General features: G+C 35.6%; 12 protein-coding genes across 14 annotated transcripts in view; 7 read left to right on the top strand and 5 right to left on the bottom strand.

Moving 5' to 3' along the window:
• Positions 1–78, bottom strand: part of LOC117326520 (formin-2-like) — a 6,400-nt gene extending 6,322 nt beyond the window's left edge. Inside the window, exon 1 of the mRNA XM_033883276.1 lies at positions 32–78. Coding sequence (XP_033739167.1) covers positions 32–78 — 47 coding nt within the window. The remainder of the gene's footprint in view (positions 1–31) is intronic.
• A 28,732-nt stretch (positions 79–28,810) lies between these two features.
• Positions 28,811–70,496, top strand: LOC117325971 (F-BAR domain only protein 2-like). Its single transcript, XM_033882511.1, is given in 31 exon segments — positions 28,811–28,905; positions 30,017–30,108; positions 30,348–30,422; positions 31,703–31,726; positions 32,750–32,891; positions 33,187–33,258; positions 35,162–35,242; positions 35,458–35,482; positions 35,780–35,859; positions 36,768–36,866; positions 37,544–37,640; positions 38,987–39,010; positions 41,536–41,643; positions 43,131–43,163; positions 43,892–43,975; positions 50,566–50,598; positions 50,601–50,631; positions 51,048–51,063; positions 51,542–51,650; positions 51,802–51,929; positions 52,880–52,947; positions 53,812–53,981; positions 54,438–54,470; positions 60,867–61,030; positions 61,304–61,506; positions 61,723–61,878; positions 62,095–62,227; positions 64,126–64,328; positions 65,535–65,764; positions 66,031–69,089; positions 69,146–70,496. Coding segments are annotated over 30 exon segments (2,784 nt in total). The 5' UTR covers positions 28,811–28,878; the 3' UTR covers positions 66,075–69,089; positions 69,146–70,496.
• A 6,264-nt stretch (positions 70,497–76,760) lies between these two features.
• LOC117325970 (tripartite motif-containing protein 2-like) lies at positions 76,761–79,537 on the top strand. Its single transcript, XM_033882510.1, has one exon. The coding sequence runs from the start codon at positions 76,853–76,855 to the stop codon at positions 78,683–78,685; it is 1,833 nt and encodes a 610-aa protein (XP_033738401.1). The 5' UTR covers positions 76,761–76,852; the 3' UTR covers positions 78,686–79,537.
• A 1,163-nt stretch (positions 79,538–80,700) lies between these two features.
• Positions 80,701–90,656, top strand: LOC117325969 (elongation of very long chain fatty acids protein 7-like). Its single transcript, XM_033882509.1, has 8 exons — positions 80,701–80,762; positions 82,837–82,931; positions 83,543–83,730; positions 84,376–84,456; positions 85,809–85,865; positions 86,200–86,305; positions 87,476–87,612; positions 89,573–90,656. Exons 2-8 carry the CDS (start codon positions 82,874–82,876, stop codon positions 89,780–89,782), a joined length of 837 nt encoding a protein of 278 aa, XP_033738400.1. The 5' UTR covers positions 80,701–80,762; positions 82,837–82,873; the 3' UTR covers positions 89,783–90,656.
• Positions 90,657–94,939: 4,283 nt separating this feature from the next.
• Positions 94,940–99,914, bottom strand: LOC117325968 (NADH dehydrogenase [ubiquinone] 1 beta subcomplex subunit 7-like). The gene is made up of 3 exons (XM_033882508.1): positions 99,757–99,914; positions 95,894–96,062; positions 94,940–95,163 (listed from the first exon to the last, which is right to left on the bottom strand). Exons 1-3 carry the CDS (start codon positions 99,884–99,886, stop codon positions 95,058–95,060), a joined length of 405 nt encoding a protein of 134 aa, XP_033738399.1. The 5' UTR covers positions 99,887–99,914; the 3' UTR covers positions 94,940–95,057.
• A 122-nt stretch (positions 99,915–100,036) lies between these two features.
• Positions 100,037–106,324, top strand: LOC117325966 (eukaryotic translation initiation factor 3 subunit I-like). Its single transcript, XM_033882505.1, has 9 exons — positions 100,037–100,171; positions 101,952–102,132; positions 102,569–102,634; positions 103,133–103,273; positions 103,776–103,897; positions 104,917–105,027; positions 105,279–105,368; positions 105,518–105,684; positions 106,046–106,324. The coding sequence occupies exons 1-9, from the start codon at positions 100,052–100,054 to the stop codon at positions 106,125–106,127; spliced, it is 1,080 nt and encodes a 359-aa protein (XP_033738396.1). The 5' UTR covers positions 100,037–100,051; the 3' UTR covers positions 106,128–106,324.
• Positions 106,325–106,856: 532 nt separating this feature from the next.
• Positions 106,857–115,227, bottom strand: LOC117325967 (uncharacterized protein C8orf74 homolog). The gene is made up of 5 exons (XM_033882507.1): positions 115,150–115,227; positions 113,925–114,117; positions 112,871–113,283; positions 112,524–112,665; positions 106,857–107,943 (listed from the first exon to the last, which is right to left on the bottom strand). Exons 1-5 carry the CDS (start codon positions 115,198–115,200, stop codon positions 107,810–107,812), a joined length of 933 nt encoding a protein of 310 aa, XP_033738398.1. The 5' UTR covers positions 115,201–115,227; the 3' UTR covers positions 106,857–107,809.
• Positions 115,228–115,427: 200 nt separating this feature from the next.
• On the top strand, positions 115,428–199,336 carry LOC117326519 (lipoxygenase homology domain-containing protein 1-like). The gene is given in 79 exon segments (XM_033883275.1): positions 115,428–115,506; positions 116,561–117,376; positions 118,319–118,520; positions 120,765–120,928; positions 121,667–121,753; positions 121,966–122,098; positions 122,636–122,787; positions 124,258–124,336; positions 127,204–127,285; positions 127,891–127,981; positions 130,111–130,240; positions 130,422–130,528; positions 130,964–131,140; positions 131,377–131,592; positions 131,983–132,160; positions 133,552–133,677; positions 134,024–134,059; positions 135,416–135,570; positions 140,206–140,425; positions 140,781–140,932; positions 141,236–141,393; positions 142,273–142,328; positions 148,743–148,841; positions 149,046–149,212; positions 150,070–150,159; positions 150,862–150,994; positions 152,069–152,226; positions 152,632–152,792; positions 152,914–152,987; positions 153,483–153,652; positions 154,122–154,208; positions 154,521–154,653; positions 154,797–154,951; positions 155,132–155,409; positions 155,880–156,048; positions 156,742–156,828; positions 157,246–157,378; positions 157,876–158,115; positions 158,314–158,439; positions 158,935–159,164; positions 159,775–159,861; positions 160,150–160,282; positions 161,620–161,771; positions 161,897–162,051; positions 162,545–162,639; positions 164,988–165,175; positions 166,244–166,336; positions 167,229–167,355; positions 169,663–169,820; positions 170,010–170,158; positions 170,422–170,540; positions 170,754–170,917; positions 173,266–173,355; positions 173,534–173,663; positions 174,122–174,270; positions 174,647–174,725; positions 174,843–174,921; positions 176,356–176,720; positions 177,105–177,268; positions 177,488–177,607; positions 178,065–178,191; positions 178,692–178,846; positions 180,675–180,832; positions 181,326–181,420; positions 181,907–182,070; positions 182,442–182,561; positions 182,723–182,855; positions 183,351–183,505; positions 185,905–186,062; positions 186,355–186,455; positions 187,064–187,227; positions 187,523–187,615; positions 188,161–188,293; positions 188,848–188,853; positions 191,798–191,895; positions 191,897–191,953; positions 192,838–192,906; positions 192,908–192,996; positions 193,114–199,336. Coding segments are annotated over 78 exon segments (11,502 nt in total). The 5' UTR covers positions 115,428–115,506; positions 116,561–116,587; the 3' UTR covers positions 193,565–199,336.
• A 464-nt stretch (positions 199,337–199,800) lies between these two features.
• On the bottom strand, positions 199,801–213,497 carry LOC117325965 (spermatogenesis-associated protein 6-like). 3 transcript variants are annotated; one of them, XM_033882504.1, is made up of 12 exons: positions 213,314–213,497; positions 212,651–212,788; positions 212,413–212,461; positions 211,826–211,998; positions 211,387–211,485; positions 211,071–211,120; positions 209,115–209,295; positions 208,344–208,458; positions 205,592–205,717; positions 204,996–205,189; positions 204,236–204,366; positions 199,801–202,376 (listed from the first exon to the last, which is right to left on the bottom strand). In XM_033882504.1, the coding sequence occupies exons 1-11, from the start codon at positions 213,359–213,361 to the stop codon at positions 204,268–204,270; spliced, it is 1,272 nt and encodes a 423-aa protein (XP_033738395.1). In that variant the 5' UTR covers positions 213,362–213,497; the 3' UTR covers positions 199,801–202,376; positions 204,236–204,267. The 3 variants fall into 3 exon arrangements, with proteins under 3 accessions (XP_033738395.1, XP_033738393.1, XP_033738394.1); XM_033882502.1 differs by having other exon boundaries at positions 204,278–204,366; XM_033882503.1 differs by having other exon boundaries at positions 204,278–204,366; positions 209,115–209,217.
• A 196-nt stretch (positions 213,498–213,693) lies between these two features.
• LOC117325964 (protein FAM32A-like) lies at positions 213,694–218,218 on the top strand. Its single transcript, XM_033882501.1, has 4 exons — positions 213,694–213,842; positions 215,715–215,868; positions 216,285–216,338; positions 217,501–218,218. The coding sequence occupies exons 1-4, from the start codon at positions 213,772–213,774 to the stop codon at positions 217,567–217,569; spliced, it is 348 nt and encodes a 115-aa protein (XP_033738392.1). The 5' UTR covers positions 213,694–213,771; the 3' UTR covers positions 217,570–218,218.
• Positions 218,219–219,691: 1,473 nt separating this feature from the next.
• LOC117325963 (something about silencing protein 10-like) lies at positions 219,692–230,029 on the top strand. The gene is made up of 16 exons (XM_033882500.1): positions 219,692–219,808; positions 220,618–220,759; positions 221,390–221,443; positions 221,676–221,823; positions 222,097–222,171; positions 222,469–222,590; positions 223,414–223,500; positions 223,877–223,933; positions 224,374–224,483; positions 225,172–225,268; positions 225,547–225,671; positions 227,421–227,532; positions 227,910–228,013; positions 228,666–228,750; positions 229,461–229,568; positions 229,897–230,029. The coding sequence occupies exons 1-16, from the start codon at positions 219,798–219,800 to the stop codon at positions 229,987–229,989; spliced, it is 1,530 nt and encodes a 509-aa protein (XP_033738391.1). The 5' UTR covers positions 219,692–219,797; the 3' UTR covers positions 229,990–230,029.
• A 1,282-nt stretch (positions 230,030–231,311) lies between these two features.
• LOC117325962 (tyrosine-protein kinase Src42A-like) lies at positions 231,312–268,217 on the bottom strand. The gene is made up of 8 exons (XM_033882499.1): positions 267,645–268,217; positions 265,924–266,045; positions 264,879–265,042; positions 252,560–252,728; positions 239,710–239,868; positions 238,557–238,735; positions 237,872–238,028; positions 231,312–237,558 (listed from the first exon to the last, which is right to left on the bottom strand). Exons 1-8 carry the CDS (start codon positions 268,046–268,048, stop codon positions 237,347–237,349), a joined length of 1,566 nt encoding a protein of 521 aa, XP_033738390.1. The 5' UTR covers positions 268,049–268,217; the 3' UTR covers positions 231,312–237,346.
• Positions 268,218–288,358: the final 20,141 nt, after the last annotated feature.

Here is a 288,358-nt window from a genome sequence, read left to right as displayed (position 1 = left end):
AATCCAAACTATTTGAGGACTCACTGTATACCTGGAATCTTGTCCAGCTGCTGTATCTACAATTGTCCATATTCCCATTTTCAATGTTAAGCCAATTAATATCTTCAAAACGATGGTGCAGACTTCGATTAAAGTGTAGGGCGAGTGTATACCAGACTTGGTACAGATATACAACATGTATAAAATTTATATACATGTATAAGTATAAATAAATAGACTGAAGGTTACATATGAATGACCTTTAGTATCTACTCTGCTTATTAACCTTAATAGCTTAAATTCTTATCTAATTGGGAAATATGTAATCAGAATTGTTTTTAACACATTTAAATCAGAATTGATATAAACATCTGTGACAGATTGACAAATTAGAAATATCTCTGTTGTTTGTTCCAATGCAGAAAACATTTCATGAATTTTATTAACACTTCAATGTTTTTGATATATTTACAAATAATGTCATTTAATGTCTGTCAAAGTCTACATATTCTATTTTCACTCCTACACGAAGTATTCCAAACAGGAACATCTGGTCAGAGGTACCTCAGCTTATTATGACATGGCAGATAGTGAATATGCTAATACATATTTCTCAGTGACAACTGTTAGAATGGAATTGGAATAGGTGTTAACAATTTGTGTTCAGTTAAATCTTTAACACAATTTGAATTGAAATCACGTTTTTCTTAGTTGAACCTAAAATGGATAAAATAGTAATCCGAGACAGTAAACTGTCTTCATGTGTTTTACTCACGCCCACCCCACCAACCCATATGGCATTATACACAGATCATGCATCACCTTGGTAACCAGAAATCCCCAAGATCTCTAGATATCACCCAATACAACTTCAGTTGCCACATATATTAAAAGGTAGCGTTGGCTTCAAGACATCACAAAATACATCTTCTGTCATCAGATATCCCAAATACATCTTCAGTCATCAGATATCCACAAATACAACTTACATGTAAATCACCAGATATCTTCCAATAAATCTCCAGTCACCAAATATCCACAAATACAACTTCGGTCATCAGATATCCATACACATATCTTCAGTCATCAGATATCAATTAATACAACTGAAATCACCAGATATCCACAAATACATCTTCAGTCATCAGATATCCAAAAATACAACTTAAATAACCAGATATCTCCCAATAAATCTTCAGTCACAAGATATCAACAAATACAATTTCAGTCACCTGATATTCACAAATACATCTTCTGTCAACAAATATCCAGAAATACATCTTCAGTCACCAGATATAAAAAAAATACATCTTCAGTCACTAGATATCCCAAAATACATCTTCAGTCACCAGATATCCAAAAATACATCTTCAGTCACCAGATATCTCCAAATACATCTTCAGTCACCAGATATCCCAAAATACAAGTTCTGTCACCAGGTATCCACATATACAACTTAAATCACAAGATACATTCCATTAAATCTAGTCACCAGATATCCACAAATACATCTTCAGTCACCAGATATCCAGCAAAAAATACATATTCAGTTACTAGATATCTCCAAATACATCCTCAGTCACCAGATGTCCACAAATACAACTTCAGTCACCAAATATCCGCAAATACATCTTCAGTTACCAGATATCCATAAACATATCTTCAGTCACCAGATATCCACAAATACATCCTCAGTCACCAGATATCCACAAATACATCCTCAGTCACCAGATATCCATAAATACATTTTCTGTCAACAATATCCACAAATACATCTTCAGTTACTAGATATCACAAAATAATCTTCAGTCACAGATACCCATAAATACATTTTCTGTCAACAATATCCACAAATACATCTTCAGTCACCAAATATCCTCAAATACATGTTCAGTTACTAGATATCCCAAAATAATCTTTAGTCACAGATATCCCAAAATACAACTTCTGTCACCAGATATCCAAAATACAACTTAAATCATTAGATACCTCCCATTAATTCTTTAGTCACCAAGTATCCTCAAATACATCTTCAGTCACCAGATATCCTAGAATACATCTTCAGTCACCAGATATCCACAAATACAACTTAGCCAACAGATATCCACAAACACAACTTTAATCACCAGATACCTCCCATTACATCTTTAGTCACAAGATGTCTTAAAATACACTGGTTTCAAGATATCCAAAATGCAACATAAATCTGTAGATATCTCCAAATACACCTTTTGTCACAAAAAATCCCCTAATAATCTTTATAGTCAGCAGATATCCCCAAATACAGTCATCAGATATCAATGCAAACATCTTCAGTCATAAGATATCTTAAAATGAAGCTTTGGTTTCAAGATATCCCCAAATGAAGTTTTAATCATCAATAAACTTCTGTCAACAAATATTTAACTTTGGCCTTAATATATCATCACATTTTATATCCCCTTATACATTTACAGTAGACACCAGATATTCCAAAAATAATTTCAGCTGTGACATACTATTCTTGCAAAGTTCAGATCATCATTAAAGTCATGAATATTTCCAACACCTACAGTCTTTATTTACAGTACATCAACCATTCACTGAAATGACAACTCGGAAGTATAAATTAAAGTCTTGAATGCCCATCATCAACACGTCTGTCAGTCCTTTCCTGTTAGTGATACATTGTACTACCAATTAAGTCTTTAATTAACCCAGATATACTACATCAGTCACTCCTTCTGACAACACCATCTATAAATCTGCCAACAAAATTCAACGAAAATGCACAATGAGGATATTTGGATTGTTTATTGTAAAATGTAAAATGAAGGTTTGTTTTTCTCACTAAGTATTAGCCATATGTTATTCTGTATAGTGTTCTGTTAATGGTACATCTTTCTAACATATATGTGCTGACAGCAAATAATACAATAAAATAAAAATCTTAATTTCAAACAGGAAATATGTCCATATTTATGTGGAAAGATTGTTATTTTAATGATTTCTCCTGTCCTAAAAACAATTTGATAAAAGGAATATATTTATTAAATGTGCTGTCTAAAAGATACTGGGGAATATTCTTAAAAAGCAAATATAGCAAAGTCAATATAACAAAAATCAATACTTTCTTACATATACAATGTATGTATAAACACAATAAATATCAAAATAAATCTGTTCGTTTCATCTTTTAATATAAGATAAAGCTTACATACATTACACACATTTTTTTTAAATAAAAGTGAAAAACAAGTAAGAATTAAGAAATTAAACACTTACTGATCCCAATGAACATGTGTCTTCATTTTGATAGAAATGGTTGCGTGTGTGGGATGGTCACATGTAAAATTTGTACGCACACATACACAGATCACTGTTAGGGCAGAGCACTGCTGGGAAGTTAGCACTGAGATGTATGAGTGATCAGCTGATTGCAGCTACGTTGTTGTAACACCTGTGTCAAGCATTGTCACCATGACCACAAGGCGTGGAGACGAGGGGAGGGGGGAGTGGGGGGTGACGTCAGTAATCCTCCTGCTGACATAGCAGTACTGCGATGGTGTACTGGCAACAGAGTGTATGTGTATAACCCTCCTAGACATGATACGGGCATGTGTCCTCCTCAAATATATCTTACAAATATGTAAATACACTGTAAGATTATATTGATAGCTGAATTTGAAGGAAAATGGAATTTAAAGAAAATCGTAGCTTACATTGTTAGATATGAATATATTTCTGAATATATCACATATAATATATATGCATTTTCATTATAATAATATGTCTACAATGTAATACATTGTAATATAGATGTATATATTGTGATAATATGTCTACACTGTAATACATTGTAATATAGATGTACATGATGCAAGTATGTTGTGATAATATGTCTAAAATGTTATATTGTAAAATATTTGTTCTCTCTTCATAGGGATAATATGTCAACAATAATAAAAATATGTTTTCATAATATTGTAATATGCTTACAATGTAACACATTGTAATATACAAGTATTTATTTAGTAATAATATGTCTACACTGTAATGTATGTACAATGCAATGTCTACAATGTAATATATCTACAATTTAATATTCAATACAGTATCAAAAGTAACCAAATACACCCCAACAAAAATGAAAACATCTAACACCAAACTAATGTACAGAACACATAATACCTGGAGCAGTGGTTTGGAAAGCTCAGCATTTTTGTCATACTGAATTATTTTTGTGTTCCGCCCACTTATCAATTAAATAAAAAAAAAAAAAATTGTTTAAGGCAGTGCATATTGCAAACCACAAAATCAGACCCAATAGGCTAGCTTTACAAAAAGTACTGTGCTGTCATGTTACAAATGTGAACTTTATTTGATGTAACCCGAAAAAAATTGCTTTGATTTAGAATACCATAATTTTTTTATCTTTTAGCATTTGATAAATAATCAATAATGTGCCTGATAGCAAAAACATAAAAGCCTTAGACTATAACATGATGACTAATTATGTCAAACTTCATTCCAAACATGGACAATATTAAACTAGAATTCTCTGATTTTTCCCCCCGACTCCTAAATTATACATAACAGGATAATATTGTATAACGTAATATATGGTACATCAACAGGATAAAATTATTGAAAAGAAGTAGCTTTTTATTTATTTTTTAATTATCACCGACAAACATCATTTCACATTAAAATGTGATCAATATTCCTCATAGAACGCCTAAGATATCTGTGTAAGCAGAACCAGCGATCCAAGTGAACATGTTGACAGCTCTCAGAGTCAGAAATCACACAAAGTGGATTTGGGTGCAGACCATAAATTAAAGATCAAACGTCCGACAACAGGTACCTGCAGGGCTAATGTTAAAGACACTCATTACCTAACTTCATTTTTATTTTTTGCATGATTCTACGTCAGCGGTATCCAAAAATAAAAACACTGCAAATCTATCAACCATTTAGCGTACCATATTAAACCTAATGAGTGCACCAGCCACTACAAACACACAATAGGTAACCATATTAAACCTAACGAGTGCACCAGCCACTACAAACACACAATAGGTAACCATATTAAACCTAACGAGTGCACCAGCCACTACAAACACACAACAGGTAACCATATTAAACCTAACAAGTGCACCAGCCACTACAAACACACAACAGGTAACCATATTAAACCTAACGAGTGCACCAGCCACTACAAACACACAACAGGTATCTACAGGGCTATTGTTAAAGACACTCATTTTTTAAATATGCTTCTTTTTTTTTCATGATTCAATTATGTCAGCAGTATAGATAAAAACACTGCAAAATCTATCAACCGTTTAGCATACCGTATTCAACCTAAAGAGTGCACCAGCCCCTGTACATGCCCACTTTTTCAGGAGAATAGGTCAGTTGTGCTTAATTAAAGCACATGGAATGGTTGCTTGTCCAGCTTTATTTCTTTTCTTTCAAACCTGATTTCACATGAAAACTTGACCTTGTAAATGGTTTTGTTAAGTTCTCTCTTGTGTTTCTGTAAGTGCATGTTGTGCTTCAAACTAGATCATATAAGGTAAGTTTATAAGGATCCTAAATCTTTGCAATCCTACAGTTGGAGGTCAGATCCAATTTACATTGATGTTTTTAAGGATACTTAGTCAGCTAATTTTAACCTTTACTTTAGCTTTACTGGCTGTGGTGGATGGTTTTTAGTCTTTTTTGTATGTAGCTGTGTGTATAGATGCTATAGACATTGCCATCTAGAGCTTATAGACATTGACTTCAGCTTCAAGTGCCAAACGGCTTAAAAATGGTTCATGCAGGTCCATCAGTGTATTTTCCAGCAATTTCAGTATTTTTCAATCTCATTCGGCCCCCCCCAAACTAAAAAAACATACCTGCGCACTATACACGAGTGTGCACTATACACGCAAATTTACGGTATATATTGTAATTAGACCAATATCTACAAATAAAATTTAAAATCAAACCAAAACACCAGACTTTGATTTATTTATAATAAATTTGACAATCAATATCTGAAATTTAAGAAATCTCATTTACATTTAAGGATAAAATGTCAAAGCTCAATAACTTTTCCTGGAATTTCAGGAAATATTCGGATTCAAGGACATTTTAGTGGCCAAGAGAGCCTCACAAAGCTTACAGCATGACCTAATGGGCTATACCATGATTTAAAGGGCTACTGTCTAAAGGGCCTTAGTGTGAGCCGTGCTAGTAGCCTTTGTTAACATAGACAGTGACCTTAAGTACCATTAAACATTAGGATCCTATGAAGTAAAGGCAGTGTAAAAACCTAGTCAATGGTTTATAACATTTCAGTGGCCTCTTTAGATGTGTCATAATGGAGTTTCAAGCAAGCGATACAAAAAAACATAAAACACTTTCTAAAGTCGTAGCTATTAACAGCCGCTAGCATTTCATACTGACAACAGAGTGTAAGGTAGAGTGTTCTGGCACTTTTTGTTGTACCTTTTGTTGTACCTCCAGCAAAGGAGAGTTCTGTTTTGTTAATAGCTTATAACTGTGCCTGTTAAGATGTCATAATAGAGTTTCAAAGCAAGTGATAGATAAGGGACAATGTAAAACACGATCCGAAATAGTAGCTATAACACCCACTAGCATTTCATATTGACTACACTGTTTAAGGTAGAGTGTTCTAGCACTTTTCCTTGTATCTCCAGCAAAGGAGAGCTCTGTTTTGTTTATCACTTTTTTTCCTGATATTGGCATCACTTGCTGGTTTTTCTAAAGTCAAAAACTATACATTGTATATGAAAGAAGTCTCGTTATTGCAATCCCCGAAAGCCTACATTATAAAGGACGAGTTTCTGCAGTGCACAATCAGCCAACAGGTACTTTAAAAAGCCTCATGATACAGGTTAATTACGGTAGTAGTTGTTAAAAAGCCTCATGATACAGGTTAATTACGGTAGTAGCGGTTAAAAAGCCTCATGATACAGGTTAATTACGGTAGTAGCTGTTAAAAAGCCTCATGATACAGGTTAATTACGGTAGTTACAGCTGTTAAAAAGCCTCATGATACAGGTTAATTACGGTAGTAGCTGTTAAAAAGCCTCATGATACAGGTTAATTACGGTAGTTACAGCTGTTAAAAAGCCTCATGATACAGGTTAATTACGGTAGTAGCTGTTAAAAAGCCTCATGATACAGGTTAATTACGGTAGTAGCGGTTAAAAAGCCTCATGATACAGGTTAATTATGGTAGTAGCTGTTAAAAAGCCTCATGATACAGGTTAATTACGGTAGTTACAGCTGTTAAAAAGCCTCATGATACAGGTTAATTACGGTAGTAGCGGTTAAAAAGCCTCATGATACAGGTTAATTACGGTAGTAGCTGTTAAAAAGCCTCATGATACAGGTTAATTACGGTAGTAGCTGTTAAAAAGCCTCATGATACAGGTTAATTACGGTAATAGATGTTAAAAAGCCTCATGATACAGGTTAATTACGGTAGTAGCTGTTAAAAAGCCTCATGATACAGGTTAATTACGGTAGTAGCTGTTAAAAAGCCTCATGATACAGATTAATTACGGTAGTAGCTGTTAAAAAGCCTCATGATACAGGTTAATTACGGTAGTAGCTGTTATCCCTTGTGGCTGATTCTTCTCCATGACTTCATTTTACACCTGTATTTTTAATATCTTTGTAAAAATGGAGAGTAAAGGTCGCCTTTCCAGCTCAGGCTGATGGGAATTTTTCCCTTTAGCTTAGCTGGAAGGGTGTCCACTTAGAGAGTGAGAGGTATCTTGTTCATCAAGTCCTAGAGCTGTCAGGATCAGTGAAATGCTAGTATTTCTTCTTTTTTTTCTTCACTTTATACATTCATATTCCACAAACATCTGCAGTCAGCCGATTCAACACAACAAGAACATGTAGAGAATCTCTCCTGGTAGACCCTACACACACCAATCACATATCAACTACATGCTGGTATCATCATCAAGTTAATTAAGGTTGAAAGTCGCCTGTATTAGCTTGTTATATCAAGGTCGCCCCTCCCCCATACAACAGGTTGGTGATTATACACCTGACTGTGTTGGTACTAATTCACCCTCCTGTGACAGTATTATTGTTTTACACACAGGTTATTGTTTGTCCACGCAGTATTTATACATAATTCATGAGTGTGTCAGAACACCAAGAATAGGAATTTTACTGACGTAATCTAGATGACATCAGGCTTAATAGACCAGTTTCATCATCATTCCATAAGTAAAGGAAATTCTTTGACTAAAAATTTTCCATTGGAAATCATAATTGGATTTCAGGGAAAAAACCTTTATTAAGGAAACTTTCCTTAAGTTCTGTAATACTTTACTATGGACGATGTTCAGTCAAGGAATGAAGCTGGGGCCAGAGTTGTCAAATCTATTTTCTATTAAATGGTTGCTAATGTATTGAATAATCTGTATTCCAAATGCCATACATAAATATCAATGAGTGAAGTCTATCTAATAGATTTTCATACAAGAGGCCCAATGGGCTGTTTTCACTCATCTGTTACTAATTTAAGATGACCTATGTCATTTATATGGCACCTTCAACCTTGTCGCCCTTCAACCTAGCGTATTCCTGGCCCATATGTTAAATAAATACTGTTCATTTGAATGAACTTGAAACCACTTCATACCAGTACGATACTGGCCCAATATCATCCTGGGCCACTTTATTATTGAGAAGGAGATTTTGAAATATTTGACCTCTGTGACCTTGGGAGAAGGCCTAAGTCATTCATTTGAACAAACTTAGTAGGCCTTCTTCCCAGCATGGTACTGTCCTAATATCATGACCCTAGTTATTGAGGAGAAATGTAATGGATGCCAGACCACATGACATAAGATAACTTGCCCTTCGAGCTGCTGACCTAGCTAATAAATGCTTAAATAAATTGTGTTTTGTAAAGATAAAGGCATATTAAACAGACTAGAAAAGACGAACTCGTTTGATTCTGGTAAAATTGTTGTTATATACCAATTGAGTAAGATCTATTAAATGTTCATAAATGCTATCACCAAAGCAGAAGATTTCCAGCGGAACATCCGACCAAGTTGTAAGAGTTATTCCCCCTTTAAGGGCTGATGTTTTGTTGCGATACTAGGAAAACAACAGCAGTACGATAAAATATATAGGGGAGAACTCTTTCATATGATAAAAGAAAAACCATAATAATGTGTGTTACTTTTATTTCCATGGTAAGGCCATGTTTTTATTTCCGTAATCAAAAATTTATCATAATCAGCTCTCACTGCAAGAAATGTTATATGATATCTTTCCTAACAAGATATTCAAATTTCAATATTTCAATATATGGTGAAATAAAAGTTATGCGTTCGCCGTCCTTCAAAATAAATACTTTCGGATAAAGTTTTTCAACTAAAATATGGTTCAGTTAACTCTCACCATTTACAGAGATTTGGGCATTTTCCATCCTTATTTTGAAATAATAGCTGTTCCTTTTTTCTAAAAAGTCTAGATATTGAGAAAATTAGTAGCATGGAAATTTATTAGGCAAAGTAATTCTATGCAATAAAGCAAATGGTAGCACAAAGATCACTTGTGTAATTTTCGTGGCAATCATTTCAATATTTCCTGACTGTCATATCCCCTTGGCCATTTTGTGCCTATTTAGTTCAATGCAAGCAGGCTTTTTTGGCCTTTTTCATATTGCTGTAGGCATAATTTAGTCTAACTCTATGTTAAAACAATCTGTCTTCTTGTTTACATCTTTCTTTAGTAGCAAGGCAGAAATATGTCTACTGAAAACATTAAACTTTGAGGTATTTACCTGTACGAAAAATTCTCACTTCACAAAACCAGATCCGATTTTTAAATTTTATAATTTGTAAACAGCATTGAGTGAGCTATTTTGCTGTGATATAGCGGTATATAAAACTTGAAGTTATTGTTACATTGCTACTATTTTATAGACAGCATTAACCAGAAAAAAATAGCTATGAACATTTTAGAAGGAATGTATATTTAGAAGATTTATGATGAGAATGATGTTATTGATACCAGGTTTAGACGGCAAACATTCTCTGTTTTGTGGATGACCTACTGTTTAGACTCCTCACCTGTTATGTAATGATCGACCACTTACCGTATCTATTCAACACCTACACTAAGCTAATGATTTTTAGTGCAAAAAACAGCCAACAAGACAATGGTGGTGTGGCGTTATCACCCACAAACCCCTGTTGGTGACAGGAAAATTTGGTTTAAAAGAAAATCCATCATCAGTAAAGGGCACAACAAGGCTACAGTCTGTCTATAGAGTCTAGTAGATATACAAAATGTACGTGATTTTATTTAATATTTTTTTTTTTTGGAGCTGTGGCCTGAAACTACATGTGTAGGCCAGACAGAATCGGACTCCAACTTAATATCCTCCAATAGCAAATGCTTTTCATTGTTCCTGTCATTCTACTTTAGGGGGAGATTACTTACCCCTGGGCTTTTTGCAGGATATGTACAGTATACTGCAATATATATTATAGGGAATTTTATACCCTCAACATCTGTTGATATTGATTCGTAAAACGAAAACACATATTAAAACAATCAATTTTTTTATAGAAATATCAATCTGTATTTCTGTACTTAATTTGATAGTTGTAAGGAAAGAACAAAACAAAAAATCAATACTTATCCAATAAAATATCACCGAGCTGAACATGAACAGTTAACTAAGGAGAGAAAAACAATAACCATGCAGGTACCAGGTATATATCATTCTTAATTCACAGGGTCAGGCTTCAAGTATGATCTCCAGGAATAACCTGTCGGATATATCATTCTTATTTCACAGGGTCAGACTTCAAATCATTCTTATTTCACAGGGTCAGACTTCAAATCATTCTTATTTCACAGGTCAGACTTCAAATCATTCTTATTTCACAGGGTCAGATTTGAAGTTTTAATCTCCAGGAATAACCTGTCAGATATAGCGTTCTTATTTCTCACGGTCAGACTTCAAGTTTGATCTTGGTATGATTTAGTATAAACCATTCAAATTTAACTTATCATGGAACATATTAACTAGAGATCCAAGAGGGAACTTGGCGCCCACGTCGGCCATGTTGCTTTCCGAATGGCCCAAAAATAAAATATACATAACTAGGGACCAAGGGGAACCTGAATATGAAATTTGAGAAAGATCCCTTTGGTACTTTCTGAGAAATAGCGCTAACAAAAATTGTTTACAGAGGGACAGACGGATGGACGGATGGACCATGGACCACGGACACAAGGTGATTTGAATAACCCACCATCTGATGATTGAGGGCTAAAAATAAGTTCATAACAGATCACATAAGAGAGCAATGACATTTTAGACCATTACAACAACATAAAGTGTAATCCTAATTTATTGTTAACACATTTATATACTGTAATAGGAGAGGAAAATGCATGGCAAGACCGGGCTTCGAACCCAGGACCTCCAAATAATAGCTGGGTGCTCTACCATTGAGCTACCTGGCAGCAGGCATTCATCCCAATCCAGTTCCGCTACGCTCTTCCCTCCTTCAGCCCCGAAGACACACATGAGACCCAAAACCACCTCTGTGGGTAATTAGTTGGGCGCCATATGAAATAGGACAGGAAAATGCACAGCCAGACTGGGGTTCGAACCCGGAACCTCTGAACACTAGCTGTGTGCTCTACCAGTTGAGCTACCTAGTCTCCAACGTTTATCCCAGTCCAGTTCCGCTACAATACTAATGCCGATACAAATGTGAACATATCCTATACAAATGATATATTTTGTCAGCTCTTCTATGATTTTTTATTGACCTGTTATCTTGCAGTTATCTAGTAAACAGTCTGTACATATCTACAATGTACTTGATAATTTATGTAAGGATAAATCAATCAATCTCGAACAACTTGTTATCAACAACACAAGTCTGAGGACACCTCCCCATTGACAAGCTTCTCCTAAACAACCCCAAAATCAATAGAACACCTTGACATAACAAGAGGCCTATTAGGCCTGACTATTAACTCACTTATATCAACAAGTATTAGGGAAATTGACAAAGTCTAAGATGTTGCGTGAATAGGCTGCCATCAGAAAAGGCAAATCCTTCTTTAATGATGCCTATCCATTCATCTTGTAGAGCAATAAAACTTTGCTAAGTCGTATTGAGAATTATTTTTAGAATATAGACAGAGTGCTTAGTTAGCCATTGTGGACTCCCAATTAAATCCACTCAACTAGTAATAGTAGGAAATTTTGGTCTATTTCACGATTTCTGTAAAAAAAAAATGCATTCTTTTTTCTTCCACCTTTTGTCAAAATACTGATTTGAACCTTGTAAAAACAACTCTTATTCTTCAATTGAATGTTATTTTTATGCCAAAATTATGAAACATACCATGACTTATTACTGAATTCAAACCTCAAACCAACATTATGTTAGCTGGAAATGTTGCTTTGAGTTTGGAATTCAGTAATGTATACTATGGAGCCAAATCAAGAGATCAATGTATTTGGTGATATCATGACTTCATCCATTTTTTTAAGCATATATTTTTCTTGATTCTAATTCCAACTCAAAAACCGAAAAAAAAAATTGAAAATAGTCTTAATGCTAAAACATGCAAAAGGAAAGGTTTTTTTTTTTATTGACATGGCATGTTGCCGAACTTCCCTTCCATTTGATATCTATGCAATAAAATACTCGAACATGTACAGAACCATGTACAGTACCTACATCAAGACATTTTAACCCAGACCTATAAATCCCAAAGTGTTGTGAATTATGTCACAGTGAAAAGAAACAATAGCAAATTAAAGCAACTGTTATTTATACAAGAATATCTTTTTCTCTTAAATTGTATTTACCATTCATACCAATTACCCACAAATTTCACCTGGTACTACAGACAGCTTACGTTTGATTTTCACAATTTTTTTCAGATTAAAAACAGCACAAAATCTTATAATTTTTCAATAAGTTAAAAAAACGTACCTTGGTAGAAATGCACGAGTTCCGCTGATTGAAAGCAGATAGGTCGAGCCAGTTAAAAGTCTAGGGTATGTCTGTATGGATTTGTATGAAGCGTGCCCCCTTATCTTCACCCAGAGAAGGACCTAGTCTAACCCCTATAATCCAGGCACACCTGATAATGTACCCAGACATTAAACTTGCACCAGTGCTGGCTTGGGGATATCGATGTCTCAGCAAGATTAAACAGACAAACAGTGCCATCATTCCAGTTTATTATACCCATCAGATCAAATTAATCCCTCAATCATTTTAAGAAGTCATTTTGCTGAAAGAAAATAACTTTGCAATGCAATAAACAATTTTTTTTAAACATTTATCCGTGATACAAACTGAAAGCAATCCAGTGAAAACAAGTTATACCAGTAACAACACATTTATTTTGTCTTAATATTTTCTTCTGTGAAGTATTCAAAGTCAACATATTCCATATATAAATGGCAAAACAAATTTGAAGCATTTTGAAGCTTTTGGGGCTTGCAGAAAACTTGTATTCTTCTTTTTTAGTATTGAAATAGTTTTCATAACCTTAGAAACTTAGAAACTCCTGTTGTGTAACTTGGAAACTACCTAATATCAGAATCTGGGACTGCCTTTAATGAATCTATACACAGCCAATTTATATTTCAAATGAAGTGGTCATTTTGAAAAGTTGGTCAGGAGACTTCATATATCTGCAATACTACTAGCCTATACTACGGTCTTTGTAATCATTCTAAGCCTGCTACCGAGATCAAACAGACCTCTGTATCAAACCAAATAATATTTACAACATTCAATTTCAGCTGTTATCTACATTTAGCCATAAAGAAAAATCAGATTTACACCATCATAAATCACTAGTAGTGGCCATTTAATGTCCAAGCAGATTGGTCCATTATGTTCCATATCTTACTCTTTCCTATAGCATTAACGCTGTGGTCACCCTAATCAATTGTTACCCAGCTATTTATATTCGATACTATAGTTTAAATGTTTGATGTGAGTTATCTCCCCCTGTCAATGCTTATCTCGGTGCTGTATGCTGCAGAATGCAGCAAAGGTCAGGAAGAAGTCCCTACCAACCCTGGCACGACACCTTCAGCAAAATGAGACGACACTTTCACCACTGGGTGACTGTGTTGATCATTGAGTCACATTATACCCCAATGTGTCTGGTATACTGATAAAACCCTTTCATTTCTAAATTCATGATAGATTCTTATTGCATATGAAATCGGCAAAGTAACTTCTTTCTCATTGCATGTCATAATACAATTTTTATTACATATCAAAGTTCAAGACAGCTTATATTACATTGTGTCAAAGTCCATGATAGTTTCTTATCAAATATCAAGGCCATGATGGATTCTTATCAAGTGTCAAGGCCATTATGATTTTTTATTGAATGTCAAGGTCATGATAGCTTCTTAACAAATGTCAAGGCTATGATGGCTTCTTATTGCACTTTAAATTAATGTTTTGATAGCTTTTTTGAATGTCAAAGGTGGCAGTAGCTTCTATGGAATATCAATGGTTATGAAAGCTTCTTATTTATTTTCAACGGTCATGATTGCCAAAGGTATTGATAACTTTGCACTGTTAGTCAACTGCCATGGCAAAGCTTCTTAAAGGCTAATAAAAAAAACATATCTTTTGTCTAGTCTACAACAAAACGTTTCGGGCAGCAAGGTCATCAATATTTCACTTAAGCTGACTTCAGCTAAAAAGGTATAAGCCTGATCTCAACTTTCAACTCGATACATCATCCAGATGCTATCCAAGAACTTTGAAATTCAGAGATGCTCAGAATCCTTGTTTTCTTTTTGTTTAATGTATTAATTGTAGAGACAAAGTGGGACAAATGGGACATTTACATGTAACTTTTGTGTAATTGTATTTAATTTTAAAAATTATGAAATATGATTCACATTTAATTATTATATTATATTAGTAAAACCTACCTTATTGATAAACACAATCAATATTAACTCTAACAGATGTCCTGATGAAAATTATCCTTTTTATATTTTATTATTGAGCTTCACTGTCCTGATAAAAATTATCCTTTTTATATTTTATTATTTAGCTTCACTGTCCTGATAAAAAAATTTCTTGTTATATTTCATTATTGAGCTTCAATGTCCTCATAAAAATGTCCTTTTTATATTTTATTATTGAGCTTCACTGTCCTGACAAAAAAATTTCCTTGTTATATTTCATTATTGAGCTTCACTGTCCTGATAAAAATTTTCCTTTTTATATTTCATTATTGAGTTTCACTGTCCTGATAAAAATTTTCCTTTTTATATTTCATTATTGAGCTTCATACCACAGATAATTTTAAAGTGTTAATTAGGAGAAGCTGATAAATTAAAACTTACCTTTTTTTCTGTAAAATATCCCCTGGTCAATGTTGTTAATATCCTTGATTAGTCTGTCCACGTTTTGGCGGTTAACACAATATTCCCCCGTGTACAGTCCCACGGGTACGGTAGTAGTATATTCTATCAATGTGTTTTTATAGTAGGTGTTATCTAAAAACTAGAGTTCTGATTGTTTACCTACTGACAAAGATAACTTTTAAGGTCGATCACTCTGTTCTAGAACGTTGTACACGGTCTATCATAAACTCTTATCAATCTGCTACAGAATGCCAACTACTTTCTTGAAGAGCTGAGTGTCCTAGTTTGAAATTGAACCTAAGTCCAGATGGATATTGCCCAGTAAATTTACTGAATCTCTTAGCATTGGGACTGAACGCCATATTGTACTTGACTGACAGATCCTTAAAAAAATTACCGTAAAATTTTAATTGTAATTTGCGCACCTGTGTAATTTGCCCCGGTACTTTTTTGGGCCGAAAATGCTGGAAAAAACCTTCTATCCGTATATATTTTTCCCATGAAAACATTTGACCAAAAATGATGTCCAGGAGGTCCCAAATTGATGTATGAAAATGACACAAACACAGGTTAGCACAAAACTTTGCTTTGGTAGTGATATTAGCCAAACATATTGCATTAGGAACAAGATTGTTTATTTGTTTGCAGTGTTTATCACACTGTGCACAGCCAGGGTCCTTTTGAGACAAGGGTCTCTTTGTAGCAGCTGGTGACTAACTCACTGAACATATGGGAGGCCCATAAAATACCATCAAGAACAATAGGCGTAAAGTGTCTTGCCCAAGAACACAACCATAACAGGACAGTAGACAGGCCATTCCTCAGCTTCCTGAGAAAAACCAACAGACATGCAGGGATAGGGAATGTCGAACCCGTTCTGGAAACAAGAAGCATCAGCACTTCTGCTACAGTCAGAACACAAAACCTGAAGTTCAATATATCTTAAAGTCAAATGCATAACGGCTCCACCTTTTGAATACCATTAATATATTGATCATTACAGATTGTTCACGGCTAATCTATTACACAATGGAGTGAAACACCATGAAACTTCTGTTTGATTAATTTTGTTATGCATTTTACTTTTCAAATATTTGGTCACATGTGTTTATGCTTTCATAAAACAAAATATAGATTTATCTAGGTAGCTTAGCTCCTCCTGTTCACCAGGTAAGTTAGTAATCCCTTATCACAGGTGGGCTATAAATACGTTGGAGTGATAAAACATATGTATACTAAAAATACCTGAGACAATTGAGATAGATAGCAAAAACCACAAGTAAATGGGGGCAAAAACAAGGCCTAAGGGCATGCCAAACCTAGCCGATTAGGCCTGCTGGAGCTATAATGCATCACAATTACTGGTTGCTTGGTGTAGTGCAATCGACCATGCCAATATCAATGTAATACCACATTCCTATTATGATACCATTGTTCTCAATTTGGTCTACCAAAGTCAAAGCCGATGTGCCACCAAATGCCACTTTTTTTGTCATCTTAGTAGCTGTTGTCGGTGCTCCTAATTAAAGACAAAATGCCTAACAGTAGCAGTACAGTAGAACTACAGTTGTAGAACCATATCACATCACCAAGAACAGTAGCACATCAGGACTAAGGTATCACTGGTACGGTACACAAACTGAGGCCGCCGGACCATACTTACCTGTCCGCTACCGACATTAATAAAGCTATTCTGGAGTTCTGCCATTAAATTGTACTTCTGTTGCTTACTCTGCCAGGATTGATTGTTGCCGATCCAAAAAAAATTGCTACAGTTGTGCTCCGGTATAGCTCCGTCGAGCCACATTGGCTAGGTGAGACAGGTTCTTAAGGGCAATAATCTGGTACTATCTAGGGGATTCCAGTTGTGGTGGGTCCCCCCAGGTGGACAAGGGGTGGCCCAGTCTTCTAAGAATCCCACTGGTTCTTTGACAGCACGACTTTAGTTCAGACAACTGTCATTAGGATAGAATTAACAGCAAATGCCCGTAAGCTTCCTAACCTGCCTCAGGGAGGGACTATATTTCATGATCACAGCAATCCAACTGTTCTTCATGTTAGGGAAAGAGTAAGTCCGGCATTAATTGCCTTTTGGTTTGGGTTTCTTGCTTTTTATCAAGCCTGTCATGTAATTCTGGTACAAAGGTCACCAATCACATACTCTGGTCCCCTGTATGGTCCAATGTCCCTTGACAGGCTTTATAGTTCTGATATTGGTGTCAATGTGACAGGAAATTGCCCTAGTCATGGGTGGGCAAGTTAAATGAGCAGTCCCTGTCCAGCATTTTCCCAAGGGCTATCAGTTCTGGGGTGCCTCTTTACAGCCATACCTAACCAACCATACTTCAGACCTTGGGACTGTTAGATGAGACCTGGGTGTTCATCACAACATTGACCTTGAGGATTTAGATGAGACATAGGCCTCCATCAGAACATTGACCTTGAGGATTTAGATGAGACATAGGCCTCCATCAGAATATTGACCTTGAGGATTTAGATGAGATATAGGCCTCCATCAGAACATTGACCATGGGACTGTTAGATGAAATATGGGTGTCCATCAGAACATTGACCTTGAGGCATTTAGATGAGAAATAGGTGTCCATAAGAACATTGACCTTGAGGATGTTAGATGAGACATAGGCCTCCATCAGAATATTGGCCTTGGGGTTCTTAGATGAAATATGGGTGTCCATCAGAACATAGACCTTGAGGTTGTTAGATGAAATATGGGTGTTTGTCAGAACATTGACCTTGGGACTGTTAGATTAAACATGGATGTCCATCAGAACATTGACCTTGGTACTGTTAGATGAAATATGGGTGTCTGTCAGAACAGTGACCTTGGGACTGTTAGATTAAACATGGATGTCCATCAGAGCATTGACCTTGGTACTGGTAGATGAAATATGGGTGTCCATCAGAACATTGACCTTGGGACTGTTAGATGAGACATAGGTGTCCATCAGAACATTGACCTTGAGGTTGTTAGATGAGACATGGGTGTCTGTCAGAACATTGACCTTGAGGCATTTATATTAGATGAGACATGGGTGTCCATCAGAACATTGACCTTTCGGACTGTTAGATGAGACATAGGTGTCCATCAGAACATTGACCTTGAGGTTGTTAGATGAGACATAGGTGTCCATCAGAACATTGACCTTGAGGTTGTTAGATGAGACATAGGTGACCATCAGAACATTGACCTTGAGGTTGTTAGATGAGACATAGGTGCTAAGAAAGCACCAGTTTCAAACAATACCTTTGTATATATAATGAACTACTCTTGTTACAAATTTCATCAGAAACAGCCCGTAATTGTGTGTCAGATACTAGTTACTATATAGATGACAGCAGGTCCTTGTGTGTCAGATACTAGTTACTATATAGATGACAGCAGGTCCTTGTGTGTCAGATACTAGTTACTATATAGATGACAGCAGGTCCTTGTGTGTCAGATACTAGTTACTATATAGATGACAGGCCCTAACTGTGTGATTACCACTCAGTATTCAGGAAGGAGTCTTTAATCACATGATCACCAAATGGAACAATATGTAATTATGTGTTTTGGGCAACAATGATGGATGTAGGTATTATACTTGCATTCTTAAGTTATCGTAGTTATTGCTGAAATGAATGAACAATAATTTGACGAAAGTAAGCTCCACCATACTTGTACCAATGAAACATCATGACACCTGGGGTATATCTATCCACTAAAGACTGGTCCTTTGATTATGGTGACCTTTGCCCAACCTCACCATTTTCAATGCCCCCCCCCCCCCCCCCCCCCCCCCCCCCCCCCCAAACTAACTGAATTTGCACATTAATTAATTCCATTAAAAGAAATTTTATCAAATAACTTAAGGTTGGATTAGTTTAAAATCTGTTTTTTCAAGTTTCCAAACCTATTCAATATTATCCTAAATCTAGCAACATTCCATAAACAGTGACCACCATGAGTTATCTCCCTTTATCTAAACAGCAACATTAATGAATTATTTTATATTTATGGTGCAATAAAGACCTAAAATCCAGACTTATGAAGGCTTAAACATGTCATAAATGAAGGTGATACCATACAAAGGTGGACATATCAACTTTGTAAACCTTTTCAGGTGAGAAATAAAAATAATGACTACCTCACATCAAATAGAATTAACACTGTGGGGGGCAGAACAATATACATTTGTCACATGGTATCTACATAGGACCCACAATATACCCATATAGTATATATATATGATAGTATCCGGTGACTAAAGGAAGAAAGATGAAGGTTACGGTGGATAGGACATATAGTAATCTAATGAGATATGGTCTCTATCGACTGAAGAGATAGTGACAAAGGCTACAGTGAATCAGTAGAAATCTTTAAAAAAAAATCAAAAAAAATTCTCATCTAATTTTTTATTTTTTATTTTAACTGATTTAAAAATAAAAATTGTGTTACTTTTTCATTTGAAAGTTCTCTTCAAACAGCATTAAGTTAAAAAAAAAATCAAGAAAAAAATACAATCTGATCCATAACAGCTGATCTTAAACTGATAATGTATTGTCTCTCACCAAATGATAACAAATGCTTAGTCAATGTTCCACAAACGGAACATTTTCTGTTTAATGCTGGTAGCTAGCATTAACTATGGTCTCTGATGCAGCATGCTTGTTTTGCTCAGTTGTTGAGCCAAGGATTATCATGTCAAAGACCCAGTTCAATTCTTGTTTAGGTGTTTGTATTTTTCAGTGTTATCACATTGGCACCCAACAAAATTCAATTGATTAAAGTATTAATGACAGTCACAGGTTGAGATTTGAATAAGTATACTGGGTTTTGCTAAAGCAATGCATGTCCCCTACTTGTCCCCGCTAAAAATTGCGACAGCGACCTTCACCCAAAAACCCTGAAACTCGCACTTGTCCGAGATATATATTATTTTTTTTACAAAACACACATTTTATTTCTGAAGTAAAGATTAATGGGTTGGGGAGCCCTGGGGTCAGCCCCTAGGTGTCCTCTCACAGGAGAGCTCTCTTTCAACACCGTTGTTCAAAATGTAATGTTTATCTTATAAATACATTCCCCTCACTGTGAGATTTTGTAATTGTCCCAGATATTATGGTCTTTCATCATTGTGTTAAGTTTTACCAAAATCCCTCAAGGAATTAAGCTGCTAAAGTGCTGAAAAGCTTTGTCTTATGTACATATATAAACGTACAAGACAGATAATCAAAAGAGAGGAAACCTGTAGTATCCCCTAATTTCACTGGTAGGGGAATAAAATATATATCTCCAGAAATATATATTTTATCTAGAAAAACAAGGGCATAGCGTAAAAGGATTGGGTCTATGTGGCTTGTATGTAGTGTTAAATACAGTCTCTGTCACTCAGCTGATGGAGTATTCTTCTTGGCTCAGTTGGCAGAGGCACGGATCATCATGCTGGATCATCTGGTTGGATTTGTGTTCTTTCATTCTTGTTGAATGTACACAAATATATCTAGCTGAAGTTTTCCTCTGGATTGGTTTTCAGATCAGAAGCACAGTTTACAATCATTAGACTATGTGTATTCAACAATTGAAAGTTTCCATTAACAAATGACCTAACATAGCAACACAAATCTCGCTAAGAATCTGCAAGACAGGTCACATTTCTGTTATAAGTGTATGACACAGGCCTACATTGACCCCAGTGTGACCTTTACTTATCCTTTATTTGTACATATTCCAACAGCTTCCTATTTCCCAGGCTATACTACTACCAAAACAGGTATACGACACATCCATGTTAGGTTCAATAGTGCTGGAGTGTTCTCCAAACAATATGGATTTGAAAGTCAAAATAATCTGAAATTGTTTCTTTAAATTACCACAATAACACTTCAAATGTAAAAGTGGAGAGTATAAGGTCACCTTACTAGCTCAGACTAGCGGGAATTTCCCTTAGCCTAGTGGTTATTGATGATGTTACTAGCTCAGACTAGCGGGAATTTCCCTTAGCCTAGTGGTTATTGATGATGATGTTTGCCTTGAGAGAGAATTGGTAGCTAGTTTGAGCCTCAGCATGGGCTTTTCATTGACTCCTTCCTATTACAGATTTGGTGCTGTTGACCACTTCAATGAAAGCTGTAGGAGATTGAAAGGCTTCCTTGCAGCTACAGAACCTGGGTTGTGGTTGTCTTCAGGGATGAAAAAAACGAGTTTATAGTGTTTTTGCTTTGATCTAAATAGGCATATACACATCTAGAGCAGAAAAGTTGTTATATCCTAAAAGTGTGAAACAATAGGGGAAAATTGACACATCCCTGCTGAGTGGGAATGAGTGCCCAACAGGAATCAGATCTAGCTGTTCTCTGACGTGAAAATCTTCAGGTCTACCTCCTGAGCCTCGATCATTCCCACATGATCCATTAGCCCATGATTGACAGACTGTATTTAACACTATTGACACAATAAAAGCCTCACTACTGTCACAAATGTATAACAATTAACATTACCTCCGTGTTTAATATTAATATGTATATAGCTTAAAGCCCCTTTTGTTTTCATAACATATGAATTTTGACAAAATTACAAAAATATGTTAAATGAGAGAAAATATTTACCCTTATGATGATATAATGTGAGATTCAATACCGTAGTTCTTTATAATTGCAATTAAAACTGGAAAACTACCCACTGTTTACAGGGAATCTCTAATGCAGTGCTCATCTCTATATGTAAATGAGCTGTGGAAAACATGTCATGCACACATGCGCAAACTGGTTTGTTTTGAAGAATGTTGCACTGTCAATCAAAGCCACACAATTAGAACCCCATACTCGATCAGACGTATCGGTTGCTGTCGCGAAGGTAAAGAAAAGGAATGGGTAAAATCACACCATCATCTACAACTAACAGAGTCAACATGAGTCTGTTACACAGAAAAGATAAACGTGAAAAGCCACCATGAGTTAATTGGTAATGAATCTTCTTGGTATTTGATAAACAAAGCCATGCTTTGCTTATCATCCAGGAATGTAACTCGGTGCGTACAGGGTTGGTTCATGTTCTATTTTTAGGTGATTATTATATACTTTACTCTTACTTATCAATTGTTGATGTAACTGAGCAAATTTGATGGAAATTTAATTAAGATAAACCCATAAAGGATTATGAATTAAGTTTAATTATATTGATAAAGTTTTATATTTAGAATTAAAATATAAAGAGGCTTAAAAACAAAACAATTTATGTAACGCTTTCTATTGTATAATTACAAGTATGTACAAATGTGTATAAAAGATTAGTCCAAGAAAACTTATAAGGACCAACTCAAAATATATTTCAATGCTTGTACTGAGTAAATTAGTTCAGGGGAGACAACCCCTGTACCTGCACAATTAGACAGCAAAAAATACCATTGTACCACAATCTTAATTCACAAACAGAACTATTATTTAATTGATCAATATTTCATGCAAATTTTTTATGATTTTTCATATGAATATTTTATTTCTGTTGAGGTATATGTTATCATTCAATAATCAAAAAAAAAAAAAAAAAAAAACAGAAATCATAACTATCAATTTTTTTAAATAAGATTTGTTTACATATAAGATTTACATTGCGCAAGTTACTGATATTACACCAAAGTCCACTGTAGAGATAACAGCTACCAACACAACAATATTAAGTGTAAATAAGACTTACCTGATTGGAATATATTTAGATGTGTATCTCAGGTGCCACACCGTCTGTCTGTCCACATAGTGGCGCCAGGCCACCTAGCAGTAAAATGCCTCTTCGGTCACACCCACCAGTCAGATAACATTTATCAACACTTTGCATCCTCAATACCATTCTCACTGATTCACAGCTTTTCTCCGAGGAGCTACAAGTGACAAGAACCCCACTTAATTCATTTTTATTATCTGCCGAATTTGAAGCAGAAATCACAAAAATAGGTAGAAGTTAGGAGGGTTTAATATCCAGTGCTAACCTTATGTGAGATTCAGTGTTTAAGGTATGTGAGGTTCAGTTTAACTGAGATCGAAATTTCCCTCTTGTCAGTCAGTATTAACTTACATGTACAACATTTGTCAGACTAGAGAACAAAGTAGATACCTAATTTGATAAACAAGTCTCATTTTAGATCCTTTTCAATGATGTGGGTAAATCAAAAATAATTACGTGTTAATGAATATGCGAAGACATTTCCGAACTTAAGAAAATTTCTTAAAATTTCCCACAGGAAAATAGTGTATCTTTTTTCTGTATCAAAACCAAACTGCCAAAGAAATATTTCTATAGATAACAGAAATCTATACTGCTATCACATGACACATCATCTTCCCACGATGTGTCCACATGTATGCAAGACATGGTGCCCTAGTTTTGCCAACTGATCATCACAGGTCAAATAGAGGTTGCAGTGACCTATTTAAGGTATTTTATACATTTATACATCTCCACCAAGGTCTAGAAAAACTAGCCATGCAAAAAAGTTTCAGATATCTAAAAACTAATTGGAAATAAACTTTTTTTCACATAAGAAGGTCAAAGGTCAAAATACAATGATAGGTTAATCACTAAATTTCTTCAGATTTGATAGAATCATGACCAAATTTCAACATTTCATGTAACCTCTTAACCATTGAATCATAATACATATACTGGAAAAGTATGATTATCTAATGATAATCAACATACAGCTGTATCTTCATTTAATTACTTTCAGTAAATTAACGATTAATTCATACCAAAGGTAAAATTGACCTCCAACCTCTCATGGAAATCACCTTAACTCTTCAATGCTCCAGTTAAGCTGCATACACAAGTGAAATACATATTCAAATTTTGTAAATTATCCTTCAAATTTTGTGTGAACCTGTAATTATAACCCCTACAATATTTAATTATGCAAACATATCATTATGAGCATACATGTACCATTTAAGTCTGTGATAAAACAAAATTATTAACTCACTGGTGTCAGCTTAAATAGAATTTTACCCCTCATGTTTCAAAAGTGTAAGTATAAATACCTTCTGTCAAAAGGGTGTCAGAAGAGGAGCCTATTATCAGTTAATCATGAAAATGAAATTAAACTACAATTAAGTATTATGACATCTGAACAGGTGGACCTAAAGTGGACAGCAATTTCACATCATCCTGTCACTTTCCACTTGTCTCGGAACAAATTAAGTAAAGAATAAAATATATTGTTCCTACAATGCTTAATCTAGGTCAGACTTAAAAGACTTACAAGCATGGCAATGTTATATCAAATAATGTACACTTACTAGTGCTTGGACCATCCTTATGGAGACGAATCGTGGCAACAGGGCAATGGATGACAGATATCATCAGACAGCGTTGTAAGTAAGCTAATGACGATGTATAGAGCTCGGGATTTTGTCCGTTGTCACCTGTATAGTCTGTGTAAAGAAACTGTCATTTATCTCAGCATCAACTAGTGTCAACTGTGCCTGTATAAATACATTACATGCACAGTAACACTCTCCAATATTAGGTGTTGGGACCGTCACTATCACACGGTCTCAGAATCACACCAACATCTTGATTTACTGATCTGGCAAGTCTAAAGGTCTGATACCTCCACCGTGATATCTACAGGACTTTCTTTTGTCTTAATGTGTCTTACTAGTCTCAACTAATGAGAAGTCACATCTACATCTAGCCCACACTCATAGAAATAAGAATACGAACAGCTCTCAGAGACACAGTTGTAGCAATAGATATATGTGGAGCTCTAGGAGACAATCAGATATAGGCTTAGTTATTGATGGGAATCTGTTCCATTTTGATTATTGGCAATGAAATAGTATATTATTAATCAATTATCCATTATAATCAGTTTTAAAGAAATAATTAAAGAATACTGGGTTTCTTCTAACATAAAAAGAATAAAATTTTGAATAAAATAATATTATAGGTATTTGGAATATTTGAATACTAAACAGAAGATATTTAATAGAATTAAATCCTTTCCAGCCAGAGAGGTGACAATTATACCAGAGTTTGACACAAAGGGTCACTTCTGTTGGTCAAACATAACCAATGCAAAACCCATTACATGTACAATGTGAAGTTTGATGTGAAGCATGTTGTTGATTCTGTGAAGCACACAATGGGCATGGTGACTTATTTTATATTTCACAAAAATGGTATTGAAAATAGGCCAAGGTCATTTGTATGCTGAAACTTTATAGCACTCAATCCTTGTTAACTGCTGGCAAAATGTCAGGCGTATGGCTCTTCTGGAACTTGTAAAGAACAGCATTGTTTTTTCAACATATCTGACACCTGCGACTTTGAACAGCTCAAGGTCATTGACAGGAGGAAACTTTATAGCACTCCTTAGATGTTACCTATACAGGCCAAAGTCTTGGCCTTGTAGAACATTAAAAAATTTGAACAAATTGATATAACAATTAAGTATTTAAATGCTAAACAGAAATGGACATTTAACAAGTAAAGGCTTTCCAGTCTGTGAGTTTAAGATTAAGAATGATATCTATAATTTTGAGTAGACACTGTATGTTAGACATGAATGTATTCACTCCTATGTAAAGAACTTGGTGCTATCTGTTGAGAGGTCCTCAAGAAGTCAATGTATGACATATAAATTCATAACAAGACAATACTCATTGTTTCCTATTCAGAAGGGTTCAAAGGTCACTTAGGCATCCATTGACTTTTAAACCTTTATCAATCACAACCAGAGTAGGATTATTACTTTATTTTATGATTTTATGGTGCAAATATAAACCAAATCTGTTGAGGGGTCCTCAAGGTATAACATTGATTCCGAGAACTGTGTCAATTGCAGATGGGGTCAAAGGTGACCTTTCAACCTTGACCATTGACCACCAGAATGTGATCTGATGAAGAACATAACATTATTATAATACAGTGTAAATACTGGTAAGATCCAAATCTGCAGAGCAGGTCTCATTTACTTGATTTGGATAAATATGTGTCCCATGTAGAAGGGGTCAGGGTGACCTTGACCAATTACCACCAGAATCAGACATAGAACTTGATGTTATGATACTATGGCATAAATATGAACCAACTCTGTTTAGGGGTTCTCAACATATGTAATTACTTCAGAATGGGATGCAAAAGGGGCAAGACGGACACAGACATGGATAACACTATATTGTTCCCGAGCAAACAGAAAACAAGAGATCCAAGACGGATGTTGGCACCCACCAATAAATTAGTGGTTCTGTGTAGTACTGATCTCTACTCTTTACTTTTTCAGTCTTTTCCCTTTTCCTATTTACCTTTTGATAACAAAGGAAACCTGCATAAGACATCTATGCTAGATATGAGAAGAACTTTCTGAAAAATAGCGACGAAAATTAATTTCAACTGTCAAAATCCAAGATAGCTGCCATTGCTTGTTTTCCAAAGAAGTCTCCATACACATGAAATCTGAGAAAGATCATCAGGAATGGTTAAAACAAACTTCAACTGGAATGAAGGGAACTGATATATCATTCTTGAGAAATATCAAGTAATAGCAATAGCAATAAAAAAAGTTCAAAGGTCAAAATACAAGATGGCTGCCTATGAGCCATTTTGTTTTCCTTATATGTCTCAAGATTAAACAAGCACAACTAGAGACTAAGGGGAATATACACATCAAATTTCAGAAAAATCAATTCAATGCTTCTCAAGAAATAGTGACAACAAAGTTCAAGTGTCAAAATCCAATATGATCCATATCAGCGATTTTGTTTTCCTGATCATATTCTCAAAGCTGGATGGGCACTAGCCCTACACCAGACATGGTGTCAAGGCCAGAGGAAACTCGGGCTAGATGGGCACCTATGTCATAAATATTAAGTTTTGAGAAATATCCTTCCATTAATCCTTAAGTATTAGTGATAACAAAGACAACTTTTTTTATCAAACCTAATTACATAATGAAATTTTGAAAGTCTTCATTAAAGTGATGAGATAGCTTGATCCTCTCATTATCAGGTGCATGTAATTATATACAACAAAATGCCAGTGATCTTATAATTCAGCTTATTGCTACTAAACACTCTGATTTGAGACACTTGCTAGAATTGGTTTCAGAAGAAATAGAGAGGGATTAAGGTAAACTCTGGTTCTTGTGGTATTTATCTTGATTTTTGCCCAAATTCCTGGTGTTGGACAGCAAATTGAAGATACCAAGGTACAGTGTAAGGGAAGTAACTCTCTTTATGAGTTACAGCTTACCAGAATACTGCCAATGACCATTAAAGGCTCTGTGTTGTACCATTTCATTTCATTTTATTGATTATCTCAACACCTTTATAAACAAGATTATACTAAAAAAGATACACGGTAATAGAAAAAACATAGAGTTAGGCAGAAATAGCCTTGTTCCACAAATGATACGGTTTACCATGGAAAACTTGAGTAAGTGTTTTTTTCCGATAATCCTGCAGAGGTTTAGGATGTTACCCCAGTAAATACTCACTGCTTTTACCCAATGACTACGGAGAATTAATAATTTCCTCTTCTAATTAACCCTATTGGTAGAATTACAGTCTATAAGCCAGGGGTCCCAGGTTTGATCGCCATGATTGAATGCATTGAAATAAATATAAATTGTTTTTAATGGAAAAAAATTACTGTAAAAGTGATCTCTTTAATTGGGAAAGGGATGTTAATCCCACCCCTCCCTTATTTTTGAGAAACAACATCTCCCTCGTTTCCAGTTCTTCTCAAACCATTTACATTGAAATCAAAATATTAAGTTAGGCCTACTTTATCATTTGACACGCCTAAAACTATGAGGCGCCGTTTCACTATTTATTCCCATTTGGTGATATCACTTATTCGAATAGGTGATATCACCAATTCATTTTTCAAATAAGTGATATCACCCATTCGAATAGGTGATATCACTTAATGAAACAAATAGGTGATATCACTCATTCGAATAGGTGATATCACCAATTGGAATAGGTGATATCACTTAAAAATATTCTTAAGTGATATCACCTATTCCTAATTCAAGTTTGAAATGTTAAATAATATGATTTGGTAGGATCAGAGACATATACACATATGTGTATATATGTCTCTGGTAGGATATTTATTGCAAAATGTATTTTGGCTAATTTTGCAGAAGTCCGAGAATTCTCCAATGTTTCATTTGTCAACTGATGTTTGTATCAAGACTCGTGTTTACTTTAGGGCAATATTTTAGTTTGTGTTTTCAGTAAATGTAAAATGTTTCTTTTTTTTACATTTTGTCTTACCTGTATTCCTTTTGAACTTTTCGCGGAATATTACCTTCCGCTTTTCGAAGGTAAACCATTGCCACGTTCCGCATGAAAAGTCCTATGTTTACAAGCGTTTAGTTGACCTCATTTATGGTCTTCACTGCGCATGTGCGCTACATCAAAATAAATCGCCATTTTCTGCTATCTCTCCAGATGATTTTAATAAGTCCAGGATGACAACATTTGCAGATCACTTCTGGGTATGCCATTTAGAATTTCAGATTATTAGTTGTGTATTTCCTTTACCAACTAGTCTGTTTCGCTGTCGATTGTTGCAATCGAAAATGTTCCGCATTTGAAAAAGGGGGTGTTCCTCACCCTGTCAAGTGTCGGTGTGGCGACTGATGTGTTCGCGACTGTCAGCTTGCAAGAGTTGCCATACGTTATGGTCGACTTCTCGGTTGTAGATTAAATAAAATAAATGCAAACTACATGTGAATCATGCATACATCTACTCTCAAACAATATCCGTGTACTAGTTTAGCATATCTTACGTATGACCGAACGTAGTCCACATTCAAAATATTACAATACGAATAACATGTCATTGCTTCAGAACATATTTTTTTCAAATCTCTGGCTAACTACAGAGTCCAAGAGATGCATTCACTGAAATGATACATGGCAAGGACTGCTCCCCAATGATTATGAATTGATTTGTTTATCTTCAGGTTGCAGCCGAAATTAACTGATTCGTAAATAAGACCTATTGCTGGCTTATATCATGATCAGGATTACCCCTCAAATAATATAACAACCCTTTCCAATATTGTGCAATTTGTCATATTATGGAGTCTCACTTTGTAGAGTACAATTAGATTTTATCAAGCATAAACAATACCTTCACATTATGTGCTTTATACAACATTTCAAGAATTCCTGTTATTTACAAACCAGCAATTAATTTCATGCAAATCACAATCTCCACTCAGTTTGAATTGACTGAACCATTCTTCACAGTAACAAGTTAAAACGACCATTTAATTTGATATCATTGAAAATTTGGTACAATATGTTTACAGAAATATATTAAGCAAAACTGATATGATAAGAAACAAGTTAAATTACATTGAGAGCAATCTCCTTTTCAGATTTTAAAAAAAAGAAATCAATGTTATTTAGCATGGATTTATATTTTAAATCATATTTTAGATCCATGTCCATTCGACTACAATATTGGCTACAAAGCTTCCAGTTTAATTTGGTCCAAACCACATATCACTGTTCATATATATATAAAGTTGAAATGATAATTCAACAAAGTAATAGTTAAATAAATAACTTCGCCTACTGTACATTTATGTTTTTCAGGGAGAGAAGAACAATGGATTTTTTGTGTTGTACCATAATATGAAACATGGCCAAACAGCGTCAAAAGAATTTATTGATTTCCTTAGGGAAAGGTTTGTGAAATTTTTACTTGCATACAAAATAGTTTTTACCTACATACAAGATACAAAATACAAGAATATTATAAAAAGTTGAATGTATAAAAACAATAGCATTAGCTCTGTAGAGCGATTGTTGCCAAAAAATGGCTGTAATAATGTATATAATATGAAAAAGAAAAGCAAATTGTATTAAAAATTGAATATGATTAGAATTGTGAGGATATTTTTTACTGAAATCATGTATTTGATAGCTGTAAGGTGGAAGAGAGCTATAGCACACTACTTAACAAGCTTGCCAGGACAGCCGCCGCCAATACGCAAGTCGGGTAAGTCGCACGCCTTATACCCAGAAACCTCAAACTTTTGTCTTTCTTGATAGTGTTTTTACTGTAATGTTGAAAAGATTTGAGAATAAAAACATTTTGTACATGTATGTAGTATGTCCTGAGATCCAATTTGAGTTAAGGAACCATAGGATTATAATGTGACATGAAAATAGGATTCTATATCGACATATATCAGTACACATGTTCTTAGGTAAATGTGCTCTGCGTCAAATAATATACCATGTATATGGTATGCGGTGATGTTCAGATAATCAAAAACAATCTAGTTGAGTCATAATCAATTGATTATGATGAAAAGTAATGGCTCCATTGATGTTGGCAACAATTGAAGTAATCAAAATTTTTGAAACTGGAAATTTCCTTGAAAGTGTTACATATTTTCTCTAAATTAATTAAAGTGCTTTTATGTGTAGTATTTAGCAAGAAATTAATTGAATTGTCCTGTACATACGTTTCCCAACATTTTACAAAAGACTGACAGCGCTAACTGGAAGTTTTCTTACAAGTGTACTAATATGTTAGCTAGCAACATTTTGTAGTTTTGTATTTTCTCTGAATCCAACATGGCATTCCACGTTGTGCTTCATGAGCGACAAAGTCCTCACATACAGTTTATTACTAGGTATTTGCCAGCTTCATTTCCTGTATGTCTAGGAAGAATTATGAAATTCAATGCATGGCATTGCGTTAACAATAAGTGGTTACGCCTACCAGGGTATATGTTGAAAAGGAACGTAGAAAGTCACTTTTTATATGGCGCTGATGATCAACATATTGATGTAAAATGTTAAAAAATAGTGGGGAAAAAATGTGAAAAATATATTTATATCATAAATGTGCTTTCTTATGATATATTCTATAGAATTAGTTATATAGTATGTTAGAATAAGTTTTTGAACTGATAGCAAATGCACTTAAAAGCAAGGACCAAATTATTATCAGAAATAACTGAATAACATATTCACAAATAGTTATCTGAATAGATATCTAAGGCAGTGTATGTTAATATAAATGCAACAACAGATATTTACATTAAATAGACTTTAAAAAAAGATGAATATTCCAATTATAATTGATAATCATTCGGTAAGCATCTTTCAATAATCGATCATGATTTCTCTCCCGATTCCAAACATTAAATAACAGTGTTAAGTACATGTATAAGGCATTGGTTTTCAAGATCTATTGAATCTATAAATTTTACTGATAAATAAGCCAAACATGTCTGGAATATTAATTTGAAATACTTTTTTTCCTAGGGATACGAAAGGAGGCATATATGAGTAAACATTTTTACGAAATTCATATTTTCATAAAGTAGTTACACAAAAAATGCTATAATTAATTAGTGAGCCAGTATTAGCACCATATGTTAAAAATATTTATAACACTACCCAAGTATGTTATTAATTATTAGACGATTTAAAGTTGATGCACTTGAGTTGATTTATGGTGTATATGGTGATAAAGTCATTTTAATCAATGTGTCATGAAAATAATGCATTTACCCATGCACTCCATATATATATTTGATGAATACTTTACCTGTATATCATCATTAGATTCCTGTAATTCCAACTCTGCACTTTCTATGACAATGATATTGATAAAAGTTTAAAAATTAACTTTCAGATGTATCTAAATCAGTGTAAATGTAACAAAGAATGGTTTTGTCATTATAGGTGTTACCTGTGAAATTTAGTTTCTTAATGTCAATGAATACCACATGAGTAGTTATTGGAGAATTGAAGCTAAAATGTCTAGTTTAGGGATGAGGGAAGACCAGTTTAGATATAGCGTACATGTCTGACATGGCAGTCTATGGCCAGTACATGGCTCCGTAACATTTACATTGCGAGTTATGCAGCCAGAATACCAGTTATACAGCTATACCCTCACAAGCAGTGACTTTGTATGATAGTTACCTCCCTTAGATGATTCACCTCTGCACCTCCCCATGTAGAATACCTACTAATTTTAGAAAAAAAAATTTCATGTATTAAAGAAAAGATAATCTGGTATCCTTCAATGGAAACTAGGAAATATTTGTTAACTCAAAGTTTCATTGAAAGTAAGATATCAAGGCATTATCAAAGGATTTACCTCAATGTAAATTACATTCAGCAGGTTTAAAAACCTGAACAGATAATTTATATAAATTGCCATATTGAGAAAATTAATCATATTTCAGAGCTTACACCATAAACTGTAGATGTGTATTTATTAAACATACTTTACTGATTTCTTTGATATTACAGGGTAAGTAGAAGATATGTGATTTTACTCTGCATATTTCTGGTTTTCAGCACGTTCGCCCCGTTCTGGACAGTGCTGAAGACACTAGCTGAGAAGCTAGCTTCACTTCATACACAGCTTGTACATAGCTGGACAGACCTGATGAAGGATGTGGCCCGCTACAATGAAGACCAACACAAACGACACAAAACTGTAGGTGATCTGTCTATCTTCAGTTGATTAATAATTAAAGAGCAGCATATAATGTAGGAAACTTCACTTTGAAGTAAGATTGCATAGGAAACTTGGGAGGTACTAGTCAAGTTTGTAAAGATCAGTTTCTAAATTAAATCAGTTTTAATAGCACAAAATTTAATATTGAAACTAGTCATAATTTGATTCTTGTATGTTTGTAGGAAAAAATCAGATATTAGTAATAATTGATATTTTCATCGATTTGGTATGTATGAGCTATTCTTGTTTTGAATTTCGTTATCTTTACTTTCAGATGAAAGAAAGTGAGTCAGGAACACAAGAGATAGTTCATTCCATACAGCAAACCACAACTTCATTACATAAAGTAAGTTTCTTCCCGCTATGAATAAAACAGGGCATAACATCATTATTGAAAGTTTGTTTCTTCCTGCTGTGAAAAAAATAGAGCACAACATGAAATTTCTTCATGACATAAATAAAATGGCGCACAACTTCATCACATAAAGTACGTTTCTTCCTGGCATCAATAAAACTGACCACTTCATTACATAAAGACATGGCCAGAAACAAGAATATTGTGACATACATCTGACATAGCCGTGTACCTAGTCATACATCTGACATAGCCGTGTACCTAGTCATACATCTGACATAGCCGTGTACCTAGTCATACATCTGACATAGCTGTGTACCTAGTCATACATCTGACAGAGCCGTGTACCTAGTCATACATCTGACATAGCTGTGTACCTAGTCATACATCTGACATAGATGGGTACCTAGTCATACATCTGACATAGATGGGTACCTAGTCATACATCTGACATAGCAGGGTACCTAGTCATACATCTGACATAACAGGGTACCTAGTCATACATCTGACATAACTGTGTACCTAGTCATACATCTGACATAACAGGGTACCTAGTCATACATCTGACATAGCTGTGTACCTAGTCATACATCTGACATAACATGGTACCTAGTCATACATCTGACATAACAGGGTACCTAGTCATACATCTGACAGTGTACTTAGTCATACATCTGACATAGCTGTGTACCTAGTCATACATCTGACATAGCCGTGTACCTAGTCATACATCTGACATAACTGTGTACCTAGTCATACATCTGACATAGCTGTGTACCTAGTCATACATCTGACATAGCTGTGTACCTAGTCATATATACATCTGACATAGCTGTGTACCTAGTCATACATCTGACATAGCCGTGTACCTAGTCATACATATGACATAACAGGGTACCTAGTCATACATCTGACAGTGTACCTAGTCATACATCTGACATAACTGTGTACCTAGTCATACATCTGACATAGCCGCGTACCTAGTCATACATATGACATAACAGGGTACCTAGTCATACATCTGACAGTGTACCTAGTCATACATCTGACATAACTGTGTACCTAGTCATACATCTGACATAGCCGCGTACCTAGTCATACATCTGACATAACAGGGTACCTAGTCATACATCTGACATAGCCGTGTACCTAGTCACACATCTGACAGTGTACTTAGTCATACATCTGACATAGCTGTGTACCTTGTTGACATACGTATTTGACAGCCCTACTTATTCACGACTAGTTACCTACCTGACATACATGTACCCATGACACAATTATATGGTTATACAGTTACATGGTTACTATTTTACTTTATTCAAGTCAATGTTATTTCATTACTTGACAATTCATTTTCAACAGACGCAATTGAGTAACGTCATTTTCGACAACGTAATTGAGTAAGGTCATTTTCAACAGATATGATTCAGTATTGTCATTTTCGACAGACGTAATTGAGTAACGTCATTTTCGACAGACGTAATTGAGTAATGTCATTTTCTACAGACATGATTGAGTAACGTCATTTTCGACAGACTTAATTGAGTAATGTCATTTTCGAAAGACGTAATTAAGTAATGTCATTTTCTACAGATGTTATTGAGTAACGTCATTTTCGACAGACGTAATTGAGTAACGTCATTTTTTACAGATGTAATTGAGTAACGTCATTTTCGACAGATGTAATTGAGTAACGTCATTTTCGACAGGCATGATTGAGTAATGTCATTTTCGACAGACATGATTGGGTAACATCATTTTCAGCAGATGTAATTGAGTAATGTCCATTGATATTGCTTGTTTATTTGTTCTCTGATGTTTTTACTTTCATTGTTGCGTCACTAACGGTAGCAGAAGATATGTAGCTGAAACTCTTGTATTTACTCTGTAGGCTAAAGAATTATACCATACGCGTTGTTTAGAACGGGAACGACTAAAGAGAGAATCTGCATCCCAAAAAGACATGGAAAAGGTAAATATTTTATTGTGATTGAGGAGACTTAAGTATGTCAATAACAGAGAAATTTCACTTTAAACTGTTTCTGGAAAGAAAGAAAAATGTCACAGGAAATTTTGATAAAGGGAACTATCTGAAAATTTGGTCAAGTTCGGATAGGACTTATAACTTTAATAATGCAGTATTGTAAATATGTTACTCAGTTGTAATATTTGTTGTTGTTTTTGCAGGCGGAAATTAAATGTAAAAAAGCTAGTAAGTATGAGAAGATCACACAAAAATACTTTTAAAGTACTGTTATGCTATGCTAGTGGTATACGTAATTGACTTGTTACAATGCAACCCTACATCAATTTAAAAGACCAATAATATTTTGTTGTGTAAACATTTAGTGTTTGTTTTATAATAGTTGTAATGATATCAGAGTTTAAGAGCTTGTCGTGACTTTATAAAGGTAATATAGATTTTACAATCTTGTCATACAAATTCTTTATGAAGATTGCCACTGAAATCATATTAACACACAGCTAATTCTCTAAATTCTTGTTGCAGGTGATGATTATAAAAATTTAGTGGATAAATATGCAACTGTTAGGAATGAATTTGAAACCAAAATGTTGGGGTCCTGTAAGGTGAGTGGATACAATAAAAAATGAAATACCTTTGTACCTAACAGTAACATTTTGTTTCGCTGTGATAAACTGGGCTTCTGTGTTAATGTGTTTGAGATAGGGCAACAGATATGTACATGCATCTTAATGTCTTTGGTTAATCACAACCAGTGTTTGGTTTTGGCGCGACATTTTGGTAATTACACTGTCACCTTCGTCAGGCAAATGACCCGTGCAGCAGCAATGTATACTAAGGTGTTATGGGTGCAAGTTTGTAAACTTAGGTGTTATGGGTGCAAGTTTGTAAACTTAGGTGTTATGGGTGCAAGTTTGTAAACTTAGGTGTTATGGGTGCAAGTTTGTAAACTTAGGTGTTATGGGTAAAAGTTTGTAAACTTAGGTGTTATGGGTAAAAGTTTGTAAACTTAGGTGTTATGGGTGCAAGTTTGTAAACTTAGGTGTTATGGGTGCAAGTTTGTAAACTTGGTGTTATGGGTAAAAGTTTGTAAACTTAGGTGTTATGGGTACACATTTGTAAACTTAGGTGTTATGGGTGCAAGTTTGTAAACTTGGTGTTATGGGTACAAGTTTGTAAACTTAGGTGTTATAGATCTATACAAGTTTGTAAACAGGTTGAAAATTCTTGTTTATCTACTCTGAGGTGGTCAACAGTATACAAGTTGATGCAACTATTCTGAAAAGTCGATTCGACTACTATATGTAGTAGTCATCAAGGTCATATCCTACACTGTGATATACCGAAGTCTATACACGTCATACCAGCCTTAAGAACAGGTTTCATAATGTACATGCATCTGTCAGGTATTAAAATGAAATGCAAGGACATTGATTTCTTAACTTAAGCTTAATGTTTAGGTTACAATGAAAGTAATTTGTGTTTATGTCATATTGTGTGTGAATTGTTTCAGCACTTCCAAGAGCTACAGGAAGAACATATATGTCAGATGAAAGACTTCATTGATACTTATGCCAAAGCCTGGGAGAATGAGCATGCAGTGATGGGCCAGGTAAGGTCTTTACTGAGAATGAGCATGCGGTGATGGGCCAGGTAAGATCTTCTTTAACTGAGAATGAGCATGCGGTGATGGGCCAGGTAAGGTCTTTAACTGAGAATGAACATGCAGTCATGGGCCAGGTAAGATCTTTAACTGAGAATGAACATGCAATCATGGGCCAGGTAAGATCTTTAACTGAGAATGAACATGCAGTCATGGGCCAGGTAAGGTCTTTAACTGAGAATGAACATGCAGTCATGGGCCAGGTAAGGTCTTCTACTGTGGATGATATCATTGAAGCCGTGTGAAGGAAATTCCTCTAATTTTCATGTTCTATTGCAAAGTAATACAATCATTCTAGTTCAAAATGACTTAAGTTCAATACAAAAATGATTTTATATTTTGTAAATTATGTGTTATTTTACCTGCTCTTACAAATAAATCACACAGTGCCAAGATATTATGATACGATGAAATCTGACTGAAGGAAATTGTTCTGATTATCATTTCATAGAATTTATTTTTTCTATAGATGTATTTATATATGTGAAAAGTGGGCATTCTAATACTCAGTTAAACAAAAGGATGTAATAAGGATTTAATCACTTAAATGCAAATTATATATAGATCTGTAGACTGGCCATGTACTTTCATCATCAAGGACATAACATGATTTTGATGTGTTACAGGTTCACAAAGAATTCAAAGCAAGCTGTGATGAATTATCTGTACAGAAATTACTAGAAAATTTTATTTCTTCCAAAAAAACTGGAACAGAAAAACCAGGTAAGAGCAGATAACTCTTGCATACATCATAGTGTTAAGAATGTTCTATTGATAACATCTAAAGGACATAATGCAATTAAAACAAGTGTGAGTGCATGCTCTTGGCCTTACAAAATGATTAAATCCTATAAAACTGGTTATATTGCCTCTGTTTGTGAGTTTGATACCAGTTTTGACGATCAACTGTTGATTCTTTTGTCAAAAAGGCATTTTGGCTACCATCATAAAAATGTATTGGTTTCAATATTGTGCATGTTTTAATACAAAAAAAACATTGATAAGAGTTACTGTATATGCATTTTTCTTGATATAAATATTCTGCCAGTTGGTGATCAGATGAAGCTTCGCCCCACAATGGGATAAGATTTCCTACTGATTGGATAAATGTCACTAGGATGTGATTTCACACTTATCGACAAAAAAATGTATAATACATTGAGGGAAATTATTCTCTTGTCTGAAAATTTACCTTACTCTGGATAGTCTCCTGTATGAAATATGGGGGGTAGTGTTTTGTCTGAAAAGGTGTGTTCTGTCAGAGGGTAGTGTTTTATCTAAAAAGGTGTATTCTGTTAGAGAAGTGCCTTGTATGAAAATGTATATTCTGTCTTGTCTAAAGAGAATTTGATATCTTACTTTTATATTTATGGTGTAAAATTGAATTAGTGGTGATATCATTTGATATCTTACTTTTATATTTGTGGTGTAAAATTGGAGCAGTGGTGTTTGTGAAGATCCATGTTGAGTGTTAATCTTGTGTAAATCCTATTTAATGCCATGACCTGTCAGTGTTAGTGCAATATCAGTCTATACACAATACTGTAGCCATGAACAGTGCAATGTTTCTCTGCATTGTTTAAACTGTTGTCATTATATTTTGTCTCAATGACTGTACACATTTAGCTTTAAAAATATATTGCCTTGTTTTGTGTGCTGCAATCGAACCCTATGGTATTATTTTATATTTGAATCTTTTGTAGATAAAGGTGACCCAACTACAGAGATGTGGCTTTCAATGCTTTATTAAATATATACATATAAATAAGCTTTTCTGATTTCCATATTTTCCATTTGAAATTAATTTTTCTTGAGATTTTTCTTTTGTGCCAATAACATAAATCTGAAACCTAGCTTCACTTCAAAATGTGTGGCTTTTGATATGCTTCATCATTTGTTGTGAGATCTTCTGTTATTCGTCCACAAAATTTTCTTAATATTGTGTGTGTACTTTCTGATTACCTTTTACTCTAAGCTATGTTTAGGATTTTGTGTATAAACGTAACTGTACAGATGTGTGACACTGTTGTGATACATTTTGACACTGTGTTCCGCCTTCTCTTTGTTAGTCATGCGTTGTTGGGAGTACACAGGTACATATCACTCTAACCATAGTCGTCATGTTAAATGTTGTATCAGCTCACCTGACCCCGAGTGCCAAATTAAGCCTTGGTCTGTTGTCATTTGGTTGTGATTTTTTCTAAACAAATTATATGGTGTAGGTTTATATTTGGGTATTGGTTTCCTAGGATCAAGTGCTAATGAAGTTTGTGGAAAGAAGTGACCTTGACCTATATTTTAAGTCACTAGGATTAAATTCTTTGAAATACAACAACTTCTGATCAAATAGAAAGCCTAGAATTATAATATTTGGGTAGTAGCTTCCAGGAATGAAGCAGAATTAAGTTTGCTTAAAAAATTACCTTGACCCTCTATCAAAATCACAAGGGTCAACTTTTCAATAATTTTAATGGCCTAGAATTATGGTAGACAGTACTTGTAGCTTTCCTTGGTAAATATGTGTTGTTTTTTCATTCTATGAAAGTCAGCACATGAGTAAGATAAGCTAGTCTTCCAACAAGGATCTGTCATTTTTAGAGAAAAGATGGACTACAACATACTAGCTATTGAAGTTGGTTTAAAGAAATTTATGTGGGTATAGACAATAATACTCTCAGGACTTACATTTTTATAAAATTTGGAAAGTAACCCAGTAGCTTAACTAAAGAGATATCAGAAACCAATTTTAAACTATCTAGATTTTGTAGAAAAAATTATGAAAACCTGCAAAATTTTGTACAGATAGCATGAGATATGTTGTACTTCAAAATCATATTTTCATTCTCTCCTAATTTGCAAAATGATAAATATTGATTTCATCACTCCATCCATTCCATTCACTGTTCTCATCAATTTGTTTGCTAATCTTCAACATAATTCCAAGTAATAGATAGTATGTATATAATACAATTATGGTACATGTATTATTCAACAGTAAAATTGGGTATATGAGTATTGAATTAAGTGAAACCCTGTCAACACATGTCCTTTGCATTGCAACTATTGCGTAAAAACAGCATGGTCAGGGCATCCAGTAGACCCTTGAGAGTATATCATTGACTCCCGAAAATCAGATTTGACTCTTGGGTTTGAAAACACATGTCTATTTGACATATGTTTTGACTCTTTATAAGATTTCTGAGAAAAAGTGATTTGACTTCTGAAAATGCTAAATCTCGAGGGTCAACTGAAAGACCTGATGATTCATGATGAGAATATATACAATGGTTCCTAGTTTAAATTATATTTAAAATTCTTTGTTTCCTTGCATGCCACTTCTTACTTATTTGCTTGCTTTGTCCGAGTTGTGAGTACATAACTTAGCCATAGTTAGATGTGTTTACAATACTGGTATGAATTTCTACACTGTTAGACTGTTAGATGTGTTTACAATACTGGTATGAATTTCTACACTGTTAGACTGTTAGATGTGTTTACAATACTGGTATGAATTTCTACACTGTTAGACTGTTAGATGTGTTTACAATACTGGTATGAATTTCTACACTGTTTACAATACTGGTATGAATTTCTACACTGTTAGACTGTTAGATGTGTTTACAATACTGGTATGAATTTTTAGATGTGGCCAGGTGCTCTCTTTCTGTGATGTTTGGACATAAACAGCATATATATTATACTGTACAGTCATATACTCCTGATGCTCTCATTGAAGTGAACTGAGAATAAAAAAAGTCAGGGCTCTTGTGAAATTCATCCAACATTTACAGAAAGGTCCTGACAGTCTACTGATGACAACGTAACCTGGCTGGAGTATTCAACATATTTTCCATTAAACATTTTTATTATGCCATATAACCTAGAAATGAAATTCTAGTAAGAGAATAAAGTAGTTATTTTGTTTGTCTGGTCAATACCGATATATGTTGCTACCTCATGGTTCATCATGAAGTGCTGACGTTATTGTCCGATACGTAATTATTATTGCCCGGTGTATTAACAGATATACATCTCTAGGTAATTTCCCTATCTCATATGTGTTTGATAGGTCCTTTGTCCCTTCACACTGCTTTACTAGGAGCTTATAATGGTCTGGGTCTGAGTGTCTGCTGTTGTGATAGTGATTAACATACTTGTTTATCATCTTTACTCTCTGATCTTTGGTTGGTAGATTTAATTACAGTATTTTTATCTTGTGAAAGAAATTGAAACAATATTTCGCTAGGTACCAGTACTTAAAAACAAAAGTTAGAATATGACAGCTCATAAAATGTTTATATCATAAAAATAATGTTGACAAGCTAAAGGTATTTATATTATAGTAATACCAAGTCAACACCAAGTTTAGATGATTAACATGTGATTTCAAATGTATTGATCAAAATAGTGATAAGACTAAAAATAACCTGAAATATCGAAACTGCTTCAAAATGAAAGTGGTGACAAACTAGTAAAAAAGTACATTGTTAAGGCAAGCAATGACCAAATCTTGAATTTGTTAAAAGAGTTACACTAATAAATAATCAATTAATTACATCTATTATTTATGAATTTCAATTATTGTATGTACTATGTATTATACATTTTTCTCCTCCAGGTCCGATAGAGTTTGTAGAACCAGACCTGTCGAGTCTACCTGCTCCACGCCCCATGTCGCCCGAACCCAATGACAAGCGGGAAAGCTTTTCGGAGAAGCGGGGTCAAGGTAAGACATATACTTATATACTCACTAACATTTCCTGTTTATGCTTTATAAGTGGCCTACATGTATTAATGAATATGATAGTTTTACGGGTGGACGGGTGTTGTCAACCAAAAATATAAAACCCAGTTGTTCTCACTCCCAAGCTTGATTCCAGATCATTTGTTTAATTCATTATTGAATCTAATGGAATAAAGTTCAGCCTTGTAGAACTTTGAAATAAATCTTCATTTTGAAATCAAATGTGCATTTTTGAATCCCAGTATATATAGCTTTGAGAGAACAGCTGAGTATTTCTAACATTTAATGGTGATTTTGTGTTGAGTTACAAATCTTTCCTCATTAGGATCAACTTTGTAGATCTAGTCTTAATTTAAAATTCCCTTATTTTTGGTTTCTTATTTAGTCAACCTGTTATAGAAATTTTCTGTTTCCCCACTGAAAAAAAAAAAAAATCGGAATTCTAAATTAATTCATAAAATTTTTGCACAAGTCAAGGCAGCAGGGTTGGTTATAGTTTCATAGCAACATAACAACAAATCACCATGGTATTTACTGCAGACTAACTACAATGCTGAATACTAGTTAACTAACATCGCAGCATGGTATAGGGAATCTTATTTAATGTCAGCCATTAGCTGACGAGGAACTATATACAGGTATAAACTGACCAGTTATACCTACTATATACAGGTATAAACTGACCAGTTATACCAACTATATACAGGTATAAACTGACCAGTTATACCAACTATATACAGGTATAAACTGACCAGTTATACCAACTATATACAGGTATAAACTGACCAGTTATACCAACTGTATACAGGTATAAACTGACCAGTTATACCAACTGTATACAGGTATAAACTGACCAGTTATACCAACTGTATACAGGTATAAACTGACCAGTTATACCAACTGTATACAGGTATAAACTGACCAGTTATACCAACTGTATACAGGTATAAACTGACCAGTTATACCAACTATATACAGGTATAAACTGACCAGTTATACCAACTGTATACAGGTATAAACTGACCAGTTATACCAACTGTATACAGGTATAAACTGACCAGTTATACCAACTATATACAGGTATAAACTGACCTGTTCCAATTGTATACAGGTATAAACTGACCTGTTCCAATTGTATACAGGTATAAACTGACCAGTTATACCAATTGTATACAGGTATAAACTGACCCGTTATACCAACTGTATACAGGTATAAATTGAATACAGTATATGGATATAAAATGACCAGTCATTTACCATCTATATATTGGTATAATTTGATCACAGTATATAGGTAAAGAATGACCAGTTATTTACTACCTGTATACTGGTATAGTGAACTATAGTCTGACCACAGGTGTTGTACTTGTATTTATAGCACAATGACAGGCCTTACTAAAACATGTATACATGAGTTGCTGTTTGATATTTGCGGGGTTGACTATTGTGGGATTTTCTTTTCTTTTCAGATTCTTCTTCTGCTTCTAAAGCTCATCGTTCATGTATGCCTTCAGTTTTATTATCTATCGTTCATACTTTTGTCAATGTGTATATACCATAAATAAGAACAAAAACATGGTTCCACATGATGCATGCACTTTATCAAATGACTGCTATAAATAGATCATTGCACCGTCTGTCATCAGCAGTGAATCCCACCCAGACCCAACACTATAAACAGCCTGCATTAAACCAGACAGCATCACTCATATAGCATCAGCAGGAACTAGGATTTTAGTATCATTTCATTAAAAGTCATAGAGGGTTTCATTATTTTCCTTTAACGGAATGCTTAAGTAGATCTTACTGCTAATTTATTTTTGTGTGACTTTGTTATCGTTAATAATGAAATAATTAAAATATATTTTAATACAAATGTAAGTAAAATTTCCAAATCTTACTTATGGTAGCAGATAATTCAGTATTTAGATGTTTTTTTCACATATTGTGAGATGATAAATGTAATTGTGATTTAAGTACAGTTGTAGACAGTTACTACAACGCCAAGATCTGAGTGAATTATATATTTATATAGAAATGTAGTAACATTTTTGTGTGAAAATGAGAAATAAAAGGTCAGCATCTTTATAAATCTATCAAGAGTAATGACAAAAACAGGAATTTAGAAGTATATCCAGTAAGCTGCAGTTTCTTTGAGAGCAAATGGTGTGAGAATTTGAACGTGAATAACAGAATTGACATGTTTTTTTCCCTGATTGTCTCCTTCCAGACTCCAGTGGGAGTCCCAGTCCGGTCTTGTCCGACCAACCGGGTCCTCTCAGTCGCAGTGTAAAGCTCCGCGTGTCCAGGACATGTAATGATTTCCTGTCTTTTGTTGTGGGTTGATGTGTGCGCTGTGTCTGTCCAGCCATCTGTATTGTACAGTAGCCCCCAGTTGACAGTGTTTTATTAGTAGTTTTGAATTAATTTGCTGGTGCTGTAATATTGTATGTAGTCTGCATGATCTAACTCGAATTGGCAGTGGTCACCAATTTTAACATATTGGAGAGTGGGAACTAGTGGATCGGGAAGACAAAAGCTTGGCCCAGGCATACGGGTTTTACAATGGTTATTATAAAACACCAAAATACTGTTTATGTCACCTAAGTCACAAAATGCAAATGATGGAGGCGGGCTTCATTCTGAGTATGGTTTTGCTGTTGTAACATAATAATAGAGTCGTGTCCATGTTTAGGTGAGATGGGAAGCAGTTCAAGAAGGGAGGGACAGGTCAAGGGAGGGCAATATAAGTATAAAGACAAGGGTTGAGTTCTAGAAGGTACTAATGGGATCTATAAATATTGGAAATAATTAAGTACCTTGAATAATAGGTGTGATTGGCAGAATGGTGACAAAAGCATACAAACTAATTAGTTAGTTTTCTATGTTCTTTTGAGGATGAAGGGTTAAAAGATCTAAAGTAATATGAAAGAAATTTTCAGTTTTCAGTTGATAAATTGAAGGACATGGGGAAAAGTTTTACAAAAATAGGGGGATAGGGGGGGGGGGGGGGGGAGGGAAGCATTGGTGCAGTCAATCTATTTAGCTTTCGAATGAGATGGAAACCTGATCAGAGGTATTTAGAGATGCTTGTGTGTCCTGTAGTCCTGGTAATATTGTAAGCCAATAATAAAGGCAATAAGATGTTAGAAATAGGAGATAGGTGCTAATTAGGCCAGGCAATGGGCTAGGCATTAAAAAGGTGTCAACAAGATGTTTTAAAAGCTGTATCATCTAGAAAAGTTGGGGGTCAGGTGATATATCAGATCATGCATGGAGGTGGAAGGACAACACATGTGGAATGGCAAACAAATATCCGTATCCTCTAGGAATAAAATGTCTATTTAACGTCTCCAATAACACAGCTACTAATGAGAATTTTTGCACTTTACTTTTTGCATACCAAAGCATGCTTACAACTCTGTTGAAGGATATTAATGTGTGAGCCTATTGCTTCTTAATTATCTGGTTTCTTGCCGATAGTGCCATATATATACTATATGGAAGCTTTGCTACTAGAGATCTGAAATGGTATCCCAGGGTACACACACATACTGCTTAGGATATTTAACCTGCTATCAAATGGTAAATGACTAATTCAGTCGGATATATCTGCCTCTTTATATTTAACCGTCAATATGACACAGCGTTCATTTCTGGTCACAAACCCTGTATGGAAAGGCTTAGTATGAACTGTTGCGCTAGTTGTATCTCATAGAATAGCTTTATTTCTGATTGTGTTTTTGTCTGCAAAGATTATAATTTTTATTGTGTCAGTACCTGTATCATCATTTTGCCTCATCACTGATCTTGTTCCTGAAAGTTGTGTCATCATATGTCAAAGACGGTTTTATTGCCGACAATTGTGTCACCACATGTGTCATCATTTGTCTTGAACCAACAGTTATGTCATTTCATGTGTCAATACATGTGTCATCTCTGGTCCTGATACCAACAGTTGTGTCATTACATGTGTCATCACATATGTCATCTCTGTTTTTTATACCAACAGTTGTGTCATTTCATGTGTCATCTCCTGTCTTGATACCAACAGTGTGTCATTATATGTCAGTGTTTCACATTGCTGAAATTGTGTCATTTCATGTGTCATCACACATGTCATCACAGATCTTTATACAAACAGTTGTGTCATTTATTGTGTCATCTCTGGTCTTTATACAGACAGTTGTGTCATCACATATGTCATCACCTGTCTTTATACTGACAGTTGTGTCATCACATGTCATCAATATCATTTGTCTCGGTATCAGTTGTGTTCACCGCATGTGCCAATAGAGGTCTTGTCAATGACAGTTGTTACACATCTTGTCTATGAATTTGTGGCATTCACAAGTTATATATATGCCATTCAGAATCTATTATCGTTATAATACAACTTACATTCATGTACTTATAGACTACTACATGTTACAGCAATAGACTTGGTTTTACAATGTCTTTGTGAAAAGGTTATCAAAATTTACTCACCTTTGATGATTCTTTACAGCACATCTCGACCCACTTTAGTAATTTTCTGTCCATTATTACAGCGTTTTATCTTCAGGTGTTCTTGTGGTCCTAGTTCTTCATAAAGTACTGGTTAATGATTATGTCATAATAAAAGATGCTACGTATCTACGTATCCCCTTAGACCTGTCATGATACTGACAATTGGATGTACAAGTATTATGTAAGAGCCGTGATCAGTAATAGGATTATATAGCAGAGTTGATTTTTACGGTACTGACAGCATTAGGCCTGCAATAAACATTGGATCTGTATTGGTTTTCGTCTCCCATCGACCGGCTGTGAAAGTATGTGTGAAAAGTGTTTATTTTTGTACATTGCAAAACTGATGGCAGAAAATTACTGAAATTATACACATCAGGATAAATAAGATACCTGTACACTACATATAGGGTTAATGTTGAAAATGTTCATTCTAATGCTACTGAGATAACTAAGTACAGTGGAAATCATAGATCTATTATATAATTACTAGTTTAGTAAGAAGTATCCAGATCCTGATTTTTGTTAAGGTATTATACCATTAAGAGGTATGTATACGTGTAACCGTAAATATTACAGGTAACAGTATAATGGGCACAGGTCCCTCACTCCTGATATATTGTGTCTGATGATATTATTAGGTCCTCAGTATTTCTGCTGTAATCCAGATATTATAATGGAGATACAGAATATGCTACAGTAACACCTACATACTTCAACATAACTAATCCTACGGAGTGTAGCATGTTTTAGAAAGAATGCTTTGTATTACTGAAATTCATTGTTTACAGAATACTTTGAACCTAGAAACATCAGCCCATGTCCCCTTGGACCTACAAACATCAGCCCACATCCCCTTGGACCTACAAATATCAGCCGACCTTCCCTTGGACCTACAAACATCAGCCCACATCCCCTTGGACCTACAAACATCAGCCCACCTTCCCTTAGACCTACAAACATCAGCCCACCTCCCCTTGTACCTACAAACATCAGCCCACCTCCCCTTGGACCTACAAACATCAGCCCACCTGCCCTTGGACCTACAAACATCAGCCCACATCCCCTTGGACCTACAAACATCAGCCCCCTTCCCCTTGGACCTACAAACATCAGCCCACATCCCCATGGACCTACAAACATCAGCCCCTTTCCCCTTGGACCTACAAACATCAGCCCACATCCCCTTGGACCTACAAACATCAGCCCACCTTCCCTTAGACCTACAAATATCAGCCCACATTCCCTTGGCCCTACAAACATCAGCCCATATCCCCTTGGACCTACAAACATCAGCCCACATCCCCTTGGACCTACAAACATCAGCCCACATCCCCTTGGACCTACAAACATCAGCCCCCTTCCCCTTGGACCTACAAACATCAGCCCACATCCCCATGGACCTACAAACATCAGCCCCTTTCCCCTTGGACCTACAAACATCAGCCCACATCCCCTTGGACCTACAAACATCAGCCCACGTCCCCTTGGACCTACAAACATCAGCCCCCTTCCCCTTGGACCTACAAACATCAGCCCACATCCCCATGGACCTACAAACATCAGCCCCCTTCCCCTTGGACCTACAAACATCAGCCCACATTCCCATGGACCTACAAACATCATCCCCCTTCCCCTTGGACCTACAAACATCAGCCCCCTTCCCCTTGGACCTACAAACATCAGCCCACGTCCCCTTGGACCTACAAACATCAGCCCACATCCCCTTGGACTTACAAACATCAGCCCACTTCCCCTTGGACCTACAAACATCAGCCCACGTCCTCTTAGACTTACAAACATCAGCCCACGTCCCCTTAGACTTACAAACATCCCCATGTCTCTCTCAGTCAGCCATATATCACTCATAGCCCACATCCAGTGTATAGGCTTTAATGGACATGTTAATATTGAGGTAATGATATATGTATTGCTGGGTGTTAGTGGGAGAAATATATATATCATGTGTGACATTTTCCTTATGTGTAACTAGGGTAGATGAGGATGTAAATGAGTTTTGTAAATCAATAAAGTTGACTTAATTGAACTGAACACTATGACAAGCTTCTCTGTCTAAACATACAAAAATTGAAACCGTGTTGTTAGTCATTAACTGGTATTTTACGAGGAACCTATTGTCAAGTAGAAATCAGTGTAAAATGCCAGTTGTAAATAATTGATGAGAGCAGGCTAGCTGATACAGCGTGAGGTAGGTAGTGTGGGGAGTTGTAGCGTGTGGCCAGAGTACCAAGTGTATTAGATAATTAATGAAGATTTGACATGCAGGTGTATATAGGTAGGTGTTGTAGTATGGTTAGTTTAACTTCCAACATATCCTCCAAATATCCTTAACAAGCGTCGTTGTTTTCCCTCTGACAATTTCAAATATTAGTTGGAGTGACTCGTACAATATAATATTCATTGTGGTTGTAATTTAAGAAGGATTATGCAACATGATACTCACTTACTGGAGGAGTTTAAAAACTTGAGTGGAGAACTAGGGCAGTCGAGTGCATTTAGTGAGAGATGTTAATATTACAGTTGTCATAATGTACACTGACCAGAGATGGACAAAATGGCTCTAGAAGCAACAAAGACAAATGTTTGTGAAGTTAGAACCTATGTACGGAAGGACTACCATTCAGTTGAGTGCTTCGGATGCTGTTTTTGAGATGTGTAGTGATGTCTCATGTCCAATGGAGATTTGTTTCCTGATGAAAACCAGAATGGCCTCACTGTACTCTGCATGACTTGAATATGTGTGATTTTGATTATACATGTAAATTTTTTATTAATAATCTGTTAGAGATTCAGTGGAACGTTTTAATTACTACTGCACGCTATGTGATGCACGTGTGTCAAGCACAAGATTCTTTCTAATCACAAATATTGTGTACAGTTTTGCCTGCAGGCCTCATAATGTTAAACAAATCCTTTGAATGCATTAAGTAATCGTACTAAATATGATGATACAATATATATCTATAGTAAGGACTGGCATCTGACTTGTGCCTATGATCACTTAAATTTCCAGCCTATCTCATTAGACGTAAGACTGTGTTAGCTTGTTCCTCTTTGTTCCTTACGAACAATTGTACCAGCTTGCTTTGGTGCCTTGCATTGGATTGCTTTGGAGATTGTTTATTTTCTATTTTATACATATATTGTTTTTAGATTCAGAAAGGAAAATTCATTTTGAAATGAGACTTCACGCATGAATACATTGTATATTGATGATATTCAACCAAATTTACTGTATCTACACCTACATGTATATCATCAATAGGCAGCAGTCAGTATGATATGATGATGCTACTGATTATTGTAATACCTTAGCTTCCTTTTCGGGGGATGTGATAGTAAATCAGTGGTAAGAGCCACTTGTGTTAATTAGTTTGACCATTTGATGGCATAACTTTCAAGTTCAGTCTCTGGGCATGGCACAATCACTATTCACAAATTTTGTTTCTTTAGATGTAAATTAATTAAAATTGAAGTCAGGACTCATGTTGATTAAAAGATTAAAGATATAACCGAAGTACCAAAAAATATTGGTGCCCAGTGCCTGATATACATGTGTATGTATATACAATCATTGCATCTTGCCTCAATTTGATGTTAAATATCCCATGTGGACCTTCATTGCGAATCTAAATAATTATACTTCAAGAAATGGTTGACTTGTCTGATAAATGATTTGTATCATGTGACAAAGTTATATTTCATTATGATATTTCCTTGATATTTTAAAACTGCTTATTGTGATTTTGTTGTTGTTTTTATGTTGATGTATAGTATATATACAGTATATTATGAGTGCATGTACTAATATGGTACATGAAGCTTATACTGGTAGACATAGTGGTTCTATTTAGATGCTGTCTCATAACCTGTAGTAACAGATGGTAACCTAGAAACAGATGTGTAACCTAGCAACAGATGTGTAACCAAGTAACATAATGTAACTAAGTAACAATAAACAAGTTTCTTTGAACAGTGACGAAATAAATAAATCATGGTTAGGCTCTGTTTAATAACTTTGAAGATTGATGAAATAAATATGTGTAGTTGTGATCTATCGTTTATTTGGCAGTTGCAATTTTTAACGTTAAAGTACGGAAAGTTATATACCTTAAAAGCAATTGTTTTATAAATATTATTGCTTAGATTCAGAGAAATTTTAGTGATTCTTCATTACTGTTACATAAATTTCATAATTTTAATACATTTTCTCTAATGATATTTAGTTTGTATGTATCTTTTTAAAGAAAATAAATTCTTCTTTATAGAGATAGATAAGAGCATTGTATAATAAAAACTTTAGTAACAGATATAATTATCCAGGTTAATGAATTTGTACAGGTGACTCCTGCATGCCTATTTTTTTGTATTTAGGGTTCCTCAAAAAGAAGAAGGAAAAGAAAAGAAAAAGAAGGAGGATAAAGCGGATACAGAATCTGTGTATGTACTTAGTAAACAGCTGTTTTTGAAGATTTTATCAACCTTATGTGTTTGTACATGTACATATGTAAATGTTTTCAAGGTTATCAAATAGTTCAGTTGTTGAGCAGCTGCCTAGTTCTTGAAGGTAATCTTTTGATATTGGTATTCTTAAGATAATTGGCCTCTGGATCATAAAACAGTCTTAAATCTAAAATTGTTTCGACATAGCCAATTACGTAGAGTCTTGAAAAGTAACCTCATACAAGATTGGTTAAGCAAGAGCCATGTAAAACAGCATATATAGCATTACAGTTGAGTTGTTGCTTATAATTTGTGAGATATATTTGGATTAAAAGTCAATTTTTAATTAGAAAAAAAAATACATTAAACAATGTCACAATAAATATATTTTTAAATGTTGATTTTGTTTACAGAGATACACAAGAAGGGGTAAGTTGAAAGATAATTCATATGGTATAAGGTTGATCATACCAATACAAATGTTCATTGGCTATCTAATTCTCATCTTATACAGGTTAGTTACCCTTCATGTATGTTTGATAAATAAGGTCTGTGGAAAAATGAAAAATTGCAAAGCATTACTGTTGTTGATAGTTATAATGTATAATACCTTTATGTCATGATACCTAAACTAGAGTTTCCTGGATTTAAGTTTGATAAGTACATATGATGTTGTAATTAGAGTTTCCTGGATTCAACTTTGATAAGTACATATAATGTTGTAATTAGAGTTTCCTGGATTTAACTTTAATAAGTACATATGATGTTGTAATTAGAGTTTCCTGGATTTAACTTTAATAAGTACATATGATGTTGTAATTAGAGTTTCCTGGATTTAACTTTGATAAGAACATATTATGTTGTAATTAGAGTTTCCTGGATTTAACTTTGATAAGTACATATTATGGCTACACCAGAGATTGACGATGAGGGTTACCAGATACGTCCTGATGACCCTATGGAGAACAATGGTGACAAAACCAGTTGGTATTCCAGCGACAGTGACACAGATTCAGGTATGTAATCACAGTTTACAGTAAGGACTCAAATTACTGATCACAAAGTGACAGTCGGAGACATACCCAATATGAACTTATCTTTATATAGCTGGGTCATGCTACAGTCTTTACCAGACATTCCATTTATCTCATGTGTATTTTATACCAGATGATGACAACAAAAAGAAAATCAAAGTGGAGATCCGGCCGCTCAGCCCCAACGGTGCCCCACCGATCACCAGTAATGTGAAGGATATAAAGGCCTCTGTGGAGGCTCTAAGACTCTCACCTATAGCAGTATGTATATAGGTTGTACTGTAACCTAAATAGATATGGTTACTTCCTTAACATCTAGGCTACTTATGTCCTATAATAACAATGTATACTGATCTCCTACCATCATAACAGTATATATACAGTTATACTGATCTCCTACCATCATAACAGTATATATACAGTTATACTGATCTCCTACCATCATAACAGTATATATACAGTTATACTGATCTCCTACCATCAGAACAGTATGTATACATGTTGTACTGTAACCTAAATAGATATAGTTACTTCCTAAACATCTTGGCTACTTATAATGTCCTATCACGACAATATATACTGATCTCCTACCATCATAACAGTATGTATACAGTTATACTGATCTCCTACCATCATAACAGTATCTATACAGTTATACTGATCTCCTACCATCATAACAGTATATATATATACAGTTATACAGATCTCCTACCATCATAACAGTATATATATATACAGTTATACTGATCTCCTACCATCATAACAGTATATATATATACAGTTGTACTGATCTCCTACCATCATAACAGTATATATACAGTTATACTGATCTCCTACCATCATAACAGTATCTATACAGTTATACTGATCTCCTACCATCATAACAGTATATATACAGTTATACTGATCTCCTACCATCATAACAGTATCTATACAGTTATACTGATCTCCTACCATCATAACAGTATATATATATACAGTTATACAGATCTCCTACCATCATAACAGTATCTATACAGTTATACAGATCTCCTACCATCATAACAGTATATATATATATGTATATAATATAACAATCAAGATTGTAATCCGTCTGGCCAAGTCATTATAGCTGTTACATTTTATATAAGGTATTGGAAATAGGTGATATTCTAAATTATGATACTAATTTATTGATGATATTCTAAATTATGATACTAATTTATTTTCAGAAAAAGCGAAGTCAAACACCAACTGATAAGAAAATGAAAAGGTCCCAGTCTGAGTCGGACACACTAGAGTAAGTGAGATCACACACCAAACTTATTACTATTAGTCCCCTACTGGTGAAACCTGGAGAACTATAGCTTTCCTCTACATCCATTTTGTATGTACATGTGAACCTTACTTCAGAATTTGTCAGGGCTCTAGCAGTTTCAATGCTAGAGTGATTGATCAAACATCCCAGTGATAAAGAACCCTAATATCTCAGAAAAGTTGAAGTTTAAGGGTTTTTGGGTCAAGGTCGCTGTTACTATTTTTAGCAGGTGCTGATAGGGGACATGTTTTGATTTAGCTATACCTGTTATGCTTGTTATTCTGTAGAATTCTCAGAATTGGACTTTTGTTTTTTTGGTAAATAGCCATCAGTTCATAATGTTGATCTATTGAACATAACACTGATTGCTTTTGGGGATATTAAAGAAATTTTAATTCTGCCTATGGTAAACATTACAATTATTGACAATAGGATAACAATAGGATGACAATAGGATAGCAATAGGATGACAATAGGATAGCAATAGGATAACAATAGGATGACAATAAGATAGCAATAGGATGACAATAGGATAGCAATAGGATAACAATAGGATAACAATAGGATAACAATAGGATAGCAATAGGATAACAATAGGATAACAATAGGATGACAATAGGATAGCAATAGGATGACAATAGGATAGCAATAGGATGGATGTACTATACTTAACAAATATATTATCATCTGGAAACTTAATAAAGGTTAGAGAACATGGTGTATTGTATTTTATGATTGGTGTATCAAGGTATTTATCATACTGATTTTGTCCAATAATATCCTACAAAAGAAACTTCCTATCTGTATTTATCTTCAATGTTAATTGTGAATTTGCTTTCTTTGCAGTTCCCTGAAGCCAGCAGGTCTGGACTTATTAAATTTAGATTTTTTTGCTTCATCCAGTGCTTCCACCCCCACCGGTGGGGGCTATAACCTCCCCTCCCCACTATCCCCTATGGCAGACACCCGACTACACAATAATGCACTGTCCAGTGCTGGCACCACCCCTAACAACAGTGAGTATACCACCACCGCACATCCTGGTCACTGTTTCAGTTTTATTGGTTTTGTTTGGTGATTTTTATGTTCTGTGTAAATATAGCTCTGAACTATGAGGTAATTAAGGAACATATAGACATGTATATATATGACTGCAAAAGTCAGGGATGGATCCAAGGATTATGTGTTGGGAAGGGGCATAAAGTTAGACATAACATAACATACAAAATATAAAATTTGACTGAAGATAGAAAACATTAGCACTTCAAGCCAACTTGGAAGTGTTAAGAAAGAACAATTACAATTAAAATGTTTTTGGAATGAAAACAAAAATCTCCAAGTGGTGAATAGAGGGTAAGGCACTAGATGTTCAGTGCTGTATATTCAAATATGGAATTATGTTATTTTTGTTTTGCATGTTTTTACCTTAACAAATTACATATAAACACTTTCTATGTTTTGTTCCAATACAGTTACAAAGCTTAAGCGTACCCCAAAGAGAGTCAGTAAGAAACCTCACTTTTTTGTACAGATTAATATTGTATATGACTTTGGTTGAGGAGAGATGTATAGATTGATATTGTATGACTTTGGTTGAGGAGAGATGTATAGATTGATATTGTATGACTTTGGTTGAGGAGAGATATATTGATTGATATTGTATGACTTTGGTTGAGGAGAGAGATGTATAGATTGATATTGTATGACTTTGGTTGAGGAGCGGTGTATAGATTGATATTGTATGACTTTGGTTGAGGAGAGAGATGTATAGATTGATATTTTATGACTTTGGTTGAGGAGCGGTGTATAGATTGATATTGTATGACTTTGGTTGAGGAGAGATATATTGATTGATATTGTATGACTTTGGTTGAGGAGAGAGATGTATAGATTGATATTGTATGACTTTGGTTGAGGAGAGTTGTATAGATTGATATTGTATGACTTTGGTTGAGGAGAGATGTATAGATTGATATTTTATGACTTTGGTTGAGGAGCGGTGTATAGATTGATATTGTATGACTTTGGTTGAGGAGAGAGATGTATAGATTGATATTGTATGACTTTGGTTGAGGAGAGAGATGTATAGATTGATATTGTATGACTTTGGTTGAGGAGCGGTGTATAGATTGATATTGTATGACTTTGGTTGAGGAGAGATTTATAGATTGATATTGTATGACTTTGGTTGAGGAGAGATTTATAGATTGATATTGTATGACTTTGGTTGAGGAGCGGTGTATAGATTGATATTGTATGACTTTGGTTGAGGAGAGAGATGTATAGATTGATATTGTATGACTTTGGTTGAGGAGAGACATGTATATTGATATTGTATGACTTTGGTTGAGGAGAGATGTATAGATTGATATTGTATGACTTTGGTTGAGGAGAGATGTATAGATTGATATTGTATGACTTTGGTTGAGGAGAGATGTATAGATTGATATTGTATGACTTTGGTTGAGGAGAGATGTATATATTGTATGACTTTGGTTGAGGAGAGATGTATAGATTGATATTGTATGACTTTGGTTGAGGAGAGATGTATATATTGTATGACTTTGGTTGAGGAGAGAGATGTATAGATTGATATTGTATGACTTTGGTTGAGGAGAGATGTATATATTGTATGACTTTGGTTGAGGAGAGAGATGTATAGATTGATATTGTATGACTTTGGTTGAGGAGCGGTGTATAGATTGATATTGTATGACTTTGGTTGAGGAGAGAGATGTAAAGATTGATATTGTATGACTTTGGTTGAGGAGAGTTGTATATATTGTATGACTTTGGTTGAGGAGAGAGATGTATAGATTGATATTGTATGACTTTGGTTGAGGAGAGTTGTATAGATTGATATTGTATGACTTTGGTTGAGGAGAGGTGTGTAGATTGATATTGTATGACTTTGGTTGAGGAGAGAGATGTATAGATTGATATTGTATGACTTTGGTTGAGGAGAGGTGTATAGATTGATATTGTATGACTTTGGTTGAGGAGAGAGATGTATAGATTGATATTGTATGACTTTGGTTGAGGAGAGATGTATAGATTGATATTGTATGACTTTGGTTGAGGAGAGATGTATATATTGTATGACTTTGGTTGAGGAGAGAGATGTATAGATTGATATTGTATGACTTTGGTTGAGGAGAGATTTATAGATTGATATTGTATGACTTTGGTTGAGGAGCGGTGTATAGATTGATATTGTATGACTTTGGTTGAGGAGAGAGATGTATAGATTGATATTGTATGACTTTGGTTGAGGAGAGGTGTATAGATTGATATTGTATGACTTTGGTTGAGGAGAGAGATGTAAAGATTGATATTGTATGACTTTGGTTGAGGAGAGGTGTATAGATTGGTATTGTATGACTTTGGTTGAGGAGAGATGTATATATTGTATGACTTTGGTTGAGGAGAGAGATGTATAGATTGATATTGTATGACTTTGGTTGAGGAGAGAGATGTATAGATTGGTATTGTATGACTTTGGTTGAGGAGAGATGTATATATTGTATGACTTTGGTTGAGGAGAGAGATGTATAGATTGATATTGTATGACTTTGGTTGAGGAGAGATGTATATATTGTATGACTTTGGTTGAGGAGAGAGATGTATGATTGATATTGTTGAGGAGAGCGAGTATAGATTGATATTGTATGACTTTGGTTGAGGAGAGAGATGTATAGATTGATATTGTATGACTTTGGTTGAGGAGCGGTGTATAGATTGATATTGTATGACTTTGGTTGAGGAGAGATGTATAGATTGATATTGTATGACTTTGGTTGAGGAGAGAGATGTATAGATTGATATTGTATGACTTTGGTTGAGGAGAGATGTATAGATTGATATTGTATGACTTTGGTTGAGGAGAGATGTATAGATTGATATTGTATGACTTTGGTTGAGGAGAGAGGTTATAGATTGATATTGTATGACTTGGTTGAGGAGAGAGATGTATAGATTGATATTGTATGACTTTGGTTGAGGAGAGATGTATAGATTGATATTGTATGACTTTGGTTGAGGAGAGCGATGTATAGATTGATATGTATGACTTTGGTTTGAGGAGAGATTGTATAGATTGATATTGTATGACTTTGGTTGAGGAGAGATTTATAGATTGATATTGTATGACTTTGGTTGAGGAGCGGTGTATATATTGATATTGTATGACTTTGGTTGAGGAGAGACGTATAGATTGATATTGTATGACTTTGGTTGAGGAGAGACGTATAGATTGATATTGTGTGACTTTGGTTGAGGAGAGACGTATAGATTGATATTGTATGACTTTGGTTGAGGAGAGACGTATAGATTGATATTGTATGACTTTGGTTGAGGAGAGATGTACAGATTGATATTGTATGACTTTGGTTGAGGAGAGACGTATAGATTGATATTGTATGACTTTGGTTGAGGAGAGTTGTATAGATTGATATTGTATGACTTTGGTTGAGGAGAGGTGTATAGATTGATATTGTATGACTTTGGTTGAGGAGAGACGTATAGATTGATATTGTATGACTTTGGTTGAGGAGCGGTGTATAGATTGATATTGTATGACTTTGGTTGAGGAGAGAGATGTATAGATTGATATTGTATGACTTTGGTTGAGGAGAGGTGTATAGATTGATATTGTATGACTTTGGTTGAGGAGAGGTGTATAGATTGATATTGTATGACTTTGGTTGAGGAGAGATGTATATATTGTATGACTTTGGTTGAGGAGAGAGATGTATAGATTGATATTGTATGACTTTGGTTGAGGAGAGAGATGTATAGATTGGTATTGTATGACTTTGGTTGAGGAGAGATGTATATATTGTATGACTTTGGTTGAGGAGAGAGATGTATAGATTGATATTGTATGACTTTGGTTGAGGAGAGATGTATATATTGTATGACTTTGGTTGAGGAGAGAGATGTATAGATTGATATTGTATGACTTTGGTTGAGGAGAGATGTATATATTGTATGACTTTGGTTGAGGAGAGATGTATAGATTGATATTGTATGACTTTGGTTGAGGAGCGGTGTATAGATTGATATTGTATGACTTTGGTTGAGGAGAGAGATGTATAGATTGATATTGTATGACTTTGGTTGAGGAGAGATGTATATATTGTATGACTTTGGTTGAGGAGAGAGATGTATAGATTGATATTGTATGACTTTGGTTGAGGAGAGGTGTATAGATTGATATTGTATGACTTTGGTTGAGGAGAGATGTATAGATTGATATTGTATGACTTTGGTTGAGGAGAGATGTATAGATTGATATTGTATGACTTTGGTTGAGGAGAGACGTATAGATTGATATTGTATGACTTTGGTTGAGGAGAGATGTATAGATTGATATTGTATGACTTTGGTTGAGAGAGCGTGTATAGATTGATATTGTATGACTTTGGTTGAGGAGAGATGTATAGATTGATATTGTATGACTTTGGTTGAGGAGAGATGTATAGATTGATATTGTATGACTTTGGTTGAGGAGAGGTGTATAGATTGATATTGTATGACTTTGGTTGAGGAGCGGTGTATAGATTGATATTGTATGACTTTGGTTGAGGAGGGGTGTATAGATTGATATTGTATGACTTTGGTTGAGGAGAGAGATGTATAGATTGTATGACTTTGGTTGAGGAGAGATGTATATATTGTATGACTTTGGTTGAGGAGAGTTGTATAGATTGATATTGTATGACTTTGGTTGAGGAGAGATGTATAGATTGATATTGTATGACTTTGGTTGAGGAGAGATGTATAGATTGATATTGTATGACTTTGGTTGAGGAGAGACGTATAGATTGATATTGTATGACTTTGGTTGAGGAGAGAGATGTATAGATTGATATTGTATGACTTTGGTTGAGGAGCGGTGTATAGATTGATATTGTATGACTTTGGTTGAGGAGAGAGATGTATAGATTGATATTGTATGACTTTGGTTGAGGAGAGATGTATAGATTGATATTGTATGACTTTGGTTGAGGAGCGGTGTATAGATTGATATTGTATGACTTTGGTTGAGGAGAGGTGTATAGATTGATATTGTATGACTTTGGTTGAGGAGAGAGATGTATAGATTGTATGACTTTGGTTGAGGAGAGATGTATATATTGTATGACTTTGGTTGAGGAGAGATGTATATATTGATATTGTATGACTTTGGTTAAGGAGAGATGTATATATTGATATTGTATGACTTTGGTTGAGGAGAGATGTATATATTGATATTGTATGACTTTGGTGGGGTATTTATGGGAGGTACGGTGTATGGTGACTTTGGTGGGGTATTTAGGGGAGGTACAGTGTATGGTGACTTTGGTGGGGTATTTAGGGGAGGTACAGTGTATGGTGACTTTGGTGGGGTATTTAGGGGAGGTACGGTGTATGGTGACTTTGGTGGGGTATTTAGGGGAGGTACAGTGTATGATGACTTTGGTGGGGTATTTAAGGGAGGTACAGTGTATGGTGACTTTGGTATGGTGTTGTTTTTTTTTGGGGGGGGGGGGGGGGGGGATATAGTGTATGAGGCCTTATGTAGGGGAAGTATGTATGACTCTGACAGTGAGCTGGCCATGGGTGTGCCGTGGTTTTCATGGTAACCATAGATAATGGATTAAACTCTCTGGTGTATTAATAAATATACCCCAAGCAATGAAAGTAGAAGGGGTATACTGGATCAGAATATCTATTTTAAGTTTGTACAACACAAATCTTACCTTATTGGTCATTCTAACTGGATATCATTTGATGGACTTTTCCTGTTGCATTTTGTTTGCAGTCCTTCAGTCAGTCCCATGAACAATTATAGTTAACATCTTTTCTCAAAAATTACTGATGTGATCATTATGAATTTTGATAAATGTTTAGTATTAGTCCTTGTTGTAAATGCCACATCTTCAGCTTATCTGATATTCAAGATGGCCACCATAACCCGTTTTGATGTTTGATGTCTTACCACAATTTTTGACAAATATCTTAAGTGATCTTGAGACTTCAAGGACATAAACAGAAGTGGTACATTTAACATCTTTATTCAAAATGGCTGCCAGTGGCTAATTTGATTTACTTGTTATGCATTTCTAATCTGAACATAAAATTGAATGGCATTATCAATTGCCAAGGTGATATAGTAAAAATTTGGTAACCTGTTTCTACCATACATAATTAATTAACTGTTGAAACAAACATCAATTCAACAGATAAATAAAAGTTGATGAAAAAAAAGATGAAACTTTCATAGAACCAATTAATAATAAGAATCTTCGATGATAATCACCAATATGTATTATTAGAAACTCTTGTATGTGGTAGCAGATTTTGTGATTTATGGATAAAAGTTCTAGTTTTGGTTGAATACCTTCCTCAATTGTGTGCTTCAATTTCGAATTTATTTCATTTGTGGCCATTTATCATTTGCACCACTGCTTTGTAACTTGAGTATTTTGTTGTAAATGTGTCACATTGGTACGTGTAACAGAAAAAACATATACAAGCCTTTCCTTTACACCCACTGTTTTAAAGTAGCATTGAAAATAAATCTGTTTCTGATATTAAGTTATATTGAATAATTTGTAAAGAGGGTCTGTTTTTAACTTATATAAGTTATATATTGATACATGGCACCATTGTCTGCACATATTATCTCTTTGTCACTTCACTGTAAACAGCACCAGGGCAGAACATAACAACAAGTTTTAATGATCTACAAATAATATAGGCAAATTTTAACAACCTTCATATAACATTGATATATCTTAAGGACTCAACACAATGGCCCAACATGTAAATTTTAGCAAATTTTAATTACATTTTAATGACCCAACATATATATTCAGCAGATGATAATGAATTCTATTCCTATGATTGTATTACAGATGTAAGCGGACTACTTAATAGCAGTATAGGAAGTGATGGGGTAGCAGTCAACCCCCTCCCCTCCCCATCTAGTCACATCACCTCACCTCCAGGAGGGGGCATTACTCTACCACCAGCTGCCATCCCCAGGCCATCATCCCGTAACAAAGGCATCATACCTCCAGTATGTACATTCAATAAACTCAGGTGTTTTGTAACATTAAATTTATTTATTTTGTTAATATTAGAAACAAATCATCAACCTATATAAAACACATGGCTTTTGATTTGGAAAGAAACCCAAAGTACCCAGGAATAATCGACTAGGTCAGACAAGTGACCTGATCCCTTTTAACATCCTATTAGGGTATTGGCTCCTTGTTGCCTATGTAAAAAGGAAGAATGACATCCACTATGACCATTTAAGTGAAGTGTTATTGTATAATTCTGTGTTCAGGTTCCATCACGGCCCTCAGGTAGGAATAGTCCCGCCTCCTTAATGGGCCGATCAGATAGCATGACCTTCAGCACAACCTCCATGTTAGTGGGCTCGTCTCGAGGGCCAAGTCCGCTCACCATTGGCAAGACTGACACTGTACCTCTGGCCATCGCATTCACAGAGAATATCAGCGCCTACTTCAAGGGCACAGATGCTACACAGTAAGAATATATATCATATTTCCTCTACTACAGTGTCCGGATTAACAGGTTTTCAAGATATATGATTACCTATTTAAACTTTAATATACATATATCAATTATATTCAGTTGAAACATGCTAAAAATTATTCAATGCTATTTGAGAATTTCTATCTAAGGCCCTGTGAGTGTATCTGATATATCCCTACATTGACCTTGGGGGTGTTCTTCTTACAGGTGTATGGTGAAGGTCATCGGCAATGTCATGATGTCATTTCCTGCTGGTGTTGTAAAAGTGTTCATGGAAAATCCTGCTCCAGCTACACTGAGCTTTCAAATCAAAAATATATCTCGTCTTAACAACATCATCCTTAATAAACAATTAATTATAGAGTGAGTATTTTCTTTGTTACCTGTAAATCAGACGCTAATTTAATTATTATAAATGTTGTTTTATATAAATACCATACCATATTATACATAAAAATACTATTTGTCAAGGGAAACTGAAAGTTATATCTGTTTTTACCTTTACAGAGAATCCCACAATGCTATCCGTTTTTACCTTTACAGAGAATCCCACAATGCTATCTGTTTTTACCTTTACAGAGAATCCCACAATGCTACAGAGGACTGTACGTTATACACTTTTAACATGTCAGCTCTCACAGATCACCTCCGAAGTCAGGGCGAGGAGAACAAGTCAGCATCATACTTCAATATAGATATACTCAAATACCAGGTTAGTACATGTATACTCAAATACCAGGTCAGTACATGTATACTCAAATACCAGGTTAGTGCATGTATACTCAAATACCAGGTCAGTACATGTATACTCAAATACCAGGTTAGTGCATGTATACTCAAATACCAGGTAAGTACATGTATACTCAAATACCAGGTTAGTACATGTATACTCAAATACCAGGTCAGTACATGTATACTCAAATACCAGGTCAGTACATGTGTACTCAAATACCAGGTCAGTACATGTATATAGAGAATACATGGTCAGTGTCTTAAAATATAAGCTGTATTTTGGCGAGGGTAAAGAAAGACAAAAGTGGTGAGCCACTTTCGTCTTTCTGTCCCAAGCCAAAAACATAGCATATATTTTAAGACACTGACCGGCATGTATTCTATTTATGCTGCAACAGTCATAAAAATAATCATCAAAAATAATCATTTTGAAGTGAAACGGTGTCAAAAATGACAGAAATATGTTCGCCTTTTAAACGTGGTTTCACTTTGAAGTAGGTCAGTCGAACTGACGCATGTGCTACGATTCCAAAATACAGCTGTTTTCCGTTACTACCGTATACAGCAAAAATATATACGGTGAATGTATTCCGACAATGCGATGGCAGTTGCAGGATAAACTCAAATACCAGGTTAGTACATGTGTGTACTCAAATACGAGGTCAGTACATGTGTACTCAAATATCAGGTCAGTACATGTGTACTCAAATACCAGGTAATACCCAAGTATAAGGTCAGTACATTTATACACTCAAATATCAAGTTAGTGAATATATTTAAATAACAGGTTAGTACTTTTTTTGAAAATTCTTTTCAGTGCTCTAGCGGCCTCATTTGATTTTTATCAAACTTCAGACTCTTCTTTAGGATCAGTATATCGTGGACAAATATGAGAGTCATGGTTGGCTGGTCAAGATCACCATTATGATTTTTAGAAAATCTATTGTCTACACTCTTAGACAGCATTCCTTGAGGGATTTTGATCAAATGTCAGACTCTTGTAAGGGACCATAATATCTTGAATGAGTTCATGATGATCAAGTTTCAGGGTTGTAAGGTCAAGGTCAGCATTGCTATTTTAAGAAAATCCAGGTGTCATTTTATTTAATTCCTCTGTCATAATACTAACATTACAATTTCTGGTATTATTACATTAAAATCAGTTACAAGCTAATTGTATACTTCTCTTTTCCCCCCAACTTAACACGAAAAGGCACCATCTTTATAAATCATTGCAGTGTAACACCTATCAGGGCCATTTGGGAACCATCTTTATAAATCATTACAGTGTAACACCTATCAGGGCCATTTGGGGACCATCTTTATAAATCATTACAGTGTAACACCTATCAGGGCCATTTGGGGACCATCTTTATAAATCATTGCAGTGTAACACCTATCAGGGCCATTTGGGGACCATCTTTATAAATCATTACAGTGTAACACCTATAAGGGCCATTTGGGGACCATCTTTATAAATCATTACAGTGTAACACCTATCAGGGCCATTTGGGGACCATCTTTATAAATCATTACAGTGTAACACCTATCAGGGCTATTGGGGACCATCTTTATAAATCATTACAGTGTTACACCTATCAGGGCCATTTGGGGACCATCTTTATAAATCATTACTGTGTAACAGCCAGTGGAGATGGTAGGGGTCAGTATGCATGTCATATCTAGATTGTAAAATACTTTGGAACTAGAAATATTAGCAAGGCAGTTTTGAAATAAATGTGTAAACAGCAAATTAAACTTAAGATAATATTAATCATTATAAAAGTCAATCGTCAATTAAACACATGCTCACCATTAAACTTTGGAGATTATTAATTGACTCGCTTTAACAGAAATGCCTGACACACTATATTACAGGGGAAACCCCAGCCTGGTGTAGAGAGCTGTCCCCTTCCTCTGGTAGTGTACTGGAAGTGTGAGGACAAGCACACGGACTATAGGCTAGACTACAAGTACAACCCCAAGTCCATGTCCATGCCGTGTGCCCTAAAGAACATCACAGCCACTGTGATGGTCAACGGAGGAGTGGAGAGCATGCAGAGTATTCCTAATGGAAACTGGTCAGTCTTTCTTAATCTTAGGTTTGTTTTGTTTTGTTTAACGTCCTATTAACAGCCAGGGTCATTTAAGGACGTGCCAGATTTTGGAGGTGGAGGAAAGCCGGAGTACCTGGAGAAAAAAACACAGGCCTGTGGTCAGTACCTGGCAACTGCCCCACGTAGGTTTCGAACTCGCAACCCGAAAGGTGGAGGGCTAGTGATAAAGTGTCGGGACACCTTCACCACTTGGCCACCGCGGCCCCACTTAATCTTTCTTAAGTTTTTCTGAGTTTTATATTCAGACATTTGATTCGGTAAAGTTTGAAATTCACACACAACATCCAAAAAAGACATATATAGAATTAAAATGTGATTTATTAAATAAATTAGATTCCTCAGCACCTTGAATTTATGAAATTAAATTTGGCTCTTCTTGGGGGCTACTCACCATCTGGTATATATTTATTAAAATATAATCATAACTTTATATTCTAAAAATATATGATCCAATTAATTATATTGATTACATGTCAGGATAGTTATCTGAATGGAGATTTCATGACATTGCCAGAGAAAGCAGCTTATGACATTTTATCAACCGATACATTTTGAAATGATTCAATATTGACATATTATGTATTAAGTATTATAAAGACAATTTCAAACCTAACACATGTTTATTGTTGTGATGATAAGTAGAATCTTCCCATCTCTTGAGGATGTGACAGAGGAATCTCCAACCCAGGGGCGATATTCATGGTTGTCCAACCCGCATTGTATTGTTGACATAATGTCATCGTACTGTTGGACATGACACCATTGTGTTGTTAACATGATGTCATTGTGTTGTTGACATGACATCATTGTGTTGTTTACATGACATCATTGTGTTGTTGCCAGCATTTGCTACATTTTGTATTTATAACATTGTATGGGTTGACAGAAATATCTAGGGGATAATAGAGAAATGTGTGACTGATTGGTGAAAACTTTATCATATTTATCTGTCAATGTATAGGAATAAGCCCATCCGTATATATTGCTGTTCAATGCTAAAATGTATGTGTGGTGAGTGTGTTAATTTACTTGTTACACATGCTTTAAAGTGTACATGTATATGTATTTAATCTTCATGTATCAAACTTCAATTTTACTCTAAGGTGTCTCGGTCAGAGTGTATTTAATTTAATGTTAATGGTGTGTATCAATCTTCAATTTTACTTTCAGGAATGAAGAAAATCAACGTGCCACCTGGAAGCTAAATGACCTAGCAGAGCTAAGTGAGGAAGGTAGTGCTGGAAGTATAAGAGCCAAATTTAACCTCAAGTCAGGGCCCTCCAAACCTAGCACAACAGCAATGACCTTTATATCAGAGGGTGCCTCTCTGTCAGGGATAGACTTTGAGTTAGTGGGCACGGGCTACAGGATATCTCTGTCAAAGAAACGCTTTGGTGCAGGTATAGTTTTCTATAGTCGTAGTTGTTTTTTGCTCAGAATCGAAATCTTCATCATCCTAGACCAGTAGATGTGAGGAAAATTCACATGTGAAATCATGATTTTTGTAGAAATTGCTGATAAGTTATAAAGTATATGTATATGATTAAAGTTTATCATTTATTTTTGAGGTGATGACAACGATCAGCAGTGGTGGTCTATAATATATACGTTTCATATATATATTCCGTGATATATAATGTTATCTTATGCATCTTTTTCCTTCCAGGCAAGTATGTAGCAGATCCGGACCTGACCCAGTCCAGTGTATGATATTGATGGCCGTCTCCACGGCGACTTAGCAACATTAACTCAGGTGACCTCCCCTAGATCGGACAGCAAGGGCAGCGGGACACCAACTCTGTACACAACAGACAACATGGGAGGTGTAACTCACGATCTCGCAGGACGCGATCCCAACATACGATACAGCAGGGCACTCACAGCTTGCACGTTCATTCTCTTTTAGTTGTGTGTTAGAATGTTTAAAAACCATTCCTGCATAGTTAAGGTTCATAAGGGCTGTTTTTGATTGAAGAATTACCAAAGGATATATAAGGTTTTGATTAAATAACATAAAAATGCAATATATTATATGACAGAGTGATTTGTTTTAGCCATTATACCCATCATAGTTATATTGTGAGATGGTGAGAAGTGGACAGGAATGCTTTACTACACAGAACTTCAGTGTGTCCGTGTGTGTTGGTGAAATAACTGCCATCATGTTGTTACCGTTTGTCATCCATAACATACTCAAGACAAAATAAAGTTATCAAGAATCCCTAGTCACAAAGTACCACGGCTATTAATCGTCGCCTGTTGGCCTTGAGCCTCCATACTTTACCATTCCATTACTTCTGTAAGTCATTACACTAGATCAGCCAGTGTTGTGGCGTAACGTCCGTGGTAACCGGAGTATTGTTCTTCGAACATGAGATGTTGCATGAGTGAAAGAGCGTTTTGATTATAAGATTTTGTAGTAAAAGGGGATAAATCATCCTTGATCATACTTGATGTTGAGACCAGTACAGTTTGCTGGGTTATCAATTTTTTTTTTTTTTTTTATAGATTTAAGTGGGGTGGATACATGTTATTTGTTAGATTTGAAAAGTATGCCTGATAAAAGTGAGAGTCAGAAATACTGTATTAGTTCTCAAATTTTATGAAGGCAAGTTAACTGGAGAATTTTAAATATTGTTTTCTATTTCTTAACATTATAGCAGGTGAATGATTCAGGCCAAGTGAACAGTTAGTTTACCCACACCTATGAGACTGGCTGGTACAGCACATCCATACCAAAATCCTACACAACTCACATCTACCATTTACCTGGTTCTGTTTTCAGTAATTACCTATGTAAATTCCTAGTTTCTTCACTCTCACATTTCAATACAGTGTTCAATATCAAGCTGGGTGAAAATTAATGTAAGCATTGGAAAATTAGTATGCAAGATAATTATTTGGTGCGTGATATTGTAAATTATCCCTGTTTTAAATTGTCCAATTTCCAATTTGTCTTTCATCTGTGATATGCTTAATATTGTATGTACGTTAACTATTCCTAAATGATCACTTATCACATAGCTAGGATTAAAGGACTGCACACATAGCAGTCGGTATTTACTCGGAGACCTCATGTTATTAGGATTTTCTGCTTATCATTTGTGTTTTGTTTTATTTGCCCACCGCAAATATTAGCATTTTATTGTTTGTTTATCCATATATAAATATAAACATTGTCTACAGCTCATCAGGTAAAATTTGTTGAAAATGTTTCATTTTAGAACATCAATCTTTCCATGTTCTTGTTTCACTTTGAGAAAATACATATTAACTTCATAGCATACACATTGTTTAGAACTTAATAAAGTGTATACATATTTAAATGTTTCCATATTACCCTTCAAAATGTGTTCTGGTATGAAAAATATGTTTACCAAAATATTTAGTTTTTCAATTGATCATGGTAAACATCCAATATTTTTATTCAGTGATTTGTTAAAGACAACTATAATTTACTTTTAATAGTACTTAATACTACTTTCCTAGTAGTCATTATACTATAAATGGATATAGCCCTATTCCTATTTTTTTTTCTTCAGAAATTTTGTGGTTGTGTTGATTAATCGACAATTGTTTTCTTTTACTTCATAAATAAGGTTGTCTTACTATAGGAGTATGGGTTTTTATAACCCTGTACTGTGGTTATTTTCCTTGACCAATAATGGCATTTTAAAAAGTGTATCGCTCATTTCCTCCTGAAGCTTTGTATTCAGTATTCATACTCACCATGCGAGCAAGCTAAATGGCATTTAATTATAAGGAAATCCTTCTTGATACTTCGCATTTTTACCTCACATGGCATGTTATCTCCCCTTGGTTCAGCAGCGTCATATGTTGCTACGGCAGATTATCTCCCCTTAATGCAGCAATTTAATGTTGCTTCCCTTGAAGCATTGGCATGGCGATCTTTTCTCACCTTGGTTGGGCATTGTGGTGGCAGATTATCTCCCCTTGGTCCAAAACATAACATCCGGTACTTATTGTTATAGACAATATGTGTACTCCATTGTCCCAAACAGGTCAGTATCTCATCTGCTAACTGAGACCACAGTTATCAGCCTTCTGTGTATTGAAGATGGATGATAGCAGCTACAAATTCCATAGCGTCTCAAAATTGTTTTGTGTCACTCACTCCATTTAGACCAATAATACCAGGTATGAATGTCATCTTGTGTCCGAGGGTCACGTAGTGTTTATAAATCTTTTTATTCAGATATATGTATTTCATTCACTAAACAATCATGTTAGTAATTAAAAATTGGTATGTCAGGAACATTGTTGAAATACCTTAGCAATATGAATATTCGGGTTGATGTAGAACAGGATTTTTAAGTCCATCCACATTTAGCGTTTAGGCTCGAGACTGTTATCAGTGTACAATTAATAACATGTCTAAAAGTTATACCTAAAACTGTTGGACTATTACAACAGTAGACTTTACAATCTAACTGTAGTTGACATGTTTAGCAGTATAGCTGGGTCTTGTTATGTCACTTACAGAATTTCTTTATTTTGTAATATAATGTTTCAGTTGTTTGGGGATCTATTCCACCATTAACTAATGCCTATCTAACAACTTCTACACTATGAGAGTACAGTTGATGACACTGAGATAGTAACAACAGTATCTCATTGAGGTGTCGCAAATGTCGCAAATATAGACATTTTGTACCTGCCTCGCACTTCTTGTTAGAACTCTTCAAATCTGAAGAATGGGATAAGGTTCTTCAAATCTGAAGAATGGGATAAGGTTCTTCAAATCTGAAGAATGGGATAAGGTTTTTCATTATCTGTTTTAATAAAATGGAAGTTTCAACTATGGTATCAAATTTATATATATTCAGAGTACTTTTGTCGTTGATGCAAGACTTTCGGAATGAGATTTGTTTTACGAGACATTACTGGTTATCAGGCAATGTATCTTGTAATGTGTTACCTGTGTATCAGCCTGTTTTGAAGCTGTTTTAGTGTTCTCTGTTTTCTATCTCCGTTGTTTATTTTGTTTTGTTTTATGTGCGATTTGTATCTGGTGCATCTTACTGTATTTATTGTTTGATATAAAGAAAATGATTTAAAATGATTTAATCTCTTGTGTAAGTGCTCTTGTCAAACATTTTGGGTCAATTTTAACATTTTTTTTATTTTTTTTTCTTATTTTCCCTTAATTACAGATGATGACATGTCAGATGGTATTTGTTATGTCTGACTTGGATTTAATACACCACATAAATCTTGCAACAAAATCTTTACTTACTAAGTAAGTTTATGGAAATAAAAACATCTATTTAGTTGTTCAAACTAAAAACAGAGTTGCAATTTGAAAGGATTTGTTTCTCTCTAAATTTTTAATTGTTGTTTGGTTCAAAAGGATCCATAAATGCTGACAACTGGCTCACGGATTTACTTCTGTATTCAAACACAAAAATGTAGGATAGACAGGGTCTCCTTGCATAATCTGACGCTGTCTTGTTATTGTAGGGTTGAATTTGATATACAGTTACATAGAGTAATCTCCCTCTAAATTTCTGACCCTAGGACACTTAATTTGATATACAATAACATAGAGTTATCCCCCCTTATATTACACTGGCTTTAGAAGGGGAGAGTTTTATACTTTTACAGCACACATACATGTTTGTTTTACTGATAATTGTTAATGATGTGCAATAGTTATGTGTATACTTGTTTTCTTATATTTATTTCTGTATACAGAACTTGTATACCGATGATGCGAGGGAGTAAACACCGATAATATCATTAATTGACGGTTTCTGTTAGACCACCAAACTGGTTATAGGTCATTCTTTTATATACTTCTCCCTTCTAAACAGTGAATACAGACAAGTTCTTTATCATTTGCCTGAATTTGTTTCCTAGCCAGAATTTTATTGTGTGAATATCTTGGGCAAAATAGGTATGGTATTTATGTGGAATAATTGTAAGAGATTTTAGAATGTTTTTAAAGAAAATGAAAATGCAAGCCAAGTGACCAACCATTTAGAATGTGTTGTCATGGCAGATGTTTACAGTAACGATGAAATTTGTCATGGTGTATATATTCTTAGATTGATACAAATGTAAATGTATATCAAAATAATTATTTATGGAGGAATAAATCCTTGAATATCATTTGTGTCTTTGTTTGGTTCATTAGCTGACTTATTGCTGCCTCATACAGTTGTCATGTATGCTTAACTGGAATTATCTTATAACAACTTGTCTAAGTAACCTTCCATGGATACTATAAGGGGGCTATAGTGAGTGTGGATTAAGGCTTTGGTGGTAGTATAAGTGAATAAAGACATCATTTACTAGTGTCACACTGATAATACAAAATTCTGGTGATAAGAAATTTGAATGAATATAAAAACCCACCCAATACCACTTTAACTGCTTGTTGCACATGAAGAGATGGGGCCTGTTCATTTATGTAGACAAACCGGTTCGTCTTCTCATGGCCATGGTAAAGTGAAGCATTTCACTATTTTCTTATTAATTCACTTTTTTTCACCAAATCTTTTTAAAATTACATTATATAATTCCTCTAAACACATTAACAAACAAAAAATATCTGGGGTAAGGAAATTTATACTGGGGTGTGGTGCTTCACACACCCAGGCGGCTATCTGTTGCTTCTATCATTGTTCTCATGGTATGACAATTTCTAATAATTTTTTATCCATTTAGATATGTTTAAACTTTTTAATAACTGCAGATCTAGAGTAAACGTTATTTTAACCAAACTTATATATTTTATCCTTGTGCTGCTCTCTTGTCTTACTGATAACTCGTGTTTTATTCTTCTATTACAACTCCTGCTTTCCTGCAATAACATTCATCCAAACCCTGGATATTAATGGAATTTTAGATCATTACTCTGATTCGGACCCTAGAAATTTTGGAAGATTTTCCGTGTTGGCATGCTGATATGGTGTTTTAGCATGTTAACATGCTGTTTTGACTTGCTGATATGGTGTTTTGGCATACTAACATGCTGTTTTAATAGCTAACATGCTGATATGTTTTATCATGCTGATATTCTGTTTTGACATGCTGATATGGTGTTTTAGTATGTTAACATGCTGTTTTGACATGCTGATATAGTGTTTTAGTATGTTAACATGCTGTTTTGACATGCTGATATGGTGTTTTAGCATGCTAACATGCTGTTTTAATAGCTAACATGCTGATATGTTTTATCATGCTGATATGGTGTTTTAGTATGTTAACATGCTGTTTTGACATGCTGATATGGTATTTTAGCATGTTTTATCATGCTGTTCTAACATGCGTATATGGTGTTTTAGCATGTTAACATGCTGATATGGTGTTTTAGCATGTTAACATGCTGTTTTGACATGCTGTGTTTTAGCATGCTAACATGACATTGTTTTGATATGGTGTTTAAGCATGCTAACATGCCGTTTTAATATGTTAACATGCTCATATGGTGTTTTAGCGTGCTAACATGCTGTTTTGACATGCTGATATGGTGTTTTAGTATGTTAACTTGCTGTTTTGACATGCTAACATGCTGTTTTGACATGCTGATATGGTGTTTTAGCATGCTAACATGCCATTTTAACATGTTAACATGCTGTTTTAGCATGTTAACATGCTGTTTTGACATGCTAACATGCTGGTTTAACATGCTTATATGGTGATTTAGGATGTTAACATGCTGATATGGTGTTTTAGTATGTTAACATGCTATTTTGACATGCTGATATGGTGTTTTGACTTGCTAACATGGTGTTTTAGAAAAAAAATTATGAAAATACTCACATTAGACAATTTATACGGGTCCACATTTTTCAAGGGAGACAACTCTCATTTGGATAATTATAAAAAAAACTGATGAAATAGGTCCAAAAGCAATTATTTAATATATTTATTCAATCTACAACAGCATAGCTTGTCTTCTACAATCTTCAACATACTTTTCTTCAAATTCATCATGTGTAAATTTCCAGCGGTTTTCAACCTGAAAAAGATAAAATCTCAAGAAAACATAGTTCAAGAAAGGTATGTACAGTCAAACCTCGATGATTCGAACTTCGTTGATTCGAATTTCTCGCTGTATCGAACTTTTTGCTTGGTCCCGATTTCCTTACTATATAACGCTGCTAACGAACCTATGCATGATTCGAATTTTTATAAATCGAAGTTTTCGATGTATCGAACTTTTTTCATGGCCCGTTAGCTGTGATGTCATAGGTAATTGACATCTTATGATTCGAACAAAAGTTTACCTGTACTGACCACTGGACAGCTGTTGGTCGTGACCCCCGCGGCAAGATTTCACACTTCTCCCCTAGATGCCCTGACTGACAATAGGGATAACGATAGCGTGTGTTGTCACTCCCGATCATGGGGTTAATTAATAATCAGACCAATTTGATAGATAAAAGGTGTACTTAGAAGCCATGACATTTAATCACTGCGGTAAAACATTTCGGTAGTCGTCTCTGATAATCTTCGCCGCCATTGAAATCAGCGGTCTGTGAGTAAATTTTACGGAACTATAAAACAAGCGGATGAATTTTAAACACAAACAATTAGCGATGTCTTCATTCATAAGTGTCACATTGCAAACTTATACATAAATATCCAAGTAAATCGATTATTTGTCATTCAATCATGCATTCTCCAACCGATCGGCATTCCGTATTTTATATGCACATAACGTAACCGCACGTGTCTTTAGTAGAAAAGCCTAACGACTTACGTAAGTGTGCATTGTACTTCTTTTGCTTTATCTGTTAAACGCGATATAAGTGTTTTGTAACCGATACATAGTTTGTTTAATTAATAAAATGCTTAGGTATAATTAATGAAATTAACTTTTGAGCCTGACAGGCGACGATCATCACGAAGACACCGAGGACATGTAACGTTAACATATATGGTCATTATCAAGAAAACATCGATCTATTGTCAACCTAGCCCGAGTTTTCTCTGGCCCTGTCACCATGTCTGGTGTAGGGCCAGAGCTAGCCCGAGTTTTCTCTGGCCCTGTCACCATGTCTGGTGTAGGGCCAGAGCGCACTACTATATGAAAACGTGGAATTATCCGACACCGTTTGGTGTCGCTAAGAATTTGATGCAAAAACAATAAAATCGGGTGTGACATAACACCTACCTTACATATATGGATAAATGAGATATTTATGTACCCCAAAACACCCATTTAGTCTCATCTAGGTGTTTTATTTCGTCCGTACAGGCCCTCGCTTTACGCTAGTCAAAATTTCATACTGTTGACCCGCCATTTTGTAAGTGACAGTACGACTAACCACCCAAATCGGAACGCAATGGACCGAAAAGACCACATATCATTTATTGTGTTTTTCTTCTTACAAAGTTTAAATTATGAAAACTAAGTTGATTATTTCCCAAAAGATGTTATATTCCATTAAAAAAATCATTATTTATAAATTATAAGCGGTAAAATATATAAAAGTAAATGTTGTATTTTTTTTTCTTTTCGCTCCATCGCGCACAGATTAGGGTAATTAGGCGGACCGCGACCTACATAGTTAGCAATATGGCGTCGAGTCAAGTATGAAATTTTGACTAACGTAAAGCGAGGGTCTATACGGACGGAATAAAACACCTATATGAGACTAAATGGGTGTTTTGGGGTACATAAATATCTCATTTATCCATATATGTAAGGTAGGTGTTATGTCACACCCGATTTTATTGTTTTTGCATCAAATTCTTAGCGACACCAAACGGTGTCGGATAATTCCACGTTTTCATATAGTAGTGCGCTCTGGCCCTACACCAGACATGGTGACAGGGCCAGAGAAAACTCGGGCTATTGTCAACCATGAATAATTCGAAGTCCCGCTGTTTCGAAGTTTTTCTTTTAGTCCCTTGAACTTCGAAACATCGAAGTTTGACTGTAATTTCTTGAAAGGTATGTGACTTCTGGAAAGGTATGCGACCAGGCAGCCATCTTGAATGAGGCATTCTGGGTAAAAAAAAAAACATAGTCTCATCATATATCTCTGTATACAGGCCCTATGGACCTCTGGGAAGAAATACCAGTGGTAAACATGGAAGTGCGATTGATTGTGTTTAACGGTCCGTCAACGGCTATGGTCATTTTGGGCAATGGAATGGTCTTGAAATGTCCAAATGGCGTACTCCCAAAGGTTTCTCTCTCGCTTGAAATGCACTATCTAAACAGAAATAGAAACATCGTCAAACGATGGTTTAAGTGCAGTAATGTTCACAGCATCATACGAAGATTGGTAAGTAAGTTTAGCAGGGAAGACTTTCAGTCTTGTTTTTTTGCTGGATTGAACGCTTCATCAGCCGTTGTCATTTTGAGGCATGTCTCTTTGTAGTAGTTGGTGACTACCTCACTGCACAACATACGTGAGTCCCATTGCATGCCATCCAAAGCAATTAGGGCAAAATGTCTTTCCTAAGGACACAACCACGAGAGCACAGACCGGTTACGTCGAACCACAAACCTTGGATCTTCCCCGGATGAGGCTAGTGGTCAGCGCTCTTTGCTAACGCAACCCCCTCCGCACTTTTGAAATGACGGAACAGCTGCAAGTGTATTACTGAAGTCATGTTGAAATGGGCCACACACTTGTGTGTCTTTCAAACAGTCCTCGCGTGAAGTTCTATTATCCCCAAAACTACATTGGGTATAATGTATTGATCTCTGTTGATCATGCGCATTTTCATGTGTAGAGTAAATTGAGAGTGAACGAATGTATACAAAAGGGTTGATTAGTATATCTCGCGCTAAACCCGGAGCGTATCCTAAAAGTCCCCGTCCACCCACTAATTTTAAATCACGGACTTCTCCTAATCCTACCACTTACACTCCTGAAGTCCTACACAATCATCTTTATTGCTGAATCATGAAGCTCCGGACCTATCTGGTCCTTTTAGCTAAATCCTGAAATTTTCTACCTTCCCTTGTATGCTAGCTCCTGAAGCCCAACTTCTCGGGATAACCCTTCCACTCCATCCATATCTTTAAATCATGGACCAGTCCTCATGCTAATCCTAGAGCTCTCCACTTCATTCATAATGTATCACATTCGCTTTCTGAAAGTAACCACTGGATTATAGAGGATGTTCATAAACGCGAAAATCTATAAGCAACCACTGGTGTGAATCAGATTTGTGGTATTGAAATTTCCCTGCTTTTGATTTTTGTCGGATGTTAAGATGACTGCAACAAATTATAAGGGTGACTGGACCTTTATGTCATTAAACTACCCGTCCGTATTACCACAAAACATTTGGTGTATCACTGAAAATGTATGGGCATGAATACTTCAGAAGACGAAATGGGATTTACATCGTTTAACAGATGCCCTATACCGTACAGGTGTATAACAAATTATTTGTGTATTACAGTACATGTCTTTACATTACACATATTGGCGATTTTAATTGGTCTTCAGATGTTTGCACTACTGAGCCATTTGAGAAATCATTAATTTTTTTAGAACATGCATTTACTAATTTATGTGAAAGGGAAATGTCTTTCAAAAATGACTCTGAATTGAAATGAATTTTGAAATTAAATTATTAAAATTTTCAGACACACGGAAAGAACAGTTTTGTACTCCCCAAAGTCACCAGAAGCTGCAGTTTTAAAGTTCCCAATGGCATCGCTTTTCTAATTATATAAATACTCCATGTCACCGTCAAATTTGTTTATATATATAACAGAATATATAGTCCATTGTATACCTACCACGCCTCTATAAATACTAGTCTGCCGATACGTATCGCTAGATTTGTTTCTGCTGATTATATATGTGACGCACTTAATTACCAGTGGACTAATACTATCTATCATCATTGACGGGTTCTTTCTTCTCTTTGTCTCCGTGACACAACCCGCTATTCCAGAGAAGGGTTATAATGGACTGGATTTGAATTCCCTGGATCACTGATTGCGTTAAATTTAATTCTTGTTGGTCCATTTGTTGAATTACCGTTTTATCGGTGCGGTCATCAGACATGCCGCGGTGCAGACCAACCCTAAAATGTATCAATATTCATGATCAGTTATCGAGCGATATACATATATGTATATAAATACACACAGCCTGCTGTCGCCGAGACTTATCTCCGAGTATACAGATCGAGCATTTTATACACTAAAGCACACGGATCGGGAGCTTAACCACGGAAGTCCATAGTTTTTCGTATCACATTTGTACATGGGAACGTTGTGACGAGTTAGAAATGACGAATGGTTTTAACAATGGCATTGGACTTTATCACCTGAAAACGGTGTCTGACGTATATATAATCATTCAAAATGTTTCAACATTTTCTTTCTGAATAGAACAAATATCAAAATGATGAAAAGGCGCTTTACGAAAACATCTCAGTCCTTTACGCAAATTGGACAACCTGGGAAATCTGGCGCCAAGGATGAGGTAAAGAAGAAAGAAGCTTACAAGCAGAAACACGCGAATCCGTTACGATGTGGCATGTGTTCTGGAACACTACGCAGTCCAAAGCTATTACCTTGTTACCACACCTTCTGTTCTAAGTGTCTTGATGATTACATAGAGAGGAAGTGTACCCCCGAGGAGCCGGGGTCATTTCGCTGCCCTCTGTGTCTCGTACTCATTGACATTCCGCAAGATGGCGTCTCCGGCTTACCAGACAATCTCTACGTGTTGGTTTATGACGCAATGAACGCCTCCAAGAATCCATGTCAGCAGTGTGATGCTGGATCCGGAGCGGTTGCGACGTGTGTGGACTGTAATGACAATATCTGTTTGTCCTGTAAAAACGTCCACGAGAAAATGAAGGCCACCAAATCCCACAAACTTGTCCTCTTGGTAGAGCAAGAGAAGGTGCTCAGTACATCCCTCGCGAGACAATGCACGTGTCCGGAACATGAAAACGAAGAAATGTGTTTCGTTTGTAAACCATGCAATGCGCTTTTGTGTATGCAGTGTAAAGACTCTCATCTCGACCATAAGTTAGAGGACGCGGCCATCGCTGCCAAAGTGAGGAAGGAAGAATTGTCGAGATTGGCAGACGGTGTGCGTGCTTATCTACCCTATATAAAGAACAACATTAAAAAGGCTGACAAAGAAACAGAACGATTTAAAAAAGACGTGAACAAGACAAAACAGCATATTTTGGATACAGCCGATGACTTGAAAAGAGAAATCGATGCAGCATGCGCAAGGAAGCTTAAGGGTGTTGATGAAACTCTGGACCAATATTTGTCATCTATCGAAAGATTCCGGGCGGAGATGGAGCGAGTTTACCTATCAATAAAGAGCCTGGCGATTATTTCGGATCAAATATTCGATCTGGCCCCTGATGGACTCCTACTGCAAACAAACTATAACATAAGTAAGCGTCTGGAGTCTGTTCCCACAGAGATACCAGCATGTTCTTTGGAGAGCGCTCAAACAAGCTTTGAGGCGACCTCACTGCCACAAGGAGAATTATTGGGCGAAACACAGGTTTCTGTACTGCCAATCCTCAATTTTTCTCCAACAGACAAGAAAGTGCCGACATTTTATTGCCCGGGTCGACCTTACTCGATCTGCCCAGTATCGGATGACGAGGCATGGGTTATATGTGATACATCGGAGACAATACAGCTCTATTCAAAGAGCGGTGCAATCCGACAATTCCTCAAACTACCAGGGGAGGCCAATGACATCTGCTGCTTTCCAAACGGGAATCTCTTCGTCACAGAACTTCGAGGACGCGTCATCTGGAAAATTGGAATCGACAATTCTGTAACGACCTTTGCTTCCATCGATGACACTGTCCGTGGGATTTGTTACTTTGTTGAGAAGTTCTATGTCACGAGCAAGGATTCAACTCGCCACATGGTGTCCATTTTGACACAAGATACCGGGGATGTTGAAAATGAGATTATTCAAGACAACGGCAATCCGATTTTTTGCCATCCAGACCGTCTTGCTGTCACCAGTAATGGTACGGTTTGTGTGACCGACAGGGGCAAAGATGGCGCTGTCATATTTGTCACGTTAGATGGTCACGTGAGGTCATCTTACAGGGGAGAAGGAAGTGACAAAGATGAGGGACACAAGGAGAGGTTTGAGCCTTGGGGACTTTGTGTGGACCAGCACGACAACATTTTCATATCTGATCGCTTCAACGACGTCATTCATGTCCTCGACAGAAATGGTGTTTTCCAGAAGTACTTACTCAATAAAGATGACGGGATAAGGCGCCCCCTAGGGATAGCTGTAGACAATGCTGGGCATATTTGGGTTGGCAATGAGGACGGAAGTATACGTGTATTTGAATACCTAGAGCTGTTGTAATGTCCTTCGAAAACTTATTTACTCGAGTGTTTCTGGAGACAAAAGACCGAGATATATCAACCTGAGTGAAAGATTTAAAAGTTTAACAGCAGATTATGTTCTAGACTTGTGATAACTTTGTATATATATATACACGTATATATGTGTGCGGGTTATCTACACATAATTAAATAAAATGAGAGCCGTGCCGTTTCCGGAAAAAAGGCATCAGTAAGCTATCTTTTCTCTAATCAGGAAAGGCAAGGTTACAGCCCCTTACAAAACAGGAATGCATCTGTGAAGTTCGAGAGAAATCTACTAGAGTGGTCCTGGAACTAATCTACCCCGGGTGCTCCATAATACATGGAAACAATACACTCGAGTCCCTATGGAGAAATTCTATCTGAGAGTGTCTCTGGAGGCAATATACTTAACTGTCCCTCGGTAAAACATATGGTACAATGGTATTTACTTGTTTCTGTTTTGTCAAAATCCTACTTGATCGGTTGTAACGACGACCTACTCGCTTACCAAGGAAAACGATTCAGTACTTTCCTATAGAGGCTGATTTCGGCCATGTCGCACTGTCCCTTGGCGCCCCACCAACGCCACATTACGTGCGACAACGCGCGACAACGTGCGACAACGCGCAATGTGAAGAGCGACAGTGCGCCATGCGACAAATTAACACACCAATGTGACTTCGTATGGCGCATTATTGCACTTTCGCGTTTACGGGGCGCCAATGCGACTTGCAGTACGACATGGCCGAAATCAGCCATCTTAGAAAGACCCTTCGAAAATACATGTACCTGTAATCTCATAATGAGATATTTTAATTAACTAGTATTAGAAATAAACGAATAGCATACGAAAGATGGAAGACTTAATAAAAAGATATTTCAGAAAAAAATGTCCTTTTTTTTCTTTATGAAAAGTGATGTTTTTTACGTTGTGAAAAAAGGGGATTGTGAGAATGGCATGACCTTTTAAGCTGGCCTTATCATTGAAGTACTGTACTGAAGCCGTGCATAATGATTTCTGCACTTAGACAATTTAGCTTGATTAACAAATGTATATAAAAATTCGCATCCAATACACTGTTAAACATACCGGTTCAGATAAAATTTCATTAAATCACTATTATTATACTATTCAGGGGATAGCAGCAATATTTCGTCATACTATTGGTGTCCTATTTACTATTTACTATAGTATATATACAAAAAAGGACGTATAACCACTTATGACGCATACACTTCTCTATTTTTAGGACACGGAAGGAGTTCCGAATAATTCCCATACATGTATATAATATTATATGCCGACTTTACACACAACAACATTCGAAAAAACACACGATATTATATACATGTTGAGTAGAGGGGCGTTAATTTTGTCTTCATATATATATATATATATGGAAAGTGAAGTCCCTAAATTAGTGATAACTGTTATATGCAGAAAACGGCTTCCTGATGCATAATTATAATCAAAGTGTTACATTTCACTATTATCACCATTTTTAATTATTAGACTACCTGGGGTTGGATAATGAAGCGTACCATGCTGATTTATGTACTAATTGAACGCGTTAATAATATAATTAATGACCTCAGGATGATATATGTAAATGTAAGACTGTTTCTTTTCTTATATATTATATATGTGATTAGACATTAAAACAATATATGGTGAAAAAAAATATTTAATTTAAAAAAAAAAACCTTACATATCTGCCCCAAGTGAGCGTCGAACCCCTTCATCTTGGTTACCGCAAATATCACTTTCTATATATAGTTCTACTTTCCCTTTTACAGAAAACATAATAATTTAATCATTTGTTCTGTGATGTGATACTTCATATGTGAAGCAATACAGTTATTCAGCTTATTTATTTATTTCTTATCAATATATCTATACTTATTCGAAACCCAGGGTCAACACTTTGACAAGTTCAGAAAAAAAATAAGTGAAAGTTTGCTCATATGCACCAAGGTTACGCTGACCGCTTCATCTTCCTATTGCACATGCGCATATAGTGCAGCACCACGGACTGGCCTACGGTGTGCACACACGAGGTCGCTAACCGACTAAGGTAATATTTTATTTACAAGTGATATTATATGTTCAGATATAATGTCACTAAAACTTAGGAAGTAATGTCGGGTTTTGTTAAATGTTTTCTCACACTGTTTAACTTTTAAAAGCTTACTGATCAGCACTTGGTATTTGCATGTGTGCCGGGCAGGGTCTTGTTGACATAAGTTACATGTGTTGATAGATGTGACAGAGGAATGGTAGTACAGTTAAAAGTTTATAATTTCAGTCTTCGTTAAAATTCTCATCGTAAACCTTGCTCAAATTATTCCTCCCGATCTGTGTTTGAAACCAAATTGCAAGTATACCGATATTGTACTATCATAACGTAATTTATTGTGGACACCCCATGTGTGCCACAAATATTGACAATAAATCAAAATTAGCTTATCGGTGACGGTATCTGGTGGAAACCGAATAACATTAACAGTAAAAGTGGGGTACAAAGGGCTGTGAACAATATTTCATAGGAAAACGTTACAGTGACATTCCTTCCTCTCTTTTCTGGTAGGAACTTTCAGTAGAACTCTATTGTAAGTTAGGTTTTTCATTTTTTTTTTTAATTTGGCAATGAAAAAAAAATGAAGAAGATAAAGTAAGCCTTAGTAAGGTATACAGAATTATTTCAAATAAATGTTATAGCATATTGATTTTCTTGACTTCAAAATTTAGCTCTGCTGAAATGCAACTTCTCAACTAAAACTTGCTTAAATTGCTTAGGTAATTTGAATATCAAGTGAAATTTAGAAAATATAATTGTGTACAGTATAGCCTACTGTATAAGGTCAAGATATATGTTGCCAACATTTCTTCAAAACGTTACAAGTTTTCCATTGACTCACGATCTCCAATATTAATTTTCAGCCTGTATGGTACGTTGAATACACTTGTGAGGTCTTTTTTTCTGTATCATAAAAAAAGAATTTCTGATCTTCATAACCTTTTAATCTGTATGTACCCTTGATTTCTTCTTTGGTTTCACATTAAAAAAAAAAGACAACATATGTTAAATATTTGATTGTTCAACTGTTATGGATATGAAATAAGAAATAACAGATGTAGCAAATTCAATATCATAATTAAATATGATTTTTTTCTTATAATGGAAAAACAGTGCATCCAACCATAATTCCAAACAAGTTCAAACAATATCAGATATTAAGTTATTACCTTTTGTGCAAATAATACAATAGAATACAAAAAGTGTGCATTTGTCATGTAGCATGAACGAGATTGTCTGTATTAATAACTGAATTTTAAAATGGAAAGTTTTTAAACATCGATTTTCCCCTTAGATTCAATAATGCTTGGAAAATTTTAAGTTAAGGAATTTCTTCAAGCTAAGGAACAAAGATTAAATGAAGTAAACTAAGTAATTTGATAAAATTTGAAAGTAAAATCTTGGAAGACATCTTGAAGAATTGCAGAAATATGATTACCAAGTAACCTGGTTGTTAAAAATGATCTGTTGAGTGTTTTTTAACATACGAGTAATGCAAATGCTGCTGGTTAGCTTACAGCAATAGCTAGTACATTTATGATAAAGAATTCATCCATGCGTGACCAAAGATTTCTATGAGCCTATAAAATTGAATTATTCAGCTGTGTTACGGTAGAGTAAGTTCCTAATGGCACTTTACAGTGGATTATTTTTTGTAAATCCTCCTTTTTGTTATTTTTTAAAAGGAAAAGATTGAGATATAATTGTGTGAGTGGTAAGGATCATTTACTTTGAATAAAATTATTGAGATATCATTTGTCAAAACTGTTAGAACTGTAGTTCTCACCTTGATTAAAAAAACAAATATTAGTTAACCTAGCTGGACAATTTAGAATGCCCTTACCTGTATAATGTAGTTTTTTACTGCAGTGTTTTATACCTCCTGGTACCACCTTAACTGTACTATTGGTGTTTCCCACAAGGAAAATGATATAAAGAAAATCCTCCTTCAGTCAAAATATGGGTTAATTGTTATTTAATCTGTCGGAATGTTGTTTCATTTTTGTTAATTGTCAACATTTGTATAGATCTCTCTGCCATATTTGTCAGCAAATTTAGTTTCTGTTTTCAGATAAAAGCAGGGGAAGTCAGAAAGAGAGCCTTGAAAAATGGCAGGATTCATATTAAATGCCCAGAAAATGTGGGATGAAGTTCTCATTAATGCAGGTAAATGTACAGTGAAACCCCGTTATATCGCCACCTTCTGTTTCCTGACATTTTGGCGATATAACGAGTTTGGCGGTATATGAGGTTTGCCGTTGAAATCCAAATCATATTCACATAAAGCAGATGTACGTATGACAATGAAAAAAATAACTTTAAAATGTACTCTAGCTCTGTCATTGATTTCGTATGTGTACATGAGGTCAGAGTGTGTAGAGCCGATTAGCTGTCAAGTCGGCAGTCAGGCATCGTACAACAAAACATCCAGGAAACATGATGGCGGATGGCGGTAAACGAGTTTGGCGGTATAACGGGTGTATTTATATGGAGGGAAATCCGTTCTGAATAAATTCATGGCGATAAGTGGGTTTGGCGGTATAACGGGTGGCAATATAGCTGGGTTTTACTGTATACAACTTTTGAACCTATAGAAAAAAGGTTCCCCGATAAAAGCTAGGCTATTAATTCTTCATGACGAGGTTGGGCAGGGGATTTAGTATTCTGAGAATGGCAGCAGATATAGAAAAATAAAGTCCTCCGTGAATAATACCAAACAAGAATAATATACATTCTTTGATGATATACAAAGATATCTTTCCATATTATCTTTCCAGATCCACGTGTAGAGGATTGGTTCATGATGTCCAGTTTTGTTCCCAGCCTCGTTATTTGTGTGTTGTATGTCATCATCGTTCTCCTTGGTCCCTCACTAATGGCAAACAGGAAACCATTGGACATCAAAAATGTCTTGTTGGTGTACAACCTTGGAATGGTCGCCCTGTCTACGTACATCTTTATGGAGGTGGGTCCTTGTTGTTATAAATGTTACTGGAGATGACATTTATTTATTTAATTTTAACTAAATAAAATAAAATTGCAAGGAAATTGAAAATTAAATGAAATTGATGACATCATGTTATTATAAATGTTACCAGAGATGACATTTATTTATTTATTTTTAACTAAATATGATAAAATGGCAAGGATATTGAAAATTAAATGATATGTGTTTGGCATGAGTGGTAATTTCACAAACTCTGTTAAAGACAGATGTATTCACACTTTATATAATGTCTGTAATATTTCTAGCCCACCACCATCAGATGATATGGTTTTCAAATTACCCTACACCCATGGTCTGTACATTCATTGATGGGTGCCAAGATCCTTCTGGAATCTCAGTAGAGTTGGTGATTTTTGATAGAGTTATTGCCCTTTGTTAGTTTGAAAATTTGAATATTTTCTGGAGATCTCCCTCAGGTTGCAAATTTGAATATTTTGTGGAGGTCTCCCTCAGATTTCAACCAATCCTCTACTTGGCAGAATTTACCATCGTGACATATTTTTTGCTTCCCTTAGCAGAGTTTGATCATATTTTAAACAGTTATTTTACTAAGCATTTTAAGGTTGTCTGGAGCTTTCCTCGCTTATTTTTTCTCTCTTACAGTTCCTGTTGTCAGGGTGGGCTACTGGGTACAGTTTACATTGTCAGCCTGTGGACTACTCCAACTCCAAGGCAGCTATGAGGGTAAGTAACACTGAAGTAGTAATTCTGTATTAGGATTGGGTTAATTTGTGTTAAAATACAACTGTGTTATCAGTAATGACAAGCATAGTGGGTATTCATGTCCCCTACCAGCCTCAGCTAAAAATAGTAACTGTGACATTGACCTTGATCCTAAAACCTTGAAACTCAATCTTGTCCGAGATATTATGGTCCTTTATCATTGTCTGAAGTTTTATCAAAATCCCTCAAGGAATGAAGCCATTAGAGTGCCGACAAGCTTTGGCATTTAAATGCATGCATACTTACAACAAATACAGAGAGAAAACCTATAGCCCCCCCCCCAGGAGCCTAATAACTATGGTATTTATGTATGTTGTAGGATTAGTGTATTTTCTGTTTTTCAGTTCTGCGTTGTTTTATATAGTCCATAAAAAACAGATACATGGAAGCTTTAAAAAGAGTATGAATATCATTACCGTTGTGTTTACCTGTATCTTTACTATTATTACTGGTGTGTTTACCTGTATCTTTTCTATCATTACCAGTGTGTTTACCTGTATCTTTTCTATCATTACCGGTGTTAACCTGTATCTTTTCTATCATTACCGGTGTGTTTACCTGTATCTTTTCTATCATTACCAGTGTGTTAACCTGTATCTTTTCTATCATTACCGGTGTGTTTACCTGTATCTTTACTATCATTACTGGTGTGTTTACCTGTATCTTTTCTATCATTACCGGTGTGTTATTAACCTGTATCTTTTCTATCATTACCGGTGTGTTTACCTGTATCTTTTCTATCATTACCGGTGTGTTTACCTGTATCTTTTCTATCATTACCGGTGTGTTTACCTGTATCTTTACTATCATTACTGGTGTGTTTACCTGTATCTTTACTATCATTACCGGTGTGTTATTAACCTGTATCTTTTCTATCATTACCGTTGTGTTTACCTGTATCTTTTCTATCATTACCGGTGTGTTTACCTGTATCTTTTCTATCATTACCGGTGTGTTTACCTGTATCTTTTCTATCATTACCGGTGTGTTTACCTGTATCTTTTCTATCATTACCGGTGTGTTTACCTGTATCTTTTCTATCATTACCGGTGTGTTTACCTGTATCTTTTCTATCATTACCGGTGTGTTTACCTGTACCTTTTCTATCATTACCGGTGTGTTTACCTGTATCTTTTCTATCATTACCGGTGTGTTTACCTGTATCTTTTCTATCATTACCGGTGTGTTTACCTGTACCTTTTCTATCATTACTGGTGTGTTTACCTGTATCTTTTCTATCATTACCGGTGTGTTTACCTGTATCTTTTCTATCATTACTGGTGTGTTTACCTGTATCTTTTCTATCATTACAGATGGCCAGTGCCTGCTGGTGGTTTTACATATCAAAATTCATAGAACTTTTTGACACAGTAAGTATTTCATTGAATATATTGTAATATTACATGTTAACATGTTATAAGTACCCCACTGGGAATCAAACTATAGGATTGCACTGTGCCTATCCGTCCTTGTGTCCTTCTGTCCATCCTTCCATCTTCACTTCAGATTGCTGCATCTGATACTCGTGGCATAGATTCACCTATTTGGAGCTGTGTATCATGTCCTAAAAGTAGGTCACTCTGACCTTCACTTTGACCTTTGACCAACATTGATCGGGGGATGTGTTTCACTGAAATGTTTAGTTATGGAAGATAATGGAAGACAGTTTTTACATGTATTGATGACAATTTTGTTTTATTTCAGATTTTCTTCATAATGAGAAAAAAGTTCCGCCAGGTTTCCTTCCTACATGTGTTCCATCATGGCATTATGCCCTTCTCCTGGTGGTTTGGGGTCAAGTTTGTGCCAGGTAACAAAACTTTATAACATATCACTGGTGTAGCCTGTATATCTGTTGTACACCTGTATATCTGTTGTACACCTGTATATCTGTTGTACACCTTTATATCTGTTGTACACCTGTATATATCTGTTGTACACCTGTATATATCTGTTGTACACCTGTATATCTGTTGTACACCTGTATATCTGTTGTACACCTGTATATCTGTTGTACACCTGTATATATCTGTTGTACACCTGTATATCTGTTGTACACCTGTATATATCTGTTGTACACCTGTATATCTGTTGTACACCTGTATATATCTGTTGTACACCTGTATATCTGTTGTACACCTGTATATATCTGTTGTACACCTGTATATATCTGTTGTACACCTGTATATCTGTTGTACACCTGTATATATCTGTTGTACACCTGTATATCTGTTGTACACCTGTATATATCTGTTGTACACCTGTATATATCTGTTGTACACCTGTATATCTGTTGTACACCTGTATATCTGTTGTACACCTGTATTTATCTGTTGTACACCTGTATATCTGTTGTACACCTGTATATATCTGTTGTACACCTGTATATCTGTTGTACACCTTTATATATCTGTTGTACACCTGTATATATCTGTTGTACACCTGTATATATCTGTTTTACACGGTATATATCTGTTGTACACCTGTATATATCTGTTGTACACCTGTATATATCTGTTGTACACCTGTATATATCTGTTGTACACCTGTATATCTGTTGTACACCTGTATATATCTGTTGTACACCTGTATATCTGTTGTCACCTGTATATATCTGTTGTACACCTGTATATCTGTTGTCACATGTATATATCTGTTGTACACCTGTATACTGTTGTACACCTGTATATATCTGCTGTACACCTGTATATATATGTTGTACACCTGTATATCTGTTGTACACTTGTATATATCTGTTCTACACCTGTATATATCTGTGCTACACCTGTATATCTGTTCATCTATTATAAAATACATTAATTGAGATTTAGGTCAGTTTTCTCACCTAGTTGATAGTATTATACATGTACATTTAGAATACAAAATAATGTATTGAAATATCTTATCAGGCAGTACTGGGTTTTTATTCATTTGGAGGTAAAATTTAAGATGAGTACCTTTTTTGTCTTTGTCGTTGTAGGTGGGTTTGGCACCTTCCATGCACTGTTAAACTCCTTCATACATCTGATGATGTATACTTATTATGGCCTGGCAGCTCTTGGGCCTCAGTATCAAAAATACCTCTGGTGGAAAAAGTATATGACAAAAATGCAGCTGGTAAGTGTTCATCTTCAATACTCCAGAGGTTACAGTTAATTTTGCTATCAGTACGTATAATCCAGAGGTGGAGAGAGTAAAAGTGAATGTAGCCATTAGAGTATTGAGGACGATTAATTCATCTTTTTCTTAATCTGTAGAATGTCACTTTCACTTTGAATGAATCAGAGGGTCTTGTATCCAATTTATCCATGCACAAATTGAATTTTGACCATATACTTTGTTTAAATACCGTATTTGACCTAATAAGGGCGCCTGCCCTAATAAGGGCGCCCCTACCTTTTTTTCAAGGAAATAAATCTTTGACTGAGTGTCAAAAAGGTGTTCAAAAGTAATAATTCGTGTGAAATATTTTGCTACTTTATGTGTTCAAATTTCTTCAGCAAATTAAGTAACTGGAACACATGTTTTCGCCACATTTTGTGTATTCCTACAGGCTACGGATGACATGTCAGTGCAAAGAGCACCCAAAACTAAACACACATACAAATAATAACTTACCATCTTTATTTGAAGATAAAGTAAATACTTCATTCTTGTTGATAAATAACTTTTGTTCAGAACAGAAAGCTAGTAAAAGACATTGTAAATCAATTATTAGGTCAAAGAAAACGATGTCTGATATGATCTGGGAAATCACCTGTTTCTATAAATAGAACACAAAAGAGTTCCATTTGAACATAAATGGTGGAACACACGTTCTCTGGTCTAAAGATCAGCTGGCATGGTTTACAAGTTTACAGGAGTATTCAAGTGATGTTTAAGCTTAATATATGATAATGAATAGATATCTTCATCTGGAATATTTTTATGACTGAATATTTTACCGTTTCCACAACCTTGGGTATTCTGCTATAAGGTATAGTCTATTTCATATAACTTCAGAATAACTAATCTTAATAAGGGCGCCCCCACTGTCAATTACCCGCGCCCTGCGCCCTTATTAGGTCAAATACGGTATTTGACTTTTATGAAAATAATTATGATATATGCATACATGCTATATAAACCATTGACTAGATTAAAGTTGTGATCGATTAAAATGCCATACAAAGGTATTGACATTTTCTGTATAATAAATTAATAAATGTGAAAGGGAAATTTGATCAAGTTATTGGTATTAAAAGACAAAGATTCTAATTTGATTATTTAGTTTCAATGGTTAAAGATAAATTTCCTGATGGGCAATACCGATTATGATACATTCATGTTTGGTTTTGGGTTTAAAAGTGAACAAAGGGAGGTAATCACTTTAGAAAACTGAAAAGTAACAGTCAACAAGCCTGAAGCCAATGTCAAATTGAGGTTTAAAAAACAGATTTATTGTTTGGGCCATAATGGCATGTTATGGATGTATGTAGGATGACGAGGCAGTATGTTACCATTTCCGGGTCCAGTTTGTCTTGTAACCTGTGTAAATTGACCACCTGTAAACCCCAATTTGCTTGACTGGTTAAACAATCATTTTACACAAGTTTGACTGTAGTGTATATTTTGCCTAAAAACTTCATGCAATATACAAGCCTCACATTCCAGTTACACTGACTTTAGGGAACATCATCCAATTAATTTTACTGATCATGCTTGGTTTACTTGAGTAAATTTCAGTTTTTATATAGAGGATATCTAACAGTGTCTTCAGTTACATTTTTCACGAGTGAAAGGAATATTTTAATATTGTTCACGAGTGCTCACTTGTGAAAAATATCAAAATATTAGCCACACGATTGAAATACATTTGGTATTACTGAAGATACCATTAGATTTTCTGTTATTACATTTTTAAAGCAAAATATACCGGGTCAGCTTTTAATATTCCCCATTGTCATTTTTAAGCAGAGTTTTGATTGGTCTAATCAGAAAAAATGATATTTTGAAAAATATCACTTTTATAAGATCAATAATTTTCAATATTTTATTTATAAAAATTTAATAAAGGATGTTATATTTGACTTTTCAGACCCAGTTTATACTCTGCCTAATTCACGCCTCACAGCTGTTGTACATGGACTGTAACTACCCCACCCTGTTTGCCTATTGGATTGCACTGTACGCTGGAATTTTTCTCGTACTGTTTGCGAACTTCTATCACCAGTCATACATATCCCACAAGTCAAAACCTCAGAGTAACGGAGCTGTCCAGAATGGTGTCAAGGAGAAATCTAATTGATGTTGATGGTTGCTTAGTTCAGTAGTTTTTTTCAAACATATTAGCTATACATAGATCTGTTTCTATTTTTCTTTCTTTTTTCTTTTCGATTTTGAAATTGACGGCTTCAATTTGTACCTTGATTTACTCCTGGGTATTCACATTTTCACATTAGATATGAAGTATTCCAGTTTAATTTATTTTAGTCATCATTATTTAGATATTTTATATGTTTGATACAGTGCACGGAATTACGACAATCATGTACATATGTGTTTGCTCTATCTGAAATTATTTTATCAGTGACTTTAGCTTTTTGTCGTGAATTTTTACTTTGATAAATATACCAGTAGATATTCAGTTGTTGTATATACCAGTAGATATTCAGTTGTTGTAATAACTACCTGCTACATGTAACTGAATTAAGCTTGTTAGATAGTCAAGAGTGTGTGTGTATTCAGAATGAGATTCATCAGTTTAGTATGAATTTGATTTGGAATGATTTTTTTTTAACATGAACAGCAATTTAAAAACTTTGTTTGTGAGCTTTTGAAAATGTCTGCTTCCATTGTCAATCAGAGTGCCTTACAATCAACTATAGGATCTAGTCAAGACAAAGGAAACAAACATTTTCAAAAGATTGCAAACACAGTTTTCAGTGGCTGTTTGTATTTTTGACAGTGTGTCTGGTCAATAATTATTGTGATACTACAGAGGTATTGGTCATAAATGCTGTAGAACAAAATTTTATTTTGATATTTTATTAATTTTCATCCTTGAATGACAGAACAAAGTAAATATAGCCTGTATTATATGGTGTGCAATACATGTGGAAATCAGGGCTGTTCCAAAATTATCTGTGTAGGGGATGGGGTTCCAAAATTATCTGTGTAGGGGTGGGCATTGGTGGTGGGGGTGGGGGGTGGCATTTTTTTCAGAGACCCCCCCCCCAATAAATATTAAAACATAATTAATATTTAAGGAACTCTCGAAAGGCATGGATTTACTCCCACCACCCATCAAATTTTAATACAAGTGCCTCCCACCCCTCCCACACAGATAATTCTGGAATAGCCCTCAGAAACTTAGACCATGTTATGATATACCGGTAGACATTTAGAGAATATTCAACAATGTTAAGATGAGGGAACAAAAACCAGAATTATCAGTTTATATTATGAATTTGGCAAATGAAGGTAATGTTTAAAATCAATTTTGACATCCCCTCTGTAAGGCTAAAGAGGGATGTACTGATATTATATTTTTCCGTAACAAGACTGTCCACCCTTGCCTGTTTATTTGGGGCCCACATTTTTGTTTGGCATACTTCTTTGTTGATTATAGAGAAATTTAGACATACAAGTGAGAGTATAAGTTGTTGATTTGCAATTACTCTATTTATTTGAACCATTTATTTTCTAGTTATGACTTTTTTTGCCATATACTACCGATATTCCTGACGTGTATTAAATGTTGGTACACAGGATCATTGCAATAGAAACAAGTGCACTATCAATTTTCCTTCATTATAATGATTTTTCTTGTACATATATGTTGCTTCATCTGCAGTTTCGTTAAATGTCGTCATGGTTCTAGGCGGTTATACAGTTAAACCTGCCTATAAAGGTCAGAGTTAGAGAAAAGTGACCTTTATAGGCAGGTAACCTTTGCAAATAAAGCTGAAATACATGTTCAATGGTCTGTATTATACTTTGTATTAGTAACCTAAACAATTGACCTTTATAGAAAGGTTTATTTTTTACTTTGATCTTTATAGACAGGTTTTTTACTTCGATCTTTATTTATGACATTTATTTGATAAAAGATTTTAGTATTTGTTACAATTTTCAAAAATTTTGTTGTTTTTATGTAGAATGTGTCTATTAATATTTATTTTTATTATATAATAAACCAGGTTGATTAATTCACTTTTTACATATATCCATAAAATGTAAAGAAAGTACTTTGTATCCAAAATAATTCTCTGGATAACTCCAATCGATAGGATCATTTGATTGTAGTGATACATAAAGACATAGTTCTATTTAATTATTAATGGGAAATTGCATCCTGGGATAGTTTCGATGGAAGACTTGATGTACATTTTGATAAGTTATATCTGTCCCGAGATAAATCGAAGGTTAAACATTCACAATTCTTACCTACAGGTTGAGATTAAAAACACCAACAAGGTGGTTGAGAATTTGTTTGCAATATCCTTGGAGTAGGGAAGGGTAGTAATCCACTCATAATGATGTCGGAGAGGGATATAGCATTCTATTTGTGTGTGCAAGTGCATACACAAATGACTTCATTTTAAAGTTGATTTGATCAAACTTCCAGGTATTAGAATTGGTGTTTCAAGGTACCAAGGTCACGATTATCATTTATAGAAAATCTTTGTGAGTACTCTCATGGCTTCATTTTTAAACATTTTTGATCAAATTAATAATTGTCACATAAGAACACCTAAAACAAGTTTGTGCAAAGGAGAAGGACATCGCTGCTATTAATAGAAAAATGCTGTCAGCTCTCTAAAGATTTCATTCATTTTTGAATGCATTTTAATCAAACTTCATATATGTTTATCAAGCATGAGAATGCTTTGAACGAGTTCATTTGTTTCACGGTGCCAAGGTCAAGGACAAGGTCATTGTTCTATTTAAAGAAAATCTTTTGTCATCCCTCAATTTTTATCAAATTTTGATAAAATACTTCAAACAAGTTGGCCGCCGGGCTTATTGCAGGATATTTCGGCAGGTATACTTGTCGTGCAAGGGGATTTGTATTGTTTGTGATGCCTTGTTTTTACTCCCACCTTTCCTCTCCGAAGTTGTTGGTAATTGCATCGGCAATTTCCTCCTGTTACCAGTATTAGTTAATGAATAAATTTATTTACGTGTACATAGGTATAGGTGGTGTTTATATATCGGGCATGAAGGAAGTCAGCCTTACACTTGCCCAAAATATTAAATTCAAAAGATGCACCGGTTTGTCTGCATAAACAAATAGGCCTAATATGTTTTGAGCCTTGAGTAGTCATTGTGTTTTGTCTATATACATCAAATATTCCAAACAGACTTTTTTCCTTTGAGAAGTTATCATTTTGCAGCTCTTCTTGCCAACCAAAAGTAATGACACCACTCAATTAGCAGCTCACCTGCCTGAAAGCAAGTGTATGTTGTGGTGCTGGAGAAACTATTGAACTGATTTGTACAAAACTTTGTACACATATCCGGCTAGTTCTGTAAGTGTGCCTTTTGCCAGGGACATATATTATTACCTATTGTACCTCTCCGTTTTTGCTATTTAGTAGAGAAATTTCAATTTTTATATTGCTCTATTACCACTTATAGATAACAATTAAGTCCTAGGGGCCATATGTGTGTACATATCTGACATATGAAGGAGTAATGAATGAACAAGAGGCCCCTTGCTCTTGGAGCAAATTTCCTACCACTAGGCTTAAGGAATTTTCATCAGCCTGAGTTGGTAAGGTGACCTTATACTCTCCAATCTTACATATACATGTATACATCTGTCAATTATCTACAATCTCCAGGTGCTATCTCTGCATTATCAGACATGATTATAATCCATAGATATAATATCGTAATCTCTAGTTGCTATTATACAATCCAAAATGTATCCATAATTCATATGCTGAATATAAAAATAATTGCTTATAAAGTTAATCCATATTTATGTTTTGTATCACAGCTGATTTGTGCAAATGTTAATTTACTGTATAATAATTTGTCCATATTTCACAATTATTTTGTTAATTACCAATTTCATGGCGAGTTTTGCTTTAGTTTTTACCATTGTAATAAATGCATGTTATATTTCTATATTAAACTAATTCTGAAAGCTGAAGATGTGCGTTTGTTGTGCAGTGGCTCAATGTATTAAATGACAAAGGTTTGTTTGTTGAAAGTAAATTCATGGAATGAGTTATCAATTTTTAGCTCACTTGGACTGTTGGACAATTATTCATAATCCTACAGAAGACTGGACAGTAGACCCAATTTTTGTATCTTTTTTTTTTAAATGTCCACATGGTAGATACATGTATGTCCCCTTTCCTATGCTGACAAATATTGACAGTACCATTCCCTGTAGTTTTCATCCAAACTATTTAATCAAAATTCACTGATGTTGAACTGCTTTGAAAGCAGACATCTAACATTGAAGTTGGGTAGCTACACTTACTTTTTGGATCAATATTTTTGTTACAGAAGTTATTCCACTTTACTATGATTGTAGGCAGAATCTTGTACATCACACGTTGTACATCTGTTCTGTTTTTATCTGCGCATTCATGGTACTTTTCTACGACTTTATACTGTAATACAGAATCTGCTAATTTTACCTCGGTCTTTCGTCATCAACATGTGTTCGGGGCAGAGTTGGAATCTGGGTGGATTCATGTGCAGGGCTATGGGTGGGGGTTGGGGGTACTAATCAGCCATCGTGAAGCCAACTCGATTTGCACACTTCTTCTTCTAGAATATAACTTCCGGTCACTCGATTTGTAGCTCCTCTGCTTCTGGAAGATCTACCTCTTCCGTCTCGAAGCTGGAAGAATTATCTTCCCAAGATGGCGCCGACCATGTTTGAAGTGTGCGAGTGATGAGCTTCACTAGAGAAGGACTTATGGCACATACATGCACAGGTTTGTCACAGTGTTTGAGAAAACTTAAAAACTTGTTTGTTTTGGGTTATGTTCTTCCTGTTTACTCGATTTACATATAACGGAATGCGATCTTCTGAGATGGCTTCTTTCCAAGAAGATTGCAAATCGAGTTGGCCTCTGGTGACAGTTCTAGTCTAGAGGTTAAGGACAGGTTCACAGTTACAAGTACGATTTGATACAAAAGTGACGGTTCAGCTATTGAAGTATCAAACCCACTTTACTTTTAATACAAGGAATGTTTGTGTAGAGAAACAAAAAGATAAAGTGTATATCCAGATGATTGATTCAACCAGCTGGCTTCTTTTGTTCTGTCCATATCAAAAATACATGATCTGTGTATGTATCATCATTTGGAAGCACGGCAGTGATATGCTGTTTTTTATTGGTATTTGCAATTGCATTGGACGGCCAAACCAAATTAAATGGCGATGATTTTTCAATTGGTTATACACAGGTCATCAGAGATGAAACAAACACACGGAAAAAATCAATTTTTATGTATTCATTTCCAACATACAAGTAACACAAACTATGGAGTCGAGTTAGGCGACACATTCCAGGAGGCGAGGCCTATATTTACAAATGTCCAGAAAATAATATCTACTCTTCCAGCCCTCCCTCATCCACTGGTGACATCATTTTCTTTCTAGCTGCCCGTTGTATTAATCGTTTTTCACGTTCATATTCTTTCATTCTACTTATCATTCTGAAAAAACAAAACACGGAGGTGTAAATAACAAATTTATAAAAATACTTCAAATGTAAAAAGTTTCTCCAAAATCACATAAAAGGAAGTTCCTATGAAGAGAAAGTTGGTAAAGGAGAAATATCTAATAGATAGTTTCTCGGTGCTTATTTATAAATATGATAATGAGACGAATTTACATCAAATAAGATTTACAATAACTAAGATGAAAGTAAAAAGTGTATGCATTAGATATGAAAAATGGTAGAAAGTACACCTCGGCCTTATGTTATACAAAATGGTTGAGCTGAAAAACCAAAAGATTTTGATTGGGGCAACATTGTAGTCTCACAAATTAATCTGTACTGACAATTGATTGATACACTTTAAACATTTATAAATCATCACCGAATATACCAAACGTACAGGGTGTCCCTTACTCTTAAGTAGAAATCAATTCTTTAGTACAAATCATTGATTCCCTACAGTAATCACTCAGTTATAACCTGCCATTTTCAGACAATTCAAGATCTTGATTAAAATTGACAGGTAATGTAATTTGTGACACTGTATGTGTGTATGTATTGGTCAAGAATAGGCTGTGGTATATGTTTTTCTAAGGCTTATGATTTATAACTTAATCCATGTGTTTGTGGTTCTTCAACCTTCATACTTATTTATCAGCTTTGTTACAAATTTCATGAAGACAAAATCACAAACTGATGGTATAGGTAATTAATATTGTACTTACTCCTCATATTGACACTGGTCCCAGTGGTGTTTTTCATGACTACATCTATAATTGAATGGCAACACCTTCCGGTAACATCTGGCCATATCGACATAATAATGAGCACAGTAATCACGGTATTCTTCCGGTACTTTATGTGCTACCATTTCATCATAGGAAAGAGTTGGCTCTAGAAAGAGAAATAGAAACATACATAATAGCATTCAAAGATAAGGACTTGAGAGAAGAAAATTGTACATAGATATTGATAAAATACTGAATATAAAGAATTGGATAATTCTTAGTATGGAGGATTTGGAGTGAAAGACAGAACAAAAAAGGGAAGTAGACGTGTAGAACAATTTGACCTAACTAAGAGCTTAGCCCTTCAGAGCTCAATTTAACATTTTCCTTAGTTTGGTTTGGTTTGGTTTATTTTGTTTAACGTCCTATTAACAGCTAAGGTCATTTAAGGACGGCCTCCCGTACGTATGACATGCATGTGTGTGGTGAGTGCGTATGTGTGTATTGGGAGGCTGCGGTATGTTCGTGTTAAGTCTCCTTGTGATAGGCCGGAACTTTTGCCGATTTATAGTGCTACCTCACTGAAGCATACTGCCAAAGATGCCCAGCAGGACACCCCACATGGTCACATTATACTGACAACGGGCGAACCAGTCGTCCCATTCCTAATATGCTGAGCGCTAAGCAGGAGTAGCAACTACCATTTTTAAAGACTCTGGTATGTCTTAACCAGGGGACAGAACCCAAAGCCTTCCTCACATTTTTCTTAGGTCATGGAAGGTAATTCCTGCAAAATGGTATAGGAATTCATGCAGGGGTTTTTTCTAAGTTGAAAATGTAAGTTGTTCAAGAATAGCACATGACAATAGTCAAAGACAGATTGATATGAAAAGGTTGTTAAAACTTTAGTGCACATTTAATTTGTTTGTACATGACCCCTTCTATGGATCCTCATTATACCCCCGCAACGAAGTCCGGACAACTCCTAAACCGATGGGTCGATTCCAATGAAACTTCACACAAATATTAATGATCATGTGTAGATGTGCATGCCAATTTCTTTTTCTCAAAATTATGGTTGCTATGGCAATTGGTCACTATAAACAGGTTTTCCGATAAGAAACATATCTTTCAGTTTGTCCGGACAACTCCTCCTAAACCGAAGGGCCGATTTCAATGAAACTTCACACAAATATAGAGGACCATGTGTAGATGTGCATGCCACTTTCTTTTTCTCAGAATTATGGCTTATCTTAGAAATCCTCTAATTAACAGTTCCAATTCACCATTGACTTGAGCAGATTGCGGGGGTATTAGTCAGCCATCCTGGTGACAGTTCTAGTTGTAATCTAGTTTAATTGCAGAAGGGAGAGGAGCGTGGTTGGGAGAAGATGCAACAACATGTACATGGATGACAGAAATGGGGTTGATCAATGATTCCCTAGGCCTTTTTTCTTCAGGAACTCTTTGTTTGAAATTTGCTTTCAAAGTTCACTTTCAGATATATGTCTTCCAGTTTCTTCTGTCAAGTTAAATTTTCAGATGAGAAATATTGGATCAAGTGAAACCGAAATCTCCAATATCTGTTGATGAATGGTTAAAAATAACTTTTGACATTATATCATTAATCAATAGATAGATGTGTGGTTTTCAATGTTCATGTGTTACTAATCTAACTTAAAAATTCCGAGAACTTAAATTAAGAGGTACTCCTCAGATTCATTGATTTTTATCTACAGAATTTATCATGATCACTCTGTAGTAGAAGACTTCGACAATTTTATTCATGCATCATAAAAATCATGATCCTTGATTATTCAGAAGAAATTATTTCAAAGATTTAAATACATTGCATTTAAGTTATAAGTCTCGATATCTTGAGTTCAATATAATGCCATTGAGTTACGCAAACTTAGTAAACATACCAATATATATATACTGAAAGAAACTCAACTTCAACATCACTGTTAATTTTGATGAAATCACATTTGTGAGCAAACTACCTAAATGTGAAATGCAATAATTTGAATATTGAACCATCCATCTTCACATTTTCTGAGATTTTAAACAAATGAGGACTTCATTAGGCTGCCATGAATTAGGGTACCCTTATGTTCACAATGATGAAATAACAACTAATCATAATAATCTATTGTGTGTCCTCTGGTCCCCGAACAGCTATAGCATCTCTTATTCTGTGGGGCATGGAGTTCATGAGGCCATCGACTGTCCATAGAGGAATGTTATTCCAATTGTGGGAGGTAAATTTTGATGTTTTGCTGATTCCAAACTCTTCTGTCTAAATCATCCCACAAGTGTTCAATTGGGGACAAATATGGGCTTTATGGAAGCCATTCAATAACGATTATGTTCTGGGTTGCAAGAAAGTCCCTACAAACTCTCGCAACATGTGGTCTAGTGTTATCCCGCTGAAAGGTCAAATGGTGCGCTCCTAATATAATGAATGGCTTAACATAAAGCCTAAGGATCTCATCTCGATAATATACAGCCGTTAAATTCCCTTTAATGATCACTAAAGGTGTCTTAAACCCATGAGAAATTCCTCCCCAAATCTGTTGAGCTCCAACAGACACAAGCATCTGCAAAATGCTCTTCTCGACATCAGTACACATGTTCATGGTCATCTGATGGAAATACTGTGAATCGAGATTCATCAATGAACAGCATGGACATCCAACATCTCATTGGGAAACATCTAGGCACATGTATGTACGCGAGACATTTGCCTGGTGTGTCATCAATCATTTATGAAGAGCTCGACTTGAGGTGTCAGTGGCAAAACAATGTACTGGGGAGGCGTAAATTTGACTCTCGTAGTCTATATCTCACAGTTTTTGGGTGAATCCGACAGTGAGCAAGCGTAATGAATCGCAAGATTACACATGGATGTCCAAATCTCTATCTGTCATCAACTCTTCCCGCAGTGTTCAGACAGTATAACTTACCAATTTATGATCAATGAACTGAGTTGCGACCTGTTGTTAAGTGCTAGCCCTATAGCCGTGGCATAATTGTAAAAAAAAAAAAATCAAATGTATTGGCGATCATGCTTCTTGGTGATAGTCAGAAATTGTCACTAGTTTGAACGGAAAAGAACGTATGCATTTGTACAATCACAGTATGTTGGTAATTTAGGTGCACAAGCGGATAAGTTATTGTCACAGATGATGGATTTTGAATACTTAATTGGGGTATTAGGTAAGGGCACACAATTACCCTTTATTTTTTAACCGAGAAATACGTATATATATTCAATACAAAATATTTTACAATTAAAGTAGTTGCATTTCTTTATCCTTTCAGTATGTCTCTGCAAGCTTATGGCCACACTCATTTCACCTCTTTGACTTGGAAATGGGTCAATGTCATTCATTTGAGTAAATGAAAACTTTATAGCATTTTATCCACGCATGTTAATGGCCAAATATGACCATGAGTTTTGGTTAAACGCAATTGATACCTGTGACTGTATGTGTTATGACATCCTCTCCTTGCTGGTCAATGATTCCCTTCGTACAACCTTTATTTCGCTTTCCTAGTATATCAATTCACAGTTTTCTGTCAATTCTCCGTTTTGGGTGCTGCATGAGTTTTATTTTGCATGACCTTTACCTCTAACTGCCGTTTTACTATTTATCTAGCTGTGTTTATGTGATAATTTTATTGTGTACATATTACTTTTCATCTGTGTAGCAGTTATGAGATAACTTAACTAAGCTAATGTTGCACTGGTTAAAAGTCGACTCTATAACTCTTGGTAGCTGGTATTGTTACTACTTCTGCAGGCAACGATACTTGAAGGTGAAATTATCAATTTTTAAAACAAATGTTTGTGTTACCTCTCTCTTTACGACCATTGGGGAACCCGTAATTGGGGTCGAAAGTTGGAGATTTATGACGATTAGGGTGCAAATCCGGCTCCTTCCATTCATTGTATCCTATAGTCATAGTTGATTCTGTCATACCCATCTTGCCTTTTCAATGGCGAAAGTCGCTTAGGCTCGTAAAAATAACAAAAAAGATATTTAACATGATGTTTAAAGAAACATTTATTGTATTTCAAAATTAAGTTTGTTATACAATTATTACACTTTTTAAATAGAAGATTGGTATTTTCCCCTAAAAAGTAAAACAATGTCTTCGTTAAATCTTTTAGAACAAGGTATGCTCCCTTACGCACGCGCTATACAAGTTTCCGCTAGTCTTTTTATTTCCGGTGTGCATGGCAGCCTTTCGCAGTTTAGCAGCAAGATGGTACGTTGTTATGTATTTTTTGTCTATTGAACTGAAGTTTGCTGTTTTCATTCTGATGAAACGAAAGAAACAAATTTGATGTCTGTTATTTCGATTAGAATTTAATGGTCGCTTTGATTTCATAAGAGTCGAGTCCTGCTCATACCCTAATGAATCCTATAATTATGAAATACGTATACGTAGTAACAGTACTGTACCAACATTTCCCCACATTTCGGTACTTAGAGTCTTTTTTATGTTAGTAAAACACTATATTTTGCTATCATACCAAGTCAACGCATCCTATTGTTATATTCATTTCTGATTATATTCAATATATGATAGCTCTGCTTTTTGGACCATATTAAGACTCTATAGAGTTGTATTAGTAAACATCAGAGATAATAATTATGAACCCATAATTATTATGCAACAATTATAAATATAAAGAATCATTTTATATCAAAGACCATATGGTACAGTAATTTTCTGGAATTGACGCAGCACATGACTTGTTTTAAATACATTTTTATAGTACATACATAACAAAGATGCATACAGTGCACTCTGTCCAAACCGGACTCTGTCCAATCCGGATATTTGCCAAAACCGACCAAATAATTTGGTCCCGAAAATTCCCTTCTTTATTTATAGTAGATTAACTCTGCATAATCTGGACTCTGTCTATTCTGTAATCCAGCCATATATTCTGGCCCCATTCCTTCTGTATACTAGTAAATCTACCCTGTATAAACCGGTGTCGGTCCCATTGATGTTTCCCTGGTAGCGATGCCTTCAGGGGCTCCCGACAAGTGTTTATACAGTTGTAATTGCCGCACAGGTATATTATTCATTGACCATTAAACGTCATTGTCCATAGGTGGCAGCAGCTACGGCTGGATAATCACCTAAACAGTTGTTAGGTACAATTTGTCAATTCATACCAATAATGTTACGTGTTTGTAAATGTATCGTAATTCAGAATACAATTTGTCAATTCATACCAATAATGTTACGTGTTTGTAAATGTATCGTAATTAAGAAATGTTTCATTCTGGCTGGCTTCCCCTTCACGGACCTCACTACACGAACGTACCCGGATGAGGAAGTCGGAGATGATGGTGACGACATTTTGTATTACTCCGTTTATATTATCAACAAACATGGATCTCACGACAGCCGCCAACATTAAGGACCAATTAGAAATTGAGGCTAATTCCTCAGATTGGGAATCTGCACTTGTAGAAAGTGTCAGATTGGTTGATTGTTCGGACTCGCTGGAAAGCCTCTTAAAACAAACAACAATCAGTGATTGTTTTCAACCGATGTAACGTACACATAGTGTCATATTGCCAGTGTTGAATTAAATTATGTTATTCAATTCAAAGTTTGTATATGCAGGAATAATGTACAATGACATCTTTTTTATAATATATCTTTTTTTTTCTTTTTTCTTTTTGCATTCAACAACAATATCAAGTAGAATCTCTACAATCCTGAACTCTCTACAAACCGACTTTATTTTGTGGTCCCAAAGGTGTCCGGTTTAGACAGAGTGCACACTATATATCTTAGTGGTGCTTTAAAAAAATTCTGGTTATCTAAGTCTAAGTATTGTACTCCACTTCCCCCCCCCCCACACTTTTACTTTTCATTGTGTTGTCAAAATATGTTTCTTTTTGTCTAGTTTAAAAATGGATTGTTTTACAAAGAAAAAAGAACCTGTTTTCTGATCTTTGTATGTTGTATTTAATTTGTTTACATCACAATTCTTAATTGTATTTTTCTTTTTCTTATGCAGAAGCCAATTTTACTACATGGTCATGAGCGATCAATTACTGAGATCAAGTACAACAGGGAGGGAGATCTTATCTTCTCTTGTGCTAAGGATCACCAGCCTAATGTGTGGTATTCAGTAAATGGGGAGAGACTAGGCTCCTTTAAGGGTCATACAGGAGCAGTATGGAACATGGATGTCAATTGTATCCTTTGTAATAAAAATATACAGTGTAAATGTTTTATGTCTATTGTAACAAGGTCAGAATAATTTGATAAAATCTATAAAGTCATTGTATTGTAATGAAGTAAACTTGTTCAGGATATTTAAAAGTACTAATTATGATGTATTGAATTTACACAAGTTTAACATATGACTGATTAATTTCATGATTCTAAACTTTTGTGATTTTCACTGAAAGCAAAAAACAACAACAACATAGTCATTGAAATTTGATGATTGGGATTGATGAGAGTATCTAATGTAACGTTAATGGATGATTGTCCCATCACTCCCATCACCCAATCTATAACATGCACACAGCTGTTGGCTAATTTACAAAGCAGACTTCTGTTTAATGAAAACAAAATGTAGCTTGAATAACAGAAAAATGATATTTTTACCTTGACAATGGTGATCAGGGGACACAACCTATGTATTGACAGGGTCTGCTGACAACTCGTGTAAACTATGGGATTGTCAAACAGGTGAGTATATGTGAGAACTATAAGTTGCTGAGCTCCTAACATATTGATAGAAAAAGAAATTTTAAAGAAAAAAAATGAACTTTAAAAATCAAAACTTTTTAAAGTAATATTTTTGTTTCAGTTGGCAGTAAAATTATGGTTAAATCATACTTTGTCATATGAGAATCTATGTATCTTATGGATGTTAACAAGGATATTCTTTGGGTTCATATTTTCACCCTGTCAATTTATTTACAATAAATCTGGTAATGTCAATGAAGAAATTTTACCATTTTACAGGGTGTCAAAAATGCAATTAGACCCATAAGAGTCTGATTTTACCTTCTAATATGTGCTTTCTCTCTTGAGCTTGAAGGGACATGGCTATTTGACAATGTTTTTTGAGAAGTAGTGATTTGACTTCTGAAATTACTTAAGGGCAAGGGTCAATTTTATGCCATATTATTGCTTATACATACAGGTGAGTAATATAGGTCATCTTTGCCTCTTCGTTTTCAGGAAAAATGTTGTCAACAATGGAGTCCAAAACAGCTGTAAGGACATGTGGATTCTCATACAGTGGAAACCTTATCATGTACACAACAGACAAAACCATGGGACATCCTTGTGAAATCCACATCTATGACATCAATGATATGAGTATGAACTTTTATCATCAATTTGCCACTTCTTTACCTTTATTGGTAAATTCCCCCAACAGAATTGGTTTCCCTTGGCCTTAAAATTTCCCTTCTAGACTATAGTAAAAGTTTCTCAAAATGACTGGTTCATTTTCCTCCATGAAAGCATGGTCTTTTTTTCTAACAATTACTTTACCAATAATCTTAGATAAATAGGACTGAAAAATTCATTTACATTATTTTCATTTAACTATATCAAATTCCAAATCACCTATGCTAAGGATGTAGAGATTCAGCTTGAAAAACTAAAAAAATCATATTCTGCTGGGTTGGGGACAGGTTCTAGCTCCCCTTGGAACCCGGGTTTTACCACTAGATAGTAGGAAGGGTATATTCCCCATAATCCTGCCTTGATTCATGTATGGACTTTTATTATAAGTTTTAGTAATACACTACATTCTGTGATATGATTTTTGGATGTACACGTTGATTGTATTTGTGAAATTCTTTATGATTTATAGGAGAGCCAGCGATGATCTATCCTATAGCTGGATCTAAGATCACATCAGCCATCTGGGGTCCGTATGAAGAGTACATCATCACAGGTCATGAAAATGGAGAGTTATGTCACATTGATTTGAAAGTAAGTGTCTCGGGTATAAAGTAAGTGTCTCCGGTTTGAAGTAAGTGTCTCAGGTATAAAGTAAGTGTCTCGGGTATAAAGTGAGTGTCTCGGGTATAAAGTAAGTGTCTCGGGTATAAAGTAAGTGTCTCAGGTATAAAGTGAGTGTCTCAGGTATAAAGTGAGTGTCTCAGGTATAAAGTAAGTGTATCAGGTATAAAGTGAATGTCTCAGGTATAAAGTAAGTGTCTCAGGTATAAAGTAAGTGTCTCAGGTATAAAGTGAGTGTCTCAGGTATAAAGTGAGTGTCTCAGGTATAATGTAAGTGTCTCGGGTATAAAGTAAGTGTCTCGGGTATTAAGTAAGTGTCTTAGGTATAAAGTAAGTGTCTCGGGTATACAGTGAGTGTCTCAGGTATAAAGTGAGTGTCTCAGGTATAAAGTGAGTGTCTCGGGTATAAAGTGAGTGTCTCAGGTATAATGTGAGTGTCTCGGCTCAATTTTACACCAAAAGTAGAGCATTAAAAATCAGCATTGTATTTGTCAGACATAGCAGTCCTGTTGATATTCTTACCACAGGTAAAATTGGAGGTGTTTCAACTGGTTTTTACTCAGTTTGTATACCCACACATGACTTGAGATGGATAGCATTATTAAAGTTTATCCTAAGCTTAGGACTATTCCAAAATTTTCTGAGGGCATTTTATCACAGACTCCACCACCGATCCAATTTTGAAACATATTTAGCATATGAAATGTACTAGAAAAATGGGGCTATGTCCCTACCAACCATCAAAACAAATGCCTCCCACCCCTCCCACACTGATGATTCTGGAATAGCCCTTACCAAATACACTATTTATTGGAGATTGTGGTATACCTATGTAAGCCACTGTTCAGTTTGATTTACAGACATCCACAAAGTTAAATAATATGTATATATATGTTTTGTGGAAATAAAAATCATATTTAATACATATCTTATGCAGACATCTTGCATCTGAAACACTCCTACTAAAGATATGTTTTCTTTTTTTGTAGACGGGTGAAAAGATCAATGCTGTCCAAGACCATTCTAAACAGATCAATGATATCCGGTACTCCAAAGACATGTCTATGATCATAACAGCGTCTAAAGACACCACAGCCAAGGTAACTTATCCTGTTCTCATGTCCCAACCAGGTTATGGTGCAAGATGAATATTTAGATAGAAATAAGATAGCAAAGTTTGTTTTCAACCTGATAGTATTTTCAGTTTTCCTGTACTTTATTTTAAACCTGGTTGTATTTTCAGTTTCCCTGTTACTTTATATTAAACCCGATTGTATTTTCAGTTTCCCTGTACTTTATTTTAAACCTGATCATGTTTCCATTCTCTCTGTACTTTATTTTCTCATTGTAGCTGTTTGATACAGTATCCCTGCGTCATATGAAGACATACAAGACAGAGAGGCCAGTCAACTCTGCAGCCATTTCTCCTATCAGAGACCATGTAAGTTTATTGTTTATAAAACAGTTTCTTTGTCAAAGGTAAAATTTAATCTTTGAACATAGAACAAAGGTTATGTTAATCCACAATTCTGTCCCGACGATATGTTTGTGTCTGTATACCAATTACATCTATCTGTATACAAACGACAGGTGGTACTTGGAGGAGGACAGGAGGCTATGGAAGTCACAACAACCTCATCCAGGGTTGGCAAATTTGATGCTCGCTTCTATCACCTTGTATTTGAGGAGGAATTTGGCAGGGTTAAAGGTCACTTTGGTCCTATCAACAGTTTATCATTTCATCCAGATGGAAAAAGGTATGTCAATTGTCTTTTCTAAAAAAGAATTTGAGTTTAATGTGAATAATCAATGTCTCCTTTGGAATTTTGGTTTCAATACATTTTGCATATAATATGTTGCTATTAATTGTTTAATTGAAATTTAATATAGATCCTAGTGTATCTTAAAATATGAAAATATATCGACTCTTTGTGTGATCTCTTTCGTAAGTTTTCTGTTACCTCCCTTTGTTGTTTATTGTAATTGTGTTATCTCCCTTTGCTATTGACCATTTCCTGTATCTTTTACCTCCATTTGCTGTTGTCCTTATACTGTATGTATGTTTGTGAAGAGTAGGATGTGTGATCTTTCTTAATTCTATTTCCATTTCTATTACAGCTACAGCAGTGGGGGAGAGGACGGATATGTACGAGTTCATCATTTTGATCCCAGCTATTTTGAGTTCAGGTTTGATTATTAACCTCTGTGGAACGTAAACACTCGAAAATTGACTATTTATTTCTAAAAAGTGCTCTGGACACTGAAAAGGTCTGCCATGCCTGCTAAATCTAAAGTGAAAGGACAATTATTTTGTATTAGGGATCATGCTTTTATAAGCAAGGTCCGACTCCAGGAAAGTGATTATTACTGGATCATGAATAAATTCTTCATCTGGATGGTATGTCTTGTCTTTATTATCAAATAACATATTTATTATCCAATACACTGAAATGTATATTGAACTCCTCTAAACTTTAGTCATTGTCACAAGAAAATACTTTGTGAAACATTTGTTTCAAAGATAAATTCATCTGATTCTTCTTGCTACAAAAAACTTGGAAAAATCATCTGTCAACAATTGGTAGAACTCGTTTCTTTAGTGGTATGCAGTTGATAGTATGGATTCATTCTTGGAAAAACAAAAAATTTCAATTGTTTGACATGCATGAACTCACTTTTTCGGGCAAATTTTTCTTTGTTTTTAATAGGATCAGTTGGACATATGCATAGTGATGCGTCATTTTCCTGCCCTTGTTATCATGTGCCCTCCGTAAAATATTAAAATAAGTTTTATCCTCACTTTGAACCCATCTGTTAGAAAAATATTGTAACCAGTGTATGTTTGATGTTAATTAGAGCTCTTTAAAGCAATAAGTCGGGTAATTTGTACTAATAGTGCAGCAAGTCCAATAATAACACCACACTGGCATGTTTTTACAGGTATGTATATGAAAGAAGGTTTTATTTATAACACATCTTTATACAATTATATAACAATATCAGAAACATTTCTAACAAATTATCACAAAAAAGACCGATTTGCAATGTCGAACAGTAAATTGCAACTTTCAATACCACTCGCACACCTCACATTTTAACAATGTTTAGAAACACACAATCCAGACAGTATGTGTTGCATGTAGGGAACTAAAGTAAACATATATCATATGTCCATAAAAACATAGAAAACTTATAATTATTTCTCGGAATTCAAAAAGCATCAACATTATAAAGTTCTTCGAATTCTTGTAGAACAAATCAGCATGAACTTTGTGAAGTTTTGTGTTACATTTTATATAAGTTGGTTAGTAAATTATTCAAAATATGTAATTTTTTATATACTGTGAATCATAAATGTTGCTTCCAACTTGCAAATTCTATGAGTCATAATTATTAACATATGACACCTTCGACTGATTATAAAATGACAGCACGGACTTCCACACTGAAATAAATTTTTTACAGCAGATGTTTCAAATGAGTGTAAATGTTGATGTTTATGTAATATAGTGTCAGCATGACGTGTAACCACAGGAAAATAAGTCGTCCATAAATACTGGTATTGTATTACACCATAACAATAACTCCAATCGATGAGTATGTACACACTACCTATATCTCTGGACATGTGAGTAAATAACCTTCGAACTTATTTACTGGAAAACACTCAATCCAGACTGTTCTGTAGCTCGTTTGAACAAGCTTGTAAATAATAGGTATATGTATCAAAGATTTTTGTTTACTTAATGAATGAAATATGATTTGAATTATCACACCAAGTACACTGGTAAATAACATAAAATGTCTGTATTGCAGTATCTATCACAGAATTTCTTGACTGCACAAGAACAACAGAAATGACTGTTATTATTGGAGATCTTATCAAGACTTAGAGGCCCTACTCCTGCTTCTACTTGACCCTCCAGACTTTTTGCGGTCTTCTTTAGGACTTTTAGGTTTCCTCACCGGAGTCACTGCTGGTGTTTTCGGCTTCGTGTTGAATCTTGGAGGTTGGCCTGTAAAATAGATACTAGATAGGTTAGTGTACTAGTATATGTGTTATATTCAACAGATCTGGTCCATGCAAGGGAAAAAAAAGTAAAATAAGACTCCTAAATGATTTGAAAAATGAAAGTCAGGCAGAGAAAATGAACCTAGAACTTGATTATATACATACTTTGGTATACAATGCGTGTTAATCAAGTCGAGTTTACAATTACTTTACAATTAACAGTATGTTTCAGTTTGTATTGCATTCATTACATCTACATTCTTGTTCCTATAGAGATATACACAACAGTTTAATTCAAACTAATATGACAGATTACAGTTTAAAGTTACCTAAAAACGAGGCCTTTTTAAATGCTCTAAATCAATCATTTTTGTTCCTCTAGTACACAATCTGACATAAATCAATCCTTAGGACTTCATAACACCTTTATCCCTGAACCACTTAAGGGAGATAACTATTGTATAAATACAAGGTATTGTGTATAAAGTATTATACATCAGTCACTAAAAGTTCTGGAAACCGGAGTATCATACATCAGTCACTAAAATATCTGGATACCAGATTATCATACATCAGTCACTAAAATGTCTGGAAACCGGGGTATCATACATCAGTCACTAAAATGTCTGGAAACCGGAGTATCATACATCAGTCACTAAAATGTCTGGAAACCGGGTATCATACATCAGTCACTAAATGTCTGGAAACCGGAGTATCATACATCAATCACTAAAATGTCTGGAAACCGGAGTATCATACATCAGTCACTAAAATGTCTGGAAACCGGAGTATCATACATCAGTCACTAAAATGTCTGGAAACCGGAGTATCATACATCAATCACTAAAATGTCTGGAAACCGGAGTATCATACATCAGTCACTAAAATGTCTGGAAACCGGAGTATCATACATCAGTCACTAAAATGTCTGGAAACCGGAGTATCATATATCAGTCACTAAAATGTCTGGAAACCGGGGTATCATACATCAGTCACTAAAATGTCTGGAAACCAGAGTATCATACATCAGTCACTAAAATGTCTGGAAACCGGGGTATCATACATCAATCACTAAAATGTCTGGAAACCAGAGTATCATACATCAGTCACTAAAATGTCTGGAAACCAGAGTATCATACATCAGTCACTAAAATGTCTGGAAACCGGGGTATCATACATCAATCACTGAAATGTCTGGAAACCGGGGTATCAAACATCAGTCACTAAAATATCTGGAAACCGGAGTATCATACATCAGTCACTACAATGTCTGGAAACCAGAGTATCATACATCAGTCACTAAAATGTCTGGAAACCGGGGTATCGTACATCAATCACTAAAATGTCTGGAAACCGGAGTATCATACATCAGTCACTAAAATGTCTGGAAACAGGAGTATCATACATCAGTCACTGAAATGTCTGGAAACCGGGGTATCATACATCAGTCACTGAAATGTCTGGAAACCAGAGTTTTTTTTGTTTGTTTGTTTGTGTGTTTTTGGAGGGGGGGTTTGATAACCAAAGTATGTAAGTTTGAGGGAGGGGAATGGATACTTTATGATGGTGATTAATCTTACTGTGAACTACAGCATCATAGTCTCATAGTCATGGTAATTATATATATAATAAGTAAACAACAATGCACATGGTATTTATTTTTAGCCAGACACAGTAAAGAATGTAATGCTTAAAAATTACCATGTCTGAATAATTTTACCTTCAAAGTTCATAGATCTTTACTTCACCAATATGTGCACATCGGCTAGCTAAATGTCTGTGGCTAATTATTTATTGTGATGCCCACAAGGCACCAGCCATAAATTTCTCACTGTATAATCCTCAAACCATTGTTGGAATACAAAACATGTATGTGGTATTGTTTATTTATTGTTTATTATGCATTTTCAGTGAACCAGCAAGATCACATTGATACATGCACCTGTTTTTATCTAACTCTGAAAGGTAAAACAAGTCACTGATCTAACGCAAAATATCAAGTCACAGTTATATTTTTGATTTCCTGTAACTGTTGCTGTGAGATGGAGATCATATAATAATCTACTGATTGTGAAAATAATAACCCGAAGAAAAATAAATTATAAATGTGATGATCAAAGCATGCATTGAAATGTTGTGTGATATAATACTTCATGCAATATACATTATTTATACTTTGTCAATATGTATTTATCTGTCAGCCATGCATGACTGACATGCATTTTGTATAAGGGATGGTTTAAATCGGTGGTCCAACAGCACATAAATCATTCATTTAACAGGAAGTCTATACTACAATGTCATGGTTTTGAATTTATCAGCTATTTGATCTGTAAAATGATAGGGAATTTTGTAAAAACAAGTATATCCCCTGGGTTTACATTATTGACATTGCCTAAGAAAAGATCTAACTAAAAGATTGTCGGATGAACGGACTTGGATAGCACAAAGGCTGTCTGATCAGGTCATAAAGGGAGCATAAAATCACTGCAAAACATATCCAAACAAATTAAAAAGCTGTCAAATTTCACACAAAAACACAACTTATAGCATGTTAACATTTGAAGCATGTATCGTCTCCAAACTTTCACTTGAAATTTCTAAAATTAATATTTGCTAATGAATTAATTTGAGTTGTACGTCTAATAACAAAACTTGCAGTTATATCCTTTAAAACTGTCTGAATGTAATATAAGATTATTGTAGAAAATGTATGGTACAGAAATAATTACGTAAAAATCTTGATCCAATCAAAGCGCATTTTAATCAAGTTTTGTTTTGTTGTTAATAATAATTTCCTAGAAAACTCTATGGGGTAAATAACATTTCAATCATGCGCTAAGTTTCAGCCAAAATATTTTGTCGTTCCATATAAAGGCCTCAGAATAGCTGTTTGGCCTTCAGAATTAACAAAACAACTGCTGTCTTCAACCATGCCAAGTCAAGAAATAACATTGTATATAGATGGTATGAGTATTTATGATTAGATTTCGCAGAAATCTGAACCCCTGATGTCAGTGATATCTATAATACAAATGGTTAATCACTCTTAAACATACTTTCCTGGAAGATTAATTGTTAACCTGAAAATGTACCAATTAGAGGTATATATCACTTAATTATTTAATAATCATACAGAATATAAATATATATATACAATATACATGTATACCCCCAGCAACCCGTTATTGATGTATATACCATGTGTATGCGGTATGTGATAACCCTGGCCAACATTGATCCGTTATCCAGAAACAAACAAGTGCATTTGCTTCTATTGTAGCAAAATAAAACAGCAACATATTTCTTATAAATGATTGTGAGGTCATTCCTATACTTACATCTCCTCATCATCTACAAGTAGGTCTTAAAACGAACATTATCACCAAACATTATTGATACATTAAATTTAGATATCATATGGAATATTTCAATATAGATAACGAAAACTAAATTAAGAATTCTTATTATCTTCAAAAAGATGAGCTCCAACTGTTTATTGTATGGTTACTGTGTAGTTGGTAATATTTGTGGGCGATTTAATTTTATTATATTCGCTGTCATCAAATATCGTGCAAAAATGGATACCCAGCGAATATTAAAAACAAATAAATCATGAAATGTATAGAAATGCTTACTACAGAGTGTTGCAATGCAATTTTGAGCAAAATTTAACACCTTTGAACTAGGCCAGACTGTGACAATCGCAGAAAATTGGCCTCTTGATATTTATCAACCATACCGTAGTTCCCTCGTGTTCCCTTACATTTAAGCATACAGGCTAGAAGGGAGCATACAAGTGACTTTCATTCACCTGTCTGGAATGTATTGCATGTTAAAGTATCTTGTAAACTTTCCTTTACATGTAAAATACTACCTTTCCAGAATAGCTAAGCAAATTTTGACTAAATATGGTATTAATCATTACTGGTCTGAGGGAATCACCTCGAAAATGGTGGGTGTGGACTCCTTAGGCAGAAGGATGGGGTAATATAGAAAATAAAGGTGATTTTTAATAAAATCCTATTCCTTGAGTATGCAAAAGAGATTTTAATCAATATGATATGTGGAACATCCTTTGACCAAGAGGATTTGATGGAAAGTAAATGAAGTTGACATGACTTTCTAGGTTTTTTTAAGGTAATGTTAGCAATAGTTTGTTTAAGAAATAAATTCAGCTTGAATGTAGTAGGAATATTGAATATGTTGTTTATGGATGTTAATTATTTGAATCATTTGAGAAATAACTTTTGACAAGGCAGATTTGGTAAAAATGTATCTTTTAATATGAAACTTTTGTGGAAGATTAAACTTGATTTTGAAATTGTCTTATTCCGTCATATACAACAAACCTATTATCACATATATCAACATTTCATTAGAAATTCATCTTACAGGTGAGTTTGACATTATGTAATATAAAGGAATAGAAGATGGTGTGTGACAATGCTGGATAAAAAAGAGAAAAAAGTTAGGCAGAAACAGAAAATTGCATGTTAACAGACTGTTCAGTTTTAATACCATGTTATTTTGGTGTGTGTACATATATAATTAAGTGGTTGAAATGTCCTTTTCCAGACGTACCCATGTTTGGAGGACGAGGAATACTAGTCTTCTCCAGCTTCAGCTCCAGGTCTTCTTTCATGTCACTAATGTTGCTTTTCATCTTCTCCACAATAGCACTGGTGTGAGCCTGCAACACCTCTCGGATGATTTCCCCTACTTTCTACAAATGAAAAAAATCAAAAGGTGAAGCATTTTTCATCAAAGACAATATCACAATTAAGACATATCAGCTACAATTCATGTATTTTGAAGTAGAGCTTTTCAAAGGTAAATATGTGATCAGCTAAAATTCATTAAATAGTTTCAGACTTGTTATAATACAAAGACTGCCAGAACTCTATTTTACATGTAAAAAAATTCATTACCTCTTTATTCAATGGCTGCTGTTGTTGATTTTCTGAAATTTTCTCTACGACCTGCTCCTTCTGTTGACCGGCCTCGACAGCCTGTGTCTCACGCTTGGCAGCCCTCCGTTCAGCGCATTCTCGTTCCCGCTGTTCCACTGCCTCATACTTCTGATTATATTCCCAGATTCGTTTTTCTTTAGCTGTCTTTAAAGCTTCAGAGCATGATGATGGGGGTGTATGAATCTCTAGTGGGACATTTGGAACTTGACTTTCACGATCATGTGCAAATACATATTGGAATAGTTTGTAATGCCGCATAAATGTTAAAAAAACATGTTCTGCATAGATTTTGTAATTTCTTGTAGCTAAAATAAATACCAAATCATCTGATATTTCTTGGAATATTTCCAATGTTTCTGGAAGACTTTTTCCTGAAAAGTAAAGGTTTACAATTAAAGTTTTTAAATACTGTATATATACGTGGTAATATTATTTTAGAAATTTCTGTGTTGTAAGCCTATTTGAATAAACCAAAATAAATACATTTACAGTAGCTATATATATAGGGCATAAGATTATGAACTTATACATCGAACTAAATTAAATGTCACATAAGCTAGCAGATAATTTATATTATACCAGATATATAATATTCTAAGGCAACATCAGACATTGTGAAAACTGCATCTTTATCATACACTGCCTGGACTAATCAAACATTATTGCCTCCCCTAGAGGGCACTTTGGTCTGATATTGATGTCAAGGGATGGAATGGAACCTGAGCCAGAGACAAGCGTACTATTTCATCTTGGGGCAACATCAGACCATAGTGTCCTTTAAAGAAAGCAATCAAATTTTTAGTTTATAACACTTTATTTTACTTTTCCAATTTTGGTATAAACTGAATTTTTCACCACTGGAGGGCCTAACAGCATCAGCCAATTTTGTCATCTGTGTCTAATAGGACTAGAAACAGTGAAATATGGAATTTGATTTCTGAAGTTCATTATATTCAAGATAAAGAGTATACATCCTACACACATTTATGTTTTAACCTGCATCACTACCTACCTATAGATTCCTGTAACAGCTGTTCAGAGAAGTCTACTGCAGCACACACCTGGTCCCACGGGAAGCCTTTCTCGACTGTGAACATAAGACACTCGTATAGGAAATCCAAATGGATGTCTTGGCGCATGGCCAACTCTGCATTGAAGGGCTGCCATCCTAAATGTTTTAAGAGGCACTGCTTCCCTTGTTCTTTCTGGAGGAAATAGAAAAAAAAGAAAATATCACTGGTTTAAGTTTTCCTTTGAATTTCTTGGGATACCTCATACTTACTACAGTAAAATATGAACCTTCCAGCTTCATTCACAAAAACTTATTCTAGAAATGATGAAGATTCCCGCAATAAAAGAACAGGAAAAAACAGATTCCTGTTGAGTGCCTGACAGGAATTGAACCCCGGTCATCGGTGTGATAATCCCTAGCCCGAGTTTCCTCTGGCCCTGACACCATGTCTGGTGTACACACACCAGACATGGTGTCAGGGCCAGAGAAAACTCGGGCTAGATAATCCCAATCTCTAACACTTAAGTCAATGAAGCATGCACCATCAGTTGAATGAGAGAGACAGTGTTTTTCACTAATTAAGCCACATTGACCTGCTCCTTTTACATCATACTTTATGTGGTAGTTTTTAACTGTAAATATAGTGTACATAGTGATAAGGTCGCCTGCTGCCTTCACATTAGGGGGAATTTAATTCCCTTTAGCTTAGTAGGTAGCGCTGCGGACCAGTAAACATATGGTCGCTGGTTCGAACTTCGGTGGAGGCACACTAAATGCTTCCTACTTGTATGAACACCATGCTATAATGTTTCAGATTAAGATTATTATTAGGAAAACTAAACATCTCAGTAAAAGGCATAAGTGATATATTATGTACTTATTTTGTGTAACCGTTTACTTGGATCGCCACGATCGACATGTTCATGTACAATATAATACAGGAAACCCTGACTACCCCATGCCTCTATCTGTATGAACTATGTTGTACCAGAGACTTGTATATCAGGTATACGTCTCTGGTCGTACCTACATATACTGTACTGTACTCGTAGAACTCTACGGTACATGCATCAACTTTCACTTTCAACGCCTAAGAATTTGGTATTTTAATGTGTATCATAATATTCGCCACTTCATGTTTACAGTGGAATACGAAGAATACTTTATCTGGTGATAAAGCTGAAAATCTACCAGTTTAATCGGAGCTAAAATGCATTTAACATACCGAAAGGCTTGCGACGTGCTGTGCAGCAGTTGTTGACAGAGTCGCCGCCATTTTGTTGCTACCAAGCTTTAAACGCGATTCTCGTTAAGTCTCGAATGCGTTATTTTCTTTAATTACTTGAAACTCTGAATTCTGTAATCTGGTATATATCTTATATTTATTGATGAATTAAATTGATGTTAAAGTAATTGAAATTTAGGTTGACGAGTGAACAAATATCAGGAATTAGTTGTTTACTGATCTATTGTAAAACGAAATCACGTGATTAGAAACGAGATTAAGCACCTGCTTCATGTGGATTACTTTCCTGTGTAACGATAGTAAACAACACGGAAATGTCATCCCAGTACGAACCAGGTATATAATGCGAATGTAGAGTGATACAGTCAATCTGCAAAACTGTGCAACTGAATGTGTTATCTAAGCATTTTCCTTTGCTATCCCTCACATTATTGTGGTTAACGAAATATTGCTGCCCGCGAAAAGTCTTGCATGTTGAGCTCTGGATAAAGTTACTGATAGTTTTTAAGAGCTCCGATGCATGATCATCATTAATCAAATAATATTCGTGATGAGCGCTAATGAATTGTGTGTTCGCATACATGGATTTTTTTAGTGTTTATCGGATGTCATCACGTTCTAATTTGAGTGTAGAATGGTAGGTGTGAAGATGAAATATATATAGACATTTAGCCTAAATAATTTGGAAAAAAGTTTTCTTTTATTTTGAAATTGAACGTTTACAGTGTAAATTTGCATGTTTCTTAGTTGGCAAATAAGTCAAAATTATATGCAGTAGATACATTTTATCAATGTATTAGTCAGATGATAATTAACTACCAGGTAAACCCCATGTCTCTGTATAGTTTACATGTGCAGCTATTATAGTGATGTATTACTGTGACGTAAAACAGTGAGGGTAATTGAAAAGTCATTATTAATTTATATGTGACCAGAAGCTTTTGTTTTTATGCGAATTAATGTGAATTAATACCTACCATGACGCAGAACCACAATCACTGAAAACGTTTGCAATATTCTGAGCCATTTTACGTCGGGTAAAATGTTCGTTATGATAAAAGGCATGGACCTTGTACCTGTTACTTGTCAAAAAGTTGATGTTGTAATAAGAGTGATTAAAGTTTGTAATGTGTTAATTTGTCAAATTAAATTACACCTTGGTGCACATCATAAATTACTGTAAAATACTCTCTGAGGTGACAACATACCCAGTTCTGATATAATGGGATTCCTGTCAGTGCATGAAGTCATCAGGAATGATTTTTTTCCCTGTTCTTTTTCCCTATCTAACATTTCACCTGTTAAATAATTACCACTGATAGCATTAATGATTTTTAGAAATAGCTACACTTTGTAATACATTTAATAAACTTTGTTGATTTATGTTCAGGTGGATGACTGAAACTGTTGCAAAGTAATGGCGGACACCTACACAATGGAATCCAAAGAGAGGGATGAGACAGACGCATCCCCGCACAAAGTACAAGAGGAGAGGAAGCAGGGGCGTATTGCCAAACCAAAAACACGAAAACTCAAACCTTTGTTTGAGTCAGATTCACAGAGCATGGAGGAGGGAAAAAATCGTAAAGATCACATCCGGCAGAGTCGCACATCATTGACTGCTCCAACACAAGCAAAAATATGTTACTTCTACAAAGACGATGATTACACATTTAAGTCTCTGAAAGTAGCAGTCAGTGACCGTAAATACAAAAGGCTGGATACTCTTTTTAATGAATTATCAAAACGGATGCCAGGGTTAAACTATGGTGTTCGAAGCATTTTCACTCCGAGAGGAAAAGAAAAAGTTGAAAGTTTTGATCAGTTGACGAATGAACAGAAATATATCTGTTCAACTCAGCGACATACACTAAAAGGTTTGAATATAGAAAGAATAGACAATCGTGAAATGTGGCATTCAACTCGTCCTCCAAGTGGACGTAGGGCATATAATCGCCTGGTGAGGGACTCTCGGTTACGCGATGGTAAAACACGAAAAACAGGGAAGCGAGACCCACAGATGGCATATGCTTACTATTCTTCAATGCCTAAAAAGGTGACCATTATGAGGAATGGGGACCCGACAGACCGCCATGTTATGATATTTAACAGAAGGACTGCCCAAACATTTGACCAAGTGCTCAGTGACATTGGAGGAACAGTTAAATTTGCAGTCATGAAACTTTTCACCATGGAGGGAAAGGAGGTAAGTATTTTTAGGAGAAAAAAAGGTGAATCATATTTGCAGAATTAAATATGTGAACATACCATTATTTACATAAGTAGTTTTCTTTCAAAAGTAACTGGTTGAGTGTCACCACTTTACATTGTCAGAATTGTTTTCCTCTTTAGATAGCAGGCTCAAAATCGATGAAATGAAAGCACTGCAATCATTTTGTTGGAACTGACTTTTACTGAAAAGTGAGAACACAGATTAGATAAAGTAATTGGAAAGTATTTTTCTGAGTTGACAGTTTTGAATTACAAAACTTGATACAAAAATCTATTTCAACTAGGGAAGTAGAATTAATGAACTAAAAGACCATTGTCTAGTTTAGATCTTCTTAAATAGTTGATAATGAACAGAAAGGGAAGTACCTGATTTTTTTTTCTAAAATGTATAAAATGTGGTGGACATGTTTTACTTAAGGTACATTTTGTATTTATGTTTTAGAATGTTGTTTTAATGCATTTTGTTGTATTTACATGTGATTTTATTCATTCAATTTTCAAGCAGGGTTAGCCTGTTGTAAATCTCTAGAACTCCCGAATTTCGATATTAAAGACAAATTTAAACCACTAATTGATCACAGACAATTCTGATTGGTTAGTCATAGTCATAAATTAATGACTAATCATTGTCTATATCAATTGATGGGGAAAACATTTTTATCATACATTAGCATGATTTAAAAAAAAATCAGATTCTTTCCAAATACCAATTAAATATTTAAATTGTCAATATCAAAAACACTCATCTTCATATTAATTATCATCAGCTTATCATCGTCATCATCAACTACTTTCCACTTATCAACATCTTTTGTTCTCAATCTTCATCATTATCTTCAATACTACAATAGGATTTAACAATCATCATCAGCATCATCATCTGGGTACTGATATCCTACTGTTTTATTTACAACAGATTCGGAGCTTACAACAGTTGATGACAGGTCCGGACGTACTGGTTGCAGGAGGAAAAGGATCTTTCCGTCCAATGGAGGGTTTCTCCACTACACCTCGGCAGTCCAGACTCGCTTTTTCTCGTGGGGGCCTCAGCACTCGAGGGGGGTCTGACATGATTGCTAGGAAAATGCAAGAACGACGAGAGAGATTAAAGAAAACCCGTAAGTGTTAAATCACCCAAGCACATATATGAAGTATATTGTTCCTTAAATCAGATGCACACTTAAGCTTGCTCTTATAGTTCAAGGTGAATTGTTTGATGGCATTATAAGTAGTTGTATCCCTGGGAGTAAAGACTATCTGATTCCTACCTGCTCCACTAGGGCAAATTTTTCCCTTTAATATGTCATATTCTGTAGAATGTGAGCTAGGGGTCTTGGTTACATTCTCATTGGAAGAATTAGAAATATCATGACCTCTGTTACATTGGTGCCCATGTAGAAACTGGGAAAAATACTCAATCTTGCTCCATAAGCATCACTGTTTCCCCATGGAAAAATTTAGGACAAATTCTTTTCTGGAAGGGATCATTTAATCCTGGTAAATACTAGCTGTTCCTGTAACCAACCAGGCCAGGGCAAAATTGTCTAAGTCATTAAGTAAAGGATTAATCAACCAAAGTTAGGGGTCAATTCTCAGCTGAGGCACTACAAATCTTATGACCTGTATTACATAGTCAATAAATCAGATATAATTATTCATGTTAATGATTTGGTAATTAATCATTCTAACAGCTTATATTTTTAACCCATCTGTCATGAAGATTATATATGCATGTCCACTGTAGTCAAATATAGTAAATTGGTGTCATGCACATCAAGGTAGCATGTGTGTGGAATACCACTTACTTTACATGTTGATGTGAACTTAAAATATATCTGGATCATATAAAAACGTTGAGGTCGTAAAACCTGGAATCAAGTGTGATAGTTGAATGAACTAAAATATTTATGAGGTCTTGCCTGTCGATACTAACCATTGTTATTAGAATTACTAAAAAAATGCAATTTCATCACCCTGTAATAAGCCTGTCCCCTGACTTGGGAGTCGGAGGTTATGTATCTGTTCCCTAGACTTATTACAGGGTGAATATGGTTATAGAGCAGTTCAATGACAGAGACATTTAAGCATTGAACGGCTTTCAGTTGGCATTCATATTGACTATGAATGCCAACTGAAAGCCGTTCAATTCTTATATTTACCATCTGCGATTTTTTATTTGTCATGCGATTTTTGTTTTGAAATTTTCAAATTCAAATTTCCCGCGCTTACCAGTAGCAGAGATCACTTCCTGTTGGCAGTTCATAGGCTGGTGAACTCGCAACTGAATTGGTAGGGTTATATAGTGGCAGTGCCATACAATGGTAAATATTGTAGCATGGTCTCTTTGTGGGGGCATACATGTACAATTCACAGTGTATGTTAGAGGATCTCTAAAGAACCGTTTTTTGTACAATGTAAAGTATTTAACATTTGGAATTAAAAGTTCTGCATGCGTAATCTGTGCAATTTCTTTGCTATATAAAATAAGAAAGGAAGGTTTAACATCATAAGGTTACTTGTGCTTGCATTGATACACAGAATAAAAATTGATATAAAATACCATTAATGAGATAGATGCATTGACAAACATGGCACCATAGCTTATAGATTTGTTTACCTTGGTAATGGATATTTAATGATTTATTGATGATGTATTGAAAATGATTATATAAAACTTGAGTTGGATCAGAAGTTTGGTATTAATTTGAATTTGTTTAGTTGTAATTACTGGCAGCATTAAGACTTTTTGCCCCAGAATTTTGTATGAAAAATTGATCTTACACTACTACAATATCATTCTTTTCATGATACATGTCTGATTGAGCCAATATTTTCAACGGAGTATAGTAATATAATTAATTTTATAGAAAGAGTTGTATTTCATAGATTTTAGGTTAAGAGTACCGGCTCTGACTATATATAAATTGTGCTGTGCATATTGATTTTTTCTTTTGGGTATTGTTCATATCGATCTGAACACCACCTAAAGAGGTTCCGGACTAGTAATATAAATACTTCAGTATTAAACTACCGAAGGGATTATTGTCTGTTGTTAAACTTGATTTATGTAAATGTTTCGTGTTGTGTAATTTGATCTTTTGTTATTTATTTGTTTCATGACAAAGGGGCAGATTGCCTCTAAAATTCGTCCATTTACTTCTGTACTGTCACTATTACTTCACTGATAGTATATATCAAGATCTGAAACCGATAAACAGTATTATTTGAAACATTGAAATAAAGGCATTCCTTATCAAATTTTGAAACATGTTTCCTTCTGAAATGTTACACCTTTGTTTTTTGACCATGTTTAATATGGCCTATAATCTATATTTATATACAATGCAAACGTTGTTTTTCAGAGGGTAAATGGAAGGTCTTAGTGGAGACCAACAAACACCCATCTGCTGGGACACCGGCTCAGGTGACATTGACTGTATATGGACACAGGGGAAATTCTGGACCACTTGCTCTTGGAAACGGAGATGGCACACAATTTAAAAAAGGAAATGTTGATACATTTGATGTATGTATATATATGTAATACAAATTAAGCCAAAATATTTCTTTCTGGTAATTGGAAAAACACTCTGGTTTTTCCATCTCAGAAGATATGAGGGAAAGGACAGAGAATATTTCCTATTGTGATTCTGGTTTCATTCCCCGTTACAGTAGGTTAGGAAAATGTATATTGTTTTGATGCTATATCAAAATGCTATATGATATTGGCGTTAAATGACTTAATTTGTTGACGGGGTGTAAAACAATACATATACTGTAGATCAATGAATTATAGTACAAATTAGGGGGCCACAGTGGCCGAGTGGTTAAGGTGTTCCGACACTTTATCACAAGCCATCCACCTCTAGGTCATGTGTTCGAAACCAGGGCAGTTTTTCTCTGGGTACTTTGGCTTTTCTCCACCTCCAAAACCAGATACATTATTGAATGACCCTGCATGGCTGTTAATAGAACGTTTAATGAAATAAACTGAAGTAAACCGAAGTACAAATTGGATTTACCGGTAAATGTTTTTTCTTCTGTAGTATATAAATGTACATGATTGTTAAGATTGGACAATTTATAACCAGCATGCATAGATGCAATTTGGTTTTTCTTCATTCCTTATCATATTTTGAGATTTAAAGGTAAAAGTACATCATGAATCCATTGTTTTTATAAAAACAATAAAGTAGATAATATTGTAGTCTGTTTGTGATGTAAGCTGAATAAGAATGCTGATATACATGACTTCATTTAAAAGGTGTCAGTGGGATCTATAGGAGAGATATACAAGATTCGTATCGGACATGACAACTCCGGAGACAATCCAGGATGGTTTTGTGAAGAGGTTGGTATCAGAATCTAACTGAAAATTGATTAAAACCTGTGTTGACTTTGAAAAAGAAAATACAATAAAAGATATCAAAATTAAAATAAACTTTTTCTTTTCAATGAATAGTAAGAGTTTAAGAAAATATAAAATGAAAAATTTAAGTTTTGTCATAGTAAGCTTCAGATGTGAGGATAGTTAAAAAAAAACCACCTTACATTATGTTATAGGTGAAAATGATGGACATGCACTCAGGAGAGGAGCTAAGATTTGAGTGTCACCGCTGGATGGCTCGAGACGAGGATGATATGGAAGTCTGTCGGGAGATGCCTGCTGTACGCAAGAGAGAGCCCCTATTACCAGGTGGGTGTTAAGTTAACAATAACTGCCAGAGGTAAAAATGTCAAAATAAGTGACAAAGATTTGAAAGTTTAGCAAAGAGTAAAATTAAAATAAGTAATTTGACTGTATATTAGTCTTCATAGTTCAGGTCATAAGGTCAAGGATGTCCATTTGGGAGTGTAGAGGTTATAAGGTCAAGGATGAAAATTAAACCTTAGTGTTAACAGAATCTCCATCTGGGAGTGTAGAGGTCATAAGGTGAAGGATGTCCATCTGGGAATGTAGATAGAGGTCATAAGGTCGAGGATGAAATTTAAGTCTCAGTCTTGACAGAATCTCCAACTGCAACTGTAGAGGTCGTAAGGTCAAGTGAAAGTTTATGTTCATCTGGGTTAGGGTAAGGATTAGATTGATATATCAACCGGTTGAGAAATACGTTCTTCATTCTTCAGTACACACAAGGCTATAGGAGAATCTCAACTCGGGTCTTTATGATTTAAAACTTTATTACCATTCTAATTTTGACTGATACTGACAGGCCTGTTTTCATTTCTGTAGTTATACGGTATGAGGTGAGCGTGCACACAGGAAGTCTGTGGAATGCTGGGACGAATGCCAATGTGTACATGACTGTATATGGTGATAGAGGTGATACAGGTGTGAGACAGCTCTACTCTGAAGCCAAGACTTCAGTGTTTCAACAGGGTCAGGTACGCATCCAGTCCTTCATATAAATATTGCACCTTGATAGTGTAATTCTTCTGCATTAAAATAATATCTGCTTGCCTTCAGTGATGTTTTTAGGAACAAATTGGTTTATTTCATGATCTATTAATTATATTATACAGTAAAAACCTGGATATAACGAACTCACAGGGACCTTGAAAACTTATTTGTTGTATGCAAATTTCATTTCCACCTTTAATCATGTTGTATTGTACCATACAGTACTCTTCATCCATATAGGGATTGGATTTCACTTTTATGTTAACCATGCTTTTATGGAGCAATTCCTCTAAGAATATATTCTATGGGGCGCACTAGCGCCCCATTTAGAATATATTCTTAGAGGAATTGCTCCATAAAAGCATGGTTAACATAAAAGTGAAATCCAATCCCTATATTTACACTTACGGATGTTGTTTCTATAAGTCTTTGTGATTACAATATTTTTTCTTTGTAAATAAAAAAAAATCATATAAAAGTCGGACACAGTGGGAGGAGTCAATTATTAGAACAGCCAATGGTGAGGCTTCACAACAAATTGAGAATTTTTTACCGCGGTAAAAAAGTAGTTCTGTTTTTTATTATGATATTTACATAAATAGCAAAACCATTTTGATAGATTATCATATTTAATATTGTCTAACATGTTAGTTTTATACATTTTCAAATAAAAAAAATACCATTTGTAACTTAAATTGTAAAGCCATGTGCTTGGCGAAAGTAGTTCCCGTACCCTGTCATAATTTCATATGCAAGTTCAAAGGTCAATGTTTCCATGCAAGAATGGTAAACAAATCGGTCTGGTATTGTTATATAGTGACAAAACTTTGCAAGTGTAAATATATGTATTAATCAGCATATCTGAATATGTAACATTTGGTGGAAAATCATTCACAAATTAAATTCTTAAAGGCAAATTTTCGTTATTGACAATTTTGTGTCAAGCATATTTATTTGGTAAGAACAAAGAAGAAAATGGCTGAGGATAATTATTTTGTTTGTAACAAGCAAATATTTGCATCAAATTGGTTTGTAAAAGACAGGTTTTGGTAATACAAATTGGTTATTTTAGAATAAGGGACTACGGTGGCCGAGTGGTTAAAGTGTCCCGACACTTTATCACTAGCCCTCCACCTCTGGGTTTTGAGTTCCGAACCCACATAGGGCAGTTGCCTGGTACTGACTGTAGGTTGGTGGTTTTTTTCCCGGTTACTCCGGCTTTACGTCCACCTCCAAAACCAGGAACAACCTTAAATGAGAATAAATCACTGATCACATTACATATTAATCATATAATTTCTATAGGAAGTAATGTCATTGTCAGGTAGTTCATCACTACTCGGTGAAAGAGCTAAAATGTTTGTAAACAATTTTATTTACAATATCTTATTTCATAGCTACTGTAATGACTGTGTATTATAGCTCTTCAAACAATTCACCATTTTGTGTTGTAGGAGGATAGGTTTACTGTGGAGGCGGTCAGTCTTGGACGTCTGAAACGGGTCATTATTGGCCACGATGGTACAGGCTCTGGTTAGTATTCACGACAATATCTACACCCATTAAGAGCTTTTCTAGTAAAGAACAGGGGACACTCCACAAATAGCATACTCCTGTATGCATTGTGATGTGGGAGAAAATGTAGTATATCTTATGGTACTGTTTGAACTGTTTGGATAAAAGTTTTTTTCTGGTCCCTGTTTGAAAAAGTGAGTCCACTTATTGGATAAGAAATTTACTAGAGAAAAAGGAAAATATAAAATATTATTAGATCCAAGAGTCCTAGTTGGTTCTTAGTTCTAGATATATCTATTTGAGAATTTAATTCCAACATAATCAGTGTTGACAATTTGACAATAATATCTCTCTGACTTGTCAACTAAAAACTTGTATCCTGGTTGGAAATAAACTAGATAAGTTATTGAATCAAATTAATTTTCAGGAAAGGAGGTGGTGCATGGCGGCCCACGGCCGAATCTTATTTTATGCATGATATTATGATAGACTTTTACCAAATACAGTGGAACTTCGTTAACTCGAACTCGGATAACTCGAATACCCCGCTTAACTCGAAGTACCTCGCCGGTCCCGGCCGAATTCTCTCTTTATCTTAGTAAAAAAAACTCGGATAATTCGAATTCGGATAACTCGAAAAACTCGGATAATACGAAGTAAAAATTTGGTCCCAACAATAAAAATCCTACTTGAAATGTTCGAATAACTCGAAGTATAATTTTCGTCGATCGGTGGCAAACGCCGACATTTTTTAAGAGCTAAATTCCGTTTGTAATACTGAACATATCGGCACTACTAACCTACATGCTATTATAAGTGTTTCATAAATTCATAAAAGAAATTGTCGGTTGAATCTTATAACAACAAGTCTTGGTGATAAAAAGTACTGCTTTACTTACATCAGGTAATTTCCCAAGATGGTCGCCGATATCAGTACACACGATAGTCAACAACTCATCTACCCGTTCGCTCAAGCGGAACTAATCTCTGACACACCGGTAGATCTACCCGGCTGATGTTTTTACAGGTGTAGAAATGACACAGTCACTGGCGCCTATTAAATCTTTAAACTGCTGAAACAATAGCGTAATTACTGCCGAGGTGTTCAGAGTACAACTGTAACGGTCAGTGCTGTCTATTAAATCGGATAAAACACCAACTCAGTTACAGTAACATTTTATACGCACATGCGCAGCCCAACTTCCGGTGCTAATACACATGGAAATGGCTTGGTTATCAATAAAAAGTAAGTAGGCCGATCAAACAGTATTTTATATATGTCCAATAAAAGGTAATGGTTCTGTTACGTTTTGTATGCAATCTGTGTTAAACTTAAACGGTTATTTGTTTTGACATTAATAACTTGTTATTTTGTCGAATTCCGTTTTATCGTTTACCTTTTGCAAACATGACTTGCACATCAGATCATTATTGAAGTGACTAAGTGAAAGAAACTTTATCGTGACTGTATATCGGCAAAACTACACCAAATTACAAGTGACATAACGAAACATTACATATATATTTACATGTATTGACCAGTCTTTACACTGATCTGGTGAGCGACGGAGCGAAGTTATTATGATTATATAATGTTGACAAATATTGACCAAACTTTTCACCAAAAACGATAACTCGCTTAATTCGAACACTCGGATAACTCGAAGTTTTTTCGTTGTCCCGTCGACTTCGAGTTAACGAAGTTCCACTGTACATGTCATTTTAGACACTAAAACGAAAATTTGCAAATGCTGTATACGCAGCGCTACCTAACATGATTTCTGTAAAAAATGTGTACCCTCCCTTTTAAATTAAATATATTTCTTTTCTTGTACAAAAGTACTTGATAAATTTCATATTGCATTGATAGTCTCATGTGATGTTATATTTTATAAAAACATGTGTGTTTAGCATGAATTTGTATAATAGAAAGTGTAATTACAGCTTTTTTAGCAAAATTTTCAGTTAAAAATTTACCTTCTTGAAATTTTCTTTTATTTGTTAAGTAGATAAAATGTAATAATCGTTGGAGTACTATCAAGTTTTGCTTTTAAAAAACATGTTTGCATATTAATCTTAATACACAACCAAAAAAAATCATCAAAAATTACTGGATAACAAAAGATTTTTGCATACAAAGAAAGGTGATGAAGTAAATTGTATTAAAAAAAACCAAGGGTTAAAAAGGAGCACCTTGTCTGACACAAGCAGTAAAGTCTGATTGCATTGTTATTTTTGTTGGATTTTTAGCATTTGCCTCTATTTTCAGTACTTTCGGTACTTTGATATGTTGTCCAAAATTGGGGGTGTATGCATTTAACAATAATAAAATCTTGGCATATCCAGTAATTCACCAAATAAATTTGTTTCATTAAATGTTTATGAATATCCATAGATTATTTCTAACCTGAAATTTTGATAGTACTCCATCAATAACTTTGTGGTATTAGACTTTAAATGAAAAGTTAAAAACAATGATTTTCACAAAGAAGACATCAAATTAGGCTGAAATTTAATTTAAGTGTCACGGAGCGTGATGATTCATATACAAAATTAAACCTTAAACAAATGGGGTGAATTTGTTTCACAAATAGGAAATAAAAATATGTTCTATAATAGTTAGTGGTCAAAACATTAGCTTCTTATTCAGTTTGATGGGGAAATAATGAAATCACCAAAAAAAGAATATATACATTGAGGACTTGAAATTAATTCCTCCCACATAATCGGGGATATTATGCTTTTTACAAAAATATGTTTCCGGGAAAAAAATCGCTGTGGGCCGATTTAGCCCTCCTATGCACCACCTCCTTTTGTTTTCTTATCAGTTTTATCGAAATAATATCATTTCTAATAATTAATAATGTTGTAAATGTTGTTTTTAGGAAATGGCTGGTTTTTGGAGAAAGTGGTGATCAGGGAGCCTCATAGTAAGGCCACAGATGACTACGTCTTCTACTGTGGAAAGTAAGACACTTTTTATATGTCCCTGCCCTTTTTGGGGAGGAGGAGGGGGGCTTGTTTATTTGGACTATCAATACTTAAACATGAAAGTAATAAATAGGACCACAGGGGCTTCACATGTACCTGTGACCCAGAATGACCCAGGGTCCCACCCCTAGATGACTTTGTCAATTATAAGTGATCTGGGGGTCATAGGTATATGTCAAACCCCTGTGAATGAGACTATTATCCTGTATGAGCCTGGGCCACGATAGCTCAGTTGGTTAGAGTGCAATCATATAACATCAGTTGAAGGTCAGAGGTTCGTGGATTGACACTACCTGCCTATGATGGATGGTGTTCCTCGGGAAGCTGAGAAACAGGCTGGTCTGTGCTGTCGTGGTTGTGTCCATGGACATGACACTTTACCTTAATTGCTCTGGGTGGCATGTGACAGGCCTCCTGTATGTTGTTGAGTGAGGTAGTCACCAACTACTACAAGGGGACCCTGCCTCAAAATGACTCTTTTCATGGGGTAATAAATTCAGCAAGCTACATATATTGATTTAGATGTCAAGCGTCAACACTCACAGATTTACAACTTTCGTTTAAATTTATATTTTATCCAGATGGTTAGATGAAGGAGAGGACGATGGAAAAATTGTAAGGGAACTGAAAGTTCAAGAAGAATACATGGATGACATACTTGAAAAACGAAACGTGAGTGAGATCAGCGAGGATTTGGATGATGTTGACGATATCTTAAATGTTTGGTTTGAGTATAAGATTGACCTGTAATAATTAGAACTACTCTGAGTTCCTGTGTATTGTGCTGTGAGTGTACCTAATATATTATGTAGTTACCAATAGAATCTCCTTGATATTGTATTTTTTTAGCTGTTAGATACTTACACTATAGAAAGTTTCTATTATAATCATAGTTATAAAGGCTGTTTTAAGAGTAATTTTTATTTTCATTTTTTTTTTCTTTTAATTCTATTAAGTTGTCTGTATTTAAGAATTAGGTATTACTGTTTAATCGTGATGTTACAAACATAGTTTCATGTTTTGCTCATCCTTAAATGACCAAAGATGTTGATAGGATGTTTAACAATGCAAAACTAAACCACCATGTTTTGCTTTATGCTGTGAGCACTAACTTATGACAAAATGTTGTGTACAAAGGTCATACTCTGTCTACATTAATTAGTGAACTGAATTAAGGATATAAATACAATTGTCATGTATTTAATCTATTTGTTTAACCAAAGAATATTGTGAAAAATGAAGCAGAAGTATATTTGATCTTATGATCACCATAAGGCATTTATTTATACAATATGTTAGGTTAAGGTAGAGAGTCCCCATACTCTATGCAATCTCCAATAAAAAAAAGAGTTCCAATTATTTAGACGTTCTCTTGAAATGGAGTTTATTGCAATTTGCCTTTGCAAATAGTTGCATTTAAAGTAAATATATTCATAGCAGTAATTTTTGCAAGAAAAAATAATCGTTGGGAGTTTATCAACTTTATTGGCTTTCTAAATGAATAGGTTTTGTGTGAATATAGAGGATGTAACATACGTATTGGGACTCTCTATCTTAATCTGTTTTGCACTTTGTAACTACATGTTTTGATAGCTGTTTGTGTGCTGTGAACACATATTGTAGTAACTCTGTAATCTTTTTTGCGCTGTGAACCTGCCGACACCAAATCTAGCATTGTAGTAACTCTACAATCTTTTTTGCACTGTGAACCTGCTGACACCAAATCTAGCATTGGACCATTGTAGTGTTAGCTGTGACATATTCTCACTGAGATATATAGACATCTATTATAACTATTGAAAGTAAACATCACTGCCTACTAATGAATTTGATGTCAATGTTCATTACGTTCTGCCTGTCTTTTTTTTGCGTCCTAACTCTTGTGGAAGTATAGATATCACCCTCTTGGTGAATTTGACGTCATTCTTACTATCTTTGTATCTGTCTAGCTCTTTTTCATCCTAACCAAGCCTCATTTGTGTGTGCATCATTTTGTGCCTTTGGGTCGCTCAAAGGACGAAGATTATAACAATACATGTGGTTTAACATACATGTTCACTTGTATGCGTCAGCACATTCTCAAGCTCATTTGCACATGCACATACATTTAAAACATTGGTCATATACATACTAAAACTAAAAAATATACAGGAGTAGTAAGAGTTATGATATAGAGTATTATGTAGCTGTGTATTTTTGTATTATACTCATGAACCTGGAATAATGATATTTTTTATTTACCAATATTGATTGAAAATACGTGTACTAGTCTAAGAAGTCACAATTTTTCCTTTGTTCACAAAATTGTGTAATTTGTGTTAAAAAAGTTGTTTGAAGACAGAATTATTTATTTTTTGAGATTGGGTAACTGCATCACCCACACAATTTTTTTGTCGATATGGGTATAGATACCACTACAGTACTCCTACTTATGATATTGTACTGTGATTGATAACTTTTGTCATATCCTCAATCTTATGTTGTTGGTGATACGTAGAAGTACATAACAGTTTATGATTGTGATATTTATAAGTAGCTGCCAGCTGTTCCTGTTAAATATTGATATTTTTTGGGTGCTGGATGTCAGTATATAATACAATCTAATATATTTAAATCTTATCTTAAAGGGAGATAAATCATGATGTAACAAAGGGAGATAATTTCAATTTTCTCCGTGTTAGTAACCTGCAGTGAGCTGTGCTGTGTCTATATGTGTTATAAGTGTAGATATCTTTCCTACGTCAAGGGTAGATAACTCTGTTGTACGCAAAGAGCAAGTGACGAGAGAGTTTGTGTTGCAGTGGGAGTATGAGATGTGGAAGTTCCAGAAAGATGGAAAGATCAAATTCTACAGTCTAGCCACTCAAAAAGCTGTCCGGGTGAAGCCTAACCTCACTGTGGACTCACTGGCTGATGACAGGGATGAACATGGTCAGTTTTAATGTAGAAATAAGTTTTATGTAAACCTAGCTGGCATTAATATCTTAATAACTAGTGAAGCCATTTATCAAATGAATAATCTTCGTTTAATTGTAAAATTGAAGTTCTGGCTTTAACAGTTTTAGTTAATTCTAAAATGAGCATTTGATATGAGGTGGGTTGTGTTTTCCAGCCGTCTTTAATGTGGTGGTGAAGAAGAAGACAATGGTGCGAGCATTTAGCAGTGTAACAAAACCCAAGAACTTCCTCGCCATCGACAACGGCAAGATCACTATGCAGGTAATAACCATCATCTATCTTTGTATGTAGTTATCTGTCTAAACTCACAATACCGTATCTGGTTGTCATGTTAGCAATGTTACTCAATTGAGGGTTTAGTTTAAACAGGTGTACAAGTATTCCTTTTCTCTTGTTTTGAAAAGTTCATAAAATTGCTGTGCAAGTTGATTCACATTTCACATAATCACAAATCATTTACTAGCAATAATTTGTTATTCACATTATTAAATAAAATCTTTTTGAGTTATCTCAATGTATTTAGAACTTGTTTTGAATCAAGAAATGTGCCACATCTATAATGATAGTAATAGTTCCCCTACACTGGTATATTGATAAAGGAATTGTCAGAAGTGCAAATCTTTACATATCACCCTGATAACTGTTTATTACCGAAACAGAGATATGTCTTAATGAAATGTGTTTTGTCATTGACAGGGTATGGGAGGACCATATTGTGAGTTCCGTGTGCGTGTTCAACATGACAGATCTGTGATGTTGGAGTCGATCAAGAATCCCCTACAGTTTGTTACATTTGGTGAAGATGGTCAGCCAGACGATGTACGTGGAGTTCTAGACAAGGAACCGACACGAAGATTCTTTGTCTACTGTAAGGTAGGTACCTTGTGTAGGACTGGCAGATAAATTATCTATAGATAGTTGGAACTTTATAATAACGTTTCTGTTGTTGGCTAGAATGGACTATGGGGAGTGGGATTGTACTATGGAAGGATTCTCTGTTTACTTTATCATTGGTAATATACAGGGCTTTTTTAGATAATGGATGATTTTCATGAAATGGTTCATTTTAAACCCATACATAATAAGTTGTGTTTGTTCCTCCCACACAGGGAATGTTCCGTCACCGAGGAGTGATCATGTTGTGTTCCTCCTTCACTCAAGCCATCACCATTAATCATGACTACACGATGCAGGCAACGGGTAAACAAAACAAGATGGCGCAATTCAGGGTCCATAAAATCTCAACAGGAGGGGTTCGCATGTTTGAGAGCATGATGAGTCCAGGAAAGTTTATACGCATGAAGGATGGCAAAATTGACTGTTTGGTGAGTTATACATACTTAATAAGTAGGTAAACTTCCTGAAGTAAACTGAAAGAATTTTTTTTCCCTAAAGTCCAATTATTATTTAACTAATGTTTGTACAACTACTTTAAGTGAACTGAAGGGTACTAGTGTGTCCAAGATATAGTTGAAATTTGAAGAGAATCATAAACGTTTTGTAGATATTGCAGATCGACTCTGACAGCTATCAAAGTCTGGTGGAAGATAATCCTTGACAATGACATTATCATCTTCATTACCTTTGAATAATTTAAGTTCTTGACCTTTAGCCACTTAGTGTCATAGATAATCCTGTTGTAACTATGCTATGACTTTGCTGTGACATCACTGATGACTCAATTTACTGTTAATACATGACTTTTAACATTGCAGGGTGAGCGAGACGAATTCTCCCATTTCATTGTTGATAAGCACCCAGACCAGGGGTATGTGTCTTTCCAGTCCAGTGCCCAGCGTGGCCTGTACCTCGGGATGAAGCCTGATGGCCGTGTATGGCCTACTGTAGACACGGGGGTTAACAACATCTGGCTTTACCCATCAGTCATCGAGTGTAAGTCTCTAGCTTCCTACAAAAGTTCAATTGTAAATTTTGTGTTTGCTGAAATTTCATTCTCAAATAATACTACACAGTAGAGAATTACATAACACTACACGGCAGAGAATTACATAATACTACACAGTAGAATACTACACAGTAGAGAATTACATAACACTACACAGTAGAGAATTACATAATACTACACAGTAGAGAATTACATAACACTACACTGTAGAGAATTACATAATACTACACGGTAGAGAATTACATAACACTACATGGTAGAGAATTACATTATACTACACGGTAGAGAATTACATAACACTACACGGTAGAGAATTACATACATACACACGGTAGAGAATTACATAATACTACACGGTAGAGAATTACATAACACTACACGGTAGAGAATTACATAATACTACACGGTAGAGAATTACATAATACTACACGGTAGAGAATTACATAATACTACACGGTAGAGAATTACATAACACTACACGGTAGAGAATTACATAACACTACACTGTAGAGAATTACGTAATACAAAACGGTAGAGAATTACATAACACTACACGGTAGAGAATTACATAATACTACACGGTAGAGAATTACATAATACTACATGGTAGAGAATTACATAATACTACACGGTAGAGAATTACATAATACTACACGGTAGAGAATTACATAATACTACACGGTAGAGAATTACATAATACTACACGGTAGAGAATTACATAACACTACACGGTAGAGAATTACATAACACTACACTGTAGAGAATTACGTAATACAAAACGGTAGAGAATTACATAACACTACACGGTAGAGAATTACATTATACTACACGGTAGAGAATTACATAACACTACACGGTAGAGAATTACATAATACTACACGGTAGAGAATTACATAATACTACACGGTAGAGAATTACATAATACTACACGGTAGAGAATTACATAACACTACACGGTAGAGAATTACATAACACTACACTGTAGAGAATTACGTAATACAAAACGGTAGAGAATTACATAACACTACACGGTAGAGAATTACATTATACTACACGGTAGAGAATTACATAACACTACACTGTAGAGAATTACATAACACTACACGGTAGAGAATTACATAATACTACACGGTAGAGAATTACATAATACTACACGGTAGAGAATTACATAATACTACACGGTAGAGAATTACATAATACTACACGGTAGAGAATTACATAATACTACCCGGTAGAGAATTACATAATACTACCCAGTAGAGAATTACATAATACTAAACAGTAGAGATTGATTCTGATGTAATTTTGTGTTACGATGTTAACAAAAATGTTATTAAAGAGAAAATTTAAAAATTAATTTCCTTCCTTACCTAAACAGTTGGTGTCCCTAAGATACGCAGTTTGGAACAAGTTGAGGAGGATGCCATGATGCAGGTCAGACAGACAGAGAGTGCATTGACGGTGGACTACACCCCCACTCCTACACCCCGTCCAGACTTCGCAGGTATTATAGACTTTATTACTATACAAGTTAAGTTTGTTAGATGTTGCTATAGAACCTCATATATTGCTGTTTTAAAAGATTTATTGAATGGCAACATTATCAAAAATAATGAGGCAGAATTTCTGTCACAGAGTTTTAATTCTTAACTGTATATGTAAGACTATCAGACATTAAGAGTATGGAAACTATTTTGCTCTAGATTTTCTACATATGTCTACTATCGAGTATTTTTTATCCTCTTGCCTACTGTGGGTGCGTTAAAACCCTTACACAAGGTATGTTTTCCTGGACTGTAAGGTTACTAAGGCAGTGAATAACATTATCCACCCTTATTGGTACTTTGTAGTACATGTATCAGAAGGATCCAAACCTGCAGTCAAAGGTAGGCTGTCTGGAGACTGGGTTAAAATCTATGTGTTGTCTGTACACGAAAACTTGGCATAATTGCTGACAAATTGAAAAAAAGCTGTAACATTTCAGAGCTCTCTAATAATGCAAACATTGTAAAATAAGCAGATTAAAAATGCATGTTTCCAAGTTTTGCTTTACAAGGCATCAGACCTTGACCTTGATGTCTGTTGCCAATGGTGATCATGTGATGTCAATTTAATGGTGTACCATCATGTCACTTACCTACTTGTTATTTGGTTTGAAACTTGCACATAAATGACTGTTTGGATTCATACCAGCAAAAAATGTGTTGTTTGGTTTGAGACTAACATATGGTTTGTCATGTGGTTTGAGACTAAGTTATGACTTCTTGTTATCACTGCGATTGAAGATTGAAAAGGATATTGTAATGCCGTCATCCTTCATTCTGTCTGTTTGCGTATCTATATCCCAAACAATAACGCAAATGAACTCCGACTTTGCACATTGCTTCCTTTCTGAGATTGCTTGCTTCAGATTTCCTTTCATGTCAAAAGATCAAGGGTCAAGGTCACTGTCACTGTCACTATAAATAGGAAATTGTTTTCAGAAAATAAATCAAGTTCAAGTGGCCCATGACACATCAAGCTCAAACTTCACACACTGTTAATTTATTGAGTCATATTATTTGGGATTTCCTTTCAGACCAAAAGGTCAAAGGTCAAGGTCAAGGGATATGGGGGTTGGGGGAAGGATCAGTATCATTCAGTGAGATTAATGTATGACTTGTAGTTTTGTTTGAGATTAACATACAACTTGTTTGGTATAACATTAATGTATTGTGTGTTTCCTTTGATTTAATGCTTTAATTTCACGAATTTGTACTGAAATGTATATAATTTTTCTGGTTATGAGATGTAAAATTAAAAAAAAAAAAAAAAAAGATCATCCTCTGAAATGGATAGGAAAGTGATATTCAGTAAAAGTAGTAAAATAATATATATTATACTCCCCATGTTAAACCTTTATTTTTGTGATGTTGCAATTCTTTCACATGGGTTTTTACAATGAATATAAATTCACCATCAGGTGTCACCACTGTATGAAAGTAGGTTACTACAACCTACATTTACACCTTTCCTGATAAATTGAGGCAGAATATCATATAATTTCTTCATATCATCAACATTGCTTGATATATGTTATACCGGTAATCCTTAATGAGGTCTGACTATATAGCTCTGAGTGTTACCTATTTTACCTGTAAATTTGATCATGACTTACCTGTATTTACCTACCAAATTTACCAGTATGGCACCTAACACATTTCACCTGTAAATGTAGACATTGTTTTACCTGTGTGTTGTAGTTGGAGATTGGAGTATCCAGATCAGTACATTAGACGCTCTAAAGAATGGTGAGGTGGCTGTGGTGGTGTATGGAGACCGTGGCACCTCGGGAGCTATCCATCTAGGGGCTCCAGGCAAGGACATCTTCCAGACCGGCAACAAGGATGAATTCAGGGTAAGTAGGGGCTACACTGTCTAGGTGGGGAGACTGTTACTGTGGTATTCAGGGTAAGTAGGGGCTACACTGTCTAGGTGGGGGAGACTGTTACTGTGGTATTCAGGGTAAGTAGGGACTACACTGTCTAGGTGGGGGAGGCTGTTACTGTGGTATTCAGGGTAAGTAGGGGCTACACTGTCTAGGTGGGGAGGTTGTTACTGTGGTATTCAGGGTAAGTAGGGGCTACACTGTCTAGGTGGGGAGACTGTTACTGTGGTATTCAGGGTAAGTAGGGGCTACACTGTCTAGGTGGGGAGACTGTTACTGTGGTATTCAGGGTAAGTAGGGGCTACACTGTCTAGGTGGGGAGGTTGTTACTGTGGTATTCAGGGTAAGTAGGGGCTACACTGTCTAGGTGGGGAGGCTGTTACTGTGGTATTCAGGGTAAGTAGGGGCTACACTGTCTAGGTGGGGAGACTGTTACTGTGGTATTCAGGGTAAGTAGGGGCTACACTGTCTAGGTGGGGGAGGCCGTTACTGTGGTATTCAGGGTAAGTAGGGGCTACACTGTCTAGGTGGGGAGGTTGTTACTGTGGTATTCAGGGTAAGTAGGGGCTACACTGTCTAGGTGGGGAGACTGTTACTGTGGTATTCAGGGTAAGTAGGGGCTACACTGTCTAGGTGGGGGAGGCTGTTACTGTGGTATTCAGGGTAAGTAGGGGCTACACTGTCTAGGTGGGGAGGTTGTTACTGTGGTATTCAGGGTAAGTAGGGGCTACACTGTCTAGGTGGGGGAGGCTGTTACTGTGGTATTCAGGGTAAGTAGGGGCTACACTGTCTAGGTGGGGAGGTTGTTACTGTGGTATTTAGGGTAAGTAGGGGCTACACTGTCTAGGTGGGGAGGCTGTTACTGTGGTATTCAGGGTAAGTAGGGGCTACACTGTCTAGGTGGGGAGGTTGTTACTGTGGTATTCAGGGTAAGTAGGGGCTACACTGTCTAGGTGGGGAGGTTGTTACTGTGGTATTCAGGGTAAGTAGGGGCTACACTGTCTAGGTGGGGGAGACTGTTACTGTGGTATTCAGGGTAAGTAGGGGCTACACTGTCTAGGTGGGGAGACTGTTACTGTGGTGTTCAGTGTAAGTAGGGGCTACACTGTCTAGGTGGGGAGGTTGTTACTGTGGTATTCAGGGTAAGTAGGGGCTACACTGTCTAGGTGGGGAGGCTGTTACTGTGGTATTCAGTGTAAGTAGGGGCTACACTGTCTAGGTGGGGAGACTGTTACTGTGGTATTCAGGGTAAGTAGGGGCTACACTGTCTAGGTGGGGAGGCTGTTACTGTGGTATTCAGGGTAAGTAGGGGCTACACTGTCTAGGTGGGGAGACTGTTACTGTGGTATTCAGGGTAAGTAGGGGCTACACTGTCTAGGTGGGGAGACTGTTACTGTGGTATTCAGGGTAAGTAGGGGCTACACTGTCTAGGTGGGGAGGTTGTTACTGTGGTATTCAGGGTAAGTAGGGGCTACACTGTCTAGGTGGGGAGACTGTTACTGTGGTATTGAGGGTAAGTAGGGGCTACACTGTCTAGGTGGGGAGACTGTTACTGTGGTATTCAGGGTAAGTAGGGGCTACACTGTCTAGGTGGGGAGGTTGTTACTGTGGTATTCAGGGTAAGTAGGGGCTACACTGTCTAGGTGGGGAGGTTGTTACTGTGGTATTCAGGGTAAGTAGGGGCTACACTGTCTAGGTGGGGAGGTTGTTACTGTGGTATTCAGGGTAAGTAGGGGCTACACTGTCTAGGTGGGGAGGTTGTTACTGTGGTATTCAGGGTAAGTAGGGGCTACACTGTCTAGGTGGGGAGGTTGTTACTGTGGTATTCAGGGTAAGTAGGGGCTACACTGTCTAGGTGGGGAGGTTGTTACTGTGGTATTCAGGGTAAGTAGGGGCTACACTGTCTAGGTGGGGAGACTGTTACTGTGGTATTCAGGGTAAGTAGGGGCTACACTGTCTAGGTGGGGAGACTGTTACTGTGGTATTCAGGGTAAGTAGGGGCTACACTGTCTAGGTGGGGAGGCTGTTACTGTGGTATTCAGGGTAAGTAGGGGCTACACTGTCTAGGTGGGGGAGACTTACTGTGGTATTCAGGGTAAGTAGGGGCTACACTGTCTAGGTGGGGAGACTGTTACTGTGGTATTCAGGGTAAGTAGGGGCTACACTGTCTAGGTGGAGAGACTGTTACTGTGGTATTCAGGGTAAGTAGGGGCTACACTGTCTAGGTGGGGAGGCTGTTACTGTGGTATTCAGGGTAAGTAGGGGCTACACTGTCTAGGTGGGGGAGACTTTTACTGTGGTATTCAGGGTAAGTAGGGGCTACACTGTCTAGGTGGGGAGACTGTTACTGTGGTATTCAGGGTAAGTAGGGGCTACACTGTCTAGGTGGAGAGACTGTTACTGTGGTATTCAGGGTAAGAAGGGCTACACTGTCTAGGTGAGGAGGTTGTTACTGTGGTATTCAGGGTAAGTAGGGGCTACACTGTCTAGGTGGGGAGACTGTTACTGTGGTATTCAGGGTAAGTAGGGGCTACACTGTCTAGGTGGGGAGGTTGTTACTGTGGTATTCAGGGTAAGTAGGGGCTATACTGTCTAGGTGGGGAGGTTGTTACTGTGGTATTGAGGGTAAGTAGGGGCTACACTGTCTAGGTGGGGGGATTGTTACTGTGGTATTCAGGGTAAGTAGGGGCTACACTGTCTAGGTGGGGAGGCTGTTTCTGTGGTATTCAGGGTAAGTAGGGGCTACACTGTCTAGGTGGGGAGGCTGTTACTGTGGTATTCAGGGTAAGTAGGGGCTACACTGTCTAGGTGGGGAGACTGTTACTGAGGTATTCAGGGTTAGTAGGGGCTACACTGTCTAGGTGGGGAGGCTGTTACTGTGGTATTCAGGGTAAGTAGGGGCTACACTGTCTAGGTGGGGGAGACTTTTACTGTGGTATTCAGGGTAAGTAGGGGCTACACTGTCTAGGTGGGGAGACTGTTACTGTGGTATTCAGGGTAAGTAGGGGCTACACTGTCTAGGTGGAGAGACTGTTACTGTGGTATTCAGGGTAAGAAGGGCTACACTGTCTAGGTGAGGAGGTTGTTACTGTGGTATTCAGGGTAAGTAGGGGCTACACTGTCTAGGTGGGGAGACTGTTACTGTGGTATTCAGGGTAAGTAGGGGCTACACTGTCTAGGTGGGGGGACTGTTACTGTGGTATTCAGGGTAAGTAGGGGCTACACTGTCTAGGTGGGGAGACTGTTACTGTGGTATTCAGGGTAAGTAGGGGCTACACTGTCTAGGTGTAGAGAATGTTACTGTGGTATTCAGGGTAAGAAGGGCTACACTGTCTAGGTGAGGAGGTTGTTACTGTGGTATTCAGGGTAAGTAGGGGCTACACTGTCTAGGTGGGGAGACTGTTACTGTGGTATTCAGGGTAAGTAGGGGCTACACTGTCTAGGTGGGGAGGTTGTTACTGTGGTATTCAGGGTAAGTAGGGGCTATACTGTCTAGGTGGGGAGGTTGTTACTGTGGTATTGAGGGTAAGTAGGGGCTACACTGTCTAGGTGGGGGGATTGTTACTGTGGTATTCAGGGTAAGTAGGGGCTACACTGTCTAGGTGGGGAGGCTGTTTCTGTGGTATTCAGGGTAAGTAGGGGCTACACTGTCTAGGTGGGGAGGCTGTTACTGTGGTATTCAGGGCAAGTAGGGGCTACACTGTCTAGGTGGGGAGACTGTTACTGAGGTATTCAGGGTTAGTAGGGGCTACACTGTCTAGGTGGGGAGGCTGTTACTGTGGTATTCAGGGTAAGTAGGGGCTACACTGTCTAGGTGGGGGAGACTGTTACTGTGGTATTCAGGGTAAGTAGGGGCTACACTGTCTAGGTGGGGAGACTGTTACTGTGGTATTCAGGGTAAGTAGGGGCTACACTGTCTAGGTGGAGAGACTGTTACTGTGGTATTCAGGGTAAGAAGGGCTACACTGTCTAGGTGAGGAGGTTGTTACTGTGGTATTCAGGGTAAGTAGGGGCTACACTGTCTAGGTGGGGAGACTGTTACTGTGGTATTCAGGGTAAGTAGGGGCTACACTGTCTAGGTGGGGGGACTGTTACTGTGGTATTCAGGGTAAGTAGGGGCTACACTGTCTAGGTGGGGAGGTTGTTACTGTGGTATTCAGGGTAAGTAGGGGCTATACTGTCTAGGTGGGGAGGTTGTTACTGTGGTATTGAGGGTAAGTAGGGGCTACACTGTCTAGGTGGGGGGGATTGTTACTGTGGTATTCAGGGTAAGTAGGGGCTACACTGTCTAGGTGGGGAGGCTGTTTCTGTGGTATTCAGGGTAAGTAGGGGCTACACTGTCTAGGTGGGGAGGCTGTTACTGTGGTATTCAGGGTAAGTAGGGGCTACACTGTCTAGGTGGGGAGACTGTTACTGAGGTATTCAGGGTAAGTAGGGGCTACACTGTCTAGGTGGGGAGGCTGTTACTGTGGTATAGGGCAATGACACATACTTAATCAAGGTAAATGACACAGGTATGACTGTTCATTTCAGTGGTAGATAAATGTACTTACCTCTAGTGTCTACCTCTCAAGGTTGTCTTTTATCATAGTGTTAATTTTTCAGGCGAATCTACAGAAAGTTGGTACTATAAAAAAGATCAGACTTGAGCTGACCCCCAAGGGATCTAATGCCTCATGGAAGGTAGATGATGTGGTGTTGGAGAACCTCAACTCTGAGGAGGTGCTGAAGTTCCACTTTAACAAATGGTTGTCCACCACTCACGAGGACCAACAGAACATGCGAGAAATGCCAGTTATGGAACAAGGCACAGAGTCCCTCAAATGTAATGGCAGATATTCCATTGATTTCTTATATAGTATACGGACTGTTTCCTAGTTTGTGTCCTTGAATAAATTCCTTAGTTTAATTTGATGGTCATCCCGTCTTCCCAGGTAGATATGTCCCCTGCAGCTGTCATTAGTAATATACATGTTATCAGCTTATGAAATGATTTTTCTACACCCAAACATTACTGCAACAACAAAAACAAAAAACAAAATTGGTAGAACAATTTTGATAACCATAATTATTTTAACACTTTTTTTGGAGGTATGACCCTTAAACCCATTGTATACTATTATACAAACACCTGTTTAAAACTACCACCTGTCTATTACACTGTCTGTTTTATTTGCCAGTACTGAAGTACAAGGTGATGGTCCAGACAGGAAATGAGCTTGGGTCGGAGACTGAGGCCAATGTCTATTTCAACCTATTTGGTGATGACGGGGATACAGGAAAACGGCTCCTACTCAACTCCAGCAATAAACAGAAGTTTCGTCGTGGCCAGGTTAGTCCTGAATTTTATCAAAATGAATTAAATTGTTTCTAACTGTTTGAAATATTGATACTTATTCTAGTATTTAATTTAAAACTCATAATTGACAATTGACTACTTTCTTTAAAATGTTGGAAATGCATAGGATGAATTAAAAAAAAAAATATCAAAGTAAAATTTAATTTATGAAAGGCATTGTCATTGTCCTTGAAAAATATTAAAACGAATGAGTTTTATTGATTTTCATAGTTTTCACTAAATATTCTTGTACAAAGAATTAATTCTTATGAAAATATTGGCCCATTGTTATTTCAGGTTGATGTGTTCGAGTTGGAGGCAGTGTCTGTTGGTCGTCCACAGCGGTGTATTGTGGGCCACGAGGAGACTGCCGATGGCCAGGGATGGTATCTGGAACAGGTAGTGGTACAGGAAGGAGACAACGCGCAGGAAAAGTACATCTTTGAATGTGACAGGTGTGTAACCTATCTAGGGTTGTGTATGGCTAGCCAGGGTTACCTAGGACTGTGTAGGGCTAGCCAGGGTTACCTAAGGCTGTGTAGGGCTACTCAGGGTTACCTAAGGCTGTGTATGGCTACTCTGGCTTACCTTAGGTTATCTAGGGCTGTGTAGGGCTAGCCAGGGCTACCCTGGGCTGTGTATGGCTAGCCAGGGTTACCCAAGGCTGTGTATGACTACTCAGGGTTACCTAAGGCTGTGTATGGCTACTCTGGCTTACCTATGGTTATCTAGGGCTGTGTAGGGCTACTCAGGGTTATCTAGAGCTGTATATAGCTAACCAAGGTTACCTAAGGCTGTGTATGGCACTATGGTTAGCAAGGGTCGCCTAAGGTTTTGTAGGACTTCCCAATGTTGCTCAGGGCTGTGTAGGACTACTCAGGGTTATCTAGGGTTGTGTAGGGTTACCAGGGTTATCTAAGGCTGTGAGGGGCTACCCTGGGCTGTTTAGGGCTACTCAGGGTTTCCTTGGGCTGAGTAGGGCTACCCAGGGCTATCTACGGCTGTGTAGGGCTAACCAGGGTTACCTAAGGCTGTTAGGGGCTACCCAGGACTACCTAGTTCTACCCAGGTCTATCCAGGTCTACCTGGGGTTACCTAAGGCTGTGATGGGCTACCAGGGCTGTGTAGGGCTACTTAGGGTTACCCTGGGCTGTGTAGAGCTACCTAGGGCTGTGTAGGGCTACCCAGGGTTACTGAGGACTAACTTGTAGATTATTTAGTTAAATTGACTTAATTCCCTGTCTGTGATGGACTTTAGTATGATAAACTGTTCTAGTACTTCTGTTATGTCTGCCAAAGTTTGTTAACTACCGAATCTTTGTTTTGTGTTGCAGGTGGCTGGATACTGGTCAGGAAGATCGCCGAATAGAGAGGACGCTTACACTCAAGGGTAGGTGATGGCGTTCACTCACATCATACTGACCCAACCGCTCTAATAACTCTGGGTGTGGATGTGTCCATAGCATGTCTGGGGTGTTTCTATGGCATGTCTGGGGTGTGTTATGTGTGACATTAGGAGGGTAGGAGGGGTGTGTGTCTGCATGATTTAGTGTCTGCTTCTCCCAAAGTTTGATTTTCAAAAAGGTCTTTCCCTAGTCTCCTTACAAACTAAAACATCATGACTTTTACCTAGGATACAACTATGATGCTGAGGTATTGAAGTGATTGTGGTCATTTATATCAACCTGGCGCTTCACTTACACGAAAGCATGCTAATATTGATGTCATTATCATCTAAAATGAATTTTGAAGGACATTGATTAGCTTGGATTCCTGTATTGTACCTAGGACAAACACTCCCACGTCCCTTGCCCAGAGATCATAATCAAATATCAGGAAAAATATCTCATCTAAACTTGTCAATGAATTACGGCGGCCATATTTTCTATAAGTTGTTAGTTACGCACCATATTTTTCATACATTGTTGTACAGATATATGTAGTTAGCACCTGTTATTTGTAAGCAGTGAGTCTCGGATATTGTCTTTTATGTTTAAGCATTTGTTAAGCTTGGCCACATTTTCTCGTTAAGTGACCTACAACACTATGTTGACATTTAACTCATGATAATGCTTTATTTATTTATCTAATAGCTAACATTTACAGAAGATGGAAAGTACTCTCTTCTGTGAGAAATTTTACTGTACTGATACATGTACATAACGATGTTCTTTTTCCACATTTATAATATTTTTGCATGCTGTTGATATGTATGATTGTGTTGAATCTCATTTGTGTAGCGTACAATGTTAACAAATTAAACAGCGATTTGTAAACCTGTCTTGGCATGTGGTGGAAATGTTGACAGTGTGCAAGTTTGATTTGTATTGCATGAGTTCTTATTCTATTAATAGAATTGCTGTATAAGTCAGCTGTTAGATGGACTATCATATCACGGTACTTGTTACATGTATTTCTTTAATAATTATGTGGTTGTTATTCCATTAAGAAGAATTTTTGTATGCTTTTCTGCAAAAAATTATTAACTGTATGGTGGTATATATGTTTCATGGATCATTTTCTTCATTCCTCAGGGACTTGTGAAAATGAAAATGCTTTGTTTTATTTAGAATTATTTTTAAAGCGACTTTAAATTCTAATTTGATATAACGGAAATACTGCAGATGATTGTTCTGAAATAAATGTGTTGAAAAACACATAAATATACCGGTATGACGAGGAAAACCAGAAAAAAACATGATATTTACTAAGGCGAGGTAACATTATAATTCAGAGTATCAAATTTGTACACTAGGTTATCAAACTAGGACTACTGTTGTGATGTTGTGTATCTTTGTCTTCCATAGCTCTTGTTGTTTACAGTAAACAAAATCTTCCAAGTTTCAACATAGAATGTATTATAGATATTTTATACTGTCCTGTCATATCTATCAACGAAGATATTTACATATGGATAAGCTCTATAACTGTTATGACTTTTTGACAGATTAAAGACATAGAAAGTAAAATAAGTTTTTTGGTTGAATTACATGAGTATATGCACAGGGGTTTGATGCATAAACTTAACTCCCCCGTCTACTATATATACATTTTATGTATTGAAATATCTATGTCATGCCACTGTGAGTATAATTATGTAATACACAATCTAGTTTTTGGCCTGTTGACTCTGTTAAAAATCAACATAGACAATTTAATTTGGTAAAGTGATAATAAGATTCACAGTATAGTTGTAGTTTGAGTAATAGATATTTTTGATATTTCCGCCATATTAATTAATAGATATTTTTGATATTTCCGCCATATTAACTAATTGCTCATTTAGGATACCTGGTTAGAGTTAACATGTCAGGAGGTCAAATCCACTATACTAGGTCAGAACTCAAAGGTTGAGAGGTCAGCTTTCCTGTACCAGGTCAGAGTTCAAGGTCACAAATTCAATATGGTGGAACTGTGTGATGTGACAAAAGTTTGTTTGTCATTTGGATACTGGTGTACTGATTTTAGTTAGGGAACAGAATCTAGTGCGCACACAAATCAAAATAAAATATGTGTCTTCAATTGTTACCTTTAGATTGACATAATTATGTAAGTGTTGTAAACAATGAGATAAGTTGTTTATATTTTGAGCCTGGTGCCCAGCCATTTCAGATAACTAACCTCAACTTTTTTTTTACTCCTAAAATATCTTTATAGATAGCTTTTGCAGAGATGATAGAAATGTAGATTTATAGATTTATATGTATACATGTATATTCTGATAACTGTATAGCTGAGAGTTGAAAGGTCACAAGATCAATTATAGTCTGAATTTAAAATGTGTATACATATGCTTTATTCTTACTCGCGGAGGTATGTTTCCACCATAGATAGATCAATATTTATATGTATTTTTTAAATCTATTTCCCATTGTGTCAAGGTCAATAAGTTTTGTGTATATCTGTGTAGATCTTTTAAAGGATTAGAATTAGTTATCTTAAAAATCACAGATCCCCGCTGATTTGGCTTCCCCGACCTTATGTGCCTATATCTCTCTAGTTTCCCTAATTCAATTCTACCTGAAGTTGATAGGAGTGTTGTTTATGAAGGTTTTGGAATTCAGTCAGGTATGGCAGATTCTTGACAAATATGTGATTTCCTCTACGAAATCCATAAAAGTGTTTCCAGATTTTTGTTACTGTGATCAATAATTTGTCAGTTCTTCAGGCTAGAAGATTTTTAAGAGAAAGAAATATTTTATTGAACATAGGCATTGCAGATGATTTTCATGACTACTGATAATGCATTGTCAGACCAGGGCTGAATCATATGTTAAACATCCAAGCATTTATGAATTTATTTCTGTGTTTGGTTAACCTGGAAAAAATCAAACAATGTCTCTAAAAAAATCCCCCCTAAATAAGTGTTGATCTGTTCCTGCAATGCTTTCAGGACTGGTGCTGTTGCTCTATATATACCGCAAACATACATATTTTAGTGGGAGCTTCATTTTGGAATGTTAATATCGACAGTCTAATACCTGGGCATTATTAAGATTTCCATATCCACTGTTTTTATTGTAATTTATTTTTAAGAGAGTGGATAAGGTTATTTCATTCTTGCTCAAACAATGACCGCTGGCTTCGTTGTTGAAATAAGACTCCACCAAAATTTGAATGATTGCGGTATGGCATTGTGATTTCTGCTGCGACTCTTGTAACCAAAGATGTAACTTTAATTTATAACATTTATATTATTACAGAAATAAAAATTAGTCAAACAGTTGTTTATATTTGTTATTATCCTTGTAGTGTAGTTCTGTTCATATTTACACAGATTCCAAAGTTACCGGTAAGATCAATGACAAATTTTGGTATTGTTTGGTTTTTACTCTAATATGCTATTAACGACTGTTTTTGTTTGAGATTAAACTGTTCATATTATGGTTCATATATTCTAAATAATAAAGAAATGTTTTAACGGACAATATGTAAAATAATCATATTTTGATTAAAAAGCTAATAAATCGTTTTTTGATAATTAGCCATCTGTGGAAGATATATAATACTGATTAGTACTACCATGGAATGATGGACCATTTGTCAAATCTAGCATGACATGTTTGCATTTTAAACAAATGAAAAACAGAACAAATATTTCTATTCATACGTCACTGTAAATCAATGTAAAACTTTTACAAACACAAAATGGGTGGGACATTTGATCAGTCGCTTCCTGAAAAATTATTGATCAGAAGCTAATTACGCCTATCTTTCATCAGTAGCTGACATATCTCTACGGTAAATATCCTTTAATTTCTTCCAAAAATTGATTCAGCTGTTTTTATCTGTATTTCTGAAATGAACAACCAGAAAATACACTTTCTTTTATTACAGCTTTAAAATTTTTAAGACAAAACAAAATCCAAATTGTGATGTGAATTGGCGAAATATTTAAAAACTGAGCCTAACATTCGAATAAGTGATTCAGAAATAACTGGACATTTACCGTAGAATACTAATCAATACAAATTTACCCTTTATGGATGTTAAAATAACAGTAGGAAAGTGTTGCCTAGAAATTGAGGGTCTAGAGGAGAGGGAATGTGTACTGGGAATTTATGATATTCAGTGGTGTAATTAATTTACCTCAGCTGTTTGATTGTGTTTACATGTTGTACAAGTACGCTTTTATTTATTTATGTTTGTTTATTGAAGCTAGGGTTGATAGTATGTATGGTCTCTATGTATGAGGTCATGTTTGATGTTTTTCAATTGATTGATTTTTTATTCGGTTGTAATTAACAGCTTATTTAGTGACATGAGAAATACTTTTGATGTTTTGCGTGGGTGTTGGTTGCTCAGGAAGTCCTTTTTATCTGTTTGATTACATTTATTTAAATGCTATCAATGTTATTCTATCTTTTCAGGTTTTAAATTGTGTTACGGTTTGATATTTATGTTTGTATGGCAGTAAATGACCTGGCTTTTAAATCCCATCTATTTCTAATGATTTAATTCTGTAAATTAGGTTAAAGAAAATAGCATAATAGGCTTATATATATATATATATATATATATACACTTACTTTGCCGATATCCTATACATACTGGACCGTAACTAATAAATACTTAATATAATTAGCGTATTACAACCTGTTATACTACTTAAGAATAAAAATTCTGCCCTATTTTATTAAATTCTTTGTGATTTGATATAGAACTTGTTAATAAATCATACCTGTCAGGCCTTGCTGAATATTTACACAAGGTACCGTTGTGTGTTAAAAGCGAATGTGATCTGAATGTCTATGATACCTATCCAGTGTGTATTGCGTTTATTTTGGCACTTGTATGTATTTTCTATTGCCTTACTTGGCTTTTGTGAGTACAGGCCTAATATACATATGCATTGTTGAGCTATATAAATAGGCTTTGAAAGGCAGTAGAAAAGTGCTTGTTATGTTAAATAGCTTGGAAACCTTTATCTGATCGTAATGTGTTGGTGCGGAGTTGTGTTAGTGAAGGATAGATATGGTAAATACAGTGGACATGGATTAAATGGGGGTCTGGATGGGCGGGGTGTCAACTTACATAACCATACAAAAGATTTCAGATTATATTGCAATTAAAATAAAAAAAGTATCCAGATAGAATTTTGGTTAATATTTTTTTCTCAGTTTAAGAAGATTATGTGTCAACCTATCAAAAAAGCTATAATTGTAATACATTTGTCAAAAATGAAGGATATTTACCATATTGCAGTTAATAGGAATATCGATTGTTTATTGTTTGTTTGTGTTATCGAGATGTTTAAAATATGGCCTTTCACTTTTATTTACACTAGTACGTCCAGCTGGCCAAATTAAATACCTGGTGAGACAGTTTATATCACGCTTACTCCTGGCCTGTACTGTACCTGAGACGATTGTATTGGATTAAACGTTTGTTTACTTTATGGGGTTTAAATTTGTATTGGTGTTTATTCGGACGTGAGTAGGGTCAAGTTTTGACTGACATGCTGCACCATAGCTAGCAGATTGAGATCGTGGTGTGTTAACTGGTGTTGTACAATTGAAATATAATTGTATGTTCTGACAGGGATACATAGGTCGCAAAAATCTGATTAGAAAAAATACCTGTAAGGTGTGTTATGGTTAAAACATCACCTGTCCCCCAGACTGACTGTAGTATTAGAGTGTTGTTCACCGGGGACAAAAATGTGTCCTGACATTTTGATAACTGAGATCACACTGTTGTCCTAATGCCGAATAGTGAACGGTTGTCAAGGCTCTGTCATTTGTACTCTATGCTTGACAGACGTTTTCGAAAGTTGGCAAACAGTTTTCAATTGCTGTTTATGTTGAAGATAAAAATCTCTCCAAATAAAATATAACTAAAGTAAAATATACCTGTCTACAATTCCTATCTGTATATAAAGCCACCTGCTTTCTCAAGTGCTGCCTAGAAACAGCAGTACCCCAGATAATGCATGGCACATACCTGTCAATGATGACCCCTGTTTAACAAATCACTCTCTATAAAGATCTCCATAGTGTATAGTACTTTTGGAAACAAAATATGCAAAATATGCCCATCAAAAGGCTATTTTTCTTATATCTGTAAAGTGACCATGTTTTTATAGAAATTGAATTTCTAATGTTATATGTAGTAGATATTCACGTCTGTAAATGACATCTCAGCAAATAGATACATACACTCCAACTCCAGTATAATTAATACAGTATATCAAAAGTCATTTTCTCATAGCAAATATGAAACCTACGTGACTTGAGTAAATGTATACCTGTAAAATACGAGCATTAATTGATATTAGTGTAGATATCTGTTTGATATATTTCAGAGGTGAAACCTGTAGTTCGATTAGAAAGTGTAGCAGAGACAGCAGAGGATTCAGAACAGGAAGAACAGAAAGAAGAAATCCACCCTGAAACTTTCAGAGGTAACGGAGAGTGTTGTGTCCTTAACACATTCCCACAAACTTTGTGACATGTATTTCATCAATCATGCATTAAACATAATAAATTTTATAAAACTTTCACTGCAAATGCTAATAGATTTGATAAGATTCCATAAAGTTTTGTGATTTTAATTAGCTATTTGCCTTAGCTATGATATTGAAACTGTTCGTAATCTTCGTATTCAGATGGAGACTGGCGTTTGTACATCACGACTGGATCTGATGGAGTCATGGGTACAACCAACAGTGTATCACTATATGCTTACGGAACTAATGGTGTGATGGGACCTATTTCTCTCGGTCAGGATGATGAGGAGCCTCACTTTGGTGCTGGGGCCACTGACGAGTTTAAGGTACAATTAATTTGATTTCTACAGTAGTTAGTGTGAGCTTAATTTCCTACTATTAAGTATACTACATGTACTGGTAAATCATCATAATCCTTTATCTCCTTTCTAGAAGAATTCCACACTGATGAACTTATCAAAACTGTAATACTGACTGTGTTAACTAATTAACCTGGGATGATCCGTTTCTCAGGAACACAAGATTTAGGTACATGGTACACAAGAAGTTATGATACATTTAGGGTTTACACAAGAATTGATGATGTCATTATGGTGGTATACAAGAATTGATAATGCATACTGTTTAGGTGGTATACAAGAATTGATGATACCATTTTGATGGTACATGTACACAAGAATCGATGATATATTTAGGGTTCACACAAGATTTGATCGATGATACATGTAGGGTTTACACAAGAATTGATGATACCATTTTGATGGCACACAAGAATTGATGGCACCATTTAGGTGTACACAAGAATTAATGATACCATTTTGATGGTACACAAGAATTGATGATGCCATTTAGGTTTTACACAAGAATTGATAAATACATACCATTTCGGTAGTACACAAGAATCAATGATACATTAGGAAGGTATGACAAGACACATGAAGAATCCAAAGTACTGTGTAGTTGATAATGTTTGTCATTATATTAGCTGCCATTAAATAAAAATGCAAAAATAGATACCCAACCAACAAGGGGTACACAGTACTTTGATCCAGAATATAATGATATTTAAGGGGAGATAACTCTTTCACAAAAATCACAGATGTCAGGATGTGTCTGAATAAAAAAGATATAACATGTAAGTAAAATGTGAGAAGCTGAGTAACAAGTTGTAATGTCCTTATAGGTGTTTATTGGCCCTGAGCTGGGAGACCTGTACAAGCTGAGGATCGGCCATGATGACAAGGATAGTGCATCTGGATGGTTCCTTCAAACAGTCAGTATCTTAATACAAAGATAGCCAGTATTTCACACCCATTATATAAGCTATATGCTAGAAGTTCCAAAGAAAGCATGTTTTTGTCAATCTTGGGTACATTTAAATGTGTTAACAAACTACCAGAAACCATAGAAATTGAAAAATTGTCTTCATTCAGGTAGACTGACTGATGTCTCTAGAATATTAAAATTGCAAATAAATATTTGATTAATGATTTTGATCTCGTAGAGGTCTGTCTGGTTCTAAGTTTCAAACTAAGGGGAGATAATCTAGTATATTCAGTAGGACAACAAAAACTTGTTGAGTGTTGGTGACCAGTCTATTATTTTATTCCTGTATTAAGTTTATGAGATATCTTTTTTACTTAGTGGAAACAGGACTAAACATAATAATAAGGGAAACTGTACATTCGTAAGTATTGACCATTGTATCACCTAAGGGGCTGCGGTGGCCGAGTGGTTAAGGTGTCCATATACTTTATCACTAGCCCTCCACCTCTGGGTTGTGAGTTCGAAACTTACATGGGGCAGTTGCCAGGTACTGACCGTAGGTCGGTGGTTTTTCTCCGGGTACTCTGGCTTACCTCCACCTTCAAAACCTGGCACGTCCTTAAATGACCCTGGCTGTTAAACAAAACAAACAAACAAACAAATTGTATCACCTGACAAATTTCGATCATATGACTAATTCTATTTACAGATGAAGTTGAAAAACATTATGACGAATGAGGAACATGTGTCTAAGTTACACCGATGGATGTCAAGGTCACGAGATGATCGTGATGTGTGGCGGGAAATCCCCGTGTCGACCAATGGCAAGCCGTTGTTGCCAGGTATAACCCTGTATTGGTGTGTGATATGCATGGCATGGGGCCTCTCATCTTATTTTGTCTGATGAGTTTTTTTAGCAACTTGGAATTCCATATATGTATTTGTTTTATTTAGCCTTTTGAACTGCAGCCAGTATCATTTAATATTTCAAAGCTTTTTAATGAAGATGAATAAAACTTTTGGGGCCAGTTTCATCAATATTCCTAAACTAAAGGTAACACCTAAACCTTAAATCTTTCTATAGGAAGGCATAACAGAATTTTAGGAGGGTTCCTTTACGAAGATTTTTTCCTGAAATTCTGTAATGCTTTCCTATGGAAAAAATTAAGCTATCAAATTTCCCTACTCCAGGTAAGTTATAAAACATTGATAAAACTGGGGTCCGGATCTTTTATTGAAGAACTCTTTGGTATAAGCATTTTGATCGACCATTATTTCATGATAGATTTTTTATTATAAATCATAATATTATTATGATAAATGATATTTTGTGTAATCAAACAAGAAAGTTCATTTGTTTGCTATCTGAGTATTGAAATAGAATCCCCTCGATTGGAAATTACAGTTAGGATACATAATATTGAGTAATTTATAGGAGAACACTGCATATCTATACCTATCTGGGGACCTTTGTTTGGTTATGTAGGTGTTCACTTATAAGATTTGGGGACACTGCAGGATTTTGGGTTATTGAAAGTTTGGAGATGTAACATGAGGATATTTATTATCACTCTATTATATATATAAATTGTATGTTTTACCTGTATGACCTGTTAAGTTTGTATGTTTTATTGGTAAATTTGTATGACTTGCATGCCTGTATGATTGTGTGGTTTACTTGTATGATTTGTATGCGGCTTATTCCTCGTTTAAAGCCTTGTCTGTGTACTACTTGTCTTGTGCATGCTGTATGTTTTACCTGTATGATTTGTATGAATTACCTGTATGATTGTGTGATTTACTTGTATGATTTGTATGCAGCACACTCCTTGTTTAAAGCCTTGCCTGTCTTGCATGCTGTATGTTTTCTGCCATGCTATTTCTTCACTCTCTCACACTGCTGTCACCTTTTTCAGTAATTACATACACAATCCAAGTACACACTGGTTCCGAGCTCAACTCCGGGACCACAGCTGATGTGTTTGTATGCATGCATGGTCAGCGGGGCGATACTGGTCATCGTAAACTTGTCAAGTCGGAGACCACAAACTCATCGGTGTTTCAACAAGGCACTGTATGTTATCTGAGCTAAAACATGATTATTTAAAGCTCATTTACTAAATAATAATGATATCACACAGAGACTTGAAGTTTTGAATATCTTCAGGAAAAAATATGTTTAAAGAAAGTTTATATGAGGAAAACTAAAAGAAATCATTTAGTTCAACTTTTATTCAGTCATATATAGTAAAACTTCTGTAAGACTTGGTAAACGAATTCTGCTGATTACAAAGTAAGTTAAAATCCCCAAATTTCGCATATATACCTTATTTAGTTCAAAATCCTTTAACAAATTTAGAAGAACAAAGACTTTCTCTGATGCCAGGAATTTTCTGTTAAATTTTCTGTATTTCACTCAGTTATCAATTGTATATTCAAGTTATGCATTAAAATGATATATTGTTTCCATGGTAACCAGATGGATGTATTCCACATTGAGGCTGTGTCGCTCGGCGAGCTGAAGAAGATCACAATAGGTCACAATAATAGAGGTGCCGACCCTAGCTGGTTCCTCGACAAGGTTGTTGTCAAAGAGGGCGAGGAAACCGACGCAGATGAGATTTTCTTCCCCTGTAACAGGTAAGACATTCCTAGAGTAGGCAGATATTGTAATGCTTGTGTAGCGAAGATGGAATATTATTGATGTTTCTGAATTTTGTTCTTACCTTCGAAGATAAAATGAAAACTTTAACCATTGTAGATGGTTGGACGAGAAGCAGGATGACGGTAAATGTGAAGTGGACCTGATTCCAAAGAAACAAGGCAAGAAGTCAGGTAATGGTGTTTTAATGGTGTTTTAATGGTGTTTTAATGCTTCATCGTAACACATTTACTACCTGTGTACAGTGTCTATGAGATGTTCAGAATTGAATTTAATTAACTTTTTACAGTTGATTAAATGTTTAAAAATTGTCAAATACAATTATTCATGTGATCATGTATATCCTTCGACATTGTAAGGTCATCTATGTCAGATATGGAGGGGCAGAAGCTCATCTGTGGGGTAACTAAATATGAATATAATACTGTGAACATAAAAAAAATTATATATAAGCACATTATCAAATGTTAACAGATCAACACAAATATTAATTGACACACAGCCACATTACCAGATATATAAATAGTTTATGTATATATAGAAAAAACAAACACCACAATCACAATATAGCAGAATGCTTCCAGTGCAAAATTTGCAAAAATACGATTTCTGCTTAAATATTGTAGGTTTATGATATATATTGTATAGCTTTTTTAAATGGTATTCAGAGGGAGAATACAAAGTGTGGATAAAAACTGGGGAGGAATCCAAACCGTCCAATGGTGGAACTGTATCGATGGTTGTGTATGGAGAAAATGGCAAGACAGATCAGATCAAACTGTATGCCACCAACCCTACAGCTAAACTGTTTGAGCCAGGCAATATTGATGAGTTTGAGGTAAGATATTTGTCAGGTAAATAATTGAATACATACAGTAATTGATAACTTCTCACGGAAATACCAAAGTTACCTACAGACATATAGGGGATCTTACAATCGTGATTATTTCAAAAGGAATTCATTAAAGAAGTTCAATAATTTCATATGTCACCCTTCAGGTGAGTGGCATATCAAATTGTTGAATAAGTTTGATAAAGTTCAATATGACATAGTCACGAGTCTAAGATTCTTTTTATTACATAACTTAAGAGAGTATTGGTGAAAACTCAAATTCTTCTACAATATGGTTTCTCTCCAGAGACAATGTGCTAAGTCATGTACAGTATTTCTTTTTGTGATGTCATATTTTTTATGACATCCCAATAGTGTATTACATGATGCTTCAATATATTTGTTCAGGGAGAGTTTTGTTAGATTGTTTGTGTTTATAAGAATATTCATGTATAATGTGTGGTGTAAATTACAGATAGCAGTTGGAGATTTAGGGGACCTTTACAAGATCACTACAGTCAGGGAAGACACGCCAAAGTGGGAAGGATGGTATCTACGTGAGGTAATTATCGACAAAACATGTCTTGCCCCCATTGCCCAGGGGAGATAATTTTCCATTATAGTGTGCGTTAGGTGGCAGATTTTAAGCCTGTTACTAAAATTAAAAAAAAAATGATAATTTTTTTTTAACTAATTGTGTATTGTAAATGTTTTGTTCTCTTCATTATCCACCGATTCCATTAAATTTTTTTTAACTAATTGTGTATTGTAAATGTTTTGTTCTCTTCATTATCCACCAATCACAATGGAATCTATGAAAATGACCACATATATATTTTTTATCTGTCATTATTGCTATATATTGTATTTGTAGGTAAAGCTACAGGATACGGTTACTAGGGAGGAATTTGTATTTGGCTGTAACCGGTGGCTGGCTCGGGACAAGGAGGACTTTGATCTGGTTCGAGAGTTTCCAGTTGTCAAAGCAAATAAACCACCACCATCTGGTAAGTTATGATTGAAATCTGATAAAAATAAATTTGCATCGGAATAAATTCTAAAAATAATTTGTTACAATCCTCTCTTAATTCCACTAATGATGAAAACAAATTTTAACAATGATAAAACGGGTAAAATTTTGATGTTCCAGTGTTCCACTATGAAGTTACGGTTTACATTGGTGAGAACTGGGCCGCTGGTACAGACTCCAGTGTATACATTAATATATTTGGAAAGAAAGGCGACACCGGGAAACGATCGTTGTACCATTCCAAGTCTAACAGCCAACCATTACAGCGAGGTCAGGTAGGGTATCAGTTAAAGTGATACTTTGTACATCTCCAAAGGAGCCTCAGAATCAGGGCCGGTCAGTTCTAGCTCAGTGATGTAGAAGAATTAGAAGAAATGAAAATTGATTCTTATAGTTCAAAGATTCTTTTTTTTTTTTTAAGTTTTTATGTATTAACAGCACTCATTTTTGCACAGGTGGATACATTCCTGTTCGAGGCTGTTTCCCTGGACAACCTGACTCACATAGAAATAGGTCACGACACCAAAGGTCATGGAGCAGGTGTATTTATAGAGCAGGTGACGGTGTCAGAGACTGACGGCCCTTCCCCGACTAGTCTTTATGTGTTTCCATGTAGACGCTGGCTGGACCAAAGGGAAGGTGATGGGAAAACATGGAGGGCTCTACCCCTTCTCAATATCAAGGACATCAACACACCAGTCAAACAGAAAAATCTGGCCAAGAAATCTAGTAAGTAAATGTGTGTTTATAAATGGTACAACTTTTCTGGGATGCTTGATCCCTTTAAAGGACTCAGTTGTTGAAATTTGAAACTTGACTGATAGAAACTGAGCCTGTCACTGTGTGTATAGCAGTAGCAGTATTTATAGACTGAGTTATATTCTCCTAAAAAGACAGGTTCCAAACGGAAAAGACAAGCTTGCAGGCTAGGAATTGGTATCTTGCATTGAAGTAGTAATTCAAACCTTACAGCAGGCTTGTCCCTGCAAACTTGTCACCAGCTTGTCCTCCAATGCTGCTTGCAAGCTCTCAACAAACTAGATGCAAGATTGCCACAAGTTAAATGAAAGCTTGTGGCACACTACATGTGAGCTTGCCAAAGCTAACGAAAGTTTCCTGCAAGTCTTAAAATTTGAATGTATCACTGAGTGAAATAATTTTAAATGTCGATAGAAATATATGGATAATTTTCTGTTGTTTCAGAGGGAAGTACAATATTGTTTTAAAGACCAGTGATGGGCCGGGATCTGGTACCCACGCCCAGGTCTTCCTCACGGCAGAAGGGAACAAGGGCAAGTCTGACCGACAACCACTTGGGGATGTTACCACTAATGATGTACTATTTGATGAGGGTGTCACATCCGAGTTCAACGTAAGGATCACTAATCTGAAGATTTTGTTATAACGGCTCTCTTCACTAGCTGATGTATTGTGTATCATTTTCATGAACTGTATCCGAATTTAAAAAAAAATTTAGGTGAAAGGTTGTTTTTGTGTTGATCACATTACTATTATTGGAATTGCTGTCAGATTTTACATAGAGCTTGCAATTTCATTTAGCAATACTTACCATAATTTAAGTATGTACAAAAAATAAAAAAATAAGTATCTATTAAAAAATTGTATGAAAGATGCTTTTGATAGCTATTATAAGCATTGTATATTGAAAATTAAAAAATAAAATTAAAAAAATAAAAATTATTATTGACCCAATGGAAAGCATTTCATATTGAAAATATTTTAAAAATAATAATAATGATAAAAACAAACTTCATTGTGTACCTTTCTAAATACTCTGAAAATTTATGTGTTTTATCCTTATTTTTCATGCTTTAACCAAGAAACCTAACTCTCCTAACATTTACATTTGGAAAGTGTAGCAACTGATTTAGAGAAGCTGATTAAAGAATAACAATTGATTTAGAGAAGCTGATTAAAGTATAGCAACTGATTTCAAAAATTCATAATTTTTGCTATGATATATTGAAATGAAATACATGCTTAGATCTGGAATCCTTTATATACCTGGTAGATCTGAAAAAAAATGTCATCTTAATATCTACAGATGGACTTTGGTGAGATTGGTGACTTAACAAAGCTCTCATTGGACCATGACAACAAGAACCCCAATCCTAACTGGCATGTTGACTGGGTAAGTATAGACTTACAGAGTCACCATATAACTTACCTGTATTTATCCTGTAATATACCCATGCATGGGGCAAACTCCTAAACTTTCATTCAAAGTCGCGGTTTGGCTGACACTGAAATAGGAACTTAATGGTCTTCAATATACAGTAGTAGGCTTATTACCAGACATGTGGTTATTGCTGGATAAATACAGTATTTACTAGCTAGAAAAAATCAGAATCTTCCATGTCACAATTATCAAAGTGGACATCCACTACCAGCATGGTTTTAGATCAAATCTGGTGTTGCAGATTGTAAATTTAGACATAATTAGTAAATATTCCTGGTTTTTGTTTTTTTTGGTTTTTTTTGTCGACGTCTACAATTTGCTGTCTTGTATTTTACCAACTGTATATAAAAAAGATGTTGTCTCCAACAGATTAAACTGTCTGACATTGACACAGAGGAGGAATTAGAGATATATGTGGATCGCTGGTTTGCTCGAGACGAGGATGACGGTCAAATATCGAGGGAGTTTCCTGTCATCAGAAAGGGAAAGATGCCTCTACCAGGTAAAGGCTAAAGATAATAAATTATTATTTGTCTACTGAATCAATACATACTCATTATTTTGAGGGATGGAATTTTCATGTCCCTTGCCATTTCATGGCCTGAGGAGGGGGGTAAATTATGTTACCGTTGGCCATCATTTTGTCATTCCATCATAATTTTGTTTCTGCTCAGTTATTCTTTAATGGACACTGAGATAGAATTGTAATTTGATATGCAGTTGTATAATGTTAATATGTTGGTCAATTCTCAATTTGTCATGGTCAATTTATTTTATTGAGAGTTATGGACATTTAACTTTTAGAATTTTATTTAAAAGTTTCACAGAAACAGTGGGACCAAAATTGGAGAGCCTTGACTAATTCCAGTTGGAATTTTTTAAATCAGATTAAAAAGGATACCTAAGTACAAATGTAAAAATGAAACTCAAACTTTTGAGAATAAGCAACTAAAGATTCTTGCACAGACTTTAATTGATTATGACCTTTGAACTTTACAGAGAGACAATATGTCATTGAGATACAGACAGGTAATTACCCAGAAGTCTCTGTGGCCCAAGGGAATGCCTTCATCACTCTGACAGGAAGTGATGGGGACACTGGGAAACGGCCCCTGGACACGCCCTTCTTCAACAGTTCTCAGCTGTGGAGGCCGGGCCAGGTGGATGTGTTCATTATAGAGGCCGTGTCTGTGGGTAGACTACAGACACTACAGCTTCAGTTTGAAGGCAAAGGCAAAGGTAGGTCAACACATAATCTGGTCAAGTTTGGCCCCATCCTTTTTCAAATTTTTTTTTAAAGAATTTATAATGTAATCAAAAGATCTGATAAACTTATTCATTTAAGATCTTTAATGTTTGTTTCACTGATTTCTGAATTAAATCACATTTCCCCTCTTTGAATTCCTTATAAGGCTATAATGAGATATGGTGTTTCAGACAAAGTTTGGTATGTGGAGCGTGTCAGTGTGTTTGAGGGTCTTAGTGCAGTATCTCAGATTGTGTTCAACTGTCAGCGATGGATTGATGTCAACGCTGTCATCCCCGACAAGTTTAAAGTTTCAGGTTAGTTTCAGTTTCGAATTTGATGTACTATCATGTCTCGTTAGTGTGATACACTGACCTTTGTTGCTAGTAATGTAAAAATATGTACATAAGTACTTTTTATTTGATTAATAATTAATAAATACTGTAATTGTATTTATTAACATTTTCATGCATAACTGGATTTAATCAGATTACCAATGATGAATTGGCGCAATACTTGCTGTAGAGAACAGTTAATGTATATACAAATGTGCACTAACGATAAGCAGAAAAGGGCTTAAAATCTGATAACTCCTAAAATATGGACCTATACGGTACAGTATATTTATTGTGATGTTAAGATAACGAAGGCATTAACATTTTATTTCACAATTTTGTATCAATAGTGTTTTTCATTCACTCTTCAGAATAAGTGAAATATCTATGTTGTATTTACTTGGTACTTAATGATTATTTAAAAAATGTTATATAAGAATACTTGATGTCCTGTTTCCATGTCTGGTGTGTCCACAGAAAGACTGTCGAACATCTGTCCGAACGAGATTACACAAAAGTGGTTCAAGGATGTCCAGCCTTTGAGGTCGAGTGGACAGTGGTCATTATGGGTGTTCTGCGGTCAACAAAATTCGGGAGCTACAACAGAAGAAGTGTATTGTGTAGTGTATGGACTTGATGGTCAGTCAGACCCGATTCATCTGAATGCTGACCACCAGTTTACGCGTGGTGCTGTGGTCAAGTTGGAGGTGATTGCAGTTCTTACACAGAAAAGGCTCATTACTTAACGTGACTAAGCCCATGTCTAAGCCCCCGGTCTCATTTGGTGCTCAGTACAATTACTGACAAATGTTATTTCACTGTCCTGTTATGAGCCACCATTTGACTTTGAGTCGGACAATTTATGTTATCCTATGGGCCTTCTGTAGTGTTAATGATAGTACTAGTGCATTGTAAAGAGGCTACACTGGTTTTCACAAAAAAATGAAATACAAAATAATAACAGCATTCTAGAAATTATTGCTTATAAGTTACATACAAAAGTTAAATACCAAAAAGAGGTGGATCACCATAGAATATTTTCAGGATACAATTTGTTATTTCATAGCAGTATGCTTCACTGAGCTATACTAGTGGACATCAGTTCCGCGCTATCACAAGTTGACAAACACGAACATAACACAGCCTCCCAAAATACACGTACACACCACATGCATGCATTTGGCACACAGGGGAGGCTGTCCTAAATTACCTTAGCTGTTGATAGACAATTCAAACCAAACCAAATCCTGTCCTGTTCTATAAGGTAAGAAGACTGGTATTCTTACATGATATATATATATAAGCTTTTGTTTTCAGGTAAAATTAGGGGATATTGGTGCAATATACAAAATCAGGGTGTACTTTGGAGGTGACTACACTGGTGCTGCCTGGTTCCTCAGTCGAGTAAGTACCATAGGTTTTACATGCTGAACACAGGAGTAACTGTGCTCACAGTCTAAATCAATATTTGCAGGACCAATTAGGCATTGCTCGGTAAATCTTGAAGATAGAATATCAAAAGCTATACATCATTTTTTTTTTGTCATCCAAAATTTTTCCATTAAAGGAAAATTCGGACATATTAGAATTTCAAATTTTCATTATTTACAAATAAAGGAAAATATCCAAAGTACAGCCCCACTCCCTTTTCTATATTCATGGAGAGTAAAGGCTTGGATTGTGTTTTAACAGATAAAGATGAGGGACCAGGACACAGGGGAGGAGTTCAGTTTTGTGTACAATGGGGAGCTAGAAGGTACGGAGGAGAATCCGGACGGCATTGAGGAACTGGCAGCAATTAGACCAGACCAAGAACCTCTACAGGGTAAGTCTGGGTATAGGGGAACCTCTACAGGGTAAATCTGGGTATAGGGGAACCTCTACAGGGTAAGTCTGGGTATAGGGGAACCTCTACTGGGTAAGTGTGGGTATAGGGGAACCTCTACAGGGTAAGTCTGGGTATAGGGGAACCTCTACAGGGTAAGTCTGGGTATAGGGGAACCTCTACAGGGTAAGTCTGGGTATAGGGGAACCTCTACAGGGTAAGTCTGGGTATAGGGGAACCTCTACAGGGTAAGTGTGGTTATAGGGGAACCTCTACTGGGTAAGTGTGGGTATAGTGGAACCTCTACTGGGTAAGTCTGGGTATAGGGGAACCTCTACAGGGTAAGTCTTGGTATAGGGGAACCTCTACAGGGTAAGTCTGGGTATAGGGGAACCTCTACAGGGTAAGTCTGGATATAGGGGAACCTCTACAGGGTAAGTCTGGGTATAGGGGAACCTCTACAGGGTAAGTCTGGGTATAGGGGAACCTCTACAGGGTAAGTCTTGGTATAGGGGAACCTCTACTGGGTATAGGGGAACCTCTACAGGGTAAGTCTGGGTATAGGGGAACCTCTACAGGGTAAGTCTGGGTATAGGGTAACCTCTACAGGGTAAGTCTGGGTATAGGGTAACCTCTACAGGGTAAGTCCGGGTATAGGGTAACCTCTACAGGGTTAGTCCGGGTATAGGGGAATCTCTACAGGGTAAGTCTAGGTATAGGGGAACATCTACAGCGTAAGTCTGGGTATAGGGTAACCTCTACAGGGTAAGTCTGGGTATAGGGTAACCTCTACAGGGTTAGTCCGGGTATAGGGGAATCTCTACAGGGTAAGTCTAGGTATGGGGGAACCTCTACAGCGTAAGTCTGGGTATAGGGTAACCTCTACAGGGTTAGTCCGGGTATAGGGGAACCTCTACTGGGTAAGTCTGGGTATAGGGGAACCTCTTCTGGGTAAGTCCGGGTATAGGGGAACCTCTTCTGGGTAAGTTTGAGGTAGGATAATCTGAAAACCTCTACTTTATATGTCTGTGGTTTATCTGAACCTAACCGGTGGTCCTTCTAAAGTAGGTTTCCAAGTTGGTGCTTGCTAAAGGTTGACTCTCTGATGGCCTTTACAGTGTAAACATGAGCCTGTTGAATAGACCAGTTTGGATAAGACTAAGTGAAATTAACAAACAATTACTTGACCAAGTATTATCACAAATATTTAAAGAAATGAATTCAGACATACACAAGTCAGTTTGGTGATGTCATTAATGTTGTGTAATATCTGTCTCATTTTTGTGTATAATGTGATGTTTTCAATAACTGATTTCCCTGTAACACCTACATTGTAGATGATGAATATACGCTGTATGTTGCTACGGGAAATGAAGAACAGTCGGGTACTGAAGCAGATGTGTTCTGTGAGCTGATTGGTCAGTGGGGAAACACAGGGAAAAGGATGCTGAGGAAGTCGAAATCTGCTGTTCCATTTAAACAAGGCCAAGTATGTAGTCTTTCTCTGGCTTGTGGATTTGTGTTTATTGTTTATACATGTATATAGACTTGTTGTTAAGTTAATATATGATGTTGAGAGGTCTTCAAATTTTTCTGTGATCCTTCTCTCAACAGGTAGACGAGTTCACCATATCTGGCCTTGACCTTGGTGAAATAAAGAAGGTGAGGATTGGTCACACTGAGAGAGGGCGTGGCAAGGGCTGGCAGTGTGCTCGAGTACTGGTCAAATCTTCTCTTAATCAGGAACTACGAATCTTCCCCTGTAACAGGTACCAGTCTCCATACAATTCTCTTACTGTAAACGTGGAGATGTGTCCCAGTATATGATATATAGACATGTTTATTATTAGGGTCCGTCAAAAATACATCATCTAAAGTCCTTACAGAAGATCACACTTTTTGAAATATCATATGATGATACATTGTGTTATGTAGATGTGCAATGGAGGGTTTTTAAAGTTCCTAAGTTCAAGGTCCAGATCAGGTGTTACTAAAAATAGAACTGAGAGTACAGTATACTGTAAAAATTATACATCACACTTAGAAAAAAAAAATTGTTTGATTGGTCAAAGTTTAAAAGGTCAAAGGTTACACTTGTAAAATATCAAAAAGTTTTTCTGTATTACCTAGTATTATGACTCATTGTGAGGTTTATATATTGGTTTGTGTGACCTATAAGTGGATGTGTGAGGTTAATATATTGGTTTGTGTGACCTATAGGTGGATGTGTGAAGTTAATATATTGGTTTGTGTGACCTATAGGTGGATGGACACGGGCTGTGAAGACCGCCGACTGGATCGAGAACTCCTGCCCCTGGGATTTATGCCCCTCACTCAGTCTCCTGATGGGAAGTCCGGTATGTATCTGTACATTGTCTGTGTCTCCTGATGGGAAGTCCGGTATGTATCTGTACATTGTCTGTGTCTCTGTCTCCTGATGGGAAGTCCGGTATGTATCTGTACATTGTCTGTGTCTCCTGATGGGAAGTCCGGTATGTATCTGTACATTGTCTCTGTCTCCTGATGAGAAGTCTGGTATGTATCTGTACATTGTCTGTGTCTCCTGATGGGAAGTCCGGTATGTATCTGAACATTGTCTCTGTCTCCTGATGGGAAGTCCGGTATGTATCTGTACATTGTCTGTGTCTCCTGATGGGAAGTCTGGTATGTATCTGTACATTGTCTGTGTCTCTGTCTCCTGATGGGAAGTCCGGTATGTATCTGTACATTGTCTGTGTCTGTGTCTCCTGATGGGAAGTCCGGTATGTATCTGTACATTGTCTGTGTCTCTGTCTCCTGATGGGAAGTCCGGTATGTATCTGTACATTGTCTCTGTCTCTGTCTCCTGATGGGAAGTCCGGTATGTATCTGTACATTGTCTGTGTCTCTGTCTCCTGATGGGAAGTCCGGTATGTATCTGTACATTGTCTCTGTCTCCTGATGGGAAGTCCGGTATGTATCTGTACATTGTCTGTGTCTCTGTCTCCTGACGGGAAGTCTGGTATGTATCTGTACATTGTCTGTGTCTGTGTCTCCTGATGGGAAGTCCGGTATGTATCTGTACATTGTCTGTGTCTCCTGATGGGAAGTCCGGTATGTATCTGTACATTGTCTCTGTCTCCTGATGGGAAGTCCGGTATGTATCTGTACATTGTCTGTGTCTCCTGATGATAAGTCTGGTATGTATCTGTACATTGTCTGTGTCTCTGTCTCCTGATGGGAAGTCCGGTATGTATCTGTACTTTGTCTGTGTCTCTGTCTCCTGATGGGAAGTCCGGTATGTATCTGTACTTTGTCTGTGTCTCTGTCTCCTGATGGGAAGTCTGGTATGTATCTGTACATTGTCTGTGTCTCTGTCTCCTGATGGGAAGTCCGGTATGTATCTGTACATTGTCTGTGTCTCCTGATGGGAAGTCTTGTATGTATCTGTACATTGTCTGTGTCTCTGTCTCCTGATGGGAAGTCCGGTATGTATCTGTACTTTGTCTGTGTCTCTGTCTCCTGATGGGAAGTCCGGTATGTATCTGTACATTGTCTGTGTCTCCTGACGGGACGTCCGGTATGTATCTGTACATTGTCTGTGTCTCCTGATGGGAAGTCCGGTATGTATCTGTACATTGTCTGTGTCTCCTGATGGGAAGTCCGGTATGTATCTGTACATTGTCTGTGTCTCCTGATGGGAAGTCCGGTATGTATCTGTACATTGTCTGTGTCTCCTGATGGGAAGTCCGGTATGTATCTGTACATTGTCTCTGTCTCCTGATGGGAAGTCCGGTATGTATCTGTACATTGTCTGTGTCTCTGTCTCCTGATGGGAAGTCCGGTATGTATCTGTACATTGTCTGTGTCTCCTGATGGGAAGTCTGGTATGTATCTATACATTGTCTGTCTCCTGATGGGAAGTCCGGTATGTATCTGTACATTGTCTCTGTCTCCTGATGGGAAGTCCGGTATGTATCTGTACATTGTCTGTCTCCTGATGGGAAGTCCGGTATGTATCTGTACATTGTCTGTGTCTCTGTCTCCTGATGGGAAGTCCAGCATGTATCTGTACATTGTCTGTGTCTGTGTCTCCTGATGGGAAGTCCGGTATGTATCTGTACATTGTCTGTGTCTGTGTCTCCTGATGGGAAGTCCGGTATGTATCTGTACATTGTCTGTGTCTCAGACTCCTGATGGGAAGTCCGGTATGTATCTGTACATTGTCTGTGTCTGTGTCTCCTGATGGGAAGTCCGGTATGTATCTGTACATTGTCTGTGTCTCCTGATGGGAAGTCCGGTATGTATCTGTACATTGTCTGTGTCTCAGACTCCTGATGGGAATTCCGGTATGTATCTGTACATTGTCTGTGTCTCAGACTCCTGATGGGAAGTCTGGTATGTATCTGTACATTGTCTATGTCTCAGACTCCTGATGGGAAGTCCGGTATGTATCTGTACATTGTCTGTGTCTGTGTCTCCTGATGGGAAGTCCGGTATGTATCTGTACATTGTCTCTGTCTCCTGATGGGAAGTCCGGCATGTATCTGTACATTGTCTATGTCTCCTGATGGGAAGTCCGGTATGTATCTGTACATTGTCTCTGTCTCCTGATGGGAAGTCCGGTATGTATCTGTACTTTGTCTGTGTTTGTTTTCATTTCATCAGATTTTATGAAATTTGTCTTGCCAAGACTCACAAAAATATAAAAATTATGTGTTCACAGAAGGCCAATGGACAGTTCAGGTGTGGTCAGGTGATCGTACTCTACTGCCCAAGTCAGCTGAGGAACTGTCCAGTAAGTCTCGGTCAGTATCACTGACTGTCTATGGCAAAGATGGTGTGGAGGGTCCTGTAGAACTCATCAACGAGGAACAGGAGAGATTCCTACCTGGAATGGTCAACAAGTTCCCAGTATGTTACCCTATAATATTGTAAACATTCCCAGTATGTTACCCTATAATATTGTAAACATTCCCAGTATGTTACCCTATAATATTGTAAACATTCCCAGTATGTTACCCTATGATATTATAAACATTCCCAGTATGTTACCCTATAGTATTGTAAACATTTCCAGTATGTTACCTTATAGTATTGTAAACATTCCCAGTATGTTACGCTGTGGTATTGTAAACATTCCCAGTATGGTACCCTATAGTATTGTAAACATTCCCAGTATGTTACACTATAGTATTGTAAACATTCCCAGTATGTTACACTATAGTATTGTAAACATTCCCAGTATGTTACCCTATAGTATTGTAAACATTCCCAGTATGTTACACTATAGTATTGTAAACATTCCCAGTATGTTACCCTGTAGTATTGTAAACATTCCCAGTATGTTACACTATAGTATTGTAAACATTCCCAGTATGTTACCCTGTAGTATTGTAAACATTCCCAGTATGTTACCCTATAGTATTGTAAACATTCCCAGTATGTTACCCTATAGTATTGTAAACATTCCCAGTATGTTACCCTATAGTATTGTAAACATACCCAGTATGTTACCCTATAGTATTGTAAACATTCCCAGTATGTTACCCTATAGTATTGTAAACATTCCCAGTATGTTACCCTATAGTATTGTAAACATTCCCAGTATGTTACCCTATAGTATTGTAAACATTCCCAGTGTGTTACCCTATAGTATTGTAAACATTCCCAGTATGTTACCCTATCTTTCTGCTGTAGTAAGGCCTTATGTGTTAGTTATACAGATGATTAAGAAATGTCATTCATTTGATATGAACCTTTGTGTCTCAAGACTGGAAACTTAAAAGCACCTATCTTGTAGAAAGATATTGTCATTTCACTTAAGGCAGTAAGTGACATTTCCATAGTCAATGTGCAGATCTGGTTCTGTATAAGGCATGAAAATGTTCACAATTTTTATGGGAAATGTATACATGTGCTGCAGGGGGATTGAATGTTTGTGTAAAAAAAAAAATTTATTGGAAGTTCCATTTTTTACAGGCAATAGACCTCAGTAAGGTTGGTGACCTCCATAAGATCCGTGTCAGCTCCGGTCTGGAAGATGACCCAAATCCTGTGTGGACTATCTCAAAGGTAAGTCAGTCTCACAGGTGGATATTGTTTTGTGGTTCATCTCAAAGATACAATGAAGGTAATTCTGTGTCTTAATTAGTACCCTGCTGGTGAAACTTCTCACAATTATAAAGGTCACACAAGTTTGAGTTGTTTGGTAAAGATCAATGTTCTTTTGTTAGAAAATGATTCTCAGCGCTCATAAAATCTTCATTCCTTGAGTGTTTTTGTGGAAACTTCACACAATTACAAAGGGCATTAAATAACGACTATTTCAAGTTTCAGGGTTGTTCAAGATCAAGGTCATCATTGTTATTTTTATAAAATACTTTGTCAGCACTCTAACAGCTTCCTTCCTTCAGAGATTTTCATCAAACTTCAACCATTTATAAAGGACCATGCTATCTCAAACTTGTTTGAGTTCCGGGGTTGCGTTGTTAGGTCAAGGTCAAGGTCACTGTTACTTTTTTAGAAAATCCTTTTCAGTGTTCTCGTGTGTTCCTTCAAGAGATTTTCATCAAACTTCAGACACTTATTTATACTCACAATATCTCAGACATGTATGAGTGTAAGGGTCATTGGTTCAAGGTCACCATGATTACTATTTTAAGAAAAGTCATTTTCAGAGAACTAGTGCTCTAGCTTCATTCCTTAATGGATTTGGATAAAACTTCCCACACTGGTAGAGGACCATAATAGTTATAAGGGGCCGGTAGTGGGATATGAATTACTTTAGCAATACTTGGTACGCTTGTTCAGTCTTGCGTCGCTAAGATTCTCATATGTAGAATAAAACTTTGTCATAAACATTTCAAATGCCATGTGTAATCTGTTGGGGTTCATCAAAAGAGAGATCCCTTCCTATCCCAACTTAACCTTTTGACTCTACTCCTAATGTTCACTAATGTTACAGATCGTCCTAACAGACACAGTGACTGAGGAGGAACTTCAGTTCGACTTCTCCGGCTGGGTCGGAGAACAGGATGGGGACATCCGAAAGGAACTGCCAGTCATCAAGATGGGCAAAGGCTACAAACAAGGTTGGTGGTGTAGTACAGTAATAGTGTATATGTGTTATATACAAAGGCTGTAATAGTACATTATGTGTGTATGTAATATACAAAGGTTGTAATAGTACATTATGTCTGTATGTAATATACAAAGGCTGTAATAGTACATTATGTGTGTATGTAATATACAAAGGTTGTAATAGTACATTATGTGTGTATGTAATATACAAAGGTTGTAATAGTACATTATGTCTGTATGTAATATACAAAGGCTGTAATAGTACATTATGTGTGTATGTAATATACAAAGGCTGTAATAGTACATTATGTGTGTATGTAATATACAAAGGCTGTAATAGTACATTATGTCTGTATGTAATATACAAAGGCTGTAATAGTACATTATGTCTGTGTATAATATACAAAGGCTGTAATATTACATTATGTCTGTGTATAATATACAAAGGCTGTAATAGTACATTATGTCTGTATGTAATATACAAAGGTTGTAATAGTACGTCTGTGTGTAATATACACAGGCTGTAATAGTACATAATGTGTGTATGTAATATACAAAGGCTGTAATAGTACATTATGTCTGTATATAATATACAACGGCTGTAATAGTACATTATGTCTGTATATAATATACAAAGGTTGTAATAGTACATTATGTCTGTATGTAATATACAAAGGCTGTAATAGTACATTATGTGTGTATGTAATATACAAAGGTTGTAATAGTACATTATGTCTGTGTGTAATATACACAGGCTGTAATAGTACATAATGTGTGTATGTAATATACAAAGGCTGTAATAGTACATTATGTCTGTATATAATATACAACGGCTGTAATATTACATTATGTCTGTGTATAATATACAAAGGCTGTAATAGTACATTATGTCTGTATGTAATATACAAAGGTTGTAATAGTACGTCTGTGTGTAATATACACAGGCTGTAATAGTACATAATGTGTGTATGTAATATACAAAGGCTGTAATAGTACATTATGTCTGTATATAATATACAACGGCTGTAATAGTACATTATGTCTGTATATAATATACAAAGGTTGTAATAGTACATTATGTCTGTATGTAATATACAAAGGCTGTAATAGTACATTATGTGTGTATGTAATATACAAAGGTTGTAATAGTACATTATGTCTGTGTGTAATATACACAGGCTGTAATAGTACATAATGTGTGTATGTAATATACAAAGGCTGTAATAGTACATTATGTCTGTATATAATATACAACGGCTGTAATAGTACATTATGTCTGTATATAATATACAAAGGCTGTAATAGTACATTATGTCTGTATGTAATATACAAAGGCTGTAATAGTATATTATGTCTGTATGTAATATACAAAGGCTGTAATAGTACATTATGTCTATGTAATATACAAAGGCTGTAATAGTACATTATGTCTATGTAATATACAAAGGCTGTAATAGTACATTATGTCTGTATGTAATATACAAAGGCTGTAATAGTACATTATGTCTGTATATAATATACAAAGGCTACAAACATGGTTTGTGGTGTAGTACAGTAGTACTTATGTCTGATATATGGTATACAATTCCATATGTTAAAGGTTGATTAAAATGAAATAAATGCTAATTACGTAAACAGGATTAATTTGATTGTTGTAGTGTAATTATAGATGTTTTTATTGTGTTAATGTGCTGATAACTTTAGATCAGTTTATATTGTATTAAAATTCAGTATATGTAACAGCTTAGATATTTGCTATAAGATTTAAAGAGATTATTTGACTTCCATAATCATTATTTTCATAGATTATTTGGTATTTTCATGTACCAGTAAAATTAATTATGAAAACATATTATACAAATATATCATGGGTGTCTGTGCACTAGTCCAGAATATTTGACACGAGGTACTGGTAATCTACCGATGTTCTACCAATGATATACTTGTTTTATTACATAATCACTAAAACACAGTTAGAATCACTGAAATCTGGACTTTCCTGTAGGCCTAGAAGTCACCATGACTGTCGTCTGGCAGTGTTGACATCTGAGTGATGCATGAAATGGTAGGGCTAAATTCCGAGACGCCACAGGTGTTCAATAGTTCACACATGACCAAATTCCAAAACATCACAGGTGTTCAATAGTTCGCAAGTGACTGTGCAATAGTCATTTTAGCCGTGCAATATTTCGAAATATAGCTTATGCATATATGCATATAGTTAAGGAAAATCAAATGCATTATTTAATAAAATAGAATATACAATTTTGGGAAAATTATCCTCTGGTAATGATGTTATATTTGTGTCTGTGTTACAGTTGTCCCGTACTATGTTGAGGTGTATACTAGTGAAGAGGAGATGAACGCTGGTACAAAAGCCAGTGTTTTCCTTACACTCTATGGACAGCAGTTTGACTCTGGCCGCCGACACCTCACCAAGAGTCAAACCAATAAAACTAAGTTCCAGACAGGACAGGTGAGCTGAACTATTAAAATAGGGACACTTAGTGTCACTTACTTTTTAGTGTTTTGTTTTTCTGAAGAAAACAAATGTAAAGAAAAATTATGATCAAAAGGCAGATTTTGATTCATACAGAAAAATTATAATTAAAGGGAAAGTTTGTTAGTTCAAGAACATGTTAGTAAATCTTATTTGCCATTGTAGGTAGACATATTCAATCTGGAGGCAGTTGACCTTGGAGAACTGGCCAAGGTTGTTGTTGAAAAGGGACCCGGTGACCCCTGGCTCCTGGAGAAGGTCATTGTGAAGTCTGGGGAATTTAAGAATATAGAATATATATTTGATTATAACAAGTAAGTTATTAATACTTGATTACATACCTATGTGTAGGATTTGTGTGATTTTGATGTGATATGTCAATTGTCTACGTTATATTACATACATGTAGAAGTGTACTGTTTCGTTGGTTGGTTCTGAAGTTAAAGGTAAGATGTTACAATGAAATGTCCATTTATGGTTACTAAATCTTCTCGCAAGGCTTTGAATATGGTTTATTTTGAGCAATGTTTCATTCACTTTATTATAAAGATATAAAATTCTCTCTTTGATGTTGTAGATGGGTTGGAACCAAGGAGGAAAAGGACAAAGAAGTTGAGGTCGATATACGGATCACTAAAGTGGAGCCAAGCTCTGTGGTGCTGCCCTACGGGGTCGACTATAACCCCATAGACTCAAGTAATTACTCATTATGATAAGATAGAGGTCACCGCTACACCATAATCATGTGGACTGCTAGTACTTTGATTAGGTGTCATACACATTATAAGGATACTTGTACTCCACAATCATTAGCAGATTTAGTAAGAAGGTAAAAACTCGTTGTAAAAGTGTTTAATTAGTTTTGATTTGGATGATGTATGAAAATAAATGTGTTTACTACTGTTTTAGAGGGATCTTGGATGGTGGAAACAGAGACTGGTGGACAGAAGGGTGGAGACTCCGCCTCCGATATAGTCATGATTATGAGTGGAGACAAAGGGGAGTCTCAGCCCATGTTACTCAATTCAGCAAGAGAAAATGCCTTCCAAATAGGCATGACAGACACCTGTAAGGTAAGGGGAGATAACTGTACTATGTATGACTGACATCTGTAAGGTAAGGGGAGATAACTGTACTATGTATGACTGACATCTGTAAGGTAAGGGGAGATAACTGTACTAGGTATGACAGACATCTGGAAGGTAAGGGGAGATAACTGTACTATGTATGACTGACATCTGTAAGGTAAGGGGAGATAACTGTACTAGGTGTGACTGACACCTGTAAGGTAAGGGGAGATAACTGTACTATGTATGACTGACATCTGTAAGGTAAGGGGAGATAACTGTACTAGGTATGACAGACATCTGGAAGGTAAGGGGAGATAACTGTACTATGTATGACTGACATCTGTAAGGTAAGGGGAGATAACTGTACTAGGTGTGACTGACACCTGTAAGGTAAGGGGAGATAACTGTACTATGTATGACTGACATCTGTATGGTAAGGGGAGATAACTGTACTATGTATGACAGACACCTGTAAGGTAAGGGGAGATAACTGTACTATGTATGACTGACATCTGTAAGGTAAGGGGAGATAACTGTACTAGGTGTGACTGACACCTGTGTGGTAAGGGGAGATAACTGTACTAGGTATGACAGACACATGTAAGGTAAGGGGAGATAACTGTACTATGTATGACAGACACCTGTATGGTAAGGGGAGGTAACTGTACTAGGTATACGGACCCCTGTAAGGTAAGGGGAGATAACTGTACTAGGTATGACAGACACATGTAAAGTAAGGGGAGATAACTGTACTAAGTATGACAGACATCTGTAAGGTAAGGGGAGATAACTGTACTAGGTATGACTGACACCTGTGTGGTAAGGGGAGATAACTGTACTAGGTATACAGACACCTGAAAGGTAAGGGGAGGTAACTGTACTAGGTATGACAGACACATGTAAAGTAAGGGGAGATAACTACTATGTATGACTCACACCTGTATGGTAAGGGGAGATAACTGTACTAGGTATACAGACACCTGTAAGGTAAGGGGAGATAACTGTACTAGGTATGACTGACATCTGTAAGGTAAGGGGAGATAACTGTACTATGTATGACTGACATCTGTAAGGTAAGGGGAGGTAACTGTACTAGGTATGACATACACCTGTAAGGTAAGGGCAGATAACTGTACTAGGTATATGGACACCTGTAAGGTAAGGGGAGGTAACTGTACTAGGTATGACATACACCTGTAAGGTAAGGGGAGGTAACTGAACTACAAAAATGTAGGTATGACTCACACCTGTATGGTAAGGGGAGATAACTGTACTATGTATGACTGACATCTGTAAGGTAAGGGGAGATAACTGTACTAGGTATACAGACATCTGTAAGGTAAGGGGAGATAACTGTACTAGGTATGACTGACACATGTAAGGTAAGGGGGGGTAACTGTACTAGGTATGACTGACATCTGTAAGGTAAGGGGAGATAACTGTACTAGGTATGACTGACATCTGTAAGGTAAGGGGAGATAACTGTACTAGGTATGACTGACACATGTAAGGTAAGGGGAGATAACTGTACTAGGTATGACTGACATCTGTAAGGTAAGGGGAGATAACTGTACTAGGTATACAGACACCTGTATGGTAAGGGGAGATAACTGTACTAGGTATGACTGACACCTGTAAGGTAAGGGGAGATAACTGTACTAGGTATACGGACACCTGTAAGGTAAGGGGAGGTAACTGTACTAGGTATGACAGACACCTGTAAGGTAAGGGGAGGTAACTGTACTAGGTATACGGACACCTGTAACGTAAGGGGAGATAACTGTACTAGGTATACGGACACCTGTAAGGTAAGGGGGGATAACTGTACTAGGTATACGGACACCTGTAAGGTAAGGGGAGATAACTGTACTAGGTATGACTGACATCTGTAAGGTAAGGGGAAGTAACTGTACTATGTATGACTGACATCTGTAAGGTAAGGGGAGATAACTGTACTAGGTATACAGACATCTGTAAGGTAAGGGGAGGTAACTGTACTAGGTATGACTGACATCTGTAAGGTAAGGGGAGGTAACTGTACTAGGTATGACTGACATCTGTATGGTAAGGGGAGATAACTGTACTATGTACGACTGACATCTGTAAGGTAAGGGGAGATAACTGTACTATGTACGACTGACATCTGTAAGGTAAGGGGAGATAACTGTACTATGTACGACTGACATCTGTAAGGTAAGGGGAGATAACTGTACTATGTACGACCGACACCTGTAACTATACTAGAAATGCATTCAGATTTGTATAAGTTAGAGTGACAACACAAGAAACAGGGTTTTCATATAGATTGAATACTGTATAATTTTTGTGGTCAACCTTTTGATGTGCTTCAGCTGAAATTGTTGGATGACATTGGAGAACTGTACAAAGTGAGGCTAGGATTCAAAGACAACTCACAACCAAAAGGCTGGTATCTACGCAAGGTAAGATAACTTTCTATACCTGTAGTGGAACATTATCAATCTTCTGAGAAAAATCATATTTTAATAGTTGTCAATGATTAGACCTGGGTCAGTCAGGTATACTATATCTACCTGTGTTGATGTCACTTTAAGTATTATATAATGTTATCTCTCTCACAATGTTGTTGTTTGTACTCAGATAAAATGTGAGGATGAAGACACCGGTGACATTTTTACTTATGAATTCAATGATTGGGTGACAGTGGATGATAAACTGGACGGATGGAGGGAGCTCCCAGTCGTATGGCCTGCTATACTGGTACCACAAGGTAAACTTGACCCGGAAATCTCCTATATTGATCGTAATCCAGGAATTTTTGCAATTAATTTTAATTTCTATTGCATATTACAAGTGGAAAATTGGATAATGTCATTTAAGTAAAACCTTAAAACAGCATTTATACATATTGACCAATGAAAATGTTTCTTTCTATTTGCTGCATTGAAATCTGCTGATTTTTCTGTTCAAATGTAGATGAAGTGAAGGCAGATAGGGTGATTGTTTTGCTGCATCTCTGTGCACATTTAAAACATTTTTGTATTAAAGTAATGTCTTAACAGATAACTGCATTAGAATATGATGTCAGGGATTACTCCTCACACTATCCCAGTGTTTTGATACAGAAACTTATATTTCATGTGTAGAATTTGGTAGAAATATATTGTGCAGTCATTGAATTCAAATTTGTGCTGTAATTTGTGTTATATGTGACCCGCTTTGTTACAGTGATGCGGTACCAAGTGTACGTACACCTAGGTCAGGCCCACAAACCAGTGGACGATGTGTACGTCTACCTGTACGGGGACAAGGGTGGCACAGGCAAACGTAGTCTGAAACACTCACTGAACAACGACGACAAGTTCCAACATAACCAGGTCAGCAGACCATTATCTATGCAATTTCTTTTTGTTTTAAATTTTTTGCTGTTCTCTTTGTTCATAGATCAGTTCAATTCATTTACTTCTTACATAATGATTATTTATTTTAATCATCTTTAGTTTTGTATTGTTTAACTTTACATCAACAGCCATGATCGTTAAACAACTGTTTCATCATACTTTTACATGAAGTGAATAAAAATGTTCCAAATGCTGGATTACTTGTAACTTTCTTGTTAAAATCAGATTTAGAATTTGATAAAGTAGTTTATTATTCAAGTAGGCCTAAAAATTTTCAACTGAAGGTTCTTTTGAAACTCTACTGATGAATGTTGAATAATATTACTAATGTCAAGGTCACTTGTATGTTTAGGTTGACCAGTTTGAGGTCGAGGCCGTATCCCTAGGAGATCTACAGAAGGTCACAATAGGTCATGGTACCCTGTTGGAAGGTAAGAAATATTTTTTTTATCTAGATTTGTATCTGGTTTGATTTGAAATCAAATTTAAGAGTAGAGGATGTGTGAGCTTTTGTGAGTAATACAAATAATACTGATATTCTATTTTAGGATCTGGCTGGTTTCTGAAGAAAGTGGTTGTCATGGAATCTGATGAGACCATTGAGGAAAGTGTCTTTACTTGTAACCGGTAGGTTCCAATGTCTACTGTCTCACTTTCACTGTTGGATTGTGATTAATAAAGTGGGTCTGTTCTTGATTCTAAGATGCTACTGACAATGTACACACGGCTTGTCAATGTACGAAAAACCCCCGCAGTATTGAAATATATCTAATATACTCCAACTTAAGGGCAAAAATATTAAAGCGCCATAAAAGTGATCACTTGTCAGACCAAAAGTTATATAACAGATGCAACAGTGCAGCACAGTATATTTTTGGGGGGGAACCAATTAACTTCTTTATCGCTTTCAGTTTTAAAAACGAAAATAGAAACTCAAGCTTTTGGAAGGTAGTAATAGGTAGTAAAGTATGTAACTTTTGGAGGGTGGTAATAGTGTAAAGTATGTAACATTTGGAGGGTGGTAATAGTGTAAAGTATGTAACTTTTGGAGGGTGGTAATAGTGTAAAGTGTGTAACTTTTGGAGGGTGGTAATAGTGTAAAGTTTGTAACTTTTGGAGGGTGGTAATAGTGTAAAGTTTGTAACTTTTGGAGGGTGGTAATAGTGTAAAGTATTTAACTTTTGGAGGGTGGTAATAGTGTAAAGTATGTAACTTTTGGAGGGTGGTAATAGTGTAAAGTTTGTAACTTTTGGAGGGTGGTGATAGTGTAAAGTTTGTAACTTTTGGAGGGTGGTAATAGTGTAAAGTATGTAACTTTGGAGGGTGGTAATAGTGTAAAGTATGTAACTTTGGAGGGTGGTAATAGTGTAAAGTATGTAACTTTTGGAGAGTGGTAATAGTGTAAAGTATGTAACTATTGGAGTGTGGTAATAGTGTAAAGTATGTAACTATTGGAGGGTGGTAATAGTGTAAAGTATGTAACTATTGGAGGGTGGTTATAGTGTAAAGTAAATAACTATTGGAGGGTGGTAAAAGGGTAAAGTATGTAACTTTTGGAGAGTGGTAATAGTGTAAAGTATGTAACTTTTGGAGGATGGTAATAGTGTAAAGTATGTAACTTTTGGAGGATGGTAATAGTGTAAAGTATGTAACTTTTGGAGGATGGTAATAGGGATAAGTATGTAACTTTTGGAGGGTGGTAATAGTGTATTAAAAGTATGTAACTTTTTGTATAGAATGAAAATATAACAACCAATTGTTTTAAATCAATCATAATTACCTTTTATCCAATGTTGTATCTGTAATAGAAAACATATTAGTAAAGATTCACTTTATAGATGTCACTTGTGTCTTTACCCAGGTCTTATTAGAAAGTCTGTTGATATTTTTATTATACTTGAATCAATTCAGTTGATGAAAAAATTATCCAACTTGCCAAAGTAAGCATATTGAGTTACTGCCCTTTGCATATTAAGGTATAGCAGCTGTCAGGAACTTTAATCAGAAGATTGGAGATGTGTGATTTAGTTAATTACGTGAAATAATGGAATGTTGTTACAGCTGGCTGGACGCAGGCGAGGAGGATGGTAAGGTTGAGAGAACTCTGTACATATCAGAAGGCTCTGTCCGCAGTCCTTCTCCTGTAGCAGTTGTTGCCCCTATTATTCAGGAGAAGGTTGAAAGTCCAAAACCTGAACCAGAGAAGGGAGATAACTCTAGTCCAAAGCCAGAAACACCAAAACCAGAAACGCCAAAACCAGAAACACCAAAACCAGAAACGCCAAAACCAGAAACGCCAAAACCAGAAACACCAAAACCAGAAACACCAAAACAAGACACGCCGAAACCAGAAACGCCAAAACCAGAAACACCACAACAAACAGAACAGGAGGTCACAAAGTCTCCTACCCCTCCTCCTCCTAAAGGTAAATCTATACCCATGTAATTTTCTATGAATAAGAAATCAAACCTACCACTTAATTATTTCATCATGTTGCATGTAAGGAAATCTTATTTACACCATGGGGTTATTTTTGAACTACAGAGTATAATAAAAAAAACAACAACTTTACAATATACAAAATGTATTGAAATAAGCATATGTCCAATTTAGCTCAGTTAATTATAATGTTATGCTATTTTCTGTGATATAGAATTGTGAGAAAAGTGAAAATTATAATTGTTTTTTAATTATCTGTCATATTTTGGACTTTGCGCTGTACAACTGTCGAAGTCTTGATACATGTATCTATAGGTAAAGAATTAATTACATAATTGAAGTACCGGTACCTTTAAATATCTGTCCACAGGCAACCCTTGGTCAGTCTCCACACTGACAGGCTCGGAGAGTGGACAAGGGACAGTAGCTGCAGTAGCCCTGGTAATTTATGGAGATAAGGGTCAGAGTGAACCAGTAGTGATAGGAGAGGTTCCTGACTTCCGATTCTTTGAGGGGAAGACAGACGTACATGAGGTAGGGTTATCTGCTAGCTGGCATAATACAGGGCATGTAATATTTTCCTGAAGAGGCTCTCTGTAGACGATTTAAAAATTCATTGATAATTTTACCGTAATTTTTCTGAATAAGACCCCCCTTCCCTGGTTTAAAATGAAGATAAATATGGTTTATGGTATAAATAATTTCTAATTGTCATAATTTGATTAATCAATATTTGTTGATATTGCCTGACAGGTGAGAGTGGAGGCGGAGGTAGGGGTTGTCTACAAGGTGAGAGTAGGATTCCATGGCCCGGAACATGAGCTGTCCTGGTACGAGGACAGAGCTACAGCACCCTCCTGGTTTGTGGAGCAGGTAGGTGGATAGATGAAATATCAACCTCCACTATGTGACTTCAGTTCTTCTGTATTATTTTGATAGGTCAATGAAGGTGTAATGACATCTGGTAAACTTAAATCTCCATGATTTATGACATTGTGGACAATAGAGAGAAATCTGTAGTTATGATAAGAATCAAGATTGAGTTATGTTCTGTCTGTAATTAGATCATTTAGATAAGATTTTTGTTTAAACGTTGTCATTTTGATATGTTTGGTTCTTTCGATGGTCATTCCATAAGGATTGGAAAAAAAAAGTCATGAAAAATTGTAACAGGAAAATAGGATAATAGAGAGAATTATGGTCTCTCATATATTCTGTGAAGAACATACTAGTATTGCATCAAACATTTGGTAATGCTGTGAAATTTTCAACCATTGACTAAACAACCTCTACAATATGTTACATACATTATGTGGTATGACAATTACAGATTAAACTGACCAACTCGACCAGTAATGAGGTGTACACATTTGATTCCAATGCCTGGGTGAAGTTGGATGGGAAAGACGACTTCTGGAGAGAGTTTCCAGTCAAGCAGGAGAAGGATGAGCTCCCAGGTAAAACAGATGTATTACACTCTGAAAATATAACAAGACAGTGTATTACACTCTGAGAAAATGATAATTATATTACACTCTGAGAAAATGATAATTATATTACACTCTGAGAAAATGTAAAATATATTACACTCGAGAGAAAACTATAAATATATTACACTCTGAGAAAAAAACAATGAGAAAAAAACAAGACAGTGTATTACAATCTGAGAAAATGATAAATATATAACACTAGAGAGAAAACTATAATTATATTACGCTGAGAAAATGATAATTATATTACACTCTGAGAAAAAGATAAATATATTACACTCGAGAGAAAACTATAAATATATTACACTCTGAGAAAATTATAAATATATTACACTCTGAGAAAATTATGAATATATTACACTCTGAGGAAAAAACAAGACTATATTACCCTCAGCACCTGATGAAGTGTTAGTACAGATTTAAACCTCTACACTACTGTATTACTAACAGAGAGCTTTTGTTGACAGTGAAGCAGTATTATGTAGAAGTGTACACAGGGGACAGGTTAAAGGCCAGTACCACTGCTAACGTGTTCCTACAGTTGTTTGGAGAACGAGGCGACACGGGCAGACGAATGCTCCTCACATCCAGAAACAACGCCAAGAAGTTTGAGCAGGGGGCTGTAAGTTTTACTTTAGTTTCCTCTTTTTATTACCCCTCCAGCTCAATCTGTAGAGGGGAGACGTATTTATAACCCCTCCCACTCAATCTGTAGAGGGGAGACCTATTTATAACCCCTCCCACTCAATCTGTAGAGGGGAGACGTATTTATAACCCCTCCCACTCAATCTGTAGAGAGGAGATGTATTTATAACCCCTCCCACTCAATCTGTAGAGTGGAGACGTATTTATAACCCCTCCCACTCAATCTGTAGAGGGGAGACGTATTTATAACCCCTCCCACTCAATATGTAGAGGGGAGATGTATTTATAACCCCTCCCACTCAATCTGTAGAGGGGAGACCTATCTATAACCCCTCCCACTCAATCTGTAGAGGGGAGACGTATTTATAACCCCTCCCACTCAATCTGTAGAGGGGAGATGTATTTATAACCCCTCCCACTCAATCTCTAGAGGGGAGACGTATTATAACCCCTCCCACTCAATCTGTAGAGGGGAGACGTATCTATAACCCCTCCCACTCAATCTGTAGAGGGGAGACCTATTTATAACCCCTCCCACTCAATCTGTAGAGGGGAGATGTATTTATAACCCCTCCCACTCAATCTGTAGAGAGGAGACCTATCTATAACCCCTCCCACTCAATCTGTAGAGGGGAGACCTATTTATAACCCCTCCCACTCAATCTGTAGAGGGGAGATGTATTTATAACCCCTCCCACTCAATCTGTAGAGGGGAGACGTATTTATAACCCCTCCCACTCAATCTGTAGAGGGGAGACGTATTATAACCCCTCCCACTCAATCTGTAGAGGGGAGATGTATTTATAACCCCTCCCACTCAATCTGTAGAGGGGAGACGTATTATAACCCCTCCCACTCAATCTGTAGAGGGGAGACGTATTTATAACCCCTCCCACTCAATCTGTAGAGGGGAGATGTATTTATAACCCCTCCCACTCAATCTGTAGAGGGGAGACGTATTATAACCCCTCCCACTCAATCTGTAGAGAGGGAGACGTATTTATAACCCCTCCCACTCAATCTGTAGAGGGGAGACGTATTATAACCCCTCCCACTCAATCTGTAGAGGGGAGACGTATTATAACCCCTCCCACTCAATCTGTAGAGGGGAGACCTATTTATAACCCCTCCCACTCAATCCGTAGAGGGGAGATGTATTATAACCCGTCCCACTCAATCTGTAGAGGGGAGATGTATTATAACCCCTCCCACTCAATCTGTAGAGGGGAGACCTATTTATAACCCCTCCCACTCAATCCGTAGAGTGGAGACGTATTTATAACCCCTCCCACTCAATCTGTAGAGGGGAGACGTATTTATAACCCCTCCCACTCAATCTGTAGAGAGGAGACCTATTTATAACCCCTCCCACTCAATCTGTAGAGGGGAGATGTATTTATAACCCCTCCCACTCAATCTGTAGAGAGGAGACGTATTTATAACCCCTCCCACTCAATCCGTAGAGTGGAGATGTATTATAACCCCTCCCACTCAATCTGTAGAGAGGAGACCTTATTTATAACCCCTCCCACTCAATCTGTAGAGGGGAGACATATTTATAACCCCTCCCACTCAATCCGTAGAGTGGAGATGTATTATAACCCCTCCCACTCAATCTGTAGAGGGGAGATGTATTATAACCCCTCCCACTCAATCTGTAGAGGGGAGTCGTATTTATAACCCCTCCCACTCAATCTGTAGAGAGGAGATGTATATTTAGTCTAGTAAATATAGTATGGTAACATCAACTTCTACATTTAAATTGATCCTTTAGATTCAGACTTTTGTGCTTTCTGAAACTGCAGATGGACGTATTTGAGATTGAAGCAGTTGACCTTGATAACCTTACAAAGGTCAAGGTCGGTCATGGTTTCTCTGATTCTGGATCAGGCTGGTATCTAGACAAAGTGGTTGTGAGGGAATTCGAGTCAGCCAAGGAGAGTTTTGTGTTCCAGTGTGACAAGTAAGATTTGTACAGTATTACTTTTACTCTGTCTATAACTACACTTACCTATAAGCTTTTGTCTTCATTGTCTTGAGATTGGCATAACTACCTAACGCTGATGTTGGACGTAACTTAGATGTGTGATTAAGTTTTATATGTCTCTCGAAATCTGTCTTACCATGGTATACAGTTCTGTCCAGCTTTCTGGTTGGCCGTCATTTTGTTAAAATTTTGAGACAAGTTCCTTCAGTTGTCTACTGGTAAGTCAGAAAATGTGTTACTGGCAATTTTTTGGCACTAAAATGTTCCTGTGGGATCTAAAAACAATGGCACACATTCTGCTTGTGAAAACAGTTTTTACTTTTTTTCAGAATTTTTTACATTTCAGTAATATTTGCATCCATTTGTGTTTTTCTAAAATGTTTATATTTAGACATTAACAGTGTTTAGTTTGTAAAAATATAAATAGCGTGTGATCCAAGTTTGACATTGTGTAACTACTTAACTACAGGTGGCTTGACACCGGAGAAGATGATCAGAAGATCGTGAGGGAACTAATCCTGTCAGAAGTTGCTATTGAGGAGGAAAAGCCTCCACCCCCTAAAGGTACAAACCTTACTGTGATTATACATATTTTGGTGGTAATCTTATTTTGGCACTTATATGTTATTAACATATTGCAGTTTCTATATTTTTTCCTGACATTTTTTTAGTACATCATTTTATCGATGTAATGATATGTTAGGATTGATAATGTACTAGAATTGACTGTGCTGAAATAAACTTACAATAAGAACAGAAAATATCAACAAAACTGTAATTGTAACTTAAAATCCGTCAAATGAGAGCCATATAGTGACAAACTATAGATTTACATGGAAATCCTTGAAAAAGTTCAAGGAGACCAGGTGTTCCAGAAGAGTAAGTATCTTCTTCATCAAAGGCATTCCCTGTGAAAATCTAATCAGGGTAAAATCAGGATTATGTCACATTCTCAGAATGAAAAGTCAACAGAATCACACTGTAACAGATGTGCTGGCTTACACCTGTGTCCTGTGGTGTATCCTACAATCGTTATCATCGTGGTTACAGGTGATCCCTGGAAGGTTTGTACTGTGACGGGTGACGAGGCTGGACATGGTACAGGGTCGGCAGCTGTTGTCGTCATCTACGGCAGCAAGGGTCAATCTGATCCTAAGGTCATTGGGGAGAGCGAGGAATTCCGATTTGAAACCGGAAAAACAGATGAATTCATGGTATTCAAGATTTTAAAATTATTTCCGAGTATTTGTCTATTTGATATGATAGCTATCCTAAGTGTCCCTCCATCTGTACAGTTTTATTTTTAAAGATTATCTCCAAGCCCATAATTTTGAAATAATTTATAAAGTGTTATATTAATAAATATACACTATTATAAGAAAACTTAGTCAATATTTATATAAAATGGGATATGCTGTGAAATATGGATCTATATCCATTCAGGCAAACAGAAAAATGTTTACTCGCCTGTCAGTGTTCTGCTTTAAGACTTACAGTAATTTTGTTGTAAATTGTAATTGAGCTAAATGCGTACAATGATGTAACCAGTTAACAGATGATTAATATGCTGTGTATGACTGGCCAGGTACATGTAGAGGAAGACATTGGGGACGTGTACAAGGTCAGAGTTGGTTTCCATAGCTACGAACACGATCTGATGTGGTATGAGAGTCCAGATAGTGCTCCTTCCTGGTTCCTCAAACAGGTATTGTAATTGTATTTATTACTTAATATTTCTGTAAATTTTTGTGTTTCCACATAGAGAATCACGTTAAAATGATCCATACTGCAAACTGGATTGTTATCAGTAAATACATATTAATTTTTCTTATTGTAATACACATGCAAAATTTGGTTCCTTTGTAGATGACCTTGACAAATATGAAGTCTGATGTAACCTTGACCTTCCCTGCTGACCAGTGGGTAAAGCTAGATGGCTACAATGACTTTTGGAAGGAATTTGCTGTCAAGGCAAACACAGCAGAGGAACAGCTTCCAGGTAGGTCAAGGTCAACTCAGCAGAGAGCCAGCTTACAGGTAGGTCAAGGCCAACTCAGCAGAGGGCCAGCTTACAGGTAGGTCAAGGTCAACTCAGCAGAGGGCCAGCTTACAGGTAGGTCAAGGCCAACTCAGCAGACAACCAGGTCACCATTTTAGGAAGACATATCATTAATCTATTTGTCCAGCAAATCAAACTTAGTAGCTGATACTGCAGAAGTATGGAACTGGCTATGAGTAATGTGAACATTACTAGCTATATAGACCAATGGCTTACATTATCATAATTTGATCCTAAAATGTCAACAAACAAATTTTCTGGTTTTCTAGATAACAAGCATCTCAGACACTTATGTGGGATACCAGGACAATGATAAAGAGAATTAGATTTATACGTGGGAATTATTGAAATACAGAATCAGTTACAGCCAGATTTTTAACCTATCCTTATGTCCCTGATTGTATGGTGTCTGACTCCAGTGTTGTGATATTACAGTGAAGACCTACTGTCTAGAAGTCCACACAGGCGACAAGTTCCAGGCAGGTACAGACGCCAATGTGTTCATAGAGCTGTTTGGTGAGAGAGGCAACACAGGACGCCGCCGTCTCCTCGCAGCCAGGAATAATGCCAACAAGTTTGAGCAGGGAGCGGTAAGGACTCTCCCTCACTTGTATTCCTAGATTTATACGTTCCAATGTCGAGGGAAGCTCTGATGCTCCTCTTAATTAAAAAAAAAAATTGATCGCAAAATTGAAACATTCGTTTACATTTTAATTAATGAATACTTATTTAGCAAAGAATTAGAGATTTTGTTCATATTATTACTGTATATTTGGTGATATCTGTGGGGGGGGATTTTAATTTTGTAATATTTCTGGTAATTGAATATACTGCAAAAATAGATAGCCTGCAAATTTTATGTGTATATACAAACCCTAATGTCTAAAGTGAAGTGAAGAAGTTTTGAAAAGGCAGTGTTGCCCAAAAATGTTCGTACAGGGAAAACAATGAAAACTCGAATAACTGGTATACGGTACTCTGGGCTATCGTACAGGGAAAACAATGAAAACTCGAATAACTGGTATACGGTACTCTGGGCTATCGTACAGGGAAAACAATGAAAACTTCTATAACTGGTATACGGTACTCTGGGCTATCGTACAGGGAAAACGATGAAAACTTCAATAACTGGTATACAGTACTCTGGGCTATCGTACAGGGAAAACGATGAAAACTTCAATAACTGGTATACGGTACTCTGGGCTATCTTACAGGGAAAACAATGAAAACTTCTATAACTGGTATACGGTACTCTGGGCTATCGTACAGGGAAAACAATGAAAACTTCTATAACTGGTATACGGTACTCAGGGCTATCGTACAGGGAAAACAATGAAGACTTCTATAACTGGTATACGGTACTCGAGCTATCGTACAGGGAAAACAATGAAAACTTCAATAACTGGTATACGGTACTCAGGGCTATCGTACAGGGAAAACAATGAAAACTCGAATAACTGGTATACGGTACTCAGGGCTATCGTACAGGGAAAACAATGAAAACTCGAATAACTGGTATACGGTACTCAGGGCTATCGTACAGGGAAAACAATGAAAACTTCTATAACTGGTATACGGTACTCTGGGCTATCGTACAGGGAAAATAATGAAAACTTCTATAACTGGTATACGGTACTCTGGGCTATCGTACAGGGAAAATAATGAAAACTTCTATAACTGGTATACGGTACTCAGGGCTATCGTACAGGGAAAATAATGAAAACTTCAATAACTGGTATACGGTACTCTGGGCTATCGTACAGGGAAAACGATGAAAACTTCAATAACTGGTATACGGTACTCTGGGCTATCTTACAGGGAAAACAATGAAAACTTCTATAACTGGTATACGGTACTCTGGGCTATCGTACAGGGAAAACAATGAAAACTTCTATAACTGGTATACGGTACTCAGGGCTATCGTACAGGGAAAATAATGAAAACTTCAATAACTGGTATACGGTACTCAGGGCTATCGTACAGGGAAAACAATGAAAACTTCTATAACTGGTATACGGTACTCAGGGCTATCGTACAGGGAAAATAATGAAAACTTCAATAACTGGTATACGGTACTCTGGGCTATCGTACAGGGAAAATAATGAAGACTTCTATAACTGGTATACGGTACTCGAGCTATCGTACAGGGAAAACAATGAAAACTTCAATAACTGGTATACGGTACTCAGGGCTATCGTACAGGGAAAACAATGAAAACTCGAATAACTGGTATACGGTACTCAGGGCTATCGTACAGGGAAAACAATGAAAACTCGAATAACTGGTATACGGTACTCAGGGCTATCGTACAGGGAAAACAATGAAAACTTCTATAACTGGTATACGGTACTCTGGGCTATCGTACAGGGAAAATAATGAAAACTTCTATAACTGGTATACGGTACTCTGGGCTATCGTACAGGGAAAACAATGAAAACTTCTATAACTGGTATACGGTACTCAGGGCTATCGTACAGGGAAAATAATGAAAACTTCAATAACTGGTATACGGTACTCAGGGCTATCGTACAGGGAAAACAATGAAAACTTCTATAACTGGTATACAGTACTCTGGGCTATCGTACAGGGAAAACAATGAAAACTTCTATAACTGGTATACGGTACTCGAGCTATCGTACAGGGAAAACAATGAAAACTTCTATAACTGGTATACAGTACTCTGGGCTATCGTACAGGGAAAACAATGAAGACTTCTATAACTGGTATATGGTACTCTGGGCTATCGTACAGGGAAAACAATGAAAACTTCTATAACTGGTATACGGTACTCTGGGCTATCGTACAGGGAAAACAATGAAAACTTCTATAACTGGTATATGGTACTCTGGGCTATCGTACAGGGAAAACAATGAAAACTTCAATAACTGGTATACGGTACTCTGGGCTATCGTACAGGGAAAACAATGAATTCTTCTATAACTGGTATACGGTACTCTGGGCTAACACTAATATTGAATGTTTCTTACAGAGGGATCTGTTTGAAGTAGAGGCTGTTGACCTTGGGAGTTTGTCCAAGGTTGTGGTGGGCCATGACGGTGAGAATCCTGGGTCAGGATGGTTCCTTGACAGGGTGACTATCTCCGTGTCAGATAAACCCACCCACAAGTTCATCTTTAAGTGTGACAAGTAAGTGGTGTAAAGTCAGGATTTGATTTGGAAATGTTTCTTCAAAAAAAAAAAATCATTATTATCTAAAATCCAGTATAGTGGATTAATTATTATAAGTAGCAATCTTAAATATAAACAGATATTTGATAAATCTGGCATGATTGAGCCCAGGTGAGTGATTGAACTACATGTAGGTTACAAATTAAATGTAGGTAGACATTGATGTAAAATGAAGAACAGTGGGAAAGCGATACTTCCTGGTATATAAAAACAGTTGTCAATCCTTGAGATATCCAATGGATTATTTCAGGTGGTTGGACGTAGGGGAGGATGATACTGTGATCGTGAGGGAACTGCCCCTCACCAGTGAGGAAGAGGTCCAAGAGGAGGCACCCAAATCACCACCCAAAGGTAAGTACATTATCAGGAGGATTCCTGTGGAAAACTTTAACACTTTTCCTGTTAATTGATAAAGTGAAGATGTATTGTTACACTGTTAATACATAAATACATTAAATACTGTATTTATGTTGTCTGTCCATGTACTAGGAACCGTGAAACAGATCTAGAGTAAGGGATATATAGGATGTTTGCAGCAAAACCCAAAACTAAAGCTTAAAAAACAAATGTATCAGATATATCTAAAAAGAGAGCGGATACAAAATTTCACCTTCATAATTTCATAATTAAGAATGATATGTGTCTTATGTGCTTGGGTAGAAATTCTCTATGAGATGGTTTGTTTTACAGGGGTTGATTTCCATGTCTACATCACTACGGGGAGGTAGAAATTCTCTATGAGATGGTTTGTTTTACAGAGGGTGATTTCCGTGTCTACATCATTACGGGAGGTAGAAATTCTCTATGACATCGTTTGTTTTACAGAGAGTGATATCCGTGTCTACATCATTACGGGAGGTAGAAATTCTCTATGAGATGGTTTGTTTTACAGAGGGTGATTTCCGTGTCTACATCATTACGGGAGGTAGAAATTCTCTATGACATCGTTTGTTTTACAGAGGGTGATTTCCGTGTCTACATCATTACGGGGAGGGAGCCCAAGGCAGCAACCACTGCACAGGTGACCTTGACAGTGTACGGAGATGCTGGGAACTCCGGACCTCTCCAGCTCGGAAAAGCTGATAGTGGCCAGTTCAAAGGGGGACAGACAGATGAATTTGATGTATGTTTATAAGTTCTATAACGTCAGTCACTGGACATGTGATTCAGACTATAAATTTATTTATGAAAATTGTGGATAAAACTCTGATATAAGCATTTCTAGGGATATGTACAATGACAAATGTAAATTATTTTAACCTGCAGGATGATCTGTCTAACAAAGTCACCTAATCCGTTGATAAATTTTGCAAGAGTATAGGTCTAGAAATATTGGATGGACCTCATTTGAAGTCCATATTGATGATAATAAATGTGTAATACTACAAGTCAATAAAGCTGTGATGTACATGTTGTAGATCTCTCTGGACCCAGAGGACCTCGGAGAACTCCGTAAGATACGTGTAGAGCACGACAATTCTGGTCCAGATCCTGGCTGGTGGCTGGACAAGGTAAATGTTCTGTCAGTGTAGTGGTAATTTGGCAACATCAACAAAACCATGTTGTCTATCATCTCTGATGATGTCTTTAGTCATCTCTATAGAGTTCTATGTAATAATGTCCGTGGGTACTTTCTTTCATAGTTTAGAAGCTACTGCAATAGTATAATGGGGTGGCATTGAATTCAACTAAATAAAAAAGAATTATGTTGTTTTTATGGATACAGGTGAAGAAAACTTCATGTATTTTGGCTTAGATTCTCCTGAATATGTTGTTCCAATTTATTATATATATATATTACCTTGTGTCTAATAGGGGGCCCGGTGGGCGAGTGGTTAAGGTGTCCCGACACTTTATCACTAGCCCTCCACCTCTGGGTTACGAGTTCAAAACCTACGTGGGGTAGTTGCCAGGTACTGACCATAAGCCGGGTGGTTTTTCTCCGGGTACTCCGGCTTTCCTCCACCTCCAAACCTGGCACGTCCCGAAATGACCCTGGCTGTTAATAGGCGTTAAACAAAACAAACAAATAAACAAATTGTGTCTAATTCAATAGGTGATCCTACATGACCTAATGAAGGATGAGAAGCTACAGTTTGACGTCGACAGGTGGCTGTCCTACGATGATAAAGGCGGCGATATCGTTGTGGAGATCCCGGTTAAACATCCCAAACATGATGCCTGGCCAGGTATAACTAACATCACACTGACACATCACTATAGGAAATTTTCTATCGGACAATCAGTAAAGAATTTGTGTAAATGTACTCGACACCATGTCATCATGTCTCCATGTGTTTGACACAGCGATGATTAACATGTTCATGTCCATAACAGCATGAAGTTAAAGTTTCTGCATGATTGACTTTGGTTGGTTCTTTCGTGCCGTTAACAAAGTGTAAAACAACAATCAGATGTGTATGTGAAGTGTAATGTTACTGTCATGACGTCATGTAAAACAAAGTGATGAATTGTCTGTAAGTGTGACATGGTCTTTACCTTCTCTAGTCCAGTTTACAAGTAAAGCATGTCAATATAATGCATGACACATAGAGTAGTAATCCATTTAGTAATTAGGAAGGTTATTTCACAAACTCTCATCGCCTCAGATTTAGAGATAGACCATGTTTAGTCCTACAGAAGAATGATGATGAAGACTTTTTTTTTATTAATTTTAGAGTGGCTTGTTTTATTTAGTATTTATTTTTCTTTTTTTGTTTTTTTGTGATTTTTGACTACCTAGCTCCAGGTAAGAAAGCATGTATTTAGTTGTGGCTTTAAATATCTAATAATGGCTTTATATAGTATGCATGGTTGTTACAGCTTCACCTCACAGATATCTGCATAAGCTTCTAACTTTACTAAGAAACAAAAATATAGGGACTTGTGTGATAAAAATTCTCAATAATTTTGTCTCATTTTGGAAATATACTTGTGATTTTCTTAGAATATAAACGTTACATTAGATATGCTGCTTGTATTAAATTTATGTAAATTATTGTGAAATGAGATAATAATCCTGATTATTGAAAAATAATCAAGTAAATAATTATATTTCACAAAATATTACAAATCAATTTGTGGCTGAATTTTATCTGAAAAATAAATTTCATTCAAAAGTTCCACTATACCATACAAATCCCTGTTCGTTCTAGTAGCTGGTCTGATCTTTCGACTGGTCAGTATCAGTTGTGATGGACATTAAGAGAATGTGTTTTAATACATTGATTGAAACTTCACTAATATTTTGGTTTCAATTTGTACTTATTACAATATTGACATCTAAATGCTTTTCTATTTGGCAAAACAAAATCATTCTTTATCATTCCATTGGCCATTTTGACTTTTGATGTTTTGCCTATTTACTGGGATGATATTAATTTTCGGTTATCATTTCATTTAAACTGACGTTAGAAGCTTATCGGTAACTGTTGGTGAAGTCTTATCCATCCGATGTAATGGTCTTTTTATTATCATGATTTACATACACAGATTAATGTTTTCATTAGATTCCTGTAGATTGATGAAGGCTTGTAATGGATTAGTAAGGGAAAGGAATATCTTTGTTAAAATATAATATTAGACTCAGTATTGTAATTCATGAAACCCTGGCATTCATTTATGTAACTATGTAACTTTAGACAGAATATGTAGATATATCGACCTGCTGATGTCTTGGATACACTTTTGAATTAAGTGATACAATCTGAGCCTTATACTTGGTGGTCCTGTACAGTAAACTGTAGGCGATTTGTATTGTATAACAAAGTCTACACTGTACACTAAATATAATTTTTACATTTGTACAATTAATCCTAGTTGGCTACTTTTGTACATTAAACTCTAGATAATTGAATACCTGTACAGTAATATTAATGCTAATCTTGTATGTATAAACCCTAGATATTAGTATATTTGTACAATAAACCCTAGATATTTGTACATTTGTACAATAAACCCTAGATATTTGTATATTTGTACAATAAACCCTAGATATTTGTACATGTACATTTGTTCAATAAACCCTAGATATTTTTACATTTGTACAATAATCCCTAGATATTAGTATTATTTTTACAATAAACCCTAGATATTTGTACAATAAACCCTAGATATTTGTATAATTATACAATAAACCATAGATATTTTTACATTTGTACAATAATCCCTAGATATTTGTATATTTTTACAATAAACCCTAGATATTTGTACAATAAACCCTAGATATTTGTATATTTGTACAATAAACCCTAGATATTAGTATAATTGTACAATAAACCCTAGATATTTGTACATTTGTACAATAAACCCTAGATATTTGTACATTTGTCCAGTAAACCCTAGATATTAATATATTTTTACAATAAACCCTAGATATTTCTACAATAAACCCTTCATATTTGTACAATAAACCCTGGATATTCGTATATTTGTACAATAAACCCTAGATATTTGTATATTTGTACAATAAACCCTAGATATTTGTATATTTGCATAGTAAACTATTGATGCTTTTACCATTTTAACCATTGGTTTTAAATCCTAGGTTCTTGTATGCTCTTGTACAATAAACCCGGGATACATGTGAGTCTGTACAATAAACCCTGGATATGTGTGAGTCTTTACAATAAACCCTGGATACTTTTGAGTCTGTACAATAAACCCTGGATACTTGCGAGTCTGTACAATAAACCCTGGATACTTGCGAGTCTGTACATGAAACCTTAGATACTTGTCTGTACATGGATACTTGGTAGCTCACTTGGTCCAAAGGACCAAGGTGAGTTTATGCCATACCGTGGTGTCCAGTGTTCATCCGTCAACAATTTTCATAACTGCTGATTGGAATTCAACAAAATTTGACTGGTAGCATTGTTATGGGGTAGAGATTCAAAATTGTACAAATGGTGGGGCTGAACCATTAGCGTTCTACTGTCCAATGGTTAAAAAAAGAAGAAAAGGGAGAAATAATTTGGTTGATGTAGGTGAAATACACTTTGTGTCCATTGTATGGCCACTTTATATGAAATTTTTATGAAACATATTTAGCTTTTTTCACTCAAACAAAATATGAAAACAATTATCACAACATAACTGGACTGTAAATTACAACTTAAGCTGAACCAGATTTAGCAAAGAAAGTGAAAGATGTTATGCATTATTCGTAGCAATTTTTTTCTTTCTTTAAAAATATGTGGTTGGGAATTCTTGATTTTATAATAAGCACTCATTTCCTGTCTTGAAATAATGTGAAAGTATTGGAAATAACCACTTAATAATTTTTCAGGGATATGCATTTATGATTTTGCACTTTGATTTTTTTTTTTTATTCAAATTTATTTTCTTTACCTGTGATCCTAACCATACAAATTTGTCTCTTGTCTGTACCACTTAAACAGTAGACCTCTGGGCACTCCGGGAGTCCTGGCATACATATTGTTGTTACTTTGTATATCTCATTAATACTTTCTAGAAATTGGAGTAGGATAAAGATATTATTCATAACCATTAGTGGGGTTATATTTATTATATAATCTCCAGGAGACAAAATTTCATAAAATATAAATGCGTTTTAACATTTTATACATAAGTTGGTTCTTTCTGGAGAATCTATCCAACTAGCGATTTTTCTCTTCTGGTTGTATATATATATTATGAATTCCTATTTCCAATTGGCTTTGTGTCATCTGCAGTGAACAAATATGTTGTACGGACGATAACTGGGGACGAGGCTGGTGCAGGGACAGATGCTAATGTCTATGTTAACCTATTCGGCACGCTGGGAGACTCAGGGCAAACGCTACCTCAAGAACAACAGGGAAGGTCGAGATGCCTTCCAGACAGGAAAAGTAAGGACAAAAAAGAATGGAATGAGGAAGATAAAATTCCATCTCTCAAAAGCATTGATATTTACTGCTAAAACTAGTGCTAACAAAGTACCCCTATTCATCTTACAATAAGTCTATGTTTGGTATCATAATTTTTAGGACGAAGTCTCAAGTGACCTTTTCTAAGATCGCCTTTTGTCCGTCGTGCATCGTGTAAACAATTTTCATTTTCGACTTCTTCATAATAACCAAAAGGCCTAGAGATCTGATATTGGGCATATAGCATGCTGAGATGAAGGGCTATCAAGATTGTTCAAATGAATGACCTTGACCTTCATTCAAGGTCGCAGGGGTCAAATATGCTAAAATCTTTAAATGATTTTTCTCGATAACCAAGAGACCCAGAGACTTGATATTAGGCCTGTAGCATGCTGGGCTAAATGGCTATCAAGATTGTTCAAATGAATGACCTTGACCTTCATTCAATGTCCTCTCATTAACCAAGAGGCCTAGAGATCTGATATTAGGCCTATAGCATGTTGGGGTGAAGGGCTATCAAGATTGTTCAAATGAATGTCATTGAATGACCTTGATCTTCATTCAAGGTCACAGGGGTCAAATATGCTAAAACTTTAGAACGACTTCTTCTCATTAACCAAGAAGCCTAGAAACCTGATATTTGGCCTATAGCAAGCTTGGGTAAAGGGCTATAGAGGTTGTTCAGATGAATGAGCATGACCTTGACCTTCGTTTATGGCCACCAGGCTCAAATATGCTAAAATCTTTTAAACATCTTCTGGAGGACCAATGCTGACAAATGACTATTTCATTGTCCCTGTAATGAGTTGTAGACTAAGATACAGCATGAGTCAAAGCCTTACTGGACATATCACTGTTACTTGTAGGTGGATAGCTTTATAGTGGAGGCTGTAGAACTCGGCCGACTGGAGACCATCATCATCGGACATGACTCGTCAGGGGTCTGATCCTGCCTGGCTATTAGAGAAGGTCGCAGTACAGGAGTCAGATGATGCAGAGAAAGGTTACATGTTTCCTTGTGGCAGGTAAGGTCCTAGTAACCTTGTGTTTAGAACAAGGTTAAAGTTATTTTTGAGATTTTTAAGATTAATTGTACATGTATAACAGGACTATTCTAATGGTATATAACATTATTATTACAGTTGGCTGAAAGATGAGAATAATACGGGATCCGTGGAATTGGAGCTGTATATGGATCGTATGGAAAAGGTGGAAACGGTCAGCTCCGACCTTAATGTCAATGGAAATCAAGGACAGGAACAGCAGGAACAGCAGGAAGACACATTTGCAGATGAAGGAGAGACGGAAGGAGATAAAGGAAAGATGGAGGGAGATCAAGGAGAGACACAAGGTCAGGGAGAGACAGAAGGAGACAAAGGAGAGACAGGAGATGAAAAGACCGAAGGCCAAGGTGAGACAGAAGGTGGGGGAGAGAAAGAAGGACAGAATGAACAAACAGTGAATGGAGGAAATGAAGAGGAAGGAACAAATGAAAGGAAAGATGACGAAGAAAGACAGGAAGATGATGGAAAAATAGAGGACAAAGATAAAGATGAAGATGAAAATCAGGAGGAACGAAAAGAAACTGATTAAAATAAGGACAAATCAAAACCAGGAAATGCTCCAAAGCAAGACGAACAGTATACCAATAATGAGATATGCTGGTCTACTTTGTAGAATGATTTGACTTACCAGTGACTTTTGGACCATAAACCTACAATGTATATATATCACATTTAGATAGTGTCTACCACAGAGAGAAATGTAGAAATGTTTGTGTCTGTTGGTCGGAGAGCTTTAAGTCAGATTTTACCAGTGAAGTTAGTTACCTGTTGTGGTGGAGGGTATAGGACAGTAACAATACTGTTTACTGTTATTAATCAGGGTACAAAATTGTTTATGTACATTAATATGTTTGGTAAAGGGCCTATATCAATATATATATAAAGCTGCCAAAATATTCATCACAACCGTCCCATGCAATATCCATCTGTCTCGTAGAAAGGCTTGTCTCATTGTGTTCCATTGACCATCTTACAAACATCTCATACAATGATACTGTCTCACAATAATTCTCACACAACTCTCTCACACAACAACCCTCATACAACAACCCTCATACAACTCTCACACAACAACCCTTACAACCATATCGCACAAGTCTCTCACAGAACAATCATCTTGCACAACAACCCTCTCACACAACAACTATTTCATACAACAATCCTCTCACCTAACATCCCTGACTGTAATAGTCAACACTACATTCATACCAATCACCATTCCCCTAGAATATATACCATGATCATCTGTCACAAATTACCATTCCCCTAGAATATATACCGTGATCACCTGTCACAAATTACCATTCCTCTAGAATATATACCGTGATCACCTGTCACAAATTACCATTCCCCTAGAATATATACCGCGATCACCTGTCACAAATTACCATTCCTCTAGAATATATACCGTGATCACTTGTCACAAATTACCATTCCTCTAGAATATATACCATGATCATCTGTCACAAATTACCATTCCCCTAGAATATATACCGTGATCACCTGTCACAAATTACCATTCCTCTAGAATATATACCATGATCACCTGTCACAAATTACCATTCCCCTAGAATATATACCGTGATCACTTGTCACAAATTACCATTCCTCTAGAATATATACCATGATCACCTGTCACAAATTACCATTCCCCTAGAATATATACCGTGATCACCTGTCACAAATTACCATTCCTCTAGAAGATATACCGTGATGATCACCTGTCGCTGTCATTAAAAGCAAAGTACTGTTATGTAAATAATAACTATTCTACAAGTGCTCAACAGTATAACGTTCTTATCTAAGTAATATGTTTGTAAGTACATGATTTAATTATATAACAAAACTAGGGGTGCAGCTACATCCAAGTGTTTCTGTTATTGCCCCAGTTCCCATACATTGTACATAATGTCAAACAATAGATTCTGCCTTTATGCCAGATAATTTGTGAATGTCATTGTATATTGATATTGGATGAAGGAATGAATAACATGAAATGATAATAAAATGTCTGTTAAAATATGTATCCCTGCTGTGAAGTGCTTACGAAAGTTTGATCATAGCAATTTTATTTAAATAATTAATGTTTATTTTTTTCTGTATGTTTCTATAAAAACTTTGCTAGTATTTAAATTATTGTGTGTCACTGTTTTTTGCTAAATATAGAGAATCATTCATTAAAAAAGATATTCTCTATTTCTGACCTAAAAATAGTAGAGTGTAATTTTAAAAGTACATATAATGAATTTCTCTACAATGATGAACTCATTCAGTATTTACTGTGAGCCAGCATCTTTATAATTATGATTTAATTTCTGAAGAGAATTCCATTTGAACTTTAATTTAAATTGTTTATCGTTGATATCACATAAGCATCACCCTGTTCAATGTTTGTACTGTGTGTGAAGGTCATGTGACTATACCCGATACCGTCCAATCTGTGTGATGCATCAAGGTCATGTGACTATACCCGATACCGTCCAATCTGTGTGATGCATCAAGGTCATGTGACTATACCCAATACCGTCCAATCTGCGTGATGCATCAAGGTCATGTGACTATACCCGATACCGTCCAATCTGTGTGATGCATCAAGGTCATGTGACTATACCCGATACCGTCCAATCTGTGTGATGCATCAAGGTCATGTGATCATGCCAAGTTACTGTCACATGACATAAAGTATACACACATCTGTTATGTGTTTCTGTTTTGGTTCATAAACAAGATGTCTTCCAGCTCATTACTAAATAAGGATTATCTGACTCAAGCTAATCCGATCATTTCTTTGTTGGAATTAAAAAAAAAATTTTTTTTTAATATAGTATGTAATTTATAAACATTTAATGTATATATTTTTAACAAAGAGGTTTGTCATTTTCAACTCATTAACGTATAAACAATTATGTATTGTATATACCTAGATATTTTTTTTTGTTAGCGTCAATAAGATTTTATATCTGGATGTGTGCACAAGAATTTGTTGTGTATGTTCATATTTTACCCAGACTGCTAATGCTTTACTTCAGTCTGACCAAATGCATGCTGGGAACTATACCTTGGCAGGATAAATATTGTTTCCTTGTTTTCTCAATGAATGTTGCAGAGACTGTGATGGGTTAAGGCTGTATGTGTCATAATAATGTACATTTTTATATTGTAAAAGCATTGATCTGTTTATAAAGTATGCAGTGATGAGAATACCAAAGTGCCTATTATTTACATACTTTACTACTTAGTATATAGTGAATGTTTAATTAATATTCAACATGCTAGAATCAACTCCAGTACCCCAATTTAGAACAGAATTAGAAAAAAGTTAGTGAATGGTGTCAAGTCTCTTAAAGTTTTTTTTTTATATAAAAGAACTTTTTATGAGCATTAATTTACTTGTGAAAACTGTTGCTGATGCAATAGAGTATGATTAGATTGTCTAATATATAATGTAGAGTAAAAAGTGATTTACTTGATAATCTACCTCAATTAAATGTCTATACTGGTCAAGTAAAATATTTGACAAAATTTGACGGTAAATGGAAACAGCTTCAGGAAAAAAAGACACCAGTCATTGGATAAGTAAGAACTAGTCATGTTTTCAGGAAAAACCTTGTTACTGTTTATGATATACATGGATATAGTAGACTGTAAACTTAGAAGTTAGATCATTACCTGTCACTGTCACAAAAAGGTATATGGATGTTGTTATTGCCAGTTGATTTCTCTCTCTATCTTTTAACGGGTTTTACGTCCGCTATTAAGGCCTTGCGACCTTTCAGCTGACGAGTTGATTTTTTTTCTTCCTTTTTTTTTTCTCTGTATGCGTTTTCTATATATAGTGGTGTTCTCTGGAATTTCCAATTATCTAAGCATTATAAATAGCCTCAGTGCCTTAATATATATATATTGTATACAAAACTGCATTTGGAATTATTTACCAATTGTTCCAATGCACAATAAAAATTATTTTGCAGTTATATAATCATGTGTAAAATTGTACAATCCCCTGTTATAGTGCTATTACTTTCAGTAATGTCGAGGGTCCTGTGTTAATATCACTTTCAGTAATGTCGAGGGTCCTGTGTTGATATCACTTTCAGTAATGTCGAGGGTCCTGTGTAATATTACTTTCAGTAATGTCGAGGGTCCTGTGTTAATATTACTTTCAGTAATGTCGAGGGTCCTGTGGTAATATCACTTTCAGTAATGTCGAGGGTCCTGTGTTGATATTACTTTCAGTAATGTTGAGGGTCCTGTGTTGATATCACTTTCAGTAATGTTGAGGGTCCTGTGTTGATATCACTTTCAGTAATGTTGAGGGTCCTGTGTTGATATTACTTTCAGTAATGTCGAGGGTCCTGTGTTGATATTACTTTCAGTAATGTCGAGGGTCCTGTGTTAATATTACTTTCAGTAATGTCGAGGGTCCTGTGTTAATATTACTTTCAGTAATGTCGAGGGTCCTGTGTTAATATCACTTTCAGTAATGTCGAGGGTCCTGTGTTAATATTACTTTCAGTAATGTCGAGGGTCCTGTGTTGATATCACTTTCAGTAATGTCGAGGGTCCTGTGTTGATATCACTTTCAGTAATGTCGAGGGTCCTGTGTTGATATCACTTTCAGTAATGTCGAGGGTCCTGTGTTAATATCACTTTCAGTAATGTCGAGGGTCCTGTGTTGATATTACTTTCAGTAATGTCGAGGGTCCTGTGTTGATATTACTTTCAGTAATGTCGAGGGTCCTGTGTTGATATCACTTTCAGTAATGTCGAGGGTCCTGTGTTAATATCACTTTCAGTAATGTCGAGGGTCCTGTGTTGATATTACTTTCAGTAATGTCGAGGGTCCTGTGTTAATATTACTTTCAGTAATGTCGAGGGTCCTGTGTTGATATTACTTTCAGTAATGTCGAGGGTCCTGTGGTAGTATTACTTTCAGTAATGTCGAGGGTCCTGTGTTAATATTACTTTCAGTAATGTCGAGGGTCCTGTGTTAATATTACTTTCAGTGATGTCGAGGGTCCTGTGTTAATATTACTTTCAGTAATGTCGAGGGTCCTGTGTAATATTACTTTCAGTAATGCCCAGGGTCCTGTGTTAATATTACTTTCAGTAATGTCGAGGGTCCTGTGTTGATATCACTTTCAGTAATGCCCAGGGTCCTGTGTTAATATTTAGTTCAAAAACCTGTGAGATACATGGATATATTATATGTTTGGCAATATATATAAACTATGTTAGGGTAGAGGAACATAGGCTAAGGTATGTTCATGATGGATTAATTGCTTCAATTATGTATATATATATATATATATATGTATAATGGATATTAGGTTAGCTGTATATTATATATGTCGAAATGATCATCATAATCATCATATTTATTGAAATATATATATTTTTATCCGTCACATTATAATCTATTTTAGAATTCACTGGTTAAATATACACCAAACATTTTCATAACAGAAATTAATTGCCCATTATATTCCTATTTATTGATAGAATCTCTGGAATTCATTGTATTCTGTAATATGCCAATGATTTGAGTAATTCTTTTTTAATTTTTTTTTTCTTTGATTTATTTAGATGTGCCAAGAAATTGTTTCTGATGTATTCATTTTAAGATTGTTCCCATAATTACCTGTATACCTTATTTACTGTATCTACGTTTTACTTATTCTATACCAGAACAAACTCTGCTTATTTTGAGACTTCAGTCTTTTGGTTGTAGGTTTGAAGTAGGAAATCTGTGTTGAAAATGTTAATTAACAGTGCATATTAAGCACAGATTACCACAACTGAATTTTCAGCTGAAGTCGAGTAACATTACTTGAGTAGGTTTTATCAGTTCTTGCCTTTTATCTTATATTTTTCTCATTGTGTACTACAATGATTGAACTGAATCTCAATATATCTGTGATAATATATATATATGACTTTATCTATATTTAATACCTTGTAAGTGTAAATCTGATTTCAAGATAAAGCACGGTTTAGATTTAATTTATAAGAATGAATCTCAGAAATTGTACATAAACGTTTATTTTAATGATCAAATACCTATTTTTATTTTTTTAAATCAAAAACAAGTTCACAGATGGTTGTGAAATCTATTTTTCCTGCTGTAATTGCGATATTATCTGTAGGTGAAGATCTGTATGGAAAATTTGTAGTCCCCAAGATTTTTACTGTGCCATGTGGACGGTTTATTATATTATGGTTTGTTCTGTGTACTAAAGAATTCATTTTAATATTTGTTGACTACAATATAAAGAATATATTCATTTATTAACAAACCAAACTTTTGTTGTGTTTTTCCTCATTACCTAAAGCGACAATCAAAGCTGTTGTCAGAACACCATGACATCTGTCCGTGACACAAATACCATACATTCTAGTCTCTGTAACCATAAGAAAGCTTCAATAGAATCTTGAGAAATAAGAAACCACAGAGGGATCTTGCTGCCCTCCCGACAGTATTTCATTAGAATATTCATAGAAAATATGCAATTAATTTCTTTAAACCGAAATCAACTTGTCGCCACAGATATAATGTTACCACAGAGTGTCACCACAGATATTGTCACCACAGATAGTGTCACCACAGAGTGTCACCACAGAGTATTCAGGGTTTGTGTGGGATGTGGCTACACAGTTGTGGAGAATAAGACAACATCCTGATGAAATCCCATTTCATAAACCCTTTAAAATTGATGGGATGTAATTCTCAACACGATGTATAAAAACAACAACAACAAAAACCAGTAATGCTTTATAAATATTTTATTTTCTATTTGGTATTACATGTTTATATTTCAATTTTTAAATACGAATAAAACTAGACATAAATCACTGGGGTGTGTAGAATGTGCAATGTGTGTATAAATTCCTCGCGCACACCTCATAAATCTGACAAATCTGACAAACGGAATATTTGGTGGCTACGAGACTGACTCGCACACACCTTGTAAATCTGACGGACAGAATATTGGATGGCTACGAGACTGGCCCGCACACTCCTTGTAAATCTGACAGACAGAATATTGGATGGCTACGAGACTGGCCAGCACACACCTCGTAAATCTGACGGACCGAATATTGGATGGCTACGAGACTGGCTCGCACACATTGTAGATCTGATGGACGGAATAATGGATTGCTACAAGACTGGCTTGCACACATTTCGTAAATCCGACGGATAGACAAATATGGGATCTCTACATCACTGGCTATGTAGAAATTTGAATTTTCATTACTGTTGCAACTGTTTGATTAAGATTTCAGTAATACAAATATAAAAAATATTTAAATTGAGATTTAATTATATATGATGATAGATTATATTGATAAGAACATTTACGACATTTAAAGTTATTAAATTAAAAAATGTAACCAATGAAAAGAAAGTTTCAATTTAAGAAAAATAGCCATCTATATAAATCACCCCACTAGTTCTGGACTAGTAATAGGCCATTAATGTTAACACTAAAACTGTATTTCAAATCAAGATTATGTCACAATGAATTGGTGAACTCCCAAGCCAACATTTCAACAAACATCCTTAATAAATAATGTTCATTTCGGTAAACACCCCCCACAAACATCCTATAAACATGTATATAGATCCTGATCAAGCCATACAAATTATTAATTCTCAGAAAAAAACAATCTGAAATCACAACTTTTATCAATTTATGAAACAGCAACTGACGCCTCAACGCTAATTCATTTCCAGATGACTTGTTTGAAATGGAGTCTTTTAATTGGATTATTTGTGTAAGGTAAGTAAGATTCTGCACTTAAGATAAAGGGGAAATAAAAAATAATTCTAGCTTAAACTGATACTGATACATGCAACAACAAATACATATATATATATATATTATATACTTGGCAGGCAAATAAATAAACAATTGTGTACTAAACTTGTTACATATCGTAAACCCTGCTAATTCTCTAAGAGTGACTACAACATAATACTGGAATCCAAGGTCTGAATGGAGGCTGGAGTATTGGTATCAGAAAGGCTTCGCCTCATACTACAACAAATTTTATATATCCCATGTTTGACAAGTCCATTCAATATTTGCATTGTAGAATTCTCGTTCTTACATATTATTATAGAAAAATATCTAAATCAACATGTGTTTACTAAAGCAAACTTTCCCCCCACAGAAAACATTAATTGTAAACAGTTTACAGGTAAACAAAAATTTAAGAAATAAAGGAAAGAATTTTAGTATGTACGAGATTCAATTTTTTGAAAAAACAAAAAGAAAAAAACTGAGTCATCTCATGCACACAGAAAAAAACTATTTATGGTTTTATAATAACATCTCAATTTTTTGTTTTTGCTTTTTTTTAATGATAAATTTACATTTGACATTCAAGGAAACAAATGAAAATAGCTAATAATTACAATAAAAATTTTAAAGAGCTAATTAATCACAGAAAAAATTGGTATCTTAATACATACCGGTAAACAACCTCCAACACCAAGTTATGTTTCTCATTGATTTTTAGTAGCTACAGAAATAAAATCATTTTGTAGGTTTTACTGGCATTTCTTATATTTCTCTACAAAAGTGTGCTTCATAATGCGTACATAAACATTTAAAAAATACCCATTTAAGTAGGATACTTTTGACAACATAAAAGTTGTTCTGATAACAACATCAGCACTTAAGGTGGAGGTATTGTATATGTAGGCCTCCTGTCATTCTACTTAGCTCTGATATAGAAAAAAAACGTATCTGAATTATCCTAAATACCTTTTGAGGTAATGAGAGATATTGAATATATTTTAAACTGCCTTCAGCAGAATTAGTAAAAAGACAAATTAAATAAATATTTGATTAAATATCATAAATATCTAACATGATATCTAAAACAAATGATCAGAAAACAAATATCACTGTAGATCAGACAAAATTATTGAGATTTTTTATTTTTATAAAATTTTAAAAACAAATGCATATGTTATTACAGAAGGCTTGTTTTCATTAACTTTATGAAATTCACAAATATTTTTTGCTGTGAACATCAGGTTTATATATTTAATAAATTACTTTTGAAAAAATTCTACAGAAATAAAAAGCTCACTAAAATTGTTGAGGTACAGTAAAATATCACAGAGATTGGCTGACACTGGTCCCTATTGGCAGTATATGCTGACCACTGACACTAAACTCCTCTCCCGCTATTAATATGCATTCTTATACATCTTCTGATATGATGAGCTCAGGGTATCATTGAAAACTTGTCGGTGAGACTTGGCTGTGAATTGAGCTGCTTTTTCTGTCCAATATTTTCCGTTGTCCAGGTGTACATAGGCTTGTGGACTGTAAAATACAACACATCGTCATCACAATATTTCCAACAGAAAAATCATTATCAGCGGGTGAATGGAATTTGTATACACCAAGAGAGTGCCCTGAGTTATTATTTTGTTTTTTATATTATTATACAGTGTCTAGACTTGAGGGATATACAAAGTATCGTCCTACTAAACAATATATTTCATAAGGAATGAAACTGACCAGTGTTAGGGTACCAAAAACTTTTCCTAACAATGTGTAGCTTAAATTTTACTGATACAAAATTTATCTGCATACTGTTTTCAATAGCAATACTCAAGACCGATTTCCTTAAACCTTTTGTGAGCCTAACATCTCCAGTGAAAAGGTCAAACAAGGGTTGTAACTCTATTTAAATTGTGATTTCAGACCTATGATTTAGATCTTATCAAAAAGTCTGTGGTAGTAACAACACTCCCAAAATGATACCAATATGAAAAACTGGTAATTCATTGAAATACAGTCCCCTACCAAATGTGAAATTATTGAAATACAGTCCCCCACCAAATGTGAAATTATATGGACAAACGTTTTACTTTGATGTTAGTCAAGGTCAAAATATTAGGTCAGAGTGACCTAATTTTTATACATGAAACATCACTTTACCAATGATCAATGCCTTAGTATGAAGCTCCAGTGATAGTTGTTTTAGAAGATAGAGCCTGACACCAGATAAAGTTTGGAAGGACAGAAAGAAAGACTGACTAAACACAGAACAGCCCCCCCCTCATTCTTTCCTGCAGCTCCTATTTATTCAGCAACACAATATGAAATTCAGATACTCTAATGTCTTGTACATGATTTTCTTGTATTATGTATTATATTGTTTACCAATACATGGTACGTAGGTCAAAGCTAATCAGTAATAATCTAGAAATCTTTATTTCACTGCAGGTCCTACTAACTGCACGAGAACTGGTCAGTAAAGAGACTTGTACCTGTATCATAGTGATATATATATATTTTTAAAAAGTTAACAAGCGAATAATTTCTATGCAATATGCCATGCATAATCTAAATCATATATACCCCCACCTGCCACAAATATAGCAGATAACATCCCAACATAAACAGCCACTAAAATTCTAAAGTCAAAATGACCATGCATGATCTATAAATGCTAACAGGTATTAGAAAATAGAAAAATAAGTAAAATAATATTGAAAAATAAGAGCAACAAAATTAGAGATGAACTTAAAGAGAAAAGCCAATGTCCACTGATTGAAAATAGGAAATCCTTCTAAACAAGACATTTGATTTTCAATTCCCAATGAAGTACAGTACTATATGGAAGCTAAGGTCGCCCTCTCTCCCTCCAGGGTGAAGAGGACGGGGCATCATATGGGAAACTAGGGATATTGTTTCATCAAAATCTTACTCAATAACAGTTGCATTGGAATGTAACCATGCTTGATTTAAATGCCAATAGCAAAATGAGATATATTTTTTTAATAGATTTTGTGAGCCATTAGGCCCTTGAGACCTAACTTAAAAGTACATTTTCTAATAGAGATCCACACTTTATAATTTATTACAGATAATTAGTTGGTTAATATATTAATTACACATTGCTGACATGAAGAGACAAATACAGTTATGCTACAAGGACCGACCCCATCCAAGGCTCCTCCTCTTGACCAGTTGATAATATTTTAGCTAAAATCATCTAGGAAATCAAATGTCAAAACAAAATTTTTACAACATTATTTTAATGACATTGGGGAGCGATACAGGCTCTCTTGGCCTCTTGTTAAGAGTTAGACACAGATAAGGCAGCAGACAAAGGCTTTCTCCCAGAGACACACATATAGACAACACAAAACATTACAAGGTGTGATATGTACATGTAAGCTAGGAGCATCCCACAGCTGGACTGCTAATAATACCTCCGACTCCTCACAATGCTCGTATTAATGGCTAAGTCATCCAATGAGTTTCTGGAAAGTGAACTGTAAGGGGAGTATCTCCTTGGAGCCTGTGAGGATAGAAGATCAAATTTGAATAAACCACTATGAACTTTATTTGTTTACTCAACATTTATTAAGCATATAATTCAGGGTTCACCCTTGACCCAAAAATCATGGGCCATTTTGACCAGATTTCAGAAATCGTATGGGCCAAAACATAGAAAATTGAAGAAATTTGTGAATTTTGGTGGGCCATTTTGGAAAATATGGGGCAAATGGCCCCATGGCCCCTCCAGAGTTATCCCTGATATTACATAACCCTATCAATTACTCAAATGATAGATATACCCTCATTTAATAATTTTTCACATCTAAACACTTCCTATATTGTCAAATAATCTCAGGATTTTATACAGCTAGTTAATTTATCAAACACAATTAAATGGATTGATCTTGTCAACTATAATAATTTTGTTAATTATTTTGCAAAAGGAATATATATACAGGTAACTCCCAGAAAAGTATCTAGAATACTAGAAAATGACAGTAAATTGTTGTTGGGAATACAAAAAAATACTCATAGTTGAAATAGATAATTAAAACTGTAAGGTCTTTTTCAACTAACTGTAAAACACACAGCTTTTACAGCCTCTTCCACCAATTAGTCTTTCATTGTGTGTGAAACTGTTTAACTTACAGGAGATACACTCCTCAGGATCTCACGACTCCTCCTTAGACTCTCCTGGACCCTCAGTTCGATCCTCTCAGCAGGCGACAGGCCACCATATCTCTGTCGCATGGAAGAACGATACAGGAGAGGGCTGGGCGAGCGTGACCTTGGGGGAATGTAAAGGTCATCGACGGAGCGTGTCAGGGCAGCTACCTCAGCATCTGTTACAGAAATGTGTTAACCAATCAAAACATCTGTAATTTGTTGATGTATTTATAGCATACTTACAGAATATTTTGAAGATTAAATGAAATATTTACCATTATGACAGCTGGTATTGGTGTAAACTTTAATCATTTTACAACAATTGTGAATCAAATTTCATCAACTTATATTAATTATTCTTGTTAACTGGATTGGAAGCATGGCATGTGTGTTTATAAAATAAGTAACGAGAGTACCCGGAGGTGACCCTATACATTTTCACAACTGAACGCGGAATAAAACCCCAGCTGCCTAGGTGAAAGGCATGTGTGTTATCACTGTACAACTCAAAACATGTGGTATAAAAATCCATTGTTATGATGATATTACTGGTAGTATGTCTAACACTCGACACCTACCTTCGTCATCACTCGGGACATATCTTGACTGGTAGACAGGGATTGGGTCATCTCCAGCATCACGCAGTGACTTGTTCGAACGGTATTTGCTTAGAGTTGGGTATGAGGCATAATCGCTGTAGTATTCTGAAACAGGAAGGGCAGCGTATTCGTTAATAAATCAAGGGCAGAGTATTCGTTAATAAATCAGAGTACTCAAGAATATATCTGATGTAGAACAAGATCTATGCCTAACTATCCCCTCATTTTATCCATGCCCATTTATATTTGATCTTAAAAAGCAAAGATCTTTAAGTATGCTGGCGCAGATGCTTTCATCGGAAAGTGTTCCGTGGCACTCCAAGTCTGCATCAATGTTGACGTACTCCTCGAAGTCAGCATCGGGTGTGGTGGACTCAGTGGGGTCGGTTGTGGGTGTGTCATCAGTGGGCGTATCCTCTCTCTGGTACTCGAATCCCGCCTTCCGGTAGCAGTTGATGATGGTGGTGGCTGTCACATCTCTCCAGGATCGGTTCAGAAGGTGGACGGCTGTTAATAATGTCAGCTTCTTTGCCAGGGCATTGGCCATCAGGGTTGCGTCGTTATCAATCTGTGTGATGATGTCGTTGATGATGTGTCGCCTGTAGTGAGTTTTCAGGTTTTTGATGATTCCCTGGTCACATGGCTGGATCACTGAAGTGGTGTTGGGTGGGAGGAAAACTAGACTGATATTCTTTACGGCAGTGGTGGCGGTCTGTGGGTGGGCGGCGCAGTTGTCGACTAGTAAAAGAATATTTCTTTTCTTTAGTCTCATCTCTCTGTCGAACTTTTTCAGCCAGTCAGTGAATATGACTGCTGTCATCCAGGCATTTTGGTTGGCGTCGTAGATAACTGGTAGGCTGGACTGGCCACGGAAACATCTTGGATTTTTGCTTTTACCCAGTTCTAGTAGTGGCCGTTTGTCGGTGCCGTCCATATTACAGCATATCATCGCAGTAATCCTATCTTTAGCCTTCTTGCTGCCGCTCACAGTCTCCGCTTTTGAAGCCAGTGTCCCGTCTGGTAATGCCCGGTAGTAAATCCCCGTCTCGTCGGCGTTGTAGATATCTCTCGGCTCGTACTTAGAGAGTAGCTTGGGTAATACGGTCGCCATCCAGTTATCAGCTGCTGTAATGTCGGCGTCTCTCTTCTCTCCACAGATTCTTTTGTAGGTGATGCCGTTTCTCTGCTTCCAGCAGCTCAGCCATCCAGAAGTTGGCGTGAAATCTTCTTTCTTCATATGGGATGCGAGATCTTTCGCTTTCCCCTCCAGTATGGGTCCGGTGATGGGAATGTCTCTTGCCCTGGCATCGGTGAACCAAGTCGATAGGGTCGTCTCAACATCAGAATCTTTGCCAGTTCTCTGTCGTTTGCGGTGTGGGTTGGAGTTGGCTTCAAACTGTGTCCTAATGTCTTCTCTCTTCAGGGATATGCGGGATACTTGGGACTGCGAGCAGTCTAACTTCTTAGCGATGGCAGCCTGGGAGAGCTTCTGGTCAAGAAGTTTAACAACTTCATACTTGTCAGCAAGGGTCAGGTCGTTGCGTTTGCGTTTTCCGGAGGTGGCCATGTTATCGATTGTAGTCGTAATGTTGATATGATTGCAAGATAGAATTGGGCCCCGTTTTATAGTTTATTAATAAGTAAGGATATATAGCGGCATCTTTGATATTAGTAAGTAAAAAAAAAAAAAAAATGTGAGGTGGCCTCATAAAACAAAACAAAATCCAATCTGATGTTTTATTAATCAGTTCTAATCCTTACCTGAGCATAACGTGTAAGCTACCGCCGGGTACTGTCCTTTTATCGTCTCGATATTGTTGTCATAATAATTTACCTGTGTACCAGTGTCGCCATACAAATGTATGCGAGATGGCCTCATAAAACAACACAAAATCCAATTTGATGTTTTATTAATCAGTTCTAATCCTTACCTGAGCATAACGTGTAAGCTAACATCGGGCGTCTGTCCTTTTATCTTCTCGATATCGTTGTCATAATAATTTACCTGTGTACCGGTGTCGTCACATTTCCCCCGTGGCGAACCCCTCACTTTTAATCCACCGCAATTTAACAGTCAACAGTTGGCGGTGATATCAATCGATCTGTATAGCAATGTCAGACCCAGTTGAAACCTATTGTTTTTGTCTCCGCTTTCAAGTTTTCTTTTTATCCCAGCGGTAAAAAGTTTAATTGCATAGTAGATTAATATCGCTGTTAAAACCTCCATTTCGTTGGCCTAATGCTGGCTCTAAAAATAACATTAGATTTTACCCATAATGCTTAGCCAATTTCCTGTTATGGGAAAAAAACCACGAAGAACAACGAACGTAACAGTAAATAAAAACGACACAACATTAACGATTAAGGTAATATTATACCGGTTTTTGACATCATAACTATCAAAGGAACCTTTTTTGTTGATGAATGTCTAAAACTTAAAGAAATACGCGATGACTTTCATGAAAATCGGAGCATTTCTATTTTTTTTTTACCCGATTGTTTATTCGAATAACCGAAAAATACGACTTTTCCAACCCAATTAAACGAATTTTTTTAACATGATTTAAGAGAAAATGGTTTTGGTTTTTGAAATTTTACCCAATTCAACGAAATACCCGATTAAGCGTTACCCGATTAAGTGGAATGCACTGTACTGACATTTTAATTCCGATGTAAAAATTGTGTCACAATATTGTTTGGGAACAAAAACATAGAGAAGTCATCACTTTACCTGTGTCTGACAAGGCACTTCGAGGTCGGCTGCTGGAACGCTTGGCCTTTTTCTTACTCTTTTTTGTTTTTGGTCCTCCTGATCCTGGGACACGACCGATCAGACTTTTCTCCAGCTGTAAAACAAGGGAGGTCACAGGTTTAATATCCATATTACAAGATGTTTTAACTTGTCACATATTCGTCCTAGAAAACTTTTTTTAAAGTATATAGGGAAAACCTGAAAATGTCTTTAACCAATCTAAATCATCAATATTTCAGTTTATGATAGCTCTTCTGTGAATTTTGTTGATAAATAAAGATGAGTAAATGGGTGTGTCTCCCAAGATTATGAAGACTTAAAAAAAAGGGTGTAACATAAGTATTATAAATGTAACATGTTTTGTAAATTAAGAACTGCTAGGGAACAAAAAATCATTCCAGTACCATAATTATCCTGAAATAAACCCCCTCTCCCCAGTACCAAAAATGTTATAACCATATTTTCTTCCCCCTCAATTATGCCCCCCCCCCCCCCCCCCCCCCCCCCCTATGGTGTAAAATTTTAGTACCATATTTATCCTTTAATAATCCCCTTCCCTAGTGTGTAAAAGTTTCATATGCAAGTTTTGGAAAGGTTTATTTGTAGATTCTGCAAAATTGACAGATATACCTGGGTAGTTTGAGGATAAATATGGTAAATTGATATTAAGTTTCCAAGGTTTTACATTAAATACTGATGTCATATTGGCATGACTATTTACTGTAGAGATCAATGTTTAAAACGTCTCACATGTCTGACGACAAATGGTGGTCGTCCCACACAGCTAGAACTCGAGGGACGCTTGCTTGTTCCGACTTGCTCTAATTTCTTCCTGTACACGGGAGATGGAGACCTAGAACGAAAAACAGAGGCAACTGTTGGCTTGTGGTAGTTTCTCAGGTCCTCCTCAGGGTCAACATCCACGAAAGTCCTACAGGGAGGTAAAAAGAACAGCCCAGTCAGTTAGACGATGTGTACAGGAAAAGAAAGTTGTATATCACATCACAGAAAAAATATATATCCAGGCAATAGAGGTATATATGTATATCTACAAGCAGAGAATTGCTACAGGTAACTTTAATAAAGGGTATAAAAACAACTCAGAATAATGTAGATGAAAAAACCTCCAACTCAGAATAATGTAGATGAAAAAACCTCAAGTATTTGAAATAACTACTGGTCACACGGACAAAGTTCAATAGAATGATGAATCTAGAATATTAAAAAAAAAAAAAAAAAATAACTTAGTAATTATACATGTGTATTGTTACAAGATTCATACACCACAAGCAAAGTAATCCGCAACCTAAGCTTTCAAACTGGTTAGAGCACACGTATAAGCTAACAGTCATCAGATTGTCATATTTGTACGTTACTTCCATAAATTTTACCAGTCATTGTAAATATATCCTAACAAAGATACAAGATGGCTTCCTATTCACCACTCTATACAAGTAAAGGAGGAAGTGCAGGTATGTCATGGAGGATTACAATACAGGATATCACAGATAGGGTTAGGATGGAGTGTGGGCAGGTAAAGATACAAGACTGGTTATATGCCAGGTATACATATATAGTAGTGTATGACAGATTTAACCGGACATACTAGAATTTCCAGGTAAAGTTTTCCTGTATATTTTATAGGGGGATGTTAGTAAGGTTTTCTTATCACCAATGTTGAAAGCCACAGAGGTCTTGACGTTAGCACATGACAAGACTGGAAGGTCACATGACAAGACTTGGTTGATGGACATCACGTGACAAGACTAGTATGGCTGCCGCAAGCTTGGTATCACCAAACAAAGAAAACATGTGCAAAAACAAAGAAAAAAATAAACACAAAAAAATGACAAGACAAGCAAAAGCTAAATAGCTAAGATACATGTATATGAAAGTATTGACCAAAGAAAAAGACTACTTTTGAAAATTAAGATAATATGCTGGCTGAGTTGTTCTTTTTTAACCTCATGTAATGTCAAATTTTTTTTATACAGATGAAACATGTCTATCATGATACATAGTAATTCTTTTGAAAATAATTTCCACATATTGACATTACATTGACTAACTATACTGTGATATCATCACTAAAGTGCTGTTTAAATTTTAATTCAATAAATTTGATTGTTTCCATAATTTTAAATTATTCAAACATGGCATTGATATGTGTACATGTAATGACCAAAGGAAACACCACATATGGATCAATCCAGAGTTAAAATCTCAATACTATGAATCAAAATAAACTGGTGTAAAAGGAGTTTCTTTATTATTCAATCAATCTAACCAAGTAATGCTGTGCCTTCCAGCACATCTTTGTACATATTTCTCATCCAAAGATATCTTTTTATTAATTTCTTGCTTCCTTTGATCAAAGGACCAATATGCCTCTCTGTTGTACATCAAAGGTCATGTTATACCCCGTACTTATATGCCCAAAGATAAAGACCTTCTCAGGAATGCTGAATTATTAGATTACAGGAAGATATGCAGATAAATGGATACAGCAAAGCAATATCCCCTTTGTTACAGCCTGTAAATGTCTTGGTGCCGAAAAACCATCTGATGCTGTGCCATGCATATTTTACTTCATAGATTTAATTCCAGCACAGATTAAGGAAACTCCTTCCAATACCAAGGTTAGCTTGTATACAATTGTTACACCTTCTAACCTAACAAAACAGGAAACCCAAATGGATGACAAACCTCATAGAATTTCTTGATGATGGTCGAGATCTGGACCGCCTTCTAGATTTCTGTGCAAAATAAAAAATTTACTTTGATAAAGTTAAAAAGGATGTTCTAATCAATAAATTTTAGCTTTGATATCTTAAAAAGATAAAACTCTGTACCATGAAATGGAATTCTGTTGAATATTTTTTATTATAAAATCATGTAAATAAAAGATTAAGAATAAATCATTCAGGTAGATTGAAGCATTTTTTTAACATTCAGTATTTAAATGTGGAAAAAAATATAAAGTATAGCTCTAAATTGACATGATTAAAGACAATGTTTTTACCCTTTCATCCATTAGGGCATCTTCCAGAGCATCAAGTTCTGGGGACAGAGACTCTGAGATGTTGGTCACAGTGACAAACTCCAGCTTAGGTGCAATACCCTACATTAAAACAATATTGAAAGTAACAGTATACTGGATATATTAAACTGTAATCAAAATTTGCTTAATATGACATATATTGTTAAGCATTTAATGCTTGACTTGTTATGGTAGCATCAGGTCAAATAAGTTGCTTTAAATGATGGAAAATAAGTACATATTCATCAATTAAAATTTTACACCAATTAAAAGCAAAGGAAATTATTGAAGACTAGCTATAAAAGTTTAATTTATGAATATTCATTACAATTAAAATCAAATAGAAAACTTATCAGCTGCCTGTAATGATAAAATTTATACATAATTGCCAGAAATTGGAACTTGGAAAGATTTGACTTACCGGGAAGTCTAAGGTGCGAGCCAGCAGCAGTTCTCTAGTGTTGGAAGCATAAGCAGGTGCTAATGTTGGGTATGGAAACAGGAAGTCGCGAGCATTTGAAGAATATGAAGCGAGACGAGTAGCACCATCACAGTCCTCACGCAATTGTAAAAGTTCTATTATGACCAGCTCATCTGTAAAAAAAGTATCATGTTTTAGAATAAAGATAGGATTTTTCAGTTATATTCATATGAAAAAATAACATTTGTACACATAAAATGGTATTTAATATCCACATCATACCAAGACTGTTTTAATAGTGACAAATTTGTATAAATCTAATTAAGTTCACATTTATAGATGAGGTCTGATATATTAAATGGTAAGCTAATTGAGAAATTGTGAACTGAAAAATAATTGTAAGAGTCGAGCAAAACCGCCATTGGTGATGGTAGAGGTAATGTTATCTGTACTTTTGATTTTGTCCTTATAATGAATGGTTATGAATGCAATACACAAATCTGAAACTCTACAACATGCAATTATAGTACTACAGACATGTCCAACACTAGCTATGATATATAATACATGATATAATAAGAGTTTACCTTCCAGGTAATCTGCCACTTCTGAAGGATCTAATGCTGTGTAGTAAGTCTGCAGTTAAAGGAATGCAAACAAATGCTAAGTTGTTCATGGATTTAAATTTGTTTAACTAATTGAAAAATAAAAATGACAAACATTTATTATAGATCTTTGTTTTAAATCAAGATGAAACTTGTGAAAACATGGATTCATAACTTGTATCAATCAATCAGTTATGATGCGAGTGATGATGATACTTACTTTGTCAAATACTAATTCTTCTTTTATAAATAATGGGAAAATAGAAGGAACAAGGTTGGTGGTTCTGTATTCACCAAACATACAGATACTAAGATAGACATCTTCTCGGCTACATAACCAAACTCCTGGGGCTGTCACCTGTATAAGAAAATACAAATTGTGCTGTACATTGCTATGTTCACCGAAATAGGATGTTTTGGCTATTGTCTATAAACTTTCAAATCTAATAATTTGAACATGTAGACTACTGTATGCATACAAACTTTTTCATTCTCCTATGGATTTATTTTTATTCCTTGTTATACATTTCATTTAAATCTCCATTGACATGTTGATATGCATCAACCAGTTACATACAAAAGAGGGGAACCTGTTTGGTTTTCGAAGTTGAATTAAAGAATAATAATCAACTTTTTCAGGACTGACAGTATTTTAATTTATTTCATAATTTTATAAGATATAATGAAACGATAATCGGTCGCATTCTAACATGTTTTGACAAACAACAAACCAAAATATTTCATACAGTTAACAACAAACGGTAGCACTGTTAAGCGGGCCTTTAAGTCAACAAGACAGGACATGCCCTATATGGTATTGTCCTAAAAGCTTTTAAGCATTGCCTTAAAATGATACATTTTCACGAAAAATATGCATACTTACCGCTCTGATTTTAAGATCCACGCGACATCTCATAGCCCTTCGTGGCATTTTGAAAACTAAACAAGTGGAAAACGATTCCAAGTTAAAATAAAGCACAACAAAAGCACAATATTTGTGAACAACACCAATCCCCTGTCACCTAAATCCCTCCGATGTCAGGGACGCCTCACGTCAGCAACCAGACAAGGGGAGGTAATAAACAATTGTACCTTTATGAAGTAAGAATCATGTAAAACAAAATCCTCGTAGTTAAATATTAAGATATTACAAATAAAAAGCTTTGTGAAAATAGAATAAATAATGAAAAATGTTCCTTTATTACACAATATTAATATTGTAAATTAAAGTAATTATGGAATGCTCCCTACCTTAATTAATTCACTCCGCTAGAGGGCGTTCTCGTTTAGCTACTTCCTGTTTATATTTTCGAGACGAGACTCAACGTTTGATTTCAGACAATGTCAGAATACGAATCTGTATCTCGAAGTTCTCTTAAGCTGAAAGGCGTATCGGACCATAAAGTTAATAAGTGAGTTATAATAATCCTATAATTAATACGGGGATATAGAACTTTAGTAAACACACCCTAGGTAGTTCTTCCATCTAGAACTTATAATAAACCTTTTCAGCTGTTGACATATTTTTGTAATGCAGGCCTCAGACCACAATTAATTTCCCTCTATGTTATACCAATGTAAAATGAAAATTAAAATATTTCAAAATTTTGTAAAAAATCTAATTTTAATATGATTATTTATAACTATTCAAGCTGAATCTACAGTGAGCTGGAAAGTACCTCATGACCTGCATTTAAGAAAGATATTTCTGTTTAAATGTTACATCCACTCTATATTATGGGAAAATCCGGAAATTTACAAAATATCACTGCTCCGGCCTTATAACTCCTTGTGTCCCTGCACACAAACAAACATGGAAATGGTGTCAAAACAAAATTCTCTCGCTAGAATAGATATAATTATTGAACTACAATTGTATGTTAAAATTATGCACATATCTGTAACAGCTAAGTCAGGAAAAAATATTTAGCAATAGTCTTAAAATTTCCATATGTACTAGATCTACATTCGTGTACAATGACCCGGAAGTATAATTGTGGTCTGAGGCCAGGGGCTTATTGTCCTTTTATATGTTATATTGATATATGATAACTGAACTAGTGCAAGTCTGACTGTGCAGGGGTAGGCTCAGACTAACTTATCCTAGTTAGTGGCGGAAGAGGCTGTTGTAGGAGGTTTGGTCACAGGAATCAGAGTTCTGTGTTAAAATAGTATTATGCCTCCTAACAAATAGTATTATCCCTCCTAACACATGCTTTTTTTCTGAATCCAGTGGTTTGGTTTTGGTTTTGTTTAGTTTCCCATAATCATCAACTACTATTATTTAAGGACGGCCACCCAGGGGTGCGAGATGCTTACATGTGTGATAGCAAAAAGCTGATGCCGACTTTATAGTGCTACCTCACTGAAGCATATACTGCTGAAGACAACTATATAGTTGCATGAATTGTACCACACAGATCACATGTACAGTATACCACAAGTTCTCAACTCAACTGTCGATCAATACAGTATTGGGTATGTTAACAGACGAGGCGAGATCCCATGATTATATTGACTGGGCAAACCAATTATCCTTCTCCCAAAATGCTGAATAAGCAGGAGTGGAAACTATCATTTTTAGAGACTGGTATGTATATGTCTCTGCCAGGGGACAGAAAGCCTTCCTCACTGGACAGGCACTCATGATCAACTGAAAGCCAACTGTGAGGTAGTGTCAAGGGAGACATCAGGAGGAAGAAAGCTGGATTAACAAGCTAGCTAGGGCCTGTGCAAAATAGACTTGTAGGGGGCTCATTATACTATAAGTAGTCTGAGCCTGATGGAATAGACTTGTAGGGGGCTTAGATAACTAGTCTGAGTCTGCAGTGGACTAGATTTGTAGGGGATTATAGATTAACTAGTCTGACGACTGCATGAGTCTGGTAGAATACTTGTAGTGGCTTAGATTGAGTCTGTGGTGGAATATATAGATTGCTGAAAGCGACCCATTGTAAGGGGCTAAGACTTAACTAGTTGAATCTGTGACTAGTCTAGATCTGAGTCTATGGTAGATTAGACAATTGTACGTCCGAGTCTGTGGTGAAATAGACTGTTAACAGAGTTAAAATTGGACATTAAAAACAGTAAGTAGCTTCTCATCTTCAGCGTGTTGAGTTAATTAGGTGCTGTGGAACAGCCACCTATAGCTAGCTATCACCACTGACGTTACGGGAGGACAAATTCATTTGGAACTCTTGTTTGACATAGGATTAGTTTTACATTAATAAGTATTAAGTATTGTCCATTTTTTTCTTGTCTGTAAAGAATTTTTATATCTTCAGGAAAAAAAAGAAGAAGGATAAAGAACGAGAGGCTATGAAAATGTATGAACAGGTTTCCAACTCCAAGTCATCAGAGGAAGATGGAAAGAAGATGAAGGCAGTGGACAAACGGACAAAAGCAGAACAAGCTTTTGATAGGGCAAGAGAAAAAAGGGTAGGTCAACCAACTTGGAATAATATATCAAAATATTTTGTTGATAATGTGGAATACTAATATTTTCACACCAAACTTCTGTAGATAAAATTTAATTTCCATTTGGCCCTGCCCTTTGGGTCTTTCTTCTTGATGACATCATCATATTCATATTTTATCATGTTCATGAAATAAAACTATCATGTATTCTTAATATAAAAAAATCATAAGACATTTCTGTCTATTCCAGAATATGTACATTCTGTCTATTTGTTTTGCAATCCTGTATCATTCTTTTTTATTATTTGATGCTAATCTGCAGACTTACCCAAATTCAATGTTTTCTCGCTTTTCATATTTTTTATGGAGTATGCATTTTAACTATTAAACATAACACTGTCGGCAAATTATGAACACTTAATATTTTTGTATTTCAGGACGCAGAACTCATTGTAGAGAAAGCAAGTAAAACTCACAAAGAACGTATCATGGTAAGTTTACCATAATTGTGATGTGTATGTACTCATAAAAATGACATATTTCCATGTTTGAAAATTTAAGTGAAATATTAGTGCTGATGATTATTAAGCTTCTGTAAAAAAAATGAAGAGATTTACAAAAAAAAAAAAAAAAAGGAGATTGCTGTAAAGTGAAAGTTAATACTCTATTTTTTTTTTTTTTTTTGTAAATCCTTTTTGTAAAGATTGACTATGTAAAATGTTGATAATGCAACAATAACCTCAGTAAAGAGAAGATGGAACATTGTAAAGATGTGACATCACACAGAGAGAATGTTCAATATCATGGAGGAAACACATGACATCACAGAATTTTTTTTTGATATCACAGACAGAATATGTGACATCATAGGGAGAACACATGACATCAAAGACAGACCATATGACATCACAGAAAGTACATGTGACATCACAGAAAGTTCATGACATCACAGACAGAATATATCAATATGACATCATAGCAAGAATACATGACATCAAAGACAGACCATATGACATCACAGAAAGTATATGTGACATCACAGAAAGTACATGTGACATCACAGAAAGTATATGACATCACATACAGAATATATGACATCATAGCAAGAATACATGACATCAAAGACAGACCATATGACATCACAGAAAGCACATGACATCACAAGAAAGTACGACGTCACAGACAGAATATATGACATCACAGAAATACATATATTATTACATCACACACAGAACACGACATTGCCCACTCAACATGTGAAATTATCAACAATATACAGACTACATAGATAATAATAATATACTATTGTACTTTCATAGAGTAGTTATGTTAAAAAATGTACTTCCCTGAAAGTCATCTGTATCAGTATGGTAGGGGGGTTTAAATCAAATACATACACAGGGGTTTTCAACAAATTATCACCCTCACAGCCTGTATATTTGTTGAAAAGATATATTTAAGTCAGACCATGGGGTTTGAAATTGGTGCCATGTCCCTGCAAATACATTTTAAATAGAATGCAATTTTACATTCAGAATACTGTACTTTTTAAGTAATTAATCAAAGAATTTTCAGTTAAATTGACATTTTATCCATAATTTTGTTTCTTGATGTACAAGTGTAAGTCCTACAACATTTCTATATATTTTCCAGTTATTCAACAGCCATTTGGATGCCATGACAGAACATTTTGATATTCCAAAAGTGAGTTGGACAAAGTGATGTGTGATTGGACGAAAAGACATTTTGAGCTGTACTGGAGACAACACATGTTGGAACTTTGTACATGGGAGTCTGTGCGGCACTGTCTTCAGTGTTGTGTTATGATGGTGAAATTTAGACATGTTTTTCATCAGACAGTTTATACAGTTTGAAGCATACTATAGAAGCCATCAGAAAATCATTAACATTGTGAGGAATGTTTCCTGAGAATGGTTTAAATGATGTTTGGTAGGATGATGATGAATATTTAGTGTGAAACATTGAAAATGAATAGCAAAACTTCGAAAATGTTAAAATAAGAATAAAGATATTAATTTAAAAGAAAGATTGCAGTTTCCAGGAGAAGATGCTTTATTTCACTATTCGCTCTTTCTGAACATGAAAGAGAAGACCACAACCATCATCACTGGGGTGCAGCATTGAGGTTTATTGAGTTCGTTATCTTTTCCTTTGTGTTGTTCAATTTGACATGAAAAAGTCTTGAGACACTAGGATGATTTTATTTTCAGGGGAGATAACTGTATTTTAAACACTTGCATTTACATGTAGATGTTTGGGTACCACATTTGGAAAATGAGGAGCTGTGCCCTTTAATAAACTATCTCACTTTTAAAGTACATGTAAATCATCAAATAAAAAATAAAATGTCCTCTTGTTTTGTTTGTATGTTGTTGCTGAGTGGCAAGGTTGGACAATTTTTGCATTGTGTAGTTCGATCGTTAAAAGCCTGCACTTCTTGACCAGTTCCAAACAAATTTACTATGAAGCATCAATGGGAACAATACTAATTAGGATATGGCTAAGGTATTTGACTTGTGTGTTCCTTGTGACAAGATCTTTCCATTAATACATTGTACTACATTTACAGACCTACGCTGACCTTGATTGTGACCCTTGGCCGACTTTTGACCTGCCCTGACCTTGATTGTGACCCTTGACCAACTTTTGACCTGCCCTGACCTTGATTGTGACCCTTGACCAACTTCAGACCTGCGCTGACCTTGATTGTGACCCTTGACCAACTTTTGACCTGCCCTGACCTTGATTGTGACCCTTGACCAACTTTTGAAAAGCTTTAACCTTGGCTATGGTCTGTTAACCGTACCAGATGGGGCTTTCATATTTGACATACTCTCGTCACATTAAACCTTTCCATTTGTTCTATATTTGCTGACCTTGACCATGATATTGACCTTTGGCCTACTTTTAAAAATCTTCAATCTTGATAAGAGTTTCTTAACTATATGAGATAGGGATTTCATATTTGACAAGTGTGTTCCTTGTCATAAGACCTTTCTATTGTTACATATACTACATTAATGGTGGACCTGCTGACCTTCCCTGTGACCTTTGCCCTATTTCAAGAAAAAATAAATGTCCTACTAATAATGTTCAATCTTCATTGTCTTATGGCTTTTCGTCAGTGGTGAGCTAAATGCTGTCTTCTGACAAATCTTGTTTAACTATAATTGGTATATGGTGAAGAAGTGGGTGTCAACTGTCCATGAACTTCTTCCAGAAAACTATCAGCAACTGAAAAAGTACATTAAAGTTTCCTCATAATGTATGATCATGACCATGACCTATTTTCAAGGTCACCAGGGGCAAAAAGTTAAAAATTAATTTGCAAATATTATTCTTAAGTTCTAAAAACCCCAGATTTCCTGACCATTATGTTGATAAAATTATGGATCATGCTGAATCAACTCCTCTTTATGGCTCTGATGGAAGTGAGCACCAGGGGTTCTGATATTTGGTTGCTAGCTGAATTAAATCACTTAAATATATAGAAGGCCATTTGACCATCTTTCTTGTTGAGGGGACAGACACTCGCATTTCCTTTAGAAAAATGAGTCAAAATAAAAAAAAATTTTTTTTTTTCATATTGGTATCTAATTTTAATGTTTTGTATAACAAAATTGTCTTGCATTGAATATTCTGCTGTCATTGTGGAGGGAAATATATTTTGTATATTTATATTCAGATTAATAATTTATATCTGCAATGATTTTTCATCTATTTTATTCGGTGTTGTAGAAATAAAAATGATAAAAAGAATCGATGTGAGAACATTTATAATGGTGGTGTGCAGCCTTGATATCTATTCGGTACACTTCTGGGACTTTCTCCCTCGAATCGAAAAAGAGCGAAATGTTCCGATATTGTACAACGTGCTTCTGGGTGTGAAATAAACACAGACTTCTGTGAGCTGTTTACGAAGAAACAATATGCCTAAAAAGTAAGTATATAGAATCGTAAGGGATATGGATACTATACAATGCATTTATCAACAATTGAATGGAACGTTTGTGTATAAATCGCCGTAACACAACTTTCACGTTGACCAGACAAGTGCAACTTTTACACGCATTTATATTAGTCACTTCGACACTTGTAACGTTAGCTGTGCAGGCCTAGTGAGGCTAGTCATCCCTGAGACAAACGTGTGTCCGAGTTAGTTGATGTCAATAGTTCTCAACTGAACTTGGTTAATTTACAAAAACATTGATATCTATAATGTACTCAGTACTGTAATATATAGGTACATGTGTTGTTTGTACATGTATATAAACTATAAAGATCCATGACTTATATGAATATTTTTTAGAACATCATATACATCAGACTTTGCAGCCATACCTATTACCTAATACATGTAACACATATTAATACATGTAAATACATTGCATAATAATCACTGAGTTATTAACTGAAGTAAAATAATCGCTGATTACTGTCAAACAATCACATGAAAAAATCTGTATCAGGAAAAATGTCCTGCTCGCACTAGGGGGAGGGATGTTTAAACCAGCAACACCTCTAGATCTACGTAGATAAGATGACATGTTCAATGGACTTGCCAATATTGTAATGGTGGGTGTTTATGGAAATTGTCTGGATATTTAATATGATTAAGCTTAATAGCTAAACTATTTCAACAGTCTATCCATTTTGACTTAAAACTGGCTTAATTAGTAAATCAATTAATTTTAATTGACCTCTCTGCCTTTTGCTGTTGGTGAAATATTGGACTATAAATTGTTTCAGAGGTAAGAAGAGGACCCAGGTGGCAGCACCTGTGTATGGCTCTGATGATGAGCGCCGCTATGAGAATGAACCTGAGCCAGACCAAGAAGATGAAGACTACTTTTACGATGATGTTGACAACTTCCATATGCAAAAAGAAAAGGTAATTGGTTAGGTTTGATGTGAGTTGTGATTAAAAAGTTATTATTAATGGGTTTAGGGTCTGCTATTACAACATTTCGGCAGTGGACAAGTAAAGTTCCTATACCTAAAACATAGACAGATCATTAACTGATCTGATATGTCAAAAAATTTCAGACATCATTGATTATATCAGGTATAAAAGTTTTATTGTGTATTTTTTATTTTCACTTTACCATAAAACCTTAACTTGTACTGCACTAGAATGTAAGTGTTTAATTAAATATAAGTGTCATTGTCTTTATTGTCAATTATTTTACATACATACATAATTTGTAGATTTTCTCACAACCATTTTCTACCCTAAAGTAAAATACGTGATCACCAATTGCACATGATTCAAAGATATTTTTTGTGTTTAGTGAGTAACATAGGACCCTTTGGTGTGTGAATGATATGTGATCATTAACAAACATTTGATTCATTATACTCTGTTGAAAGTAATTTGTTCCAGTGACTCATTGAATTTTTTTTAATATCAAATTTAGGTTTTCTTAATAAAAAAAAGCCAAGCAAATGTTGAATTCAGGAATTCAATACCATACAAACCTCAAATATGTCTGTAATACAAAACTTGTGCTGTTGATTTCAGATGTTGCTGGACCAAGGAGTACAGAGCGATGATGACATGAACTCAGAGAGTGAGGTATAAGAAAGAAGCACTAAATGATGACTACATGTCATCGTCGCTACCCTGGTATCTGTTGGGTAATTTATCATGATATGTACTTCACTACACTATCAACAGGCCTTTTGTGTCTGTATTGCACAAAAGGATCAATGATGTTATGATTATATAATTTTTGTTATACATGGCAATCTCTAGGTCCCTGTGTTTGGATGAAGTAGTTGTCTATTTCAAAGTCTCTGTGTTACAGGATGAGGTTCTGGGTATCGGTGGTGTCAGTGATGACGATCTCCTAAGTGACGATGATCTCAAAGTCTACAAAAAACAGTTGCGGAGGATCAAGTTGAACCGTAAAAAGAGTGACATGGGCAGTGATCTAGAAGATCAAGATGATGAAGGTATGTTGATTGTTCAGGCACCGCAAGTCATGGCATGGAATATCATAAACTACACAGTTTTCGGTCAAATTCAGGGTTCTTCTTGCATTATATTTACCGGGTATATAGTATTCTGTATGTGTCAATAATGTTGATGAAAATCAAATACTAAATCCACATGAAAGGAATAAATGATATTTTGAAAGAAAATATGTTTAAAAGTTCATTCAATATTAGTAATGATAATTTGATAAATCCACTGAGTACATGTATTTGTTATTTTGTTACTTACAGGGGAGCCTGATCACACAACCTATGGAAAGAAGGTGACCGACTATTACAACGCAGATTTCAGTGATGACGATGTTGGTAGGTCACTATTTAATTATGGTAAACATGCATGGATGAGGACAAAATTAGGAGATATTTTTACATTACTGCAGATAAAGACATGCTTACTGTGTGTTTTTTTTACCAATTTGTTACGAGACTGAAGCCTGGCATGTTAGTTTGCTATTTATGATTATTTGTGTTTCTAGAGGGCAAAAATGAAATATCTTTTTTCAATATTCTTACTCGATGTTTGACACCTAAAGCTTAAACTTGGATATTCATAACAAAAACTTGTCATGGCAATCAAAGTAAGTCTAAAGCATTGTTTTGCAGACCTGTCCGGGTCCGAGGGAGAAGAGGGGGCTGCTGCCTTGGAGGAAAAGGAAGCATTAGCACTACAAAAACGTATCAATGCTGAACTGGACGATCAAGACTTCGGACTGGACTTGTTCAAGGTACAAAGTAAATAGTGTGACCCCTCTCCCTTCTGTTTTAACAGACAGACAAATAGTCGTCCCCATTTATTGCTGGGCCTGGTAAGGAGTTAATATACTAGGTGATATATATGGTCTGGGATATGGCTGGGTCCTTTATGATCTGTCTTGGTTTTAGTGAGAACATTAACACTGGGTGTACTTGGTGATTATGGGGGATACACATACAAACTGTAGTTAGAATCATGTCAGAGCTCTTAATGTGCGGGACTGTGGTGGCCGAGTGGATTAAGGTGTCCAGACACTTAATCATTAGCCCTCCACCTCTGGGTTGCGAGTTCAAAACCCACGTGGGGCAGTTGCCAGGTACTGACCGTAGGTGGGTGGTTTTTCTCCGGGTACTCCGGCTTTCCTCCACCTCCAAACCTGGCACGTCCTTAAATGACCCTGGCTGTTTATAGGACGTTAAACAAAATAAACCAAACCAAATAAACAAAAGCTCTTAATGTCCTTGTTTTAGTTAGGACTTAACTTCTAGGAAGGCTTCAATCTAAGTAAAGACACACTGTACTTACATATCCAGTTTATTTGAAAGGTGATATGGCTTTTGCTGGGTCTACTAGACAGTTATGTGGAATACTCTTAGTCCTTAATGATCTTTGTGTTAAACAACTAGGCCCCAACTAAAGCAAACACACACAATACATATCCAGAACATTTGTCAGGTAGATATTAATTATATAACAAGTTAAATGAAACATTGTATGGTTGAAGTGTTAAATCCAATGAACCTGAAAAAGATATTTTCATAGTGACAGCCATTATTGTATGTTAACTATTACAGAAAAAGAAGGTTGAAGAATCAGAAGATGAGGAGGAAGAAAAAATCACAAAGGATTTGACAAAGCTATCAAAGAAAGAGAAACTACAGGTATATGATCTTTTGTACATCACATGATCTAATCATCACAGGTATACCTCAGATTATTTATTTTCCTTGTGACACGTCTGAGTTACTACTACAGCAAGATTTTATGTGGTTAGACAGCTTTCTATATTACGTTCATCAATACTTTCTGTAAATCTAAATCCCTACAAAATAACTTAAAATGGAATAGTGGAAGAAAGACATATTTATTTACTGATCTATACATCAGTTATATCAAAAATCAAAATTAGGTTTGTGGAGTCTAAATGTTAAACGGTCTGTGTACAATAATCACTTTACAGAATGATGATGATATTCAGTTGACACACGAAAGAAATTTATATTTACTGTATGTCTTGTATGACCTCATTTATCACAGCTTTTGAAGAAGGAGTCGCCAGAAATGTTGACATTGATCGAGGATTACAAGTCCAAGGTATGTTCTATCAGTGAGACACTTCAGATACAAGATATTGGACTGATCTTAGTTTTCTCTTCAAAGATGGGCTCTGCCACTTTCAGTACATTAGGACTTGGGAATGCTTAGAATTTGAATTTGATATTGAGACTATACATAATGATGCTCTAGGTGATTTAGGAAGGCTGTAGTGTTCGTAGGGTCAAAATTTAGTGTTTCAACATAGAATATCTGGAATATAATGCTTATACTTTTAGTATCAAAGTCTATTTTCCAATAGTACTCCCAATAATACAAAGTATATCCAAGTGGCCATATTTTAGAGAGAAAAACACATCATGTTGTGTTAATATACACCAAGTTCTGTTTATGACGGAATTCAGTAATCAGTATATTTTATCTGGGAACAGAAGTGTTTCAATATTAAACATTAATTCCTGAATGTTGGCCTTGTGTAGATGACCGAGGTGAGGGACGTTCTCATGCCACTGTTGAAACTGGTGCGAGAGGGAAAGATCCAAGGAAAGGCTGGCGACTATGTGGAAACTAAAACTAAACTTCACCTAAAGTAAGTGGTACTAACATTTCGTCTGTATATATAGTAGTAATATAGAAATAAACAAATCATGTGTCTGAAATTGCCATATTGATAATTGCACATATTGTTTTTTAAGGCTTATTCAAGAACAAAAAACAAATATAGGTATGAAATCCAAATATGGTCATAAACTGCTTATACATACATCTTATATATTCCTTCTCTGTTGTCTGATACACCAAGGGGGGTGGGGGGCTGCGATAGCTCAATCAATTAGTGTATCATCCTACGTAACCTTTGGTTCAGAGGTGTGTGGTTCACATTCTACCTATGCAATTCATGTTTCTCTGGAAGCTCAGTAATTGACCAGACTGTACGGTGGTGGCTCTGTCCTTGGGCAAGACACTATGCCCTAATTGCCTGGGTTGCATGTGATTGGCATGTGATTGGCATGTGACTGGCCTCCCATATGTTCAAGGAGTGAGGGAGCCATCACCTTCTACAAGGAGTTCCCACCTCAAAATGGTTGTTCACAGGACAATAAACCCAACTAACAAACTGATATACCTGACAAGATTTAGAGACTCCCTCCTCTGCTATGAAAAAATCATTTTCCTTGATTGGTCAATTTTATGTTACAAATAAATTACTATCAATTTCTAAAACCAATATGTGTGAACAGAAAATGTTAATACATGCTAATTTTCTTTCTCCACAGTTATTGTACCAATATCAGCTTCTACATGATGCTGAAATCAAAACAGATTGCAGTCCACAATCATCCTGTCATCAAGCGTCTTGTACAATACCGTAATGTAAGTGATGATTGGAGAACAAACACTTCATAAATAGAATCTTACACTTGGGTCGGTGCATTTATGGAATCTTTTAAATTTGTCTAAAGGTTCATGATCAAATTATTAAATTTGTTAATTAAATTTCATATTATGTTTACAGTCATGTAAGATCCTGTATATATTTTTATAAACAAACTTACAGTCCAACTATTCTACCTTGAATTAACAGTTGTATTGGTTGGTGTTACTGATTCTAACTGTCCGGACTCATTTTACTGACCACTATTTATTTGTAGTTGATGAAAGAAATGGAGCCACTGGACAATCAATTAAAGGAGGAAATCACGGACATTATGGATCGGTTAAAGAAAGGAGAGGAAGTAGAATTCTCAGTAGAGGAGAAAAAGCAAGGCTTTGTCAGGTACCTTGAAACTTGAAAAAAACAACAACTTAAAAATGTTATGATACATGTAGCTACATTAAGAAATTAAATAATGTATCAATTTTACACTACTTAAAAAAAACATCTACAGTAAAACTCACTTGTGTCGAACACGGTTGAATCGAATACATTGGATGAGTCGAACGTTTCGTTCGGTCCCGATTTTTTCCCTTCTTTATCTTAGTAAATTAAGCACGGATGACTCGAACACTGTTGAATCGAATACTGCGGTTGTGTCTAATATATTTTGTGGTCCCTCCCTTCTAAACTTTACCAAAATTTCCATTTTTGTGTCGAACATCGAGGCGTCATGCTGTCTCAGGTAAAATTTGCTGGCCTCGTCTGATTGACCGAGTGTGACCGATCACCCGTAATGGTGTAAACAGAGCCTATTATTAGTTTCCGGCTGTCGGTTACGCATCATCCAATTGTTTATACAGGTGCTCAGGTGAAGTAAAACGTTCAGGTATACATAACTAAGAATAAAATGTGCACGTTTTAGTCTACAAACCGATGTGTTCTGTTTACTGTTTTGATGCACAAGGCCGCCGAAAAAAATAAGGAAAAGGTAAACGATAAATTACATATCTTCCATCGAAAAATGCAAAGAAAAATACCTGTCTGTCATTGATTTATCTATATATGCCTAAATTCTGAATACGACGATGCAATAGTAACAATGATATGCGGAATGTTTTTACTCTGTTCAAAAGATTGTGGCAATGCATGATTATGCAGCCGATAAAACACTGACCGCGGCCTTCACCTTTGATACAAAATCAGCACGCGTACGGTCGATCAATTTTCCCGGACTGTTTATTGTTTAATATTGTTAAATTGGAGAACAATATCAACGGATTTAAAGATAGATAATATGAGTACAATATATACATTTATATTCTTATAATATATGTAACGTTTTCATAGAATATTATGCTGTCATTTGCGACTCCCGTGTGTAAATCGTGTGTCTATGTCAAAGACTATTTTACACATGAACTTTGTTTTTATCTGTAACTGTGCACAATATTGTTTATTAGATAAAGGAATAATTGTTATCATGTACAATTAATTAATTTCTTTGTTATTATGTATTGCTTATTTTTGACTATCTTATCATGCAAGCACTTGTTCTGCATACAACCGATGATAGTTGGGTTTTGTCTCCGTATACAAACACGGATAAGTCGAACCATCGGATAAGTCGAATATTTTGCTTGGTCCCGTCGACTTCGACTTATCCGAGTTTTACTGTAATTGGATTCGTGTATTTAGGTGGATTGCATGTGTTCAAATTGTAAAGCTTCAGAAAAGTACAATTACAAACCTACATGTGTATTGACAAAATATCTTGCATCCACATATTTTAAGCTTATTGTCTTTGTAGACTAGTTGTATTCTAAAAGTTATAAACAACAGCAATTTTACTGTCCAATAACTTTTGTCTAAATTTATAACAAAATTGGGAATTTCCATCCCATATAGAAAGAGTTGGCAGGTATGATTTTGTTCATACGGTAACTTGCTTAGGCCTGAACCTGCTTACATTTTCAGGAATGTGCAAAATTCCTGCTGTCCTATAAAACTGTGGCCCATCATAATGGTGGACTAAAGGGCAGGGTGCTGTTCAGTTTGAATACTCTTCACTAAAACAAACCCTGTATATCTCCTTTCTCAGTAATAGATATTATGTTGCGTTCACACTTGATATTCACCTATGTGTTTCAGGCGTAAATCAGTCAAATCCTCCAGACATAGAGTGGAGAGTAAAAAGTTAAGTCAGTTGGTGTCGGAATCAGATGATGATGATGATGAAGATGATGTTGAACCAAAAATGAAGGTTTGTTGTATAGCTAAACTCGTGAATGTCACATGGAATAACAAACTTATTGATTTTGTACCGCATTGTTCACTGTAGGTATTTCAGGAGCCAAATTTTATTCATGGATTTTTAGTGTCAGATTTAATAGCTAATCCCAATATTGCATTAGGTCAGTGGGATTGCGTACAGTGTAGATAATGAGAAGACCTTATGTTTCCATTTCATCAAAGATTAATTAAAAAAAACTGAAATAATTCTCATTTCTGTGCAACTCTGGTCAGCTATATTTAATTTGTATCAATCTGATAAGAAATGGCCAGAGATAAATGATCCTCTTTACACCTTAATTAATCCATTGTAATTGTACAATGTATAATAATGATTGTGTTTAACAGAAATCTGGGGGTGATCAGTACGAGACTGAGGAGGAGAAGGCTGCCCTAGAGTACTACCGTATGATGAAGGGAGCACGGTCTGGAGACAATGAGGAAATGGACAGGTAAGCATGGGTTAACAATGAGGAAATGGACAGGTAAGCATGGGTTAACAATGAGGAAATGGACAGGTAAGTATGGGTTAACAATGAGGAAATTGACAGGTAAGCATGGGTTAACAACGAGGAAATGGACAGGTAAGCATGGGTTAACAATGAGGAAATGGACAGGTAAGCATGGGTTAACAATGAGGAAATGGACAGGTAAGCATGGGTTAACAATGAGGAAATGGACAGGTAAGTATGGGTTAACAATGAGGAAATGGACAGGTAAGCACGGGTTAACAATGAGGAAATGGACAGGTAAGTATGGGTTAACAATGAGGAAATGGACAGGTAAGCATGGGTTAACAACGAGGAAATGGACAGGTAAGCATGGGTTAACAATGAGGAAATGGACAGGTAAGCACGGGTTAACAATGAGGAAATGGACAGGTAAGCATGGGTTAACAATGAGGAAATGGACTGGTAAGCATGGGTTAACAACGAGGAAATGGACAGGTAAGTATGGGTGAATGTTTATTCAGTTACAAAAGAAGACCATGTTAGTAAAATCGGATGACATTATAATTAGAGAAATAGTTATGTGTGCAGTCATGTTATTTTTAAAGCTAGCTAAAATTGAAGTAAACTTACTGATGATTTTATCTGGTGTCAGTGGTGCGGAGGAAGCTCCAGAGGTAGACAATGGAATGGAGGAAGGAGAGGAGGATGAGGAAGGCAAGCGAGCCATCACCTATCAGGTAATTAATTAGACAAAGAAAACAAAGCAAGTTAATATTGTGATATTGTCAATTTGACCCTTTTTGACCCCTTCCATCAGCCCCTTAGGGTCAGTCAGAGCAAACATGTGCATATCATCAAACTGTCATCCCATCCTGCTGATTTGAACAAAGTTAAAGTTTACCCCCTCCCCAGGGGCAAATGTGAGACCCCAGGGTCATGACATTCACAGTTTTTGTAAAGTACCTTCAGACCCTTACATCTATGAAGAGTATTTGATTATACCTTATTTGGGTCTTGAGATAATATTTTTGAAGGTTTAGTTAATTTGACCCTTTTTGGCTCTGTCTATCAGCCCCTGGGGGTCAGTCAGGGCCAACATGTGCATACCCTCAAACTGTCACCCTGTGCTGCTAATGTTAACCAAGTTGGAATGAATTCTTACAGAAATTAAACAAATGATTGTCAAAAATGTGATTTTGCTAGGACAAGATTAAAACACTGAAATACAGAAACGACAATTACTCTTTCGAAAGTTGTAGAAAAGGTGTATAAATTGCTCAGGAAAATGAGACTACATATCAAGATATCTGTCAAAAATTGAGAGATCTTGGGACAAGATTAAAGTAATGATATCAACAATTTACTCCCATTAACTTTTGACAGGCATATAAAAAGAAGCATTGCTAAACAATAACATTATCTTATGTACTTATTATCTGTGTTTTAGATTGCTAAGAACAAGGGCTTAACTCCCAAGAGGAAGAAGGAACAGAGGAATCCTCGTGTGAAAAACAAGCTCAAGTTCAGGAAGGCCAAGATCAGGAGGAGAGGCCAGGTAAATTATTAACCACGACAAATCTCATGACCTGTCAGGCTAGGTGAAGGTCACATGACCAGTTTGTGAAGGTCACATGACCAGTCAGACTTGATGAAGGTAGCATGACCAGTCAGGCTGGGTGAAAGTCACATGACCAGTCAGGCTAGGTGAAGGTCACATAACCAGTCAAGCTAGGTGAAGGTCACATAAGCAGTTCAACATAGATATCATTGAAACTTTGTAATGAAGATTCACTAAAACAGACATGTAGTTTATCTCAAGATTAACCGTTCTTGTTATCAGCGATACAAATCCTCCTACACTGGACTCAATATTGCTGTTTCAGGTTCGTGAGGCAAGGACAGAGATGTCCCGTTATGGAGGAGAAGTATCGGGGATCAGGGCTGGTGTGAAGAGGAGCATCAAGATGAAAGTGTAAATGTACATATTGGTAGTCTGACAATAAAAGTGTACCATCATTCTATTGTTCTGTTTTAATTTGTCAGAAACCAGAAGTATTTAAGGGCCTATCTTCTCTCGGTCTGTCATTATTGTTACCACCAATTTAAGGATGTTTCATGTTCGTGGTTTAAACATATGACCTTCCATGGTCACCATCTTAAAAATATTGTTCAGAATAATTGAATCAAGACAGAATTTTGGATAAGGATTTGCATATGGTCCTTCTTGAAATTCGGACTCCAGTCACTATCCAAGTAACTACAATCTACCAAATTTTGTCACCATGACTACTCATAGATAGTTGAATTGAGAGAGGATTTTCCCTTACAAGTTGTATATGCCCTGAACAGAAATCTATACTGTGTAATATTTAAGACAAAAGCCATCTTGAAAACATTTCTAGCACTTCTTTGATACCGAGTCATCTTGAGAGGGTACTTTCTCTAATGTGTTCCCAGATTGACCTTACTTGAAAATTCCGACCAATGCCATATCCAAAATTGCTGCCATATCCACCATCTTAAAAATTTTCTTACCACAACTCCTAAATAGATTATGACAGACAGGTCCTTCTTTAGTAAATTTAGATAAACAGTTGCTTCCAACTGAAATTCGTACCCATTTGATATGTTAAATGATTGTCATGGTGACCATCTTAGAAATCTTATTACTATTACCAACTTCTAAGGAACACAAAATTTCCAATAAGGAGTTGTGTTTTGTCCATAGATGATCCAAACTGTTATTTAGACTCTAACATAATAGTATTGAAGATGGTGGACATATTGAAAACCTTTTTTTACAATATCTCTACAGAATAATGTCACAGAGACTGGACTTTCAGTTCATGTGTCATATTAAAATGTTTAACATATAAAGGAGTAGATTTTATAGCTATCCATGACTTGGCTAGGGATATCAATTTGTTCTAATCTCCTTCTGAACTTATAGGTTATTGTCAGTGGACAATTCCTCAAAATTCTTCCGGATGTTTATCCGACCATTTGCTGTAATATAATGCAAATGTACATATTTTAGAAGTAATCTTATTTAAGAGATTTTCGAGCTGAAAGACTTCCACTTATAAATAATCATGCTAATCAAATTTCAAAAAAATATTTTTCTTACATAATACATATTGTTCATTATCCTGCAATAGGAAGGAAGTGAAAGGCTGTCAGAATGTCGAGACACATTTTTGTCCCACACTACTGCAGGAAGTCTGACGGACAAGTGATGTTTGGGGTCATAAAGACTGATATAACAGTTGGTGTATTGTAAAAATAAACAACAAGGAAATCTTTTTTGAATGTTTAATGCAAGATGACTTGTTGACAGAGATTGTGAGTTACACACAAAAGATAAATGACGATACAACATGAACGACAGAAGGAAGTGGAAAACACACAAATCTCTGACGTACAATAATACATGTGGGATACATTTATATATATCGATATACCTCTGTATTCATATATAGATTGCACTCGGCCTCCTGACAGAAACATTTCCTCCAGACTCTTAGCTTATTAAATGTCCAATATATACACTGTATGTATATGATAAGAACAAATCTTGTTCCATATAAATGTGAATAGCATGTAACCTGGAACATTATATTCCAATTCATATTTAAGTCTTAAGATATACATTTAGTAAGCTTATATAAGTTTTAGTGATCAACCTTATATTTATGTTTATAAAAAATGGCTAACATAAGGTACATCATACACGTCCTATACTAGACATCCCGGAAAATTACATACTGAACATTTAAATTTCATTCAATTTCCACTGTTCTTTTTACAACAGTACCCTTTTTAAAACCTCTTTTGACAGATTAAATGTTGCCATTCACTTAATTGGAGGTCATCAAACTTTTCTTTAAATTCATAAATGCAAGCCTGATGTTCACCTAATAGTATTAAAATTTGCTGTCTAGATTGGGTCCTACAATCAGAAGCAGACCTATTTCTTCAGTCATGGTGAATAGGTTTATAAAGCTTTTTTTTACATTTTTAGCATAGAATACACAAGATTTGTACATAAAACAGTCTTGGTTCCATGCTATATATGTGTTACGGGTTAGATATCCGACGCTTCGGGATATATCTTGTACGAAGAGCTTAAGTGCCATTCATTTTTAAGGGAGATCAGATGAACCAGCCAGACAAAAAGCACAGGAGTCACATATCCTAGGATATAGATACAGGCCACTTCTCAATTTTTAATTACAGCTCTCTCTTTAAAAAAAAAAAGAGAAAAAAGACAAAAATTGAGTTTCAGGTTTTGATTATAAATTAATTTGAATTTCAGGGTTTCTAGTCGACAACTGGTTAGCTGTATGCAAATATGGGACTACTACAACAGTGACTGGCCATTCGTCAGGGATCTGTTCCTACTATACGTACGATGGTATTGGTGACAGTACTATCAAAACCCCATATAAATTGAATGGCCCATCAATATAAAATCTCCAGGAGGTGTTCTGATCTACATCAGTCCAAAGGCATTTCTTAAAGAGGTCATCATCATAATTTGAGAATTTATTTTTAAATCGGATTTAATACATCATCAACATACACATATAAATTCAATAACACAACCTACAATAACAGGCGTTTACTGTCGAGCTCCTACAACACATCTGTAAACACAACAGTAGAAATCACTGTCGATACACAGCTGTATTTGCATTCTACCATCTTTGTACATTAATGACAATCAATATCTTAATGTTTTAAATGTGGGATGTCTGTGAATACAACATTACATCACAAATGCGTGACAAATGAAAGAATCTGATACTATATTAATATGACTGCCATCATTATAATGATACAAGGTCTACATGTACAGTATAGTAATACAAGTTGTGTGCAATCGATGGGATGTGTTTCATAGATATAACTATCTTGACGTGCTTTGTATGAAACTGTAATCATAATCACAGAAATAATTTGGGCACCAAAAATGCTTATTACAATGTTCTGAATGTTTGTAAATAGTCATTAGAACGGTTGATCTTCTAGCAATTTATATGATTTCAACAAATGTTGACGTTCCACAGTTTGTTACCCGTACTAAACTCGGAGAGATTCTAATGTATAAGCTGTTTTTCTGTTGTATTTTGCTGTAGTTCAGAACCTAATTATCACAGTTCTCTAAGTGTGAACCTGTAGTTTTGTCCCAACTGCACCAACAACACCATATACATATTTTGGCCGAATCATTGTGGAAAATTTATTTACAAAAATTCATTTTGAAAACCACTAGCTACATGTATCAAAAGCTGGCCTTCTTTAGGAAATGAATTGCTAATACTAATGCAGTATTTTAGTAAAGCCATTCAACTAGAAAATAAAAAATCATTTAGACAACCCATATAAAAAAAAACCTTGCTACAAACGATTAGTAATTACTTTAAAACCAATAAACCTTACTGGCTGCTGTAGACTTATTGACATATCCTTTTTGCATAAAAATTGTTTTACATGTACTGGAAAACAACAAACAAATCACAACGATAACCTCATCGAATCCCATGTAATCAGTTGTACTGATGCACTAGGTAAATTGTGTATATAATCTATGTCAGAATTGCACGCCTTTGTCTGTGAAGCACCCTATGATCAGGACTCAAAGCTTGATAACAAATACAATTCTCGGTAAAATTATTATGAGCGATATGATTGGTCAGCTGACATGAAAATGTTGGCAAATGGGTGTTGCTGCAAAAAATTGTGGTGGAAAAAACAAAGTGAAGAGATATTTCAATGGCATGATAATTACAGCTTTATGAATGAAATAGTGAAACCCTCTCCTAGCCACTCATATTTACCCTCTCATAACCCACTAATTGTCACCCTCCTATACCACTGCCACTCTCATGTCCTCACAATGTTATATACATTATCATCCTCTCACATTCTTATATTTACACACACTCATACCCTCCTTTTTTCTACCTCACACTTATCACCCTCTCCTGCACACTTCATAACCTCTCCTACCCACACAGATCACCCTCTCCTGCCCACACACATCACCCTCTCCTGCCCACACACATCACCCTCTCCTGCCCACACACTTATCAATCTCTCTTACCCACAAACATCACCGTCCCATATATTAATTTCATGCCAACACATTGCCACACAAATGAATTAATTGCCAGCATGTCATACTTGCAGTTGCAATCACACATTCCACAAAACTTTCCATAACTTCCTTTCAACAGGTCCATATATTATATCTAGCAACAGGTGCACGTCCACCTTATGACAGGTTATAATATCCATCTAGCAACTGGTTCCTATCAACCTAACAAAGGTCTGTATCCTCCTAGCAACAGGTAAATATCTACCTAGCAACACATTCCTACCAACCTTATATATGAATTATTTATAACAGGTCCTACCTAGCAACAGAACCATATCCTCCTAGTGACAGGCCACAAATCCTACCAGCAGGTCTTAATCCACCTAGCATCATGTCCATATCTACCCAGTCACTTTCCACCTCAACAAATTACATTTCAAAATTTCATCTTTGTCTCAGGACACTTTTTAACCCGGCCATCACTAGCTCCACCAGTCGTTACATACGGCACACAACTGACTCTCTTCTCCCAAATCTTATGTATATGATCATCGGTTCCAGGAAAACTGTCTTACATGTTATGATACACAGATGGCAAAAATAATATTTGTAATATGTACATCACCATGGTAACAGGATCTGGTTACCATACCATGAAGGCTCATGGGGACACAGCTGACATTATGAAAATGTTTTAAACATTAAAGGCGACTTCGTCTAAACACATATGCTGTAAAGATTGCATTTTCATTAGCTGTTTACAACATTATTACAACCAAGCTGAAGCAGACACCAATATAGAAATGTATTGTAATGGGTCGATAAAAATAAGTGCAATGTTATGTTTGAAGAAAAATACAAATATAAAACTTGTGTTATACACTACAATACTGTGTCTCCTAGGCAACCAAATCACATGGTTACTATGGAGACATGTCAGAGTACTGCCACCCAACATCTGGTGTTACACTACAATACTGTGAACCTAGGTAACCATGGAGACATGGCAATGTACAGCAATCCACATATCTGGTATTACGTTGTACAATACTGTGCCACCGATGTAACCATGGAGAGGTGGCAATGCCCTGCCACTCAAACCTCTTGTACAGTAGTACTGACATTACATATAGCCTTTGGTCCAAAAGGAATTAATATTGACATACACATTGTTTATGATATACATGTACTAGAATGATCATTAATGAAATTGTTAAATTATGAGATGTCCTACAATAATGTGTGGCTGCTGATAATCAGGATAAGTCTGCATTCTGATAATTACATCTACCAAATTATTATATTACTTAAATATTTCCCTTTATATTCCTATCCAGACACTTCATATTAACTCATTGTGTGCATACACAAGGCATTGTAAAATAGCCAGAACTAAGCTGCTCCTATAAAACTCCAATGAAAATGGAACTTATCTGTGACAAACATGTATCATTTTCTAAAATATAGATGAAAAACAACCTTCCTTTGAGTAAAAATTTTGAAAACTAGCCATCAACCGGGCACACTAAAGTAGCCTTAAGCTATGAAGTGAACATAACATTAACTATTGTACATGAACACACAGACAAAGCAGTGACAATCCATTTATATCAATATAAAAATTTAGCACTGAATAAATACACGTTTGTGAAAGCCAACCAGTGAAGACACATCAAAGAGGCTAGCTCTACCACTCCATGGTAACTGTTTCAGCTACCTGGTCAAATGTATAGAAGCGATCAATTACAATGAATAACTCATATCTAAACTTACTCCTTGACATTACAATTTGTTTTATGATTCTAACAAAGTGCCTTTTACTTAACTCCCTGGCAAATTGTAAATAAATTATAAAAGAAAAATAAATTTCTCCTTAATCATAGCATAGCTGCAATATATTTGTAAATTGACAATTTCATCCACAATTATACATTGGCTAAAATATAAATTTAGTGACAAATCACAGTTCAACTTCTTAGAGTAAAATGTATTTAAATACTACATATCATTTCTTGAAAACCCAAGGATATTCATTTCACCTTTGAAATATGAAATTGTAATTCTAGACAGTGACTAGTAAATTTGAATAACCGGTATATCTAACTTCAACCAATCAGGACACTTCAGGACTCGGAATAAGTGTACTGTCTTCAAACATACTGTACTTAAACAACACAACTCGTTGAACTTATGGACAAGTTATGGTCTAATGTATAGGGAGTTTTATCCCTTAGTATATGAGGATCTATAGAGAATACTCAGGGCATCAAAGCTACAACCATTCCTAATTGTAAACAAAGCATGTAAAAGCATGTTGTTAGTTCATTGAATATTAAATATGTTGTTTTCTTTTCAGATTCAAAGCACGTTTTTCTACATTTAATTCAGAAGAAGTGTTACAAGCAGGAAAGTATTTACTACTGATGTGAATTGAGAAACAATGAACACTCAAAAACTAATTTTTGTCTACAAATGTGTAATCCAGAACAGATATTTGCTGGGCCAAAGTACCATTGGATGTTTAGTGATTTTTGTGACATTTATTAATCCGTAATGTTCACTGCAGTAGTCACTGATATCCACGTCTACCAGGGGCCTGCGAACAAACCAGTTTGTCTGTTTTTATATGTAATATTCCAGGCATATATCTTGACGGACCTGCAGATATTAATGCATGCCTTGAAAGATTTCGTCAAGGCTCGTCTGAAAACAGCAAAATATCACCAGGTCTGTCCTTATTTCATAAGCGAACAACTCTGGTCCAACTGTTTGGACTGCATATAAAACTTAAACAGCCCAGTATTTCCATTTCTCTGGAGGCATACATTGAACCATACCAACAAAAAGCATGGCAGATATAATGACTGGCCGTTTGTACTTTTACCTCCCAATACACAGCAAAGCATTTAACAGTACATCTCCAACAAGTCTAGGTGTAAAAATACATCCAATTACATTTCCGTTCATGACAGTTTGAGAAAAACACATCTTCAATTTTAAAATAAATAAATAAAATACTTGTTTTGTAAAACTTTTTAAAAATCACTCCTGGAGAACAAGATGGATTCTGTCTTCCTTAAAAACAGCAATCATTGTGACGTAGCTGGCTACACTGGACTGGAGTCCAGTGCAGTCAACTGTCCAGTCCAGGTACAGCCAGACATGCTTCCTGTGACAGCAAGGCAGTGTTTATATCCTGTATATACGTATACACTAGAGTTATCTCCCTTGTTTTATCTGACAGCACCAGCCTCACGGTAATCAGTGCCCTCATTGGCGAAATATTCCTCTAGCTTCCATTGCAGCGTCTCAAATGTGGGTCGCTCCATTTCTTCTTTCCTCCAACACTCCAGCATGATCTCGTACAGAGGCTTGGGACAACCTGGAGGATTGGGCATACGGTAGCCATGTTCCACCTGGTGCAGTACTTCAGCATTTGTCATACCTGTACACAAAGCATAACTTGTTCTTTTTCATACCAACTTTATTTACCTTTGAAAATGTGAAGGATAAAACAATTGACATTGCAACATTTTGTATGATTTCCAAATGCTTTTTCCGGATATTTAAGATTTTGCTTCTGTAGAATATCATTTTCACTTTTTCATTTCTTGCAAGTATCTATTTATGTTTTTCTCTGCACTTTTCCCTCTTGCACTTTTCTTATCAATGTCTAATGTTTAAGAAACTATTTCTAGGGACAATGGGGTGAACATGGGGGAAATCTTACAAATTTCCAGTGTTATGTTAATACTGACCTGGATATGGTATTCTGCCATAGGTGACAATTTCGGTGAGTAGAATGCCAAAGGACCAGACGTCAGACTTGATGGTGAATCTGTTGTAGTTGGCAGCCTCGGGAGCCGTCCATTTGATGGGGAATCGGGCGCCCACTCTGGCCTCGTATTCATCCTCCTTTCAACAGAAAATCATGACAATAGGTTATTTCATCTTGGTATAAATTTGTTTTGACTTACAATACATGGGGCATATTTTGTGTATGTCGGACATTATCGATTAAACAGAAACATGGCTGGATGGTTCAAATCACCACTTTACCAAAAGTCAATGTAAAAAGCATGAATTTGGAAATTCAGAAATTGGACAAAAAATTATGTATGTGTTTTTTCTTAAAGCAATCTTTTATTTTGCAATTGTATTCAAACATCAAAAATAGCAATACATAGAAACACTTGAAAATAATCATATGCGTCATCACAGTCTATTTTTTTTATGTTTCATTACAGATCATACCTTATAAACTGAGAGTAATATTGATACATTGGTAGATGACATATCACAGACAATCCTACATTCAGACCAAAGTCATCAAAAACCAACCGGATATCATACTGCTGACCTTGGACAAACCAGTCTGTTCTGAATCTATATTTGAAAGATTTACTATTAAAATTCTATAAGATGTATATGGCCAATTCTAACCTTGATAACCCTTGCCAATCCAAAGTCTGCTATTTTGACATTGTTGGCCTCGCCGACGAGGATATTTCTTGCAGCCAAGTCACGATGTATGTAGTTCTGAGACTCCAGGTAGGCCATACCACTGGCTATCTGGGCCGCCACGTCTATCAGTTGTGGTAGCTTCAGACTCCTCCCCTTTCCTACAACAAAATATTTCATATCTGTGGTAAAAAAACTGATAAGCCTATCCATTTCTATCACCCAAAAACTGATAAAGATTTATATATATTAATCTGAAATATTTAGAAGTTTTTTTTCCTTAAATGTTTTTTTTATAATGATTAACATTTTGGAAATTTTCTGTTTACCAAGAAAAACATTTTTGGAAATGTCAAAATGTTAAAAGAATTTTTTTTGGGAAATGGAATTACATCTATCTGATTAACAGAAATTGAAAAAACGTAAGCCCTGCATGACTTCACACCCTTATCCTCTCAGTATTTTTTGCCCATATATTATATATTGATAATAATGTGAAGAAAACATTTTTGAAAATCCAAAGAAATTCATCGGATAAACAATAACTGGAAAAAAACCCCGCTTATAAGCCATGACTACACTTCGATTCCCTGTTCTCTGATAATCATGTGCCAATACAATATTTTAACACTGTAAGGTAAATATACATAACTTGTATATCATTTTTTTCATGGGGACATCTAGTGGTATATAGAGCTATCTTAGTCAAAACAAGCATACTTGGTGTTGCCAAAGCAAAACATGTCCCCTACCGGCCCACGATAAAAATATTAACAGTGACCTTGATCTTGACCAAAATCCCTTGCAACTTGTCTGAGATATCATAATTATGGTCCGTTATCATTGTGTAAAGTTTGACAAAAATCCATCATATGAAACAGCTAGAGCACTGACAAACTTAAGTGTATTGCTAACTACCCAGTAAAATAAAGCAATACCCCTTAAGTTACGTTTGTTTCATCTTATAAACGAAAACTGTTGTCTTTTAAACAGGACTTTCATTTACGATATTAAATACCACACATCAACTGCGAAAGATATAATAAGGACGTTATCTTGAGGGGAGCTCAATCCCCTAGACACATGATCAAATTGATTCATCAACTTACGATGAGTTTGGGGTAAACTAGCATACCTTGAAGGTACTCGAGCAGACTGCCATGTCTCATCAACTCTGTGACAATATAGATGGGTTCATCCTGGGTACACACAGCATACAACTGGATCAGCTTCTGGTGTCGTAGCTTCTTCATGATCTGGGCCTCGGCCAGGAAGTCCTTCGGGTCCATTGTACCTATAACAGAAGTACCACATTAATACTGTTATAATAGACGTAAGTACCACTCATTAGTACTGAGTACAGAAATAAGTCATGATGGAGCCTTCCTGCTACAGACTCTTCTGTTTAGCAGGTCTCTAGACCTACTCATGATAGACTATCACACTTGTACTTTTCACAATTTTACAGCTTCATAATTCTAATTAACTGAAGCTTCCTAATGACACATCAGAGTCTTGACTTATAATTTGTTCTTGACAGAATAAGGGTTACTCTCTTCTACGTACTGTATGCATATAATTTCCTTTTAAGTAACAGCATTTTACTTGGTCCATTTCTTATACCAAAAAAATAACTCAAAACCTGATCAAGCATAGAATTTAATTCCATATATCCCCTGTGGAAAATATATATCTTTTATTGGTTTCTTAGGAAGAGGATGTCAGTTTTTATTATCTATCTGGTCATTTTCAAATTTTCATTCATAAAAAAAACTTTTGTGGGCATATTGAATTGCCAGTATCTAAGTGTTAAAGGAGAGCACCTGAGACCAGTTCAGTAGCTGTATACAAGTATGTAACAATTAGTCTTTTCTGAAACTAAAACATATACATTACTCATTCTTTTAGGTATAGAATTCAACCAACGATGTATCAATTGTAACTTAGGAACACAATCTGCTGCTGTCTGATAAGGAATATCGTAATGTTGATACTGCCGTACTCGACTGACAATAAGCACTCCCCACCACCACCCTTTAATAGCTAGGGAATCAAAGGATTTTGATATTTGATATTGCCAGTCAAGTTTGGCATAATTTGTTTATACTTTACATACAATTAACTTGTACTACATAACTTCAATAGATCAATTTTAACCATAACATGCACATTTCTATCATCATGTTTATGAGCAATTAAGGCATAGGAAATAGCTAACTCATTCTGAGATAACTAAGTCAACAATTCTTGACTCATCATTGACGAGATCAGATGACAGCTTTCTGTTTATGCAGTAGACCTGGCATCATATCCTGCACCTTATTACCACTGGTGTCCTTGATATAAGATATTACTGAAAATGACAATACCGCTATTATATACAGCTGTTACCATGGCAACAAGCTTTGTAGATTTCCTCTACTGATATACAAAGGTTTGAATTACAGTATATATATTTTAAGGCAAATGGCGTTTATATAAGGCAGTCACATGCCTGATGTCATTATATTACCTAGCAGTGTATAGTGCTATCAAATTATAATACTCGCCTTTAGTTTTCAACATATGTTTATGAATTGTAAACTATTGTGAAAATTTGTTTAGATTACGTACCAGATCTATATACAGATGTCAGATAAGGCAGATTTCATTGTGTATATTTTACCTACAGATCTATATACAGGTGTCAGATAAGACAGGTTTACCCTGTATATTGTATCTTTATATATATATGTACAGGTGTCAGATAAGACAGGTTTATCCTGTATATTGTACCTTTATATGTATATACAGGTGTCAGATAAGACAGGTTTTACCCTGTATATTGTACCTTTATATATATGTACAGGTGTCAGATAAGACAGGTTTATCCTGTATATCGTACCTTATATATATGTACAGGTGTCAGATAAGGCAGGTTTACCCTGTATATTGTACCTTTATATATATGTACAGGTGTCAGATAAGACAGGTTTACCCTATATATTGTACCACAGGTGTCAGATAAGACAGGTTTACCCTGTATATTGATCTGTTTCTATGTCGAGTAAGGTGACACATCTCCCAGTCAGACTGTTGCGTAGCCTTTCTGACTCAGCACCACATGAGTAAGACTGTTATAGATATACTGATTTGTATTGATCTACGTCTCGTGAAGGTTTACAACCCAGTAACCCATCATAATAGACTTTCATTATGAAGACTATATACAGGTATTTGATGAATCTCCCGATTACCAATATATAACAAGATATTAACAGTTCACTGAAAGTTTTCTCCCTAGCTGTTTTACTGTACAAACATGTAAGTGAAGTACCACTGTACCTCCTTCCTTCAGCCTCCTTTCACTAACACGACTGGGCTGATTTTTGTTTCAATACTACAATTATTCTATCACTTCAATGAAAATCAAAATCTTTTTATATCTTTTGATAAAAAAAATCACCACAATTAAGCAAAGCATCTGAGAATGACTATATTTTTTTTTCTTCATTTTATTTGAGAGACTTCCTGCAGTAGCTTGACTCTAGTTTCTCTTTAATGTCGACAAAGAAATCTTCAAAGGAAAATATTCAATTTCCTACAGAGGTTTTTATCTAGCTTTTCCTTAACCACAAAATATGTTCAAAGAAAAAGTAGAACTTTTAAAAAGACTTCTCACAGCTATGGTATACCACAACTTAGAGGTGTACTTACCTTTATTGAAGAATAATTTATTGATTAATTTTAACTAGTATTGTCACGATGATTGTTTAACAATCATCGATATGTAATAGAAAAAGGCAACCAATTCCTGACATTGATTATAATATGCCAATATTAATGGGTTTTTTCAAAACGGGAAGAGCAAGTTTTATTTTCATTTTTGATAAGAGAAAACAGGAGTTGTATGTCAATTTACTCTTACCTATAACTTCTTAATAATCCTGCGATTTAAACATAATTAATTGCAAAATCATCAATAAAGACTGCTATGTTGGAAAGATATGACAAAAAACAAAGATACAAAACTATGAGGACTGCGGAGTAAAGTTAGTATAATATCAAAATGGAGGCAAACTCTTACAGAAGAAATAGGCCTTTCAACCCCCCTCGGTAAAAAAAGATGAAAACAATTATTTTAAGTATTTATATGTAACAGTAGACTAACCTATTAATAATTGAAAATCAATCAGTTGACACGTACTGATTATATCTGATCATTGATGTTGAAATTGCAAAATTTTCAAGATTGTCTCAATCTTTTTAGCTATAAAAATGGTTAAAACAAACTGTGTATCCTCATGCTACAGAATTCAGATCAGAGCTATATATATACTAAACTACTACATTATGTATAGTCCCAATTTTCCCCTATTTTTCTTCAAACTAATTTAGGTACACAATATAGAAGAAGATAGGTAAATCTTACCAGAAATACACATTTTTATATAATTTTAGCATTCATAAAGGCTACAATTTCTTATAAAGAGTTTAACCTTTACAGAGAAGATGTATATACATTATCAGATGATCTGATAAAGGGAAACAAGTGGTGTCAGTTGCTGCCTGTTTTTCCACACAAAACACTATGTCTATAGCCATTCATTTGGGCGTTGGTGCTCCTTATGACATAACCCTGCCCAAATACAAGTGCAACAATCATCCCTTTTAAAAATTAAGAATTAAAATTACTTTTAAAAGCTGCATAAATCTGTTCTGTGTAATATTATATATTATTGTGCATATTTTTCATATTCTACAACAAGAAATACACATAATTATATGTCTGTCCTGTCCTGCTTTGTCAGTACATCAAGTCTGAGCACTATGTGATTTCATTATACACCAAGTTAGGGTTAAAGTTGGATTCATATTTTTGAGCAACACCGAATTGTCTTGCTTTTGCGAGTTTTTGTTGCAGCCGAGACAATTCAAAATTTGGCACATGACAAAAGCATGTTCAGTGAATTTGTAATGTTCTTTTTTACCTTCCAGTACAGTCTATTCATTGGTTTATCTCCTCATGAAGGGCTAGGGTCATTTTGAGGTGGGGTCTCCTTGCAATAGCAGGAAATATATAATTCATGTTCATTTATAGGGATTTAACTATTCTTTATTTTCTAACTGAGCACCAAACTTAATAATAAATCAACGATTATTGTTAAAGCTCTATATTCTAACACTGGGCATTAAATAGTTTTCCAAATTCCAGTATAAATACGGTAGCCTTAGAACAGGCTGTCTTGAGCTGATAAATCAATTTGTGACATTTTCCTGTGGAACACTGCAGACTCCCGGCCACTAAGTGTGTGTGACTAACAAAGTAACACCCTCGCCCATTCTGTAAAACAGAAATGGTTATACTAACCCACACAGATGATTGCATGAAATATTCATGAAATTCTAAATCTGACCTTTTTGAATATACAATTCAAAACAATAATGACGTAAATGTGTTTGGGTTTTTAAACTTTTGATCTACATAAAAGTGGACCGATACATCGGCTGACAAATTTTGTTTGCATGAATATGCTGTCACAATTATTTTCTTCAGCAGGTGGATGATACTTAAAACGAAAAAGTCTTTGCTGTCATGTCAGATTGCTGTATTTATGCTGTAATTGGTCCAGGGGACCTACATATCCCAAACTCAAAGTAAGCTTTGATCAATCACAGGATACAGGGGACCTACATATCCCAAACTCAAAGTAAGCTTTGATCAATCACAGGATACAGGGGACCTACATATATCCCAAACTCAAAGTAAGCTTTGATCAATCACAGGATACAGGGGACCTACATATCCCAAACTCAAAGTAAGCTTTGATCAATTACAGGATACAGGGGACCTACATATATCCCAAACTCAAAGTAAGCTTTGATCACTCACAAGATACAATGGACCTACATATCCCAAACTCAAAGTAAGCTTTGATCAATCACAGGATACAGGGGACCTACATATCCCAAACTCAAAGTAAGCTTTGATCAATCACAGGACACCTACATATCCCAAGCTCAAAGGACGCTTTGATCAATCACAGGATACAGGGACCTACATATCCCAAACTCAAAGTAAACTTTGATCAATCACAGGATACAGGGGACCTACATATCCCAAACTCAAAGTAAGCTTTGATCAATCACAGGATACAGGGGACCTACATATCCCAAACTCAAAGTAAGCTTTGATCAATCACAGGATACAGGGGACCTACATATCCCAAACTCAAAGTAAGCTTTGATCAATCACAGAATACAGGGGACCTACATATCCCAAACTCAAAGTAAGCTTTGATCACTTACAGGATAACAAAATAAGTGTCCACGCATTGGCATTTTTACTAAATTGCAAAATATGGACGGGCTTATTACCAGGCACAGGCTTATTACTGGATATTGTTTACTCCATACTATTCATTTTGTTCTCTAATGAATAATAGAAATTTGTAATACTGCTGTCAGTCTTACTGATACAGTTGTTATACAGTAAAACCTGACTTTACCGATCACCTACTTTAACAACATCCTGTAATATACAGTGAAACCTGACTTCACTGACACCTGACTTTAATGACATCCTGTAATATACAGTGAAACCTGACTTCACTGACACCTGACTTTAATGACATCCTGTAATATACAGTAAAACCTGACTTTACCGATCACCTACTTTAACAACATCCTGTAATATACAGCTAAACCTGACTTCACCGACCTTTGACTTTAACAACATCCTGTAACATTCGACAATATATCCACCAAAACGGTGACATGCTCCACAGTCATGGGCCAAACTGACTTTACTGACAACTGACTTTAACAACATCCTGTAACATCTGACCATATCCACCAGAATGGTGACATGCTCCACAGTCATGGGCCACTCAGACTTGACCAACATACTGTCATACCCAACACATAGACTCAGTCCCATATATGGCTTCACTGTACTCAGTTTCCTGCTTCAGTTCTACATAACAATACTGAAACAAAAATTACCCTTTTTATCAAACTTCCATCATTGAAATATGGAAAATGATTGACAAGTATGACAAAGTTGATATCTTTCAGGCAGTGAAAATAATTTTTAAAATATGATAATTCTACTTTGATATTCCGATTACCATATTTAACATGATACAAATATATATATTTTCGATGACATTTACCGTAACTACTACTTGTATTTTGTATTACAGCTGGGACGATGATATCTATGGTTACACAACCTTCTACAGGGATAACTTCCTTTCCTGCATAATGGTATATGTAAATACCATCTCAATTATAATGTAGCTAACATCTGCCCACAACTTACAACTCAGACATGACTGGTCTGGAATTCTGTCTGTTCTCCATTCATATGTAGCCAGAAGTTAGCAATTATATACTGGCATGTTCTTAGGAAACAAATTCTTTTGATTAATAAAAATGAGATGAAAATTAAGTTTTAATTAAAACATCTGTTGTTCTTTCTTGCCATTTATTTTGAGTTTAATTTAAATCATTTGGCATTGTGTACAATGTAATATATTAATATTTGTTTCATTTTAAGTTACAACGGCCTGACAACAGCAACAAATCATGTTGAAGCAGTAATCTTTGATGCAGGTTTATGTACTGTTTACTTAAGCACATGATATGTCCCTCTTGTACCGATTAACTTGGTACAGATCCATCTTGTACCGATTAACTTGGTACAAATCCATCTTGTACCAGTAAATTTGGTACAGATCCATCTTGTACCGGTTAATTTGGTACAGATCCGTCTTGTACCAGTTAATTTGATACAGATCCATCTTGTACCGGTTAATTTGGTACAGATCCATCTTGTACCAGTAAATTTGGTACAGATCCATCTTGTACCAGTAAATTTGGTACAGATCCATCTTGTACCGGTTAATTTGGTACAGATCCATCTTGTACCGGTTAATTTGGTACAGATCCATCTTGTACCAGTTAATTTGGTACAGATCCATCTTGTACCAGTTAATTTGGTACATATTCATCTTGTACCGGTTAACTTGGTACAGATCCATCTTGTACCAGTTAATTTGATACAGATCCATCTTGTACCAGTTAATTTGGTACATATTCATCTTGTACCAGTTAATTTGGTACAGACCCATCTTGTACCAGTTAATTTGGTACAGATCCATCTATTATCTAGTACCAGTTAATTTGGTACAGATCGATCTAGTTAAGTACCAGTTGATTTAGTATGGATCCATCTAGTACCAGTTAATTTGGTACAGATCTATCTAGTACCAGTTAATTTAGCTACAAATCTCTCTGTATTAATGGCATCAAACCCTTGACCTCATTACCACCAAAATCTTATGACAGTCCATTTCTGATCAATGCTGATTTTGACCTTTACTAGACCCACTGATTATATGTAATTATAGGGAAAGTGTGACCAATGAAACGCTGGCCATAGCTGGTCTAAAGCCTGTATTGACAAAGGAGGAGAGGATCAGTATTCACTGCCATCTAGACTTGCCACCTGGAACCCCAAAGGTTCTAATGCTAGATTATCTCTGAAACTTAGGAATTTAAAATCAAGACACATATCCAAGAGACCAATATCATAAAGCCCACTTTATTTTTTTATTTAATATTCTAGAGACAGGTGCTAGATCTAAACACCTACCTGGGGCTGAGGTGGCCAAGTGGTTAAAGTGTTCCGACATTTTATCACTCGCAACCCACCTCTGGGTTGCAAGTTCGAAACCCATGTGGGGCAGTTGTCAGGTAGTAGGCTGGTGGTTTTTCTCAAGGTACTCTGGCTTTCCTCCACCTCCAAAACCTGGCACGTCCTTAAATGATCCTTGCTGTTAAACACACCACCTAATAGTCTGCTATTGGAGTAGAATTCATGAACTAATTTCAGGTGCTGAGAAAACTAAATCGAGACCTTAAACCATTCTCAACTCGGTAGCCAATGTTTGGCTCACTGGCAGGAATGACAAACTAATATCATGACTACAGGTACCACCCGATGGCATTGAGCTGTTTAATTTGTTGTCCTTTTTCTCTTTACACCCCCCCCCCTTTTTTTTCTTCTTCTAAATTTCAGGTATCAGTCCTGGATCTCCTTCAAAGTCATAGGATCATACATATGGATCAACAATGTTTAATTGAAAAATATGTCCAGGTTTTTTTGGACGACAATTCTCAAGTTGAATAAATGAATTCAAAAAAGTATCTTACATTGCTTTGTTTCACTCTCATAACCTTAATCAAGATTGTTTCCTGCCAACTGATTATTAATAATAATCATAACCTTCCAATTTTCACCACACATAAATACATATTGTATTTACTGCTAAATATTTAAAGTGACAGAATCTCATACATTTTTGTCATTATATAGTTATATCAATATAGACAGGCAATGTTTTTGTGAGGAAATATTGAAGATGATATGCGCTTACAAATAAATTAACACACATTTGTGTTTATTATGATGAGTTTCAATCATGAGGCCCCATAGCTAGCTATATAGTTTACCACTGAAAAGCATGGCAGGAAGCATTAAACCACAGACATCTGACCAAATTTCATAGTAAAACATGTCTGTAAACCAGCGATAGAAATGAACCAGCTTCTGACCAACTTTTGTAATAAAACATGTCTACAAAAGAGAGTTATTATGATTACATTCCTGCCAGTTATTGCACAGCCAATAGATATAGCTTTCATTTCATCGCCTGATCATTACCCATACAAACTACCGAGACCATTGACAACACTATAAGCAGGGTATGTAGTGTCTACTGACGATACCATGGAAAGAGAAACAGATAAAGAAACAATACATATTCTATTGTCTGTAGACTAAATTCTTTAATAAAACATGAAAATGACGACAACAAATTCGTACGACGGCCAGTTAAGCTGTATATTGCAGCTATCATGTGAGTCACCAGTACGTAATGGATCAAATCATTGTCCTGATGCACTGTGTTCTAAGGTTTCTGTTTCGATAAAATACACTAGAGCCTTCATCTGTGAACATTATAGTTTTGTTCTGAGGAAACTGCATCATACTACATTTATGATGAAAAAAAAACAAAACATTGTTGGTAAAAATATCAGGAAATTAATTGCTTCTATTTTTTTTTCTCTTATATTTCAATTTGTTTTTTTTATTAATATGGATCAATATGGAATAACAATGCAAAAAATCTTTCATCACAGTATGTTATTGTGTGCATCTATAAATCAATAGAAAGTAATTAGGTTTTGCAGCATAACCTTGGGAACTGGGATGAGAGAGTTGGGGCATTAAAAACTGTCAATATTGAATATGACATCATCTCACATGATCCATTACATCATCATGTGACAGGTTTGATTCCTCCACATAAATCTAGATTATGTAACCAGTTACATACAGTGAAATCAACAGATAAAATAAGACATCACACAAATCCTACCACAAAATATATATCAATAGATTTCATAAATGATAATTAAGCCATTTTCAAAAAGTTTTTCGGCATAGCCGTATAATTTTCTTTTGGCCCCGGATATGACACGACAGCTGGTGGCGTTACTGGTCAAGATGAAGTATGTGTTTGGTCATGATCAATGTAGCAGTAAATGCTAAATGCAATTATCCAGTTAAAAACGAAACAAAGTTAAGAATGCAAGCTGAATGAGTGGATGTATCTTTTCAAATGACAAATTAATAAAATTATATTCCTGATTCAAATGCGGTCTTATTATCACCAAAAATGATTCAAACTGATCTAATGTTGTTATCCGTGCTGAAACGAATTAGTTCGTTAATTTATTTCACCAGCAGTTTTACATTATAGCCACCAGCATAAAACTATGCTGTTTATCTTTTTTAAAGATATTTCTTATTTAAATCAAAATTCAGATTTGTTACTATCAATTCTTCATTTTATATTTATAAAAAAAAATTCAAAAAGTGTAAAAAAAAAAAAAAAGTTTTGAATTTTATAAAAATCAAGATCTCCAATATGAAACCAGAGAGTATGAGTTTGCTATTACAACATCCTGACTAAATATGGGCAGGAAATTGCCATCTTCAGCCAAAGTTTTCCACTTGAATCATGTTGTAGTATGCTGGCAGTCACAGCCAGTATCTGATGTGGTTATTACATCTCCATTGTCAAATAAATTCAAGTGATTCATCCATAGCCTCAGAGAGCTGCAGTAGACATGTAACGGGTAACCTAAACAACACGGTACCGTCCAATACAGATAGAACAATGACATGGAAAATCAGCATTTAAGGAGCAGTCTTGGTGAGCTTTGAGGGTTTCAGTACTTTGTGTACCATTTTAGGCAGGGGCAAGTTATGTATGAACTAACCTTCCAAACATGAGATTTTAAGGGGCGGATCGAGGATACAGGGGTAGATGGAGATTAAAATCCAGTGAGTTTTTTAGTGAACCTTGTGGTACCTTATAACTTATGCTATACATCAGATAATTATATACCGCTATAATACAGATTTTTAGGGCTTTTTAAGGCAGTTTTTAGGCCCCATTCCCAATTAGAATTATTTCATATTTAAGCCAAATTTCCAAAATTTGCAATTAATACCTGCAAAAAATCCCAATACACCAATTTTCTTCCCAAAATGAGACAAAAAGGCCCATCCCAGACCAGTGAGAAATGGAAAAAGCCCTGTAATAATATGCATGCTGGATGTTTACTATAATGGGGTGGGTGGGGTCTTGGGGAGAGGGGAGGGGACCCCTTCAAACCGTGTCTAGATCCACTGCTGGTTTAGCCTGCCTGCAGCAGTCGGCACCAGTGAATGAAAACTTAAAAACACTTAACAGAGAAAGCAATCCTACAATAAAGCATGCATCTATCATGTACCAGACCAGGTGTTAGTCCTTGTTGTAGATTGAAACACATATAGACATATTCCGCATGACTTTCCCACCAGGACAGACAAGCAATTACCCATATAGCATTACCAAGTACAGACTACGGTCAGAGGTGTGTACACAATACCAAACTGCTGGTGCCAGTAGAAACACTGAATCATGGACACAGCAATACAGTTGTCATGACAACTGTGGTTGGAAGCAAAAACCAATAGGACATTCTTTGGATAATTTTTTGTTAGAAATGACAAATTTTTGTTAGAAATGCGGGTTCCATGTGGTGTTGGTGATTTATATAATGTAATTGTTGTTATGGCGACCATGATGATTTTTTAGAATTGTCCTCTTAATTCGTTAGCAATCTGAGGAACAAAACCAATTTGTCTGTATAATTTAATTTCTTGGTAATATCACTCCTCTGTATAGCAACATGCTACAATAACAAACAAGTAATCATTCTGTCACAAAAGATGGACTGGTGTCCATTGACAATTCCACTATAAATATCCTACAAACTTGTAACCTAATTACTGCAAATAAAATTTGGACATGTTGTTGGTGAAATCCTGTAATGGCAGAAACAAATAAATGTCAAACAAGATATTTAACACTCTTTGGAACATGCATATGAACAGTTTGGCTCCAGAAACCAATATTTTCAAACTCAATTGAATTACGGTAAACCTCCGATTAATTCGAACACGCGGATAGTTCGAACACACATTTTTTTCTAGAAAAACGGTAATTTTTTAGCTAGTAATAGTTCGAACTCTGGCTGTTTATATCAAATACCATTTCGGATAGTTCGAACTTGTCAAATGAAGAACGTAAAGTAAGAAGCTCGCGACGACCCGGCCCCGATGACCGGGCGAAAAAAATTGCCAAGATTTAAATTTGATCCAACAAGCACATTTAGTTTATTAGATTGTATGCGTGATCATTAGAATGCGTCTGTGATTTAATATATGCCACATATTTTAGCGTTAATTCAGTTTTTGTTACATTGCAAAACACACCACGCACGAGACAGCTGATTGCAAATTTAGGCCCCGACAATGTATAAGTAACATGCGATATTTGTATTCGCGCTGTGTATGGCAAACTAAGAAATCGTCCGTGTATTTTCACATACAACTAGTGTTAACTTAGCATTATGATTATTTAATTGTGACTGGACATCTCTTAAGTATTGCCAATCAAGGTATTACATGAAAACCTGGGACCTCACGCTAGGTAAGCAGGCCACGCGAGGTGTCGCTAGCGGCAAAGTTGAAAGGATCGGCTGCCCGATCGTGCTGAGTGACGTGAAAAGCATTCATATCTAGTCAAAACAATCCACAGGTGTCCCAATTAGTGATGGATAATTATGCAGGTATCAACTACGTTTGGTAGATAATACGACTGGGCATATTTAAAAGCAGACATGTTGATATTCTGGCCTAATTTTACCAACATATAACGCCTATTTTTACAGTAGTGCTTTCGTAAACGCAACAGGTTATGTAGACTGCTTTTGACGTATTTAAGAGACCATTTATTACAATAATATAGCGATAGTTTCTCATTCAGATAAAAAAAATATAACCATGCAAAGATTATACTGTACAAATGTTTAACTTTTGTGTCATAAATGAAACGTGTACTGTAATGTTTTGGGGCCTACTGACAGTACTGTAGCTATGCATTGCCCGAGCGGCTTCGCGCAATAACCATCATCAGTTATCGCGAAACGAAGAACGTTAACGATCAATTAACATTGAATTAAATGAAATACTATCATTTTACTTACTTGTAAATGTGCCATTGTTCAGGCCGCCGTTATTATGTATCAGATTTACGATGGATGTGTTTGTGTCTAATGATTTTACTCCGCCGAGATTTTCGCCGATATTGACTCGAATAGTTCGAACTCACGCTTATTTTCTGAAGCATAATTTCGAATAATTCGAACAGGTTCGTCAATATTTATTTAATTTTGTTCGAACTAACCGGAGGTTTACCGTAATTCTTGAACAAGTTAATTTCTTAATGAATAGCGAGTCATTTATCTTGATCTGAACACGACTATATTTGTACGTTTTAAGCATTACTTTATTTACCAGTTTGGCACATGATTTTCCTTACCTGGTTTGAGGGTCTTGATGGCAACAGGTGTGGTATTGTTCCAGAGTCCCTCCCATACCTCCCCAAACTGGCCATGTCCGATTTTGCGGATGAGTTTCAGGGATGACTTTGGAATTTCCCATTGGTCGTTTGTGTTGTAGGAAAGCCCTACAGTCTGGGGCTTCTCAATCTGGAGAGGAAACACAAAAATTAAAATACAGTAAATTAATGTACAACAATGAATTAACCAACCACTCGGGAGGTGTAATTACTATAATTTGTAAGGTTATGCTGGGGTTCAGAAATGCCAGTATACAACAGGTAATTATAGACCTATATTAAAGGAGGCAAGAGCTAACTGTAAGTTAGATATGTGGTGATTAACTATAGATTTACTTAACATTATAAGAAAGACCATAAATCTATGTCAATTTAATCTACCTATAATATTCCAACTCATATTAATCTTTTTTTTTTTATTTTTTTGTTGTGTTATGTTTCAGACTTCTTGTTCTAAACATCAAACACATAAAAACTACAAAAATGCCTTTCTATCAGATTTTTCCAAATATTTCAACAAAAATATATTTGAACATTTTAGGATTTCAAATGTTTGTAATATGACAAGCTGATTTGTTCTAGTCTCATAATTATTTTTACAGGTTATTTTTTGTTCATTCTTTTATTCATCTAATAGCAAGAAACAGCAATCACAGTACCTGATTTATCTGACAGATATACAGGGCAAATCACAAGTCAACAAGTAATACGGGTGCTAACTTGTTACCTTCCAACTTTTTCTACAACAGGTTCATGCCATGGGCAATAGTTTGATCAGTAAAATAAACAAGGGCCCAATGGGCCCAAATCGCTCACCTGCAATGCAGTGATCTTTTCATATATGGATCCTGCAGTTATTTGAAAGCATGCTACAGGACCAATATAATGTCTCTCTGCACTTTGGCTTTTCACTAAAAGTCATTTAAAGATTTAAGCATACTTGATCGACGTGACCTTGAATGAAGGTCAAGGTCATTCATTTGAACAAACTTGGTAGCCCTTCACCTCAGCATGCTACAGAGCCAATATCAACTCCCTGGGACTCTTGGTAATTGAGAAGAAGTTGTTTAAAGATTTTAGCCTTTTTGACCCCTGTGACCTTGAATGAAGGTCAAGGTCATTCATTTGAACAAACTTGGTAGCCCTTTACCCCAGCATGCTACAGACCCAATATCAACTCTCTGGGACTCTTGGTTATTGAGAAGAAGTTGTTTAAAGATTTTAGCCTTTTTGACTCCTGTGACCTTGAATGAAAGTCAAGGTCATTCATTTGAACAAACTTGGTAGCTCTTTACCCCAGCATGCTACAGGCCAAATATTAGGTCTCTGGGACAGTTGGTTATCGAGAAGAAGTCGTTTAAAGATTTTAGCCTTTTTGGCCCCTGTGACCTTGAATGAAAGTCAAGGCCATTCATTTGAACAAACTAGGTAGCCCTTCATCCCAGCATGCTACAGACCCAATATCAACTCCCTGGGACTGTTGGTTATTGAGAAGAAGTCGTTTGAAGATTTTAGCCTTTTTGACCCCTGTGACCTTGAATGAAGGTCAAGGTCATTCATTTGAACAAACTTGGTAGCCCTTCATCCCAGCATGCTACAGGCCAAATATTAGGTCTCTGGGACTCTTGGTTATTGAGAAGAAGTCGTTTAAAGATTTTAGCCTTTTTGACTCCTGTGACCTTGAATGAAAGTCAAGGTCATTCATTTGAACAAACTTGGTAGCCCTTCACCCCAGCATGCTACAGACCCAATATCAACTCCCTGGGACTCTTGGTTATTGAGAAGAAGTTGTTTAAAGATTTTAGCCTTTTTGACTCCTGTGACCTTGAATGAAGGTCAAGGTCATTCATTTGAACAAAATTGGTAGCCCTTTACCGCAGCATGCTACAGACCCAATATCAACTCCCTGAGACTCTTGGTTATTGAGAAGAAGTCGTTTAAAGATTTTAGCCTTTTTGACTCCTGTGACCTTGAATGAAAGTCCAGGTCATTCATTTGAAGAAACTTGGGAGCCCTTCACCCCAGCATGCTACAGGCCAAATATTAGGCCTCTGGGACTCTTGGTTATTGAGAAGAAGTCGTTCAAAGATTTTAGCCTTTTTGACTCCTGTGACCTTGAATGACGGTCAAGGTCATTCATTTGAACAAACTTGGTAGCCCTTCACCCCAGCATGCTACAGACCCAATATCAACTCCCTGGGACTCTTGGTAATTGAGAAGAAGTCGTTTAAAGATTTTAGCCTTTTTGACCCCTGTGACCTTGAATGAAAGTCAAGGTCATTCATTTGAACAAACTTGGTAGCCCTCCACCCGAGCATGCTACAGACCCAATATCAACTCCCTGGGACTCTTGGTTATTGAGAAGAAGTCGTTTAAAGATTTTAGCCTTTTTGACTCCTGTGACCTTGAATGAAAGTCAAGGTCATTCATTTGAACAAACTTGGTAGCCCTTCACCCCAGCATGCTACAGACCCAATATCAAGTCCCTGGGACTCTTGGTTATTGAGAAGAAGTCGTTTAAAGATTTTAGCCTTTTTGACTCCTGTGACCTTGAATGAAGGTCAAGGTCATTCATTTGAACAAACTTGGTAGCCCTTCACCCCAGCATGCTACAGACCCAATATCAAGTCCCTGGGTCTTTTGGCTATTTAGAAGAAGTCGTCTAATTTTTTTTTAGCCTTTTTGACTCCCGTGACCTTGAATGAAAGTCAAGGTCATTCATTTGAACAAACTTGGTAGCCCTTTACCCCAGCATGCTACAGACCCAATATCAACTCCCTGGGACTGTTGGTTGTTGAGAAGAAGTCGTTTGAAGATTTTAGCCTTTTTGACTCCTGTGACCTTGAATGAAGGTCAAGGTCATTCATTTGAACAAACTTGGTAGCCCTTCACCCCAGCATGCTACAGGCCCAATATTAGGTCTCTAGGCCTTTTGGTTTTTGAGAAGAAGTTGCTTGAATGGAAAGTTGACGCCGGACGGACGGCCGGACGGCCGGACGGACGGCCGGACGGCCGGACGGACGACGGACGGACGACGGACGCCGCGCCACGGCATAAGCTCACTTGCCCTTCGGGCAGGTGAGCTAATAACTGTAAACACATCAGACAATTCGTTGTAACAATCCACTGGTCTTCAGTGGAAGTCACATTTCATATGCATTCTCTGCCTTAACTTTCAGCCATTTTTTTTTCCAATTGAGCTTCAACAATGATACTGTTTTTAAGATGATTATGGAAATTGGTGTGCCATTTGAAATGTTATTGTGACGGTCTCCCGACAGACAGCCTACAACAGATGGCCCAATCCAAGGACAACACTATATACAGCTTTTTTTCCAAGTCACTGAGTCACAATGGGTTTCTTATGTAAAAGCACAATCAGACGAGAAATCAACACAAATAGAAATCTGTACAACGATAGCAAACTTTGTTATTACCGACTTGTATCACAAAGAACTGTTTCGGATCGAGATCTGGACAAAAATTATTAGTCTGGCCAGACTCTGGACAAAAATCAAGGACTAGTCAAAGTCAAAATTAACCTGGATACAAACCAAGGACTGGTCCAAAGCAGAATATGGACACAAACCAAGGATCTGTCCAGGTCAGAATATGGACACAAACTAAGGACTGGTCCCGGTCAGAATATGGCTACAAACCAAGGACTGGTCCAGGTCAGAATATGGACACAAACCAAGGACTGGTCCAGGTCAGAATATGGACACAAACCAAGGACTGGTCCAGGTCAGAATATGGACACAAACCAAGGACTGGTCCAGGTCAGAATCTGGACAAAAACTAAAGGATATTTCCAGATCGGAAACCCTCAGGTTACTTCATGAGTACACAGCTGATTTACAGATGTTATTTACGCTGTGTGAGAGTACTCCTCAAACATATATAACATATAAATTTATATAAACACCAGGATACTCCGGGATCCTCAAACAGTCTTGTTATCAATCTCTAGTATATAGTAAAGCACGAGCATTTCTTCACCTAAAGGCGGCCTCCCTAAACAGTCTTGTTATCCAGCTACATACATCTGGCTGAGAAAAAGCTATCAAGTCTAAATTTGAATCTCCTTGAAGAGCTCTAGATATTCTGACCTGGATCACTGACTATATCAGGGACAAGACAGTTTAAATTCCTGTCTGTTGTACTGGTTGCACAGAATAATTGTCCATTTCAAAAATGTGTAGATTTTGATGTCTTTATAACTGAGTTTTGACATACTTCAATTCATCAATACGTTTTGACATGTCATCAAGTTATTAGATATCACTATCTTCTCTCAGATAACCAAATCACATCTTGTCAGCTATTATTGGTATTTCAGATATGAAATCTCCATTATTTCCCCATTTCAGGATTTATGTTTCGATAGTTTACTAATAAGATACATGATAAATGAATCACCCTCAGACTACAGGGCGAGACATGGATCGCTCTGTCTTTTTCTAATTTTGGTGACGTGATCATTTCTATAACCTAAAATAGATATTGATCTGAATGGACCTAATACGATATTTAAACATTGTTAATCTGAAAAGACGGAAAATATTGAAAGATTAATTTACATTTAGTACAGAAACTGCATACGCACAGAAACTACAAATTTGACATGATCAGATAAAAAAGTTCCCATTCATATGGGTATACTAAGTATATATACAGAACATAAATGTTTAAACATAAATGTATGTTTTAAGAGTCACATTGCTTTGTATCTCAATCTCAAAACAATACTTTCCGTTTTGATATATATGGTTGACCTGAAATGTATGTTATCCAGACCACTATACCAGACATCCAGAAGTCCACACTAGATCCTGTGCCTGAGGCGGCTGATGATTTAATTAAACCCGTGTTATGATCCAGGTGTGACATAATTGGAGGATGAGGAGGAATGGAAAGATAGTATGATTCATTTCTCTTTTTAACCACAAACAAGAAGCTAAACTTTAGAAATATTGGTATATACACATAGATGTTATTCTTTTAAGCGATTCTTGGTCATAAAATAAATTTCAGATAAATTTCACTACCTGTTGATATGTAAAAGTGGACAGTATAAGTCACCTTATAATTACTAACTTAGACTAACGAGAATTTCCCTTTAGCCTTAAGCTTAGTGGTAGGATGTTGGTGTTGAGAGCGAGAGGTCTTTGCTATTACACATATGCATGGTAAAATGTTTTTATAGATTCCAGTATTAATATACATGTATATATACAAACAAATTAATTTTTAATGTTTAAGGAATTGGACTTGAAGCTTAATAAGATTATGGATAATCCATGTATTTGTATTAGGAATTTTATTCTTTTGATGAAAACATTAGTGTAGATATATGTATATTGGCATATTGTGTTATGTGCATCATATCAGGATTTTATTCTTTGTGAACTTTTCAACAAAAATTGGAAATAAGATGCAAAATTTATTTCCAATAAAAATGGAGATGAAATTTACCCCCAAACTTGACCAAAAATATGCTTTATATGGTTGCATGCACAAGGCAGCTTTACGTTGCATGCATTGTAATTGAACATGACAGCCTCAGTAGTAATGTGTAAATATGTGTTTTCAACGGAATTTATATGGTTTCCTATTATCTTGTTCAGCCATGGACCCTTGATGACATGGAAACATGGACAAAGGTGATTTATAATGAAGCCAGAGTTCAATCGTGCTGAACAAAGATTACAATTAATGAAAGCAAAGTTCAAATTTCCACAGATCAATTTCATGTTTAATTAAATTTCTTAGGTCAAGCTTAAGGTGATGCCATTAAGGTCAAGGGTCATGAACAAGACTCCTGTGAATCAAACAGAATAAGTTAAGGTGTTTTTTCTATAGATAAGGTTTTTGTTTGAGGTTAACTTCTTTATAACAGTAAACATTGGGGTCATTATATCACTGATAAGTGATACAGGAATTCTCGTTGGTTTATATTAAGCCAGCTATGTGTAACTAGTCAATAATTGTCGATAACTCTTTGTTAATGAAACTTGAGAGACGAGGGAAAGTGGCAAACAAGTAATAAATACCTAATGAAAAGAAGAGTATTTTTTCGGATGGGATATAAATTAGTCATATGTGTGAGTATTTTTGGAGGTATAAAAGGATATTCCACATTTACATAAAGGTTCATAGGGTCATTTTTTCGGATGGGATATAAATTAGTCATATGTGTGAGTATTTTTGGAGGTATAAAAGGATATTCCACATTTACATAAAGGTTCATAGGGTCATTTAGAAGAGACAAAGAATCAACAACACAACTAACTGACGTGAGGTGACCCAACTAAGATAAAGACAATTGCAATGATATCCCAAACCACTCCTGGTAACTTTAGAATGCTACTTCTCTTCATCTTACCTACTTCAGGGTTTAGTCAAAACATATGTGTACCGTTCCACAACTACTGGTGAACTAGGATGACTTTTCATCTCCGTTCATCCCAAAAACTAGGTCTGGATCTTATCTTGTCTCCCTGCACTGATAGGGAATGTTTGATACTTTCAAAGTTAACACACTCAATTAACTTGACCAACTCCTACATTAGTTTTTATTTTTACCAGAACTTTCGCATATATTTCTAAAACCATGCATGCATGCATTATGTATACATTCCTTTAGCAAATATGTAGTATGACCTTTTAATGTGTTTTAAAGTCCAACAACTAATTTTGATTGTTTATAGGATTAATTGCTCCATGAACAGCCAATATCATTTTGAGGCAGGGTCTCCTTGTAGTAGCTGGTGGCTACCAAATATGATTAAGAAGATATTTGAAACAAATAGGGTGCAAGTAAAAACTGTTGTGTCATCAAAACTTATCTTAGAAATTATAGAACACCTATTTATCTGTAATTTCAAAACATAGCTAAAAGCAGATAATGTAATCTCTACCATCTAGTACAAGTCCAGAACAGTAACCAAAGTCTGTTTCTCATTAGGGATGACTACACAGAAGGGTAATGTATGCATAGAAAGTACATCTCATCAGCAGTCATGTGGTTTTTATCAATACACTGCCTTATTTAGCCTAATTTCTCTTGTTTTCCTAACCAAACACTGTCCCTATGTTGCCTGCAGCTTGCATGCTATACTACCATGAAAACTCAGAGAATAGACGCCAACACCAAAAATCAATCGTTAACTGTATTCTTTACGCTTATTCCCTTAATCTGGTCTCTAAAAGGCTTCTTGATCGATTGTAGTGTTGTTGTTTGGCTCAACCAAGAAATGTGGTATCCTGTGAGTGTCAGGAACCAAAAGTGTTCAAAGTTTCACCAGTTTGTGCCGATGTCTACAGCAGCACTACATTGTATAAAACGAGTTAGTCCATTTCCATCGATTCTGGATCTCATTCATGTTGATCCCTCTAAACACCAGTAAACTTGTGATAAAGTATATATAAAACGGTAAACATCAGTAAACTTGTGATGAAAAATATATATAACTGTTCCTGAATATACAGACAAGTTTATATCTGTGAAATCCAATCTAAAAAAGGTATGCTTGTGTACATCTATAGACTCTATTATCAGCCTTCATTGCCTATACAAGGAGTTCTCATTTACCAAGTAAGAAATTTAAAGTTAAAGTTAAGCTTCAAGCAAACAATAAATTTCAAGTAAGGCATATATTGACCTTTGATGACCTATATATAGCCAGTAAACATCAACCTTTCATGACCCTAAATAGCATTGAGAAAGCATTGTCCTTTGACAACCATAGAAAACAATTTCCATTTAAAATATTACACTTGCAGCTGACTTAATATATGATATCTGGGGACATCAACAGACCTGTTAAAATGGAATATCTATTAACTGCAGATACAGCCGACTTTACACTCATGAGCTCTTGGGACAGAAGCTGAATAGGGATACTCTATACAACATTAGCCACCGGCCATGGTCAAGCACGAACTTACACACATCTGTCATAATTCTAATTCTCCACATTCAAATACAATGGACTGTGGAACTCTGACTAATGAACTATTAAGTAGCTAACAGATAAAGATCAATAATCCTGCTGGAATCCTTGCTAGGATACCCAATTGATCCTATGAAGGTTATGGTCACCTGCTATTTAAAATAATTACAGCATTTCCTGTTTCTCTCAAAAGTAAAGTGTGATGCTGTACATGGCTTTTTGTGACAACTTGTATACATGTTCTATGTCGAGGAACAAGCTGGTATAAAATAAATGTCATTGAGTCATATAAGTTTGGTAATAAATCAACATCACCAGAATACTATAATGCCATTCATAAAATATTTCATTGCATGCAATTCAGATCTAATAATGATTATGGAAATCAACATACACTTACAGTTTCTCACAATCTTTATAAGTATGTAGACTTCTATTTTTAAAGCATCAAAAGAAACATATTTGACCTAAAGGAATTTTCTCAACATCAGTTGTACAGGAAAATGACCTTGAAACTGTGTTTTGTTTAGCCCTGGGTTTATCTCTGTGTAAGGGTCACAGCTAATTACACACCATGTCCCTATCTCACAAAATCAAAAGCAGACTCCAACATAACAAGTTCTGTATGCTGTGCATGTGAACCGTATCATCCAGGTCAAACATTGGGTCAAAAGTCATCTTACCAAAGATCTTAAAGACTATATATATATATATATATATATATGTGTGTGTAACTTAGACTATAGTGCTATTACAGACCCTGATATCCAAATTTCTTTTAGCTTAATTACACAACAATTGCAAGAATGCAAATTAAAGTATCAATTAAGTACTGGAGATAGCAATTCAAAATAATCATAAGAAACTATAGTATATATCATCAAGCTTCTTGTTACATCATGGACACAAAAGTCAGAGAGAGTCATAAGTGTTCAAATCTGAATCAATGTTGACAAAAAACAGACATTAGTGTCAAAGTTCCATCGTACACACATGATATTTAGTACATAGTACATGGCACCTTCTGCTGATGAAATTCAGGACATCAGTCAAAGATAATATACAGACAGCTACTATACATATCTTATAGCCTCTATGTTCTTACAAGGGAATTGTCAAATCAATATTCTTCCTTTATTGGTTGCTTATATCTACCCATGGTTTGAAAATCTAGAATTGGAAATCTCCATGAAAAATAATTTTTTAAAAGTTTTCTTTATACTCAAGATTCTAGAAACAGCTGGGGTCATGATCAGTCTAACATAATTTACATATACAGGATACTTTTTCTCCAAAAGTATGTTTAAGTAATGATGATATTTTTCTACTAAAGAAATAGGTTCCATTCACAAAGCTTAAGATTACACTGAACGTTGACAGTAGATATAAATTTCATGGTAAATCTATTTGCTTTCAATATGAACCAACATGAACAGTGAAGCTGAAACATTTGTCTGTGAAACTAACAAAACTAACTCAAATCTTGAATTGTGGAAATGGTAAAAATTATAACAAAAAAATACTAGAATATGATGTATTAAGTATCAAAGTTATCTTTTGAAAGTCATTATGGACGGGACACCGTTTTGTGTCAGATACAGTTTGCATAAAGGTTTATTAACTCGGTAATATAAATATTACCTAGTAATATACTTAGAAGTTAACAGCTACACTAGCTATAAAGGTAAAAGTGTTGAGGAAATATTTTGATCAGAATAAAACGAAGAGTGACAGAAGTAAATGCATCAGACTTGCTGCAACACACAGTTAATTTATTCATACATACCAAGTGGGGCTCTGAACCCTTTTTATGAATGTTTATTACAATACAGGACTATAAACATCTGAGCCAGCATAACATATAAACAGGGGAGGGTGAGCAAGGTTAATGGGGTGTGACGGGTGCCCAACATGGTACAGCTGCTGTTCATACCGTAGATATCCTAAAACTGGGATCTGTTTTTGACAACTTCAAATGTGAGCAGTTCTTATTGCTACATTTTAGTTATCATCACAACAAACTCTCACTAATAATGAAGACAAGTTAAAAAAAATTTGGGGGGGGGGGGGGGGGGGGGGAGGGAGACCAATTAGTTTACATCTGCCACACTCAATCAAAGTTTAGAGATATATTCCACATTTTTTTTTCATAAGTTGCAAATCACATTTTGGTCTATTTATGAATGCAACACCATATGTTTACTACAGCTATAAGCAATGGAAATCAAAGGATATATACGTATATACAGACAGCTGCTGAAAAACGTTCTACAATATATATATATTAACCAGATGGGACTGGTGTAAAACTATTAGTCTGGCTTACACATATGTGGGTGTTTGTTTTAAAAAACAGAAGGCTGTAGCATAAGAGTATTTGAAAAAAACCGTTCAGTAACTTTTGATAACAGACGAAAGCATTTTTAAAATCAGTAATAATATGATACCAGTATCTAACCAGTAGGAGAAAAAGAGAAAGGAGGTTTTTGTTACTGTTAATTAAATTTGTCTGCTCAACTATCAATGCTATCTCAATAACATTTATCCGGTTAGCAATTTAGTATATATAGACACATATATATAGAATTAGAAGTTTGATTAAACTGAAAGATTAAAACAATCCTGTCCATTCCTAGAATATATCAAGTTTTAATTCATTGTAGGATATTAATTTATACTGCTCAATTAAGAATTAAAAACAAAATGCTGGAAAATCTTAAACAAGCAGTTTGATCTTTGGAATGATTCAGCATCAATTACACATATTCCATAACACCATTCTTCATATCCCTAGCCTGCTCTGCATTAATTCTGTTTTACAAATGACAAATGTATCATTATTTTTAAGTGAAAAGTATTGATAATACAACACATGAAATAAAAAATTCAGATCTTGAATACCATTGTTATGTATATAAGCAGTGTGGATTTGCCTGACCTCTTCCAACAGAACTAAGCTGAGTATGGATTAGCTTCAGCACTGCTTTCAGCTCAATTTACAAGTCACCAGGCTCAAACCTGTCAACAGCTCTACAGAAACTAGAGTTGCTATGGATACATAGCAAAATTTATTAGTTTGTCCTATTTCAAAATGCATATGCTGAAGGCTTTGTTTTTCGTGAAAGCACCATTGTTTTTGACTTAACGTCACTGCATTTTGCCTAAGATTTGGAAACAGGAAGAAAACATAAAGTTTGAACTGTATTTGATAAAAGAATCAACTTCATAAATACATTAATCTCTCACCCTCAAATATGCATAATCAGAATAAATAAATTGAAATAAATTCAAAATATAAAATCCTCCATGTTATGGTGTTGGGGTCTCCTTGTAGTAGTTGGTGGCTACCTTTTTGAACAACATACAGGAAGCTGTCACATCAACAGAATGCTATCATGCCATTCATAAAATGTTTCATGTTATTTCAGATTTGATAATGATTAAAGAAATCATCATACTCCTACTGTTTTTCACAATCTTCGCAATGTGTTAACTTTTTATTTCTATTTAAGCATCAAAAGAAACACATCTGACCTAACAGGAATTCTCTCAACATCGGGGAAATGAGATTGAAATTATATGAGTAAATGTAAACTGATTTTATTTTAATTGTCTTTTATATCAAATTAGGCCCTGAATAAGCCCTAAGCTGATTTTGCAAATTATGAAAAAAGCATAAGAAAAATTTAAACTTGGTATTGCATTTAATTATATTCCATCAGCAATACATGTATGTGGATCAACCTGACCCAACAGTCATTAATCCCTTTATGTGATATGATATATCCCTTTACTACACGTGTACCGAGGGTGGTGACAGGAAGTGGATCCTCGTAGGAGATGACACCTTCCACAGCTGTATGTCAAGTTACCACTTGAGACCATCAAGGACCAAATGCAATGCCAGCTTCCTGAGCTGGATTGCGTTAAAGAGTCTAACATAGTACACAGGAGCAGGCTACTTATATATCCACTTACGTTTCACTAATTAACTTTCATATGGTTAGCCATGACTTCGCAACACAGCTTTACTAGCATTTAAAACTAGAAATTATTCATTGATATTTATGAATTAATTTTTTGTTTCATGATTGAAAAAGTAACACAATAGTTTACTTTCTCTAAAGGTCAAACCTTTGGTGCATGTATACTTATATGGTTTTAATGTAACTGTTCAATGATCGTATTTGAATATGAACAATAAAATGATATGTACAATAATTGATATAACAAAATCATACACTATACAGCCAAAGTAACACTGACCAGAAATAGCTGGAAAAAATCTATGACTAGATAAAGAAAAGAATGAAAATATGACCTACCTGAGTACAGGGTTTACGAAGGTTCACACACAATCCATCAGGGTCTGAACTATAGTGATCTGTGAGATCTGATAATGTTCTAAATGTAACTCGTCTTGCAATGAAGAAACCACCTTCATCCAATTGTCTTATTCTATAGTGCTTGACAGTGTCTCCATCACGTACTGGAAAAAGACAAGAAGTTAGGACTAAAGATCAACTCATTTAATATTACAAATTACATAATTACTTAATATTACAAGTGACATAGTTACTTAATATTACAAGTTACATAATTACTAAATATTACAAGTGACATAATTACTTAAATTGCATGTGACATAATTACTTAATATTACAAGTGACATATATAATTACTTAATATTACAAGCTACATAATTACCTAATATTACAAGTGACATAATTACTTAATATTACAAGTTAAATAATTACTTTATATTACAAGGTACATAATTACTTAATATTACAAGTTATATAATTACAGGGCATCTAGGTCAGTTGACCCTTGAGTATGTTTTTGATTCCCCAAAATCAAATTTGACTTCTGGGCTTGGAAGTAAATGTCTATTTGATATTTGTTTTAAACCCTTCACATTTCTGAGAAATAGTGATTTGACTTCTGAAATTGCTAAATCTCAAGGGTCAACTGCCCTGAATTACTGGGAATCAGGGGAACTCTGCATGGAACTTTAGTAAATACTTATATATACTCAATGTTAATAATTCTAGTTAACAATTATCTGTAGATCAAAAAAAGTTTTCATTCTTACAAATGTAAGTATTTAATTATCATATATATTGGGAGTATACCTTCAATGAAGAATGAAGACAACATTCCATCACATTCATCTAAAATCTTAAATTAAGATTTTAAATTAATGTACTTCAATAATTTATCAGACAATTAAATATAATTTGGTTTGTATTTTTAGGTTAGATATAATGAACAAATTAAATGACATCAAATCATTTGTTGTCAAGCTCATTATAATAAGAAAAATATTACAAAACTGACAGGAAAAACTGGTATAAGTGACTGGCTTACCTGATAAGGAATAATCATTTCTACGACTTTCACTGTCTCTTATTAAGAAAGCACCATGTTCATTTTCTATCGAAAGTAATTTTTTCTCAGCTTCAACACGTTTAATCTTTCCGAAATACCAACTGAAAGACAAAAGAGAAGAGTAAAATGTCGAAATTAACTGTAAGAAAATAAGTGGACAATAATTGTATTCAAGTTAAATAACAAATAAGACTCACACAATTTTTCTACCAGGAGACTCGGCTTAGATTTATTGGTTGTGCATGTAACCTTGCAATTTCATTTCTGCGACTATAGTCATATATTCTACAATGTCTGGGTAATGTCCTTGATAGTTTGTGGTGTGTAATCATAAGGAATGCATCAATGAACCGTAAAGGTGCTGTGGTACAGTGGTAATTGTCTGGTTGAAGTGATCATGATATGCAGTGCACTTTTGGCATCCACCATTGGTTTACATCCCATCTCATCTCAACGGAAACTTTATGATCTTGTTAAGGTTTTTAATGTATATATATATGATTAATGATACAAGTATAATTTAAAAAACTATGGTAAGTATTTACTGTATTGATGTCAATGCTTTGAAATCTGGGGACTGTCTCGTGTTATATATACATATATTGCTTATATCCATCAGGATCCTTGAAAAAGGCCGTAGTTTTATTACAGGATAGCTGTAAACATCCTTTTTACACAGCAAGACAATTCAATGGCACAATCTTTTCATAGGTAAATGGGCACTAACAATCATACAGAACCCACCCATCTACTCTCTGGTGCCACTATGGATCTTCTATGACAGAAATGGCACTGTTCCTGGTCATTTTAGGAAAATGTCACCTGGTGGAAAATGTGATTTTTTTTTTTGTAGAGGAAATGTATCAAATTAAATGAGGGTGTTAGGAGTTGATGAGAGACAGGATACAGACTGTCGGATTTTGTGTCCTCAATATATTTCACAGTAAATGAATCAAAGATTTTAGATTTTTTCTGACTTAATAATTACATCATTGGGAAAATTGAGCAATACACCTGGGGCCTAAACAAATTTATAGTCGGGAAAAACATGAATGTAAGAAGAGAAACTGGACTAGTCAGCTACACAACACCATCAAATTCTCCTATAGTAAATTGAAATGCTGTGAAAAATAAAGCGTTCCTAGCTATTTCTTTCAGTTGTACGGGCTATGTAGTGGATATATGACAGCAGTTTTAAGTTTTCACATGATAATGAAATCAAGAAATGCTTTCTGAAATCAGTGTTGCAAATATATCATTCATAAGGAAACTGTACTTAAATGAAGTAAGAACGGTAGTCCACTTTGATTAGTTGTGTAAATAGAGCACTAGCAGTAATTAAGTAAGCTATAATATATGCCTGAAAACGCATGACATTTTGACTTTCAAGTACAAAAACTATGCAGTCAGCATCACAGTAAGTTATACTTTACATGTAAATTAAAATGGTTTTAACAATATACAAACAAGTTCCTTTCAGTGACCTAAATAACATTTGCGACCATTCAACAGCATTCTGAAATACAATTAAAATAAATCGGCCTACAAGACAATTACATTCTTCTTACACTGTTTATTCCGTCTTTATATGACTGATAATAGGACGTTAAAACACAAAACCAAACTACTGTATGCAGTTTACTGTGTATTATATACATATGTACGATTCCAAAAATATAATCCACGTAATGTTTACTTACGGTTCTGATTCCAAACTCTTCAACTTAGCCACATAATTAGAAGGGATATATCCCTCGTTTTGTGTAGTTTTTGATCGAGCATACCACCAGTCACCCTGTGTATCGTTAATAATTTCTAAATGTTCTCCTTTCCGGAAGCTGAGGTCCTCCGCAGTCCTAGCATCGTAGTCATACAATGCTACGAACACTTTGGTGGTGGTCGGGGTGGTTTCACTCGATGGCTCCGCCTGTGGGGTGGATGATATAGACACTATAGGGCTTGTAGATGGGGGCGGGGTGGACAATGCAACAGGGATGGGGACAGTGGGGGTCCCATTTGACAGTTCCTGTGCAGCCTTGTGCTGGGGAGTCGTCTGAGTACCAGGGACATTGCTTGTGTTGTCTCGCCGTAAACAATTCCCCATCACGTCAGTTTGTAATCTTAATCCACAGAATGAAACTGGATCTACCCACCTAAAACATTTGTTTGGCTACATCACTCCCTAATACCTATATTATCAGGAATATCGTTACTCCGGGTCAGTTTTCTTCTCATCATCTTGAATGATTACCAGACATGATGAAAACCGTACAACACCCAAGACAGTACTACGCATAGAAAAATAGTTCTACGTAGATTGATAAATAACATGCATTTGTAATGATGAAATTTATTCCATAATCTGTATTTATAATGTTACTTCAATTATCAAGTTTGCATATTCATTGCCACTTACATTTAGACGGTATGAATATTTCTATTACAATTTATTCATACGCAAATAAACCGAATTACCAGGCAGGTGCCCGTTTCGATCGCTAATGATACGTTGACGGAGATTGGCCAAGAAATCATTTCCGGTGCCGGATACCCGTTCCGTTAGCCAATAGAAACATGTTTTACAACTAAAATTAAGGCGAGGTATCGGGCGTAAACAGTTGCGTCAAGTTATGTTTTACGGGAACTTTCAAACATTTTGTTTATCTGCATGAAATCAAATTACTTAAATCAAATTCACCAATAAAATAACTACGAAAAAGGGGGGAAATACAGAAATGTAAAAAAAAAAAAAATTAAAAGAAAATCATGTGAACTGGTGTTCTTGTTTTTGAGCTATTGTTGATCAAAGATTAGAATTTTACATACTCTGATTTACGTGAATTCCTTTTTCTTTTGTCAATATACAACAAATCAACGCAATATCTTAAAAGTATATCATGAGATTTGTATGATTGATCTTGGAATTGACAAAACTAGCATTTTCTTGTGAAAGTAAGAAGTTAAATTGATCTAGCCAATTTATTTTTAATCAAAATAGCAATTATGCAACTCCACCCCTAAATTTTGAAGTATAAGATACCCATTTTTTTTGGTCATTTTTGCTAGATTTAACGCTTTATATAAAAGGTTCTGCTGACAAACTTTTAAAGATATATTGCAGATCCGAAAAGGTTTTTTCTTCCTTAAACTGATACAAAATGTGGGGTCAGTGTGCTTAATTTTTTTGTCCTTTTATCGGGAGAATATCTGAAGTGCTCCAGTTTAAATAAAAAAATAAAATACAAAACCTGTGCAATATTCCACTTTGTTGTTTACTATTACTTGTACAGCGTTTTACAGCAAAAATGAATTAGAAACATTCGAAATTGCCAACACAATAATGGTTTTAGTGAAAATAGTTAAAAATGTGAAATGTGAGCCTCGCACAAAATGCAAGAAACAGCCATTTTCAAAATGACCGCCAAATGGGCCATTTTTTCAAATCTACTTTTCAAGTTCAAGTTCTTTATTACTTTAAGTCAGCGGACTTATCAGTTATAACATATATACAGAACAACATAATACAAAGACAACAACAGTTATACACGCGTACGCACACACTCGCACACACCGCCACACACACACACACCCCGCCACACACACCCTCACATACAGTGGAGAGTAAACACTATGTCGCAGTAATCAGCTCAGATCTCCTTTTGTTTGCTTGTAACAAATACTTGCCAAGATTTCTTATTTCCGACAAATTCTCACACGTAAGAAGTTGAATTAATTTATACATGCTTGGATGTCTTGCATAATATTTCTTAATCAATTTTATCCTTATGTCAATATAACAGGGGCATTTCAAAATGAAATGGAACTCATCTTCGACATCATTCAAGTCACATAATGTACATAATCTGTTTTGTCTTTCGATTCTGTTATATCTGCCACACTCGATATTTAGCTTATGTGCAGACAATCGAATTTTACATATTTGCTTTAAATAAATTATATTTACAGATTTTGATAAGTAATACTGGAGACCAAAGTTACACACATATTGGTACAATGCTCCTTTCGGAGAAGATTTAATTTTTTCAAAACATTCTTGTCTAAATATGTCACAAAGACGTTCTTTTATAATATAAAAAGTGTTATTACTTACACTGGAAGATTCCCACACATTTCCAAGACCAATTCTGTATAATTCTTGTTTTACACTCATTAACCATATGTCATTATTACAAAGCATATCGTCATAGCATGACCTAAGTATACAATTTTCTACATTTCTCAGTTTTATCCAATATTTGAATATTCTAAATTTTCTAATAATTTGTAAGGGATATCTTCCCAGTTCATAATACACCATAACATTACTAGTTTTATTATGTAATCCTAGTATTTGCTTGCAGAATCTCACATGCAGTTTTTCAATATCCGGAGCAGTATGGAAGCCCCAAACTTCTGCTCCATAATTTAAAACACTATTTACATAAGTATCAAATACTGCTAGTTTTGTTTCAATATTAAAATAATTTTTCCTACAAACATTTAAAAGTGCAAACAATGCTTTTCTCCCCTGGTCAGCAACTTGCTTCTGAGTTTGTTTGAATTTCCCGTTAAAATTTAATAGCACACCCAGGTAATTAAATTGGTCGACAACATCCAATCTATTTCCTTCGTATGTCCATATTTCATTCCCTCTTAGTATCCCTCCATTTCTAAACACGACAATTTTAGTTTTCCCAGTATTTACCGTCAAATCCCATTTTTTTGTGTAATTGGCAAGAGAGTTTAACATTGTTTGCAAACCCTCTGGTGTTTCAGATATAATCACCATATCGTCAGCATACATAAGTAAAAACATGTTTATATCTTGTATTTCAATAGATGGGCAATTATCTACTATAAATTGCATTTCACAATCATTAACATATATAGCAAACAAAAGGGGTGATAATATTTCCCCCTGAAATAATCCGTTATCTATCTCAAAAAAATCTGATAGATTACCATTATATTTAACACAACATTTCACATTTTTATATAATGATCTTATAACTTTAAGAAGTTTTCCTTCTACACCTTCCTTTATCATTTTATACCATAGATTCTGTCTGTTGATAAAATCAAATGCTTTTGTATAATCTATAAAACAACAATAGAGACGTTTTTTCTTTTTTAACGTACGATTAACTAAAGACTGTAAAGCAAAAATGGCGTCTACTGTAGAAGAGTTTTTCCTAAATCCAAACTGGGCGTCTGTTACTTTATTATATTTCATTTCGAATGATACAAGTCTTTCATTTATAATAGCAGTAAAAAGTTTACCCGCACAACTTAATAAGGTAATTCCCCTATAGTTATCTGTGTTATTAACGTCACCTTTTTTAAAAACGGGAACTATATTACCAAGTGACCACGATGACGGGAAATAACCAGACTTGAATATATTATTAAATAATAGCAATAAACATGGCATTAAAATATCTTTACAATTAATAAAACATTCATTAAAAATACCATCTTGTCCACACGCTTTGTTAGTATTTAGTTTTTTAATTGCAGTCAGAATCTCAGTCTCTGTTATATCTACATCTAGTTCATGAGGGAGAAGATCAGCTGAATTCACACCATAATCATTAAGAAAGTTTGATACATCCCTGTCTATTGTGGGCTCACTCGATCCTAATGAACAAAAGTGATTGTAAAAGTCCTCAACACTTAAATCGTTTATCTTACTATGTTTACGTTTCCTAAACGTTTTGTAAAATGTTCTCGGGTTGTACTTTCTTAAATAATTCATCATGTCACCTTGGTGACATTTATACTCCCTTTTTAACTTATATTCGAGTTTCTTATACAGCGTCTTTTTATTTACTAGTGCTTCCCTGTTCACAGTCGATTTACAAACATTAAAAGTATACAGTGCATATTTATAATCTCTATATCTTTGTTTACAGGGATCTGTAAACCATGGCTTATCTCCCTTGACAACATTTTCCTGCTTACCTGTGCCTTTTTTGCTACTTGTATGGGTACAGTGAGGAACAATTAACTCATTTAGAATACTTGTAAAATTTGTTACACATGTATCAATTCCTTCTTGGTCACATTTAGTAGTATTACATGACTGTATCAGTCTGTCAATGTTTTCTTGTAATACCTCACAAATTCTACTATTATTTTCTTCATTCCATTTTACACTTGTTTCTCTCTTGTCATTTAAATTATTACTTTGTTTTTCGCGTTTAACTAATTTAAAATTATTACACAAAGAAAAACTAACCGGTGCATGATCAGAATAGGTATTAAACTCACCTGTCTTCAATGTTTTAATAATATCTACCTTATTGTCTAGAACTAAAACATAATCAATGAGGCTAGTTCCGTTTCTGTTATAGAATGTAATGTCTCCCTTGGGATCCCCAGGATGTCTGCCGTTAACAATTCTAAGACCGGTTGATTTACAAACTTCCAATAACTTTCTACCAAACTGATTTACCTGTTTGTCTACACTCAAACGCTTGGGCATATTCACATCTGGTATATAATTAAAAATATTTGATAACATCTCCGCAGCAAATTCCCCTATTCGATCACATCTAATAAAATCATCAGCCTCCCCAGTTCTACTATTAAAATCACCCGTTACAACAATATCACCATGTGTATTGTACTTAGATACACATTCTTCTAGACATATAAATGGATCTATATCATTCTTATCATAAAAGGTGCTGTTTATAGGTGGGAAGTAGCATGCAAATACGTAAGTATCACGTTTAGCCTCAATTTCACCGATGCCTTTCAACTTCAGAATCACAATGCAATCTAAAATATTATCAACAACTGTACAAACTTCATTCAAACCATTTTTAACATAAATTAGTATCCCACCCCCTTTTGCATTAATACGGGGAAAAGTATATGAACAGTAACCAGGCAGTGTTATGTCATCGTCAGGCTTAACCCAGCACTCATATAGACAAATTATATCATACATATTTACATTTTCAACAAATTTTGGATCTTCAAGTTTTTCACAAACTGCCCTACAAACATTCCATGACATAATTGTCACACTCTCCTGCCTGTCCTATGTATCCGAGGAAACCTCAGCAGGTGTCCGTTCATTGACCGATGACTGCTCATCGGTGGCGGAAGTACTACAAGGTACGCTTCCGCTACTAACCGCATCAGTGGGTGGCACCTCGGTGGTGCTAGGTTGTCCAGTGACAACTTTGTCGGGCCTCCGTTCCTTGACTGACAGCTGAACACCACTGTCAGAAGTACTAGGAGGCTCGTTATCCCCACCTACAGTGGCTGGAGTGCCAGCATCCGCGGACCTCCGTTCCTCGACTGACAGCTAGAAGTCTCAAATGTTGACACATTTTTCAGATACAATCTTGCTATAAAATTGCCATTTTTTTGTTATACATTACAAACACTTTTTTATGCAAGATCGAAACGAGTTTACATCTATCGATAGATTTTCATTTCCTTGGAGCAGAAATTAAAATCAACGACAACCTCCAGATTAATTTTTTTGTAAAGAGAAAATGAGGGTTTGTTTTTATATGATATTAAAGACATATGAAAAAGAAATGATAGGCATTCTTACAGGGATTTCCACACGAACATTCTAAAAATATCATAGTTGAATGAACTACATTTGTACCCCAACTAAGTATATGGAAAACATTTAATTTTCTTTCCTCAAAACTCTAGAAAGAAGGTGCTTTTTGGTGATTTACTGGATGTGAAATCAAAGTTTTAAACCTTTTCAAGAAAGTAAAGTTAATGGTAATTAAAAAGGAAGATCGAGTACTGTTTAGTCTATAATTTGGAACCTTAAAATAATTTCCGATTTCGTTAAAATAAAGTGTCCTTGTTTTCTGTGGATGTATAATAACTCAAAGTGAACGTAGTCATTACTATTGTGGGGTTCTTTAACCTAAAGAAAAGTAAAAAGCGGCATCTCTTCTTTTTTTCTAAAAGAGAAACGTCATGTTCAAAAATTGAAAGCAAATGGATTAGTTGATACATATGGCAACATATCTAAATCATCCAGCAAACTCTAAGGGGATTGGGAGATCCATTCACAGTAGCGAAAAGTTTTATTTTTCAAACTACAAAAACTACTTGAAAACAAATTTCAATGCTAAACAAATGAATAACACAGTCGTCGATCACAAAATCAGTCGTTCCCCGCCGACATATGAGTACCGACATATGTTCTTTTAATTGATCAAGGACCAGGATCTATCCAAAATGTGCAGTTTTTATGGTTGGTGAATAATGAAAACATTCAAAAGGACAGTGTTTTAAACTCGTCTAAAATTAAAAAAAAAATTTATTTAGATACTATGTACATACGTTTTTATCCATTATATGTGGTGCGCAAATTTGCCAGCAAAACTAATATTGTCAATTTTAGTATAACGTGTGGTAGGTTTATAATATATACCGACTATGAATAAAATTTGAATTGAATTGAATTGAATTGAATTGAATTGAATATTACATGTATGTTCTGTTAAAATATGATCTCGATAACGACATGAATGTCCATTAACCTGTTGACTCGTCTGTTCTGTGTTTATGTGTAATGTCCCTGTCTCATGTGGACTTAAGTTCGTTAATAAAGAAATTGAGTAGTATACTGTATCCATTATTATTTAAATCAATATTGAATAATGCGATTCCGTTAGACTGTTTGGTTGTTGAATGTATCTTTGGCTGCCCTTTCGGCCCCGCCCTCAAAGTGGTCAAGCTACCCTCTTTGTTTAAATATGAACATGTCACATTTTATTGGCAACATAACAGACATACAGAGACCTATATACTAGTATATAGGTCTCTGAGACATAGATATATAAAGAATGGAACAATGCGTACCCGGCGTGGGCGTTTGAAACAATATAAAAGACAAACAATTTCTAAATCAAAATGAATGCAGTGCACAACTGGTTTAAAAATGAATTGGCAATGTCAACGTGATTTTCCGGGTCTCAGTACAAAATATTATCATCACATTCATTTCTATAAATGTAAAAAAAAGTATTTAAAAACTCTGTATTATATAGAAGCCACATCGATTACAGTTAGACAAATAAGTAATTCTATTTAAGTCGCTACATATTCTTTATCAAACCTTCTTTACTAATTCATATTGATAATAATCTATAAAAATAAACCATAGGAAATTTGCATTTAATAACAGTACAATAAATATTTAATGAACCGGGGACGTGCATGAAAAATCTTAAATGCTTGGGCTTTATTTTTGATGTATTTGAGTAATTTCAAAAATTTTCAATATGTAGATACTCAATTACATAGCATAGCATAAGTTAACACACGTAGTACGGTACACTACTTTTATCTGTTTCAAAAGTCATTGGAACGCTCGGACAATAAATATTCCGGATATTACCAATCCGTAGCCTTACCGGCGGTTAGATTAATGATCAAACCGGAAACTACCCGGATTACCGATTAGCTCAAACTTTGCAACACTGTTCAGGAAAGAAGTGTGTTTTAGAAGATAACAACAGAATAGCAATAGACAGAAGAAGAGGGAACATCGATAATTCAAGGTTGAAACGGGTTAATTTACTTGCATTCGTTGTCACTGCAAATATAAATTCTAAATAACGTTTTCTCTCATGTAATCCTACTTTCTCTTTCGGTTGGCCACCTGCCATTTCCACACACTTCTCACACAAAAGAGTTACCAAAGCCAACTGATGTTTTCAAATTCATTGATGAAATTCATTGATACAATATTCTAATCGAAAATTTTGCTTTAAACCCGATCTGTTCGTGCGAATTTAAAAGTTTAGAAAGTTTTTGTGTAATCAAAGTTTTTTTTTTTTTTAAATAATGTGAGTGTAGGCAAAACTTAGCTTAGATATAGGCCTACTTAGCATATTCGGTTTAAATTATATATGCAGACTAGTACATGTAACTATTAATTAAGTTAGAACAAAATCTCAAAAGTGATCTTTGTAGTTTGTAGGAAAGGAAATTTATATATTTTTTCAGACAAGGTTATAAGAGTTATCCCCCTTGTAACAAATTATATACTCTAAAAGTTTGTTTCACACCAAGCTGCTTTCTTCCTGATGTCATTTTCATTTTCCAAATATGTTTTTGACATATTTACCAAGGTATGATTTTAAACGATGCTATGAAAAGCATTTCCATAAAACGATGGCCATACTGTATGATACCTACATTTTTTTTATGTAATACAAATTTCTATTGCTTTTCTTGCATGTTTCAATGGCTTTTATTGTCTTAATTGGTCTAAAGAGGAAAGAGGAGCTTTGATAAGAGGTGGTGAATTTTTAGTTAAGCTAATCCAAATGTTTACTATTTATTATGTTGTCCATCTGTCTTTAGTACAGTATAGATATACATGTGTAGCGGAACTGGACTGGGTCGATCATCGACGACCAGGTAGCTCAGTGGTAGAGTGTCCGTCTAGAGTTCAGAGGGTCCCAGGGTTTGAACCCCAGTCTGGCTTCTACATTTTTTCCTTCTCCTGTTGCACATGTAATCTGCGAACCCAAAACATTTCCTGAACATATGATTGAATTCTAACAACTCAATGTTATGCTACATTCCTGAGACAATGAAAATAGATGACCAAAGGAAAGGCCTTTTTTAGGATGAGGGGTTGATTCCAGCTGTGAGGGCTGGGTGTATGTCAGCCTTAAAAAGACAACTATTCCAAAAGAATCGGTTGGCTTTTAACCCTCATTTTTATTTCGAATATTTTAGACTTTATTCCTGATGGTGGTTGACTAACTTAGGCAATGATCTTATCTTCAAAATCCTTCTGGTCCTGAAGTGCTGGTTGTTACCAAGTTTGTCCTGAAACCATCATGGAAGGCATTTTAATTTTAAAGTGGGTGTAACCCCTATATATATAGTGACATACATTTTGAAATGGACAAAGTAAACATTTTTATTATTCAAATCGCCCTGCGTCCGTGGTCCGTGGTCCGTCCGTCTGTAAACAATTTTTGTTATCGCTATTTCTGAGAAAGTACTGATGGGATCTTTCTCAAATTTCATATGCAGGTTCCCCTTGGTGCCTAGTCATGCATATTACATTTTGGGACCGATCGGAAAACAAGATGGCCGACAGGCAGCCATTTTGGATTTTGACAATTGAAGTTTGTTATCACTATTTCTGAGAAAGTATTGAAGGGATCTTTCTCAAATTTCATATGTAGGTTCCCCTTGGTGCCTAGTTATGCATATTGCATTTTGGGACCAATCGGAAAACAACATGGCCGACAGGCAGCCATCTTGGATTTTGACAATTGAAGTTTGTTATCGCTATTTCTGAGGAAGTACTGAAGGGATCTTTCTCAAATTTTATATGTAGGATCCCTTTGGTGCCTAGTTATGCATATTGCATTTTGAGATTGATCGGAAAACAACATGGCCGACAGGCAACCATCTTGGATTTTGACAACTGAAGTTTGTTATCGCTATTTCTGAGGAAGTACCGAAGGAATCTTTCTCAAATTTCATATGTAGGTTCCCCTTGGTGCCTTGTTATGCATATTGTATTTTAGGACCGATCGGAAAACAACATGGCCGACAGGCAGCCATCTTGGATTTTGACCATTAAAGTTTGTTATCGCTATTTCTGAGAAAGTACTGAAGGGATCTTTCTCAAATTTCATTGTAGGTTGCCCTTGGTGCCTTGTTATGCACATTGTATTTTGGGACCGATCGTAAAACAAGATGGCCGACAGGCAGCCATCTTGGATTTTGACAATTGCAGTTTGTTATTGCTATTTCTGAGGAAGTACTGAAGGGATCATTCTCAAATTTCATAGGTAGGTTCTCCTTGGTCCCTTGTATTGCATTTTTGGACCAATCTGAAAACATTGTCGACAGACAACCATTATCGCCAAATCTCAAATTTCATATATAAGTTGTCCTTGTTTAAAAAGCACTGGAGGGATGTTTATCAATTTATACAGATTAGTGAGAGGAAGGGAAAAAAAGAGAAAAGATCAATCTGACATGGAACCTATGAAGATCATTCAATGGTGGGCGCCATGATCCCTCTGGGATCTCTTGTGACAATTGAAGTTTGTTATTGCTATTTCTCAGAAAGTACTGAAGGGATCTTTCTCAAATTTCATGTGTAGGTTCCCCTTGGTGCCTAGTTATGCATATTGCGTTTTGAGACCAATCGGAAAACAACATGGCTGACAGGCAGCCATCTTGGATTTTGACGATTGAAATTTGTTATCGCTATTTCTGAGAAAGTACTGAAGGGATCTTTCTCAAATTTCATATGGAGGTTGCCCTTGGTGCCTCGTTATGCTCATTGCAATTTGAGATCAATTGGAAAACAATATGGCCGACAGACCGCCATCTTAGATTTTGACAATTGAAGTTTGTTATCTCTATTTCTCAAAGTACTGAAGGGGATCTTTCGCAAATTTCATAAGTAGGTTCCCCTTGGTCCCTTGTATTGCATTTTTGACCAGTCTGTCCTAAAAACAACCTGGCAAACAAACAGCCATTATCGTTTAATCTCAAATTTCTTATATAGCTAGGATTCTCTTGTTTGAAAAGTACTGGAGGGATGTCTCAATTTGCACAGATTAGTAAAATGAAGGGAAAAGTAGAGAGAAGATCAATCTGACATAGAACCTATAAAGATCATTCAATGGTGGGCGCCAAGATCCCTCTGGGATCTCTTGTTAAAGCTAAATCTCTCTCTGAAAAGATGAATAGATTATGCCATATTTGGTCTAAATATCACTGGAATATTTTTTGTGTTTATTGCCCAAAAACATATTCCTTGTAAATGGCTACAGTGATAATCATATTGGGCTAAAGCATAACAAGGAATATGGGACTATATTAATTCTGGAGTTTGTGTGAGTGTGATTCCTGGAATTGAAGGCATAAAACCCCAATGCATGCATTTAAGATAAGGAGTAAACATCAGTTATGGTCCCCATTATGTAATCACTAGTGGTCATAAAGGGTTGTGTTTATCCATGCTTTCAGGATTGACCTTGGGATGATATTCTGGTCATAATTGGACTTAATACTCTCATATTGTAACAAAATCAAAATCATTACACAGAATAGGTTGAGAAAAGTTATGGCCTCGTATCATTTTGACATTGACACAATCAAATGCATGACATGGGGAGTAACTCCATTTTGTTTGGTAGCTCCTGGGAATGGGGCATTGGTTTTAAAAGAGAGATAAAGCTTATGATTTTGTGATCCGAGTTATTTTGGAGGAGATACAGATGTTTCCTCATATAGATGACATTGATAATTGACTTTTTTCAGGGTTACAAGGGTTAGATACATATGAAAGGTACATTTTGAGAATCTTGCCTTCATATACCAAAGGTGTATCTTTTGAAAAAAATCATTTTCTCAAGTTTCTTACGAATCTGGGTACTGATATCTGACCAATAGGTAGCTGGGATTGAGTAACTTTGACCTATTTTCAGGAGTTGGATATGCTCAAAGCTTGAAGAATATTCATCTAGAGTTTCATTTTAAGATCCAGACTGCAGAGGTTTAGGTAGTCAAGGAACATGGAATGGAGTGTTTAAAACACTCCTATTAATAACATTGAATTATTTTCATACTCATAGGGGTCAAGAATAGTAAAAATCTATGGGAATAATTTTTCTCCAAGTTTTAGGAGATGCATGGTAGTGGTATTTGTCCAGTATATACCTAGGATAGAACACCATAAATGACCTTGACCAGTCTTTAACATTATACATATGGAGGTGTTAAATAGTAATAAATACATTAGAAGCATTTGAGCATCTTCCTCTTAAGTTTCATCTGGCTACTGATATGACCAGTATTCCTTACTAGCCATGTTAGCAATTCCTGTCCTCTTAGCCTTAGGTCTCTTCTAAATGAACCCTGTTTAACTTTTGATATTTGACAAAACAATATTGCTGGTATTAGCAATTAAAATGTTTACCATGTATCTTTTGAAAAGCAAAGGCCCAGTGTCCTTTTTTCGTATTTGAGAATTGAATATAAATTAGAAATATTATAGCAACAAGGGATAAGGCATTCTTCTTAAATTTCAGCATGGTAGGAGATATCTGTCTCTCGTCTTCCGGTCTTGTGGCTGTTGATACAGTTGGGATCAATAAATTAAGGGAGGATTTCCTATGATTCACCACAGTAACTGGCTGGCTTAATTGGGTTCGTTTACTTTTATCGTCTTTACAATGATTCCCTAGAATGAATTGGTAATTGTTTTACATTTGGACTAATATTTTCATAATATAAACGCATGTTAATTAAACAGGTTTTAATAAATAAAAAAAGAACCATAATTAATGGAAATGAAAATGATTAAAAGAGACTTTATTTATAAATATGAATAAAATTGTCTGTATGTCTGCCTGTATGGTGGATGGACTACCTTCAGTCCAGGAGATGTATGTTCATTACAAGAAACAACAATTAATTACATTATCCAAATAGTCGTTAATTTATATCTAAACCTCAGCATCCTGTCCCTCAACACAGTTTTCAGGTTTCAGTTATCTGGTAAATTTTATCTGCAGACATCACATTTTGTAGAGACCATTTTTGAAAGTTTTAACATGTTTTTATTATAATGAAAAGGAAATGTTTGTTAAGATAGCAGTTTCTGGGTTTAGAAATCCAGCCAAGCATATACTGGTTAGACGATTCATTTGGTAATGCATTTAATTCATAACTTTATATCAAACCTAAGGAATCTTTTCTCATTAAGTTTATCAAGGCAGCTAGAACACCTGGAAAACAATAAGAGGATGCTGAATCTCAACAATGATATATGTTCAGGAAATTCTCACATAAATCTGTTTTTATAAATCTTTGATATGTGTATGTATTTTGTTACTTTCACTTGTTGAATGCATTTATATGTCTTTTCCTCATGCTTTAAAGCACAGGTAGCTTGAATAAAATCTTCAATTTCAATAAGATATTATTTTAAATGCTTGTTATAAAACCAGTCTGCAGTCACTATTCATGGAGGGTATTAAAACTTCATCAAAGTGAAACTTGTCAGCTGGGGTTACGAGGCGTGGGATAACTCTATGATTGGTATTCTTCATTCTGCACACAAATTATAGCAAAAATACAACACCATAAATTCACGAAATGATTCATATCTTTTGCTGTGAATATTTTTTTTAAGTCACAAGATTTTGAATGGTGGTGTGAATTTCCTGCGCAATACCATTTTCTAGAATTCTGTAGAAATTTACATTGCGTAGTTAATTAGATACAATCATCAGTGAATGTATTAATGTACATTGGTAATATAGAAATTTCACACAAATAGTTCTAATGAAAATATTAGATGGTAATATATGTACATGTAATTATTAATAGGGAATATTAAAATCATGAAACTAAAGTATTTGAAGATTAGTTTGTATCAGTTACATAATTCAGTTTTGAGGTGCGGAATAGTGTAACTATCCTCCTTAAGATCTATTTTTATGGACCTAGATAATGCATACTGTCTATATTTACAAACAATACAGACACAGGGTAGTAACAAATGAGGTTTTGATTCATGCCTGAGAAAAATGGTGGTGTGTATTTATTTTCATTGACAAGAAACCAATTGGACTCTTGCCCAATGGTTTTAAGGTATTTTTCTATGGTATAGGTTCATGACAGTGGTATATAAATCATTGCAGTTAAAATTGGATGAACACATCACTATCCTTGTTTACACGTAACACAATGTTGTGAACAGCTTTAACATTACTTGTCCCATAAGACAGATATAGATCTCCTCGCAAGCCTAATTACCTATGTATTGGTTAAGAAGAGTATTCATACAGTTGTATAATGTCTAGAGACTAATCTGTATTTGCAAAGTCAGGTTCTGTCATATAGTTCATGCTGTAAATACTAGGCATGTCAGTAGAGGAAAAGTGATCAGGGAGTGTTAGGTGGTCTCTTTGTTAAAGGTCAGAGGGGTGCCACAAGGTCATGGCCCAGTTCATCTTGGGTCAGTAATGACAAGAAAATTGTGTACACTCATTATTGTCACAATAGGATCTTACGGTACAAAAATGATGATTATTATTGTTGCTTTACAACCATTACCTTACAAGAGTGGGTGGCTGGGTTAAGGTTCATATCGACACAAAAACAAGGTTATCCTTTTGGATTTTAGAAGTCCATTTTGTATCCCAAGAAAGGAAACACTTGTTTTTGTAATGTGTGTGTAAGACATTTTAATAAAAGTTTATCCGTTAGTATTCAAGTCACATTTCCTTTGTGCTCCATTCTCCTTCCGTCCATCTTTTATCCGATGTAGATCTTTTCTTAAAAATCATTGTAAGCACTACTTCTCATGAAGTACAAGAGGCATTTATATGGAATTCCACATGTACAAAAAAAAATGTGTATTTCCCATGATGCCTGGTTAAGCATTATACATTTTGGGACATATCAGAAACCAAGATGGTCAAAAGGCAGCCATCTTGGATTTTGAAACTTGGAAGTATGTAAGCACTTATTCCCTGACATTATGGAAGAGATGTTTCCGAATTTTTCCTTGTGTGTCTATCAACACATATTTTGGGATTGATCAGCATCCAAAATAGTCGACTGACAGACATCTTTAAATTTTCTATTCTGTATTGATTTTCTTGAATTTCATTATGTACATATAAGTTAAGATGGCATTATGGGGTTTATACATTTGTTAAGGCTATATATATTTCAGAAAGTATTTGTATTTGGTCAATTGGATTAAAATCATTTATTGATTTGGTAGGCTCCCTTTCTATAAACGACACTTTGCTATGAGGTAAGCTTGTAATCAAATTGGTACAGTGTAGTTTAAGGAAAAGGAGTGCATATAAAGATAGTTATGATCTTTGTTTGCATGCTCAGTTTTGACACTAATCAGAAAAACAAAATGGAAGGAGGTGGCCATCTTGGATCTTGATTAATTTTTTTTTCTATTCTCACTTGGTGCTGGATGGATCTTTCCCAGATTTCATTAATATCTTTTTCCAGGCCACCATGTGCAATTTATTAATATCTGGATTGATAGGAAGAACAAAAGTAGTCATGTTATATCAATACAATGTGACGATGCAAGAAATAATAGTTTTACCGTAATTAGTGAAGAGAAAAGAAGAAAAAAGTGTAGAAAATAAAAGTTATTGTGGGTGCCAGGTATCGCTTAGACTGGCCCCCTGCCTCTAGAATATTGAAATTATGTATAAAATTGACTTTTATGATTTTGGTCTCTAGGATATGTCTGGTTCTAATTAAAGACACTAAGTTTCAAACTAGGGGGAGATAATCTACTATTAGAAAAGCTGGTGTCCAGTCTATTTATCGCCCAGAGATGTCTTGTAAAGGCAGGTCAATGCTTACACTGTTTTACTGTATGTATCATTCCAGGTGTAGGCTTGTAGACCAAAGGAAGCATTCTCAGACCACAGTCAGGTAAGTGTCTTTTAAACAATGAATAGAAATTTAACATGGAAACATAAAAAATCTAAATTTTGATAACAAAGTTAGGATTCACCATACAGGTACATTGTAAATGCTTACTAGAAATCATCAAAGTGAATCCTCGACAGACGCTGTGTCCTCTTTACAAGACTTTGTAACATGAATTCAGTAAAACAAGTCACTATCATGACGGTTTACTTTCTGTATTTTGTTACCAGAAAAATTATGCAAAATTCATCAAACTGAGCAGGAACTATTTGCTCATAATGGTACAATGTTGCATAAAATTTAATCTGCTGCTGAAAATCACGATGCTTTGAATGCAAGATGCTATAGAAACAAGTTCACTGTGTATCATCAGAATATAATTTTTTCTGAGCCCAAACTAATAAGTGTGTACTTTAAAAATAATAACAAATTACTAAAGTTTTGTGTATACATTATACACCTCCTCTGATGTCATGTTTTGTATAGCGATATCTCTGGCTAAAAACAGCTCAAGTCTTGTCAAGTGTCATGTTTTGAAAATCATTGAAACATGTACAGATATCTGGTTAAATTTTTCAACAGTGAATTTTTCAGCAACATATACACGTGTATGATAATTGTAATACCATACTCTGAGCTTCATATAGTATACACAACTACAACACATATAAAGTAATATTTAACATTCAAGCTGTTTTCTGCGTAATAGTCATTGCCTGCTGAGATCTCAAATGTAATTGCCATAAAAATTCTCATTTATAACAGGTGCATATATTACAGGGTCCTTCTATTGACACGAGATAACTGTAGTGATCCATTTAGGCATATTGCATGTATGTTTGTAATCTACAGGAAATTTTTATTGGAAAATGCTGAAAGGCACTTTATCTAGAATTATTCATGTTATAGAATGCAGCTTCTTGTTATTTTAAGTTGTTGGCAGTGACATGTAATCGTAAAGTATAGATACTCGAGCCTGATATGTCAGGTGCTTTCTCCATTTAGCATGGGATTTATTCATTAATACAAAATATTTACCTGTTTCTTTAGGGATAGACATTATGACTTCCCTCCCCAGCCACAAAGCTATTACAACATCCATATATAATATAAATACTGGGAGGGGGGAGGGAGAGTGTGTGTATGTTAAGCACTAAGAAAATTCTTAGAGCTTTTCGTACAAGTCTTTAGCTAGCTGTACTTTTACAAATAGAACTAATCAATGTTTAGTATTAGATGCTACTATTGACTTTAAGTAAGAGCAGCTGATGTTATGAATAAGAAAGCTCTTATAGTCTTGATTCAGATTGACATTTGTTTGATTCCTAACCTGTTTTAATGAATTTGCATGTTTAGATACAGATTAAAAATGGGGGCAATGTGGGATGGCAGGGGACAATGGGGGGGGGGGGGGGGGGGGGGGGGGGGGGTAACAGGAACAATGGGGATGGCAGGGGATAAAGAGGGATGATGGAGGACAATGGGGGGGGGGGGGGGGGGTAACAGGAACAATGGGGATGGCAGGGGACACAATGGGGGATAATGGAGGACAGTAGGGGATGACGAGGACAATGAGGGATGATGGAGGACAATGAGGGATGATGGAGGACAATGAGGGATGATGGAGGACAATGAGGGATGATGGAGGACAGTAGGGAATGACGAGGACAATGAGGGATAATGGAGGACAATGAGGGATAATGGAGGACAATGAGGGATGACGAGGACAATGAGGGATGATGGAGGACAATGAGGGATAATGGAGGACAATGAGGATAATGGAGGACAGTAGGGGATGACAGGAGACAATGAGGGATGATGGAGGACAGTAGGGGATGACAGGAGACAATGAGGGATAATGGAGGACAGTAGGGGATGACAGGAGACAATGAGGGATAATGGAGGACAGTAGGGGATGACAGGAGACAATGAGGGATGATGGAGGACAATGAGGGATGATGGAGGACAAGTGGGATGATGGAGGACAATGAGGGATAATGGAGGACAATAAGGGATGACGGAGGACAGTAGGGGATGACAGGAGACAATGAGGGATAATGGAGGAAAATAGGGGATGACAGGAGACAATGAGGGATGATGGAGGACAATGAGGGATGATGGAGGACAATGAGGGATGATGGAGGACAATGAGGGATGATGGAGGACAATGAGGGATGATGGAGGACAAGAGGGATGATGGAGGACAGTAGGGGATAATGGAGGACAGTAAGGGATGACAGGAGACAATGAGGGATAATGGAGGAAAATAGGGGATGACAGGAGACAATGAGGGATGATGGAGGACAGTAGGGGATGACAGGAGACAATGAGGGATAATGGAGGAAAATAGGGGATGACGAGGACAATGAGGGATAATGGAGGACAGTAGGGGATGAAAGGAGACAATGAGGGATAATGGAGGACAATGAGGGATGATGGAGGACAATGAGGGATAATGGAGGACAGTAGGGGATGATGGAGGACAATGAGGGATGATGGAGGACAGTGAGGGATGACAGGATACAATGAGGGATGATGGAGGACAGTAGGGGAGGACAGGAGACAATGAGGGTTTATGGAGGACAGTAGGGGATGACAGGAGACAATGAGGGTTTATGGAGGACAGTAGGGGATGATGGAGGACAATGAGGGATGATGGAGGACAATGAGGGATGATGGAGGACAGTAGGGGATGACAGGATACAATGAGGGATGATGGAGGACAGTAGGTAGCACACCACAGTAAGACAGCCTGGCCATGGGCAATTTTTTTTGTTAAGCAAATAACTCCTGTATTATGATATGTATAAAAAATGAAAAAATAAATGTACACTATAATTGGTATATCCAGTATGAAGTAGTACATACAGGCTTCACATTTATTAAAACAAAAATCAATAAATTGGTTCCGGATTTTAAATATCCGGATTTTCCGAACGTGTGTTTACACAGGAAATTTAGTTTCGCCTACAGCGCAAAATGGAAGCCCACAGAAAAGGTAAGATAGCGGAAAAACTTAATTTACAACATATGTCCAAACAAGATTAATTCTGTCTTTGGGATAGAGATATTTAATTTTAAATAGGTTTCAGAAAAAAAATTGTGTAGAGAATTGTGCCATTTTGGGTCAAATATCATAATATTTTGCAATTTTTGAGAATTTTTTAAGCTGTTACCATGGTATTCACAGCTCTAAAAATCACAGAAAATATCAGTTTACTTATCCTTCAGAGCTCTATTAAAATTGCAAATGTTGTACAGATTTCAAATATATATACTTTATAAGAGGTTATATGTAAGGTTAACTGGCAATGTTTACATATCTAAAGCATGTGCCATATTTTTCAGAATTTGGCATTTTTACTGTACACTGCTACCTTATAAGGGCTGAAAAATGTTATTTTTTGGAAATTGTGCTTAATTATGCTTGATTAAGCTTCATTTTAGTTCATTATTGCTCAAAAATGCATAAAAACAATTTAAAACTTGTTTATTATCTGGCTTGTCATATTAGAGGAATCAAGGGAGGTAACTCGCATATTTACCCATTTTAAGGGTGGGTTAATTAAGCATAATGTTAATGAGTCAGTGTAAATTGAAAAGATATTCTATGTTTTATAACAAACCCAAAATAACTTATTGGGTATCTAACAAACCATATAGACTGAATTCTGGTTTGTTTTACCTGATTTATTACCCCGTATCCATGGAAACTATTACAGTAAATGTTATTTTTTGAAATATTTGGTGAAACCATTATTTTCAATTTATTTATACATTGGTAAGCATGTAATTTCAATTGATGGAGTGTACGGTTGATACAATATTGTCAATTATTGTCACTTCCTTCGGTAAAGCAGAAAAAATAGCATTTTCCGCATAAAATGGGATCAGCGGACACTTTCATATGATCATTGGTACATATCTGAATTACCGGGGTGGAAACAGATGACTGTGATGTCATAGGCATGACATTTTGAAATCTTGGATGTCATGTCATGGTTTATCAGTTAGAATATTGCATGTGTTGCTAAGCTGAGGTTTGGAAAGGAATTTGGTTATTTATTATGACACCATTGAGTATTTATGACGTCATAGATACCATCTGATGACGTCATAGTTACTGATGACGTCATGGTAACTATGACGTCATATTACAAGGCTAAATTTGATAGTTGTATAGTATTTTTTGCTTGATTACATGCACAGAGACTCAAAGTACCACATTCAACTCAAAACACAACTTTATTCAAGAGATATACAGAATTATGGGAGTTTTCATCTTTAAAATTACCTCCCCTTATTACTGGATTGGGAGAAAAAGTTGTCAAAATACACCTCTCAGGGAAATCAGCAATACTCCGTGACTATTAAAGATACACAGTAACCCGATATGTCATTTTGTTCGTCGGAACATATTCTAGACATTCATGGGGTTTTTAGTAAAATTAGAATTAACAAAAGTGATGTATAAGGTAGCACACCACAGTAAGACAGCCTGGCCATGGGCAATTTTTTTGTTAAGCAAATAACTCCTGTATTATGATATGTATAAAAAATGAAAAAATAAATGTACACTATAATTGGTATATCCAGTATGAAGTAGTACATACAGGCTTCACATTTATTAAAACAAAAATCAATAAATTGGTTCCGGATTTTAAATATCCGGATTTTCCGAACGTGTGTTTACACAGGAAATTTAGTTTCGCCTACAGCGCAAAATGGAAGCCCACAGAAAAGGTAAGATAGCGGAAAAACTTAATTTACAACATATGTCCAAACAAGATTAATTCTGTCTTTGGGATAGAGATATTTAATTTTAAATAGGTTTCAGAAAAAAAATTGTGTAGAGAATTGTGCCATTTTGGGTCAAATATCATAATATTTTGCAATTTTTGAGAATTTTTTAAGCTGTTACCATGGTATTCACAGCTCTAAAAATCACAGAAAATAT

This window comes from Pecten maximus, chromosome 4, assembly GCF_902652985.1.
Source record: "Pecten maximus chromosome 4, xPecMax1.1, whole genome shotgun sequence".
NCBI lineage: Eukaryota > Metazoa > Mollusca > Bivalvia > Pectinida > Pectinidae > Pecten > Pecten maximus.
Note: the sequence above shows the minus strand (reverse complement) of the source record. Positions and strands in the feature narration are given on the sequence as shown.

Bases quoted from the DNA above. Each gene is read 5' to 3' on its own strand.
- LOC117325970 (XM_033882510.1), top strand. From the start codon at position 76,853: ATGTGTTCTGGAACACTACGCAGTCCAAAGCTATTACCTTGTTACCAC.
- LOC117325969 (XM_033882509.1), top strand. From the start codon at position 82,874: ATGGCAGGATTCATATTAAATGCCCAGAAAATGTGGGATGAAGTTCTC. The intron at 84,457-85,808 runs GTAAGTAACACT...CTATCATTACAG, and splicing joins ACTCCAAGGCAGCTATGAGG to ATGGCCAGTGCCTGCTGGTG. The intron at 87,613-89,572 runs GTAAGTGTTCAT...TTGACTTTTCAG, and splicing joins ATATGACAAAAATGCAGCTG to ACCCAGTTTATACTCTGCCT.
- LOC117325968 (XM_033882508.1), bottom strand. From the start codon at position 99,886: ATGGGTATGACAGAATCAACTATGACTATAGGATACAATGAATGGAAG. The intron at 96,063-99,756 runs GTAACACAAACA...TTCTCTTTCTAG, and splicing joins CAATGGTCGTAAAGAGAGAG to AGCCAACTCTTTCCTATGAT. The intron at 95,164-95,893 runs GTAAGTACAATA...TTGTTTTTTCAG, and splicing joins GACCAGTGTCAATATGAGGA to AATGATAAGTAGAATGAAAG.
- LOC117325966 (XM_033882505.1), top strand. From the start codon at position 100,052: ATGTCTTCGTTAAATCTTTTAGAACAAGGTATGCTCCCTTACGCACGC. The intron at 102,635-103,132 runs GTGAGTATATGT...CTTCGTTTTCAG, and splicing joins ACTATGGGATTGTCAAACAG to GAAAAATGTTGTCAACAATG. The intron at 103,898-104,916 runs GTAAGTGTCTCG...CTTTTTTTGTAG, and splicing joins TATGTCACATTGATTTGAAA to ACGGGTGAAAAGATCAATGC.
- LOC117325967 (XM_033882507.1), bottom strand. From the start codon at position 115,200: ATGGCGGCGACTCTGTCAACAACTGCTGCACAGCACGTCGCAAGCCTT. The intron at 114,118-115,149 runs GTATGTTAAATG...TATTTCCTCCAG, and splicing joins AGCACGTCGCAAGCCTTTCG to AAAGAACAAGGGAAGCAGTG. The intron at 107,944-112,523 runs GTACGTCTGGAA...TCTATTTTACAG, and splicing joins TCCTCGTCCTCCAAACATGG to GCCAACCTCCAAGATTCAAC.
- LOC117325965 (XM_033882502.1), bottom strand. From the start codon at position 213,361: ATGCCACGAAGGGCTATGAGATGTCGCGTGGATCTTAAAATCAGAGCG. The intron at 205,190-205,591 runs GTAGGTGTCGAG...TTTCTGTAACAG, and splicing joins TGTCCCGAGTGATGACGAAG to ATGCTGAGGTAGCTGCCCTG. The intron at 204,367-204,995 runs GTAAGTTAAACA...CTATCCTCACAG, and splicing joins TCCTGAGGAGTGTATCTCCT to GCTCCAAGGAGATACTCCCC.
- LOC117325964 (XM_033882501.1), top strand. From the start codon at position 213,772: ATGTCAGAATACGAATCTGTATCTCGAAGTTCTCTTAAGCTGAAAGGC. The intron at 215,869-216,284 runs GTAGGTCAACCA...TTTGTATTTCAG, and splicing joins ATAGGGCAAGAGAAAAAAGG to GACGCAGAACTCATTGTAGA. The intron at 216,339-217,500 runs GTAAGTTTACCA...TATATTTTCCAG, and splicing joins CTCACAAAGAACGTATCATG to TTATTCAACAGCCATTTGGA.
- LOC117325963 (XM_033882500.1), top strand. The intron at 222,591-223,413 runs GTACAAAGTAAA...TAACTATTACAG, and splicing joins TCGGACTGGACTTGTTCAAG to AAAAAGAAGGTTGAAGAATC. The intron at 228,014-228,665 runs GTAAGCATGGGT...ATCTGGTGTCAG, and splicing joins GACAATGAGGAAATGGACAG to TGGTGCGGAGGAAGCTCCAG.
- LOC117325962 (XM_033882499.1), bottom strand. From the start codon at position 268,048: ATGGGGAATTGTTTACGGCGAGACAACACAAGCAATGTCCCTGGTACT. The intron at 266,046-267,644 runs GTAAGTAAACAT...TTTGTCTTTCAG, and splicing joins AAGAGTTTGGAATCAGAACC to TTGGTATTTCGGAAAGATTA. The intron at 239,869-252,559 runs GTAAGGAAAATC...CTTCTGTTATAG, and splicing joins CATCAAGACCCTCAAACCAG to GTACAATGGACCCGAAGGAC.